We start from the raw sequence: 282,266 nt of genomic DNA, 5'->3' as shown, positions 1-282,266 counted from the left end.
ACAAATTAGTGCTTTGGGGAGATGGTGGGATGGAGGACCACTGGGATGAGCCAGTAGCCCCCTGCATGGTCATCACTCTGGCCTGAATCCAGCTCTACTGAGCACTTTGACCAAAGCCATACGCATCTCCCGGTTCCTCAGACTGTAGATGAGGGGGTTGAGTGTGGGGGTGACAAGGCTGTAGAAGAGGGAGACCATGTTGTCCTGGTGTGGACTGTGGTAGGCATCTGGTACCATGTACATGAACAGGGCTGCTCCATAAAACAGTCCCGCTACTGTGATGTGCGAGGAGCAGGTGGTGAAGTCCTTGTTTTGGGCCTCCTCTGAGCGCATGCGTAGAACAGCCCCCAACTCGTGGCCATAGGAGGTGGCAATGAGGGAAAGGGGAAGCACAAGGATCAGCACCCCCGAGGTGGACAGCGCCAACTCATAGGCAGAGGTGTCTGCACAAGAGAGCTTCAGCAGGGCTGGCACCTCACAGAAGCAGTGGTCCACGATGCGGGAGGCACAGTAGGGGAAGCGCAGAGTGATAGAGGTCTGGATGGAGGCATTGAGCACACATGCCAACCAGGAGAAGCCCAGCGTGAGCAGGCACACCTGGCGCCTCATGAGCAGAGGATACTGCAGGGGGTGGCACACAGCAACATAATGGTCATAGGACATGAGGGCCAACAGGATGCCCTCAGCCACACCCATCAGCATCAGGAAGAATATTTGAGCTGCACAACCCCCAAAGGAGATGGAACCTTCTCCTTGCAAGATGTCTGATGCCATCTTGGGGATAGTGACCAGGGGGAAGCCAATATCAAACAGAGAGAGTTGACTGAGCAGCAAGTACATGGGTGTGTGGAGCCTGGAGTCCATGTGGATCAGAAATAGCAGAAGGGTGTTGCCCAGAAGGCCCATGATAAACATGGCAGCCACCAGGGAGAAGAAAAGCTGATGTGACCCTGAGCAACTGAAGAGACTCACGAGAATGAAGTCAGATGCCACTGATTGATTCACATCCCCCATGTTTTACATAACATATCTTTGCTGAAGAAACAACAGGAGACCTATATCAAGATGCAAATAATTTTCATCCCACCTGGCAAAGGCCATCGACTGGTAGTGGCTGTCTAGAGTGGTGCCTTGAGAAGACTGATGAGGTTACAGCTAGAATCAGTAGGACCAACGCCACAATCAATGAGTGATGTCTGTCACAGGCATGGGGTGGGAGAGCAGCAACTTGATTCTCTAAGCAAGATATTTGGCCACACCCCAGTCAGCTACCCACTGACGCTTGTAGTCCAAATTGTGAAGTCCAAGTCAATGACAGTAACATAGACACAATTGAATGTTTCAATATCCCTCATCCCAATGGTCCTGGGGCCAAAGAAGAGGTGAGATTCCAAGACTGGGATGTAAAATAGGTGATGATGAAGCTGAAGTAAAAAAGCAAGTAAGAAAACAGAGAGGAGGGCCTGAGTCCAAACGCCTGGATGAGAATCTGGAGCAAAGAGAAATCTACGAAGAGCCAGCACTGGGGTCAATCTGTGAATTCAGACTGTGAATCTAGGGAGTGTGAACCAGAGAGGAACTTGGGTGACAGCAAGTTGGAGGTCAAATGGACTGGGGTTGGGTGAGGGACAGTTGCCAATCAGCTCAGCTATTATTGGTGACTTTGCTGCATTGGATGGGAGAGTAGTGACCTGTGGGTAGTCTGACTCAATTTCAAGGACTAGGGTAAGACACTAGGTCTAGAAGATTGTGAGTCTCTAATCAATATTGCCCCAGTGAATGAGGTGAACAAGAAAGATGACCATGGACCAGAAAGAGCTGCATACTTAAAGCCGGAATGCTTAATTCCCTTGGCAACTCCACGCCCCCAGCAAACCCAGATTGCCCTGGAATACCATACATCACACACAACTCCAACAATGGACATGCAGGACAGAAAGGATGTCCATCCCCAACTGTATGTAGATAGGAAAGCAGCAAGACTGGCCATTTAAAGGCAAGTGCGTTCTCTTGAGGGTCTCACGGGAACTCTTTGTCCTAAGGCTTCCCTCTTCACTCAGATGGCCTTTAAAGCTGTCTTTAGTTATTTGCCATCCTAACTTTCCTATCACATCCAAGCCCTCAACCAGCCATTCACCCATACATTCAACAAAATTAGTCACACACTAATTCAGAGTTGAACCACCTGGGCAAGCTCCCTGCTTCCCAGGACCCCCACATTCTCCACCAGGATACCAATGACAGACAAGGACATAAATAGACAAGATCTATGTGATAGAGGGAAGTACAGTGAGGGAAGTGAGTACAACATTCTGTAGGAAATGGCTGGGGACCCCACAGGACATGGTCAGGGAAGCCTCTTGGGACAGGTGACAGGTGCCCTCAGTATCTGAAGAGCTTCTATGAGAGGGACGCAGTAGAACTAACTGCTTCCTGCTGCTGGGAAGTGGATGTTAGTAAGCCCAGCTGTGTGGTTCATCCTAATGAAGAAATTTCTAACAGCAAAATCCAACCAAAAATGGAATGGGCTGCCTCACTGGCAGCATTTTCCAAAGTCAGTCCATGATGTAAGGAAGTAAGATAACTTAGTTCTGTGATTATAGAATTTAGAGTTTGAGAGGGAAAACAAGCATTGTTCACATCATTTCAGAATAGTATGATCAGAAATGTAATAGAGACACATGCATGATGCTTTGGGGACCCAGAGGATTAAACTCTGCCTGGGGTGGGGACAGGGAAGGCTTCACAGAGGAGGAGACATTGGAGCTGAATTTTGAAGACCAAGTAGGAGTTTTCGAGGAGGGAAAGTTCTTCCAGGCAGAAGAAATAGAGGACATGAGCTGTATGGATTGGTGGTTGGGAAAGTGTACCCAGGAGCTTGGATCCCAGCTCAACTCTCTTATGGCAGCATGACCTTGTGAAGCTACTCACCCTCAATTTCTTCATCCATAAAATGGATGGGAGTAATCTGGGTCACAGGCATTGTTGTAAAGATTAAATCAAAGGGTGAGTGTTAAAACATTTCTGAAAGAAATTGAAGAAGACACAAAGAAATGGAAAGATATTCCATGCTCTTGGATTGGAAGAATTAACATAATTAAGATGTCCATACTTCCTAAAGCCATCTATGGATTCAATGCAATCCCTATCAAAGTTCCAACAACATTTTTCACAGAAATAGAACAAAGAATCCTAAAATTTATATGGAACAACAAAAGACCTCGAATAGCTAAAGGAATCCTGAGAAAAAAGAACAAAGCTGGAGGTATCACATTCCCTGATTTCAAAATATACTACAAAGCTGTAGTAACCAAAACAGCATGGTACTGGCACAAAAACAGACACACAGATCAATGGAATAGAATCGAAAGCCCAGAAATAAACCCACACATCTATGGACAGCTAATCTTTGACAAAGGAGCCAAGAACATACAATGGGGAAAAGAAAGTCTCTTCAACAAATGGTGTTGGTAAAACTGGATAGCCACATGCAAAAAAATGAAAGTAGACCCTTACCTTACACCATACACAAAAATTAACTCCAAATGGATTAAAGACTTGAATGTAAGACCTGAAAGTGTGAAACTTCTAGAAGAAAACATAGGCAGTACGCTCTTCGACATCAGTCTTAGCAACATCTTCTCAAACACCACGTCTGACCGGGCAAGAGAAACAATAGAAAAAATAAACAAATGGGACTACATCAAACTAAAAAGCTTCTGCACAGCAAAGGAAACCATCAACAAAACGAAAAGACAACCTAACAATTGGGAGAAGATATTTGCAAACCATACTTCTGATAAGGGCTTAATCTCCAAAATATATAAAGAACTCATGCATCTTACCAACAAAAAAACTACCAACCCAATTAAAAAATGGGCAAAGGACCTGAACAGACATTTCTCCAAAGAAGATATACAGATGGCCAACAGACACATGAAAAGATGTTCAAAATCATTAACTATCAGGGAAATGCAAATAAAAACTACAATGAGATATCATCTGACGCCCGTCAGAATGGCTATAATTAACAAGACAGGAAACAACATGTGTTGGAGAGGATGTGGAGAGAAGGGAACTCTCATACACTGCTGGTGGGAGTGCAAACTGGTGCAGCCACTATGGAAAACAGTATGGAGATTCCTCAAAAAATCAAGGATAGAACTACCATATGATCCAGCCATCCCACTGCTGGGTATTTACCCAAAGAACTTGAAAACACCAATTTGTAAAGGTACATGCACCCATGTGTTCATTGCAGCGTTATTCACAATAGCCAAGACTTGGAAGCAACCTAAGTGCCCATCAAGGGACGAATGGATAAAGAAGCTGTGGTATATATACACAATGGAATACTACTCAGCCATAAGAAATGATGAAATCCAGCCATTTGTGACATCATGGATGGACATTGAGGGTATAATGCAAAGTGAAATAAGTCAGAGGGAGAAGGTCAAATACCGCATGATTTCCTTCATTAAGTAGTAGATAATAATAACAATAAACAAACACATAGGAACAGAGATTGGATTGGTGGTTACCAGAGGGGAAGCGGGGAGGGAGGAGGGTGAAAGGGATAATTCGGTACATGTGTGTGGTGATGGGTTGCAATTAGTATTTTGGTGGTGAACATGATGTAATCTACGCAGAAATAGAAGTACAATGATGTACACCTGAAATTTTTACAATGTTATAAACCAATGTTACTGCAATAAACAAAAAATTTAAAAAAAAAAAAAGGGTGAGTGTTAAGAGTTTAGTGCCTGCCACGTGGCAAGTGCTCAACAAATTCTAAATACTACTAATTCTCTGGAGGGGAAAAGCATTAAAGATTGCTTGCTGGATGATCTGTACTTAGCACAGTGCCAGGTACCTAGGGCATTCTTGTTAATGTCGACTCCTGTTATTATTGTTCAACATCATGACCCCTTCCATGGTCAAGTCTGACCTGGTCCAGCTCATCCTCATTAGTGCTGCTCTGTGATGCCCTTGTCCTTACTGGGTAGAAACCCACCTGCTCCTTCTCTGGCCTCTGAGGTCCCTTAGCAGAGTCTTTAAAAATCCACTCATTCCCAACTCCATTGGCTTACAACAGGGTTTTTCCACCTTGGCATTATTTAGGGACAGATAATTCTTTGTTGTGGGGGGTTGTTCTGTGCATTATATGAAGTTTAGCAGCATCCCTGGCCTCAACCTACTTGATGCCAGAAGCACTTCCCTCCCACCCCTAGTTATGAAAACCAAAAATGCCTCCACACATGGCCAAATATCCCCGGGACGCAGAATGACCCTGATTGAGAACCTCTGGCTTAGAGACAGCATAACTGTAACCTGCATGGACTTTACTCAACAATTCCTCTTCCAGATGTTTACTGTAAAATTGTTTTAAGCTCAGACACAGCATAAATCCCAGGAATATCTCACTATTTCCACGAATCCATACAGAAAAAAAACAAAAACAAAAACTAATCCTTAGAACTTTCAGGCAACTTATAGCCAAGCAATCCCCCCAATCAGCAAGTCTCCCAGCTGGTAAAATAGCTTCTACTGCAGACTCCTGTCCAGGGCTATTTAAGTGTCCAAATGAACCTGGTCTTGCTCTGTCCACTCACACGTCCTCACCTTGATAGGAGCTGACACCGGCTGAGTGCTGACTGTGTAGCAGGCATCTGGCTAAGTGTTTTACGTGCTTAGTGCTTTAATCCTCCAGTCCTGGAGATGGATGGTGGAGATGGTTGCACAACAATGTGAATACACTTAACGCAATGGACAGTGCACTTAGAAGTGGTTAAAATAGTAAATTGTGTCATGTATGTTTTATCACAATAAAAGAAAACAGTGCCTGTAGGTATTGTTATTTATATGTATTACTTGGATGAGAAGACAGAGGTTCAGAGAAGCATAGAGACTTGTCCAAGATCACCCAGCAAGGAAGTAACAGATCCAAGATTTGAACAAAATAGGGATTTGACTTCAAAGTCCCTATTTTTCTCTTGGCATTCTACACACTCTCCCCAAACACTGTAATAGATATTTCAGGACTTTTTACACATACATACACTCACACACTCTGTACTCTGTGCCCCCAAACTCACCTTTCCTTCTAAGGTGCCCAGATGGCCCCACTGTTATTGATGCATCTTTTAAAAAGTGCAAACCCCTGGGTTTTTAGAATCTCTAGCCAGATTTGAACTCCCATCTGTCTGATTCCAAATCCTAAGCTCTCTCAACACTGGATGTGGCTTCTTTCTTGGAGTTACTGCTCAGCTCCTCTGCCCAGGTGTTCAGAACTGAGAATTTCCCCAGGGGATCACTGTTGTGGATGGCCAATCCTCAGAAGGTGAGGCAAAGTTGCCCCCAACTCATGTCAGAAACGTTGTTCTGGTACCAGCCTCATGACCAAGGTCAAGTGTCCATGCGTGGCTGCTTCCAACAGCTTTTATGGAAGGTCAACACGGGTTGATCTTCAACATGGATTGAACATCAACAGAGATGACTTCCTGCTGTCTATAGGCCTGGCCTTCTTGGGTTCATAGCGATGAAGACAGACACGGAAAGAGTAAGCATTCAGTCTAACAACAAGACATCTCCCTGCACGTTGGCAAATATCAAAGAGGTAGACAAGAATCCATCTTTCCATCTGAATATGTGTACAGACTCAACTCAGCATGTTTGTGGGAAACAACATCAGCAGTTCTTTGGATCCATCTTGACACTAATGTCTTGTCTCTAAATCATGCCTGGACGACCCAGATCCCCACAAGGCTGGGTTGCAAGGTCTTTCTCCCATTTACCAGGGTCTGTGTGTCGAGAGAGGGACCATTCTCAACACCCCATGAGCATGTCAACCCCCCTCATTCCAAGACAGTCTCAGATAAAACCTCTCTAGATTCCAGCATCCTGGGCTTAACCAGTGCTGCCTCTGTGCAGAGATAGACCTCATCATCTGGGGATGGAAGCTCCAGGGAGAGTTATTGCATCAGAAACCCCTCTGGGTCTCACTTTCTGCTAGACAGAAAATTGGTTGCAGTGGGAGCCTAGAGCCTTTGATATTTGGATTGTCCCTAGAGGATTATGGAATAACATTTACTCATCTCTCAAGCACAGGAAGGATGGGCAGCATTGATGTGGATAATTGAATGTGACAAATATCCAAGTCTTTTTGTTTGGATCTAATTAGGAGGAGGAGAAAAGGGATCCTATTACTGCAAATGGACACAATGCTCAAAAATAAAAACAATCCTGATATCTAGCAGAATTTTGCTGTGTTAAATAATGAGGCAGTGGTGGTGGTGGAATCGCTAGGAGGCAGCTTCCCTGGGTTGAGACATTTCTACCTCTAAATTCCATTCTTGAGAGGCCTCCAAAACTGAGGAGATGCAATGGTCTAGACACAGGTGATTCTAATGTCCATGAGCTTATTGTATATCCACAAACAGAGCCAGAGGAAAGGGCAGAGACTAGAGAGCCAGGCTACCCTCAACAGCGTTGCCCACTGCAGGAAGTCATAGGCAAGGCCAAGACAGAGTGAGTTACCAAGAGCACTGCTCAAACCAAAACTGAGTCAGACAGGTGGAAACAAGGTGTAACCAAGACAGAAGCAGGAATAAGTGACATATGCTAAGGACTTGATATATGGTAGTAACTATCAGCAAATTCTTTGTACCGTGTCACCACTTTCTATTCCCAAACCCATGGCAGACATTAGTAATTGATCTCATTGCTTTCTACCTCTGAGCCTGGATGGAGCTTCTCAACTCAGCACACCATACAGCCAGACTTTACAAATTGGATTTGACATATATCATGAAGTCTTCTTTCCAAGCAGATTCTAGACCAGGACTCAAAGCAGTTGGGGCAGTCTGCATGGAGATAAGGAGCTTGCACCAGAAGGTTATTCCACACTCTGCTTCCTTCATTGAGAAAGTCATTCTTTGGAAGAAATGTCAGTTGAACCATAGCTTAGTGATGCTGTAGATTGATAATCTTTCCAAGGTCCCTTTCTCCTCAAGGGCCAATAACAGTTCATGGACCACACTTTGAGTAACACTGCCATAGACCTTTAGTTCCTGGACAGCAAGGCTCCTGCTATCATTCATTTCTATATAACTGCTACCCAAGGCACACGGGCACATCAATGTTTATTAAACAGGAAGGGCTGGAACAGATGGGAGTTTGGAAAGAGAAGTCAAGATATGGAGACTTGGGCAGTGGGTCTTGGATCCCCAACACCTAGCATGTTGACTTGCATCAAAGATGGATGGATGGGTGGACGGGTGGATGGAAGGGTGTAGGAATGAATGGAAGAAGCCGTGATTGAAGTTATTTGTGGCTGAGCCATGTTGCTCTAAAGAACAGGGGAAGAGGGAAAGATGGCACAGAAACTGTTAGGAGTCTAGATGTGTGCATCAGCTTTTAATCCTTTGCACACCACCTTCATATTTTCTGCTAGTTCCATGTGTCATCCACACTAACATCTTCTCAAGATAAGTATCTCCTGCTTAATGTCAGTTGTCCATGCCTGAAAAGCAGATGCACACAAAGCTGTCAGTTGGAACCTGTATTCCTTTATTTTAAATAGGAAAAGTTGTATTTTACATCAATCCCAAACTCTCAACCAATTTCTTGAAATATAGCTCAAACCACTGAAAGGGTTACGTATCAGTAACAAGCTATCATGCTAGGATATGAAATACTTAAAACGTTGCTTCCTGTTGACTGTGAAACGAGCATAGTTGTTAACAGTCTGTTTTGTTTGGGATGAAGTCATATTTCTCTTCCTTTGCTTCCTTTTCCAAGACGTTCTTCACTCTCTCAACTTTTGGGGGACTCATTGTATAAGGTTAACCTTTGTTTTTGCCAAAATGTAGATGGTCCCTGAAGAAACAAGTTCGGGACAAGCACGTAACAGCAGAGAGTGACTCACATTGAGTGTGATGTGATAACCTCTGGGCACCAGCAATACCTGAAACACACACTCTCTTTTCTTATCACTTGGGACACCTTTTCTATACACTGTTTTATTTAAAATCTTGTATTTAGCTTGATGTCAATATCAACTTTTCCTGTGTAACCACGGGCCAGAAAACATTATATTGAGAGATACACACATTTTGCGAAGCTTGGGCATTAATACCAAGAGACTTTGCCTTCTACTCGGAGAAGTTTAAACACAGAGATAGTCTGTGGGATATGACTGTGTTTTTCTTTAATCACTCACTTTTAGTTGTTTTTTTTTTTAGAATCGACTTAATTTCCTCTTTTACGCTGACAAGCCATTATCTTTAGCCTTTGGAAGAGATGAGCCTAAAATGATGGAAATGGCTAGAAAAAAAATAATAAAGCATCAAGTCCTTTCTGTTTTCCTAAAGTTTTACTTGAAACATTTTAAAGTCACAGAAAATTTGAAGGAACAACCATGTACCTTAACTAATTGTTACTCTTTTGCCACATGGCTTTATCTCTTTACGTACACACAAATACAAAAACATACAGCCTTTCACATAACATCAGATTCACAAATTCGTGTAACATGTGAAATTCACATAACATAAAATTAACCCTTTTAAAGTGTACAATTCCATGGCGTTTAGTACATTCACAATGTTGTGCGATCTTCTCCTCTATCTAGTTACGAAACTTTTCCATCACCTCAAAGGAGACCCCATACTCATTAAGCAGCCAATCCCCATTACCTCTCTCTCAGCCCCTGGCAGGCACCAATCTGCTGTCTTTATTCCCAGATTTACCTAACTCTAGATATTTCTTATAAATGGGATAATATAGTATGTGGCCTTTTCTGTACGAATTCTTTTACTTATCGTGATGTTTCAGACATTCATCCATGTTATAGCATTGTTGTAGGATCAATTATATCCCTTCAAAAATCATATTTTGAAATTCTAACTCCCAGCACTTCAGAACATGACTCTATTTAGAGATAGGGTCATTAAAGAGGAAATTAAGTTAAAGTGAAGTTATTACGGTGGGCTTTAAGAAGAGGTAATTAGGGGTAATGTCGCAACATGGCAGAACAGGAAACCCTAGACTTTTTTCCCGACGTGGACATACTGATTCAACTACATGGATCAATTCCCTTTGTGAAATCCAGAGACCAATTGAGAGGCTCCTGAAACCCAGTTGAGCGTAAGTCCAGCTGCATCGAAGCCAGTGAAAGAATACATAGTACCCTCTCACCGTAATCCCTTCCCCATCACAGCACGACACAATCAGGAGGAAGACCCCAGCTCCCAGCTTCTCCCTGAAGAAGGAAAGAGATCACTGGACCTACATCCAATATTCTAGCATTTCTAGGGGCTACATTAGGGACTGGTTTCTGTCTTGCCTGAGTCTGAGCAGGGGTGGGAAGGTGGCCCAGGTTGGGAGCCGCTGAGAACAAAGGTGATGGTTTAGACTAATGTGCACTCCCTGGCCTTTCCCCACCTCAGCACAAGGCAAGTGAGTTAAAAACCCCCAATCCTGGCTTCTCCTTGAGGATGGAAAAAAATTGGAGCATTTGTCCAACATTCCAGCCTTTTAGGGGGTTATCCAAGGAACTGACATCTGAATGAGAGATTCTTCTCTGGGAATCAACCAGTCCCAAAAACAAAGAAAAAGCTACCGCTATGGTATCTCCAAGGAAACAGCCCAGCCAGGTCACCCTAAATAGAAAACCAAAGTAAACAAGGCTAACACATGTGCATAGAGCTTCCCATCAACTCTTTTACCCAATTAACCAAAAATATCTTATACAAGGGACAGAGACCAAAACAGTCATTCTGAAAATAACGGCACTTTGGAGGAAACAGACTCTGAGGGAAGAAGAAATTAAAGAGAAACTCTTAGTAATATTAGAGATATGACTGAATAGAACTCAGAGATATAACTACAAAGATCATATCCATGAAACAAAGGATTTTATCTTTACTTTAAATAACAAAAAAAAAACTTTTAGAATTTTTTTAATGATAGGAGACACGAAAAACTCAATAGAAGTGTTGAAACGTAAAATTTAGGAAGACATCTCAAAAGAACAAAGAGAAAAATAGTAGAGAAATGATAAATAAATCAGAGAATCAACCCAGATGGCCCAACATAGAAACAATAGGCATTTCAGAAGTATGGAAATATGAGAAGAAAAAATCATAAAAATTCAAAGAAATAATGCAAGAAAATTTTCCAGAATGGAAGTTGTGAATTTCCAGATTGAAAATTGTTCAGCAGAATAAACAAAAATAATATATCCTACAAGCTTCCAGAGAGATAAAATATGTTTCCTACAAAACTCAAAAATAAGAATGCCCTGGAAATTTTCAACAGGAACACAAATTACTAGAAGGCAATGGAGTGATCTCTTCAAAATGCTCAGGGAAAATTAATTCCAAGCTACAATTCTATAGCTGGTCAAATAACAATTTAAGTGTGAGAATAGAATAAAGACATCTTAAGACCTGACGGTATTTTCAAAAAGTGTGTCTCCATTGACCCTTTCTCAGGGAGCACATGTGCCACCTAAATGGGGCATAAACCTAAAGAGAAAATATAGGTTATAGGAAACAGAGGATTCAACCCAAAATGGAATCTCTAGGATAATGGTGAAGGGGGATCCTAGGATGGCAGCTGTCAGCTAGTTCAGCCTGAAGCAGGTTAGAAGGCTCCAATAGAGGTTTCTTCAAGAAAATTAAACTGATAGAAAACTTTGTGTTTGAAAGTTTTGAGAGGAGATTTACGTAACTACAGAGAGTTGTGGGCTCCAAAAAGAGAAATAAATGAAGGAGACTCAGTCTCACACCACCACTCCTGCCCAAAACTCACCTGCTGATACCAGCAACACCTGCATACACATTTGTGCGAGGACACTCACAGGGGTGGCACTGGTTCCATCATATCTAGAGAGCCTGCCTCAGCAAACACACACACTGCTGTGGACTTAAAGTAGAAAGATGCTGTGAAATATCCAGATATATGGTCTGCAGTTTGGCAAAACAGACCCTAGCTTTGCACAGCGCTACGCATCCTGTTTGGACAAGACAAAGGTGAGAGACACATGTCTCCTGCTAGTTCTTTCCATTGCTTGCTCTGAAGTCTGCAGATCTAGGGCCATGAGCAGACCCAGTGAGAGATGCCCATTAGCTCTCCCCATCTCACAATGACTCCTGAGGACACCTCCCTGGGATGTGTCACACCCTGGTTAGCCCACCAGCACCTTCACTCGAGCAGTGACGAGCTAATTGTCAAGGGATGGAGGTCCCAGGCGAAGCCTCTTCTGGCTTCCTCTTTCAACTGCAGAGAATATTAACAGCAGTGGGAGTCAGGTGCCCTACATCTAACGTTTGCCCCAGCAGAGCATGAGACAACAATTATTTTCAGCTCTTAACTGACCACAGGAATGGAGGAGGGAGTATTTGCATGGATGACTGAAAAGTGCCAGGCCATTGAATACTCTGAAGAGTTCTGAGTGAGAAGAATGGGAGAAGGAGTCTGTTTTATTTTATTTATTTTTAAGTGGTTATTTTTTTTATTTTATATTATTTTATTTTATGTTTTTGCTGAGAAAGATTCACCCTGAGCTAACAACTGTGCCAGTTTTCCTCTATTTTGTATGTCCGTCGCTGCCACAGCACGGCTGATGAGTGGTGTAGCTCCACACACTGCAACTGAGACTCGACTGCTGAAGCAGAGCATGCTGAACTTAACCACTAGGCTACAGGGCCAGCTCCCAAGGCATCTGTTTTAAAATATAGGTTTATTATTATTCAGGTATGGTGAGGCCAACAGGTCAGGAGATGATTGCCATTGAAAAGACACCCTGTTTCTTACGGTTCCCAAGAGGAGGTGGCACACCATGCCGTGAGGGTCACATGGGGAGGCACCAGGGTCAGTCAGGAGGCAGAGGGAGAGAGGGGAAAATGTGGGCAACAGCCTTTATTCTGGTTTCCACGGAAAAAATGGGTGAGGCAGGGTTAGCAGGCTTAGGATTGTCTAGTCTGAATAATTTCGTTGGGCTCTGGGACACAGGGATGTCCCTAGTTGTCTGGCCCCTTGTCCCGGGGTGATCTAGTAAGTGGACAGTGGCCCTGAGTATAAGAGCTCCATGAAGGAGAGGGTTGGGGTGTGGGCTCTGCATTGGTTGGTTTGCACATGACAGGTGCACTCACAGGTGGTTGTTTGCTGTCTCTAGGAATTAGCTAGTCCTGGGAGGAGCAGTCTCTCCGAGCAAGTCCCCAAGATGTCAAAACACCAAAAATACAGAATAAAAAGACACGATTAATGCAACATTCCTGTGTGTTCTCCAGGGTTTGTGGCAAGACTGCTCGAGTAACCAGTGGTTCTCAGCACGGAATACACAGTAGAGTGAGCTGGAACTTTTTAAAAATGTGATGCTCAGCCCACACTCCAGGTCAAGTGAATCAGCATCGTTGGGGAATGGGGACCTCCAGACTAAAGAATGGATGGAGCTGCTCTTTTCAGCAGAGCCAGAAGGAGGTGCAGTGTCCCAGAAAAACTGCGATTTCCCTGTGTAAAAACACCCCAAATTCAGCAGCACAATCCTCTCAGAGGAGGATCCACAGAGAGCTTCCCATGTGTCCATCGTGTTATTGTTGCTTGTGTTGGGTGGTGGATACACACAGTCACTTGAGATTCTGTGTGTATGTGTGTGTGTGTGTGTGTGTGTACAGTTGATCGTCATTATTAACAAAGACTATATCTGAGAGGTCACCTACTTGCTAAAATTTATTTGCAATCCCCAAATCAATACTGGTGGGATGTCCTAGGCCATTCGCAGATGTGCACACAGCAGTGAAAAATTTGAGTCATCTGCACGCTCCTTCCCAGCTCATGTCAAACAAGGCAATGCTCTCCCTTCTGGTTTCAGCTTTCAAACCACAAACATGTCATTGTCATGATCTATTTAGTGCCACGTGTGTCACATTTTTGTGCTTTTGTGCCTTCACTGTTTACATTGGCCCCCAGGCATAGTGCTGAGGTGCTGTCTAGTGTTCTTAAGTGCAAGGGGGCCATGACGTGACTTACAGAGAAAATGCGTGTGTTAGATAAGCTTCATTCAGGCATGAGTTGTAGCCTTGTTGGTCCTGAGTTCAATGTTAATGGATCATTAATATATATCAAATAGGGTGTTTTTAAACAGAAACACACACAACACAAAGTTATGTATGGATTAGTTGATGAAAATGCTGTAACTAGAGACTTGCAGGATCCTAATCCAGTGATTCCCAGTTTGGCCACAAGCCCAGTTGGGTGAGCAGTGTGGGATAGGTTGCAGAGAGACTGAAGAAAAGACCCAGAGATGGCGAGTGAGACACTTGGGTTTATTGGGAGTTACTTACAGGGAACGTCCAGTGTTGGCCAGCTGGACGGAAGTGTGCACCTGCTCCTGCCCCCGAGAGAAGCTTGCTTAAGCAGGCAGAGGAACAAAGGCTGCGTGCTTGCCGAGGGGGACTGTCCATGTGTGACCTGCATTCCAAGGACCAGAGCTCCCCCCAGAGGGCCTCCATGTTCCCTCAGACCGTGACGGCCTTTGAGCTAACTATCCCATGAGAAACAGCTGGGTTGGCCAAGCCCAGGATTGTGATCATCATGAGTGCTGGCATGTAGCCCAGACAAGGGGCCCCAAGGACGCAGGGCTCATAAAGGGCACACTAGTTCCCCTACATTCCCCTAGAAGCAATAGTTCAGTGTTCATCGTGACTTCATAGAACACAACTACTGCAATAAATTAAGAGAATCAGCCATTGATCACTTGAGCATTCTTGCCTTAACCCCTGGAGAACAAACAGGGATGCTGTATTAATCTTGGCTTTTTAGTCTGCATTTTTTCCAGCTTTACTGAGATATAATTGACATAATATATGTGTAAGGTTAAGGTGTACAATGAGTTGATTTGATACACTTATATATTGCGAAATGATTACCACCATCATGCAGCTAACAGCTCCTTCACATCACACATTTCTTTTTTGTGATGAGAATATTGAAGATCTACTCTCTTAGCAACTTCCAAATACACAATACAGTATTTTTGACTATAATCAGGATGCTGTGCTGAGATCCCCGGAACTCATTCATCTTCTAACTGGAAGTTTGTACCCCTTGACCAACATCTCCCCATTTCCCCCACCCCCCAGCCCCTGGTAACCACCATTCTACTCTCTGTTTCTGAGTTCAGCTATTTTAGATTCCACGTGTAAATGAGGTCACACATGATTTGTCTTTGTCTGACTTATTTCATTAGTATAATGCCCTCAATGTTCATCCATGTTGTTGCAAATGGCAAGATTTTCTTCCTTTTCATAGCAGAGTAATATTCCATTGCATATATATATATATCACATCATCTTTACCCATTCATCCATTGACGGACACTTGGGTTGTTTCTGCACCTTGGCTATCCTGATTTATTCTGTATTTTTGATGCTTTGACTGTGTGTATGTGTGTAAGTTTTGTAAGCCTGAAATATTTTGTAATTTCAAATTTTGAAATTAAAAATGTATTTAGAAATAAAATAATGAAACCTTGTAGTTCCAGCTTTATTGTGAGTTTTCCTTTCATCTCCCAGATGAAACAAAACTACAAGGCTACAAATTTTTCAAAGTGGAGCAACAACAGCATCAGCCTCACCTGGAAGCTTGTTAGAAATGCAGATTCTTAGGCCCCACCCTGGACCTGCTGAATCAGAATCTTTGGGCAGGACCAGAACTCTGTCTTTTAACAAGCCCTCCTGCAGATTCTCATACACCTTTAAGCAAGAGGACCCGCTGGTCTGAGAGAACTGCCTCACAAGCCAGACTCACTGTCCATCTTTCAGACGATCAGGGGGAATGAAGAATTTAAGAATTTTGAAGACCCAGATCTGTAGATCTCCAATTGCCGCACATTAAGTTCTTCTGGGAGCTTTTAAAAATCACTGATGCTTGCTCTCCATCTGCAGAGATTCCGATTCAATCGGTCTGGGGTGCAGCCAGGATCTGGGGATTTGTTTAAGTTCCCCTGGTGATTCTAATTTGCAACCAAGGTTGAGAACTCCTGACCAAGAGAACAAAGTGGCTGCAGGGGAAAGGAAGAGAAGCTGGTGGTCTTGGGCGCCCCCTGCCGGCGGGAAGCTGTACATGTCGTCTCCCAGCACCCTCAGGCAGGCGGATAGAGATGCCGGCCCACGTGGGCTTTGGAGGAGTTCGCTGCACCTATCTGAAGTCTGGTTGATGTGTGTCCACGAAATGCCCTTTCAATGGAAATGCCTATTTAAATCCATTTAATCCTATATAATTCCATTTCAAAGCTGTTGTTTGAATGTTTCCAGTTGTCATTTGCTCACACACACCCACATACAGAATACATTACCTGTAATTTACGTAACAAACCCTCATATAGCACTTACTATGTGCCATTCACGGACCTTAACCCTGCACAAATAACTCGTCCCTCCCCATACCTGCCCTTTGACGTCAGTACTATTATTACGTACAATTTGCTAATGAGGAAGATGAGGCACAGAGAGAATAGTAGTTGGTCTCAGCCATGAAGTGCAGGAGCTGGGGTTTAAACCCCAGCAGCTGGCTCCAGATCTGTCGTCTTAACAATATCACGGCATTGCTGCCTCTAATCATGACGGTCTCTGCCCTGTTTGCTGTGGTATCCCAGGATCTAACATCTGTTATGTGCCAGACACAATATCCCCTCAGCGAGTCCCAGCCTCCACTTCCACCGTTTGGGCTGGATCTGAGACCTCACAGTTTCCCAGACACACAGTCAGTCACTGCAGTATCTCAGAGATCTGGGTTCAAATCCTGCTCCTGCACTGTTCCAGCTGTGTGACTTTGGGCAAGTCACTTCACCTCTCTGAGCCTCTATTTCCCCATCAGAAAAAGTGGCCATAGTACCCATTTTTAAGTCATCACAATGCCCCATTCCAAGCTGTCATCTAACACCCCTTTCACTTGCCATGAGGATTCGTTAAAGGGAAAAAAATGTTTATTATTGTCTTAAGTGGCTGTAATGTAAATTCACCACAATACTCTTTCATGGGGTCAAGGGTCCATCCTGCAGATGTGCTGAACAAGGTGGAGAAATGGGATCACCTCCCCGTCCACACACAGCTGTATCACTATCGGCACTAAAGGCTGGGCCCTCAACAGAGTCTGTTCAATTCTTAATGGAATAATCCATCTGAACTAAATGTGTCCTTTTAATGTGCTGATGCTCAAAGCTCTATTATAACCCCACACTCATTAGCATAGCTGTAACTTTTTTAAAAACCAGAAAATAACAAGTGTTGACAAGGATGTGGAGTCAGTGAAATCCTCTACAGGGCTAGTGGGAATGTAAAATCGTGTTGCAGCTATGAAAATAGTATGATGGTCCCCCCAAAATTAGAAACAGAACTACTATATGATCCAGCATTCCCACTTCTGTGTGTATACCCAAGAGAACTGAAAGCAAGGTCCCAAAGAGATATCTGTACACCCATGATCACAGCAGCATCACTCACAATAGCCCAGAGGTGGAGGCAACTCTAGTTTCCAGTGATGGAAGGACGGAGCAACACAATGTGGTATATACTTATAATGGAATAGTAATCAGCCTTAAAAAGGAAGGACATTCTGACACACGCTGCAACATGGATCAACCTTGAGGACATTATGCTCAGTGAAATAAGCCAGTCACAAAAAGACAAGTAAAGTGTGACTCACTTATAGGAGGTCCCTAGAGGAGTCAGACTCACAGAGACAGAAAGTAGGATGGTGGGGGCCAGGGGCTGAAGGAGCTGTTGTTTAATAGGTTTAGAGTTTCAGTTTTGTGAGATGAAAAGTTTTGGAGATTGGATGCACAACAATGTGAATGTACTTAACACCACTGGACTGTACACTTAAAATGGGTAAGACGGTAAATTTTATGTTATGTTTATTTTATCACAATTAGACTTTTCTTTAAAATTTTGTTAAAAGTTGTGATTTCAGTAAACCCTCCAAAGGATAAAGAAAAAAAATCTGATTACATCATCACTATGGCTCTTTTTAAAAACATGAGGGGGAAATTCTTCCAGCCAAAATGCTTATTCTTATTCTTTAACCAAAAACATTTGAAAACAGAACGGCTGCGCACCAAAGCGTTAATCAGGTCAGCTCTGAGCAGGGGCATCGGAAGGTCAGAGGCAGAATCCTACTTTTTTTTTTTTTTTTGAGAGGAAGATTAGCCATGAGCTAACATCCAATGCCACTCTTCCTCTTTCTGCTGAGGAAGATTGGCCCTGGGCTAACATCCGTGCCCAGCTTTCTCTATTTTATATGGGACGCGGCCACAGCGTGTCTTGACAAGTGGTGCATCAGTGCACACCTAGGATTGGAACCTGTGAACCCTGGGACCCCAAAACAGAGAGCCTGCACTTAACCACTACACCTCTGGGCCAGCCCCTATTTTTTTTCCTTTACATAAGTTTTAAGTGGTGAGATTATGGGTGACTTCATTTTCTCATGCTGTGTTTTTCAGCCTGTTTTGAATTAAAAAGTAAAAATGACAACCAAGTTTGAATGTGATGGATAAGGCGCTGTTATTTAGTATATTTCTAAAGCCACACTAGCTGATCACCTTCTGATGAATATTCTAAGGATTAATATTTTAATATTCTAAGGAGGCCTGTGGCCAGCTCTCCCATAGGACGCTGTAAATAACTTCAAGACGAGGCACCAAGAGAAAGATTCCTGGGTCTTACTGGGTTCTGGATCAGGGAGCTGGGTCAGACATGCCTCCTCAGGAACTCTCTATCCTCCTCCTTCTCCAAATTTGGCACTTTCAGGGGAATCCAGAATAGATGAGTGTCCTGGGAGCTTTCTGGGACAGGGAGGGGCCCTATCCCCACTCCTTCATTGTGATGTCTTCTAAAGGGGGCAGAGGGCAGGGTGATGTCACAGACCACTGGCCGGCCCCTCTCCCTCCCTGCCTGTGCCTGCCACAGGCCCGGCCTCACCTTTTCCCCCCACACCTCTGCACCCCAGAGGAAAGGGGTCAGCTTTGCCAAGCAGGCCACCCGGCCACCTGCAGCCATGGATGCAAATCACTCCACCCCCTTGGAGCCCCAGTCCTCCCCAGAGACCCCCAAGTCTGGCCTGACACCCTGCTCAACCCCGGGAAACAAGGCCCTGCAGCAGGACCCCCGCCCCCAGCACGGTGGGCGACAGGTTGCCACCAAAGACCGGAGCGGTGGTCATCGACATGGGCACAGGCACCTGTAAGGTGGGCTTCGCGGGGCAGGCGCGGCCCACCTACACCGTGGCCACCATCGTGGGCTGCCAGCCCCAGAAGCCGGCCCCCACCGGGCAGCAGGCGCTGGAGACGTTCATCCGCGAGGCCGCGCGCGCGCGCCCCGAGCTGACGCTGGTGCAGCCGGTGCGGAGCGGCATCGTGGTGGACTGGAGCGCGGCCGAGCTCATCTGGCGCCACCTGCTGGAGCACGACCTCCGCGTGGCCACCCAGGACCACCCACTGCTCTTCTCAGACCCGCCCTTCAGCCCCGCCACCAACCGCGAGAAGCTGGTGGAGGTGGCCTTCGAGTCGCTGCGCTCCCCCGCCATGTACGTGGCTTCCCAGTCCGTGCTGTCCGTCTACGCGCACGGGCGGGTCAGCGGGCTGGTGGTGGACACGGGCCACGGGGTCACCTCCACGGTGCCGGTCTTCCAGGGCTACAAGCTGCCCCACGCCACGGAGCGCCTGGACCTGGCGGGCACCCACCTGACGGCCTTCCTGCCGGAGATGCTGCTCGGCTCCGGCGTGCAGCTGGGCCAGCAGGACCTGGACACGGTGGAGGACATTAAGCATCGCTACTGCTACGTGGCGGCCGACTTGCTCCAGGAGCAGGCCCGGCCGGAGCAGGAAGACCGGCAGAGCCTGGAGCTGCCGGACGGGCGGACGGTCACGCTGGGCAAGGAGCTGTTCCAGTGCCCGGAGCTGCTCTTCAGCCCGCCCGCGATCCCAGGGCTGTCGCCCGTGGGCCTCCCCACCATGGCCACACGGGGTCTTCTCAACGTGCCCCTGGAGGTGCGGGCGGACGTGGCCCAGAACGTGCTGCTCTGCGGGGGCTCCTCGCTCTTCGCGGGGTTCGAGGGCCGCTTCCGCGCGGAGCTGCTGCGCGGTCTGCCCTGCGAGGCCCGCGCGGTGGTGACAGCCCGGCCCAGCAGGAGCCTCTCGGTGTGGATCGGGGGCTCCGTCCTGGCCTCGCTGCGCGCCTTCCAGTCCTGCTGGGTCCTGCGGGAGGAGTACGAGGAGCAGGGCCCCCACATCGTGTACCGAAAGTGCTACCGACGCGGGGCAGGGGCGGGGAGTGTTGTGGGCAGTAAAGCATCCGCTACCCAGCCGGCTCTGTCCTCCCTTCCCTCAGGGCCTGGCCTCGTCCACTCCTGGACCCACCCAGACTCGCCTTGCTCTGACCCCACACACCCACCCCACCAAGATCTGCCTCTAAAGACATCCTCGGTTCTGCCCTGTCCTAACTCACCTCCCATGGTCCATCCCAGGAGAGACCCCAGTTCTGATTCCCTAAACCCACCTCCCCCAGGATCAAGGCCCAACACACCAGCATGTCCTCACCCTGTGAAACCCGTCTCCATGATCTGTGTCCCCCAGGGCACTCTCAGGTTGGGGCCCCACCCACCCCCACCCCCACCCCCCAACCCCCACCCCCACCCCCAAGACATCCCCAGATTCTAACCCCTAATCTCCCCTCCATCATCTATTTCTTTTGATATATAGTGCCCCAAGATTCCTCTGGGCTCTAAGCTCCCCAATTCACCCCTTTGCCATGTCCATCAAGGACCTTCAACCCACCCACATACCCTGTTCCTCCCCAAGGAACTGCGCCGGGAACTCCAACTCCCCTGCCAGAATCTTTCCATGAGTGTTCCAACCTCTAGGTGCACCCTCATAGTCTGACCCCATTTCTAATCCCCCCAAACATAGCCCCAAGATCCACTTCCCAAGACATCCCGGTTTCTAAGCACCTCAAATCCACCCCCTCATTGGTTTTCTCTTGTCTGTTTACCCAAAGTTCTCCTATACTCTGATAATCTGAGCACCCCCAAAATTCTCCCCACAACTGCTGAAACCCCCCCCATCCACCACAAATATCCAAGTTCTGACCCTCACGGTCTCCCCTATAATGGCCCACTAAAGGATCCCTCAGTGTCCAAAGCCCATGCCCCAAGTTGCCCCTCCCCCAAACTCTGCCCTCCCCTCACAGTTTGCTCCCCTAGACTTCTTCCTTCCATCCAGGTGCTCCCACAACCCATCCCCCATTCGTACACCCAAAGAACACCATGTTCTGAAACCCCAAACCCCCAGGATGGCCCCCACTACTCTCAACACAGCCCCTTGTTCTGCATCCCCCCGAAAACACTCCTGCATGGTCTCTCTCTCAGTGCACCTCCTGACCCCAGTTCTCAGCCCTGGAATCCTCCCAGGAAGGCTTTGGCCCCCAGGACCATCCCATGATGACCCCACTAATGCCCTAGGTCCCTCCCCTGTGTTCTGACCTCCCAACTCCCTCCCCAAATACACTCTCCCAGGGTCACCTCATGATAAACCCCCAGGACACCCCACCCTGGGGTTTTCAGACTCCCAGGAACTCACCCCCAGGTCCCATCCCATTGGTTGAGACACCAATGGGCAGTGGTGTTCCCAAGGGCTGCCTAGCCCACCATGACCCAGCTGTCCACCCCTATCTCCCTCCATTCCGCTCGTAATTCATTCCAAGTTCATTCCATCTCCCCAGACCTGTCTCAGCCTCTTCCTGGGACACACACCCCAGGAGCTTTCTTTGGGACCTGCGTTGAGGATGCCCTATGAGGCCTCTCCCATCCCACCCTGTCCCTGCGGGGGCCTGGAGAGGGAGTCCAGCCTCTCAGGGTGGGGAAGCTGGGCATCCTCCCAACTGTCTCCTCCCTTTGTCCTCATCCTCAGCCACCCTGGGCCCCTGCTGAAGGCAGGACCCTCTGCCTCACGCCATCATCCAGCCCCACAGACGTCAGGACCCCTGGCCAGCAGCCTGGACACGTCTCCCAGGACACGTCCTCCCAGTTTACCAACAAAACAAGCACGAGCTGCCAGAGCTTATCCACGTAGATGCTGGGTCCTCCCCTCTCTCAGTCCAAGGAACCATTCATTCTTCATTCCTTCAACCAGTCCCTGTTCACTGAGCATCTCCCACAGGCTCTCTCTGTCTCTGTCTCTCCCTGAGTCTCTGTCTCTGACACACCTGCCAGCATCGTTCTTATGCAGGAATTTTCCACAGTGGAAACTCGTTTATCTGTGGAGCACTGAGCCCACCCCACCCATCTGCCACATCTGCCATCAGACAATGGGGGTGGGTGAATGCTCTGGCTATCCCCACCCACCCTGTCCCATGGTGTCCTGGGGAGTGGGCAGTGTCTCCAGCCCCATCCTGGGCCAGACGGTGGTCCTCAGCTGGGGGAACTGCCCCGCAGACAGGCCAAGATCCCCAGTTCACAAACATGCAGGTGGGAGACACACCCCCTTGCTTCACCCAGGCAGCCTCAACCTGTGGAATCAACAAGAACCCCCAAGGTTAATCTCCAAAATATATAAAGAACTCATACAGCTCAACAACAAAAAAACTAACAACCCAACTAAAAAGTGGGCAAAAGCACACAGAAAAGAATGAAAGTGGACCATGTGCTATCGCCATTCACAAAAATTAACTCAAAATGGATCAAAGACCTGAAGGTGAGACCTGAAACTATAAAACTCATAGAAGAAAATATAGGCAACACACTATTTGACATTGGTCATAAAGGAATCTTTTCCCATGACATGCCTACCCAGACTAGGGAAACTAAAGAAAAAATAAACAAGTGGGACTTTATCAGATTAAAGAGCTTCTACAAGACAAACAAAACTAGAATCAAGATGAACAGACAACCCACCAGCTGAGAGAGAATATTTGCAAAACATACATCTGACAAGGGGTTGATCTCCATAATATATAAAGAACTCACACAACTGAACAACAAAAAAAAACCTGATCAAAAAATGGGCAGAGGAAATGAACAGACACTTCTCCAAAGAAGATATACAGATGGCCAATAGGCACATGAAAAGATGTTCAACATCATTAATCATCAGGGAAATGCAAATCAAAACAACACTAAGATATCACCTCACACCCGTTAGAATGGCTGTAATCACCAAGACAAAAAACAACAAATGTTGGAGAGGATGTGGAGAAACAGGAACCCTCATACACAGCTGGTGGGAATGCAAACTGGTGCAGACTCTATGGAAAACGGTATGGAGATTCCTCAAAGAACTAAAAATAGAGATGCCCTATGATCCAGCCATCCCACTACTGGGAATCTATCCAACAAACCTGAAATCAACAATCCAAAGAGGCTTATGCACCCCTATGTTCATTGCATCATTATTCACCATAGCCAAGAAGTGGAAGCAACCTAAGTGTCCTTCGACTGATGATTGGATCAAGAAGATGTGGTATATATATACAATGGAATACTACTCAGCCATAAAAAAAGACAAAATCGTCCCATTTGTAACAACATGGATGGGCCTGGAGGGTATTATGTTAAGTGAAGTAAGCCAGAAAGAGAAAGACAAACACTGTATGATCTCACTCATATGTGGAATATAAACCAACACATGGACAGAGAAAACTATATCGTGGTTACCAGGGGCAATGGGGGTGGGGGTGGGCACAAGAGGTGAAGGGAGACATACGTATGGTGATGGACAAACAAAAATGTACAACCCAAAATTTCACAATGTTAACAACTATTAAAACATCAATAAAAAAATTTTAAACATACAGAAAAAAATGAAAAGTGGGCAAAAGACCTGAACAGACATTTCTCCAAAGAAGATATACAGATGGCCAATAGGCATGTGAAAAGATGTTCAACCTCATTAACTATCAGTGAAATTCAAATCAAAACTACAATGAGGTATCACCTCATGACCATCAGAATGGCTATAATTAGCAACACAGGAAACCACTGGTGCTGGAGAGGATGTGGAGAGAAGGGAGCTCTCATAAACTGGTGCAGCCACTATGGAAAACAGTATGGAGATTCCTCAAAAAATTCAGGATAGAGCTACCATACGACCCAGCTATTCCACTGCTGGGTATTTATCCAAAGAACATGAAAACACAATGCGTAAAGATACATGCACCCCGGTGTTCATCGCAGCGTTATTCACAATAGCCAAGACTTGGAAGCAAACTAAGTGCCCATCAAGGGACGAATGGATAAAGAAGGTGTGATACATACACACTGGAATACTACTCAGCCATAAGAAACGATGAAGTTCAGCCATTTGTGACAACATGGATGGACATTGAGGGTATTATGCTAAGCGAAATAAGTCAGAGGGAGAAATACCGTATGATCTCACTTATAAGTAGAAGATAAAAACAACAACAAACAATCACATAGAGACAGAGATTGGATTGGTGGTTACCAGAGGGGTAGGGGGGAGGGAGGAGGGCGAAAGGGGTGATTAGGCACATGTGTGTGGTGATGGGTTGTAATTAGTATTTGGGTGGTGAACATGGTGTAATCTATGCAGAAATAGAAGTATAATGATGTACACCTGAAATTTATACAGCGTTATAAACCAATGTTACTGCAATAAAATATATATATATATAAACAAAAAAAAAGATGTCAGAGGATCTATAAAAAAAACAAAAACAAAAACAAGAACCCCCCAGAGGTTACAAAGTAGTGAGGGGGAACTGCTTATTCTTCCCACCAGGGAGCAGCACCTCCAAGCTCAAGAGGCTGAGGGCTGCATCGAATTTAGAACCATGAGGACTGCATCCCAGAGCTCAAGTGAGGCCCATCCCGCACCGCGGTGTCAGGGCGCTGCCAGCCACACGCACACAGAAGGGATGTGGGACAGGCTGAGTCCCAGATGCTACAGGAAGTGAGGAGGATGCAGAAAGTCCCACCACCCTTGGGCTGCTGGGAAACCCAAAGGGCTCTCATTTAGACCAGACTAAGGTTCCTCCAGCCCCAAACCTTCCCTGGGACAGAAATTTCCTCTACGACCCTCCAGAAATGTGCCCCTCCCATTTGCACACTCTCAGGGATGGGGAGCTCACTACCTCAAGTCTGTTCTTAAAAATCTCACCTCCTCCAGGGAGTCATAGGTAAACTTCTATGCTCTCTGCTTACCATCCCCCACACCCGGAGCACTGAGAGCACCAGGGACCCTGGTCCCCCCACCCATGTCCACACACACCCCTGGAGTCTAGTCTCTCCCAAGCCCACCATCCCCAACTTCTTCCACTTATGGTTTTAAGTCATTCACGCATTCATTCCACAAACATGCATTGACCACCCGCTATGTGCCCAGCACTGGGCTGAAATCTAAGGAAACCACAGTGAACAGGAAATAGGTCTCTGCCTACCAGAATCTCCTTGAAGGGTCTGACAGGAAAAGGTGGGTGGGTCACGTCCCTTTTCTAGACACATTTCTTCCACTGTCTTCCAACTGGCTAGTATCTGTTTCACACACTGACCCACAAGTCCTTTCCTTCTAACACCCCGAAACCACCCACCTCGCTCCATCCTTCCCACCGAGCCCAGGCCCCTTCATTGCTCACCTGAAGACTGTGGGGGCCTCCTCCCTGGTGTCCTGGTCACACCTCTTACCCTCCAGAAGACCCTTGCAGAGGATTTTTGCAAAACATAGTTCAGAACACACTGGTGGCTTTCCATCACTTGTAAAATGAACCCAAATTCTTACCAAAGCCCTGAATCCTCTGCCAATCTCTCCACACTTCTCCTTGGCTTTCCTTCTGACCCCCTTCATCCCAGCCACACCACTCACCTTTCTCTTCCTCAAACACCCTGTCGTGGGCTGCATTGTGTCCCCCCAAAATTTATATGTTGAACTCCTAACCCCCAGGACCTCAGAATGTGACTGTAATTGGAGATTGGGTCTTTACAGAGGCAATTAAGATGAAGTCATTAGGGTGGGCTCTAATCCAACATGATTGGTGTCCTTATAAAAAGGGTGTTATGACAGAGACAAAACAGAGGAGGGAAGAGCCGGTGAGGACACAATGAGAAGACAGCCACCTGCAAGCCAAGGAGAGGGGCCTCAGGAGAAACCAACCCCGCTGACACCTCGATCTTGGACCTCCAGCCTCCAGAATGCGAGAAAATACACGTCTGTTGTTTAAGCCACTTAGTCTGTGGTATTTTGTATGGCAACCCTAGCAGACTAAGAGAGATTTTAGTACCAAGTGTGGTTCTTTTGTGTGTGTGTTTGTGAGGAAGATCAGCCCTGAGCTAACATCCATGCCAATCCTCCTCTTTTTGCTGAGGAAGACCAGCTCTGAGCTAACATCTATTGCCAATCCTCCCCATTTTTTTCCCCAAAGCCCCAGTAGATAGCTGCATTTCATAGCTGCACATCCTTCTAGTTGCTGTATGTGGGACGAGGCCTCAGCATGGCCGAAGCGGTGGGTCAGTGTGCACCTGGGATCTGAACCTGGGCCGCCAGCAGTGGTGTGCACGTACCTAACCGCTAAGCCACGGGGCCGGCCCCCCAAGTGCGGTTCTGAAGGTAGTTATAAATACCGGCCATGACCATGTGACCAGTTACAGAAAAGAGGACTGTAGTTGTCACGAGTATCTCTTCCTTGTTTTGTTATGAATGTGTTTGTGTGTGTGTGTACATAGTGCGTGTGTATATACACATATGTGTGTGTATAGTAAGCAAATATCTTTGTTTTCTTCCCTGTCTTATCCCCATATCGTGCAACATAAGGTATATTGACTTTATATCACAGTATTTAAGTTACAAGATACAAAGAAGAGTAAACATCACTCAAGGACTTTATCTCCTCTTCTGGGAAAAGGGTAAGTGCATTTTTGGTTGCACACAAGAGAGTTTTATCATATTAGGTGGAGGTATGACCTTGTTGTTGTCTTTATTTGCAGATAAGTATGGTGTAAGATATGTGTGTGCCAAGGTGACAACGGGTGGACTTGTGATGGTTAATTTTATGTGTCAACTTGGCTGGGCTATGGTGCCCAGATGTTTGTCAAACACCAGTCTAGATGTTGCTGCGAAGATATTTTTTAGATAAGACTAACATTTAAATCAGTAGACTTTGAGTAAAACAAATTACCCCCCCATAATGTCAGTGGGCCTCATCTAATCAGTTGAAGGCCTTAAGAGAACAGAGACTGACCTTTCCCAAGGAAGGAGGAATTCTGACAGCAGACTGCCTTCAGACTCGAACTGTATCTCTTCTTGGGTCTCCAGCATGCAGGATTACCCTGCAGGTTTTGGGCTTGTCAGCCTCCACAATTGTGTGAGCCAATTCCTTAAAATAAATCTCTCTTTCTCTCTATGTATACATCCTATTGGTTCTGTTTCTCTGGAGAATCTGACTAATATACATGCCTAGTCTCCTCCTACCTCAGGACCTTTGCACTGCTAGTCCCTCTACTCCAAGTGCTCCTTCCCACCTCCCATCTTATCAAAGGTAGCCCCCCTTCTCAGTATGATGCAAAGCTCAGATGCCATCAAAGAAATGATTAAAACAATTGACCTCATGGAAACATTTAAAAAAATCTGCAAGGTAAAAATCACCCTGAACAAAGTCAAGACAAATGTCAATTTAAAAAATAAATTAAATAACAAATACTTTTTTAAGACCAATGACAAACAGAGTAAATTATGGCTCATAACACAAAAGCATACTGTCCATAATATATAAAGAGCTCTGGGAAACAATCAACAAGAAAGATACTGTAACAGATCATGCAAAGTTAGCAAAGGATACAAAGCTTGAGCTCACAAAGAAAGGCAAATGGTTCTTAGTCAGGAGAAGATTCTTAACCTCATAAGGGAAATGTACATTGAAACTGTACTGTGGTACCATTTTGACCCATCAGATTGTCAAAGATCAAAAGGTTTGATAACACCTCATGTTGGTGAGGTTGTGGGGAACTGGCACTCTTATAACTTGATGATGAGGAAGAAAGTTGGTACATCCCCTACACAGGAGAAGTTGCAATATCCACTTAAGTGATAAATGCACACAGCTTCTTACCCAGCTATCACACTTCCAGGAACTTCTCCTTCAGATACAATCACGCATATGCAAAATGATGTAAATGCAGTTATCCACTGTACACTGCAGCATTTTATGGGGACAAAGCATTTTAAACAACATAATGTGTTTCCAACATTATGTGCCCATCCATGAGAATGGGTTAAATAAATTTCGCCCGAACACAGAGGAATACTATGCAGCCATAAAAGAGGAAGAAGCAAGCTGTGTTCACTGACATGGAGTGATCAAGAAGATATATTTTAAGTAAAAAAAGGAAGGCCCAGAACAGTATGTTACCAGTTATGTAAAAACAGAAATAAACGGATGTGTAAATACTCGCTTGAAAATGCCTAATATATCTCTTGAAGACCTCATGAGAAACCTGCGTGGTGGCTGCTTCTAGACCAGAGTTTCTCAAGCTTTATTCCATTATTACACCATAAGGAGCAATCATTTTTAAACATTTCCTAACTGCCCCCCATGGAAGGTTAATACCACAGATCTACTGTACATCTGTTTATGTATTCAATGTATATCTGTGCTTTATGCATGAAAATGGAATTTTGCACACCCCAGAACTAATTTCCACTCCCTTGGGGGCACTATCACCTCCATTGAGGATTGATGCTCCTAGGGGGTGACCAGGGGTCTGGGCATCAAGGTGGAAGGAAACTTCTCACTGCCTGCCCTTTAGAACTATTAGAATTTTGAATCATGTGAATGTATATTTTTTTAATATGGACATTTACTTTAAGCTCCTCTGGCACCCACACAGGCAGCTCCATTTTCTTTCCTCCCTAGCTGTGATTATCTGATTTCTGTTTGATTCCTTGTCAATGATGGTGTCACCTCCCTTGGTCGTGAGTTTCAGGAAGGCAGGCGCCCTGTGTGTATCATTCAGCCAGCACACATTTGTGCCCAATAAATGTTTGTTGAATGACTGAATGAATGAGCCATGACTTTGGCTGAGCTTAGAGGAATCCTCCTATATAGGGGCCCTTCTCCCTCTCTTCCTCCTGGCATTTGGAGTCAGACAGGCCTGGGTTTGAGGTCTGCCTAATCACAGGCTGTGTGGCCTTGGACACGTGATCTGACCTCTCTGAGCCTCACTCAACACTACCCTTACCTCAGGGGAGCTTTATAAGGGTTATGTAGATTGCACAGGCGCCCAGGGAAGGACACATCTCAAACTGCCATCATCTTTGGGGCTGCAGGGTGGGTGGGGGGGCTTTCACATTTACCCTGTAGATTAATGTATTGTTTGAATGTTTCACATGCAAATGCCTCCATGGAAATAACTTCTTAAAACCTTTTTGAGTATGCATAAAATGGACTTAACATGCTCAGTACACAGTAAGTGCTAAATAGATGGTGATGAGCCTGCAATTGCTACTAGAATGTGCCAAAGATGGACCCCAAGTGCTCCAGCCAGCCAGCTGGCCACCAAGAGCCTGGAGACCCTCCCCCAAGGGTCTGAGCAGACACAGGATCCACCGAGTCACCTCCCAGGGCCTCGCCCCAGGTCCAGACCCCCTTGTTCTTTGTGGACCAAGGGGAGGAAATATTTGGAGGAGACGGGTCATCCCACCAGGTGAATCATGGACCGAGTGGAGATGAGGGTGAGACGGGTGGTACAGGGCCAAGACATGCAGCATCCAAGCTTGTCTTTATTTTAAAATTTGTCATTTTTCATCCCGAAATTTTTTGCATTAATTTTGATGTTTTTAAATATTGCATTGATGCCAGGAGTTGGGGGAGGGATGAGTGGGGGTGACTGCCAATGGGTATGGGGTTTCTTTTTGGGGTGATGGAACTGTCCTGGAACTAGATAGAGGCGATGGTTGCACAAACTTGGGAATGTACCAACAGGCACTGAATTGCAGACTTTTAAAGGGTGGATTGTACGGTATGGGAGACAATCTTGTGGAAAAACATTGCACTGAAATATCATTTACTCTGTAAGCCCCAGAGATCTAATGCACAGTATAGTGGATATAGACAGCACTATTGTATTGTAATTGTCAAACTTGCTAAGGGAATAGAACTTAATGTTTCCAACCACTTAAAAGAAATGATAATTATGTAACGTGACAGAGGTGCTAATTATTGCTACAATAGATAAAGGTATCAAATTAACATGCTGTACACTGTAAATTTACACAATGTTATATGTCAAATATAATTCAATTTAACAAAAGAAATATTATGAGAGAAGTCAAGATGGCAGCGTAGGTGGACTCTGAACTCACCTCCTCCCACGCACACAGCAGACTTACAACTACTCTTGGAAAAACTACCCCTGAGAAAGAACTGAAAACTGGATTAGAGGAACCCCTGCAACAAAGAACAATCCTGACTGACTTGGAAGATGCAGAAATTCCCATTGAGGAGAAAAAAAGCCACCTTCACAAGCCGTAATTTTTAACAGCCATCCGGGAGCAGCCCAAAGATATACAGCCTTCCCTGGAGGAGTGGGGAACCTGAGCCAGGGAGCATGCCCACTATAGGCAATTTTTGGACCCAGCACAACTGAGATGAGTGTCATAACATCTGGTTTTGCTGGCTACTAACAACAACGGGGAATACCCCTAGAAAAGTGGGACATAAGGAAATTAAAGCCAGCTCTTAAAGGGCCCATGCACAAATTCACCCATTTCAGAAAGCAACATAAAATCACCAGGAAGAAAGGTGCACAGTCCTTTGGTGAAAAGAGACTCACCTGATAGGCTCTGGGTGCATCTCGGTGAGAGGTGAGACCTCTCCAGGGACTGGGACATTGGCGGTGGCCATTGTTGTGGCCTGGTGTGGGCGTGCTGACACAGATGCTGGCAGATGCCATTGGAGGTCTCCCTGTGGCCTGCTAGCCCAGGGTCTGCCCCACCAACTAGAGCACTGATTTAATCCAGCTCAGCCAAGGCAGGCAGCCCACCCTAGGGACTGGCCCCACCCAACAACAAGCCCTTGGGCACATTGTGGGCCTGCTAAGTGAGCTGCCTGGATTCTCTGCAGCCTGGCAAGTGGATCCACCTCTGTGGGGCAGGGCATGTGCGAGGAGCAGGTGGAGAGTGCATTGGTAGAGTGTGTGGGGCTCCCGTCTTGGACAGACTGGGTCCACTTCAGGAGGTCGGGGTGCACGCACTGGGCAGGACTGTATTGACTATGTGTGTGGACCTGTGGGTGATGGGGCTTGTCAGCTGCAGAAGACTTGTGCCTCTCAAACAACCACATAGGGGATCAGCCCCACCTTCCAAAGCCTGAAATAACTGGGTGCTCCCGTGCCTGAGGCCAGCCCCACCCAGCTGCAATCCTCAGAGAGCTAAGAGCCTTATGGGCTGGAGGCTTAAGCAATTGTAAGCCCCAGAGCCTAACAACCAGCCACACTGGGGACCTACTCACTTAATAGAAAAACTGCAACAGGACTGTGCTATTAGACCTTGCAGCCAACTGTGCTGGGGCTCCCCACACCCAACAAAGAGACTGAAGGGCCCACAACAACTACACACAGCTGCGCATTACAACCAACCAGCCAGGGGACAGCTCAGCCTCCCTGGGCACCTATGGGAAGATCAACCCTGCCACAACAGAAGGACACAAGTAGCCCACACAGGGGTCACTTCTGGAATATTTGGAACTGGTGACAAGTGGGACGTACACTGCTGGGCCTCATAAGGCATAACTTACGTAAGTAAGGAGACGTAGCTGACCTACCTAGTACATAGACACAAGCACAGAGAAAAAGGCAAAATGAGGAGACAAAGGAATATATTCCAAGTAAGGGAACAGGACAAAACCTCAGAAAAGGAACTAAATGAAACAGAAATGAGCAACCTACCTGACAGACAGTTCAAACAAAGAGTGTTAAGGATGCTCGCTGATCTTGGGAGAAGAATGGATGAACTCAGTGAGAATGTCAACAAAGAAAGGGAAGATATAAAAAAGAACCAATCAGAAATGAAGAATACGATACTGGAAATGAAAAATTCACTAGAGGGACTCAAAAGCAGAGTAGAGGATACAGAAGAACAGATCAGCGAGCTGGACAAAAGACTAGAGGAAATCACCCAAGCTGAACAGGTAAAAGAAAAAAAGAATTAAAAAGAGTGAGGACAGTCTAAGGGACCTCTGGGACAACATCAAGTGCACTAACATCCATGTTATAGGTGTCCCAGAAGGAGAAGAGTGAGACAAAGGGGCAGAGAATCTACTTGAAGAAATAATAGCTGAAAACTTCCCTAACCTAAGGAAGGAAACAGGCATCCAGGTACAGGAAGCACAGAGAGCACCAAACAAGATAAACCCAAAGAGGCCCACACCAAGACACATCATAATCAAAATGTCCAGAATTAAAGATAAAGAGAGAATCCTAAAAGCCGCAAGAGAGAGACAAGTTACATACAAAGGAAACCCCACAGGGCTATCAGTTGACTTCTCAGCAGAAACCTTACAGGCTAGAAGAGAGTGCCACCATATATTTAAAGTGCTAAAAGGAAAAAACCTACAGGCAAGAATACTGTACCCGGCAAGGTTATCATTCAGAATGGAGGGAGAGATAAAGAGTTTCCCAGACAAGCAAAAAATTAAAGGAGTTTATCACCAAGAAACCAGTCCTACAAGAACGCTAAAGAGACTTATTTAAGGGGGAAAGAGAAGACCAGAAATAGGAAAAAATGTCTATTTCCATGATAAGAGGGTAACGGATATAAACGCACAAAAGAGAGGTTAGATATGATCAAAAACATAAAATGTGGGAGGAGGGGAGTTAAAGAGTAGAGCTTTCAGATAGAGGTCAAACTAAAGAGACCATCAACTTAATATAAATTCCTATATATGTAGGTTACTGTATATGGACCCCATGGTAATCACAAACCAGAAATCTATAAGAAATACACAAGAAACTAAGAGAAAGGAAGCCAAACGTAATACTAAAGAAAGCCGTCAAACCACAAGGGAAGAGAGCAAGAGAAGAAGAAAGGGACAGAGAAGAACTACTAAAACACCAAGAAAAAAAGTTTAAAAATGGCAGTAAGGGGCCGGCCCCATGGCTTAGTGGTTAAGTGTGTGCGCTCTGCTACTGGCGGCCTGGGTTCAGATCCTGGGCGCGCACCAAGGCACCACTTCTCCAGCCGTGCTGAGGCCGCGTCCCACATACAGCAGCTAGAAGGATGTGCAGCTATGACGTACAACTATCTACTGGGGCTTTGGGGGAAAAAAGGAGGAAGATTGGCAATAGATGTTAGCTCAAAGCTGGTCTTCCTCAGCAAAAAGAGGAGGATTAGCAAGGATGTTAGCTCAGGGATGATCTTCCTCACACACACACAAAAAAAATCTAAACGACACACTAGACCAGATCAGATGGACTTAGTAGATATACACAGAACATTCCATCCAAAAACCGAAGAATACACATTCTTTTCAAATGCACATGGAACATTCTCCAGGATTGATCACATGTTAGGCCACAAAACAAGTCTCCATAAATTTAAGAAGATTGAAATAATACCAAGCATCTTTTCTGACCACAACGGTATGAAATTAGAAATAAACAATGGGAAGAAAATCAGAAAAGCCACAAATATGTGGAGATTAAAGAAAATGCTACTGAACAATGATTGAGTCAAAGGAGAAATCAAAAAATACCTGGAGACAAATGAAAATGAAAATACGACATGCCAGAATTTAGGGATACAGCAAAAGCAGTTATAAGAGGGAAGTTTATAGCGATACAGGCCTATCTCAACAAACAAGAAAAATCTCAAATAAACAATCTAACAATGCACCTAAAGGAACTGGGAAAAGAAGAACAAACAAAGCCCAAAATAGTAGACGAAGGGAAATCATAAAAATCAGAGCAGAAATAAATGAAATAGAGACCGAAAAAATGAATGAAACCAAGAGATAGTTCTTTGAAAAGATACACAAAATTGACAAACCTTTAGCTAGACTCACCAAGTAAAAAAGAGAGAAGGCTCAAATAAGTAAAATCAGAAATGAAACAGGAGAAATTACAACAGACACCTCAGAAATACAAAAGATTATAAGATAATACTACGAAAAGCTATATGCCAACAAATTGGATAATCTGGAAGAAATGGATAAATTCTTAGAATCATACAACCTTCCAAAACTGCATCAAGAAAAAATAGAGAATTTGAATAGACCAATCACCAGTAAGGAAATTGAAACAGTAGTCAAAAACCTCTGAAAAAATAAAAGTCCAGGACCAGACGGCTTCCCTGGTGAATTCTACCAAAGATTCGAAAAAGACTTAATACCTATCCTTCTCAAACTCTTCCAAAAAATTGAAGAGGGGAAGCTTCCTAACTCATTCTATGAAGCCAACATTACCCTGATACCAAAACCAGACAAGGACAACACAAAAACAGAAAATTACAGGCCAATATCACTGATGAACATCGATGCAAAAATCCTCAACAAAATACCAGCAAATCACGTACAACAATACATTAAAAAGATCATACACCACGATCAAGTGGGATTTATTCCAGGTACGCAGGGATGGTTCAACATTCGCAAATCAATCAACGTGATCCACCACATTAATAAAATGAATAATAAAAATCACATGATCATCTCAATAGATGCAGAGAAAGCATTTGACAAGATCCAGCATCCATTTATGATAAATACTCTGAATAAAATGGGTATAGAAGGAAAGTACCTCAATATAATAAAGGCCGTATATGACAAACCCACAGCTAATATCATCCTCAATGGTGAAAAACTGAAAGCTATCCCTCTAAGAACAGGAACCAGACAAGGATGCCCACTCACACCACTCCTAGTTAACATAGTATTGGAAGGCCTAGCCAGAGCAATCAGGCAAGAAAAAGAAATAAAAGGGATCCAAATTGGAAAGGAAGAAGTGAAACTGTCACTATTTGCAGATGACATGATTTTATATATAGAAAACCCTAAAGAATCTACCAAAAAAACTTTTAGAAATAATAAATGAATACGGTAAAGTTGCAGGATAAAAAATCAACATACAAAAACCAGTTGCGTTTCTATACACTAACAACGAAGCAGCAGAAAGAGAAATTAAGAACACAATCCCATTTACAATTGCAACAAAAAGAATAAAATACCTAGGAATAAACATAAGCAAAGAGGTGAAAGATCTATACACTGAAAACTATAAAACATTGCTGAAAGAAATTCAAGAAGACACAAAGAAATGGAAAGATATTCCATACTCTTGGATTGGAAGAATTAACATAGTTAAGATGTCCATACTTCCTAAAGCCATCTATAGATTCAATGCAATCCCTCTCAAAGTTCCAACAACATTTTTCACAGAAATAGAACAAAGAATCCTAAAATTTATATGGAACAACAAAAGACCCCGAATAGCTAAAGGAATCCTGAGAAAAGAGAACAAAGCTGGAGGTATCACACTCCCTGATTTCAAAATATACTGCAAAGCTATAGTAAACAAATCAGCATGGTACTGGCACAAAAACAGACACACAGATCAATGGAATAGAATCGAAAGCCCAGAAATAAACCCACACATCTATGGACAGCTAATTTTCGACAAAGGAGCCAAGAATATACAATGGAGAAAGGAAAGTCTCTTCAACAAATGGTGTTGGGAAAATAGACAGCCTCATGCAAAAACATGAAAGTAGACCCTTATCTTACACCATACACAAAAATTAACTCAAAATGGATTAAAGACTTGAATGTAAGACCTGAAACCATGAAACTTCTAGAAGAAAACATAGGAAGTACACTCTTCGACATTGGTTTTAGCAGCATATTTTCAAGAAACGTGTCTGACCAGGCAAGGGAAACAATAGAAAAAATAAACAAATGGGACTACATCAAACTAAAAAGCTTCTGTATAGCAAAGGAAACCATCAACAAAATGAAAAGACAATCTAAAAATTGGAAGAAAATATTTGCAAACCATATATCTTATAAGGGGTTAATCTCCAAAATATATAAAGAACTCATATGTCTCAACAACAAAAACCTAACAACCCAGTTAAAAAATGGGCAAAAGACCTGAACAGACATTTCTCCAAAGAAGATATACAGATGGCCAATAGGCACATGAAAAGATGTTCAACATCATTAACTATCAGGGAAATGCAAATCAAAACTGCAATGAGATATCACCTCACGCCTGTCAGAATGGCTATAATTAACAAGACAGGAAACAACATGTGTTGGAGAGGATGTGGAGGGAAGGGAACTCTCATACACTGCTGGTGGGAGTGCAAACTGGTGCAGCCACTATGGAAAACAGTATGAGGATTCCTCAAAAAATTAAGAATAGAACTACCATATGATCCAGCTATTCCACTGCTGGGTATTTATCCAAAGAGCATGAAAACATACATGCGTAAGGATACATGCACTCTTGTGTTTGTTGCAGCGTTATTCACAATAGCCAAGACTTGGAAGCAACCTAAGTTCCCATCAAGGGACGAATGGATAAAGAAGATGTGGTATATATACACAATGGAATACTACTAGCCATAAGAAACGATGAAATCCAGCCATTTGTGACAACACGGATGGACATTGAGGGTATTATGCAAAGTGAAAAAAGCCAGAGAGAGGTCAAATACCGTTATGATATCACTCATAAGTAGAAGATAAAAATAACAACAAACAATCACATAGAGACAGAGATTGGATTGGTGGTTACCAGAGGGGAAGGGGGGAGGGAGGAGGGCGTAAGGGGTGATTAGGCACATGTGTGTGGTGATGGATTGTAATTAGTATTTGGGTGGTGAACATGATGTAATCTACACAGAAATAGAAGTATAAGGATGCACACCTGAAATTTATACAGTGTTATATACCAATGTTCCTGCAATAAAAAAAAGAAAGAAAGAAATATTACGATTTGATTACTGAGATTTGGGGCACCCCCTTAAATTTGACTCAGGGCAGTGCCTCACTCTCCGCACCGTAATCCCATCCCCATGGACAGACACACCGGGAGGCTGTGAGGAGCTGAGACTGCTTGTCTGGCAGGCCCAGGAAGCAGAGACTGGAAGATCAGGCTCTCGAGACCGTGGCCGAGGGGCTTGTCAAGATGCGAAACCGCGGGGCCTGCTTCCCACGGAAACCAGGAAATCACCGACACCACCGTCCCCACGTCCCCACCCGCAGCGAGTCACCTGCAGCTGCACCTACCCCGCCCAGGCCACTGCCCCAGGAGCAAGAGGGACAAGGGTAAGGCCTCAGCCCAGCACAAAAGAATTAAATCCAACCCCAGGAGGAAAAGTTTAACTCCTGACACACAGGGAATTCTGGTTTTAGCAGGATCGTTCACAAACGCACCCATACACACACACTCTTATACCCTCACCCCCAGCTGTCCCCTGGGGCCTCCTGAATCTTTGCACAGACAGATGTGGCTTCCAGATGTGGGGACAAAAAGGGAGGGAGGGCTGGAACAGGGGACAGAGTTCAAGATAAGGGGGCTAATGGATTTTTCCAGAACCCTACGGACAGCTTACCAAGCTGCTGGGCAATGAGTGAAGCTGCGCCCAGCCCCCCTGGTTGGCAGTTACCCCCCGAGGGCTCATCTTACCTCCTGGTCCTCACTTCTTCCATCCCCTTCTTCCCAGCCCCATGCCTTCCCCCACAAGCCAGGATCCCGTCCCCTTCCCCCATGGGCATCTAGCATCCTCTCCTTCCTCTCCCAGGCTGCCCCCCACCTTGGAACCCCATGAATCTCTTCTGCAAGAAGCAAATCTGACCATGCCCCTCTCCTGCTCAATATCCTTTGATGGCTCTCCATGGCCCTGGGGCTAACCAGTTTCCCCAGAACCCCACTGATGGCTAGACCAAAGCATGCTAACCCCACTTGGTGCCCCATTGTGTTCCATTCCCGCAGGCCTCTCTCATTCACTCAAACTCAGCATGTTCCCTCCCACCTCAGGGCCTTTGCACGAGCTATTCCCTCCACTCTTTCCTCCTATCTCTCCCTAGTTAATGCCTATCCTCCCTTCACATCTCACCCCTAGAAAGTCCTGTGTGACCACCAAGATGGGACAGGCCCACGGGCACAGGCTTGAGTCCAACCTAACATTTATCAAGATCACACATTATATCTGCATGTGTGACCTGACCCGTGTCAGCCTCTCCCAGCGGACTGTGACCTCCAGGAGGACACGGGCTATGGGTGCCTTGTTGACCTTCCTGACTGCAAGGAGCCACCCTCCCATATGACTTAGATGAGACTCACGGATGCCACCATGATGGTTAAATTCTACATGTCCACTTGACTGGGCCACAGGCTGCCCAGATATTTGGTCAAACATTATTCTGGGTGTGTTTTTGGATGAGATTGCCATTTAAATCAGTAGACTGAGTAAAGCAGATTGCCCTCCCTAATGTGGGTAGGCCTCATCCAATCAGTTGAAGACCTGAATAGAACAAACAAACTGACCCCTCTCCAAGTAAGAGAGAATTCTATCTGCCTGGCAGCCCTCAGACTGGCTCATCAGCTTTTTTGCAGCCTTTGAAATTGAACTGAGACATCAGCTCTTCCTGGGTCTCAAGTCTGTCGACTCACCCTGCAGATCTTGGGACTTGCCAGCCTCCATATCAGCAAGAGCCAATTCCTCATGATAAATATATGTGCCAGGCTACAGAGACATGCCCAGATAGACAGGCAGATCTATAGACAGATAGGTATACCCATATGTATATCTATCTATCTCTATCTATCTATAGATATCTCATAGTTAGATAGATAGATAAATATAGATAGATATCTATATATTGGGATAGATATTATAGATATATATGAATAGAGATAGATATCTATATATAAAGAGAGATATATAGATATCTGTTTATCTCTATAGATCTATAGACATCTATATTATATATGTATATGTATTATATAGATATCTATAGACAGAGACAGATCTATATCTCTCTGTTTATATCTATCTATCTCTCTATATATTGCTATAGATATATATATAGAGAGAGAGAGAACTATAGATAGATCGATAGATCAGTAGATTGATGGATAGATAGACGGATCCATCCATCATATTGGTTCTCTCCGGAGAATCCTAATACAGATTTTCTTGTTGACCCATGACAAAGCCAGACACAGACCCTCCAAATTCCCATTCATTTTTTTGCCTCATACATGATTAGCTGAACTGCTTGTCCCTGCCAATCAATCAGAACAAAATGCTTGTTAACCAGACTCTGGTCAGCTCCTCCCCTTCCTCCAGGCCCCTGGACTGAGACCCCCTCCCCGCAGCCAGCACACAGCGCCTCCTGAGAACAGGCTGGCCTCCAGGTAAGACTTCCTCTGACCTGCTATCCTTTCACCCACTTCCCACATGTGGTTCTTCCCTACCTGTTTACTCCTCTCTTTAAAAGGAAAACCCTCTCACCCCGCTCTGGGAAGTCTGCAGACCTTGTGGTCAGAGCGCTCTCTCTACTGCATGATCCCTCTACTCCCACCTTTCAAGAATCCTTTTGAATGAAGGTTCTCCTTACAAAATCCAGATTTGTGTTTTATTGACAGCCACAGAGAAGACTTTGCATTTTTTTTTTCTCGGAGCAATGGGGACCCATGGGCGGGCTGAGAGCAAGGAAGTGGCAGCTGGGGACAACCAAGTGGATTCGGGGCAACCACGAGGAGGTGCGAGCTGGTAGCCAAGCTGGGAAGTGGGCAGATTCAAGCTGCATTTTGGAGGTGAGTGGGCAGAAGCAGGAGAGTTCGAGGCAGGTCTCTCGAGGTCCCCAAACCTCCAGACGGTAAATTCCAAGAGTTTCGCAGTTTGTGGCAAGAACAGCCAAAGAAGGTGGCTCAGCATCAGGAGAGGGAGACTAAACTTGGAGCCGGCGGGGGGACGGGGTGAGGGCCCCCAGGAAGGTCGTTCATCAGGGGAGGCTTAGAACCACAGAGCATCAGAGCCCGACTGGGGAAACTGAGGCCCAGAGAGGCGATGTGAAGGCCTCAGAAGCAGTGCACAACCCTCTCCCCTCCGCCTGGGGAACCGGGGCTGGGACGGGGGCGGTTCCTAGCCTTTCTCCCCTTCGTGCCCCCCACCCAGGCCCCAAGACAGGAAGACAGTGGCCAGGACAGCCCTGCTAGAGGGCGGGGGAGGGGCCAGGCCAAACCACGGAGAGGATTTCTCAGAATTTACAGTAAGATGTGGGAGGGGAGACTGGGGCTGCCCCCAGGGGCTGTGCAGCTGCAGGGAGGGAGGAGGCCATGGGGGCCCCCACTCAGGCCTCAGCCCCCACACCCATGGCCTTATGGGAGGGGACTCCACTCTCCTCCATCCCCCAGCTCTTTGCCGCCACAGCAGGGCACGGAGGGGCCACAAAGGGGGAGACTTGAGGAGGTCCCTGCACACCCCCAGGCTGTAGCACATGCATGCACGTGTGTGTTTTCTGTCCCCACTCAGGCCCCCAGCACACATGTGTGCATGCGTGTGTCATACGTGCACAGTCAGGTTGGAGTGTCTGTGTGTGTCTGTGTGTCTGTGCGTGCACATGTGAACCATCCCCACCCGGGCGTTTCACCCCCCAGTCACCCAGACACACCACAAAGCCGGGGCTGGCAGGGTTCCTGCACCCCTGTCCCCCTGAGGGCCATGTGTCCAGGCTGGGACCCAACTGGGGGCCATCTCCTTCCATATCCCTCCGCACTCTGTGCCTGGTTCCCTGATCGCTCTCTTCCTTTCTGTCTCTCAGATGCCTGTCTGTTCTCTATGCACTGCAGACTCACTGGCGTTGTTTTAAATTGAGGTGAAATTCATGTAACATAAAATTAACATTTGGAAGTGAACGACTCAGTGGCATTTAGTGCAAGGTTGTGCAACCACCACCTCTATCTAGTTCCAGAATATTCCATCAAACCAAAAGGAAACCCGGACCCATTAAGCAGTCACTCCCGACTCCCCCGGCCTGCAGCAACTGCCAACCTACTCTCTCTCTCTACGGATTTGTCTGTTCTGAATATTTCATGTAAGTGGAGTCATAGGACATGTGGCCTTTCATGATGGGCTTCTTTCACTCACTTGTGTTTTCCAGGTCTCAGTTCAAATGTCACCTTCGCCGAGGGACCTTCCCTGACCTCCCCCGCCCCTGAATGCCCCAGCCTCCTGCTCGTCAGCTCACAGCCCTCAGCAGTGTCTGACATAATCCTGACCATCTATTTGTTCACTCGAAAGTTGTTCATCTCCTTCTCAAAAGTACAGGCTCTGAAAGACAAGGAATTGGTTTCATTCTCTCTGGAAAGTTGTGGATGGATGGATGGATGGATGGATGGATGGATGGATGGATGGATGGATGGGTGGATGGATGTGTGGGTGGATGGATGTGTGGGTGGGTGGGTGGGTGGATGGATGGATGGATGGTTGGATGGATGGGTGGGTGGATGGATGGATGGATGGATGGATGGATGGGTGGATGGATGGGTAGATGGATGGATGGATGGATGGGTGGGTGGGTGGATGGATGGATGGGTGGATGAGGAATGGATGAAGGACCCATGTGACACCCTCCGTCCTTGTCTCCCTCTGCACCATAATGTGGTGCCTGCTCCCGTATTGAACCTCAGATTCGACAGTATTTATCACACACCTACTGTGTGATAGGTCCTGTCCTAAATACTGGGGCTCCTGCACTGGACACGATGGATAGGCTTGCTGTCCCCATGGCACCTTCATCCTCAAGATGGAGGCAGACCATCAAACCAGGTGACACAGTATTTAACTGCAGTAGAAGTTGTTACTAGAAGGATCAACTTTTCCTATCCAATTTGTTTAGTCATTCAACAAATATTTATTGAACACCCACTATGCATAGGGTCAACTGTAAATAACCAGAAGTATTTTAGAGTGGGTGTTCAGGGAAAGTCTTCCTTGAGGAAGTAGCATTTGAGCCAAGAACTGAAGATGGAAAAGGAGTCATTTAAAGACTGAGGGAAAAGCATTACAGGCAGAGGGAAGAGCAAGTACAAAGACCTGAGACAGAAAAGGATTTCAAGGAAAAGAACATTGTCCATGACACCAGTGCAGTGATGAAGGGGGAAATGGCCCATTCACTGCCGGCTGTGTGATGTTAGGCAAGGTGTGTAATAATAAGGAAGACTTTTGCAGAGGGTGAAACAAGATTCAGAGCACTGGCCCAGACCAGGCAGCTAGGAAATGAGCCCACTTGTCCTGCGTGACAGACCCTCAGGGGTCATGGTAAACATGGGGTGGGTATAAACCTCTACCCCCTTCCCACTTCTTGGTCTTGCATGGCCATCCTCCCCACTGTCACCAGCTGGAGCCACCTTATCTCCAGCTTATCTCCAGCTCTTCTGGTTTACCTGAGCCCACCACTCAACCCCTGGTCACTTCCTCACCGACCTCCCCCCACCTCGGCTGACACTTCACCTTTCCTGCATCCTCCAAATGCACCTGACAGCCCCCCTCCCACGCTTGTCCAAAATGGTTATTTAGTGGAAGGCAGCTTTATAAAGAAGAAAAGAGGAACATCTGTGTTTCCCTTCCATGAATCCGCCTCATGGAGCAGCTTTACCTGCCCTGCCCCTCACGTATCAGAAAGGGCCAGAAACAGAGATGGAATGAGCACCTTGGCTCTGAGGGTGGGGGGCGTGTGGCTACCCTTGGGGAGATGAGTCACAGTGACACTGTGGTCAGCCACCCCCTTTCTCAGACAATGAGCCAGCCCTCCTGTGCTTGTGTGGTGAGTTTATTTATTTTCACCCAGCCTCACACACCACAGGATGGAGTGGGGGGAGGGACAGTGACTGCAGAAACATGCTCAGAAACTCCCCAGCACCCCCATCTCGCTCAGAGAGGAAGCCAGAGTCCTCACCTCGACCCACAGGCCCTGCATGACCTGTCCCCATCACCTCCCTATACTCATCTCCTCCCTCTCTCCCCCTTGTTCACCCACACGGACCTCCTCCATGTTTCTCCAACTCATAATGCACGGTCCTGCCTCTGTTTTGTATGTGGGCCACCACCACAGCATGGCTACTGACAAGTGGTGTAGGTCCATGCGCGGGGAACTGAACCCAGGCCGCTGAAGTGGAGCTCACCGAACTTAACCACTAGGCCGCCAGGGCTGGCCCAGATTCTGAGATTCTAATGAGTTCCCAGATGATGCTGATGATGCTGGTCCATGGACCACAATGTATCAAGGATCCAGATAACACAGGGTTTAGCCGGGATTCTTGTAGACAAGACAGAGAAACGTGCATCTCTGAGTCACGTGAATCAGCATCTTCAACTCACTTTATCTCCACCCGTGGCAATCACCAACCAAGCAGGCATACTTTCATTCAACATTTATTACACACTCTACGTGGGCCAGGCACATCTGAAGCAGGAAAGGAATTTCGTGCATTCATAGCCAAAGAGATCTCACCAGCCTTCAAGGATGGATGGAGAGAAAATGTAACATGTGGTTGCATGATGTCCTAAAATTCAGCCCCCAAGTCAATCATCAGTGTGACAGACATAACCTGAGGGGCCTGCAGATGCCCCAGGGTGGGACGTGGCACTAGAGTTCTTATAGCAGCAGCTCCCAGGCAGCCACAGAGAAGGTTGCCAGCTGCCCATTGGTTCTTGGAGGGTGGAGGGCCAAAGCCACACCTGTGGTCCTAAAGCCCAGCACAGGAGGAGAGTAACTGACATGTTTTGGGTGAATGTTCTAGACATTTTTGCAAATTTCCTCTTGTAAACTCTTCAGTCTGGAGCACTTTCTCCCTCATCCATTTCCTTTTTGACACATAGTAGGAGCTCAAAAAATATTTGCTGAAAAAATATACACATTTGATGAAGAAATGGTTCATATTCAGTTCCAGGAGCCATCATATATAAATAGCATTGACAAAAAATAACAAGAGCCAGGTCAAGGCGAAGGGAAAGAATTGTGAGTAATGAGAAGCCATTTCCCCTGAAGAGAGCACTACTCTGGGGCTGGGAACATGAGAGCTTTCTAAAAAGGAAAGGAAGACAGGTGAGTTAACATTTGTTGAACACTTGCTGTGTATGAAGTTCTATGCACACAATAAATGAGATTTCATCTTCTCGAGGCATCTGAGGTAGGTGTGGTGGTCTCTACTTTAGAGAGGAGGGACTGGAGTCTCCTTCCACCACGCCAGCCACCTCCAAGCAGAGGGATGGATGAGGGAGGGGGTTCTGAGTGACCTCCCGTGGCAAGAACAGGATCAGAGGTGGAAGTATGCAGTGGGTTTTGATCTAGAGAAGGAGTGGTGATAGGGTATTGGAGGAAGTGAGTTCTCTATCCCTAGAGGTATTCAAGTAGAGACTGGATGACCACTCATCAATAGACTCTGAAGACCCCTCCTGATGTGGAAATTCTATGATTTGTTTTAGGCAGATCCTTCTCTGGGCTTTTCTAACTGGCGCTGGAAGGTTACAGGGGGCCTGAGTGACCCAAGGTCAGCCAGCCCCCACTCCCCTGAGTCCACAGGGCATGAGTAAGCTGGGCCCAGGCACCTCGGACACACCAGCCGGGTGGCATTACCAAGAGGAAGCACCAAGCCACCCACATCTCCCAGCAGCAGGATGCTACACAGCCACCCCCACTTCTTCCTTCCCTCTCCTTTTAGCGTTTTTTAATATTCGTCCAGTCAAGGCCAGGGCTGCATTAAAGGCTGCTGTGCAGGATCAGCCACAGTTGTGTGGCATCTTTGTGTTAGGAGTTGGCTCCTCTGCACCCCCACTCTACCCCCTTCTGGCTGTGGGCACAGGCTGGGGAGGGACAGGCCAGAGCTGCCTCCTCCAGGCAGCCCTCCTTCCTGCCTCCCCAGGACATTCCTGGGAGACGTGAGTCTCCAAGCCCAGTCCAAAGGTGGGAGAGAAGGCAGGGTACTTGTCACCCCCCTTACCCAGGGGCAGCAGCTGAAGTGGCAGTGCAGGTCCTCGGAGGAGCAGGTGCTGGCCGAGCCCCCCATGGCCGACTGCTGCAGCTGTGACCAGCAGGATGGAAGGCCTGGCTGGGTCCTTGTTCTCTGCTCCCACTGAAGCGCTGAGTATGGGGTGAGGGACCAGAATGAGGGGTGAGAAGGCAGAGGAGGGCCAGCAGTGATGTGTGGGGCTCCCCGTGCTGCCCAGGAGGAGCAAGGCTCTTGGCTCTGTGAGTGTGATAAACCCAGGGTGGCCAAGAACTAGCCCAGCCCCCAAACCTGGCAGCAGGGTGCCCACAAGGCCCAATGACCCAGCTGGCCGGTAGCATCCAGCACTCAGCAACGGCACCAGCCCAGAGGACCCCCCCACAACCCCCCCACAATTTGAGTTGAGGTCTTTTCATCGAGAATCTAACAAAAGCTCTGAAATGATTTTTTTAAAAAAGGGCCTTAGTAAGAAACTGAGGACGGAGGGCACTTTGATGAGCTCTGGGGCTCCAGGGTCCCTGGGAGACCCTCCCTGTGGAGTGGTCCCCTCTCTCATCCAGCTGGGAGTGTGTGTGCTGGGGCCGAGAGATCCTCAGGGGCAGCGAGCAGCCAGGGAGAGAGGGGAAACTGACCTCCCCCCCCAAGATATTGCTGACCTGTTCTGGTGGCTCAACGCTCTGACCCAAGACACAGACAAAGCCATCTGGACCGGGTAAGTCTGATCCCCAAACAGGTAGTAAGCAAGCCCCCAAGGAGACCCCAAGAAATGAGGATTCAGACATCCTGAGATGTTACCTCATGCTTCAGTATGGCCCTCACTATGTCCCCAAACCCCCACCACCAGCTCCAGAATAGGAACCCCAAAGCCAGGAGGGTGTCCTCACACTTGTCACTAAGCTGAGCACAGAGGGAGGGTCTAAAGATCATGACAGGGTGGGTGAGGGGACAAGTGAATTGTAAATAAATGAGTGAGAGAAGCAATGAAAGGTGACCAAATGAGCACATGAATGAGTGATTAAATGAATAAATGAATGAGAGAACAGATGGATGGGTGGATGGACAGATGGGTAGATAGATGGATGAATGAAGGGATAGGTGGGTTGACGGGTGGATAGGTGTTGTGGATAGATGGCTGAATGGTTGGATGGATGGATGGATGGATGGATGGATGGATGGATGGATAAGTGGATGGATGGATGGATGGATGGATGGATGGATGGATGGATGGATGGATGGATAAGTGGATGGATGGATGGATGGATAATTGGATGGATGGATGGATGGATGGATGGATGGATGGATGGATGGATGGATGGATGGATAAGTGGATGGGTAAGTGGATGGATGGATGGATGGATGGATGGATGGATGGATGGATGGTGGATGGATGGATGGATGGATGGATGATGGATGGATGGATGGATGGATGGATGGATGGATGGATGGATGGATAAGTGGATAGATGGATGGATGTATGGATGGATGGATGGATGGATGGATGGATGGATGGATGGATGGATAAGTGGATAGATGGATGTATGGATGGATGGACGGACGGATGGGTGGGTGGGTGGGTGAGTTGACGGGGGGATGGCTATGTGGATAGATGGCTGAGGGATGGAAGGAAGGAAGGAAGGGAGGAAGGAAGGAAGGAAGGAAGGAAGGAAGGAAGGAAGGAAGGAAGGAAGGAAGGAGGGAAGGAGGGAAGGAAGGAAAAGGGACTACCCAAAGCACATATTTTAGGCACGGTGGGAGCCATGGTATGATCCAAGATGAGACCCCAGCCCCTTTTCCTAAAGCCCTGGTCTGGACACTGAGAGGTGGAATCCCCCCCAGAGCCAGGGCACTCCCCTGCTTCCCACAGGCCTTGCCCAGTTCTGGAAGCTGGCTCAAGGCCAAGCCACTCATCTTCCCAGACAAACCCATGCTCAGTCCCAACCATGCCCTCGCAGGCTTGGCGTTGCCCAGGGGAAGCTCTCAGAAGGGGCCCCGGCCACCCTCCCAGCCTCGAGGTACTCTGCCCGAGGCTCGCGACTTGATGCGCAGTTTGTGGGGCAGGGAGGACTGAGCCAGACTCTCAGGATTGTTCCCTGGGACAGGGCAGGACACCCCAGGAGGCAACCCCACGGGATCAGCAGTGGGTGTCAGCAGCACATCTGAGAGCCCGGAGGCCCCGCAACTACTGGGCACAGGTGACCACAGCCCCCAGCAGGGCCTGAGCTCTGGTCTGGGCCCCCCATGCCCATCCAGGAGGTTACAGCTGAAGAAGGCAGCTGGGAGGGCAGCCTGCAAGGCCATGTCCATTCTCTTGGGAGTCGACGGTGCAGGGTCCTGGAGGGACCTGGGGGAAGGAGCCAGGCCAGTCCACCTGTGAGCCACCAGGCAGCCGCAGCATCCTGGAACCCCAGTGTCCAGCGAAGAGGGTCTGAAGACACAGCCATGGGAGCCAGGCAGAGATGGGAGTGGTTCAGCCCTAGGGCGGGGGTCTCCGGTCCAGGAGGCCTCCCACAGCACAGCCTGCAGGGGCAGGGTCCTGGTGCCACCAACAGGGGACAGGAGGCCAAAGCGATGCTTGAGCGCCCGCAGCTCAGCCCTGAGCAGAGCGTTCTCCTCCAGCAGCGAAGCCAGCCTGCCCTCGAGAGCTGCGTCATTGAGACGGCGCTTCTCCCGGGATCTCCTGGCGGCTTCATTGTTTTTCCTCCGCTTCTCCCAGTAAACCATGTCCTTCTTCTCTTCTGGCATGAACTCCCGCCGCCGACGCGTGGCCGGGCCCCTGCCCTGCACTCCCCGCAGGGTCTTGCTGCAACCCTGAGCCACATCTGGCAGGCCCAAGAGACCCACGTCCATGGCTGCCCAGGGAACCTGGGGAAGAGGAAAGATGTCTTGGATTGGAGGCAGGAGGCTGACCTGGGAGACCCTTCCCTCTAATTTAGTCTGCGTCTCCACCATCCCCAATGGGGGAGGGGCATGGATGGAGTGGGAATTGGGCTGGGGACCAGGGTGGAGGCAGAGAGAGGTGTAGCCGAGAGAATGGGGAGCTGGTGGGATGGTTTGATGCCTGATGGAGAAGTAGGTGAGGCCCCCAGAAAGAGGCTGCTTGGCTGGGAAAAGCTTAAGAGCAGACCACAGTCATGGAGAGCTGGTTGGGCTCTGTATCCTCAGGAAGATGCAGGCTCCTTCCCAGGCATTCTTACCACTGAGAAGGTCAGCAGACAAGCCAAGGGCTCAGTTCAATCTGAGCTCCAGCATGAGACTCTTGGAGACCCAGAGGGAGAGAGAAGGAAGGCTGAATCTAGAAAGACAGAATGTGTGTCCACGGAGTTAAACTGAGCCAAGTTGGAGTCAGAAAATAAGCTGTTACTCACGTGAACTGTTCCCAGGTTGTATACCAAGAACTCCTCCATTGGTGGCCAGAGTTTTGCACCTGCCCATCCATCCACCTACCCATACACTCATAAGGTCATCTATTCACCCATCCACCCATTCCACAGTCCATTTGTCCATCCCTATACCCACCTACCCAACCAACTCACCATCCATCCATTTATCCATTCATCCACCCATCTACCATCTTATTTATCCATCCATCCACTCATTCAAACATCCATCCATCCTCCAACCAATTGTACAATCATCTATCCATCTACCACCCACTCACTCATCCATCCATCTAACTGTCCATTCATTCACTGAAAGAGTCTTTTTTTTAAAACATTGTGCCCACAGGTAAAAAAAGAAAAAATAGACAAATGGTACTTGATGGAAATTTTACAATTTTGTGCATCAAAAGACATTATCCACAGAGCAAAAAGCCAACTCACAGAATGGAAAAAAAATATTTGCAAATCATATACCTGATGAGGGATTAATATCCAGAATATATAGAAAACTCAACAACAACAAAACCCGATTCAAAAACAGGCATAGGACTTGAATAGATATTTCTCCAAAAAAGATATACGAATGGCCAATAGCACATGAAAAGATGCTCAACATCACTAGTCATTAGGGAAATGCAAATCAAAACTACAGTGAGATACCACCTCCTATCCATTCGGATGGCTACTACCAAAAAGAAATGGAAAATAGCAAGTGTTGGCCAGCTGTGGAGAAATTAAAACCCTTGCGAACTGTTGTTGGGAATATAAAACGATGTAGCCATTGTGGAAAACAGTATAGCGGCTCCTTAAAAAATTAAAAGTAGAATTACCTGAAACCATGAAACTTCTAGAAGAAAATATAGGAAGTACGCTCTTCGACATCAGTCTTAGCAGCATATTTTCAAGTACTGTGTCTGACCGGGCAAGGGAAACAATAGAAAAAATAAATAAATGGGACTACATCAAACTGAAAAGCTTCTGCACAGCAAAGGAAACCACCGACAAAACGAAAAGACAACCTAACAATTGGGAGAAGATATTTGCAAACCATATATCTGATAAGGGGTTAATCTCCAAAATATACAAAGAACTCATACATCTCAACAACAAAATAAATTAACAACCCAATTAAAAAATGGGCAAAAGACCTGAACAGACATTTCTCCAAAGAAGATATACAGATGGCCAACAGGCACATGAAAAGATGTTCAACATCATTAACTATCAGGGAAATGCAAATCCAAACTACAATGAGATATCACGTCATACACGTCAGAATGGCTATAATTAACAACACAGGAAACAGTTCTTAGAGCAGACCACAGTCATGAAGAGCTGGTTGTGCTCTGTATCCTCAGGAGGGTGGAGAGGATGCGGAGAGAAGGGAACTCTCATACACTGCTGCTGGGAGTGCAAACTGGTGCAGCCACTACAGAAAACAGTATGGAGATTCCTCAAAAATTTAAGGATAGAACTACCATACGACCCAGCTATTCCACTGCTGGGTATTTATCCAAAGAACATGAAAACACACATGCATAAAGATACATGCAAGCCTGTGTTCATTGCAGCGTTATTCACAATAGCCAAGACTTGGAAGCCACCTAAGTGCCCATCAAGGGACGAATGGATAAAGAAGATGTGGTATATACACAATGGAATACTACTAGCCATAAGAAACGATGAAATCCAGCCATTTGTGACAACATGGATGGACATTGAGGGTATTATGCTAAGCGAAATAAGTCAGAGGGAGAAGGTCAAATAGCGTATGATCTCACTCATAAGTAGAAGATAAAAACAACAACAAACAATCAAACAGAGACAGAGATTGGATTGGTGGTTACCAGAGGGGAAGGGGTGAGGGAGGAGAGCGAAAGGGGTGATTCGGCACATGTGTGTGGTGATGGATTGTAATTAGTATTTGGGTGGTGAACATGATGTAATCTACACAGAAATAGAAGTATAAGGATGCACACCTGAAATTTATACAATGTTGTAAACCAATATTACCAGAATAAATAAATTTTAAAAAAAAGAATTACCATATGATCCATCAATTCCACTTCTGGGTATATGCCCAAAAGAATTGAAAGCAGGGACTCAAAGAAATATTTGTACACCTATGTTCATAGCAGCATCATTCAAAAAGCCAAGGGACTGGCCCGGTGGTGTAGTGGTTAAGTTCTCGCTCACCACTTCAGCAGCCCAGGGTTCACAGCTTCGGATCCCGGGTGTGGACATACGCACCGCTTAACAAGCCATGCTGTGGCGGCGTCCCATATAAAGTACAGGAAGATGGGCATGGATGTCGGCCCAGGGCCAATCTTCTTCAGCAAAAAAAAAAGAAAAGAAAAAAAGCCAAGAGGTGGAAGCAACCCAAGTGTCCATTGACAGAAGAATAGATAAGCAAAATATGGTACATACATACAATAGAATATTATTCATCTTTAAAAAGGAAGAAAATTCTGACACGTGGTACAACATAGATGAACCTTGAGGACATTATGCTCAGTGAAATAAGCCAGTTACAAAAAAAGACAAATGCTGTATGATTCCACTTATATGAAGTACTTATAGTAGTCCAAATCATAAAGACAGAATATACAATGGTGGTTACCGGGGACTGAAGAGAAGGGAGAATGAGGAGTTACTGTTTAACAGGTATAGAGTTTCAGTTTTACAAGATGAAAAGAGTTATGGGGGCGGGTGGTGGCGATGGTTGCACAACAAGGTGAATGTATTTAATACCACTGAACTGTACACTTAAAAATGCTTAAGCTGGTAAATGTTCTGATATGTGTATTTTACCACCATAAAAAAATTTTTAATAATAATATTGTACCTTTACTAAGTTCTAGGCATCTTTCCGTTCATGTATTCATTCATTGGTCCCACTCATCCACCCTCTACTTCTCCACTCTGTCATTCATCCAACAAACTTCCCTCCTATGTGCCAGTCATCCACAAATCCATTCATTCGTGGATATATTCATCCATGGGTCCGTCCATCCATCCAACCAACAAAAAAGCCATTCATGAGAACTTCCCATGTGCCTGGCTTCGAAGGACCAGAATTTAGGAATAGGGGCACAGAGAAGAATCAAAGGCATTAGATTTCCAGCTCCTAGGATGGAGCCCAGAAGAGATGCCCAGGGTCCCAGGGATATTCCAAGGATGGGAGACCACCTCCTTTACCTCAGCACAGTTTCCCACACTGGTTTTCCCAAAAATTCTAACGCAGAGGTCTGGGCTCTATCAACCACCTGCGTTCCTGTACCTACGATGCCATCACTTTCTGTGATTCTGATACAAACAGGGGAGGAGAAAAACCAGCTCAAGGTGTGGGGTTCTGCCTGAGGACTGAGAACAAGCTCCAAGGAAGAACACATGCTGGCCACCAGCAAACTCAGCACTTGATTTTAAGATAAACTATAGTTGCTTTCTTGAATTAGAAGTGCAGTTTTTCTTTTCCAACATTATTACTTGAATTTAGTCTTTTATTCTGTGCCAACAGCTCCTGGCCTTAGTGTCTGTGGCTGCTTAAAATAATTCAGACCATAGTTAGAATACGATAGAGGCATAAACAGTCAAATAACAACACTCCTAGGAACTCTGACCACGATCTTAAGTCCACATTTCACAAAGCACGTTCTCAGGAACCCCAGTGCCAAAGGTGCTTTGCCAAAAAAAGGTACAAACACATTTGAGAAATATTGCATACCTTACTCCTTATATGAGAATCACAAAAGTATGAGAATCATTGAAGGCCCTGAGAAGTTCTGCAAAAAAAAAAAAATTGTTTACCTTTCGTTTGACTTAGAGGTTCTCGAACTTTCTTGCCCATGAAATATTTACTTCACAAAACACCTTGGGACACATATTTATTCATCCATTCATACAACACTGTGTCAGGTCCTAAGGTGGTTACTGAGACAACAGACGAAAAGCAAACAGCCTCCTTGCCTTCACAGAGCTCCCAGTCTCAAGGAAAAGGTACGAGTGAGCATGATAATAGAGAAGGATGTAGGCCCAGAGAGGGTCTGTTTTCTGCCCAAGTCACACAGTAAGTCAGGGGCAGGACTAGGATTTGAACTCCATCTGTCTAACGTGTGGGTCTGCTCTGCCACACCCTGTGGCCTGCTCACAGCTCTGAGGGGCTGCTATGTCTGGCAATCTTGGCTGGGATTGGAGAAAAAAATGCCTTGTGGGGCTCTGCAGTCACTCAAGACAGCAAGAACTCCTAGTCATGGGAGGAACTCCAGTGCCCATGCCCGGGACCCTCTCTGAGAACTCCTGGTCATGGGAGGGGCTCCAGCGCCCATGCCCGGGACCCTCTCCAAGAACTCCTGGTTGTGGAAGGGACTCCAGCGCCCATGCCCGGGACCCTCTCTGAGAACTCCTGCTCGTGAAAGGGACTCCAGCGCCCATGCCCGGGACCCTCTCCAAGAACTCCTGGTCATGGGAGGGGCTCCAGCGCCCATGCCCGGGACCCTCTCTGAGAACTCCTGGTCATGGGAGGGGCTCCAGTGTCTGTGCCTGGGATCTCCCTGAGTTCCGACAGGCATGTGGGGCCACCTTCCCCGCTGCTGGTGCTGCAGCCCCACACCAGCCCACAACACATGGGCTGGGGAAGCATCTGCAGTTCATGGACCCTGGTCCACAGGAGCCAGATGGGGATCCCTGGGTTTGCACCTGCGTGAGGCTCACATCGGGCCTTGTTCCCAGAAGCCAGACCAACTAACACATCCTTACTCAGGTGTCCAAGTTCACTGACCCCTCTCAGACACCTGAGGCCACCACGCCCTCTGTCGGGAGTGTGTCATCCCTGTTTACAGAGAAGGAAACTGAGGCTCAGGAGGTTAAGTGGCTGGCCCAGGGACGCTCAGGAATTCCAAAAGTAAACCCGCTATTCCCCTCCCATCCTCTCCTCCCAACATGGTGAGTGCCCCCACCAGCTCTGAGACCCTGGCATCCTCCTCCCCTGAACCCACTCATCCCCACCTCCCATCATTCCCCCTCCACACTTACACCCACCCCGCTCCCCCTTGCCCACAGCCCTGGCCCCAGCCCAGGCATCTCCTATCCCACCTGGACGCCCACCAGCCTCCATCCTGATCCCCACAAATCCACCATCAGCCCAGAGAAGTCTTTTTAAAACCTTATTTATTCTCAGCTTAAAAGCCTCTGGGGTGTGCTTGTAAAAATGTAAGCATCTTAGACTCCTAAAAACAGTGCTCATGCGAGCCTCAATTTGCCCCCATATCCACCCCAGGGTCAAGGAATAAAGGAGGGGAGAAAACACTGCATGAATATTTTTTGGAATGAACGAATGAATGCATGAACGTTTTTTGGAATGAACCAATGAATGCATGAGCATTATTTGGAATGAACCAATGAATGCATGAATGTTTTTTGGAATGAACCAATGAATGCATGAATGTTTTTTGGATGAACCAATGAATGCATGAATGTTTTTTGGAATGAACCAATGAATGCATGAATGTTTTTTGGAATGAACCAACGAATGCATGAATGTTTTTTGGAATGAACCAATGAATGCATGAATGACTTTTGGAATGAACCAATGAATGCATGAATATTTTTTGAAATGAGCCAATGAATGCATAAATGTTTTTGGAATGAACCAATGAATACAAGAATGGTTTTTGGAATGAACCAATGAATGCATGAGTGAATAAATTAAAGAATGAGTGAAATGTGAGGGAATGAACAAATCAACAGATGAAGTAACGCTCAAGGGGTGGAGGCCATGAGGGTGGGATACAGTAAGCCTGAATGGTTCCTCTCTCCCCACTAAAGGGCTGGGCCCGGGTCTTCCACCGCCCACACAGCTCATCTGAGCCCCAGCCAAGACAAGCCCCCAGACAGGCTCTCTCTCAGGGTCCTCTGTCCCAGTAGCCACAGCATCCTCCTGCCACCTGCCTGGACAGATGGGGTCCTGACCACCATTCCAACTTTGAGGATGCTGATGAGAGCCCAAGAGCATAGAGGTCAGAGGCACATCCCAGGACCCTGGGGCCAGCATCCAGAAGGCACCACCTTGGCTCCGGGAGAGAGGAGAAGGGTGGCAGGCAAGCCTAGAGATGACTGAACCAGGGGCCATCCGGCCTGGGAAGGGAGGGGGACACAGCCCAGGGGTCCTCTAAGGCCAAGTCAAAACCAACAGATGCCCAAGGAAGAAGGCCAAGTGTGGGCTGGCGGTCAGATAAAGGAGAGACAGGCAGCTCTCATGCCAAGCCAGCAAGGCAGACAAGGGCTCAGTCTCACTGTGCAGCTCCCTGCATGAGTCCCTCCTCTCTGTGGCTTGGCCTGAGCTCCCCCCAACCACTGCCCCCCCACACCTCCACAGGAACCCAGAGAGAGATGGGGCAGTAGATAGCTCAGCTGCCCGAGTTTATTTAGAGAAGACACAGTGAGGGCTGGGCTGGGCCTTCCTGTGGTCGCAGAGGAGGCGCTAATGGAGGACAGCAAGACAGGGACACTCCTTGTAAAGCGGTCGGTGGGAGATGAGGAAAAAAGAAAAGGGTCTCCCTCAGAGATGGCCCAGGCCAACTCCACCCCAGCCCCATCAGCCTCCACAGCCTCCCTGATCATTAGCAATCAAAGCTCTGCTTAGTTCCCTTGAGTGACGGGGAGCTCATTAATTCTCAAGTCAGCCAAAATTGGCAAAGATTTAAAAAATTATAAAACCCAGTGCTGGCAAGGATGCGGTGAGATAGGCAGGGCCAGGCTGGGTGAGCTCTCATGGTCAAGAAAGTTTTCCTGGGATGGAGCTAAAACCCATCTTCACTGGACCTTTCCCTGTTAGAATTCGTTCTCTCTGTGTGTCCATGAAAAACTTCTCCCTCTGGCCCCTAAAACACTTTGAGGATTTGACAGATCAATGTTCACATTCCCCCATCCCTACTCCAGCTGGCTTTCCCCCAAGGAAAGCAGCAATGTTTATTGAGCACCTACGGTGTACAGGCACAGGCAATGACCCACTTTGCACTCCTCTCCACTCAGAGAGGAAATTTCAGCATTATATCCTCATTTCACAGATTAAAAAAGAGGCTCTTAGAGGTCAAGCGACCTGCCTGAGTAAGCACAGCCAGGATCCAGGAGCCACAGACTTCAGAGCCCACACCTTTTCTAACACATCAGGGTTAAATCTCCTTGGCTTTTTCCACTTCTTCTAGTGAAGACACAGTTTCAAGTTTGTTTGAGACCTCAGAAAGATAGAGGTCAGTCTCCACAGGAGAAAAAAGGGTCCAGAAACCACACAGCTAATGATGGGGCAGGGCTAAGATGAGCAGCCAAGACACCAGGATGATGCAATGGATCATAAGAGCTTAACCTTGCTTAACTGGGTCCAAATTCTCCTTCCTAGCTGAGTGTGCTTGGGTGAGTCAGATCACCTCTATGAACTTCCAGTGCCTCATCTAAAATGAGGATAATGGTGGTACCTACCTCATTGGTTATATAAAGAATAAATGAAATCTTATGTGTTAAGAGCCAGTTCATAGCAATAGTAAGTGATCCACATGGCTATTTTTCACTTGGTGGTGGTGGTGTTAGAACCCTCTCCCAATAGACTTCTGCTGCCAGACCCCTGTGGTCATCTGTGTTGAAAATATCTCTGAGAACCCTCAGAGATCACCCAACACAACTGCATCAGTCTACAGAAGACGCCATTGGGCTTCCGTTCAAGATGGCGGACCAAGTGCACACTGAGTTCTCCCCAAATACTTGGAAATGACAAGAAAATGCTAACTGGCACCAGAGACCAAGGGAGAGGTGCCCAGTGACAAGAGTGCCCCCACCCATGGGAGTGTAGGGCCCCCTAATATATGAGGTCAGGGGCACACATTCTCAGAAGACTCTGACAAGGGAAAAATATCCTGAAGAGATAAGGAATATACAACCACTTCATGAAGTTCCCACCAACTCCCCAACTGGAAGAATTTACACCTGAGGAAATAGAGATTATCAGCGTAATCTTAAAAGAGTTTTACAATGACTAGATTAAGTGACTCAAAAAGATAAAGTAGAGAATACTAGCCATAAAACAAGAACAGGTGGCTTTGAAACAAAAACAGGTAGATACCAAAAAAAGAACTATTTATAGCTCAGATATGAAAAATATAGTTGCTAAAAAAACTCGAGAGATGGGTTGACTAGCAGAAGGAGAAATCAAGACCCAGATCGGGGGACAGACTTACCAAGGTCAGACGGAATTTTAGTGGCAGAGATGGAGCTCGAACCTGGAGCCCAGGTTTTAGAAGCCCAGAACTGAGGTCTGATTCAGGAGCTGAGCCTTGGGGCCATTTGTGGCTCTCCAAGGGTGTTCTGCGGTTTCCCCCTCTCTCTTTCCCGCTTTTCTTTCTTTTGTCTGTATTATAAGGTTGCTGCTGAGCTGGACCCCAAAGTCCCTCCCTAACAAGGAACAGGGGTGCCATCCCCTGACGGAGCAGGGTGGGGTAATGAGAATGGAGAAGTGGTTAGCTGTCTTCTCCCAAGTTAGAATTGAATTATACAGAATCTTAACATCAGGAGAGGAGTTGACTGAGTGAAACTAAGAGAAATAGCCACCATTGGCCACAGGATGCTGAGCTGGTGACCTATTCTCTCTGAGCCTCAGACTCTTCATCTGTAAATTGGTTTCAAGGGTCCCCATCACATGCAGATGTTTTGAGAATTAAATAGTATGTTGTGTGTCCAAGACACCCAGCATGTCCACGTGGTCTCACGTGGGACGCTTGCCGGGGACTTAGGAACCCTCTCCTTTGAGCCCAAAGACACCCCAGATGAGGACAAAGCTACAGTCACTTGGGGACTCAGCCACCAGCAGAGGAGAGGGAAATTAAAAACTTTAAAAGGACAAAAAAAAAAGTGAGAAGAAAAGATGAATCAAAGGAGAGAGGGTAGGCTGCGTCACAAATTCCCCACCCACATGGCCAGAGGGCAGCCCACAAGCTTTCCCTTTGCTCCTTGCTAGGAGGGGAGCTAGAAATGACCACAAAGTCTCCGGTGGGTTTAAGACTTCTGAACACTCACAGGCAAATGTGGCATTTGTGTGGCCAAGGCACATCTGGAAACATTGTTCACCCCATCCCTTACAAGAGAGATACTCATTTGTTGTCATTTCAACAATGACATACCAGTTTTTTCCGGCTGAAATTGGCAAAGATTTAAAAAATGATAAAACCCAGTGCTAGCAAGGATGCGGTGAGATGGGCAGTGGTGGAGGCGCCAATTGCTTCCTGGCAAAGCAATTAGGCAATATGCAACAAACTTAGACTCACACCACGTCTGACGAACGAAGATGTCACTTCTCTCCCACCTGCGTTCCTGCTCCAGGCTTCTCTCTGTTCTGGCCTCAGCAGCCCCAATATTCCTCCTCAAACACCGTTCCAGCCACCTAGAACCTCTTTCATTTCCTGAAAAGATGTTCTCTCACCTCTATATGCTGTTCCTTCTGCCCAAAACACTCTTCATCTTCCCTCACCTCCTCCCTGGCCAAATCTTACTCATCCTTCAGGACTTAGATGTTACCTCCTACAGGAAGCCCACCAGATTGACCCCTCTCAGCTAGGCTGGGAGCCTCTCCTGGGCTCCCAGGGTCCCATGGGTTTCCACCATCACCACAGCGATCACTCTGAGTCTGCGTCCCTCGTGTCCACAGATCTGCAGAATAGACACTCAATAAATACAGGAGGAGTGACATATTTGGAGAAGGGGGTGGGCTCTGTGTGGTTCCAGAAGGCTGAGCCAGGGCCGTGGAGACGGGGATGGAGGTGCAGGCTGGAGCCAGCCTCTGAAAGAATTTTCTAAGAATTCCAGCTCACTAACCTAGCAGAGGCCAACTTGAGAGGTAACGAGCTGCCCGTTACAGGAGGTGTGCAAGCAGGGAGTCAGAAACCACATCTCTCTGACTTCTCCTGCCCAGAACCAGGGGGCTGAAGACGGCGCCCTACCCCCCAAGCTGTTCCTCTGACTCAGAAGGCTGCCCAGGGAGGACGGGGGACCCACAGCGGCTGTTCCCATGGCCCTCCTGCCGCCCAGCCCATTCCTCAGAAGGGCCCTGGAGCCCCAAGAGCCTACACTCTCACAGGGTTCAGGGAGCCTGATAGAGCCTCGGGGCCCTGCACTCTCGCTCTGAGCAAACTCCTGCCTCATAAAAGCCCCAGTGAAACCGGCCTCTAAAACCGAGAACCCTCTGAGGGAACTCAGATTTCAAGGGGAAAATGCAAGGCATTCTGGGACTGCGGCCGGCCCTTCCCCCCACCCCTCAACCCCCTCCCTGGGCCCTTGGAGAGGCCGGAAGCCGTTGGTGCCTCTGTGCCCAGCCTGCAAACCCAGCTGGAGTCCCGGGAGCCAGGAACGGGCTGATGGGCAGGAAGGGGGTGGGGGCGGGGGGCTGGGGTGTCTGGAGCCAGCAGTCCCTGCCGCGCCAATGACACTGCATGACCTTAGACAAGTGCCTGGTCTTCTATGAACCTCAGGCTTTTCATCTGTCAGATGGGTACAAGGTTGGTAGGCACCCCAGGTACAAGCTGAGTCCCAAAACGCAGTGGGTGTTCTGTTCTTGAACTCCATGAGCTTCAGGGAGGCCCTGGGACTCACGGGGTCTGACCCGATGGCTGGACCGTGTCACACCTGAGTGTCGGGTCCGTGGAAACTCATGCAGCACAGAATTCATCTCAGGGACCTTAAGCCCTCGGCCCCTGATCAGATGGGTCCGTCGGGCTCTGTCGCCCTCTCTCTCCAGCTCAAACCAGAACATCCTCCAAAATGAGAGAAGCCTCAGGTCCCCGGCGCCCAGGCGGGCTGGGGTCCAGCTGCCTGGCAGAAGCTCGAGGTCCCCTACGCAGCCCGGAGATGGTGTCACCAGGAAGGGGTGAGGGCACCTGGCCCCAGTTCCCACACAGACCCAAGGGAAGGAAGCTCAGAGGTGCCCTGTATCCAGTCAAGATCAGGATCCAGCCAGGAGGGCCTCTTCTCCGGGCACCTGAGTCCCCAAACCCCTCTGCAAGGGGCTGGACCCCAGCCAGGCCCACCGGGCCCTACATGCACATCTCAGTAATCCTACACCAAACCTCGTGGCTCTGACTCCTCTCACTCAGCTCCACCCATGTGGGTCTCCTCCCTGTTCCACCAACACACCAGGCACAGCCCTGCCTCGGGGCCTTTGCATGGGCTGTTCCCTCTGCCTGGAACACTGTTCCCTCACATACCCACACGGCCTCTCCCTCACCTCCCTCGGGTCTGCCCTCCTCAGCAAGGCCTGCCCTGACCCCTAGGCTAAATTGTCACCTGTGCACACACCCCCATTCATTTCCTCTCCTTCTTATCTGCTTCATGTTTATTTGGGGTACTTTTCACTCCCTTACTTTTTAATTACTGACTACCTTAGAACCCAGCCCCTGAGGGTGCCCCTCTGTGTCCTCAGTGCCTAGAACAGTACCTGGCACACAGTAGGTGCTTAATAACTATTTGTTGAGGGAATGAATGAATGTGAACAATGTTATTTAACTTGCACAACTTCCCTGCAAAGCAAGTTCTCCCCTTTTTTGCCACAGAAGCTCAGAGAGGTACAGCGTCTGGCCCAGGGTCACACACCTGGTCACGAGTGGGTTTGGAATCTGGGCAGCTGGACTCCAGAGCCCAGCCTTTCGAGCCCTGGGATACATTCGCAAGGGTGGCAGGTCCCAAAGGCACGTCGAGGCTGAGACGCAGCTCCCGGCTCAGGACTCGGTGCCCACGGAGCCCCAGGGCCTCGGTCTCCCTTCTGTGAAATGGGCCCAGGAGCGGGCTGAGAGAAGCAGCTTCCGGCCCTGGAGCCGTGCCCTCCACCCCAGGGGTGGCCGTCCCTCCCCCATCTCCAAAACTGCACTCAAAGCAGGGACACCCCACTTTACCAGCCCCCACCCCAAGCCTGGGATACGCCACGGCTCCCGGAGACAGGCCAAAGTTGTGTCCCTGAGGACTTCGGGCGCCAGAACTGGACCCTGTGACTCCTCTGGGTCCCTGAAACCCCCACTGGCGTCATCCGAGCCCTTTCTGGGTGCCCAGCCCTGCCTGTGCTAAACGCTTCACAGACGCTATCTGCCGGAGAGATCTTTTCACCACACAAGTCAGATTATGGCACTTTCCAGCTTAAAACCTTCAACAGATCAAGACCACACTCCCTCACCCCACCCACGGGGCCCTGCACAGTCCAAATGAAGCTGGTCCCCTCCATGGTCTGACCACTCTGGCCTTCCGACCGCTCGGACTCACCACAGGGCCTTTGCACATGCAGTCCTGCTGCCTGGAATGTTCTTCGTCCCCTCCTCTAGTTTCCTTACTCTCATCCTTTGCTTGCAACTCCTCCCAGAAGCCCTCCCTGACCTCCCAGGGTAGATCGGGTGCCCCTACTCTGTGCTTACTGAACACCAAGTGTTCCTGCTTCTTAGCATTTTTTATCGAAGTAATTTCACATTCACGTGTGTCATTAATTGACTAACTTCTCTTTCTCCCATGAGACAGCGCCCGTGTTTCTTCTCCCCAGTATATTCCTACCCCAGGGCCTGGCACACAGTAGGTGCTCAATAAATACTTGTTGAATGAATAAATGAGTGCACGGAATCCTGGCATTACCCTCAAGCTCCCATTCTGCAGGTGGGGAGACTGAGGCTTGCTCATCTGACTCCTTCTCTGCAGATCCTGCCCCCCCACCACCTCCAGGGCAGCCTCCCAGCCTCCCTCCAGCTTTGGGGCAGTGGTTCTAAGCCCAGGGGATGTTTGTCAGTGTCTGGAGACATTTGGTTGTGACGACGAGTGGAGGATGCTACTGGCTTCTAGAGGGTGGAGGCCAGGGACGCTGCTCAACATCACACAGGACGAAGAATTATCCAGCCACAAATGTCAATGGTGTGTGGTGGAGAAACCCTGCTTCACAGGAAGAAAAGAACGGGGGCCGGCCCTGTGGCTTAGCGGTTAAGTGTGCATGCTCCGCTGCTGGCGGCCCGGGTTCGGATCCCGGGCGTGCACTGGCGCACCGCTTCTCTGGCCATGCTGAGGCAGCGTCCCACATAAAGTGGAGGAAGACGGGCACGGATGTTAGCCCAGGGCCAGTCTTCCTCAGCAAAAAAAAAAAAGAGGAGGATTGGCAGATGTTAGCTCAGGGCTGATCTTCCTCACAAAAGAAAAAAAAAAAGGCACCATCAAAAGACACTTCCACAGAGTGAAAAGGCAACCACAGAACGAGAGGAAATATTTGCAAGTCATATATCTGATAAGGGATTAATATCCAGAATCTCTAGAGAACTCTTAAAATTCAACCACAACAACAACAAAAAAATGTGATTTAAAAATGGGCAAAGGACTTCAGGAGACGCTTCTCCAAAGAAGATATACAAATGGACGATAAGTACAGGAAAAGATGCACCACGTTACTCATCACCAGGGAAATGCACATCAAAACCACAATGAGATGTCAGCTCACACCTATTAGGATGGTGACCACCAAAAACACAGAAAATAACACGCGTTGGAGGATGTGGAGACATCGGAGTCCTGTGCACGGCTGGCGGGAATGTAAAATGCTGCAGCCGCTGTGGAAGGCAGTAGGGCAATTCCTCAAAAAATTAAAAATAGAATTACCATACGGATCCAGAAATTTCTTTTCTGGGTCTACACCCAAAAGAGTTGAAAGAGTCTCAAAGAGATATTTGCACACCCGTGTTCACAGCGGCGTCATTCACAGTAGCCAAAATGTGGAAGCAACCCAAGTGTCCATCAGTGAATGACTGGATAAGCCAAATGTGCTCCATCCATTCAATGGAATATTATTTAGCCTTAAAAGGAAGAAAATTCTGACAAGTGCTACAAAACTTGGGAAAAAAGAAGAGAGGGGCACAGAGCTGGTGGTCATGTCTGGGGCATGGGCTGGTTTGCCTGTGGAACCCACACATGTCCAGCCCCAGTGGCTCCCACCTCCCTTGAGGGAAAAGCCCAAGTCCTCCCCGTGGCCCAACAGGCCCTGCCCGACCTGCCCCGTCCTCTCCCTGCCTCTCTCTCCCCCTCGCTCCCTCTGCTCCAGCCACACAGGCCTCCTCGCTGTTCCTCCAACACATCAGGCCAGGTCCCGCCCCAGGGCCTTTGCACGGGCTGTCCCCTCTGCCTGGAATATTCTTCCATTCCAACATCTGCATGGCTGGTCCCCTCTCTCAATGCCCATAACCCTCTCTGCTCCCTCAGGGGACAGTCCCTGCACCCACTCAAGCCCCTCAGCCTCGGACTTGAAGTTTGGGGAAGAAGACCCGGCCGGGGTGCAGTCTCTGAGTCACAAACCTCCAGCCCGTTTGTTCCAAGTGAATCAGTGATTTCCACCCTCAGCGCCAACCATGGGCGGGCGGGGGCGTCCCACCTCCTCTTCCCACCTGAGCAGGGTCCCGAGCCCCGGGCACCTGCTGCAGCCAGATGCCGGGCACAAAGTAAGGGCTCAATAAACGTCTGAATGACAGCGCAGTATGGAGAGGTAGAGACGGAGAGACAGAGAGGGAGAGAAACAGATGGACAGAGAAAGAAACAGGCAGAGCAGGAAGGGCGGAGAGGGAAGGAGAGAGGGAGGCAGGAAAAGAGAGAGACAGAGCTGACCGCCACCAACCCACCAGCTACAATCCCACACGCACGGACTCCAGCAGACAGCCGGAGGTCTGTGACCACTAATTGTCTATGACACACTCCCACCTTCCACGGCCACTGGACCCTCACAGCAGTCACGCCGGACCCCAGCTTCCCCCAAATCTGTACCATAACTGGATCCCCACAATACTCAGGCCCCACAGCAGACCGACCCGGAGAACAAGCCCCCAGGGGTCTGCACACAGCTGGACCCACCAGGTCCCAGAAAGCAGTTGGACTCCCCAGTGACAAACCCGGCCCTCCACAACAGCCAGACCCCCAGAAAACCACACAAGAGCCAGATCCCACCCCAGTCCCTGAAGCACCATCTCCTGAGACCTCGACCCCTCACCCGGTCCCCAGCCCAGACACACCCCCCCACGGACAAGTATAGTCACCCGCGAGGACCGGGGCTGCCAGCCCCTTTTTGGAGTTGCACAGAGCCTGCACACCATGCAGGGAGCAGGGGCCGGGTGCGGGGCGACACTCACAGAAGGAGCAGAGGGACCCCAGAGGAGCTGGAAGCCTGCTGATGCGAAAGGGCAAGGAGAGAAGCGAGGAGAAGGTGGGCTGCGGGGAGAAAGTGGGCGGCGGGGGAGGACACGGGCGGCGGAGAGGAGGTGGCTGCAGGAGGGGCCCCCAAAATGGATGTCAGCATTGGGGACCAAAGCCTGATGTTCCCACACACGGCTCCCTGGGGCCTAGTCTGGGACCCCCTGCTGCCAGCCAGCCCTCCCTGCCCCTCTCCCAGGAAAATGATGTCAGAGGAGGCAGAATCTCAGAAGGAGAGGAGAGGACCCTCGAGTCGGGGAGAAGCCTGTTCTCCCCCCGAACCCACCGCCCGGAGACTGGGGGCTGGATGGGGCAACAGAGACAGCGGCAGACAGAGACCAAGAGAGACGCATAGGTAAGGAGACACACAGAGAGAATCCCAAAGAGAGACAGACCCTCAGAGACCCAGAGAGAGAGAGCTAGAGACACGGAGAGACACAGAGAGACAGAGACGGGCTGGGAAAGCTCTAAGAGAGCAGCAAAGCCTCAGACAGAGACACACGGCGAGAGGAGGGACACTGGCAAGAGAGACAGAGACCAGCTGAGATGGGCAGGGGCCGTGGTCTGGTGTGGGGTCCCCAGCCCCCGGAACGTTGGCCAGCCCAGCTGGACTCCCACTTGCACACGGGGCTCACCTCCCGGGTGGCTGTTTCCCCGCCGCGTCCTGTGAGCCACAGCAGCTGCGTGGGGCCTGCAGACTCCTCCGCGGTGGAGAGAGTCACTCGTTTCCGTCAAGGTGACACCCCGGCCCCCAGCCTATAGCTCGTGGCTTTCCCCGCAGGGCTGTCCCCCACCTGGCGTCTGCCCAGGGAGCAGGTGCCGTGGTCTGGCTCAGGCTCAGGGCGGGTCACCGGGGAGCAAATAGCCCCACCAGGAGGGCACACAGGGACAGGGGACCTGCTGGTCCAGCCACCGGGGGCCCACGGAGAGGGTCCGGGCTGGCCACAGCTACAGCCTCTCATTCCAACCCCCTAAGATCCTTCTAGAAAGATCAGGAGGGCAAAAGGTAGAGGGCCCTCCCTCTCCTTACATCCGAGGACACTCCCCTGCTCAAACACCCTCTGTGGCTCCCCACTGACTGTCAGATTCTCTAATTCCTTGCCCTAGACAGACTCTCTCTGTCCTGTCTACCCACCAGAGGAAACTGAGGCACACAGCAATGAATTAACGTGCCCCCAGGGAAGGGTGGGGCCAAATCTTGATGAGTTTCTTTTTTTTTTTTTTTTTAAAGATTTTATTTATTTTATTTTTTCCCCCCAAAGCCCCAGTAGATAGTTGCATGTCATAGCTGCACACCCTTCTAGTTGCTGTATGTGAGACTCGGCCTCAGGATGGATGGAGAAGTGGTGCCTCGATGCGCACCCGGGATCCAAACCCGGGCCGCCAGCATCGCAGCGCGCGCACTCAACCACCAAGCCACAGGGCCGGCCCCTTGATGAGTTTTCTGAGTGGACATCCATAAACGGGGGCTGGAAGGTATTCCCGACAGAGGGAACAGCATATGCAAAGGCTCAGAGGTAAGGATCAGCATGGATATATCTGGGGAACCCCAGAAGTAGGTGGAGGGACGTGGTCACAGCTGCTTGTAGGAAAGATCCTGCATGTGGCCCCAGGCGTGTCCTGGGCTTGAGGAAGGAGACTGAGCCACACTCCACGTCCTGTGATGGGGTCCGAGGCCGGATTTGAGGAAGATTCGCCCCGAGGTGGGATTGAGCGGGTCTTGACTTGGGAACAGCGGCGCCTGGTGGGCGCTCTGAGGAACTGCATCCTCCTTCCTAGGTGCCTGCAACATTTATTGAGAGCCCAGCGGCGCTCCCGGTGTATTAAAATATTTTTTAACTCCTCCTTCCTGTAAAAATAAATTCATTCTCAGCAATCACCATGAAATGAAACAAATAATCATAACAGCCAGAAAAGAAATACAGACGGTGAAAATTTGCTTAATGCCTGATATAATAATATTTTATGTAAATAATTGCCCAGTAACTACACGAATTTTAATAAAACTGAAATATCCGCAAACAGGACCATTTGGGAAGCCACTAAGTCGTACCGCTGATGTGTCATTTTATTTTCTTGATTCATTCTTTAGTGTTCAAACAAGAAACAATTTAAAAAGAATAAGTCTCATACACTTTAAACGTCTTACAGCTTTGTCAAATATACCCCCAAAAAGCTGAAAACATTAAATAAATAAAATAAAACGAAAAAGTTTCCATTGTAAAGATATTCAAATCCATCACTCTAGTTCACATAAAAACTAACATTTACACTTGCCAATGAAAAATACTGTATATCATAGTTTGCGATGCTTCACTGTTTTAATAAACACAAATAAAATCTCCCAGTGACCCCAGAAAAGTGCAGAATAATAATTATTATTATTATTTGCTGCCTGCGTAACTGCTAAGGGTCCAGCACTGTTCTAATCACTTTATACGTAATTACTTCCTTCATTCCTCACCTAACCTGTGAGGCAGGCGCTATCATAACCCCATTCTACAGATGAGGAAACTGAGTCACAGAGGGGAAAAGATAATGGCCCAAAGTCACACAGCGAGGAAGTGATGAAACCAGATTTGAACCCAGGGGGACCGCCTGCAGGGTGTGTGTTCTTGACGTCTGGGCTCTATCGAGCTAGACTGGGGTCGGGAGGAGGGTGGCTAGGGACCATTCTCTGAGGACATGGCGTTTGCTCTGACCTCAGGAGGACAAGCAAGGTTAGCCAGGAGGAGCAGAGGAAGGGCAATTTAGGCAGAGGGAACAGCAGGGGCAAAGGCCCTGAGGCAGGAGTAAGTTTGGCAAGTTGGAGGAACAGAGAGGAGGCTCGTGGGGCTGGATCTGAGTGAGGTGGAGACAGCAGCAGGAGATAAGGTGGGAGATGACAGCAGGGGCTTTATCGTGCAGGGCCTCAGGGAGCCACGAAAGGTTCTAGGCAAGGAAGGAGTGACTCCAATTTCTTCTCTCCTGTTGTGCAGCCTCTGGCATCACTTGGAATCAGTCAGGGCTATAGTACCCCATCATTCACTCAAACAGTAAACTAAGGTTGCTGTGAAGGTATCGTGTAGATGTGGTTCACATCTTCAATCAGGTGCCCTAAAGTAAAACAGAGTACCTTCAATAATGTGGGTGGGCCTCACCCAATCAGTTGAAGGCCTCTCAGAGCGAAAACTGAGATATCTCAAAGAAAGAGTTCTGCCTCAAGACTGCAGCATCAACTCCTGCTCGAGGTTCCAGCCTGCCCTGCAAATTTCAGACTTACCAGCTCCCATGATTGCATGAGCCAATTGCTTAAACTAAATCTCTTAATATATATACCTATATGTCTTATTGGTTCTGTCTCCTGGAGAACCCTGGCTGATAGAGGGGACATCCCCCTTACCACCACCCAGCAGGAGGAGGTGGGGATGTGGAAGACGAGATGAGCCAGACTGAAGGCCCTGGGGTGATGGGAGAGGCAGAGAAGGTAAGGCTGGGGCATGGGGGTCTGCAGATCCAGGCAGGCGGAAGCCTGCGAGCATTCTCAGCCCCCTGTCCATGCCTCTCGGGCCCCTCAGCCTTCCTGGGCAAGCTGTACTGCCCCACCATCAGGAAATCTGGATGGTCCCCCCACCCATGGAGGGCAGGATGGGGTAGATTCAGGCACAGTCCACACCTCCAGAACCCAACCACAGTCAGGGCATGAGCAAGCATAGGGCATGGGTGTGTTGGACTTTGGGGGGGGTCAAAAAAATCAAGTGGTGGCCTGTTGGGGTATTGGGGGACAAAGGACTCTTAGGTGCAGGAGTCCCGGGCGGTAGCCTGGTGAAGAATTTAGGGGTTGCTGTGTCAACCTGACAGAAGTACAGCTGTTGACACACAGGTGTTGGGGCTGCCATATATGTTGAGTGTTGACTGGTAAGGACTTTGGGAACTAAACTCAGGGGGGATCAAGGTGACAGCTGCATGGGGAGCCCGGTGTTGCATGCTGGAGTAAGGAATACACACTGAGGGCCGGGCGCTGGCCTGCGTTGCCCATTATCTGGTGGAAGGTTGGAGTATGAGAGTGGGTTTGGCCAGTGGATAGCGGGGATTTTAGCAGAACTAGGTGTGCATGGGATTTCCATGTCTCAGGCAGGGTGTTGGAGGCGGGCCTCTTCGGATATTGGGTGTGCTGGGTGTGTTCTGATTGAGGAAGAGTTCATAAATGTTGAATAGATGTGCCACCCAGTGGGGTGTCCATTTGCTGGACCGTTTTGGTGTTTGAGTGTCAGCGTCTCAGACGACGGCCAGTGTTTGGGATGCGAACGCCATCGAATGTTGGAACGTCCATACGTGGCGTGATGAGGTTTGGGTGTGAGTATATTGCCTGTCGTCTGATGGGAAGTTGGGGTGTTGACATTATTGGACGGTGGGATGTCCATGTGCTGGGTTTAGGGGGTCTGAATGTCTTGAGTGTTGGGGTGCTTCAGTGTTGACCAGTCTGGGTAATGAGGCATCAGTGCCGGCTAATGGGAAATTGGGACGTTAGATGCTAGAGTGTCATCCTACGCCCCGAATGTTGGTATCCCATGTTGGATAATGGGGTGCTGGCTTGTTCAAGTATTGCAGGGTCAATGTGTTGGGTGTGGGCTGGTGGGAGACTGAGACTGGGGCAGAAGTATTGGGGGTGCCCACAGATAGGGTGTGTGGGTACTGGCCCACTGCAGCATTGCAGGGTCAACGTGTTGGGGAGTTGAGTACGGATAGAAGACAGCCCAGGGTGCTGAGTGTTGGGAAGGTCATCAACTGGAAAGGGCCTTTGGGTGGGATTACATGAGCCAGAGTTAGATTGGGGACTGGGGCATCGGGCATCAGGAGTGGGGGGCAGTAGGCTTGGAGGCTCAGCCAGCCCCTTTCCCCCACGCTGGCACTCATGTGTAGACCCAGCAGCTGCTCCAGAGTGTGCACATTGGGGCAGACACCTTCACTCACCCTTCCCACCCAGCCTGCACCTGCCTTGTAGGACATCCAGCCATGGGAGATGGCCTCCCGTACGGTGATCCCGTAACTCCAAATATCACTAAGGCTGGAGAAGGGAGGGAAATTCATACAGACGGGCATATACCAATGGAGCAGCCACCTCCCCACCTCCCTGGGGAGAGCAGGTGCTGCTGGGATGGGGCTCAGGTATAGTCGCTGATGTCAGCACCCTGCACCTTAGAGAGGCCGGAGGAATTGACCTTGGCGTCGCCATGGTTGACCAGCACGACACTCCGGGCTGCGAGGTCATGGAGGCCATTCAGACCTGAGAGCCACCTTCTCTGACCCAGCTGAGCAAAGGCCAGCTCACCATGCATTCAACAGACACTTACTGAGCGCCAACTGTGTGCAGGCACTGTGCTGAGAGCCAGGAACACAGCATGAACGGGACAGGCAAAAATCTCTGCCCTCGCAGATGGGACGGAAAACAAACAAGATAAATATGGAAATGCTATGTCGTATGTGAGCTGATGATAAGTGCTAAGGAGAAAAACAAAACAGGAAAGATACTGGTGATTTCATCCGTCTCGTGGCTTTAAATATCATCCATGTGCGGTTGGTCAGAGGATACAAACATCCAGTTAGAAGATGATTGAGTTCTGGGGGTCTCATGCCCAGCATGGTGATTATAGTTAACAATATTGTATCGTATACTTGAAAGTTGCTAAGAGAGTAGATCTTAAATGTTCTCACCACAAAAAAGAAATGGTAATTATGTGACGTGTTGGAGGTGTTAGCTATTGCTACAGTGCGAATCAATTTGAAATATATAAATGCATCAAATCAACACGTGGTACACCTTAAACTTTCACAATGTTACATGTCAGTTACATCTCAATAAAGCTAGAGGGGAGAAAAGAATGGGTAAGGATTCAACTTGGGGAAAAAAATCAATGTAAATGTCTAACAATAGCTGATTGGTTAAAGAAACTTTGAACCATCCATCCAAAAATAATTTTTTTAATAAAAAAATAATTTCTAACTCTCAGAATCTCCTATTTGCCTAAGTGTGAAGAAATCCAACTAAAATACTGGAAAACGCAACATAACGCGAGGTCTCTTTTGGAGAAATAGATCAGAAAATTTCTGGAAACTGCACTAGCGTTTACCCTGATTGACCAGATGTGATCTTATGACCAATTGCCACGGATGCAACTTAAAAATTCATTGAGATTTAGTCCAACACTTTACAAAATCATATGCAATTTCAGGAACTTCTTTCATTAGTGATGACGATAAAAGAGGGACCAGTTCTGATATTTAAACGATTTTACGTCTGGAGTGAAGATCTTTTCCAACATCACGAAACATTTGGTATCGACTCTCTTGTCTTTTGATTTGGCACCTACTAAAATTGGACTAATAAAGGAACATTTAATTGTTATGACTCTTTTGTTGTTAACTATTATCAGCAGAGGTTATCTTTGATGTTTAAAAAAAAAAAGCTAAATGCATTGACTACCTAGACACACTTTTTACAGCTTTGAAACATTTGCACAGTTAGAGGAATGAGAGAAATTTGACCAAAGAATTATTAAAATCAAGCTAAAACTTTAAAAAGATAAATCACCCATACACCATGATTCCCAAATTGGTGCCTCTGGTTGCACCCTCGCTGGCCCCCTGTGGGGGTCTCACAGACATCTGAAAGGTAATAGGACGCTGAATGTCTTTGTCAGCTCAGTTCAGGACAGATCAGTCCTTCCAGCTACTCACCAGAAGCTCTGGAATGGCCCTAAGCTCCTCTTTCTACAGCCCGCATCCAACCCCATCACGGCTCAGCTGGACCAGCACAGCCACCTCCAGCTCCCAACCTGGCCCCCCACCACAATCTGTCCTCCCCGCTGCAGCCACCAGAGGGCGCCTGTGAGCACCTGAGTCAGGTCCCCCCTCCTCTGCCCACAGCCCTCCAGGGCTCCCACCTCCCTCAGGGTAAGTCCTTCTCCTGGCCCACACAGCCCTGCAGAACCTGCCCCCCATTCCCTCCCTGCCCTCCCCTCCTCCCTCTCTCCCCCTGCTCACTGTGCTCCAGACACATGGGCCTCCTTGCCGCTCCTCCAATACAGCAAGCGCAATCCTGCCTCAGGGCCTTTGCACAGGCTATTCTTTCTGCCTGGAATACTCTTCCCCCAGATGTCAGCACAGCTCCTTCCCTCCCTCACTTCCCTCAGGTCTCTCCTCAATGTCACCTCCTCAGTGAGGCCTCCTATGACCCCAAGGCTAAATAACCATGCCCCACCTTCACTCTTCTTCTTATCCTGCTTTGTGTTAATTCAGATTTATTCGTGTAGTGTAGTGTCTGTCTCTGCCGTTATAATGTCAGCCCCTAGAGGGCAGGGACAGCTCCCCTCTGTGTCCCCAGTGTCTAGAACAGACTCAGCTGCCTGGGATCAGATCCCAGCTCCACTGCTGCCCAAGGTGGGGCCTAAGGCAAGTTACTTGCCCTCCCAGGGCTTCATCTTTCTCATCTGTAAAGTGGGGACAATCATCGCCAGCAACGAGCTCACACAGGTGGTGGGCTTGGAAGGTGACTGGCATACAGTAGGTGCTCAATATGTGCATATCTATGCCAAGTGTCTTTCCCTGTGTTTCAGCAATTACCCAGATGGGTGTGTACACAGGCAGGCATGCACCTGTGTGTCCCCACACCTGTGTGCCCGCACACCTGTGTGTGTGCACCTGCAGGCATGGCGTCCACACAGGGGCAAATCTAGTCAACCGTTGCAGACCTAGCCTGGCCCCCATCTCTTCCCCATCCAGACCCAGTGTCCAGGGACCCCGCTTCTGGCCTGGCATGAGCCCCACCATGCCCCTCCTCCACCAGCTCACCTGGTTCAGGAGTGGATCTTCCATCTGAGCTGAGGCTGTCCATCCATTTCTAAAGGTTATGGGGTTAGCAGGATCCCAGCTGGGGGGGGGCTCTCTGCTGCTCCCATGAGACCCACATTCTTTTGAGGACTCTGCAGGGGCAGTGCTGGGAGGGGATCCTCTTTGGCTCCACAGCAGACCCCTCTCCTCCGTCCCAGTCCCCTCTGGGGTCAGGATTCATCTCCCACCCACCTGGCTCCATCCCGAGCCCTCACTTCTGAGATGCCCGCCTGACCCATGGGGACCTCTGCGGACAGGCGGGCTGGGAGAACGAGAGGAGTCACCCCAGGCAGGCTTCAACTAGCTGGGGGCAGAGGAATCAGGACAGGGGGTCCTCTCCTCCCGGGAGCCCATAACAGTGCCTCCGCCAGCCCAGGGCAGACCAGACAGCATCAAGCGCGGCCCCTCAGGAATGCAATATCCGCCCACCTGGTCCTGGCTGACGAGGTTTTCCTATAGATCAAAAGCAGTGCATGTGTGCCCTGCTCTTTCTGGGGCCACAGTCTGGGGCTGCAGGGGCGAGGGAGAGGATGTCACCACTGCAGCCACCTGGACCCCCTCCGGTGGTGCCCCCCCCCCGAGCCTCAGTTTCCCAAAGACACGTGTGGGCTCTGCACACCAGAGCTTCGTGGAGAAGCAGCAAAGACTGAGGGACACAGGGCAAGCCCCACTCAACCTCCAGACCTCCAGGTAACAGGTGGCAGGGAGGAGGGGACAGGGGAATGACCGTGTCCACAGGCAAACACACAGTTGTCCATGGCGGTCACTCACCATCCAGAGTGGGACACCCGGCATCCACGGTGGATCCTCAGCCACTCATAGAGGGACACGGCGTCCTCAACAGGTGGGCTTGAAACCATTCCCTTGGGGAAAGGGAGAGTCGTGTCCACACCGCGTTGGTTTCCTGTGACTGTCATAATGAATTACTACAAACTTGGAAGCTTAAGTAACACACATTTGTGACCTTACAGTTCTGGAGGTCAGGAGTCCAACACAGGGCTCACCACGCTAAAAAGGCGTCCGCAGGCTGCCTTCCTTTCTCGAGGCTTCAGGAAAGGATCCATATCCTGGTCACTCGGGTTGTTGGCAGATTTTACTTCCCTTGCGGTTGTAGGACTGAGGTCTCTCTTTCCTTGCAGGCTGTCAGCTGAGAGCCGTTCCCAGCTTCTAGAGGCACCCGCATTCATTCCTTGTCTGTTGGTCCCCTTCGTCATCTTCAGATCCCACAGCAGCAGGTCAAATCCCTTTCATCCTTCAAATCTTTGCTCCTCTTCTCCCCTCTCATTTCTTTTTTGGGGGGTGGGGGATTTCTCTTTTCCTTTTTTTTTTTTTTTTTTTTTTTAAGCAACATTGTTCTTTATGAGTCTGGCTTTCTTTTTTTTTATGAGGAAGATCGGCCCTGTGATGACCTCTTTTTTGCTGAGGAAGATTGGCTCTGAGCTAACATCTGTGCCCATCTTCCTCTATTTTGTATGTGGGACGCCGCCACAGCATGGCTTGATGAGCAGTGCGCAGGTCCACACCCGAGATCCAAACCCAGGAACCCTGGGACACCAAAGTGGAGCACATGAACTTAACCACTACGCCACCAGGCCGGCCCCCAAGTCTCATTTCTGACCCAGATAGGAACGGTTCTCTGATTTTAAGGGCCCATGTGATTAGACTGAGCCCACCTGGATAATACAGGAACAGCTCCCATGTCAAAATCTATAACCATTATCACATCTGCAGAATCTCTTTTGCCATGACTATGTGAGAAAACATACTCAAGGTTCCAGGGATTAGGATGTGCACAACTCTGGGGGACGCAGGCATTATTCTGGCTGCGACACGCAGTTGGACACCACACAGGTACACACAGGTCCATGGCTCACTCATGGGGCACCTTCATGCAAATTAGAACAAGTCACCTTGTCATCACAGTAAGCTGCCAAGTCATCGCAATAGATTGACTTTGATAAAATGAGACCCTTGACTGCCCTCCGCTGGAAAGTAGTTGAAATAAATTTACATATTGACCACGTCTCTGATGCAAATGGCGCCCTTCAACGATGGCGCCCTAGTGCAGAGAAAATCTATGCCCGGCCCAAAACACACACACACACAGATCAATTTAGAGTCGAACACTTGCACGCTCACATCCCACAGTGAAACCAGCTGACACCTCCCACAGAATGGTTTTGTTTTGAGCCATTGGTGCAAGGGTCCAGTCTAGGATTAAGCGTAGATTTCCAACAGCAGAGAGAGGATAGCTCGTCCTGGGGGAGCCTGTGAACACTGTGGGCAGCTGACCAATGATCGCTAAGGGTTCACGCTTGGAGTTACAGGAGGGCTTGCTGACAGCAGGCAACAGGAAGGAGCCATTGGGATGGCACACGAGGGGGCACCCTCAGAGGTGTTAACCCCCAGACAAGGATTGGGTCCTGCCCGTGGACATTCACTCCCTGGACAAATATTTATTGTCAGCCACGTGCCAAGCACTGTTCTAAGGCAAGTGGTGGACAAGACATATGTGGCCCACTGACAAGGTGGGAACGGTCCCTTTAAGCCAAGGAACAAAGAAATATTCCCTAAATCACCATGGCAGGGGACAAGAGAGTGGCTGTGACCATCCCATCCATTCCTGGATAGCACATTCCTCTGAGAACAATGCAGGGAAAGACTATAGAGTTCCCAGGCTAGCCCATAACAGTCTGTTTAACCCATAAGGCAGTGAAAGATGGAAAGGTATGGAATGGGGGAAGGAGTGATGGAGGGAATGCAGACAGGGAGGAAGAGAACCCCACAACAAAGAAATTCAAATGTCCATATAGAGGAAGCCACCTTCCATAACTAGACTGGTGGGCTAGCCTGCGGTATGGTCTCTGATTACAAGTTCTCTTGAGAAGTGAAAACACCTCTTAGAGTCAAAATCCTTTAAGTTTTAAACTGACAGGGGCCAGCCGCGCAGCACAGCGGTTAAGTGCGCATGCTCCGCTGCTGGCGGCCCGGGTTCAGATCCCGGGCGCGCACCGACGCTCCACTTGTCAGGCCATGCTGTGGCGGCGTCCCACATAAAGTGGAGGAAGATGGGCACAGATGTTAGCTCAGGGCCAGTCTTCCTCAGCAAAAAAGAGGAGGATTGGCACGGATGCTAGCTCAGGGCTGATCCTCCTCACAAAATAAAAATAAATAAATAAATAGACTGACAATGCCAACAATCACCAGCAAACGTGTATGGGAGATTGAGAGCAAAAAATAATAATAATAGCCACAATTTTTGGCAGCTCCTCCGTCAAGATACGGCTCCTCTTTCTCTTCCTCCTGATTCTGGATTTGACCAGGTGACTTGTTTGGGACAATGAAGCCTTAGGAAACACGCCACCAGTGGAAGCGTGAGAAGGGCTCACACGCTGGGGTTTACCCTCTCTGCTTTTCCTGGCAGTTCTCTGTAGGACTGAGCTTGCGCTAGCCTCCTGCAGAGGCCACGTGGAGGAGAACCAAGGCACCCCAGCAGACACCCTGTGACGACCAGACATGCGGTGAAGCCCTCCAAGATCATTCAGCCCCAGCCAACCCATCGGCTAACTGAAGTCTCATGGGTCACCCAAGCAAGACCAGCCAAAGAACCACTCAGCTGAACTCAGCCCAAACTGCCAGCCCAAAGAATCAAGCATTAATCAACGACCATTGTTTTAAGCCACTACATTTTAGGGTTGTTTTTAGGGTTGACACATGCTCATAAAAAGGCAGCCACTAATTCCCTGACATGAACCACACGGACAAAGACATTGGTGTAGCCACCGTGTATGTTTCAGTGCCACGAACTCTGCTTTATTCACAGAACCACTAGGTGGCAGGCATTCTTCGTCTGGTTCAAACTTCCACTTAAACGAGAAGTATAGGCTACGGAATCAACTTGTGTCTCCACCTAAAAAAAAAAAAAACTATTATTATTATGTGAATTTTGCAGATGAGGAGACTGAGGCACGGGGAGATGACATCTCTTGCTGGTAAGGGGTAGAGTCAGGATTGGCATCCAGTTCTGACTCTATAGTTAATTGCTACGTGGGACTGACACCCAGCTCTGTCACTGATTACCTATGTCACTCTGAGCAAGACGCTGTGCTCTTGTGACTCTGTCTCCTCTCACGTTAAGTGAAAGAACCGAACTAAAATCAGGGGTTCCTAACCTGGATTGGGCAACCATGATACTATATAAGTATCTAAAAAATCTTTTGGGTAAATATATGGTGGGGAGAGGGGGCAGTGGATCGGACGTGGTCTTTAGATTCTGTTAGATTCCCAAATGAGTTTGTGATCCAGAAAAGGTTAAGAAACACTGGGCAATATGTTCTCGAAGGCGATCCCAGGGGTCAGGTTTCTATTCAAGTTGACACCAAATGCTACAATTACAATTAGGCAAAAACCAAGCGAGCCTTTACAATTAGGAAGAGTTTGGGCCAGACCACAGCAGCACTGAACTGTGGTCAAGGTTAAGCATGACCCTGGTGTTAATTCCAGGCTTGAGTGGAATGCGTCTTTCTTACACACCCTGCACGCTTGTCTTGGAACTAGACCAGTTCTGGCCTTGTCCCCCGGGTCGTGACGCACCCAGTAGCTTCTTCTGACCCCTGCTCCATGCAAAGTTCTGTTGCTGCAGCTTTGACCTCTGAGCCCTGACCCTCGGCACTCTGAGAAAGCAGTTAGCAGTGATAACGGTGGAAGCTGCCAAAAGAATCTATGAGTGATTCCAGCCGAAGTAGCCCTTGCCTAATTTTCCAGGAGTCTGGCTCATTGTAACTTTCTGCTCTCGATGTTTTCCTGGATGAGCTGCTCTCCTTCACAACTGCGTACTGCCAGCCTCACCCTCAGTTCTGCGCCAGCACCTATCTCCCCATGCCTTGATGTCCCCCAGGTCCTCCTACCTGCCACCAAGCCAGCTCGACATTAAAAGCATCTACAGGTGCTCACCTACAGCTTGATGTCCACCAGAGCTTCCTCTTTGCAGGACAGCCTAGTTAACTCTAAGCCAGTCATCAACTTTGCCGTGTTGTGCAAGGAGTGTGCAAACTTTTCCTTTGGGTGGTGGAATTTTTGTCAAGCAGCATATTACGGAAGCTCAGACGATGTTAAAACCATCGAAAGGGCAGAATTTTAGGGAGGGGCCTGCATCTTGCGGGGGACCTGCAGGCAATGGGCTACACACCCCAAGATTGCACACGGGTGGTCCGGGGGAAGTCGAGAAGGCAGGGCTGGTTCCCCAAAGGGTTGGCCCCAGGAAGGTGGGTGAGAGGGAGGGTTCAGCGGGCAGGAACTGAGGTCAAGACGTAACCATGAGAACACAGGCCCTGGGAATTTGCACACATCACCGGGAGGGCACTGGGCTTCCCGCAGGTCGTGGGAGAGAGGCAGGCGCCAAGATCTCCGAGGCCCCAGTGACCCCGGCTGACATCTGGATAACATCTGTTATACAAAAGAGCAAGTCCCAGCCAGAAAGCAGTCCCCCCAGCAGGGCTCTCAAACACCCAGCAGGGTTTTTTAAATGGCTTTAGAGAGATTCTTTCACAACAACAAACTCACTAGCAGCTGCCTGGCTCAGCCATCACTCAGACACACCCCAGACACTCACGTCCACCACACATAATAATAACCTAATATCTAATGCATGTTAGTATGCACCAGACACTCTGCTATCAATCTACACATACTAATTCATACAATTCTGATAACAATGCCTTGGAGTAAATGCCATTATCATCCACGTGGCTGCCAAAGGGAGCTGCTTCAACACCCTCTTTGGGCCCACAGGCCCTGCCCTCCCTCCTCCCTCTCTCCCCCTCCTCCCTCTGCTGCAGCCACACGGGCCTCCTCGCTGTTCCTCCAACACGCCAGGCACAGTCCTGCCCCAGGGTCTTTGCATGGGCTGTTCTCTCTGCCAGAAAGGCTCTGCCCCACTGAAGTACTGCACAGCTCACTTCTCACCTCCTTCCATTCTTCACCCAAATGTCCCTTCTCAGGGAGGGCTTTAGATCTAAAACTGCAACCCCCTCCCCGCATACACACACAGAGCACTTGCCGCCATCTGACATACCGCATACTTTATTCCTTTATCTTATTGTCGGTCTGGCCCCCCAGAGCAGGGATCTGTGTCCGTTTTGTTCACTGCTGCGACCCCGAGTGCTTGGCCGGAGTCCTTAAGTGGCAGAAGCGAGATTCGAACCCAGGCAGTCCAGTTCTGCAGGCCTAAGCACGTCCCACAAACGCACACGACAGCCAACACATGTACGCACTCACGCGCGCGGCCGCTGGCAGCCGGCAGCCTCCACGCGGGCTGACCCCCAGGCCCAGCCCCTCACTCAGCCCCCAGGCTCCTGGCCCCCAGCCCTCACCTCCTCAAGCCCCCAGGCGCCAACACCCCAGGCAGGAACTAGCTGTTGGTCCGCACCCTGGAGGAATTTGCGCTCAGCCTCCTCCGCGTCAGGCTCTGGTGGTAACAGGGTGTCCGCTCGTGGGCCGCTAGGGCTATGTGCCGCTCACCTGGGGTCCGAGCCGGTGGTGGCCAGGTCCAGCGCCTCGCCCTGGGGAGGGAAGGCTGCGAGAGCTGCTGATGTAGCCAAGGGCGCGACCACACAAACCCTCTTCCATCTCCTGGCCTCTCTCAAACGGCCGCATCCCCATAGCACCCCAACCCTAGCACATCTAGGGTGCGCGGTGCAGGCTGCTGAGGGTACCCCGCCGTCTCCACGACCCTTCCCCACCTTCCCAGGCCCGCACTCCAGCTCGGCCCTGCGCTTCTGCCACTTCCAGGTCTGATGCAGGTGGCCGCGCATGGTGGCACAGCGCAGGCTGCAAAGGAGCACAGCCTCTCCTCACCCTCTTGGACCCCCTACCCCCGACCCATCTACTCAGCCTCCTCCCTCAGCCCGAGCCCGGCCTCCGCTCAGCCCGAGCACACCTTCACCTTGCGGGGGGGTGCAGAGAGTCAGCACCAAGGCGTGGCTCAGACTGTGGAAGAAGACCCCCACCACCTCGGGGACCACGCCCGCAGAGCCTCCTCCCAGGCCCCGCCCCCAGCCAGGGCCCCGCCCTCCAGCCTCCTAGAAGGGCGCGCCACCGCACCTTCAGCCCCCAGCGGCCCACTCCACCCCAATGCAGGCCCCGCACTCCAGCCCCGCCCCCCATGCACGTGGTCGCGCACTACAGCGTGGCGCAGGCTGGCGAAGACGCCCCGGTCCCCCGAGCCATCATGGTCCCTTCAGCCCCCTATGGCCTCTTCTGCCACCTCAGAGGCTCCGCGACCCTCCGAGGCGCCGCCCCTCCTCTGCAGCTTTCACCCGCGGCGCGCACATCCTGCCCACGGCTTGCGCAGCGGGCAGGCACCAGTCCCGGAGGCGCGGGTAGACCTCGGCGGGAGAGCCCCGCGAGCGCGGAGCCCGGCGCGGCGGGAAGGGCGCGCGGTCCTGCCCGCCGGCTCGGGGGCTCTGGGGCCTCAGCGCGCAGATACCGCGGAGGAAGAAGGGCAGGTGCGGGTCCCGCGTCGCCGCCGCCTCTCCCGGCCGCACTGGACCCTGCGGGGTCAGGGGGGCTTTGGAGCACGTCAGGCCCTCGACTCCTCTTCCTGAACCCTATCCATCGGGCCAGAAGTAGCGGGGCGTGCGGCAGAGCTGTGCTTTAAGCCAGAGTCGATTTGGAGAGGAGCCCCAACCCGCTGGGCTCAGATCGGGGACCTCAAACCCACCTCTGACTTTTCAGAGACCTTGTAGGGAGGCCCAGACACCCCTACTCGTCCCGATGCCCAAGCACCTGGAACCGTTCATTCCTTATACAGACACGTGTTGAATTCTCATTGTGTCTTAGACCCGGTGTGGTGGATACAGGGTGAAGAAGGCAATCGTGGCCCCTGCCCTCTTGAAGCTAACCCTCTAGGGGAGAGTAAGGAATCAGATGAACGAGGAAGAGCCAAAAATAATAATGACAGATTGAGGTAAGTGCTACAAAAGAAATAAACAAGGAATATGAGACAAAAGACAGGTGGCTGGAACTGGGATGGTCACCTTCTCTGGGGAGGTGGCGTTTGAGCTCAGATCCGAAGGACGGGGGAGCTGGCCATTCAAAAAGCCAGAGGAGAGCGCACCAGGGAGGGAGCACTGTGAGTGCAAAGGCCCTGAGGCTGGAACAAGCTCCGCCCATCAGAGGGCCTTGCTCCTCAGCCTTCCTTCTTCCTCTCCACTGACTCTCCCCGCGCAGCCTTAGAAGTTCCCCATCATCCTGAAAATCCCTTCTTTGCCCTGCCTCTCCCCCCAACCCCTGCCCCATAGCCCTCTGTAAACCCCCAGTTTCTAGAAAGCATGGGCTAAGCAGAATGTCCATCAACAGAGGATTGGAATGAGATGTGTGATTGAGGGTTGGAATGGAAACGAATCTACATCTGTTTGTAGGAGAGAAATAGGAATTTGATCCTATTTGAGGAGGAGGTGATTAAAGATACTTAGATATCTAAGTAGATGCCTAGCAAGGCAGATAACTTAAAATGGTCTACCCTCCACTTGCTGGGGCTGGTGGTGATGCTCTACATCTGGGTTTTTTTTGTGGGGTTTTTTTTTTTTTGGCGAGGAAGATTGGCCCTGAGCTAACATCTGTAGCAATCTTCCTCTATTTTGTCTGTGGGATGCCACCACAGCATGGCTTAACGGGTGGTGTATAGGTCCGCCACTGGGATATGAACTCGCAAACCCCAGGCTGCCGAAGCAGAGTGTGCAAACTTAACCACTACGCCACCAGGCTGGCCCACTATGATGCTCTATGTATCTTGATCTGGGTTGGGTTATGCTGGTGTCTGCTATTCTGAAAATTCAGGGAATGTACGCATAAGATGTGTCTGTTTGTTCCAGGTAAATTTCACCCCGCATCAGTAACAAAGAGACATAAAATATTGAACTCTAGGTAGGGATGTGCATGCTGAAGCGCTTAGGAGTGATGGATACTTATGACTGCATCTGAAAAATAACATGGATTGATGGATGGATACAGAGGGAGGGAGGGAGGGAGGGATAAACAGGTGACAAAGCAAATGTAGCAACATGTTAATTGTAGTATCTAAGGGTGGGTAGGCCAGGGTACAGTTCTCTCCATTTTTCTGTATGTTTGAAAGTATAAGGTTAAGAAAATTTGTCTCCCCACAGCAGCTACCGGTCATTTCTTTATTAAAGTGGGTTCAGCAAGGCCACCCTGGTGCAGACCTGTGTTGGGAAGGGTCCTTGAGAGTCCGTCTTAGTTCTGCAAGTGTGAGGGGAGTATGAGGAAGCTTTTGTAGGTTGAGATGGTCTTCTGGCCCCCTGAGCCATAGGGGACATGCAGATGAAGCTCGGGCTGAGGGGAAGATACAGGAGAGGGAATTAAGTGAGCTCTGGGTCAGAATGGGAAAAGGAGGAACCAGAATCTTCATTCTAACCGGATCCTTGCCAATTAAAAAATGGGCAAAGGATCTGAATAGACACTTCTCCGAAGAAGATACACAGACAGCCAACGTGACAAGATGCTCAACATCGCTAATCACTACGGAAATGCAAATCAAAACCACAATGAGAGATATCACTTCACACCCACCAAGATGGCTAGAATCAAAATATCAGCTCATAGGGGCCGGCCCGGTGGTGTAGTGGTTAAGTTCGCATGCTCCTCTTCAGTGGCCCAGGGTTCGCAGGTTCGGATCCCAGGCGCAGACCTACACACTGCTCATCAAGCCATGCTGTGGTGGCGTCCCACATACAAAATAGACAAAGATGGGCACAGATGTCAGCTCAGCGACAATCTTCCTCAGCAAAAAGAGGAGGATTGGCAACAGATGTTAGCTCAGGGTCAATCTTCCTCAAAAAAAAAAAAAACATGTCAGATAATAACAAGCATGGGCAAGGATGTAGAGAAACTGGAACCCTCATATGCTGCTGGTGGGAATGTAAAATGCTGCAGGTGCTGTGGAAAACAGTTTGGTGGTTCCTCAAAATGTTAAACATAGAGTTTCCTTAGACCCAGAAATTTCACTCCTAGGTATATACCAAAAAGAACTGACAACAGGTATTTTAAAAAAAAATACTTGTACAGGAATGTTCATAACAGCACTATTCACAATAGTCAAAAGTAGAAACAACCCAATGTCCATCAATGGATGAATGGATAAACAAAATGCAGTATATCCATACAATAGAATATTATTCAACCGTAAAAAGAAATAAAATACTGATACATACTACAACACATGGATGAACATGGAAAACATTATGCTCGGTGAAAGAAGCCAGTCACAAAAGATCACATATATGATTCCATTTATATGAAATATCCAGAATGGGCAGATCTATAGGAACAGAAAGCATCAGGCCAGCAGGTGGAGGGGAATGGAGACTGATTACCAGTAGGTACAAAGTTTCCTTTTTTTTTTTTTTTCGTGAGGAAGATTAGCCCTGAGCTAACATCCGATGCCAATCCTCCTCTTTTTGCTGAGGAAGACTGGCCCTGGGCTAACATCCGTGCCCATCTTCCTCCACTTTATATGGGACGCCGCCACAGCATGGCTTGCCAACCGGTGCATTGGTGCGCGCCCGGGATCTAAACCTGTGAACCCTGGGCCGCCAACTGCGCCATGGGGCTGGCCCCCAGAGTTTCTTTTTAGGGAGATGAAAATGTCCTAAAATTAGACAGTAGTAATGGTTGCACAACTCTGTGAATTGTACACTTTCAATGAGTGAATTGCACGATATGTGAACTATATTCCAAAGCTGTTAAAAAAAAGAGAGAGTCAAGACTCCTAGGTATTCATCCAAAAGAAATGAAAACTTACATTCATACAAAAACCTGCATGTAAATGTTTACAGCAGCTGTACTCATAATTTCAAAAAATTGAGAAGAATTCAAATGTCCCTCAAGAGATGAATGGGTGGTGGTCCATCCAGACCACGGAATACTCCTCAGCAATAAAAAGGAATGAAATACTGATACACCAGCATCTGGGGGAACCCCCAATGCATTCTGCTGAATGAAAGAAGCCACACGCAAAAGGCTGCGTATTGTATGATTCCATGTATACAATATTCTAGAAAAGGCAAACTATATACAGTGACAGAGAACAGATCCATGGTTTCCAGAGGCTAGGAACGGGGCATATTCTGTATCCTGATTAAGGTGGTGGTTGTAGGGCTGTATGTGTTTGTCAAATATCATAGAATTGTACCCTAAAATGGGTTGATTTTACTGTATGTAAATTACACCTTAATTTTTTTTAATGAAAGGAAAAAAAGAGCCAGAAGAAAAGACACACAATGCAGTAAAAATAATAGCTGAATAGGAAAGAAAGAGCTGTCTGTGCTCTCCAGATCCACCTCTTCACCTCCCGTCCTCTCGTCCAGCCTTAAAGTCTGTTTCCCCTCAGACCCCACTCTGTTGAGTGGCTGAGTACCAGGCAAATGGCTAGGGCCCCCCTCAGCCTCCTTGTTGCTAAGCCACATGAGCAGTGGATGCTGGTGCACCCTCTGTCCTGCTTGAGACGCAGAGCTCTCTCTCTCTCTCTCGGGTCCCCATGCAACCTCTCCAGCTTGCCTCCTCCATCTCTGATGGCTCCTGCTCTGTCTTCTTCCCCAACTCCTCATCATCCTCCCTGAGCCATCCTGTCTGTGGCTTCACAGGCTGCTAACATGTCAACCACACCCATCTCCCCACCACCACCCACGTCTCTCTCTAGAGGGTGACTTGTGCTGATACCACCTCCTTGAATCTCCACAAGCTATTTCTATTAATACGACCTGGGATCCAGATCTGACTCACACTGTACCGGTGGTTGGCTGAACCTTCAGTCTGTTTCCCACGTGACTTGTGCTCTGGGGTCTCAAGATACTGCCTGGCAAGTACTCCTGAAACTTTCCTTGCTCAAGAACCTACCATGGGATCCAAACACCTAAACTTAAGAGCTAAAACTATAAAACTCTTAGAAGAAAATATTGGGAGAAATCTTCATGACATTGAATTTGGCAACAATTCCGTGTATATGACATCAAAAGCACAGGCAACAAAAGATAAAATAGATAAATTGGACTTCATAAAAATTAAGAGCTTTTGAGCAGCAAAAGACACTATTAAGAAATCAAAAAGACAACTTGCAGAATAGAAAAAAAATTGCAAATCATATAGCTGATAAGGGATTAATATCCAGAATATATAACAAACTCCTACAACTCAATACCAACCAAAAAACCAACAACCTAATTCAAAACCGGTCAAAGACAACATAGATGGACATTGAGGGTATTATGCTGAGCGAAATAAGTCAGAGGGAGAAGGTCAAATACCGTATGATCTCACCCATAAGTAGAAGATAAAAACAACAACAAACAATCACACAGAGACAGAGATTGGATTGGTGGTTACCAGAGGGGAAGGGGGGAGGGAGGAGGGCAAAAGGGATGATTAGGCACATGTGTGTGGTGATGGATTGTAATTAGTCTTTGGGTGGTGAACATGATGTAATCTATGCAGAAATAGAAGTATAATGATGTACACCTGAAATTTATACAATGTTATAAACCAATGTTACTGCAGTAAAAAAATAAAAATAAAATAACCACTTAGAAAAAAATTCTAAAATTAACTGAAATTTAAATACTTAAAATTGAAAATACTTAACAACATGCTAATGGATGGTGATTACATTTGATAATGCTATGTAAAGTACTATATTTCCCAGTTATTAGAAACAGAACTACCCATAAATATAAATAGTTTTAATAAACTAAAGACTATACATTTTCCAAAAAAACAAAAAAACTGCTCAAAGAACTTGAACAGACATTTCTTCAAAGAAGATATACAGATGACCAATAAGCACATGAAAAGATGCTCAACATCATTAATCATTAGCGAAATGCAAATCAAAACCACAATGAGATACCACTTCACATCTACTTAGGATGGCTATAAAAAAGTGAAAAATAATAGTGCTGGTGAGAATGTGGAGAAATTGGAACCCTCATGCATTGCTAGTGGGAATGTAAAATGGAGCAGCTGCTATGGAAAACAGTTAGGTGGTTCTCCAAAAAATTAAATTGAGAGTTACTATATGACCCAGCAATTCCACTCCTAGGTCTATACCCAAGGGAGTTAAAAGCAGGGACTTGAACAGCTATGTGTGCATGACTGTTCACAGCAGCATCGTTCACAATAGCCAAAAGGTGGAAACACCCCAAGTGTCCATCAACGGATGAATGGAGAAACAAAATGTGGTCCACCCACACAATGGAATATTATTCAGCCATAAAAAGGAATTAAATTCTAATACATGCTACAACATGGATGAACCTCGAAAACATGTAAAGTGAAAGAAGCCAGACACAGAAGGACAAATACTGTGTGATCCACACACAGGAGGTCCCTAGAGGAGGCACATCCACAGAGACAGAAAATAGATGGTGGGGCCAGGAGCTGGGGGAGGGGATGGGGAGTCGGTGTTTCATGGGGACAGAGTCTCAGTTTGGGAAGATGACAAAGTTCTGGAGACGGATGGTGGGGATGGTGGCACAATGTGGACGTTCTTAATGCTACTGAACTGTATACTTAAGAACAGTGAAAATGGCCAATTTTACGTTATGTCATTTTACCACAATTAAAAACAAAACTAGAACCTTCCACGGCCCCTTCTTGCCTACCTCATTGCATCTAAACTCCTCAGCCCTCTGCTGCCGCTGGCCTGGGCTTCCCGCCTTCCTTCTAACACACCTCCACACTTTTTCCCACGCTGTGCCCTCCGCTGGGTGCAGCGTCTCCTCTCCTGTGCCTCTCCCCATATCCGCCAGCCCTTCCTTGTAGACTCCGAGAGCTGCTGCCCCGCAGAGAATCAGAGCAAGGCAGCGAGGTGGGGCTTGTCCAGGACAGAGGAGAGGTGGGAGTAGCTAAGACAGTCTTGGGGCAGGAAACCATCCTCAGCACAGTCGGAGGGGCTCCGCCCCCTGGCGGCCACAGGTGCAGCCAAGTAGCCAGCGGTGGGTGAGGCAGACAGAGCGGCAGGAGGCTGACCTTCGTAGCCCTGCCAAGAGCCCAAGGTCATGGTGTCCCAGAGATGATGCATTTCTTCTGCATTCTGCCAGCCCTGCATCTGTGCCCTTCCAGACTGTGCCCATCGGGGACACACAGGGGCAAGGCATGGAGTGACTGAGTCCCTGGGGTCCCCACCACCAGAGATGCTGGGAGAGGCCAGAGGGGGTGGACAGGAGGAGGCGGAAGATGAGAGGCCGGGGAGCTGACGTGCCAGAGCCGCCACAGGAGGGGGCTGGGCAAAGGCCTGGCAGCTGGACCGAGGGGAAGCCAGGCCAGCATTGCTTGTTTACTTTCGGAAGAGCAGGGCCAATCTGTGGCCTCCCACTGTGACCCTGGACTCTGGGCCCCCGTGGGGATCAGATGTTTCTCTCCTGAGCTAATCTCTGGGCTTCGTCCCAGGGGGCTCTGCAGCCTTCCCAGAAGGCACGCCCACCTTGAGAACCCCCAAAGATCAAGGGACATTATCCAGTTCAGAAATCCTGCCCGCCCCTCCCCCATTAGCCCATTCAACCCTCAAGCCCAGCCCCCAGTCCTGCCCGGGCTGACCCCATCCTGCCCGGGCTGAGCTCCTAATTTGGCTGCCCAGAGTCTGCAGCCCCACTGGGCCACCCCAGAGAGAGCCATGGGACGCCAGCCTTGTTCTCAGTGCCCAGGTCCTGGGAAGAAGAGGAGGGGAAAAAACCTTTGATGCTTGGCCAGGCATCTCTGCCTGAAATTCACCATTCAAGTGTCCCCTTTGGCTTAAGGCATGTTTCCTTTACCTGTTCTGGAAACCCCTCGTACCCCAAAAATGCCTCAGAGGTTAAAAAAAAAAAGCCACAGGGGCAAATGAGTTCTGGAAAGCCACGCAAATCACATGAGCGTATGAAAGGCTCTGAGAAGATCTGCACGGAATGACTTCATGGAGCTCTGCTTAATCCCACACTTGGCCACGGTTCCGTGGAACAGACTCTGAACCTCCAGGGCCCTAATTAATGCCCATCGTGAGAGCCCAGAGGGGCGATGGGGGCAGTCAAGCTACAGAGGGTGGAAGTCAATTCGACTGGACCTGGAGGGAGGGGACCAGGGCGATGCAAGCTGGGCCAGGGGACCCTGTGTGCCACCCTCAGAGAGCAGAAATGTCCCCCAAGACACTGGAAGGGGACACAGCCCCCACAGCCACCACCTTGCTCCTCGATGCAGCTCCTGGCTCTCTGACTAAACCCCCAGTCCTCCACCCGGGACCTCAAATTCCCCCAGAGCCGTGTTTCCTGCTCCTTACAGCCGACCCTGGTGGGGGCCGCTGTGCCCATCGACAGAACTATAATGGACACATCACAGGCACCATAAAGTGCCGTGTGGCCACGTTATAAAGACCAACGACAGGAGTTAGCCTGAACACGATGCTCCACAGACAGGGACAGACACCTCCACGTATAATTCCTTACACCAGGATGGCAGACGGGCATGGATTCGAATCATGGATCTACCACTGCGCAATTGTGCGATCCTGGGGCAGCAAGTTAAACTCACCACATCCCATCTGGAAAAGGGGCCAGCGAAGGTGTCCACCACCGGGCAGTTGTGGCGATTCCATGAGATAACGGAACCCAGGGCCTGGCCTGCTCTTGTACGTCCTCTGCCCACAGCCCTCCAGGGCTCCCACCTCCCTCGGGGTAAAAGCCCAAGTCCTCCACAAGGCACGGCACGATCTGCCCTGTCCTCTCCCTGCCCTCCCCTCCTTCCTCTCTCTCCTTCACTCACTCCCTCCCAGCCACATAGGCCTTTTTATGATTCTAGAACAAATTAGGCACAGCCTGACCTCAGGGCCTTTGCACTCGCTGTTCCCTCTGCCTGGAACACTCTTCCCCTAGATCTTCTTCTCTTCAACCAGGTCTCTTCAAATCTCACCTCCCCCAAGAGGCCTCCCATGACCTCCCTTTCTAAAATAACTCTCTGGACTGGGTTGAATAGGGTCCCCCCAAAATTCAAGTCCACCCGGAACCTGTGAACGTGACCTTATTTGGAAAGAGGGTCTTTGCAGATGTCATCAAGTTAAGAAGAGGTCCTAATGGATTAAGGTGGGCCCTAAATCCAATATGACTGGTGTCCTCACATGAAGAGGGAAGTTGGGCACAGAGACACAGACACACAGCAAAGAAGGCCACGTGGTGACAGACGCAGAGACTGGAGAGAGGCATCTAAAGCCAAGGAACGCCAAGGATTGCCGGCAGCCACCAGGAGCTGGAAGAGGCAGGGAAGCCTTCTTCCCTGGAGCCTTCGGAGGGAGCATGACCCTGCTGACACCTTGATTCTGGCCTTCTGTCCTCCTGAACCTTGAAAGAATAAATTCCTGTTGTTTCAAGTCACCCAGATTGTAGTGTTTAGTTATGGCAGCCCTAGGAAACTAATACACCCCCCATCTCATCTCTCTATCCCCAACCCAGCATTTTTTTTTTTTTTTGCTGAGGAAGATTAGCCCTGAGCTAACATCTGTGCCAGTCTTCCTCTATTTTGTATGTGGGTCGCTGCCACAGCATGGCTGACAAGTGGTGTAGGTCCACGCCGGGATCCAAACCTGCAAACCCAGGCCACTGAAGCAGAGCGCGCAGAACTTTAACCACTCGGCCACAGGGCCAGCCCCCCCAACCCAGCTTTTTTGTCTCCTCTCAGCGTTCATTACCACCGGAAAGAGTACACAGTTGATCCCCATTACTGGCAGATCCCATAACTGCAAATTTGCCTACTCACTAAAATGTATCTGTAACCCCCAAATCAATCAATAGTAGCTGGACCCTTGCGGCCATTCACGGACATGCGCAGAGCGCCCGAGATGCACATTCCCAAACTCAGCGACGCTCTGCCTTCTGGATTCAGCTCGTGTGCCGTAAACAAGTGTCCCTGCTGTGGTCTATAGTGCCACTTTTTTTGCATTTGTGTGGTTTTTGTTAGTGATGCCACGGTTGAAAATGGTCCCCGAGTGTGGTGCTGAAGCTCTCCCCGGCGTTCCCACGCGCAAGGAGGCTGGGATGCACCTGATGGAGGAAATACGTGTGTCAGACCAGCCTAGTTCAGGATGAGTTAAGCGCTGTTGGCTGTGAGTTCAATGTTCATGAATCAACAATGTGTATTAAATAAGGCATCTCCACAGATACACATGTAACACAAGGTTACATATTGATCAGTTGATGAAAATGTCATGACCACAGGTTCACAGGAAGCTAATCCTGGGTTTCTCCTAGAGCAGTGGTTTGGTATTCACTAATTCAGTGTTCGCGGTGACTTTATAGAATGTAACTGCCTCAAATAACAAGAATGATTGTATGTGTATTAAAAAATGGGGGGGAAGGGACACGTCTAGTCCAGAAGCCAAAGGCACCAGAGAGGCCAAGAGGCTCATGGCCTCCAATTCAGACCTGGAGGAGGCCAGACCTCCCCAACAGCCAAGCCAGGGGTTTCACCCAGAGAGAGGGAGGTGACAGGTGGGCCAGGCTGGCTGGATGGGGGACACGCAGGCCAAGGGGCAGTTCTAGGGGGTCTGTCCAGCTCGAGCAGGGAGGCCAGTCCGGCCTCTCGGACACTCATACTGTCACATGCTGTGTGTGACCTGGGACAACACACCAGCCTCTCTGAGCCTCCAGGTCCCCGTCTGCTAATGGCTGTCGCTGGGAGAGCCAGTGGGATAGGACTTTAAAAATTCACTGATGCCTGTCTCACTTGGGGTTTTCTGGTTATCAAGTCCCTTCCTTCATCTGAGCAACAGCCAACACGTCGGTTTCCACTGTCCTACAGAGAGGCCGTCTCAGCATAAAAAAAAAGTCAGGATACTGAAAAAATTAACAACCATGGGCTGGGAGGGACACGGCTCGTGCCAGTGGATGCCAGTGTGGGCAGAAGATGACCTAGGAAGGACCAGTGGTTCTGCCTCCCACCCCAGGGGACAATGGGCAGTGTCTGGAGACGTTTTGGGTTGTCAGAATTGGGGGGGCTACTGGTATCTGGTGGGGGGAGGCCAGGGATGCTGCTTAACATCCTACAACACACAGGATACCCCCACACACAACCAAGAACCATCCAGCCCAAAATGTCCGTGATGCTAAGGGTAAGAAGCCCTAGATGAGTCATCCACCACGCTAGACATCGTGTGGTCGGCCACAGAGATCATCGTCACTGTCACCACCGTCATCCCCATCATCATCACATTGATTAGATTCATTGCACAGTTACTGGGTACCAGGTCCCATTCTAAGTGCTTGATGATACACATTGGCCATTTTATCCTCCTAATGACCCCTTTATAAGGAGGTTACTATTACTGTTCCCGTTTTCAGAGAAGTTAAGGAACTGCTCCAAGCTGGTAAATGGCACAGCCAGATTCCACCCCAGGCTGCCTGGCTCCGGATCCTTCTCTGTCCTCTTAACTCCCCTCCCAAGGGAGGTGGGGCGGGGGTACCCTCAATCCACTGGGATTACGTTTTTCCCCACTGCAGCTGAACAAGGGCGCGGAGTAGAGCTTAAGATGGGTCACAAAATATCAAATTCTGTTGCTCCCACGCCTAAATTTGGGGACTTGGATCTGCGCGCCTCCCTGAGGGAGCATCGAGCCCCACCGTAGGCGCTCACAGGACATTTCCTCCAGCCGTGGGTAAGCTGAGCTCTGCCTATCCCAGCATCAGAAGTGATCTTGCTTGGCTGTGGGGCGGCTGGGGTCTGGGTGAGGGTCAAACATGGGCTGGTTATTCCAGGACAGAGTTTAGGAATCAGGGGGCCGCAGAGTGGGAGACACATGCCACCAGCATCATCATTGTCATTGTCATCATCGTCACTAAGAACGCAACCATGACAGTTCGCACTAATTGAGCACTTACTATCAGCCAGATCTCATCCTAAACCCCTTACATTCTTAACCCACTTAATCCTCCCAAGAGCCCTGTGCAATCGATACGATTTATCATCCCCCTTTTACAGATGACGAAACTGAAGTTCCGAGAGATCAAGTCACCTGCCCTGGGCCAGGCAGTGGTGGGTGTCACTCCGCGCCTCTGCTCTTATCCCCAGGTTTCTCCAGCTCCATCCTGTCTGCATTTGGGGCCGGATCATTCTTTATGATGGGGCAGGTCCTGTGCATTGGAGGATGTTAGCAGCATCCCTGGCCTCCACCCTCTAGATGCCAGTAGCATCCTCCCCGAGTTGTGACAACCAAAAGCATCTCTCGACATTGCCAGATGTCCCCTGGGGGGCAGAGTTTCCTCTGGTTAAGGGCCACTGCCTTAACCCTATACTTTGGGTTGGAATAGGAAGTGATCAGCATGAAGAGATCTGGCTGCTGCAGCCCCCAGAAGAATCTAGAGTCTGAAACGTGAGCTAGTAATAATAACCAGTGTTGTGGCAATTGTGGTTTTACAGCACCTACTATGCGCCAGGCACTCTAGGCCTATGCCTTCATTTAATCCTCACGAGGACCCTGTGAGGAGAGGAGGGTGGTTAAACCCATTTGCAGATGCAGAACCGGACGCACAGAGAGGTGGAGTGACCTGCCTGAGGCCACACAGCTGGTGAGTGGCAGCCATGACCGGAATCCAGACTGCCTGGCTTGAGTCTACACTGAAACACCATGTTCCCCTGCCTGCCCGGCGGCCCTGCCAGGGCTGCGTGGGTGAGGCTGGAGGACAGGTGAGAAGAGGAAAAAGAAGTTCTAGAATCACAACGAAGCTGGTCTGGGGCTGCCTGTCTTCCTGCCGAGACTCTTTTCCTCCTGGAACACGTTTCCCAGGCTCTCATCCAAGAGCCAGGAGCTGAGCACATATTAAATGCCAATATTTGCATTGACTTTTAACAGAGGCACAAAATGAGGCTCAGAGAGGCCAAGCGCCTTGGCAGGGACACACAGCAGTTAAGCAGGAGTTGACAGGCATCTACGGGCATCTACAGCCGCCCTCCGGGGCTCTCCTGGGGAATCACCAGCATTTTGTTTCCCCAGATTCACGGTCCCATATTTACAGGGTTGAAGGGCCAGAGCATGCATCGCTTCCTCCATCGGTTTCTCTGCTCCCTGGAGCCAAGGACGCAGCCCTGATGAGGCCTCAGCAGAAGCTGAGAACTGGGTGTCCCTTGGGGTCCTGGTGTCCCCTGGACACTGCCCCTCTGGAGCAGAAGCCGCATCCCTCGGGGTTTCTGCTTCCTTCTCCAGCTGGACCGCACCCATCCCAGGCCCCCTCATCCCTCTTGGTCCTTCCCAGCAGCCCCCTGACTCCCAGTTAATACTCTGGCCCCCTCTGCAGGCCCCAGGCCACCAGGGACAGCAGCCCATCCAAATGGGCTGCTCCATCCGGGCATGACTTCCCTGACGGAAGGGGAGATGGCTGTTCGGGCTGTTCATGGTCTCTGGTCCACAGCGCCGACAGACAGCTGGTGAAGGATGCGGGATGCGAACCCAAGAAGCCAACCTGGGCGTGTTGAAGCCAGGCCCCCAGCCTGAGAGCCCCTACTCGCTCGCCACCCCCCTCACACACACAGGCAAAATGTAAGGAGGTCCCACCCCATCGGGGTCTCTCCTTTAAGGATGAGAGGGGATTTTATCCTGCCTGGCAACCCTGAAACTTCCGGGGTGGCCATGGTGGCAGAACGAGGGCAGAAGGCCCGAGGCCGGCCACTCCCCTGGACGTGCCAGGACAGCACAGAGGTCCAGGCGGTGACAGGACAGGAAAGGCTGCCGGGTTCGAAGCGTGCGTCAAAGTTGCAAAGTGCCGGGCTCCAATCGGCAGCCACGTGCTCAGGGGGGTGGCAGAGAAGGGAGCTGCCGAGTCACGTCTGCCCCAGCAGCAGAGGGGAAACTGAGGCCAGCCCTCAGATCAGCACTCTGAGGTCAAGAGTGGTGGTCCCAACAGCAGTCCCCAAAGCTGGGGACAAGGGGGGGGGCCTCTGTGTGCTGTGATGGGGGGGGGGCGGGCAGTGGGGCGGGGGGATCTCCAGGGCTCATTAGAAACGGAGGGGGATGGTGGGAGGGTAGAATTGCATTTGCTGGGCGGAGTTGGGGGATTTTTGGGGTTTTTTTCCCCAGCTTTATTGAGATGTAATTGACATGTAACATTGTATAAATTTAAGGTGTACAATGTGTTGATTTGATACACTCATATACTGTGACACGACCACAGCAGCCTTAAGCTAACACCTCCATCACGTCACATAATTACCATTTCTTTTTTTGCCTTGAGAACACAAGATTATTCTCTTAGCAACTTTCAAGTATACGATAGAGTATTGTTAATAATAATCACCATGCTATGCATGAGACCCCAAAACTTACTCATCTTCTAACTGGAAGTTTCCACCCTTTGACCAGCGTCTCCCCATTTCTCCCACACACGCCTCCAGCCCCTGGTAACCACCATTCGACTTAGATTCTATACATAAGTGAGATCACACAGGATTTGTTTTTCTCTGTCTGACTTGCTGGGCGGAGTTCGAGTAAATATTCACTCCAGACACAGGAGGAATCCCAGAGGAAACTGACCTCATGCCCTTGCCTCTCCCACCTCCAGGCCTTTGCCCATGCTGTGCCCTCAGCCAGAAACTCTTCCTCGCCTCTCCAAGGGCCCAACTCCAAATTAACCTTCAGATCTCCTATGAAATGTGCTTCCTCTGGGGAGGCTTCCTTGACCCCCAACTGGGAGAGGTGTGGCTTTTTGTCAGTTTCACCTGACTCTGGTCAGATGCGATTCATCTCAACATCTAAGGGGACACAAACCTACAGCTGGGGAAACATCTGGCAGGTGGGCTACAGATGGGGGCTCCAGCCCCTGGGAAAGGGGATCCACCTCACCCCACCCCCGCTGGGGGCAATGATCCCAGGGCCCCTCAGGGATTCCCTCTTCAGCCTCATAGCTCACCTGCCTGCCCCCTGGGTGGTCAGATAACAGGTGATGTTTATCACAATTGTTCTTTTCTGGTTTTGCCACTCCTAGCCAAGCAACCTCGAGCAAGTTACTCAGTCTCCCTGTGCCTCAGTGTTCTCATTTGGGAAATGGGAATGATAATGGTGCCTACCTCACAGGGCTGTTGTGAAGTTGAAACAGGCCTCAAGGCAAGTGCTCCACGATCATCACCTCCCTTATGTTCCCAGTTCCTGCAGTCCCAGGGCGACAATGGGATTCCGCTGCGCCCTCCTGTGGCAGCGCTGGAGTACTGCATCCGTCCTGGCGCAACTCATTACATCACTCCGGATTCTAAAGGTTGCAACTTACCAAAAAAAACAACTTTTTTAAGTGAGTCCAAGCTGGTTGAAGATAAAAGAGAATGTCCTGGCTATACGAGGCTTTGCATTTGCTGTGCCCTCCTTCTGGAATGCCCTCGCCCCCACTGCCTCCTTCTTAACATTCGAACCACGATGTCAAGGCCCCCTCCACTGGGAGCCTTGCCTCAGCTCCCTAGTTATGCAATACTGAGCACCAACTGTGTGCCAGGCCCTGTTCTGGGCTCTAGGCTGCTGCTGTGGACCACACAGAGGAAAACCTCTTCCCTCAGAGCTGACATTCTGGAGAGGGAGACAGAGAATCAACAAAAATAAGAATTCCACAGAGTATGTCATGGTGACTCATGCTAAGAATTAAATAAAGCAGGAAGTGGAAGAGGAGGTGTGTCGGGGTGTAATCTTGAAGGGGGGGAGTGGTGGGCAAGACTTGAAGAAGGAGATAGAGCCGGCCATGGGAATATCAGGGGAAAGAGCGTTGCAGGCAGAGGGAACAGCCGGTGCAAAAGTTCTGAGCCAGGACGGTGACCTCCAGGAGATGGAGATTGTTGTTCTTCCTGGCTCTGTCCCCAGTACCTGTAGCAACACGTGGCACAAAATATTGCTCAACAAAGATTGCATGAAGGAAAACCCAGCCATGGACTTCAGGAACAGCTTGCTCAGGGTTGCAATGATGGCCCTGGGGCCATTACCCTCCACCACCTGGTGGCTTCCTTCTTACAAGAGGTCTCTCTTTGTTGTCTAAGATGGGGACTCAGCTTCAAATCCTACTCATGACGCACAAGTCTGTTTCCCAAGATTCCTTGCAAAAGCCCCAACATGCCCCTCCCCTAATCAATCCGGGAGGCCAGGAAACGGGATGTGGGAGTGGCTTAGGGCCAAGTCACATGCCCTACCCAGACCAGCCCCAGAAGGGAGAGGGAGACCCCAAGGGACTCGCGGGGCTGTGGCATGGCAGGGAGGAAGAACAGAGGCAAAAAAAGATTTCACAAAATAATTATAAGAGGTTTACAGCTAGTAAGTGGTGGGCGGAGCCTTGGAGCTCCTGACTCAGAGCAGCCCTGAAACTCCCAGTGCGGTCTGGTGGTCCCCCATCGCCAGACTAAGGCCTGGTGGCTGGACCAGCCACTGGGTTGAAGGCAGGAGCTTTTCGCATCAGTGAGAACGCAAAGGCAGCCCCCTCTTGGATGGGGAAAGAGGTCAACGGGGGGCAGCACAGGGCGGAGGGACGGCTGCCAGAGGCCATTCACAGCTTCCCTAGACTTGTTCCCCAAATGGGGGCTCAGGAGGCCCTGGGGGGAGTGGGTAGCAAACGCGAGGGTGGGCTGCCCCTCTGGACTGGTCGGAGGATGGGGTGGAGTGAAGTTGCAGCCTGATGGGAGCTCCGGGAGGAGTCTGGTATTTATGGATTACCTGCTGTATGCCTGCGCCCTGGCATGTCATTCCAAGGTCAGGGCAGATGAAGAAATGTTTGCCGTTGAATGAACCCCTCCCCGCTGTTATTAGCCCCCCCTTTACGATGTGGAAACCAAGCCTCAGAGAAGGCCAAGGGCAAGGCCAGGCCAGGCTCTGCCCAGCCCCCTGGGGGCCAGGCCTGGAAAATGCCCGGAATGGTGAGGTCTGGGGGTCACCGCCCTGCCCCCTCCTGGAGCACTGGCCCCTGGCCAGGCACCTAGAGGCCTGTGGGGCAGCCGGCCACCTTGGGCTCGAATCTCACCCCCGCCTGACAGTCCAGGTCACCCCCGTTCATGCCGTGGCTCCACTTTTATGGAACAAAACCCACAGGGTCCGGCTCCTGTGGCGCCTTCCCGCTCCCCGTCTCCGGCCTCAGTTTCCTCTGCGGCGAAATGGGTCCAGCCAGGCCCAGGGCACGTCAAACCCCCAGAGAGGAGCTCCGGGGAGGGCGAAGGCGGGCTGTGATTTATTCAGTCTTCCCGGGCACCGTGCCTGGCACACGGGAGGCGCCCAATAAATACTTGTTTGAGCGAGGACCGGCCCTCAATAAATAACAGCTGTTGTCGATGCCGCGGAGGCTGGCGAGGGAGTGGGCTCTCCCCTCCCCCACCATCCCCTCTTTCTCCCATCCCCCTCGCGCCCCATTCCTTCCCCTCAGCCCGCACCCCGCGAGGTCGCCCCCTCCTCCAGGCCCCCACCTCCTCCCGCCTTTCCATTCAATCTTCCCCCGCCCCCACCCACATGCCCCTCCCTCCCCATCCCCCAGCCTCCCTCCCCATCCCCCACACTCCCACCTTATTCTCCCCCACTCCCGCCCCTACCCCATGGCATCCTCTCGCATCCGATTCCCCCTCCTCCCCCCGTGACTCCCCAGCCCCCACGCGGGGCGCGCGCTGGGCGGGGCCGCCCGAGCTCCCGGGTCCCTGGCGCGGATCCAGCCCGCGGCCCAGGCCGGGCGGCGGCGGCGGCGGGCGGGGTTCTGGCGGCGCGCGGTTTGGGGGTTTTTTATAACCCTGGCAGGCGGCTCAGGAAGTGCCTTCCCCGCGCCCCCTCCCCCGGCCACGCCGCCGCGCTCGCTCCCTCCCTTCCTGCGCGCGCGGGGCGCAGACGGCGGCCGAGACGCAGACGAGGCCCGGCGGGCGCGCGGCCGCAGGTAGAGGCGCGGGCCGGAGCCGGGGTGCGCGACGCTGGGTGACTTCGGGTGTGTGCGTCGGACGGGGATGGCTGGGGGCCGGGGGACGCTGGACCGGCCGGCAGTGGGGGTCGTGGCGATGTGCTGTGTCCCTAAGAAGCGTGTGCGACACTGAGTTCATGCGAGCCCGTCTGGGTTTGTTTGCTGTGTGTGTGTGTGTGTGTGTGTGTGTGTGTGTGTGTGTGTCGGGGTGCGTGTGGACATCCACGGACGTGTAAATGCTTGTGTGTCTGCATACATGTGTCTGTATGAAAACGCCTGTGCGTGTCTGGGTGTGTTTGAACTTGTGTGTGGTTAGATGGGATGTTGTGTGTGTGGTTCTGCGTAAGTGTGTGTGCACAGTGTGTGTCCATCTGCTGTGTGTGAGTGTCTAGATGAGGGTGTGCGTATCTCCACACATCTGTGTGTTTGTCTCCGGTGTGTCTGAGCGTAAGGAGTGTGTAAATGCCTGTGTTTAAGTGTGTCTGGGCTGTGTGTCAAAGTTTTGTGGAACTTTGTGGGTTTGCCCCGGTCTGGTGTGAGTGAGTAAATGAGTGTGTACGTGTCTGTGCGTGTAGGCCCGGGTGCGTGTTTGTGTGTCTGGGTTTGTCTCTGGGTTGCCTGTGTATGTGTGTGAATGAGTGTGGAAGTGTGTGTGTGTGTGCACATAGGTCTGGGGAGTGTGTAGTTGTGTGTCTTGTGCGTTTGTCCCTGGGTGTGTTTGTCGGTGTGTGCAGGGGGGTCCTTTGTGGGTCTGCCGTGTCCGATTGTTGGTCCCCAGCTGCGCAGGTGTGGCTGCCCCCGGTGTGTGTGTGTCGCTGTGTGTGTTTGTGTGTCTGGGTGTGGGAGTGGCACCGCCCACTTCCCGTGAGTTGGTCACCCAGGCCACAGCCGTCTGTCTCAGGGTGTCTCCAGCCCAGCGGGCTCGAGGCCTTTAATTAGTGACTGGTCAGGGGGAACCCGCCGGGCCGCAGGCCCCCTCCTCCTGCGGGCCGCGGCCGGCCTTTGTCTGCTCTCCGGGCAGGGTCTGCCTCCTGCCTGCCCGGCCAGATGTGCTGCGCCCGCCCGGAGGAGGAGGCCGGCGGCCCAGGCTGGCGGGGCCTCTGCCTGGGCAGCCTCGGCCGGCCGTGGCCTCCACAGGGAGGCCTGGCAGCCCTGTCCCCCTTCCGGCCCGAGAGGTCTGGTTGTGGATAAGCGGGTCCCTTCAGGGTCCCCGGGATGGGATGGAGCCTCTGTTTCCGGGCTGTTTCCGGGAGGCATTTCCTCCTCCAGCACTGGCACCCTCCCCCACGCCGGCCGCCTCCCTCCTGCCTTCTGGGAGGAGGGGCTGAGGGGAACGGCCAGGCCTGGGTACACACACACACACACACACACACACACAGAGACACATGGACACACACCAGACACAAAGTCACATACATACACAGTTACACCCATACACACAGTCACAGTGCAGATCCCCTGATGACGTCTGTTGCCCCTAGCCACGCTGGAGTCCCCTATCCACCCCCAAGCCTCATCTTCCCCCCAGACTCACCCAGACCTGGTCGTGGTCCCCCCAGTGCCCTGGGCAGGTCACACCTCCTGGCTGCCCCCTGGGCTGGGCCACAGTCCCAGGTGCTCTCCCCCGGCCCCGTCCTGCCCCATCAGACCCTTGTGTGCCCTCCCCCTCCAGCCCCCTCTCCTCCCCATCCCCACCCACCTATGCTGGGTCCTTCAGCACTGTCCCCCATACCCAACCTGAGCCAGAAGCACAAGGAGGGGTGTGAGGTCATTGGGAGGAGGGGCCCAGCCTCAGAGGACAGTGGTGAGGACTTGGGGAGGGGGGAGCAGGAGAAGACACTGCCACCAGGACCAGAGCCACAGAGCCACTGTGGGAGGCAGATTCTGCACCAGCCTGGCAGTGGGGCAAGGAGGAGAGGGATAGGACTGGGGGAGGGGGGTTCCAGCCTCATTTGCAATGAGAAAGCTGCCACCTTGGCATGGGGGGGGGGGTGGTTTAAGGCAGGAGGGGGCTCAAGGGAGCCCGACCAGGAGGGGTTTAATCCAGAGCTGATCAAGGCCTCCGAGGACGGAGTAGGCAGGGGTAGGGAGGAGGGAGTTTTGAGGGGGCTAGGAACAGAGGGAGGACATAATCCAAGAAGGGTTGGCCAGGGGTGGGGAGAAGGGCAGGGTTTCTTCAGTGACCCTTGAACTCCAGACCAATCCAGCTCCTCCTCACTGCCCTCTCCCTCCCTGCCCAGGCTCCAAAGAAGAAGCTACTGAGGCCCAGAGAGGCCCACACACAGTGAGCGGCCGAGGGAAAGATCCCCATAGGGGTCCGACACTGCACCACCAACTAAAACCCATGAAAGGTAAAAAGAAAAAAAAAAAAAATCCAGGGCTGGCCCCATGGCATAGTGGTCAAGTTCAGCGTGTTCCGCTTCGGTGGCCCAGGTTCGCAGCTTTGGATCCTGGACGCGGACCTACACCACTCCTCGGCCACGCTGTGATGGCGTCCAACATATAAAGTAGAGGAAAACTGGCACAGATGTTAGCTCAGGGCTAATCTTCCTCAGCAAAAAATAATAATAATAATCCAAGGGGTAGATATCAGCCCTTGGGAACAGCAGGGCCACAGAGTGTCTGAGAGTGAGCTCCCCATCACTGGAGGGGTCCAAGCAAAAGTGGGGAATGTCAGCTTCTAAGTCGTCGTCTTAGAGAAAACCTGGCTCCATCCCTTAGGAGCTGAACTGCCCTGTTTGGGGATCGACTCTCAGACTTGGCCAGGCTGCAAAGAAAATAAGACAGTGTGTGATTAAGTGGGAAATTGCACAGAAGAGGAGGAGGAGGGCGGAGACGGGAGGGGGAGGAGGCTTTGGCACAGGGTGGCGGCCCAAAGTGGTGTCTGTGGCGCGGGCTGGTCTGGGGCAGAAGCCGGAGAAACGGAGACCTGCTGTGCAGCCCTGAAGCTTCAAGGAGGAAGAATCTGAAAGGAAAAGAAGTAGGTCTAGGGGCCGGGCTGGAAATGTAGGGTGGAGGAGAGGTCACAGGGATAGGGACCACGACGTGGGGGTTTCCAGCCCGCTGGCATGGTGAATAGTGCTACGCAGGGCAGAGGGCCCAGGATGGTCCAGGGGGAGAGGGGACCAAGCACTGGCCTCGGGTTTTGTCTGGGTTGAAAATTCACACCGGCCACCACAGCCTTCAAGTGTGTCCTGTTCCAGCCTCACCTTGCTGCCCTCCTGCCCCTGCCACGCTGGCCTCTGTGGTCCTGGGTCCACACCAAGCTCCTCCCTGCCTCCGAGCCTTTGCTCGTGCTGTTCCTCTGCCTGATACACCTTCTCCTGTCTCTTCCCATGATTGGTTTCTTCTCGTCCTTCGCACCTCCGCTTCTGAGCCTCCCCTTGACTTCTGAAGAAGCTGTCACATCTGAACAGCTCTCATTCATTTGACTCTTCGTTTACTTGTCTGTCATCTGTCACTCCCAGGAGACTGAAATGAAATGAAATGGTGTGAAAATGCTCAGGCCAATAGCTAGCTAGTAGTAGGTGCTCACAGAATCGAGGTCCTTGCCTGTCTTAAGAGTGTAGGGAGGATGGGGGGACGGGGGCAGGGGGGCTACTGACTTAAGGAAATGCGTTCAGTGTCTTCAAGCCAGAGGAAATGCCTTGGGCATCCTCAGAGCTGGGGGTGAGGGGCGGCAGGACCAGCCCCCCCTGACCTAGCTGCCCACTCCCAGGAGCCCGGTGATGCTGCCCAGGCTGTGAACAGGGAAGGCGGCGCTGTGGGGGCTGCCGGCAGCCAGGGCCGGGGAGAGACATGTGGACACGTGGCCTCTATGGCTCCCGCCTGCCAGATCCTCCGCTGGGCCCTCACCCTGGGGCTGGGCCTCACATTCGAGGTCACGCACGCCTTCCGGTCTCAAGGTAGGGGTGGTCCAGGGGAGGTGGTGGGGAGGAAGCAAGGGGCTGAGGAGGGATCAGTGGGGCTGGGATGGTGGTGATGGGGGGTGGGGGAGGTCCTGGGGTCAGTGAGGCCAGAGTCTTACAGCCGCTGACCTGGATTCAGAGGCCAGTGAGACCAGCGTCACTTGCCCTGCAGCCAAGCAGCCAGGACACGGGTCATTCCCAGGGCCCACCCCAGGCCTCTGACCCTTGCCCACAGATGAGTTCCTGTCCAGTCTGGAGAGCTATGAGATCACCTTCCCCACCCGAGTGGACCACAACGGGGCACTGCTGGCCTTCTCGCCCCCGGCCCCCCGGAGGCAGCGCCGGGGCACAGGGCCCGCGGCAGAGTCCCGCCTCTTCTACAAGGTGGCTGCACCCAGCACCCACTTCCTGCTGAACCTGACCCGCAGCCCCCGCCTTCTGGCAGGGCATGTCTCCGTGGAGTACTGGACTCGAGAGGGCCTGGCCTGGCAGAGGGCCGCCCGGGCCCACTGCCTCTACGCTGGCCACCTGCAGGGCCAGGCCGGCAGCTCCCGTGTGGCCATCAGCACCTGTGGGGGCCTGGTAAGCAGAGGGCTCTGGGAAGCGGGGGGGGAAGTGCCCACAAGTTAGAGGGTAAAAAAAAAAAAAATTTCTAAATATAGGTCAGAGAGGGAATCATAGAGGAAATTTTGAAAGCATTTTGAGCTAATCAATATTTTTAGGATGCAGCCAAAGCAGTACTTAGAGGAAAATGTGTAGCCTTAGGTCAGGCTGAAAATTAATGAGCTGAACCTCCCTCTCCAGAGATTAGAAAAGAAATAGCAGCATACACCCAGGAAGATAGGAAAAACGAAATCATAAAGGCAGAGATAGGGTCTCGGGGGTCTTAGGAACCAGGAAGTGATCTGAGCCCTCTGTCCCACTCCCCACCCCTCAGCACGGCCTGATTGTGGCAGACGAGGAAGAATACTTGATAGAACCTCTGCAAGATGGGCCAAAGGGAGCCCGGGGCCCAGAGGAGAGTGGCCCACACGTGGTGTACAAACGTTCCTCCCTGCGCCACCCCCACCTGGACACAGCCTGTGGAGTGAGAGGTACGTCTGTCCTTTGGGGGATGGGCAAAGGGGCCGCATGTCTTTGCCTTGAGGCAGAGGTGGGCAGCAGTGTCTCTCCATCCAGGTCCGCAGGCAGCTGCATGTGGGGAGGAATGGCAGACAGTCAGACGACAGGGCAGGAGGGCGGAGGAAGAGCCCATCCATCACCTCCATAGTCCAATGGTCCAGCAGTGAGTGAGACAGGCAGCTGGACAGCCAGACATGCTCATGTGTAAAACCATCTGTCTCCAGGATTACCATCTGATCAGACGGTTACACAGGAGGGTGGTTGTAGCAGATACTCACACAGTTGCACGATGAAAACACCAGGCAGAAGAAGAGCTCACCCACCGTTCAGAACTTCTTGCAGGAAGACAGCTGTGCAGTCAGACACTTAGGAGATGAGAGAGTAAGAAAGCTAGACAACAGAAAAATATTTACCGGGACACTCACAGCTGGAAAATCAGATCGCTGTGCGGTGGAAATGCAGAACACTGAGTTGTATAATCCAGGAGTCCGAGAGTAGGATGCTGTGGCAGACATACAACCACAGTTGGTTGCACAAGCAGAAAAGTGGGTGGTGTCACAGCTGGGTGGTAGTGAACAGTCAGGTAGTAAGACCATCAGGGCGTTGGATTGTTCTAGAGACATAGGATTGGGCAGTGCGTTGATTAGAAAGTTGCACAGTTGCGGGCAGGCCCGGTGGCCCAGCGATTAAGTGTGCGCACTCTGCTTCAGTGGCCCGGATTCGCAGGTTCGGATCCTGGGCACACACCAACGCACCACTTGGCAAGCCATGCTGTGGCAGCATCCCATATAAAGTGGAGGAAGATCGGCACAGATGTTAGCCCAGGGCCAGTCTTCCTCAGCAAAAAGAGGAGGATTGGCATTGGATGTTAGCTCAGGGCTAATCTTCCTCACGAAAAAAAAAAAGGAAAGTCACACAGTCGGAAGACCAAGAAGTGATACACGGACACGACTCCGGCAGTGAGGCTAGTGGCTACACACGTACGCTCAGGCAGTGGAATTGTCAGAAAGTTGTACGGTCGTGCTGAATGTTGTGGGGTGCTAGGCAGCTGTTCAACCAACCGGTTTGGCCGTGGGGTAGACATGTCATTGTAGAACCAGGCATCCGGGTGATGGAGCATCCGTAGAACCAGACATTGTACAACCAGAATACGCAGTAGCAAAAGAATGACATTGTGACAGCCGGGTAGACCATCAGACAGGTAATTAGCCAATAAGTGCAAGCACCAGAATGACCAGCAGTTGTCCATCCAGACGAGAAACCGTGGAAGGGGCGGCCGTGGTGGCTGCGCACCCTGAAGCCGCCGCCTGCCAGGCCGCTGGGCAACGAGACAGAGCGTGGCCAGCCAGGCCTGAAGCGCTCGGTCAGCCGGGAGCGCTACGTGGAGACCCTGGTGGTGGCGGACAAGATGATGGTGGCCTACCACGGGCGCCGAGACGTGGAGCAGTACGTGCTGGCTATCATGAACATTGTAAGTGCCTCCCCCTCCCTGGGCGTGGAGCCCTGAGAACCTGGAGCCAGCCTCCAGCGGTCAGGAAAAGGGGTGTCACCATCCCACCCCCATCCCTGACCTGAGGCCGGAGAAACAGAATGGAGGGGGGACAGGATGAGAAGGGAGAGCTGCATGTGACAAGGATGCAGGAGAGACAGCTTAGCACAGTGGCTAGGAGCGTGGGCTCTGCAGCCAGATGACCAGGGCTGAAGTCTGAGCTTTGCCACTTTTTAGCTGTGTGCCCTTGAGCAAGTTACTTCACCTCTCTGCCTTGGTTGACCCATCTGTAAAATGGGTACAACCATAGTATCAACTTCATAAGGCGAAGGTGGATGCGGTGAATTGATAAAGCACTTAGAACAGCGTGTGGCACACAGTGGGTGCCATATAATTCTTTGCTTTAGAAAAATAGACCCGTGGCTTGCAGGTACTTGTTGAGGTTAGCAGTACACATGTGGGCACACATCTGTGTACATGCAGAATTCTCGCTCAAGGGGCCGGCCCCGTGGCTTAGTGGTTAAGTTCGCGCTGCACCACTGGCGGCCCGGGTTCTGATCCCGGGCGCGCACCAATGCGCCGCTTCTCCAGCCATGCTCAGGCGGCGTCCCACATACAGCAACTAGAAGGATGTGCAGCCATGACATACAACTATCTAGTGGGGCTTTGGGGACAAAAAGGAGGAGGATTGGCAATAGATGTTAGCTCACAGCCGGTCTTTCTCAGCAAAAAGAGGAGGATTCGCATGGATGTTAGCTCAGGGCTGATCTTCCTCAGGAAAAAAAAAAAAAAAGAATTCTGGCTCAAGCACCTACCTATAAACTCATACGGGCTGACATCACTGACCCAGACTCAGATATACTCCATGCCCACGCTCGGTCTCAATCAAGGCTCTAGACCTCTCTGAGCCTCAGTTTCTACCTCTGTAAAGTGGGGTTATAATAGTATCTACTGCCGAGGGTAAGAGTTAGTGGGAGGGAAGCCAGATGGAGAGCTTGGCTTGATGAGTGGTGCTCTTGTTTCACTGAAGCAAAAAGGGAAGAGAAAAAGTCTGGCAGACAGACAGATGGCCCAAGATGTTGACAGAACATGGTATCTGATGCCACGATATTCTGCCCCAGCCCTGCCTCCCTCCCCTGGGCTTTCAAAGTTTCCTAAAACCTGCCAGGGTTGGGGATTTCCAGAGGGGTCAGTGGCGGTCCAGGGCTCCAAGATCGTGGCTCGGAATGGCCTCCATCATCTGTGCCCACTCACCCCTGGGTGACTTCTTCCTTCTCTCTGACCACTGTCTCCAGAGCTTCCTGCCCCCACAGTTCAGCCTTCCTGTGGTGGTGCTCAAATTGGTACCTTCAGATGGCCATGGAATGAGGCCAGAGGCGCACAACCCTCGGGCCACCTCTGGGCAGAGGCAGCCAGGGGTGATGGGTGGGGGGGCGTGGAGGATAAGCAGACAAGCTGAGCGGGGGTGAGTCCGTAGAAACGTACTGGCAAGCAACCAGAGCTTTGCAGGCTGGCTTCTCTGGACTTGAATCCCACTTATGGCACCTACAAGCTGCGTGTCCTAACCTCTCTGTGCATCAGTTTGCCCATCTGTAAAATGGGAATGATAATGGTACCTACATCATGGGAAGATATACACAGCATGCTTAGCCTGAGACCCAGCACGTAGTAGGTAGTTGATGCAAGTGAGGTATTGTCATTGTCTTGCTTTTTGTTTTCCATCCTGGGCCCCTCTTAAGACTCGGTCTCTCTTGTTTCTTGGAGGTCAGGTTGCCAAACTTTTCCAGGACTCAAGTCTGGGCAACATCGTTAATATCCTGGTGACACGCCTTATCCTGCTCACGGAGGACCAGGTGCGGGGGCCCCACCCCTCCCGCTGCACGCCAGTGGTGCCTGCCCTCCCCCCAGCGGGGTTGGCTGACACCCATCCACCTCACTCTGTCCATCCTCAGCCTACCCTGGAGATCACCCACCACGCCGGGAAGTCCCTGGACAGCTTCTGTAAGTGGCAGAAATCCATTGTGAACCGCAGCGGCCATGGCAATGCCATTCCGGAGAACGGCGTGGCCAACCATGACACAGCCGTGCTCATCACGCGGTGAGGGGCGGGCAGGGCTCCAGGCCTTGGGCCGGGGGAACACGCGGTCCAGGGGACCGTCCAGGTCCAGGCAGAGGATCACTTCCACTGGGAGGTGGGAGAGGCTGGGACTATTCAGCCGCCCCCTTGGGGAGCCAGGGATGGGGAGGGGCTGCTGGGAGCTTGAGAATGCGGGGAGGCAGGTGTTGGGCTCCTGGGTCATGGATGCATTCATTCACTCACTCTTGCATTCATTCATTCAAGCACTCGTGCCCCAAGGCCAGCTGGGGGCAGAGCATGAGGTTTCCAGTGAGAGGCAGATAGCACCTCCTGGGCAGAGCTCAGCCCTCTCACTGTCCCCCTCTCCTTCCACAGCTATGACATCTGCATCTACAAGAACAAACCTTGCGGCACACTAGGTACCGACGCCCCAGAGGTTTCAGCCACCTATGAGGGCAGTGGGCTGGGTGGCCCTGGCCCTGGTGGTGGGGGAGACCTGGCAGGGTGGGCAGGGATGGCCAGCACAGCCTGGGCCCCCAGCCCCACCCCACGTGCCCGTTCCCCAGGCCTGGCCCCTGTGGGCGGGATGTGCGAGCGGGAGAGAAGTTGCAGCATCAATGAGGACATCGGCCTGGCCACCGCATTCACCATCGCCCATGAGATCGGACACACGTGAGGCCAGAGGCACAGGGCGGGGGGGACGGGAGGGGCTGGGCAGGTCCCTCGGCACCCGGCGGAGCCGACACTGCTCTCCCCAGGTTTGGCATGAACCATGACGGCGTGGGGAACAGCTGCGGGGCCCGTGGCCAGGACCCAGCCAAGCTCATGGCCGCCCACATCACCATGAAGACCAACCCGTTCGTATGGTCATCCTGCAGCCGCGACTATATCACCAGCTTTCTGGAGTGAGGACGTACCCGCCTGTTCTGCCCACTCACTTTGGGGGGGACCCCCTGGAAATCGGGGCTGCGTCTGAGAAGGGTCCCATCGCCCGCAGGGCTGCCCCCCTGGGATCCCCAACCCAGCAGGGGCCCCTGAGCTCTTGGCCTGCAGCCCCCCAGCCTGACAGCTGCTTTCTTCTCCCCACAGCTCGGGCCTGGGGCTCTGCCTGAACAACCGGCCCCCCAGGCAGGACTTCGTGTACCCAACGGTGGCGCCCGGCCAGGCCTACGACGCGGATGAGCAGTGCCGCTTCCAGCACGGAGTCAAATCGCGTCAGTGTAAATACGGGGTAGAGAGAGCCTTCCTGCTTTCCTTCCTGGGAGGGGAGGGGGCCGTGACCACCAGGGGGGGTGGGAAACTCCACATGGGCACCCCCCGCCGGGCAGTGGGGGTGGGAGAGCCGGGAAGGGGAGTGATCCCCCGTGGGGGCTGCGTGGCGTTAGTGTCACAAGCAATCGGACAATGATTGGGAACGAGAGTGGGACCTCCTGGTTCCCCACCCCTGACTTGGGGCTGGGCTGGGCACAGCCTGGGAGACCACCTTCTGCTGCAGCAGAACTAAAGTCCCAGGACCCCTCACTGGGCCATTTTTAACCAAACATCCAGACTTGGTGGAAATAGTTTCCCTGGGAAGGAACCGTCTTCCCCACTTGGCAGAAAAACTGGACAGAGTCGTCCAGGGAAGCCCTCTCTTCACTCCCTGCGTGCCCCACCAACTGGTTCACAAGATCTCCTGGCCCCAGTCCTTGGCTGGATGAGCTCTGAGGCTCCTGACCCCTCCCCACTCTTTCCTGAGATTTAGACTCGGCTCGCAAAGCCCCATCCATGCATAGAGAAGCGAGCCGGGGTCCTACTCCCAGCTCCCCCCAGGTTGCTGGAGGCCTGCTGGCTTCCTGCTTCAGCCACCAGGGGCCACCAGCTCAGCTGGGGTCTGCACCTCCACGGCCTGCCTCCTCCAATGCCCTAAACACACTCCCCGCCCCCTCACGGCCTCAGCCCTAGTAGCCCGGACCCAGTCCCAATCCTCCATGCCCTCAAAACTCAAAAGATCAGAGTTGGGACGATCATGTGCAAGCTAATGCCATGTTAACTCAAAACAGAGAGCAGGCAGCTGTTAAAATGCCCTCCCTTCCTTCCAGTGCAAGACAAGGACACAAACCCTGGATTGACTTATATTTAACTGGCATTCCATTCTTACCCCCATACCCTAACTTGGCTGGTAACTACAGCGCCCTCTAATGAATTTCTAAAGAATTCTGAAGCCACCCTTGAGCGTCTGCTGTGTCCCAGGTATCCTAACAACGATGACAATGGCTGACATATACTGAGCGCCCACTATTTGCTAAGTATGTGATATGTATCATCTCATTGAAACTGTTGACAATCCTATGAGCCCCACATTACAGATGAAGGGACTGGGGTCACAGGAAGGGTACCTTGCCCAAGTCACAATTTGAGAACATGGCAGAGCCGAGACTCGAATCCAGGTCTCTCTATGACTCCAAATTTTATAAAGGGGTGGGGGAAGGGACGAAGAGTCAGAACATCAAGCGTGGACTAGTGCTGGCTGTATGTTGAATTGATTCTTCCTTTTGTTTTTCCAAGGAACATCTTCCTGGCCCTCCTGGCAAAGGGGGGACTTATTGACTACGTGTAAATCGGTCAATATGTGTTAAAAAGCTGGGCTGAGTTCCTGGTTCAGAGATAGCTGTGGTGATTGATCCTCAATAACAGGGCGTTTATGCAAGCCTTTACATATCTGTCACATGCCTCTCTGCCTTTTATAGAGGCGAGGCCCATCTTGTAGATGAAGAAACTGAGATCCAGAGAGAGGGCAATACAGTGGCGGAGCTGAAGTCCCAGAGTGGCCCAGAACTCATTCATATGTACCACAGCACCTCCTTGTGGAGAGGAGGAAAAGCAGGGCTGGAATAGGCAGTTCTTTTAAGAGGTGTCAGAAGTGGGATGCGGGCTCGTGATATTTCTACAAATGGCCAGGAGGACACAAGCCAAAGGAAGCCAGAAAACCAGGCTGAGTTTTTAGTTGAGACGTGTCCTCTGGAGGGGCAGAAGGCAGGGACTCTGGAAGACATTTGAGGGAGCAGGTTTGAGGACAACTCTCCAAACTTCTCATGTGTATGCAGGTGTCTCTCAGAGGCTGACTCAGGAAAATTCTCTTCCTGTGGCCATTGATTGGTCCCATCCCAAATCTTCAAAGCTTGGAAGGATTAGGTTCGAAGAGGAGATTACACGTGATTTTATAAAAAGGGGACAGAAGGATCTCCACTTCTCAGAGAGAAGACCCTGGGGCTAGAGGGTCAGATGTGGCCCCCCTGAACCCCGTGGGGCTTGTCCAGGGATATTAAACTGGGCCTTAAGGGTCAGAGTGACTCCTTGGCGTTGGCCCAGCTTCCTGCCATGGACAGGACTTGTTGCCAGGGCCTGGGCCAGCCCAAGCAGGGTTCAGACAGGAAGAAGGTGAGCTGATTTTTCGCTGGGGGAAGTAGAGGAATACCCCACACAGACCCAGCCTGGCTCTGTCCCCTCCCAACCTTCCACAGATTAAAAGCTTTGGGATTTTCCCCAGCTTAGGTGGGGGGAACAAAGAGAATCACCAGCTGGAAAAAATTAGAGATGGAGCCCTTGCCCTGAGCCATCTTCCAGGCCTGATTTTTCAGAACCACTTCTTCTCCATGGGCTGCTTTGCTCATCCTAAAAAGAAATCCAGAATTCTCTTCATGCCTCAGCAGGTCCCAAGGTTCCTTCTAGAAACTCAGGAGGTACCAGGGGCTGAACTGCAGAGGGATTAGATCACAGACCCTGCGATCAAAGGTCTGGGTGAGAATCCAAGCTGCCCCCTAGTAGCTGTGTGATCTCGAGCAAGTGACCCTATCTGTCTGAGCCTTGGTTTTCTCCCGACAAAATGGGGATAATGCTTAAGAGAGTTGATGGCACATGTAGGCGGGCAGCCTATAGGCACAGAAGAGGTCCCAGGCCGTACCCAGCAAGGGGATCCAAGAAGACTCACTTGAGACTCAGAAAAGGAGCGCTGGGGCCCCACTGCCAAGCCGGCAGTGAGCGGGTCGCCTGGGTCCTTCCAAGCCGGGCGGGCTGCCCGAGGGAGGAGGGAGGGGGGCGAGCCTGAGCGGGCGCCTCGGCCCGCAGGAGGTCTGCAGCGAGCTGTGGTGTCTGAGCAAGAGCAACCGGTGCATCACCAACAGCATCCCGGCCGCCGAGGGCACGCTGTGCCAGACACACACCATCGACAAGGGGGTGAGCGCCGGCCAGGGCCCGCAGCTGGGCCCCGCCCCCTGTCCTTTAAGCCACGCCCACCAGCGCCACAGCGCGCTCTCCGGTCGGTTCCGGCCACGCCTCCTGCCCGCAGGCCCCGCCCCGTGCGCCTCCCGGGCCTGAGGCCACACCCCCTCCCCGTCTCAAGCCACGCCCCTCGGCGTGTCCTAGCCCCTGTTCGTGACTCGCTGCTTAGGCCGCTCCCGTTCTCTGTACGCGTCCCGCTCCCTGGCCGCGCCCCGATGCTACTTGACTGCATCCCGGGCCTCAGCCCCCACCTCCTTGCTCCCCCGTCCGCCCCATACCAGGCGGGGCTGAAATCCCCAGCTGGGGGCAGAAAGGGGCGCCGATCCCCCCGCGAGTGCGCAGAGCCTGACAACCCCCTCCCCATCCCGCGCGCAGTGGTGCTACAAGCGGGTGTGCGTCCCCTTCGGGTCGCGGCCGGAGGGCGTGGACGGGGCCTGGGGCCCGTGGACCCCGTGGGGCGACTGCAGCCGGACGTGCGGCGGCGGGGTGTCCTCCTCCAGCCGGCACTGCGACAGCCCCAGGTCAGCCCTCGGGACCCCTGCAAGGAGAGCGGGGCGGCCCCGGCCCCTGCTCCCCCCGCCCCATCTCCCTCCTGCCCCCCACCCCTTCCAGGCCAACCATCGGGGGCAAGTACTGCCTGGGCGAGAGGCGGCGGCACCGCTCCTGCAACACGGACGTGAGTTCCCCCGGGCCCGAGCCGGCGCCCTCGGCCCCCCTACCCTCGGAAGAGAGGGTAGTACCAAGCCCGCCTCCTCGGGAACCTTCTGGGGAAATTGGGCTGTGGAGGGAGGGGCCGGGGCGCCCTTCTGTCTCCTCTTTTCAGCTTCTCTGCTGTTCCTTTTTTCAATGTTGGGGTTCCCCACGGCTGAGTCCTGGGTGTAAACGAGTCTTATGTGTACAAACCCAATAAGCACGAGGCTACTGCAGGAGGGGGTGCTCAGAGAGTGGGGATGGCTTTTGAGCCAGGGGTAGCCTTCCCAGCCCCTACGTGGGGGGCTCGTGCCTCCCGGCGTCCACATACCCCGCACGCTCATGAAGAATGGGCCTGGCTCCTTTCTCGGCCCTCTCTCTCAAGGAAGTCCCCACGGTCTGAAACCAGAAGCCCAGGCATCGTCCCCAGCTTGCCCCCAACCTCTAATGAGTCACCTAGTCCCACCTCAGATGCTCCTGTTCCTCTAGCACCACTGCCTGGACCTAGCCCAGGCCACGGTCCAGCCTCCTCTGGACGTTCACAGCCTCCTCCCTGGCCTCCCTGCCTCCAGCCTCACTCTTCCAACCCATCCCATTCTGAGAGAGAGTTCTCCACCCTGGGCCTCTGCCCTAACCCCTTTCCCCCACACCTGGCCTCCCTCCCTCTCCCCTCTGGTACCCCCAGGACTGTCCCCCAGGCTCCCAGGACTTCAGGGAAATGCAGTGCTCTGAATTTGACAGCGTCCCCTTCCGTGGAAAATTCTACACGTGGAAGACATACCGAGGAGGTGAGTGGGGGCCTCAGGAGGCTGGGGGGCAGGTGGATACAGCATCGTGGGGTCTGCCCTGAGCCCTCCGCTCACTCAAGGAGCCAGAGTGCCTGGGATACGGCTCAGCGCTGCCTCGACTGGATGCTGGGAACCCCACTCCCTCTACCCAACCTGCTCGTCCTTCTTGGGCCTGGGGTCTGTCCCTCTGGGCCTCACCTCCCCCAGGAAGTGAGTGGGGAGTCCCAGGCAGGCCTGGCCCTCGTTCTGACGGGACCGTGCCCCCCAGGGGGCGTGAAGGCCTGCTCCCTCACGTGCCTCGCAGAAGGCTTCAACTTCTACACAGAGAGGGCGGCAGCCGTGGTGGACGGGACGCCCTGCCGCCCGGACACAGTCGACATTTGTGTCAGCGGCGAGTGCAAGGTGGAGGGGAACTCCCAGAGAGAGGGGAGGGCATGGGAGACCGGGGGGGGGGGGCCTCACTGACACCCCCACCCCCACTGCCCTCCCCAGCATGTGGGCTGCGACCGGGTGTTGGGCTCTGACGTGCGGGAGGACAAGTGTCGAGTGTGCGGGGGAGACGGCAGTGCCTGTGAAACCATCGAGGGGGTCTTCAGTGCAGCCCTGCCCGGGGCCGGTGAGAGACCCCCGCTTCCCCTCTCATGCCCCGTTTGGTGGCTGCAGGTGGGGCTGGCCCCACCCCAGTACAGGATCAGCAACTCCTCAGACCCAGGGACCCAATGGGGTGTCAGAGACCCAAAAAGTTCTGGGGGCGCAGCAATGCCCCAGATCAGAGTCAGGGACTGGCTTGGGCTCTAGTGCCTAAACCTTGGCACTTAATGTGTCCAAGGGGGTGGGGAATCTCAATCTCTCCCCTCCGCCATCCTGGGGGCCTCCTGTGCTTCTGGGGAGATGGGGGGTCGCTCTCCATGGCCTGTGAGCCAAGGGGGCTGAGGGATTCTCTGGGCTAAAGGAAAGGGCTTACCAGGAGAGGGGACACCTGCAGGGTGGGGTGAACTCGAGCCCTTCCAAGCCTTGGGCTGAAGGAGAGAGACCCCAGGGAGTAGGGGATGGAAAGGTGGACTTATGGAACCAAACACACAGTGAGGCCCAAGTGTGGGGCTCGAGGGGACAGTGTAGGGGTCCAGGCAGATAAATTAGGACTCATGGGGGGCACAAGTGGACAGGGATGGGGGGTTCACAGGGACCGTGATCGTCCAGGGAGTAAGTGGTGGAGCCCACTGCAACCTAACTCTGACTGCTGAAGCCACCATGTCGCCCTGTGCCCAAGCCCACTCCTGCTGCTTGTTGGAGGGTGGGGGTGGGCCAGATCATTTTGGTAGATAGCGAGACAGGAAAGTTTGAGTTCGAATCCCAGCCCAGCCACTTCCTAGCTGGGCAAGCTGCTTAGCCTCTCTGAGCCTCAGTTTTGTCATCTGCAAAATGGGCGTGATGACACATCTGCTTCACAGGGCCATAGCTTGGGACGCAGGGGGATGTCCTCGTAAGCGCTTAGGGCCAAAATGGTAGCTGCAATCCTCAGGGACCAGAGATGGGGGAAGCAGGCAGGTGTGGCGGACGGGCTGAGTGGGCAACATCTGAGCTCCGCCGTCCAGGGTACGAGGAAGCCGTCTGGATCCCCAAAGGCTCCGTCCACATTTTCATCCAGGACCTGAACCTCTCCCTCAGTCACCTGGGTGAGCCAGAGATGGGGGAATGAGGACCGGGGATCAGCAGGGGTGTTAGTGTGGCTGGCGTTCTCACCCTTGTGCTGTCCCCCAGCCCTGAAGGGGGACCAGGAGTCCTTGCTGCTGGAGGGGCTGCCCGGGACCCCCCAACCCCACCGCCTGCCCCTGGCCGGGACCACCTTTCAGCTGAGACAGGGGCCAAATAACACGCAGAGCCTAGAAGCCCTGGGACCCGTTAACGCATCTCTCATCGTCATGGTAATGGCCCGGCTGGGAGCAAGGTGCAGGAGAAGGTTAGCATCCTTGTGGGGACTGGAGCTTGACTTCCTTTGATGCCCCCGTCCTCCCAGGTACTGGCCCGGACAGAGCTGCCCGCCCTCCGCTACCGTTTCAATGCGCCCATCGCCCGCGACGCACTGCCCCCCTACTCCTGGCACTACGCGCCCTGGACCAAGTGCTCGGCCCAGTGTGCGGGCGGTGAGGCCAGGCTGGGGCCGGTGGGGGGGTGGGCACTGGTCACCCGGGCTGGCCTTCCGGGCCGGGCGGGGCTGAGCAGGCCTCTCTCCCGCCCCCAGGCAGCCAGGTGCAGGCCGTGGAGTGCCGCAATCAGCTGGACAGATCGGCCGTGGCCCCCCACCACTGCAGCGCCCACAGCAAGCTGCCCAAGAGACAGCGCGCCTGCAACACAGAGCCCTGCCCGCCCGAGTGAGTGCCCCCAGGCCGCAGGGTCGCAGGAGGGACTGAGTTACTGAGATCAGAGGAGAGAGTGCTCCCAGAGCTGGGGTGACAGTGCTCCCCAGGGTGGGGTCAGGGCCCTCCTGGAGTCAGAGGCAGAACAATGATGCTCCCCAGTTAAGTCCAGGTAGTCACCTACCCTGGGATGATGCGCCTCCCCACCGGCAGTGTGGGTACAGAATAATGATGTTCCAGGATGGGGGGTCAGGGTGCTCCCTAAAGGAGCAACAGTCATCCCAGTGCCGGTTTCCCTAACCATGCAGGATGTTGCAGAGGAGGAGATTATGTTAGGGCCTCAGGGTTGGGGCGCCCTGCCCTGCATGCTCTCAGACCCCCGCCCCCATGCCGCAGCTGGGCCGTGGGAAACTGGACGCGCTGCAGCCGCAGCTGTGACGCGGGCGTGCGCAGCCGCTCGGTCGTGTGCCAGCGCCGCGTGTCAGCCGCCGAGGAGAAGGCGCTGGACGACAGCGCGTGCCCGCAGCCGCGCCCACCCGTCCTGGAGGCCTGCCACGGCCCCGCCTGCCCGCCCGAGTGGGCCGCCCTGGACTGGTCGGAGGTCAGCCGCCCCTTCCCGCCCGTGCCCAACCCACTCCCTTTGCAGCGCGGGGCAGGGACTAGGATGCCCATGTGGGGTCATGCCCTCTCCACAGTCATGAGCCCCTCCCACTAGCCTTAGTGGGCCACCCTCGACTGGTCCGAGGTTAGCTGGGCCCTCTTCACCTCCCACTGGACCAGCATCCTCCGTACTCCCCGTGCGTGCGGGAACTGGGGCGCCCGCTGAGCATGAACCGCCTCCTCCAACTGCAGTGCACCCCCAGTTGCGGGCCGGGCCTCCGCCACCGCGTGGTCCTTTGCAAGAGCGCAGACCACCGCGCCACGCTGCCCCCCGCGCACTGCTCGCCCGCAGCCAAGCCGCCAGCCACCATGCGCTGCAACTTGCGTCGCTGCCCCCCGGCTCGCTGGGTGGCGGGCGAGTGGGGCGAGGTAGGCGGGTGCGCCCTGGGGGGCGGGGGCGGGGACCGGGCGGCCCTGCGGCGGCTCAGCGGCGACTCCCCGCAGTGCTCCGCGCCCTGCGGCGTTGGGCAGCAGCAGCGCATCGTGCGCTGTTCCAGCCACACCGGCCAGCCGTCGCGTGAGTGCGCCGAGGCGCTGCGGCCACCCACCACGCAGCAGTGCGAGGCCAAGTGCGACAGCGCGCCCCCTGGTGACGGCCCCGAAGGTATGTGGGGCGGGAGGCCAAGGGCCACCAGGAGGGCCCTGTCTGGAGGAAGCCACAGAAGAGCGTGGGGGTCCTGACCATTGGCCCTAGAACTTCTCCACCCACCAAAATGCCTTCTCTGTCTCCTCCGGATCTTTCACCGTCCCCTCCCCACAAACATTTATTAAGTGCCGCTGTGTGCCGAGCATTTCAGGCACCTGATCCTTCCCGGCACCCAAACTCTGGTCATTCTCCCAACCACCTCCATGACCTTGCCCTGTTTACCTCCACCTGTAGCAGTATTTGCCTAATATTTTTTCTTTAAATCAGAGTTTCTCAGCAGGCACTGTTGACATTTTGGGCCACGTGATTCTGTGTCGTGGGGGCTGCCCTGTGCATTGTAGGACGTTGAGCAGCAGCCCATGCCAATCTAGTGCCTCCCCCCAGTGGTGACAACCAAAAATGTCTCCAGACATCGCCAAAGGTCCCCCGGGGGGCAAAATCTCATCCCCTTGAGAAACACAGATTTAAATACACCCGGTTTTTTTCCTACCTAAGTAAATTTATTTTTCATAGAGAACACTAGATGACTTACTCTGGGCATTGGAACCAAACTGCTTTCACCTTCCACTTCTGTGCCTTCGTCTCCTCATCCATCAAGGGCGGTAAATAATATAGACACTTGAGGGAGTGCCACGTTAGGGAGATGGAAAAAGATAATCCACGAGAAGCACCAGGCCCTGTCATACATCACTGACCGCTAGGGGGAGCCCGCATCCGCTGTCAGGAACAGACTGTCGATTATCATAACCACGAAATACACAAATGCCCTGAAAAAGAGGGACTCTGCTGGAGGTCAAGGTCCTCAGTCTGTTACAAAGGAAAACGAGCAAGGATTACAGCCCCAAAGGATCTAAAGGATCATTGAAAAGGGAATAATTTTCTCGTGATTTAATACTGTGTCCGAGCCACCCATCCTGTGCGCTCTCTCTCTCAAAACCCTCAAACAGCCTAATGACATAGTTACTATGATAAGCCCCCTTTGACAGGTGAGGAAACGAAGGCACAGAGAAGCTAGGAAGCGCTGTGCAGGCAGCCACGTGCCCCCGCGGGGAGGGACTCTGAGACCTGATCCCCCGACCCCCTTCTCCCGCCCCCTCCAGAGTGCAAGGATGTGAACAAGGTCGCCTACTGCCCCCTGGTGCTCAAATTTCAGTTCTGCAGCCGAGCCTACTTCCGCCAGATGTGCTGCAAAACCTGCCAGGGCCGCTAGGGGGCGCGCGGCCCTCGGAGCCACAGCTGGGCGCCGGCTAGGGGGGACCCAGCCTGCAGCTGGCCAGCCTGAAGGAGCCCGAGGGGGCGGGAGCTGGGAGTGAAGGGTGAGATGGAGCCGGAAGTTATTTATTGGGAACCCCTGCAGGGCCTCTGGCGGGGGGATGGAGAGGGGCTGGCCACCCCCAGGGCCCCTCGCCTGACCCTGTCCCAGTTCTTAAAGAGACCCCCTCCGGGGTGGGTTTGAGGAGGGGACAACTGTTCCCCCTAGTGCCCTCTTCACCCACCCCTAGGGAGCCCGCGACACTCCCCCCCTTTGATCGGAATATGTACTGTGAAGAGGGGGGGTGGGGAGGGGGTCAGCCGGTGCCCTGCCCGCCCCCCCAGCACTGCCCTATCCCTCCACTCTGAGCTGGGGGGGGTCTATGTCCGCTATGGGGGAGGGGGGTTAGCACCACCTCCCTACCACCCTCCCCCTGACCAGACCAACTATAGGGGTGAGACAGGGCTGGGAAGATCCACCCCGCCCTCTGCCCTGTCTGCCCCAGGGGGACCCCAACATACAGGCCGCCCCCATCATGGTGCTACAGGCCCTGCCCTGGGGCCCACACCCCTCGCCAGGAAGCCCTACATCAATAAAGTCCTGTCTTGTGTAGATTTCCGCGCATCGGTGTGTGTGTCAGCGCGTCTGGGTCACATTCAGCCCCCGCCCCAGCCTGGATGTGGCCACAGCCACTCACAGGTCGTCCCCAGCAGCCCTAAGGGGGCTTTTACCAACACAGACTAGAGCCCAGTGATTTTAGGATAAAAATACAGCTTCTCACGGAGGCTCTCGAAGCCACAGGGTCTGGCAGCCGCCATCCCGGCCACTACACTCCCAGTCACTCCGCACACCCCGGCCTGCTAGAGGTTCCTCAATCTCCCAGCAATCTTCCCATCTTGGGGTCTTGGCCACAGCTGTTTCCTCTGCCAGGGTACCCTCCCCTCCCCTCTTCGCCTGGTTAACTCCTACTCACCCTGCGGTCTCAGCACAAGCATCGCCTCCTCCCAGACGCCTCCCCTGATGCCCCCCACAAGGTGGGGGTCCTCCCGCCTGCTTATTCACTTTTAGCGCCTGGAGGCATTGCTGAGGTTGGCACACGCCGAGCCCGTCGATGGAGCAAGCTTGCGCGGATTCAGGGAGAAACGGGCTCCTCCCCAGATGTCGCCACTAGGGGGCGCGCGTCTTGGCGACCTCTAGGCAGGATGACGTGTGCCGCCCGGAGCGCGGGGTATCCCTGTCCTTGAGGCTCCCTGCCGGGCTCTCCGAGGGCCGGCTTCTGCCTCGGCCGCCTCCTCGCTGGGGGGCACGGGGAGGTGACAACCTCTGGGAACTGCCATGTCCTCAAATCGCAAGAGGAGACCAGGAGGTGGCCTGCTGCTGTCCTAAAGATCAGGGCATGGGCTGACACCATGGGTCCCCTGTGTGGAGGAAGGACCAGCAGAGGCCGCTCTGGAAGAGGGAGCTTGCTCAGGGATGCCCAGAGCACGCACATCTGAAGCGGTTTTGAAAAGACCTGAGCAGCCCAAATGATTCCTGGGGTCAGTCACGCAGCCAGCTGACCTGCGTGCTGCTTGCTGCAGCCCGTGCCCCTGAGGAGCGGGAGAAGGGGCTTCTGGGGTCTGGCGGGGGCTGCCATCCATCCTTGATCTCTCCCTTCAGGCTCAGAGCCCCAAACAGCCCGCTCCCCCTGCCCTGCCGCTGCTGCTCGAGCTCTCTCCCCGCCCCTGGGCCCAGCTTCCCTCCCCTGTAGCCGCGGCCCCTCCCGCCAAAGGAAGTGAGAAGGGGGCTGTTGTAACAGGAACTAAGGCTGGGAGTCCGGCGAAGGAGCAGGAGCAGGGCCATGCCTGAGCCACCCCCCAGAGCCCCCTGAGCCTACACCCCTGCCACCACTCATTCGGGCGCCCCCCAGGGGCCTAGACACCAGCCCCCACCATGGTAAGTCCTTCAGGGTGGGCCCTGAAGCACAGGGGTGGGGGGGCACCAGCCAGGTGGAGGTGCCCTGGGGGCCACCATCAGAAAGTGGGGTGATGGAGAGGGGCACAGCAGACCCTCTGGGGTTCCTCAGTGCAGCTCAGGTGCCCCCAGAATCCCTCACCAGGGACCAACTCCCATCTGATGGTGGACAGAATGACTATGGGGGACCGAGGATGGAGAAGTAACTGGGGGACAAAGGTGGCCCTGAGGGGTCTCACAGTGTCTGCAGGGATAAGGACACACCCCTTTCTTGGGGCTCGGGGAATCCAGTCTCCAGCCCAGCTTGCTCTCCCATCTCCCTGTGTGGCCTTTGGCAAGTCACTTCCCCTCTCTGCACCTCACTTCCCGGGAATGTCATATTTGGAAGTCGGCTGAGATGTGGAAGATGTTTTGGGGCCCTCTCCGCTGGAACTTCGGAGGGTCTATGGGTTTGGCCACTCTGAGTCCACAGCTGGGAGGGGAAGTTGTGTCCAATGGGCGGTGGGGTGCAGTGGTGGTGTAGTGACAGTCTGTGTGGGTGACAGAGGTGGTCTGGCTGTAGCAAGCACAGAAGTGGGAGATAATGAGTCCCAGTATGCCCACACGGCCACTGGTACCCTTCCGTGCAAGGGTGGCAGGGGACACACTGCAGCCAGAGGCGTTGCCACCTAATGAGGTTGAGATCTGATGGTGGTCGAGGTGATAGGGTTGGGGAAACTGTGACCATCATGGGTCTAGATCCAGCAGCATCATAACACACACACTAAACGAGAGCTTGGGCTGCCTATAAAAGTCATCCCCACAGCCCCGAGCATCTGCAAGCCACTTCAGCTTTCAGTTTTGGTCATTCTGTCCATGAGGGTGTGTGGCTGGGACAGTCACAGAGCCAGTGGTGACAACTGCAGGGTTCCTGGCGGTGGCAGCAGGCAGCTGAGCAAGGCGGAGGCAGGGAGGTGGACCAAGGGGCAGGGATTGTGTTAGTCTGCAAGAGAACATCTTCTCGGGCATCATTGGCCAAGGACCTCTCTGGGGAATTCACAATGAAAGCATCAGTGAGAGCTCTGGGTTTAAGAAAGAAACTCTTCCAAGAAGGATCAGTCCAGAAGGACTTGAGCTCAGATGCGTAGACTTTGATCAAAAGAACATAACAAATGATTTGCTACTTGAAAGAAAAGCAACCCCCGCAAGGAAGCCTTATGAAATGCTTAGTCAATTGTTTGCTCGGCCAGTGGGGTCTGGGAAGGGAGAAACTCACCCAGAGGACCACGGAGGAGAAAAAGAGTGGAACCCACCCATAAGGCCAATACCTCTGTCTAGGGGTGCTGACGTCTTCCTGGAGGGGTGATGGGGGCCCAGAAAGATTCAATGAAACAACGTTCTTAAAGTACTTTACAGAGCACATAAGATGCTCTCAGTACACAGTAACCGGCGCTGCGGGTGAAGCTTACTCATGGCGGGAGTTAGCGATGGCAGTGGGTGGAGGTGACTGGCTCTTGGTTGTTGAAGAGGGGATGCTGTTGAGTGATGGTGGTTGGGTTGGTGCTGTTGGTTGTTGCAAATTGGTGGTAAGAATGCTTCTTGTGGGTGGGTTGGTGGTGGTGATGGTTACTTTTGGTGCCAGCTAACGTTGAACGTTGGTGGTTGGGTGTCAGTTGTTTTCAGCTGGAGGGTTGATCCATGGAATGATGGCAGTTCGGGGGTCACTGTTATTAAGAGTTGGGTGGCATTGATAGCGATGGTTTGCTCTTGGTGGTTCATTGTTGGTTTTGGGTGACGGTCTCTGGAATAATGGTGATGCATTGTCGGTTTTAGAAAGGGGTATTGTTGATTGCTGCTTCGATGGTAGTTGGTTATGTTGGCTATTGATGGCTAGTATTGGGATCGTGGCTGTTTTTGTTGATGGTGGTTGATTATGATGCGTTGCTGGTGGTGGTGGTGGGTGATGGCGGGAAATTGCCGGCAGAATCGATTGTTGTTTCTGTTGGCTGGTGGTGCTAGAACTGGGGTTATCAGCAGTTTCTGTTTGACATCGATGGCAGGGCAGGTGAGCAAAGGCAGAAATTGGTTGTCTTCGTTTGGTGATGTTGGTGACGTGAAGGTCATGGTGGTTGTTTTTAAAGTAGAGACATGAAGGAGGGAGACCGGTGATGTGGCTACTTGGTCGTTGAGGGGCTGTCAAGGCTGGGGGCCAAGGCTGGGGGGAGGAAGAATCAATAAGACCTTCAGTTGATTGGAAGTGAAGGGCGAGGGAGACTGAGGTGTCAGGGACAGGCAGGTCTGCCTTGGGGGCTGGGCCCCCCCCCCAGAGGTTCTTCCCTAAAGAGCAGAGAGAGGCAAGGCCACAGGCTCAAGCCAGCATTCCCAGGCAGCTCAGGGCCTCAGCTCCCCAGCTGTGATGAACAAGGAATTGTCCAGTATCCAGCAATTTGCCGGCTCTAGGACAAGGGTCCCCACATGTTGGATAATGCCCAGAAGGAAACTGAGACCCTCGCCCCACCAAGGGAAGGGGAGACCCTGGGAGCCTTTGGAAGTGAGAATGTTGTCTGGATGGTGTGGGGAAGCGAGGTGTGGCCCCAGAACCCCCACCAAGTTGGGGAGGGCAGGAGCAGGCTCCGGAGGCATGCCAGGTGCCAGGGTGGGGCCAGAGGCCGGGGCTGCTGGAGCCGCCCCGGCCTCTGCAGCTTCTCATCTCCTCCCGGCCGGCAACCACAGCTCGGAGGACCCGGGCGAGGAAGGAAGTGGCTGCTTTGCTGCTCCCTCCAGTCTGGGGCTCTGCTCATCACCACCCAGGAGCAGGAGGCCAGAGCAGTTGGGGCAAATTGCAAAAGCTCCCTCGTCGGGTCCTTCCTCCTGGGCCCGCGCCCTGTGCCTGTGGACTGGCCGCTTTAAGGCTGCTGCCACTGCTGGCAACGGGAGGGAAGCTGGAGTTTCCGCTTGACAAGCTTTGCCTCATTGAATCTGCATAGCTTCCCATTTCCCAGATGAGGAAATTGAGGCAAGCTGCCATACAACCAAAAGTGGCAGAGAATTTCAACTCAGTGGCCCCTGAGGCCACACTTTTAATGGCCACCTTGACCCACAGCTTCCTCCTCCTCCTCCTGCAAGGTGAGAGGCCCCCCAGGGGGTGTACTGACCCGCACATGCCCCCTGCTGCCCATCCTGGCCTCATTTGGAGCTGGGCCCTCCTCCAAAGAAACTAGAATCCTGGTGTCCCACACACACCCAAGGGCTCCCTGGCCCATGGCGCCTGCTGCCGCCACCAACTCTGCTGGGGAAGTTCATGTTGTAAAGCCTGCCTCCTACAGGAAGCCCTCACTGATCACCTCCTCTCTCCTTAGCACCATCTGATGTGGACCTACCGTCTCCTTGGGCAGCTCATTTCACCCGCTCGGGGTAACTGAGTTCCTCAAGAGCAGAATTTAGGCCAGGTCCCCACCTCTCTCCATGCACAATAGGGGCTCAGGAAGAGTGTTCCCTCCAGGGCTCCAATGCCCCAGCCCTACAGGAGCCATCACCTTGGTCACAAACAGGCCCTCGCTCCTTCAGCACCAGAGAAGCCCCACCCTCCTATGCCACCTGCCTTGGGTTGGGGGGCGCCTCTCTGAAGAGCTGAAGTTAGAAACTACCTCCGCCCTCCCACCCCAGCCACCTCGAGCCCCTGACTGTCTTTCACAAGAGCTTCAGCAGGTTGAGTCATACTCGGCTTGCGGTCAACTGTGACCACAACCTCTTCATTGCACCCCCACCCCCAAGGAACAGACTTAGGAACAAACAGTTTCGACTTGACCCGTGGAGACCTGGGGGCCACAGAGAGAGGGATACCCATGACACAGGGCTGGAGACAGTCTCTTCCCAATGGCACTTCATTCATTCATTCATTCATTCATTCGTTTGACAAGTATATATTGCCCAGCTCCTATATCCTCTGTCAAACACCAATCGCTTCCATGAATTGGTCTTAGGGCCACCAGCTGTCATTCCTCAGGCACCCCAGCGCGTCTCATCTCTGCCCTGGCTCATTTACTCCTCTCAGCAAACCCACAGAGGAGGTTTATTATGGAATCCATTTTACAGATGGGGAAACTGAGGCTTGGAGAAGTGAAGTGGCCTCCCTGGGGTCACGTAGTCAGTCACCTGGCAAGCCAGGCCTCACACCTGATCCCTCTCAAGCTCAAATTCCTGACTGTTCTCCCACACACTGCACCCACTTGAGCAAAACTGCCTCCCTCTGCCGCAAACAACCGCGGATTTTGTGATTGCATGGAGCTCAGAGTGGATCTGGGGGTCCCATGCCTGAGGAGGAACACAGAGGGAGGGATGGCTGGGGATGCAAGAGGCAGAGGGCCACTCAGCTGGGGGGGGCGGGGAGGGGGACAGGAAGAGGAACTGAGTTCTGGGGCCAGGAGAGCCAGCTAGACACAGCCGGCCTTGGGGGCCTCTGACCCCAGAGAAAGGAAGCAGCTTTGAGGCTCAGCTCAGCCTGAGAGAGGCCCAGGAGCGTGGAGATCGGGCTGACCCCAAAGGGGAAACCCTGGACTGGACCAATCTTGTCTCCGCCCCATCCTCATCTGACCTGAAGCACCAATCCCGGCCACTTCCGACCCAGACCAGGCTGGGGACGGACAGCCTCCAGAGTCCTCCCCCAGGTCTTCCCTTCATGCTGTGTGACCTTGGGGAGGACACCTAACCTCTCTGTCCCATCGTCTTCTTGTCTGCAAAGTGAACCTAGTCATAGTACTGACCTCAGCATGTGTCGAGAGGATTAAATGAGGTAATTCACGGAAAAAGCTTAGACCAGAGTCTGGAGCAGAATAACACCCAGTGGGGTGCTAACTATTATTGCGATTGTTGTTGTTTGTTACCATAGTTACCACCCCAGGCCCCACCCCTCGAGCTCTTCAGAGAGAGGTTCCGCTTCCTGTACCCTCCTCTGTGCCCACACCCCGACCTGGCTCAGGGAAAGAGCAGACCGCCCTCGCCTTTTGTGCCCCACTGGCCGTGAATGACGCCCCTTCGCTCCCAAATTTCATCATCTCCTCTCATCAACACACTCTGGTCTCTCCATCTTGAAAACGGGAAATAGGCTCCCCTGACCCCACCCCTCTTCGAAGCCTCTTTCCCTCTTCCCCTTCTCAGCCAGACTGTCCAAAAGCCGGCTTCTAGAAGCCTCCCAATCCCACTTCTGACCCTGAGGTCGCCAACGCTCTCCGTGGGGTCCCCGGAGCCTCCAGTGAGCGAGGATGCTCTTCAGTAGCTTGGGGTCCGGACGACGGCTCCCTGCTTCTCCCACCCAGCCTTGTCACCTCCAGGCCTCCCTCTGCCCTGGCTGCCTCTGACCTCCCGGGTGACCTCCTGCTCAGCCTCTGTGGTGGGCACCCTCTCCCCGCCTCGGCGCTGCTGCCGCAACTTCGTCCCTCCCTCCCCCTTCCCGCTGCCTCCCTGGGTTCTTAGCGCATCACACCGGTACCCCCTTCTTATGACAAACGTCTTGGCAGGCCCCCTGAAACCTTGACATGAAATTCACAGACGGTGAAATACACCAATTCCCCTTGTTTCAAACGTAATTAACGGGATGCCCTGTAATGCGGAGGAGAAAGTCATTTAGGATAAAATGTGTGCACAAAGATGAAAGGGCTCAGGCCAGGGGCTCAGGGATGCCCACTGGAGCCGCCAGCTGCTCACACCTGGACACAGGTGTATCTCGATGAGCTGAAAGCCCCCCGCAGGTCGGTGCTGAGCGGGGTGCCGGCCGCGTTAACGCCACGAGCCGCGTGAGCTTCCAAAATGCTGAAAACTCAGTGAAATCTGAACAAAACTAAAATCTCCCTTGATATAGGTAGTCACATTGCTGGAAAACGCAGTGGGTATCAACCGTGCAAAGAAATTATAGATTTTCTCTTTATACGTAAAACAGAATTTGGTCCTAGGTTCCGATGATTATAAATAAGTTTGTCACTTACGTGAACATCTGCTGGGGTGGCGTGGGGGGCTGCGGGCAGGACAATTATTTGTGTGAAAATTTGGCACCTGTGGCCCCCTGAAAATGCCAGTCTGTCCCCATCCCTGGGGATGATTCTTAAAGCGCCCCCAGGAGCAGTACGGCCCTGCTGAGAACTCTCCAAACCACTGACAATCAAGTCCAAATCCCTTTGCTTGGCATTCAAGGCCCTTCAGGACCTGGCCCTGGCCGACCTCCCCTCCATTCCTTCACGCAGTGCCTCATTCCTTTATTCATTCATTCACGTGAGCCCTGGCGCCTTGTCCCACCAGGCATCACCTGAGCCCCTGCCCTCAGGAGCTCAGACACCAGAAGATGCTGCTAATGTGAGTGATGTCCAGAACGTGAACGGGGCTGTGGTGAGGGTCGCCCGGGGAGAGTGGGAGTCCAGAGGGAGCACCTGACCTGGTCCGGGGTCAGGGAGGTCTTCTCAGAGGAGGCGTCATCTGAGCTGAGTCTTAAAGGATGGATTGGCATTAACTGGGCAGGAAGGGTGTTCGGGGCAGAGGGATCAGCATCTGCAAAGGTTCAGAGGCAACTCAGCAAGGAACTGAAAAAGTTCTTCCCGGAAGACTTATGTTACCGGCACCCAGTAGGTGCTCAAGAATTCTATGTAGATGCATGAATGGGAGGGTGAGGGGAAGCCGCAGATGGGTTTTCAGCCACCGAGAGATGAGGTCGGATTTGCCATACGGAAAACATTCTAACTACTCAGGCTGGAAGCAGTTGGAGGGGTTCACCTGGCCTGGTGCTCCCTGTCTCCCTGCTCTCGATATCCCTTCTTGACTTTCAAGTCCCAGCCCAACACCCCTTGGGTCCCAGCCCCTCGTGGGTGTAGACACAAGAGCCCGGCCTTGGCTGTCAGAGGGACCCAGATTCGAATCCGACATTCTTGGAAACAGCTTAGCTGTGTCCTTAGTAGAGAATCAAGCCACTGCACTCTCAAGCCTCAGTTTCCCTCCTAGCCCTCACCCCACTGAGCCGCTGTGAGGATTGCTGATAATATTGGCAACACCCACCTCCCCACCCCAGCGTCAGACATGTCATGGGTACTTGGTGACGTTAATTCTGTCTCGTGCCGCTCTGCCAGGGCCCATCCCCACCACTGCTCGGGCTGGGGAGGAGCGCCAGCCCCCAACCCCACTTCATTCTCCAGAGCAGTTAATCCCTCACATCAGCCCTGGGAAGTGAGGCCGCTTCTCCCATTTTACAGATGAGGTCATTGAGGCGCACAGCAGTGTCAGGTCACCCAGCCAGGACTAGAACCCAGGTCTGCCCCATCCCAAAAGCTGGGCTTGTTTAATGTCCATGGATTCCTCTGGGAACCCTCCTCCGGCTGTCTGCGTGTCTGGAATCTGACCATGCACCTCCCTTACTCAAGAACTTTCCATAGCTCCCCAGTGCCTCCAGGAGAGACTGCGCCTCAGCCACCTCTGCCCTACAGTTCCCCACACTGACCCCCTCCTTGATCCCTGCCTGAGTCCCCTCTGCCCAGCATGCCCGTCTCCCTTCCCTGGAATCGCCTGGCAAATGCCCATCATCTTTGAAGACTTGACTTCAATTTCCAGCATCCTTTGCTCTTGGGGTTCTCCTCTGAAGCTGGGTTTCTTTCTTCACCCTGTTCCTTGTGCATTCGCTAGATCCTCCCTGCTGGGGCTGAGAAAGGACTCAGTCCCAGGCCCTGCCCTCCAAGAGCTCCTGGTCTGGTGGCTTCCTGGAGGAGGGGCATCATCCTAGCCCGAGTGCACCAGACGGGGGCGCTCCAGGCCGCCATCACTCTGTTGGCCAGACTCCTCCCATGGCAGGGGTGTACTGAACGGAGAAAGAGTGGGCCTGAGAGAGCCAGCGCGTTTCAGTGTTTAAAGTTCTTGATGAGTTCACTTGGGCTAAAAGGATAGAACATTCCAGAAGGACTTCCTGGAGGAGGAGTCTTTTGGAGAGCCTGTGTCTGAGTCTCCTCCTTGGGGCCTAAGAAAGATACCATCTGATGAAAAGCTGAAATGAGAAGGAGAAGCAGGAGCCTTGGAAGGTGCGGGAGCTGGGGAGGGGGAAGACCGTGGCTGGGGCACAGGAAGGCTGAGGCGCAGGGTCACAGCTGGGCACGGAGGAGAGAGGTTACAGCCACGTGGCGGCTGAGAGGATCTCAGAGGGACAGGCTGGGGTGCTTGACCACGAGACAGGAGCAGGGAGTGGGAGGAAGGAGGCCATCTCGAGGTGGAAGGGGCGGGCAGTGGATCAAACGCCATGGAGAAGTCATGGATGCAGCCTGGGCCTGGGTGGGGAGAGGGGCTCAGGGAAGTGAGGAGCAGAGAGTCTGAATGGGAAGTGAGAAGGAGGGTGGGCCGACTCCCCCATCAAGCCTTCCCCTGCTCCCTCATCCCCTCCACAGCCCACTGGAGCCCCAAGAACACTGGGGCCCCACTGGGCCCAGCGTCACTGTCTCCTCCGTGGCAGCGGGATACTGAGTGGAGGGATGGGTGGACAGAGGGACCAAAACGGAGGGCTAAGGGATGCATCCGAGCTGTCGTCCCGTCTGGCCGCCTCCTTTGGGGCAGGGAGCCTGGTGTCCCCAAGATGGGGAAGGAGGAACAGAGGTGGCAGAGGTGGGCAGAATCAGCAGCGGGCAACGGAGGTGAGCCAGGCGGGGGTGCTGAGGCAGCAGCCCCTGCGGCGCCCCCCTGCAAGGGCTCACCCCCATCCCGCCGCCCCCACCCCCAGGGCAGCAAGGAGCGCTTCCACTGGCAGAGCCACAACGTGAAGCAGAGCGGCGTGGACGACATGGTGTTGCTGCCCCAGATCACCGAGGACGCCATCGTGGGGAACCTTCGCAAGCGCTTCATGGACGACTACATCTTTGTACCCTGGGCTGTGGGCGGGGGCGCGCAGAGGAAGGACAGAGGGACAGGAGGATGACTGGCCGCTGGAACGAGGGATGGAGTGTGGATGGATGCGGGGAAGGATGGCAGAGGGACCGCAGCACAGAAGCGGCACACAGATGCCTGAGCAAATGAAGAGAGGGAGGGATGGGCAGTGAGAGCCCCAGGTGGTAGGACAGGGGACAGATGGAGTGAGAGCAGGGCCCTGGTTGGGGCAGCTGTGGCCCCTACTGCTCCCTCTGCCCTGGGGTAGCTCAGCCACAGCATATCCCATTTCCTCCCATTCTGGACCCAGTCTCGTTTTTTCCTGAGACCCAGGGTGCATCCGAGTATCTCTATCTTTTCCTCTGGCCAATGGGGTTCTAGGAGGGCCCAGGGGAGCAGGATGAGGGAACAGGGGCCCATGAGGGACAAAGCCAGCCAGGACACCACATGGCCCTTAACCACCCCCCAGACCTACATCGGCTCCGTGCTCATCTCCGTCAACCCCTTCAAACAGATGCCCTACTTCACTGACCGCGAGATCGACCTCTACCAGGGCGCGGTGAGGCCGGGGCCGGGTGGGAGGCACAGCGCCAGGACCCCCTGGCCCCAGCCCTGGGCTGAGACCTGACCTCCCCCGCCAGGCCCAGTATGAGAATCCCCCGCACATCTACGCCCTCACGGACAACATGTACCGGAACATGCTCATCGACTGTGAAAACCAGTGTGTCATCATCAGGTACAGAGTGGGGGGCCCCAGACCCTCCTACATCATCGCCACCCCAGGGAGGTTTGCTGGGAACTCCCGATCCAAACAGATCCTTGCCGCCCCTCTCTGCCCCCAGCCTGCTTCACTTTCCTTGTCACTATCTGACCCATGATGTATTTTATTTATTCATTCTGGTATTCTCCATTTGCCATCTTTGTTAGCTGCAAGAGGGCAGGGAATTTCATCTGTCTTATTCACTATAGTACCCCCAGTGCCTGGCACACAGTAGGTGCTCAATGAATGAATGAATGAGTGAATGAACGAATGATCAGGCATTAGAAAGGGCACTTCCCCCCACCCCTGGCTGCTGATGGTGCCTTTTACCCACCCGCAGTGGAGAGAGTGGAGCTGGGAAGACGGTGGCAGCCAAATACATCATGGGCTACATCTCCAAGGTGTCCGGCGGGGGTGAGAAGGTCCAGGTGAGGCGAGAACAGAAGAACGGGCTGGGTCTCTCCACTGCGTGGTCGTTCCCCACCCCACTCCTGCCTCAGTCTAGCCTCTTCCCACCCCCACCTGCCTCTTTCCCCAGCACGTGAAGGACATCATCCTGCAATCAAACCCACTGCTCGAGGCCTTTGGCAACGCCAAGACCGTGCGCAACAACAATTCCAGTCGTTTTGTGAGTTTCTGACACGTCTTCCCAAGAATACAGGAAGTACCTGCTCCTGGATGGGAGACTCACTTCCTGTTATGGTCCGTCTCAAAAAGAGTCCCCCACGGGCAGAACTGTGGAGGCCATGACATGTCTGTGTAACATTCTTAAATACTCCCCTGCCTGCAACCAGGCTCCGTCTGTTCCTATCCACATTTCAGGTCCCATTTATTCTTTCTTTCAACAAATAGTTCTTGGTCGCCTTCTTCGTGTCAGGTGCTGTGCTGGGCCTAATGGAAGACAGAATAGGTAAACAGATCTGGATTTATGGTCTGTTTCTGTCACTAGATTTCTGGCTTGGACCAAAAAAAGATGTCACCTCCTGAGGCTCCTCTGTTTTCTCGTCCAGAAAATAATGGGGATGATGTTAATATCCATCTCATTGACCTCCATAATTTCAGTACAGTGCCTGCATATGAAAATGGCTTAACAAATTCCATACACTAATAGGATTATTTTATTTCTCTAAATATTATTAGCTTTTTATTTCCTATATTTATTTATATATTACATATTAATTAATATAAAATATAATTATATATATACTATATATAGTATTAATATATCTTTATATTATTATATATAAAATAATTTTGTATATTTATAAAATAAAATTATAATTATATTTTAAGTATTTTCTCCAACATTTTATTATTAAAATTTTCCTTTTTTTTTTTTCTTTGTGAGGAAGATCGGCCCTCAGCTAACATCTGCCAATCCTCCTCTTTTTGCTGAGGAAGACTGGCCCTGGGCTAACATCCGTGCCCATCTTCCTCCACTTTATATGGGATGCCGCCACAGCATGGCCTGACAAGCGGTGCGTCAGTGCGCGCCCGGAATCTGAACCCTGGGCCACCACAGCAGAGCATGCGCACTTAACCGCTACGCCACTGGGCTGGCCCCTAAAATTTTCAAATACACAGAAAAGTTGGAAGGATAGTACACTGAACACCTGTATTCTCAGCTCCTAGACTCTGTCATTAACATTTTACTATCCTTGCTTTATCATCCATCCATCCATCCATCTTATTTTTTAATGCACTACAAAGTAAGCTGTGGACACCATACCTTTCCCCCCAAGCACTCTGGCATGCAGATCATTAATTATAGTCCAATTTAAATTTGCAGTTCTCTTTTATTTCTTTTGCAGTAACATTTGCATACAGAAAATTACATAAATCCAAAGTAGACCATTTGGAAAAATGCATATACCTGTGCAACTCAGACCCCTATCGATATACAAAACATCACCATCACTCCAGAAAGTTCCCTCCTGTCCCTTTCCAGTCAATCTCTACTCCCACCTTACCCCAGAAGCAACAACTCCTCTGATTTTTTTTTTCACCATAGATTAGTTTCACTGTTCTAGAACTTCATCTAAATGGAATCACACTGTATGTATTTTCAAACTACTGATAGACATAAAAACATGGGTGAACCTCAAAAACATAATTACATTTTATTTTCTATTTTTATTGTTCAATAGAATGAGTATATGTCATCTATGACAGGTGCTTGTGTAATATGATGATGTAACTTGCATTGTTGTTGGATGGAGGTGGCAGAAAGGAGAAATAAGGAGGCTTCTCTGTCTCCCAACCTCTGGCCAGAGCAGAACCCAGTTGGTGTCAGACACCAAAGAAGGGGCTTGTGGGACCCTTGCTCTGGGCTCGGGGACAAGACGTGGGAGACATCCAGGATCGCGGAACCAGTAGCATCCCACAGACACATGGAGGCCTCTGTGTTGTGGTGGAGGGTCTGGGGAACTGGTCAATGAAATGTGATAGTTCTACGTGGCAGGCACAGGGCTGCATGCCCAGAGGGAGAGCTTGAATCATCAGAGAGGGAGGAAAGGGCATTCTGCTCCAGCTAAAGCGAAGGCTGGAGGGAAGAAGCCAGTGAAATCAGGAGCTGTCAATCAGCGGGAGGTGGGGAGAGAAGAGCACGTTGCGTTCCCATGGGGAAGAGGGAAAAAGAGGCCACGCTCATAAGACCCATCCCCAATCCTTCCGCCACCTGCACCCCGGGACCCGGGGTGGGGAGGCTGACGTGGCTCTCTTGGGCTCAGGGCAAGTACTTCGAGATCCAGTTCAGCCGCGGCGGGGAGCCGGATGGGGGCAGGATCTCCAACTTCCTGCTGGAGAAATCGCGCGTGGTCATGCAGAATGAAAACGAGAGGAACTTTCACATCTACTACCAGGTGCAAGGAAGGGGGCTGTGGGGCTGGGCCAGAGGGAGCCGCGCCTGTACCCAGGGGGAGACATGGGAGGGGCAGTGTCCGCGAGCCCGTGACAGCGAGGACAGAGGGCTCACAAGGGCTGTGCCAGCGTAGCGCCAGACGCATGAGCATCGCTCACCCTCCAGCTGCTGGAAGGGGCCTCGCAGGAGCAGCGGCAGAACCTGGGGCTCATGACCCCCGACTACTATTACTACCTCAACCAATCGGACACCTACAAGGTGGACGGCACCGATGACCGCAGCGACTTCAGTGAGACCCTGGTGAGCACCGACCACCACTCCAGCCCTGGGAACCTCCCTGTGTTACAGATCAGGAAACTGACGCCCAGAGAGGTGCAGGGACTTGCCCAAGGTCACACAGCAAGTAGATCGAAGAGCCGGGACAGGGACCCAGTTGTCCTGACTCCCTGCGTCCGTGCTGTGGCCCCAGAAGCCTGACCTAGGTGGGGGACAGGGTCAGGACCCGAGGCACAGGCTCTGTCCTCGTTGTGCCCGCAGAGTGCCATGCAGGTCATCGGGATCCCACCCAACGTCCAGCAGCTGGTGCTACAGCTCGTGGCGGGCATCTTGCACTTGGGAAACATCAGCTTCTGCGAGGATGGGAATTACGCCCGGGTGGAGAGCGTGGACCGTGAGTTGGCTGGGTGCTGGGGAGGGTGGGGTGGAGGCGTGTGTGTGTGTGTGTGAACTGCTTCCTCCTAGTTCGGCCCCCAGAAGGTGAGAACCCACGAAGACAATATCAGTGTCACTGAGCTAAATGGGGAGACGGAAGTGCCCGCACGAAACCCAAGGGCCTGACCGGCTGCCCCCCTCCCCCCGCCCCGCAGTCCTGGCCTTCCCCGCCTACCTGCTGGGCATCGACAGCGGGCGGCTGCAGGAGAAGCTGACCAGCCGTAAGATGGACAGCCGCTGGGGCGGGCGCAGCGAGTCCATCGACGTGACCCTCAACGTGGAGCAGGCGGCCTACACCCGCGACGCCCTGGCCAAGGGGCTCTACGCCCGTCTCTTCGACTTCCTGGTGGAGGTGGGTGCGGTGGGGCCCGGGGGGTGAGAGAGGCACTGGCCCTGGGCTTGGACCTGCTGAGTGGGGGAGGAGGCTTGACTGTCACAGCCTCACCAATCCCCGGCCGTGGGAGGCATCAAGCAGGGGCAGGAGGCGATGAGACGGCAGATTCAGGGGCTCCCTCTGGCTGTGCTTGGAGCCCAGGAAGGAGGGGGCCGGCAGAGCCGTCCAGGCCTGGACTGGGATAGCAGCTGTGGGGACGGAGAGGGGTGGGTGCATTTGAGAGCCCAAGGGGGGCTGTCAGGAGGACAAAGTGATGGCCTGGACGGGGGTGGGTGGGAGCGGGAAGTGTTGAGTGGTGACAATAGTAGCCAGCATTACGTGCCACCAAGTGTGTGCCAGCCACCATTCTGTTTTACGTGCATCGATTTATCAAATTCTTAGAAAAAGCCCTATAAGGTAGTTGCTATTATTAACCCATTTTAAAGATGAGAAAATAGAGATGCAGCGTGGTGAAGGGGCAGAGCCAGCTCTCAAGGCAGGAATCTGGATGTTCCAACACCTGGATTTCTCACACGGGTGATTGATTGGCGGGGGGTGTGCACAGAGCTGGGGAGGGCAGGAGAGAGACTGGTGTGAGGGGACGCGGCCTGTGATCATGCCTAAGAGCATATCAAGAGAGCGGCAGGCTGGCGCTCACCGGCCGTCCCCGCCCGCATCACAGGCCATCAACCGTGCTATGCAGAAGCCCCAGGAGGAGTACAGTATTGGCGTGCTCGACATCTACGGCTTCGAGATCTTCCAGGTACGGCCTCTGCTCCCCCCACCCACATCCTGTCCTCCCTGTGCCCCGCTCCCGGGCTGGCCCAGTGGCCCAAGGAGCCTCCAGCGTCAGCCCACTGAGGGAAGCACCCTCTCCCTCCCTCGGCAGAAAAACGGCTTTGAGCAGTTCTGCATCAACTTCGTCAATGAGAAGCTACAGCAGATCTTCATTGAACTCACCCTGAAGGCTGAGCAGGTGGGCGGGGGCAGCCAAGCGGCCAGGGACAGGGGACACTGGGGTTGGGGGCAGGACCGCACAGGCCGCTGAGCAAGCAGGGGACGCCCCGGCGCCCCATTCCCACCTCTCTCTGCTGACCTGTGTGGTCTCCACCATGAGACTTCCATCAGAAGAGGAAGGCTGGGGAAATAGCTTCCCTCTTCGTTCCGTCAACGATTATTTATTAAGTACCTGCTGTGTGCCAGGCACTGTTTGTGGTGCTGGGGAGACCGCCGTGAACAGGATGGATAAAAATCCCTGCTGTTTTCATTGTACGCCTCCCGCAGAAGCACGGCCTGAGACAAGGATTCAGGGCGAATACCAGGAAAGGAGGGAAGAAGTGAGAGAGGGATTTAAAAAGAGCCCGAATAGGGTGTGTTGATGAGCAGATTATGCTGCAGGCTACTGGGGATCAGTGCTGCTGGGCCCCGGGGGACACTTCGCAGAGCAGAGCTCAGATTTGGCCCACCTGAGGAGCGAGGGACTCTGGGCGTCGACCCACCAGCTCCTCTGCAGTCGAGGGCTGTCAGGGGTGGCACTTCCGGCCTGCCCCTCCCAGAGCAGTGGGCTTTGTTACTAGAGACAGTCCTGAATGATGAGATGGGGGCTACGGGGGGACACCTGCCACCCTCCTTCACCCAGCCTTGTGGAGCGTGCCTTCTAGAAACACAGCACCTTTGCCCAGACACCAGCCCCCATCCCTGCCCCCTCTGCTGCCCCCCAGGAGGAGTACGTACAGGAGGGTATCCGCTGGACCCCCATCCAATACTTCAACAACAAAATAGTCTGCGACCTCATCGAAAACAAGCTGGTGAGGGCCGGGCCAGCCTTGGGGGGGCTCGCCAGGCCTGGAGCTGGGCCTGGGAGACCTGGGAGGGCGGGGGGGGGGGCTATGGCCCCCAGAGGCCCTGGGAGCCTAGAGACAGATGGAGCACAACTGAATTATCCCATCAGCCACCTCGTCCATTCTCTCTCACCTTTCATGTATTCACTCAACAAACATTCCCCCAGGCAGCTTGCTCAGGGTCAGAGGGAGTCAAAGCTGACAGGTCTCCCACCAGGTCATCTCTGACTGGGGCAGAGAGAGGCATGGATCCCTTATGGGGTCCCTCACTGCATCCTGTGCCCCAGCGAGCTTCCCCAGCAGCCCCCCACACACCTGGGCCCCCCACCCCCACCCCCTTTTGCTCTTGTATTTGGAAGTCTGCTCTCCTGCACTCCCCACCTCCCCAGTGAAGCTCTCTCTCCCGCTAGTGGGACGGGGGCGGGGCGGGGCCAGGCTGAGCGGCTGCCGCCTGCCCGGCCCCGCAGAACCCCCCGGGCATCATGAGCGTCCTGGACGACGTGTGCGCCACCATGCACGCCACGGGCGGCGGCGCCGACCAGACCCTGCTGCAGAAGCTGCAGGCGGCCGTGGGCACCCACGAGCACTTCAACAGCTGGAGCGCCGGCTTCGTCATCCACCACTACGCCGGCAAGGTGCGCCGCGCCCCCGCCGCCTCGCAGACCCCAGGGGCCCCCTGCTGCGGCCTCCAAACTTCCTGGAAGGAGCCCCCAGGGACCCCCCCCCCCAGCAAGGGCTGCAGAATTCCACCGACCCCCTTCTCCAGCCCTCCCCCGACAGACCAGAAACATGGAGCTCCTCCCACTGACCCGCAGGAACTGGCCTGGGCCCCCCACTGTGGTCCTTCAGCCAGGGCTGCAGAAACCTGCTGGGCCCTGATCAAGGTCACAGCTCCCCCTTATGGGACAGAACCTCTCCCCCATTGACCCCAAGTTGTCAGCAGACCCCCAAACCCCAATCTGAGTTCTAAGCCCCACTAACCCCCTGGCCCAGGACACAGCCCCCACCCTCTGACTCCAACTTGGAGACCCCAGGTCCGTGGTGCAAGACAGCATCCTCCAAAATGGGCTGGAGCCCCCCCACAGACCCCTACCCAAGGCTATAGAAATCCCCTGGCCTCTGACCCTGGCCACGGCCCCCCTCCCTTAACATGGACAGCAGAGACCCCCAGGGGTCCCCTGGTTATGCTGCAGCCCACCAATTCCTCAAATAAGGCTGGAGGTCCCGTGTTCCCTCAGCCCCTTGGCCGGGTCTGTGGCGAGCCCCCTCACCACCTTGGTAGCACACCCAGCCCGCAAGCCTGGCTGAAGTCCCCAGGGGTCTCCAGCCAGTGCTGTCACCCTCCCCCCACACAGCCCCCCAACCCCCCAATTGACCATGACACAGATACTCAATCTGACCTTTTGACTCCAAATTAAGTAGCAGACCACTGGGGAACCCCTGCCCAGGCTGCAGACCCCCGCTCCCCAATCTGGGCTGTAATTGTCATCTCCTCCTGCCTTGGATCCAGGCTGCAGCTCCGCACCCCCAATCTAGGCTGTAACCCCCACCTCCGACCCAGGCTGCAGCCCCCACCCTCCAACCTTGACTTGAACATCAGACCCCCAGGGACCCCAGGCCCCTGCTACAGCCCTTCTGCCCCCTATTCTGAACCACAGATACCCCCCAGTCCTCTCACCCCAGAGCAGGCCCCCACGGGACCCTTGACCACCTGGGCTGTAAGGCCCCCCACGCCCAGGCCTCAGCCCATCACTCCTCCAACGCCGCCTCTCTCCAGGTCTCCTATGATGTGAGTGGCTTCTGCGAGAGGAACCGGGACGTTCTCTTCTCTGACCTCATAGAGCTGATGCAGACCAGTGAGCAGTGAGTGGTCCCGGGCGTGGGGGCCTCTGGGCAGAACCCCCCCCCCGGCAATGGGGATGGAGGAGGACCAGGGACCACCCCATCTTCCCCAGAGCTCCCAGAACCAGTCCCCACACCACGGACTTTGCGGGGGTGGCTGTGCGGCCAGGACAGTGTTTCTAGTGACTGGTTCTGATGGAACAGTAGCCCCAGGTCCACAAGGGGAAGCTACAAAACCCCAGGAGTAGTTCCTTACGGCCCTCCCAGCGCTGCCATCTGCAAACCCAGCATCCAGGTAGGGCATGGACAGTCTCCCTGTCTACACAGTGAAAACACATCATGCAGTGCATTTTTCTGTATTAATACGTATGGATCCATCTACCTGACCACAGCTGCAGACCGGGTTCCATCTTTTTTTTTTTTTATTTTATTTATTTATTTTTCCCCCAAAGCCCCAGTAGATAGTTGTATGTCATAGTTGCACATCCTTCTAGTTGCTGTATGTGGGACGTGGCCTCAGCATGGCCGGAGAAGCGCTGCCTCGGTGCGCGCCCGGGATCCGAACCCGGGCCGCCAGCAGCGGAGCGCGCGCATTTAACCACTAAGCCACAGGGCCGGCCCCCCGGGTTCCATCTTTTTGGCTTTTTATACCTCAAAGGTTTATTCAAGCTCTGCTGTGTACCAGGCACCATTTGAACTTGCAGGGATGGAGGACGGAACAAGTCAGAGGACACAGCTGCTCTCACTGAGCTGACAGCCAGGCAGGGAGGCAGAAATTGAACTAGAAAAAACAGGCAAATAGAATAATAACATCAGGTGAAAGTCATAAGACAGTGGTTCTTAAAGCACTGAAATGTGGCTCCCACACCAGCAGTATGACCATCCTCTGAGCTGGTTACAGATGCAGAATCGCAGGCTCCACCCTAGACCTAATGAACCAGATCTTGTTAAAATCTGCATTTTAACAAGATGCCCCCCGCCACGTCTCCCTGGGAGCCACGTGCACATGAGAGATGGCGCTTGATAGATCTAGAGCACGCTGTCCAATATATTCCACATCCAACAATATTCAAGCTACATACGTAATTATTTTAATACAGCCTTATTCAGGGACAATTTACATACCATTAAATGCACCCAAGTTAAGAAGTGATTTTTAGTAAACGTGCAGAGTCGTATAACCATCACCACAATCCAGTTAGGCGCATTTGCATTACCCAATTTTGTGTCAATTTGGAAATGCTCCAATTTGAAACATTTGCATCACCCCGAAAAGACCCCTTGTGCCAAATGACAGTTCATCCCCATTCCCACCACCTGTGTACTTTTCAATTTTCTAGTAAGCACACTTAAAAAGTAAAAAGGTGAACAGGTGAAATTTAAAAAAAATGTTTCCGTTAACTCAATATACCCAAAATATCATTTCAACATGCAATCAATATCAAATATTATTAATGAAATATTTATATTCTCCTCTGCCATAGCACATGCTCTTTGAAAGCCAGTGTGCATTTTCACAGTCATGGCGCATCTCAATTCTGACAGGCGCCGTTTCAAGGGCCTCTGTAACCACATGTGACCAGTGGCCACCATACTGGAAAACACAGCACTAGACTTGTGGTTCTCAAAGCGGGGTCTGGACCAGCAACATCAGCATCACCCGGGAGCTTGTTATATATTATCGGGTCCCAGCCCAGACCTGTGAATGAGAAACTCTAAGGGTGGGGCCCAGCTATCTGTGTTTCAGCAAGCTCTCTTGGTGGTTTTAGTGCCCTCTGAAGTCTGAGACCCAGTGGGACAAGTGTCGTGAAGAAAAACTAAGTTGGTAAAGAGGTAGACAGTGAGAAGGGCATCACTCATTTATTCTTTTTTGCTTTCTTTTAATTGTGATAAAATACACATAATATAAAATTTATCTTTTCACCGTTTTAAATTGTAAAACTCAGCGGCATTCAGTACATTCACAATGTTGTGCAGCCATCGCCACTCTCCAGTTCCAGAACTTTTTCATCACCCGGACGGATACTCCGTATCTATTAAGGAGTCCGCTCATTCTGTGTCATGGTGGCCAGAGAAGATCTTATTGAGGACACGAAGGAGGGAGCTGTGAACGTACCAAAGTATATTTAACCAATCCCCTGTTCATGGACACTTAGGTTGTGCCCATCTTTGGCTATCCCAAACAGGGCTACAGCAGCAAGCATCCTTGTCCGTATTTCTTGACACACACATGAGAGCCTGTGCATGTAGGATGGTTCCTACAAGGGAACATGCCCCTGTTGCCTGAGATGTTGCATCACTTGATATATGTTACTACTTAATTTAACTTAATTCTCTTTTACTTGCTACCCAAGTCATGCACGGTCACGGAGGAAGACGTAACAGTGCAAACAAATCTAGGAACCAAAAGGATGAACCCAGCCCTCCAGTTCTCACCATCACACCCCCAACATTCAGGGAGAACCATACTGTGCAGCGTGCCCTCTGGGTCCCAGGCACCTAGGCAGCCCTGCCTCTGGGACAGAGCACCCTAAGGTCCAGCTGCACCTCCTACCCCTCCTCTCCCCCTGCCCAGGGCCTTCCTCCGGATGCTCTTTCCTGAGAAGCTGGATGTAGACAAGAAGGGCCGGCCCAGCACCGCAGGCTCCAAGATCAAGGTGGGCTGGGGAGGGCTGGGTCCCTCTCCCTACCATCCACAGGTCTCTGCCCCTCTCTCTGGCCCCCTCTGTCCAGCAGGGTCTCCCTCCAGCTCTGGGGTTAAGCGATTTGGACCAGCTTCCTTGATGTCCCCCCAGCTCCCTAAATCCAGAGGAGAACCATCATCCTAATAGCTTTTTTGGTCTTTTGGTCATTTGCCACTTTTTTAAAAATTGTGGCAACATATACATAAAATTGACCATCTTAACCATTGTTATGTGCACAGCTCAGTGGCCTGAAGCACATTCACATAGTTGTGTAGCCATTCCCACCATCCATCTCCAGAACTTTCTCATCTTCCCAAATGGAAACTCTGTCCCCATGAAACACTGACTCCCCATCCCCTCTCCCAGCCCCAGGCCCCACCATCTACTTTCTGTCTCTGTGGATGTGACTCCTCTAGGGACCTCCTGTGTGTGGGATCAGACAGTATTTGTTCTTTTGTGACTGGTTTACTTCACACAGCATCATGTCCTCAAGGTCCATCCACGTTGTAGCAGGTGTCAGAATTTCCTTCCTTTTTAAGGCTGAATAATATTCCATTGTCTGGATATACCACTTTTTCTTCTCTATTCCTCCATGGATGGACACTTGGGTTGTGTTCGCCTTTTGACTATTGTGAATAGTGCTGCTGTGAACATGGGTGTCCCATCCTAAAAATATTTTAATAACCATGTATTGAGCACTTTTCAGTGCTGGCAGCCAACATGGGACACTTTACTCATGTGGGACTAGTCCCACCTGGCAGATGGGGAGACCAAGGCTCAGAGAGGCTCAGTCACTGGCCCAGATCACACAGCAGAGCCCTGATCCACACCGGGGTCTCTCTTGCCACACCCCCCACTCCCCTACTTGGAACAATTTCCTTTTTGGTCTCCCCCGAGGGACTAAAATGCACAAGCCAAGGCTGGCCTCCTAGGCAGACACCCACGATTCTCTGCTCCCAAAGTCCTGGTCCCCCGAAGGACAGGCAGAAATGTTCTGGGTGATGTGTTCTCCGGTGCTCAGTTACTCCATCAACAAACGTTTGCTGAGCACTCATTATGTGTGAACCCTAGTCTCTTGTTCAAGGGTGGGGTCGACACACAATATCAAACCTGCATGGTGTCTGCTAACAGAGGTGTGCACAGACCAGAGACACCAGCCCCCCCCACCCAGTGTCTCTCTGTCTCTTGGGTCTGTATCCAGGGTGGGAGGAGAGAGAGGCCAGAGGGTCCCATCTGTGGCCCCTTCACCCCCGCCTTCTCCTATGCCTCAGAAACAAGCCAACGACCTGGTGGCCACGCTGAAGAGGTGCACGCCCCACTACATCCGTTGCATCAAACCCAACGAGACCAAGAGGCCCCGTGACTGGGAGGAGAGCAGGTGACCCCCTGGCCCGGTCTGGCTCCTGGCTGGACCAGTCCACCCTGCCTGTCCTCCAGACCAACCCTCCCAGGGTCGCAAGACCCATCCCAGGACTAACCCAGGCTGGCCCCCAGGACCAGCACAAGACTCCTTAGGGCCCCCGCGTCAGACCCAGCACTGACCAAGACCCCCTCAGACCCTGGGGGTGACCTCAGACTAACTGTAGGATGACCCAGGGACTAGCGGTGTCCCCCTAATTCCCCAGACCCCACCCCTAGAAGTGACCCTGAAACTGACCACAGAACTAACACAGACCCCGCCCCCAGAACTGACTCGCAGGCTGACCCCTGGGACCAGCACCGAACCCCCCTCCCCAGGCCTCAGAACTCACCCCCAAACTGCCCCCAGCACAAATCCAGACCCCTCCCCGGGCCCCAGGTCTGCCCTTTCCGGCCCCCCCAGTGCACCCACCCCCTGCACCCAGGGGACTCAGGCTGCCTTCCCCTCCAGGGTGAAGCACCAGGTGGAGTACCTCGGCCTGAAGGAGAACATCAGGGTGCGCCGGGCCGGCTTTGCCTACCGCCGCCAGTTCGCCAAGTTCCTGCAGAGGTGAGCCGCCCCGCCCGCCCCCGGCCCTAGCCGCGCCCCTGCGGAATAGCGGCCAGCTGGGCCGCCTGCTGCAAACCCTCCCACCCCCTCTGCCCCCAGGTACGCCATCTTGACCCCTGAGACATGGCCACATTGGCGTGGGGACGAGCGTCAGGGGGTCCAGCATCTGCTGCGGGCGGTCAACATGGACTCGGACCAGTACCAGATGGGGAGCACCAAGGTCTTCGTCAAGAACCCCGAGTCGGTAAGTGTGTGCGTGAGAGAGACAGACAGACGCTTGCACCCCCTGGGTGGGCTCGGGTCCTGCTCTTCAGGCCACTCTGTGACCTCGGGCGCGTTTGCCCACCCCTCCGAGCCTCAGTTTCTCCATTTGGAAAGTGGGGAGAGAATGGCCACCCTGCAGGGCTAGGGTGAGAACGGGACAAAACAGAAAGTCCACTGCACAGCGCCTGGCACGTAGTAGGTGATCAGAAAAGCCTAAATTAGCTGGCCGGGAAGCAGGTGGAGAAACACACGGCCACCTGTATGACATCCCCTTGCGAGGAATAGGGACTCAGCTTAGCCAGAATGTCTTTGGTCCCTTTTTCCTTCCTCTGTCTTTCCTCCATCCCTTTCTGCTTTCTTTTTTTTTTTGGTGTGAGGAAGATCAGCCCTGAGCTAACCTCCAATGCCAATCCTCCTCATTTTTTTGCTGAGGAAGATTGGCCCTGGGCTCACATCCGTGCCCATCCTCCTCTACTTTATACGGGACACCGCCACAGCATGGCTTGACAAGCGGTGCGTCAGTGCGCACCCGGGATCCGAACCGGTGAACCCTGGGCTGCCGCAGTGGAGCACGTGCACTCAACCGCTTGCGCCACCGGGCCAGTCCCCCAGAGAAAACATTTTTTCAAAAAAAGCAACAGGGCCGGCCCTGTGGCTTAGCGGTTAAGTGCGCGTGCTCCGCTACTGGCGGCCCGGGTTCGGATCCCGGGCGCGCACCGACGCACCGCTTCTCCGGCCATGCTGAGGCCGCGTCCCACATACAGCAGCTAGAAGGATGTGCAGCTGTGACATACAACTATCTACTGGGGCTTTGGGGAAAAAAAAAAAGGAGGAGGATTGGCAATAGATGTTAGCTCAGAGCCGGTCTTCCTCAGCAAAAAGAGGAGGATTAGCACGGATGTTAGCTCAGGGCTGATCTTCCTCACAAAAAAAATAAAATAAAATAAAATAAAATAAAGCAACAATGACAAGAAGATCAGAAAACCAGGGCAAGGAATCCCCCAGGTGTCTGCGTGGCCACCCGCTTCTATGTGAAGATTGGAAAGCAAACAAGGAGACAGCTGTCTCCAGGAGCTGTATGAGTTCACCAGACTCCCAGAGGAATCCTAGCTTCCCCAGCCAGGGACAACCTGGGGCAGCGGGGAAGGGGTGCTGGGGACAGGGGCAGGCCCCGCTAAGTGCCTCATCGCTTGCATAGTCCTGGCACCTGCTCTAATAGCGCTCAGGAACTTTATGAAGACAACCAGGAGACTGTTGAGATGTTTCCCTTGACGTTACTGTAACTTACAAGTTACTGTAACTCACCAAACCAAAAACATAACCCAGTGGGGTGGAGGCTACAGAGATTTCACAGCTACAAAAATAGCCTCTGTCTTGGGGGGTTGGGATTCTTCATCCCCCAAATTTGTCTGCATCTGCCTCCTGGAGCTTCTCCCTACGGATGCACTTTGCACCAAGAAATAGAGAGAGGCTGGAATGGCATTCAAAGCAGATATTGTTTCTCACAGAAACTTATTATAAACCAAAATTGTTCATGGCTAAAGCTGTGCCTAGAAGAATTTAGTTTGTAACAGATAAGAAAGAAAGGAGAGGGGCCAGCCCCGTGGCTTAGGGGTTAGGTGCACGTGCTCCGCTGCTGGCAGCCCGGGTTCGGATCCCGAGCGCGCACCGACGCACAGCTTCTCCAGCCATGCTGAGGCCGCGTCCCACATACAGCAACTAGAAGGATGTGCAGCTATGACATACAACTATCTACTGGGGCTTTGGGGGGAAAAAATAAATAAATAAAAGTAAAAAAAAAAATTTTAAAAAAAAGAAAGGAGAGGGGGAGGAAAAAAAAAGCAGAGAATGGGAGGGAGGGAGGGAGAGAGAAAGAGAGTCCACCTTGCTGGTTACTGGCAGGTTGCAAAGTCTCACTCTGAAAGAGACAAATAAAAATTGACACTGGAAAAAAAAATAGACAAAATCAAGCTAGCACTGGCTAAGACCATGTAAGGTAAAATCCAATTTTGAGCAAAATTGCAGTCTGCGCGTTTTGAGGTGGGGAAGATGAACTGGCAGGAAATGTGAAATTCACCAAGGTAAAAGCTTGGTGGGAAAATTGGATAAGGAAAGGAAAAAAGACTGAAAATTTGCACAGGAAAAAAATGATCCTGATGAGAATCATTTTAGTAAAATGAAAGCAGAAACAACATGGAAACAGTTTAACGGTGCTGGATCAAAAATGGATCAAGGAATTAAATAACCCTAACGGAGATGGAGCCTTTCTCAACCAAAAAGGCCCTTACGTTGGGAGGATTCTGATTTGGATTTTGTTTCTTGTAAATATGGACTCAAAATATCCTTGAACGTTTTACACACCGGTTGGCCTGCACCGCCCATCATCCCAGGTCTCTGTGGCTGCTGTAGCAAAAGTCCCACACACTGGATGCCTTAACACAATAGAAACTTTTCTCAGGTTTCTGGAGGCTGGAAATCCGAAATCAAGGGGTCAGCAGAGTCATGCTCCCTCTGAAGGATCCGGGGAAGTGTTCTTCCCTGCCTCTTCCTAGCTTCTGATGGTTGCCTGCAATCCTTGGCTTTCCTTGGTTATAGATACATCACTCCAATCTCTGCCTCCGTGGTCACATGGCCATCTCTGTGTATCTGCATCCAAAGTTCCCTCTTCTTATAAGGACACCAGTCATATTGGATTAGGGCCCACGCTGATCCAGAAGGGCCTCATTTTAACTTGATGGCATCTGCAAAGACCCTATTTCCAGAGAAATCACATTCACAGGTGCCAGGTGGACATGAATTTGGAGGGAACATTATTCATCCCAATATGGCAGGATAAGCTCCGATTTGGGGGGCCCATCTTACCCACCTAAGCACACCCACCCTTGCCCTCTGCAGCATGAAGGAAAAGTATTTTCAACTCTTTAGACAGGAAGTGTTCCCCACCTTTTATGAACAGTTATAAACCTCCACAGCTTTAAAATTCCTCCAAGATACATTTTTTAAAGTACGTTTGAACCAAGTGTCTGCGGAATTCTTTTAGTCTTTGCAGGGAACCCTGGGGTTTTTCTAAATAAAGCTCAATTTATTTTCAATACTATTTCCCATCTACACTGATGGACAACACTGTCCCTTTTATCAATAAATTTGTTTGAATTAGGATGTTTCCCAGCCATCCGTCCTACTTCAATTGATCTTTCTATCCTTCGACTAGCACCCCACTGTTTTTATTACTGTAGATTTATATTTTCATATCTACTGTGTTCCTTTCCTTGATGCATTCACTTGTCATTATTCCAAAAGAATAGATATCCTTCACGGCATTTCCACTCTGACTTGCTCTAAAATAGTTTATTCCCTAAGTCCCCTCTGGGCCGAGACTCTTAAGAAACTCAAAAGTTTGCCTTTGCAAAAGCTTCCTTTCCAGGGCTGCCATGTACAGCTGTGCAGGTTGTACACTGCACAACCACATCATCGCCAATCACATCACATGGCCGCCTACATATCAGATTTTCACACTGACAGTATCTTGTTGGTTTTTTAAGATGCATGTTGGTTCACATTTCTAACATCTCTGAAATTGAGGTGCACCTCACACGGATGGCATGCCAAGCTTAATTAGCAGTGGGAGAAACTGTGATGTTATGCCGTTTCTGGCAAGACCACACAGCTAGTAAGTGGCAGAGCTGGGATTTGAACCCAGCAGGACTAATCTACAGTTATAATGTAATGTAGAAGCTTGTGACCCATATTGGGAGGGAAACCTGGATCCAGTCATTTGGAGGAAGACAAGGTGTTTGACCCTAGTGTATGAGCATGTGCACAGGTGCCCATAAGCAAGAGCATGTGGGTGGGGTGGCCCCTGGGGAGACGCCGGGACCCACCACCCCTCCCTCTCGCCCAGCTCTTCCTCCTGGAGGAGATGAGAGAGCGCAAGTTCGACGGCTTTGCCCGCACCATCCAGAAGGCCTGGCGGCGCCACGTGGCAGTCCGGAAGTACGAGGAGATGCGCGAGGAAGGTGAGAGGCTGCGGGTGGGAGGCTCAGGGTGGGGACAGGTGGACATGCAGGAGCCAGGCCGTGACCTCTGCCCCCCACCCTGGGTCCCCACAGCTTCCAACATCCTGCTGAACAAGAAAGAGCGGAGGCGGAACAGCATCAATCGGAACTTCGTCGGGGACTACCTGGGCCTGGAGGAGCGGCCGGAGCTGCGTCAGTTCCTGGGCAAGAGGGAGCGCGTGGATTTCGCCGACTCGGTCACCAAGTACGACCGCCGCTTCAAGGTGAGGCACGAGCCGGGGGCACGTCTGGGTCCTGGCCCCAGCCTGGCACCCCTATCAGAGGTACACCCTCACCTGACCCAGACACGCCTGTCCACAGGTATATATCCACCTAGCCTAGATACACCAGTCCCATCACAAGTACATCCTCACCTGGCCCAGACACGCCTGTCCACAGGTATATATCCACCTAGCCTAGATACACCTTCCCCATCACAGGTACACCCTCACCTGGCCCAGGCACACCTGCCCACAGGTATATATTCACCTAGCCAAATACACCAGTCCCATCACAAGTACATCCTCACCTGGCCCAGACACGCCTGTCCACAGGTATATATCCACCTAGCCTAGATACACCTGCCCCATCACAGGTACACCCTCACCTGGCCCAGACACACCTGCCCACAAGTATGTATTCACCTAGCCTAGATACACCAGTCCCATCACAAGTACACCCTTACCTGACCCAGACACGCCTGTCCACAGGTATATATTCACCTAGCCTAGATACACCTGCCCCATCACAGGTACACCCTCACTTGGCCCAGACACACCTGCCCACAGGTATATATTCACCTAGCCTAGATACACCTGCCCCATCACAGGTACACCCTCACCTGGCCCAGACACACCTGCCCACAGGTACATATTCACCTAGCCTAGATACACCAGTCCCATCACAAGTACATCCTCACCTGGCCCAGACACACCTGTCCACAGGTATATAACCACCTAGCCTAGATACACCTGCCCCATCATAGGTACACCCTCACCTGGCCCAGACACACCTGCCCACAGGTATACGCTCAACTAGATACATCTGTCCATCAAATATGCCCTTAGGTAGCCCAGACACACCTGTCCATCAGATACATCGTCTCTTGGCCAGACACATCTGTCCACAATTACACACTCACCTCACCCAGAAGCCTTGACCACAGGGCCGCCCTTACTTATCCTGGACACACCTGTCCATTAGGTACGCCCTCACCAGTCTAGATAGACCTGTCGATGAGACACACCTTCATCTGGCCCAGATACACTTGTGCACAGGTACACTCTCATCTGGCCTGGGCACCCATGTCCAGCAGGTATACCTTCACCTATTCCGTACCTGTTCACTGGCCAAGACACCCTTTTCTAGCCAATATTCCCTTCCTTAACCTCCTATTTCTTATATAACATAACCACTCATATACCTTCACATGGAGGGACACCCTCACCCGACCTGTCCTTCACCTGACCTGCCAGCACCACCTCTCTGCCTGGGGTTCACCCCCTGGGGCCAGGCTGCCCAGGCCTGGGGCTCCTGCCACCAGCTCTGGTCCTCCATCCTCACAGCCCATCAAGAGGGACTTGATCCTGACACCCAAGTGTGTGTATGTGATCGGGCGGGAGAAGGTGAAGAAGGGACCTGAGAAGGGCCAGGTGCGTGAGGTCCTGAAGAAGAAGCTGGAGATCCAGGCCCTGCGGGGAGTCTCCCTCAGGTGAGGCCCCCATCTGCCCCCAGTCACCCTCCCTCCCCCTTCATCCTGCGCTGCCCTCCTGATACCCCATCTGGCACGGTGACCATCTTACTTGCTGCTCTACCTGCAACTCTCTCTTGGCCCTGCCTGTCACCGTCACCTGCCCCCACACTCACGATCCTTATTAGCCAACAGCACCTGTCCCCTCACCTGGCCCTTCTCTAGTACCACCTTCCCCGGCTCCTTGCCACTTCTCTCGCTTTCCCCCACCTGTGTCACCCCTTACCTGACCCTCACCTGTCACCCTCACCTGTCTTTCCTCCCGCCCCTCCCCCAGCACGCGGCAGGACGACTTCTTCGTCCTCCAAGAAGACGCGGCCGACAGCTTCCTGGAGAGCATCTTCAAGACCGAGTTCGTCAGTCTCCTGTGCAAGCGCTTCGAGGAGGCGGCGCGGAGGCCCCTGCCCCTCACCTTCAGCGACACGTACGCCCCCCGCCATGCTCAGGCTGGGCTCGGCACAGCGCCCCCTCTCCCAGCCCTGCCCGGCCCGGCCAGGATGGGGAGGGGAGCGGACCCCCGCTTGGGGGAGTGGGCGCCCCCACAGCTTCCTCCTCTCCCCACAGACTACAGTTCCGGGTGAAGAAGGAGGGCTGGGGCGGAGGTGGCACCCGCAGCGTCACTTTCTCCCGTGGCTCCGGCGATGTGGCTGTGCTCAAGGCTAGCGGCCGGGCCCTCACGGTCACCGTGGGCGACGGGCTGCCCAAAAGCTCTAGTGAGTCTGCGCAGAACCGGGGGCGGAGCCAAAGGGCGGTCCGGAAGAGGCGGGACCAGCTAGGGGACCAATCAAGCCTGTGGGGGCGGGGCCAGCGAGGGTTGGCCTAGAGTGGGTGAGGGCCAATGAGGGGCAGGTCTTGACCAATGAGTGGGCGAGAAATGTAGAGGGGCGTGGCCACAGGCAATCCGTGAGCCGGCTAATAATAAGGGTGAGCCCTGGACTGGGCGGGCCCAGGGAGCCAATGAGAGGTGGGTCCTGGAGGGGCGGGACCAACTACTGGGCGGAGCCGGTGTTCCACCGCCAAGGTGCGGTGCTGTCGGGAGAGCCAGTGAGCCTGAGGGGGCGGGCTCTGGGCCGGAGCCACAGAGTGGACCTGCCTTGTGAGCGGAGCCAAGAGCCTGGTCCGGCCTGGCTGCCGCTCAAATCTCTATATTCTTTCCCCTTTCCCTTTCAGAGCCTACACGGAAAGGAATGGCCCAGGGAAGACCTCGAATGTTGGCCCCCGCCCCTAGCCGGGCAGCCCCCAGGGCCCCCAGAGGTGAGGGGATGCCCCCACTAAATGTCCCCCCTTGCCTCTTGTGGGCTCCGTGACCCAGGCCAGACCTCCTGTCAACAGGATCTAACAAGCAGAGTTGACTACTCTCTCCTTCTCTGTCCAGAACTGTCTATAGCTCCCCATGTCCCATAGAATAAAGGCTCAGCTTAGTTTGGTATTCAAAGCCCTTCGGAATCTGACCCCTTCTCTCCTCCCATCTTACACTCCTGTCATTCAAACTCCATCTTATTTTGCCAACTTACCCGATTTGTTATTACCTCCAGGCCTTTGCTTGGGCTGTTTTCACTGTCTGTCTCCCAAATTCCCACTCCACTTAAGCTCCTATTCATCCTCCAAGACCCACTCACAAAAGCCCTCCTACAGAAGTGGGTAGGGGAAAATCTTACTCCTGCAGAACCTCCTTCTGGTCCTTTCTAGCCCCCGAGTCCCTCCGTCTGGCCCAGTCCTTACCTACTGGGTTGAGAGTGTGGCTGCCTCCTCCCTCAAACTGGCAACTTGGAGCTAAGTCCTCCTCTAATCCTCCTAGCATCGCCCTGATAAATGCCCCATCATTGCTCCTGCCACAGGCCCGGACCGCAACGGGGTGCCCCCCTCTGCCAGAGGGGGTCCCCTGCCCCTGGACATCACATCTGGAGGGGGCTCCCAGCGGCCTCCCCGAGGCCCTCCATCCTCAGCCCTGGGGGCCAGCAGGCGCCCCCGGGCACGGCCTCCCTCGGAGCACAACACAGAATTCCTCAACGTGCCTGACCAGGGCATGGCTGGGTAGGTGGGGTGGGGGGTGAGCCCCAGGAGGTGAGCAGAGGGCGCGGGAGTGTCTGGGGCTGTGACAAGTGGCCCTGTGCCCACAGCATGCAGAGGAAGCGCAGCGTGGGGCAGCGACCTGTGCCAGGCGTGGGCAGACCCAAGCCCCAGCCACGGGCACATGTCCCGAGGTGCCGGGCGCTGTACCAGTACGTGGGCCAAGACGTGGACGAGCTGAGCTTCAATGTGAACGAGGTCATCGAGATCCTCATGGAAGGTGCGTGTGCCGGGGCAGAGGTGGGAGTCAGAACCCCGACATGGCCAGGCAGCCCCCCGTACTGCATACCCTTCCCGAGGAGAACGGAGGCGACCAGCTCCCAGCCCCCGCCCCCCGGAGATACCCTCTCCCGTGCCACGTGGCTGCATAGGCTAGAAGGTCTTGGGTCTGGAAGTCACCTCCTAAGCCACCCTGGGAGCCTGGCCTCACAACATCACACCCAGCACCCCAGCCTCGTATTTCTCATCTGTCAAACACAGGGCTAATGGCAGAACCCCTTGTGACTCCTTGTGAGTAAGAAATGGGCCATGTCCTGATGGCCCAGGCCCCCTCCTATCTTAGTCCCCTGAGCTGCCCGTGGAGGGGCCTGGGACTCAACAGCACTCCCTGCATGTGGAGGGGGGGAGCCCATAGGGGTCCTTCCTGGATCCACCATGGGGATTGTGGGAAGGGGTCTGCAGGAGGAGATGATGAGTGAAGAGCACAAGAGAATGGTCTAGAAAATGATGGAGTGTGAGCCAGTAGCCAGGAAAAACCATGTGTCCGTCCCTCCGTCCCTTCCTTCCATCTGTTGACAACTCTCTTTTCGGCCTCTGCCTTCTGCCAGGCCAGCGGAGATGGATAAGACAGACACTGAGCCAGCATGAGGCTTTCTCCAGGGTAGGCTGGGTGCCGCCTCATGCTCCCTTCTCCCCCCCAGATTCCTCGGGCTGGTGGAAAGGCCGGCTGCATGGCCAGGAAGGCCTCTTCCCAGGAAACTACGTGGAGAAGATCTGAGCGGGGGACCCAGGAGTCTGCTTTCCTGCCCGCCTGCCTGCCTGCCCACCGGGGAGCCAGGCCCTGCTGGTGGGGGTCTCGTCTTCCTTGGCTGCACCAGCCAGAAGGCCCAGTCCTGTGGCCTCCAGCCCAGCCCAGCCCAGCTCAGCCCAGGCCCTGGGTCTGGGGGTCACCACTGCAGCCACCCCCGGGCCCTGGCCTCCCCCATGTCACACCTGCTGTTCATGTCTCTGTTTCCTCCGGTTTCAAACAGAGCTGACAGCAGAACCTACCTCCCAGCGGCCTTGTGAGGACGAAATGAGTCGTGTTGTGTCGGCCAAGTGCAGGGCACAGTCGGGGGGGCCTTGACAAGCGTGACTTCCCTCCTTCTTCATCACTGAGGCAATAAACATTTGCCGGGTGGAAACGGGAATTCACTTACTGAGCGCCAGCAACAAGGACCGCCTTCTCACAACCCTGTGAGGTAGACACAGCCAATGCCCCATTTTACAGGTGGAAAAATGGAGGCTCAAGAGGTTGACCACTTGCCCAAGATTCCACAGAGCCAAGTCTAGAACTCAAATATGTTCCTGCTGTTCCCTCCTAAAGCTTGAGTTTGTCTCCTTTGCCAGCTTCCAGAAGCTGCAGCCCAGCTTTCCTGCAGAAAATGGTCTGGCGGGTCCTGTCAGCTTTGCATCTGCAGCCCCCAAACCCACCTGCGACCCCCTGAGGGAGGAGGCAGGCCCCATGTGGACCCCGCAATCCTCCCTAGGCCACCCCTGGCCCCTGCCACCCTCCCACCCCATGTCTGTCCCTTCTTAGCCCTCACTCACCTGGAGTCAGGATTAGTTCTGACATCCGAGGGCCCTGGCTTTCTGCACTTATGGGCATGGGTGAAGGGGCTCAGGCTGGATACTGGTCTCTCCAGCTGTCTCCAAACCAGTGTTGGGTCTGAGCCTTTCAGAACTCCCATAGGTGTAGCTGGGACCCGCTGCAAGTCTTGCCATGCTCTGCCTAAGGATCCTGACTTTCCAAATGGATCCCTGCTCTGTGCTCAGCCCCTCAAAAAGCAGGCGGGCTGGGAGAGACAGATTGGCGGGGTCAGGACTAGGGCAGGGAGATACAGAGGGAGAGTGGGCATGGCTGGAGGGACCAGGAAGGATGAAAAGGGTGGTCTCGGGGGATCTTGGTGGCAAACACCACACAGGATGATCTGAGCCGGGATGAGAGAACTCCAGGCAGAGGACAGCTACCCAGCTGGAAGATGGGAGACGAGGTATCAAAGACTGGCCAGCAGAGCCCTCTGCAGGACCCAAACCTTCTCTCTTCTGCACCTACGTGCAGAAGCTGAGTGTGGCTGGAAAAAAATCCCAGGGTTGCAATTGGGTCTCAACAGCCCTCTATTAGTCAATCATTAGACAAAAGCATTTAACATAGTCCCTTGAATGTCCCTGTTTCTCTCCATCTCTAAGCTTCTCCATTCCACTGCCCAACCGCCACTGTGTGCATCTCTCTCTGCAAGACTCAGATGCGAGGACAGACTGGGGGAGGATGACATGAGCCACCAGCCTCATCAGCCGGGCATTTCCTGATACTCAAGAGCAATCAGGGCGGGCCGGCCCCGTGGCTTAGCCGTTAAGTGCGCACACTCTGCTACTGGCGGCCCGGGTTCGGATCCCGGGCGCGCACTGACGCACCGCTTCTCCAGCCACGCTGAGGCCGCATCCCACATACAGCAACTAGAAGGATGTGCGACTGTGATGTACAACTATCTACTGGGGCTTTGGGGTGGGGGGAAAGGAGGAGGATTGGCAATAGATGTTAGCTCAGGGCCCGTCTTCCTCAGCAAAAAAGAGGAGGATTGTCATGGATGTTAGCTCAGGGCTGATCTTCCTCACACACACACACACACAAAAGAGCAATCAGGGCTTCCGTACCCCTTCTCTGCCCCTGAACTTACCATGCAGTCGGCCCCCCCCTCCTGGCACTCTGGGGTACAGCCCCGTGGCCCCGCTGCCTTGGCGCAGGCACTCCATTTGCAGGAAGTAGGGTATTCTGGGCGGGGCAGATGGGTGAGGCTTGGGCGGGGCCCTGGGGACAGAGAAGGAAGTGGGTTTGACATGTTCTAAGAGATAGCGTCAAACATCTAGGTTACAGCATCTTCAGACTGCAAACCTCACAGTCACCTTGGCCCGCCCACTTGGCAGCCCCACATCCTGTTGACTCTTTTACCAAATTTCTCACGTCCGGCCCCTCCTCCTCCTTCCTTGGGTCCCTGTCCTTTCTGAGGCTTCGCCCCACCCTTCCCCAGGTTACACCAACCTCTCCTGCATACACACACACTTCTCCACCCTGCACCGAAATGAGCTCTGTTTTTTAAGTTAATGAGTTTTTAACTGTACTAACAATTAAAGAAAACAGTTTTTTGATTCAAACAGCATCAAAGTGTGAAAAATCTGTCTCTGCCTCACTCAAAAAGCCTTGTTCCCCTCCCCAATTTTTTTTTCTTTTTTTTTTTGTGAGAAGATCAGCCCTGTGCTAACATCTGCCAATCCCCCCCCTTTTTTTTTTTTTTGCTGAGGAAGACTGGCCCTGGGCTAACACCCGTGCCCATCTTCCTCCACTTTATATGGGATGGCACCACAGCATGGCTTGCCAAGCAGTGTGTTGGTGCGGGCCCGGGACCCAAACCAGTGAACCCTGGGCCGCCGTAGCGGAGCGCACACACTTAACCGCTTGTGCCACTGGGCCGGCCCCTCCCCAATTTTTTAATGTCTCCTTCTAATGGTATTCCCTGTATGTGAAAACAAATAGGTCCATCTTATGTACACAGGTGGAAAAACATTGCACATAAAGTCCACACTTGCCTAGAACTCAACAAACACTTCTTGAATGGTTAAATAATGTATTATAGAGATCTGAGATCAAAAATCCACTTTACTGTCCCCCTAAATGCCAATCCTCCAATGACGGCCAGCAATCAGGTGGTGTACCTCCCCTGCTAAAAATTCATCAGTGGCTAGAATAGAAACCACACTGCTCTCTCTCCACGGTTCACGAGGCCCTGCACCTTGTTCACTTTCTGACCTCCAGACCCCACCTCCACTCTGCTCCAGCAGTGCACTATCTCCTCACTGTTCCTTGAAAAAGACAAGCTTGTCCCTCTCCACCTCAGGACATTTGCACCAGCTATCTACTCTTCCCTGAGTGCTCTGGCCTCCTGACCCTCCATTGGCTCCTCCTTCCTATCAGGCAGCAGCTCAGAAGTCACCTCACAGAGAGGTTTCCCTGACCCACCACTATCACATCCTTCTGGGTTTTTTGGGGTTTTTTTGGTAGCACTTAATATAACCTAAGATGCTTTTCTGCATTTGTTGACTCCTTGTTTCCCCATTTAAAAATGTGAGCGGCCCCTGAGGGCAAGGATGTTTGTCTGTCCTGTTCATCTCTGGGTCCCCAGCGCCTGGAACGTAGGTTGGATAGGTGACTCATTCCACACTGGTACACCCAGGGCTCTCCATCCAGCCTTCTGGAAACACACTTCTCCATCCTTAGGCTACACCCCATTATTAGCAGGTGTACTGAGGACAGACAGCTTGCTTCTTCCCGCCCTTGGCTATCACAACGGACCCATCCCAACTTCAGAACTAAGTGCATTGAAAATTTTGACGACCACTACCAATTTCCCTCCGAAGAGGGGCCCAATCAACACGACCTCTTCAATAAAGGAGAACCGCTGTTTATGCCCTTTCGAGGGCTGGTGACGGGACTGGACGGGAGGGGATGAAGACGCCCATTTTGCAGACGAGAACACAGAGGCCCGGAAAGATATAAATCCCCGATCTCCGCGCACAGACTCTATTGAAGGCGCGCTCTGTAATGACCCCCGGCTTCCAGGTCCGCAGCCACGCCTGCACCGCGGTCCAGGAGGACCCGGGCTCTCAGGCCCCTCCTCCTCGCGGAACGCCGCGCGCAGGCCCCGCCCCCGCTCTCGCGAGAGCTAGGAGTCGGAAAATGGCGCCGACGTGAGCGCAAGCGCGCGGCCGCACAGGGAGTCGCTGCAGCCTCAGCCCGAGCTGCCGGAGCCACGGGAACAAGAGTGCGATCCGAGCCGAGGATGGTGAGCGCAGCGCCGGGGGCGCGGGCGCGGCGAATCAGCGGGGACTGGCGGGGAACGGCCCTATCGCGCACACACCCTGCGGCGGACCCCGCCCCCACATCCGGGCACTCGCTCGCCGCTGGCTGTCACTCGGGTAGTATCCCCTACTTCCGGGCCTGGCCTCGGCTGGGCCACGCCCACAGGCCTCAGGCTCCGCCCTTGATCCATTTACATCCGGGCCCCCAGCACGTCCAGGTTCTCCAGTCAGCTCTATCCCGGCCGGTCTGTATATCTCAGTCCTCAAACAATCCGCTCGGCCACTTCGAGCCCCTCCAGCGTCTTTCTAGCCGCGCGTTGTTCGGAGCCCCGCCTTCATAACCTTGGCCCCGCCCACTCTCCCTAGGCCACGCCCCTGCCGCGTAGGGGGCCTCCCACCCTCCCAAGTTGGGAGGAGAGGATGCTCCTCTTAAATGAGTAATTCCTAACAGTTACCCCCTTCTGCATTTGGGACACCTCCCAGCTCCTTCCTGAGGATGGGGACACAGGAGGCTGCAGCTCGGTCCATCCTCACCCCCTGCCCTCCCTTGATGGTGACTACTTAGGATGATGTCTCAGGGGCATTCTCTGCTTCAGGAATGCCTTGTGGTCTTGGCGGGGTGGAGGGGTTCAGACCCTGGGCCTAGAGGGGTTCTCCCCGCCTCTTCCTTCCATCAGGAGGAGGAACCCTCGGGGCCCAGCGCAGACATGCCTGCCACTGCAGAGACCAGCTCCATTGAGACCGACAAGGAGGTGCTGTCCCCAGTGGTGGCTGCTGCGGCCACCCCGTCTTCCATGGGGGAGGAGCCGGGCCCTGACCGGGCAGCCACACCCCCAGTGTGGGACCGGGGAGGACCTGGAGGGACCCAGCAGGGTGCCTCCCCAGCCCCAGACAGTGGTCAGCCTGGCCCTGGACCCAGCCTTGGCCCGCCCAGCATAGTCTCCGGGACCAGCGAGGACCTGCGGCCTGCCAGACGACGCCCGCCTCCAGGTGACCTGTGATAGGGCCTTTAGTGCAGAGAATCTCCAAACTTGGGGCTCATCTAGAGGGATGCCAGTCACCGTTTACTGAGCATTAAGTGTACGCCAGGCTGTGGCTACAGTGATGAGGCAGGCTCAGCCCCTGTCCTCTGGCAGCTCAGTCCGGTGGCAGTGGGGGCAGAGCCCTGGACAGCGTGGGTGGGGAAGGGACGGGTGACCCCTGCTCTGTGCATCCCGCAGGGAAGCAGATTCCCTGCTCCAGCCCTGGCTGTTGCCTCAGTTTCCCCAGCGTTCGCGACCTGGCACAACATCTGCGTACCCACTGCCCACCCACACAGTCCCTGGAAGGTAGGGCCAGGGTAGGTGGTGGGGTGGCAGGTTAGGGTGGGAGGCACGCAGAACCCCGGGGCCGGCCTTGGCCACCCCATTCCCCTCCTCTGTCCTTCCTCCCTGCCCTGCCAGGCAAGCTCTTCCGCTGTTCCGCCCTGAGCTGCACCGAGACCTTCCCCAGCATGCAGGAACTGGTGGCACACGGCAAGCTACACTACAAACCCAATCGCTACTTCAAGTGAGACCCTGCCCACCCCGACCTCCCCCGGTGCTCGGGGACCAGGCCCCAGGCAGCTCCGCCCACCGCTGGTGGGATAGCCCCACTCCCTGGGCTCCAGGCCTTTCTCCCTTCCGGGTCAAGGGGGTTGAGTCTGGAAGGGGGCGTGGCCTCGGGCAAGCCCTGCGCTTTCCTGCCCCGAGGAGACTGGACCCTCGAGCAAGTCCCAGGGACCCGGGGGGCGGGGCTCGGTGGGACGGGGCTTACGTGGTGTGGCTCCGCCCAGTCCCTCTTGCCCTCCCGGGAAGAAAACTGACCACCTAAGTCAAAATTGAGACTTCCTTCCTCGTTTTCCCAGGGCTCTAACCCGGAGGGGTCCGGAAGGGTCGCGGTCACAGTAGGGGGGCGCTTAGGGCCAGCTCCTCCCCCGCGGTGGGGGATCTGTGGTTTGGGCCTAGGCTCCTAGGTCCCCCAGCACACCCAGCCCTGTGCCTGCCCCCAGGTGTGAGAACTGCCTCCTGCGCTTCCGCACGCACCGCTCGCTCTTCAAGCATCTGCACGTTTGCGCCGAGCATGCGCAGAGCCCAGCCCCGCCGCCGCCCCCCGCCCTCGACAAGGAGCCGCCGGCGCCCGAACGCCCCCCGGAGTCCGACCCCGCTGCGGCGCCGGGCCTGCCGTTCCCGCTGCTCGAGCCCTTCACGACCCCCGCCCCTGCCCCCGCCGGGCCCTTCCTGCCCTTCTTGAACCCCGCGCCCTTCGGCCTCAGCCCCCCACGCCTGCGCCCCTTTCTGGCCGCCGCGCCCGGGCCGCCCACCTCCAGCGCCGCCGTCTGGAAAAAGAGCCAAGGTGAGTGTGGGGGTGGGGCCGCCTAGAGCGTGGGCTGGGCGCGCTCTGACTTCTGACCTTGACCCGCCCTGGTCCCGCAGGTGCAGGCGGCAGCCCGCGAAGACCCCAGGGCGGCTCCGACGCGCCCTCAGGTGCGTGCAGGTGACCTCCAGGGAGGGGTGGAGGGGACTCCTTTGCCGCGCCCTGCCGGGCCCGGGGATGCTTCGAGGCAGCAGTGCCCGCCCCCTTCCCAGGTGGCCAGAAATGCCACCTCCAAAATACAGGATTTTGTCTTAAAAATGACTGGCCCCTGCGCCTTCCTCTGCGCCGGCGTCTCCGTGTAACTCGCGCCCGGTTCCCGAGTCCTTTCCTTGCGGTGTGTCCGGGGATGGGAGTGGGGGCGCGGATAAGTGAAGTTTAGAGCCCCCCATTCCAGGGGGGGGGACGCCCGGGAGAAACGGATCAGCCAGGCCAGACCCCCGTTGCCTGGAGCTGGTGGGGAGGCGGGGAAAGGGCCGCCCTCGCCCTCCGTCCCCGGGGGTGGACGGGTCCTGGGGCCCGGGCCTGACGGGGTCCCGCCTGCCCGCAGGGCACGCGGCCCCGAGCCGCATCGTGTGGGAGCACACGCGCGGCCGCTACTCGTGCATGCAGTGCGCCTTCTCCACTGCCTCGCGGCCCGCCATGACACTGCACCTGGAGGACCACCGCCCCATCGCCCCCGCGCCCGGGCAGCCGCGCCCCGACGCGCCGGCGGGTAAGGCCCGGGAGCGCGCGGGCGGGGAGGGCGGGGGCCCCGAGGCGAGGGGCGGGACCGAGGCTCAGGCGCCCCCTCCTCTGCCCCGCCCAGACCCGGCCCCGTTTGCTCCCAGAGTGTCGCCGCTGCTGTCAGAGGGGGAGTGTCCGGTTTTCTCGCCGCTCTGAACCCCACCGCGTTGTGGGTGGGCCCGTGGGGCGTGGGTACTTTTGTAATTTAGGGGGACCCGAGATGGACGGGGTGGGAGAACAATAAAAGAGGCGCGATGAGCCAGCCTGTGCTGTGTCTGGGTCCCCTGTCCCTCCGATGCGCAGTGGGCCAGTCTAGCTGCCCTGGGGCACTCCCACCTTGGCAAGGGACAGCCCTCCCCTCGCCACCCACCTGTGTCCTTCTTCCCCTGGAACCCAGGTCTCCAGCTCTGTGCCACCCCATCCAGCTGTAGGTGGTCAGCCAGTGCCCGCTGTCCTGTCCCCCCACTTCCAGAAACCAGACGGTTGGAAGTTTCTAGTTTTACTTAAAGAGTGTCAGGAGCCGGGAGGACAGGCTGGGAGGCTGGTCCTGACAAAGTGCCAGGGGTGGCCCGGCTGGACCCCCCCCAGATCCTGAGGCCAGTGCTGACTCACAGGGAGGTGACAGGGCGGTGGGACAGTCCCGGCCCCCAGGGCTGGGCACTTTGTGGCAGGCTGGGGCTCAGGCCTGTCTGCATCCTCCTCAGGTCCTCTGGACCCTCATGTTGGCTCCCCACTTCTGCTTCTCCCCCTGCCCCAGCTCTGGGGATGGTGGGTCGAGGGCTGCTCTGGAGAGCCTGGGCTCCCTCCCTCCCCACCCCTCCCCATCTCGGTCCTCCTTGTCCCTTCCTTTCTGGGAAGTCAGGCCGGGGGCACAGGGTTCCAAATCTGGTGCCACACTGCTTTCTCAGCCCTGCTGTCCCCAGAACCCGTGGGCCAAGCCTCCTGGGTATGGAAGTCCCATGTGCTGTTGGCAGCCACCCCACAGGAGCTGGTTTAACTCCTGCGTTTTGCTCCCTTCCAGCCCCGTGATCCCCTAGCCCAGGCCTCAACTCTCTTCCCCATCCTGGGGCACCTGAAGCCACCCCTCCTGCCCTTCCCGCCAGTCTGAACACCCCTGGAAACAGGGGTCTCTTTTGATTGTGCCCCTTCCCTGCCTAGTACCCTTCAGTGGCTCCCCACAGCTCTCTGGATGAAGATCCTATTCTCCTAGTAGCCCACAAGGTCCCATCTTGAACCTCCCCACTTCCTCTCCGGGCGATACTCACCATGTCCCTCCTTTTTTTTTTTTTTTAAAGATTTTATTTATTTACTTTTTCCCCCCAAAGCCCCAGTAGATAGCTGTGTGTCATAGCTGCACATCCTTCTAGTTGCTGTATGTGGGACGCGGCCTCAGCATGGCCGGAGAAGCAGCGCGCCGGTGGGAGCCCGGGATCCGAACTCGGGTCGCCAGCAGTGGAGCGCGCTCACTCAACCACCAAGCCACGGGGCCGGCCCACCATGTCCCTCCTCGTTCTCCTCTTCTTCCTCTTGCTGTGAGCAGGAACCCAAGGACCAGGTCCCGAGCCCCACCCCATCCTGTTCCGCTCCTTACGGCCTCCTTCCCATCTTCTGAGTCCTCATCAGAGTTGTCCTCTGTCACCGTTTCATTCTCAGTATCTGCAGCCAGCAAGACACTAGTCACTCTCTGGGTGGAGTCCCAAGACCCCCTCCCTCAGCGCCCTCCCATCTTCTCCTTGCCCTCCTCTCCATCCTCCCCCTCATCCTCCTCGGAGTCTTGGCCCCCTGGTGTCTTGGCTCTGAGGCGGGCACCACAGGGTCCCCGGTGTCGAAGCCGCCCAGGTAGAGGAGCTGGGGCAGCGGCTCACACCTGCTCTCCGGAGCACAGTTGAACAGGTCCAGGCTGCGGAGGCCCTTCAGCTTCTGGAGCGGCAGGAGGGGGGTCCCGGCAGCCTTAGGACCCGGCCCGCCTGGACGCAGGGGCCCGCCTGCCACCCAAGGGCTCACCAGGGGCTTCAGGGCTGCGACGTCCTTGATGAGGTGCAGCTGAGGCTCCGGTGGCTCAGGCCAGGTGTCTGCTCCACCAGCACCTCCAGGCCCCCGCTGAAGTACTTGTCACTCAGCACCAGCTGTGGGGCAGATGGCCATCAGGGGACCCTGGTGGCTGCCTGGGGAGGAGGTGGGGCAGGGTCAAGGGGCCCATTTTACAGATGGAGAAGGTGAGGCTAGGAGGGTAACCTGACAGCTCTGATGCTGGCCAGGCCCAGTTCCAAGGCACTCACCGATTCTGCACCACCCTAGACGCTGGGCACAGTTACCAGCCATGAGAAAACGTGGGCTGCGAGGTCCGCAGGGCACTCCCCTTTCCCTGCTCTCCCAAGGCCCCTAGATGCTCCTTGAAATCCAACCCCAGTCCCAGCCTTTCCCACATCTCCAGGGACAGGGCTCAATGTTTCTTGTCCCCCAGGCCCCAGTCTTGTCTCCAGGGTACCAGGGTCTCCCAGCCCCCAGGAGTCTTCCTTCCCCATCAAGCCCCTCATTCAGCCACATGCACCCCCAAATCCAGGTGAGGCCACTTCCCAGTCTGTCAGACCTTTCCAGAAAGACCCAGAGCCAACATCTTGGTCCAGGTACCTCTCCCCACCCCATCACCCACGTAGATGCAGCAGCCCCTCCCATGGATACAAGAAGCCCACAGCCCCCTGCTGCCCTCTGGGGCAAGCTGAAACGCCGCGAGGCCTAGGGAGCCTGGGTCACCACCTGGCCTGGGCACCCTGTCCACTCGGAAAACCACCTCTGACCCTCACCCCTGCCTACTTTTGTCCGCTCAGTTGGGAGGTCTTACTGCTCCCAGTGCCCCTTCTGGGCTCCCGCTGTCCTTGCCCTCCCTCTGGCCCAGCTCTGACTCCACAGAGGGTCCCCCCTCACCCTAACTCCAGGATGCCTGCAAGCCGAGTGCTCTCGGGGCCCGGCTCCGCCCAGCAGAGGGCGCCCAGGAGTGTCAGTCTGAAGAGAGAATGAATGAGGGGGGCCACCGCCCGCTCCATCACCTGTGGGGGCCGGCTCGGTTACCCTCCCCCCTGACTGGGAGAGGGGAGGTGAAGGCTCCTGGGCGCACGTCCCCGGACCCTGCTCCCGACCAGGCCCGAGCACCCCCCTCCCGCGCTCCCGACACCTCCGCGACCGCGGACTCGGCCGCCCACGTGCTCCGTCCTCCCCCCTGCGCGCTCGGACCACGTGGGGCTGAGCCCGGCCCCCCCCGGCTGCCACTGTCGCCGCCCCTGGCTGTGGCGCAGCGATGAGGCACACCAGCTTGGGCTCCCTCCGCGCGCTCGGAACCCCAGCACCCCTCCCTGGCCCGCAGAGTTTCAGACGCTCGCCCCAACGAACCCCCGCAACACCCGAAGGCGCACCCTGGCCCGCGCTCCCTTCTCTGGGCTTCCGGTTCCCTAGCTCCAAGTGGAGCCGCCTGTCCACGTTCACGGCCGCCACGAAGACGCCACACACGCAACGGGGAGAGGCGGGGGACGCGCCCCCTGGGGGCCGAGCCGGGAGCCTGCGCGCCCGGCCCACAGGGGCTCTGCCCGGTGGGACCCTCCAATCTGCGAGTTCCTGGCGGGGGGTGTCCACAGAGTGCCTGGGGAGTCACTAGCTGTCATTCAGCCCTTTAGCTTACCTTGACTGAGCGCCTACTGTGTGCTCTCGGCCAATAATCGCTGGTTCTTCATTCATTCTTCCCCTCACCGCACACTGGGAGGGTCAGTCAGCCTGTGACTGGTGCCGAGGACTCAGACCTCGTCATCCTTGGCCTCCGGGACTCCTGTTCGGAGTGGGACCCACATCTGGGAATGTGGCCCAGGATGCGTGTGTGTCGGTGCAGGAATGGAGAGGCACAGGCACAGCGGCTCCAGAATCCTCAAGCTGTGCTCTTAAAGCAGACATAGGAACAAGCAGGCAAGGTTGTTTCCAACTGTGCTGCCTGTGGCCTTCGTGGCAGGGCAGGTAAATGAAGAGCTCTTCAAGACAAATGAGCCTCCTTCTCTGTCTCAACTGGATCCTTCCGGATCCTTCTGGAAACATCTACATCCTTGCTACTCCAGGTGTGATCCTTGGACCAGCAGCATGAGCCTCACCTGGGATGGTCTGGAATCTGAGGCCCCTCCATGGACCTGCACTTAGTGGGGTCTCGAGGTGATCCTGGGCACCAGTGTTTCTCAGCTTAGCTGTGAGTTAGAATCCCCCCTCGAGTGTTTAGGAAATCCCCAGGCTCAGGCCACACCGCAGACCAATTCGGTCAGAATCTCCAGGAGCTTCTGTCTTTGTGTAAACTCCTCAAGTGATCTGATGCAGAGCCAAACTGAGAATCAGGCCTCTGCTGTCTCCAGGGCGGGGGAGGGGTTCTTTCTTCATCTGTGTGCCCGAGGTCACTGACCTCCTGGGGCCTGAGCCCTTCTCTGGCCGGGCCTCACACTCTATCGCACAGCGATGGTCCTGCCCATTAGCTTCACCCCCTCCTCGCTGGCCTCCCAGCCATCTCCATTTCCCTCCCATCCTCTGTCCTCTGGGAACCTGGGGTGCCATGGACACTACCCACCCACCCAACGCCAAATCTGCCATCCCAGTTAGCCCTCTGCTCAGCCACAGCCATCCACAGTCCGTGTGACATAAAAAGGAAGTCCTGCTCAGAACTGGGGAATCGGACGGCGGGGAAGTGTTGAAATGACGAAGGCGGATGAGGCAACGAGCCAGAAGGGCCTCACCCGCCACACTCACCCGACTCCTCGGTCTCCCCGCCCGGAGCTGACTGTGCCCCTCCCCCACTGAGCACCCCTCCCGTGGAGGCCCTGGCTGGAGCGGGCCTTGGCCTGCCTCCGTTGGCAGGAGGTCCTGAGGGCCTGACACAGAGTCCCCGGTGGAGCCCAGAGGTCAGCGGAGAGTGAGGGGGACAGCAGAGTCGAGAAACTAGTGACTGGGTTGGGAATGTGCTGCCGTCCGATGCACCAGGCGCGGAGACAGTAGCAGGCAAGGCAGGGGCTTAAGAAGTGCCCAACAGGATCTAGGGACAGGCTGGGGCTGTCTCCGCCTCCTTTCCTTCCTCCTCTGCCCTCCCCACCCGCCAGCAGCCCCCACCTCGTGGGGCCCGTGGAGCAAAAGCCACAGTCACTTCCTGAAGGCAGCGGCCCCGGCTCGGGTCCCACTCGCCCCACGGCCCACCACCCGCCTGCAGCCATGGTGAGTGAGTCCCCAAGCCCTGGGAGGGCCCCCACGGGCCGGAGGCAAGGGGTGCTGTGGGTGGAAACTGGGGAGTTCCAAGAGGGGAGCAGCAGAGAGGGGCAGGAAGCCGTCTGGGAAACGAGAATGACCGTCACAAAGGCCCAGAGGTGGGAAGCATCCAAGACACGTCTCTGGGACACCTCGTGCTCCAGGGGGCTATGGTCCAGGCCAAGCCTGCGACCGTAAGGGGGACAGGGGGACTGCCCGGACTACTCCCCTCCCCCATGTCCGTGTGAAGAGCAAGTGGGTAGCAGGCAGCCAGGATGAGCAGTACAGGGGCTTCCTGTGAATGAGAAATTGGGTTACGCATCTGCTGCCCCCCCCACCCCGGCAGTCATCCAAGGTCACCTGCTGACCCTGATTCTCTGGGCCTGTGGGTCACCTGGGAGCCCTTGCCCCGACCACCCGACCATAGGGGGGCTTTAACAGAGGCATTTCAGGCCCCAGAAAGGAATCGCCACCTTCCTTGTTCTCGGGATGGGGAAAGCGAGGCACAGACAGGGGCACAGTCCACATGGTTCTGCCCCTCCCCTCCCCCAATCTCCTTGACCCCGAGGGAGATTGGGGGCCTGCAGCGGGGCCACCTCGGGGGTAATTTGTCAGGCAGAGCAGGCCTGGCATACGTGTGCCTCTGCCTGTCTGTGACCGCTGGCGGCCGGTCGCGATGGCACCCAGGGCAGACTGCATGAGCCACAGAGGCTGCATGGGGGCCTGCATGCTGGGCCCCAGGGGTGCCGTCGACCGTGAGCGCCCCTGACCGCCAGCCTGGGTGTCTGGGCCTCAGAGAGAGACCCCACACCCACATCTGCCCCCAGGTCTCTCAGTGTCTCTCTGCATCCGTCTACATGAGTCCGTGAGGGGCAGGCTGGACATGGCTGAGTCGACGCCTGTCTCTGTGCCCTGTGTATATTCTTCATTTCAGCAAATGTTGACGGAGCCCTGACTGGGTGCCAGGCACTGGGAGGACAGCAGTGAATGAGCCGAGTTGCTCATTTAAAAAGCCATATGAGTGAAATAAATAGTATGATACAGGGTGGCAGGTGCTAAGAGAAAAATCGTGCAGGTTGGGGAGGATGGAGAGTATTGGGAAGGGGGAATTGTTTTTTTTAAATTAGCGTGGTCTGGGAGGAAGGCCTCTCTAATAAGGAGATACTGGAGCAGAGAAGTGGAGCAGGAGGAGGAGGAAGAGAACCACGCGGTGGGGGGAAGTGTCCCAGGCTAGGGGCGGGGGGGCGGGGGGGGGAGGAGGAGGAGGGAGGAGGAGTTGGGGACCAGGTAGAGGTTGCTGGATGGACGGTTCAGGGCCTTCCTAGGAAGAGGAAGGAAGGCTGCCGGATTTTGAGCAGAGAGGCACAAGCCAACTCATGGTTAACAGGCTTCCCCCGGCTGCTGTGGGGGGACTGACCAGGAATGGGGGGGGCGGGAGGCCAGGGAGGAGCCTGTTACAATAATCCAGGCAACGGGGGACAGTGCTTCTGGCAAGTTCCTCCAGTGGTGACAGTGGTGCAGGCGGTGAGAAGTGGTTGGATTCCGGAGGTATTTTGAAATGAGAACAGAAAGGACTGGGGACCTAGGGGGTGCAAGAACGAGGGGATCTCGAGGATGCTCAGAAGGAAGGCACCACCCACTGAGGGGGAGGCTAAGGAGCAGCAGGTGGGGCCGAGGGAGGTGGGGCGGACAGGAGCTCAGGCCCTGAAGGGGTGAGGTCAGATCCTGATGGCGGGCGGGTCAGGTCCTGATGGAGGGAAGACTGGGTCCTGATGGGGGGAAGACTGGGTCCTGATGTGGGAAGATTGGGTCCTGATGTGGGAAGACTGGGTCCTGATGGGGGGAAGATTGGGTCCTGATGGGGTTGAGGTCAGGTCCTGATGGGGGTGAGGTCAGGTCCTGATGGGGGGAAGAGGGTCGGGTCCTGATGGGGGGAAGATTGGGTCCTGATGGGGTTGAGGTCGGCTCCTGATGTGGGAAGATTAGGTCCTGATGGGAGTGAGGTCGCGTCCTGATGGGGGAAGATTGTGTCCTGATGGGAGTGAGGTCAGGTCCTGATGGGGGAAGATTGGGTCCTGATGTGGGAAGACTGGGTCCTGATGGGGGGAAGACTGGGTCCTGATGTGGGAAGATTGGGTCCTGATGGGAGTGAGGTCAGGTCCTGATGGGGGGAAGATTGGGTCCTGATGTGGGAAGACTGGGTCCTGATGGGGGGAAGATTGGGTCCTGATGGGGTTGAGGTCGGGTCCTGATGTGGGAAGATTAGGTCCTGATGGGAGTGAGGTCGCGTCCTGATGGGGGGAAGATTGTGTCCTGACAGGGTTGAGGTTGGGACCCGATGGGGAGGAGGTCCAGTCCTGATGGGGAAGAGGGTCGGTCCTGATGGGGGGAAGATTGGGTCCTGATGGGAGTGAGGTCAGGTCCTGATGTGGGAAGATTAGGTCCTGATGGGAGTGAGGTCGGGTCCTGATGGGGGTGAGGTTGGGTCCTGATGGGGAGAGGGTCGGGTCCTGGGGGTGAAATCAGGTCCTGATGGGGGGAATGTGCACTGATAGGGGGGAGGTTGGGTGTGCATTCGGAGCCCAAGCGGAGAGGTCAGGAGGGTGTAGTTTACAGGAGCCCATGGAATGTGGGAGTCCTCAGCCAACAGAGAAGAGGGCCAAGGGCAGAGGGTGGGGAAAAGGAGGAGCCTAGGGAAGGGGGTGTGTCCCCAGGGCTGTCTCTCCACAACCCCTGTGTGTTTGAGTCCCTGCCTGACTGGCTCCATGTCCCCTAGGGGAGCCATCAGGACTTTCGGACCCTTCAAGCAAAGTTCCAGGCCTCTCAGCCTGCGACCAGTGAACACCCCCAAAAACCCCCAAAGCCTGAGTTCAACAAACTCCTAAAGAAGTTTCCGCTGCCTGAGCTAAGCGAGCACCCCAAGACGCCCCTGCAGCCCGAGTTCAGTGCAGTGCCCAGGAAGCCCCCGCAGGCTGAGTTCGCTGATCTCCCCAAGAAGCCCCCGCAGGCTGAGTTCGCTGATCTCCCCAAGAAGCCCCCGCAGCCTGAGTTCGCTGATCTCCCCAAGAAGCCCCCGCAGCCTGAGTTCGCTGATCTCCCCAAGAAGCCCCCGCAGCCTGAGTTTGCTGATCTCCCCAAGAAGCCCCCGCAGCCTGAGTTCCCTGGTCTCCCCAAGAAGCCCACACAGCCTGAGTTTGCTGATCTGCCCAAGAAGTCCTGCAAACCCGAGTTCGGCGAACTCTCCAAAAAGTTCCCACAGCTTGAGGCCACTCTGTTCCCCAGGAAGCCCCCGCAGCCGGAGGCTGGTGAGGCCCCTCAGAAGACCTCGCAGACTGAGCACAGCGCACTTGGCCAGAAGCTTCCACAGCCTGAGCTCAGCCACCCTGCCAGGCCCCCCACAGAACCCAAATCCAGTGCATTCCCCAGGAAGTTCCGGCAGCCTGAGCCCAATGAGGCCACCCCAAAGCCCTTGCACCCTGAGTTCAGTACCTTTCCCAAGAAGCCTCCGCAGCCCGAGTTCAATGCGAACCTCAGAAAGTCCCCACAGCCTCAGGTCTGTGGCCTCCCTAAGAAGTCCCTGCCGCAGCCTGAGTTCGGCGAGGCCCCCCAGACACCCCCCTGGAAGCCGGAGTGCAGTGAGCCCCACCCCCATCCCCCGCAGCCCGACTTCAGTACATTTCCCAGAAAGCCCCCACAGCCTCAGGTCAGTGGCCTCCCCAAGAAGCCCCCGCAGCCTGAGTTTGGTGACCTCACCAGGACGTCCTCGGAGCCTGAGGTCAGTGTGGTTCCCAAGAGGCCGCAGCAGTCCGATTTCAAAGCGCTCTCCAAGAAGCCCCCGCAGCCCGAGCTGGGCGGCCTCCCCAGGACCTCCTCGGAGCCCGAGGTCAGCCTGCTCCCCAGGAATCTTCTGCAGCTCGAGGTCCGGGGGGCCCCCCGCAAGTTCTCACAGCCTGAGCCCAGAACTTTGCTCAAGAAGCACATGCAGGCTGAGTTCTTCGGGGGTCTCCCGAGGAAGCCCCCGCTCCCTGGCTCCGTCTCCGAAAGCTCACTGCCCACTGCCGTGGCGGGCTGCAGCCCCAGGTTCCCGCTCAGCCCAGGGTTTGGAGCCAGGCAGCAGAGGTCGGGGGCTCTCACTCCCAGCAGAGGGTCCAGGCTGGGGCTCAAACCCCGGCGGAGGCCTCTGCCCTCCGTCAGCATCCTGGGACCCCCTCCAGCCAAGCCCCCGCTGCCCCCGGGCCCCAGGGACATCCAGAGCTTTCGGAGACCCTCGGCGGCGGCCACAGGTGGGTCAGGGCGGCACAGGCAGCAAGGAAGGGGCAGGGGCTCCCTGGCGGTGCCTGCCCGCCTCCCTGCTGCTCCCGTCTCCCCACAGCTCTGCGGAGGACCCACTCTTCCACTGGGATCCACTTCCAGGCCCGCCCGTCTGCCGACGCGCTGAAGTGAGTGTGGGGAGCGAGGGGCGCGGGCGCAGGTGGTGTGGCCGGGGGAGGCCCTCACCTGGGGTATCTCCGCAGGGCCCCGGACGAGACCTACGAGCTGTACGACGACGTGGAGGCCACAGACGACTCCAGCCCCAGCCCCCGAGTCAGAGGTTTGTTGGTGGCGGGGCCGGGCCCACCACCTGCCAGGGTGCCTGAGGAGCATTCCGTGCAAGGGCATTTCCTGCCATGCCGCAGGTGTGAGGCCAAGCGACAGTCCACCTTCCTGGCAGCGCCAGGGGAGAAAGCAGAGGGGAGGAGGGGCCTTGCAGAAAAGTCACACCAGTAACTGGTGGGTGGAACAGTGTGAGGGAGGGCAGCCCAAGGGCCAACAACTAGTGAGTGTGGTATGGCCAGGGCAGGGGTGTGGCCCAGGCGGTGGCAGAAGGCGTGGGCAGCAGTGGGGGAGTTGGCTCAAAAGCAGCAAGAGGACCTGGGACTGTACCCAGGAGCGAGAGGGGGCGAGCAAGCTCCTGACATGGTTGAGGCCCGAGGCCCGAGCCTTGCACCTGGGTGCAGAGCGGAGCCATCCCTGAGTCAGCCCCCTTAGACCTGCTGTGTTTGAGGTGCCTGAGGGATGTCCAGGCAGGCCTGGGGCCTGGGACTCGGAGGCAGGAGCTGGAGACGGGGTGTGGCAGGTCCCCCAGGTCTGCGGGCCCAGGCAGCTCGCTCGCTCTCGGTGCTCTGGGTTCCAAAGGACCCTTCTCTCCCTTCTTCCAAGTCTCTGCTCCTGGAGAGCAGGGTGATGGCCCAGTAGGCCTGCGCCTCCAGCCCGGCTCCAGGGTTAACGCCTTCAACCAGCCACGCGTGAACAGAAAAACAGCTTCCACGCAAGCACTTGACGTGCAGGCCACCAAACCTGCACAACCTCCCAACCCCAAAGCAACCTCATGCCCATTTTACAGATGCAGAAGCTTGAGGATCCGGGAAGTGACTTGCCCAGCTCACACAGCCAGTCCGCAGTGGCCCAGGGGCTGGGTCCCAGGCCCTCTGCTCCCAGGCTGCCTCCCTGCCCTATGTTTGGGAAGGGCCTCCCGCAGGGGAACCTCACACCAGAGGTGCCTTGGGGATCTACCGCTGCCTCTCCAGCTGTGGCTCCTTCCTGGCCCCCCGTCTGCTTTTCCCGGGCTTTTCGCGGGGGCTGCTTGCAACACGTTTTTGTTAGCACAGAGCTTCCTGGCAGGGCCCCTCCTGTTTCCGCTCCAGTGAGGCTCTGTGGCTGGGGTCTGGGGGCCACTCTTGGGGCTCTGGAGGTGGGGAGGGAGTGCCTCTGGCCAGGCCATCTCCAGCAGCCTTGCAGCTGCTTCCCCTGCCCCTTCCCAAACTCCAGTCACACCAGACATGTCCCCCCCTCGGCGCACTGTCCCTGCCACGGGACATTCTGTGCCACTCCTTTAAGACGGGTCAATAGCACACTTCCCCGGATCTCTCCCTCCTTGAGACCCTGTGTGGCGCTCACTGGTAGTACCGCTTGTCCCAAAGGCTGCTCTGCCCTTTTTCAGTCTGACACCCACTGGAAGGCCTTGAGGGTCCCCCCACCCACTCTCACCTCACTGGGAGCAGTGGCAGCTGGGGGCTCCTCTGGAGATGGCCAGACCCAGCTCTTTCCCAGGATCTGAGGGTGGCCTGCTCAGGGTCACAGTGCCAGGAAGCTCAGGCCACAGGGTCTGTGCTCTATGCTGTGGTGGGTTTGTAGGGGCCCTGGGGTTCCCAAGTCAAGATCACTCCCAGCTGGGAGTTAGCCTAGGCAGCCTCTGGGAGAGGCAGGAGCAGCTGGAGGGAGTGTTCTGGGTGGGGCCGTGGAATGGCACCCATCTGAGCATCAGGCTGACGGTGGAGGCAAGCTCACTGTCTGCAGGGGTGGGAGGGCACCCACAAACACCACTCAGTGGGCAGCTTGATGGGAGGGACAGATAGCCTGAAATGTGCAGGGCGACGCTTCGAGTCATTCAGGGAACGGCAAAAAGCTGAGGGCCGCATGTTCTGGATCCTTCACTGACCTGGTGGTCCTGAGGCTCTCGCTGTAAGCCCAACCCTTGGCCAGCAGGGCTCACACCTGGAAAGCTGGTCGTTTGCCAGGAAGTCAGCCCTCATCTGGGAGACCCTCGCAGACCAGTCTCATCATCAGCCAGGCCGGTCCGAGACCCCCACCCCGTCAGCCCCTTCTCAGAGGTAGATTTCGTTTGCCTCCAGGAAATGCTTCCCTTTGCCTTATTTTTGACCCAAATCTCCTGACAATTCCCAGAACCCAACCTGCTCTAGGAGGCAGACATGAAATGGCCTCAAAAACCTAGAAGTCAATCCTGCCTCTACCACTGAACAGCTGGGTGACCTTGGACAGGTTGTTTACCTCTCTGAGCATCTCCTCATCAGCCGGTTGGGAATGACAGTATCACCTGTCACCAATAAGCTTGTGTGTGGGGTGAAATAAGTGAACAGCTCTGCCATACCTAGCGTGTGGGAGGAGTGAAGAAAATGAAAGGCCACCTCCTAGAGCTCACACACCAAGAGAAAGGAGAGGGATGGGGAGAGGACAGGCAGGGCAGGGTCGGGGGGACCGATGGCCTGAGAAGCGATGTCCAGGGAAAGCTCACTCGAGATCAAGTCACCAGGCCAAGAGGGCGAGCCAACAGTCCCTGCCCTAACTCGGCGTTCTGACTGCCCCAGATGAAGTGCCATCTACCCAGCAACCCCCCGGGAGGCCAGAGCCAGAGCCCAGGTACCATGGGGCAAAGGGCGTGGGACGGGGGGCTGAGCTGCGGGAGGACAGTGGAAGGGGCCCATGAGGAGCACACCTTGCTCACGGGCACCCATTCCTTTGGGAGCCAGGAAGGAGAAGGCCCCCCAGCCACAGCAGTTGCCAGCCACGGACCCAAAGGTCCTGAAGCAAATCCGGAAGGCGGAGAAGGCTGAGCGGGAGTTCCGGAAGAAGTTCAAGGTGTGGACGCCAAGCTAAGCAGTCAGCCCCAGTTGACCAAGGCCCCCGAATTCCATGCTCAGAGGGAAGCGGGGGGTTCCCGGGTGGCAGCACAGCTGAAAACTCTCCCTTCTCCCTCCAGTTCGAGGGGGAGATCGTGATTCAGACAAGGATGATGATCGACCCCAACGCCAAGACCCGTCGTGGGGGCGGCAAGCACCTGGGCATCCGGCGTGGGGAGATCCTGGAGGTGATCGAGTTCACCAACAACGACGAGATGCTGTGCAGGGACACCAAGGGCAAGTGTGAGTGAGCGGCCGGCAGCCAGGGGAGGCGGGCAGCCCTGGGGAGAGAGCCACCTCAGGGCCGAGCACTCACCCGTCCCTCGTCTCTCCGCAGATGGCTACGTGCCCAGAACAGCTCTCCTGCCCCTGTGAGTGCGGCTGGCATTCGTGGAGAATGGGTGGGGGTGGGGTGGGGCGAATGGGCCTGGGGCCCTCGCTGACCCACTGTGCTCTCCACCAGGGAAACGGAGGTGTATGACGACGTGGCCTTCTGGGGTACGTGGATGCTCTGGGGGGCTGGAAGGGACCACAGTGCTTCAGGAGGGGGTATCCCCCACCCCAGTCTCCCAGGGGCTGTTTGCTATCTGCTCATGGGGGGAGGGGTCACTGGCAGTCACCCTTCCTCGGCAGACCCTCTGGAGAGCCAACCACTCCCCCGGGAACGATAAGGCCCGCAGGTGTGGGACCCAGGACAACCCACCAGCCCAGCCACCTGCTAAACCCAGGAGCCCTGGATCCCAGCCTGGCGGTCACAGAACTGCCCAGGCTCCCGTCTGACCACGTACATGGACCACATAAAGCCCCTCTTTAAAGCGATCCCTGCTTCTTGTCTTTTCTTTCCCTCCTGGTTGGCACACAGTGGAGCCACGATCAAACACTCAGCGGGGTGTGGGGTCGACCCCCTCCTCCAAGGTCTCACTCCTCAGAGATAAAGGCCACGAAGGAGAAAGTGGGCCAGGAGGAAGGTGGCCAGGGAGCCGGCACCTTGCTAGACCTTGAGGTGGGATTCTGAGATGAGACCCCTTGCCAGCTGCCAGTCAGAGTGGAGTGGGAGATGGGCAGGACAGGCCCCACACTCTGCCACCCCCCACAGCCACAGCACAAGCAGCAGCTGCAGCTCCTCACAGGTTGCAAACAGCTGTCTGGCCCAAGTGGAGCCGTGTAGGAGGTCACGTCTTGGGAGGGGAGGGGGAGTGTGACCCAGCTCTGACAGCCCAGGTATCAAGTTCAGCCTGAATCTCTGTCACAACTAAACACGCTCAGAAACTTGCACGCCGCTCCATCTATTTTAGGAAAGAAACAGGACTGAATGTTTGTGCGCCACCACCACCCCCCAACCAATTCCTACGCTGAAAACCTAATGCTCAGTGTGAGGGTACTGGGAGGTTCTGCCCTTGTGAATGGGATCTGTGCCCTTATCACAGAGGCTAAGAAGGCCTCATGCCCCTTCTGCCACGTGAGGTTACAGCTGGAAGGTGCCATCTATGTACCACGATCGATCAGGCCCTCACCTGATCTGACACCAGACACTGAATCTGCAGGCGGCATATCTCGGACTTCCCAGCCTCCTGAGCTGCGAGAAATCAGTGTTCGCTATAGCAGCCGGAGCAGACGAAGACAAAAGCCACACTGGAAACAAGCCTGGCACAGCGCCTGTGCCCACAGGCCAACCGCACTGGAGGGAGAGGCAACAGCCCTCACAGCCAAGCGCTCCATCACCCACAGCGGCGGATTCAAGGCCACTCAGGATTCAACGGCCTCCCACCACCACGTGCACAGCTCCAAGGATAGAAAGGAGACGGAGTGGCTCTAGCTCCCCAAATCTCGGGCGGTTGCCCCACAACACACACGCAAAAGCAAGCAGCTTTCAGGAACTGGTATTTATTATCAAAGTCATATTTGATGTCAACAAGATGCCACAACTACAAAAAAAATTGCGCACATTGCAATCTCAATGCAAACAGTCAAATGGAACCCCAGTCATTAAAAAAGTAATTCAAATTACCCCAAAAAGCAACTGAATTTTTTAAACATCTTTATACATCCAGCCAACAAATTAAAATGGTTAACAAGAAAAAATACAAATTCAGAGGTCTGGTATCGATGTTTAAAAAAGGCAACTGCTTAAGCGTTTCTATCGATTCGAACATCGATCTCTCGGCCACTCAGCTTCATCCCATTCATCATCCGGCAGGCTCTCTCAGCCACCTCCGGCGACTCAAACTTCACCACACCGCAGCCCTTGGACTTCCCGTTCTCCATCTTGATGTCAGCATACAGCACATGGCCTGGCACAGGGAGGGAAGAAGAGACCACACTCATCAGGCAAACCCAGAGCTCAGCCTCTGCCTGGGCGCCACTCAGGCCAGGCCACCTGCCGGATTTCGGCGGACGGAGCCAAAGGGAGCGTGGCCCTGGCACCTGGCGCATGAACGCTCAGAACACGGCAGCGGGAATCCAGCTAGCACGGCCCTCAGCCACGGTGCCATTCTCCTGCCAGCATGACAGCAGACTGACCGGCCCGTGATATGCGCTTCTGGCAGCTTCAGATGCCTGCCTCCACACTCGAGAGAGTTTACACGGGGGCCTGTGAAGCCAACTTCATAGGCAAATTTCACAGAGGCTTCATTTTTAATACCTGCACCATCACGTGTACAAGGCCGCCGCCCATACAGTGGGCACTTCAGTACTGTCCACACACAGGCCGTGTGAGAACCAGTAAGCGGGTTGCACGTACTCATTCAAGCACGGGTTAAGCATCCAGGTATGTGTCAAGCACCACGGAAACAAGTGTACAGGAGAAGAGCCGCAGAAACACAGGGCTCCACTCCCGGGAGTGCCAAGGACACGACAGTGTGGCCAGTGAGGCCAGTGCTAGGGGCCCCCAGTTGTACAGCCATTACCTAGGCCGGAGAGAGGGTCAACATGGTGGAGGCTTCCCATGGGAAAGTTTTGAATTAGCTTAAGTAGAAGTTCACCAGAAGGAAGCCTCTGGTAACAGCTCGCCACAGAGCACCTGTGGGGAACAGCAATGCAAGCTTGGGGACGGGGGAAATGAAAGAGGAAGGGACCTCTTCCCAAGTCATAAAGGGCTTGTGAGTCTGGGCCTTCTCCTGCCAGCGGAGGGACACCTCCAGGCGTGTGCGGCAGGGGCAGTGGTGGGATCCACTGCACTTTTCAGAACGTCTAGCTACAATGTGGAAACTAAGGAGTGGGGAAAGAGGGCAAGAACAGGGCAGGAGGCAGGCTATGGCTCAACAGCTGACCCCAGGAGAAGCAGCAAGAGTGGTGAAATCTGAGCCACCACGGAAAAGGGAAATGAGAGGACACGGAGGAAGCCTTGATCCAGTAAGCCTCCCAGGCCGACCTCTGGCTCAGGGTGGCGGCTCCCACTCGACATGGTTCAAAGAAGGGCACCGCTCACCCAGAGACAGCTCAACTTCCTTTCGGCCAAATAGTGAGCCTTCCAGAATGGTTGCCCGGTGTGCCAGGAAACCACAATCCGAGACCCTTAGCCTCATCCACACACCAGCTGCTGTGTGCCCAGAGCCTGCGACCTCACCCGTGGGACCAGCTGGGCAAGTGCTCTTTGAGGGATGAACCAATGGTGCTGTGGTGGAAAGTGAGCTTGTCTCGGACGTGTTTATTATATTTAGCAGTGTCACTGAGAAGCCATGTGACCTTGGGAACCTGACTTTGCCTGACTCATCCGTAAAATGGGGACAATGTGACCTCCTTTCAAAAACCATAAAAGGAGACAAAAAGAGAGAGAAGGAGGAAATGAGAACACAGGTGAAAAGTGTCTGACATATAACAGGAAACTCCATAACCTGTTTGAATATGTGCATCGGCAGAAAAATGGCAAATCCCACCAGGCCTCCAATCATGGAAGGCGGCTGTGCAGACTGGGATGGAAGCGTTGCCACACCACTCAAATGCATCACCAACAAGCTATGATTTCTGAAGCCACGACACGTGGAAGCACCCAAAGAGCCTTTCGCAAACACTTACCACATTCGTTGAATTTGTCCTTGAGCATCTTCCATGTAAAATCAAATGGGAGCTAAGGGAAACAAGGAGAGACTGATGAGTGATCCCCCAAACACTAATGCCCGACCGGCACAGGCATCTCCCATCAGAGACGGGCTGACCTTCACACTGAACCCCCCCCCCAAGCAGAGAACAACCCGGGTCTGTCTGGGGGAGGTTCCACACACTGAGCCCATGAGCAGAGAACAAACCAGGTCTGTCTGGGGAAGGTTCTAAACTAGCACACCAAGTCGCTCCCTTGTGGCTTTATCTGTCCGTGGGAGTGTCATGCAAAGCGCACAGGACACAGATGCCTGTGGTGAGCGGCCCACAGAACCACCCAGTGGTAGCTAAAGGTGATCAATTTTGTAAAGATAATGCAGACACAGCCATTTTTTCCTCTGAGTTGTCAAGCCAAGGCTTAGTGGCTCTTCAAGCTAAAGGATCATGAAACTAGAGTTCTTCGGCTCACTGTCAGTTCCATCTAGTAGTGAGACAAGCCCAAGCTCTCACAGACCCACAATTGTTGTCGCATGAGTGTCTTAAGCTCTCACATCCTGCATCCTACCAGCTCCAAACTCTGGGGACAGTGGCAAGGTGGCCTTGCACGCTACTCAGCTCCCCTTCTGAGGACATCGCCTCTGACTTCAACCTGCCACCATTCAGTCCCACTGACCTCCTGCGTCCCTCCTCCCTTTCTGCATAAAACCCCCGAGAAGTTCCTGAAGAGCCACTTACATTCCTCACAAATATCTGGCAGGCCTTCCTGGCCACCCCAGGAGCGTGGCCTCCAGCTCCACCAAAGGAGCCTGCGAAGCTTCCTCCAAAGTTGCCACGCTCCATCTCAATCGCACGGTCAAAGCTGGCACCGCCGCCGCCACCCATGGCCAGGCCCATGCGCTCAATGCCAGCGCCCAGGGCTGGGCCCATGGCAGGACCCATGCGCTCCAGGCTGTTGGCGCCCATGCGCTCTAGGCCCATGCGCTCGAGACTGTTGGCGCCCATACGCTCCAGGCCCATGCGCTCCAGGTTGTTGGCGCCCATGCGCTCCAGGCCGGTGGCCATGCGATCCATCACAGGGCCCATGCGCTCCAGGCCAGCCCCCATGCCTGCGGGCACCATGCGCTCCATGCTCAGGCCCATGCGTTCGATGGCAGGGCCCATCCGCTCCACGCCGGAGCCCATGCGCTCAATGGTCTGGCCCACACGGTCAATGGGTGCGGCCATGCGCTCGAGGCCAAAGCCCATGCCGGCACCCATGCGCTCCACGCCAGAGCCGATGCGCTCCATGGTCTGGCCCATGCGCTCGATGCTGGAGGCCATGTGGTCGAGGCCCAGAGGGCCCATGCGCTCAATGCCGGAGCCCATGCGCTCGACTGAGCCCATGCGGTCCATGACCAGGCCCATGCGCTCGATCTCGGAGCCCACACGATCCATGCCATGGCCCAGGCCTGCGCCCATGCGCTCCATGCCGGCACCCCCAATGCGGTCAATGCCGGGGCCCATCCTCTCGATTCCAGGGACACTGCCTCCACCTCCACCTGAAACAGACACACAAAACACAAGCTGATGTCAGGGGCTTGTGCATCTGTGTGCACACCATGCCAGGAGGGTGACCTGGGTGCAGAGGCCTGGGCACTTCACAAGCTCAACCACAATTCAGGAATTAAGCCCCACAGTAATTTATCACTAGATACCCCTCAAATGCTGACAACTGTTAGCGCTGGGTAAGGAGTACATCATTCTTCCTACTTCTGTGCCACAGCTGAAATGCCCATAACAAAAGGGAAAAAAAGCCACCCTGGAGAACTTGTTTGGACAATGTTCTCCACGTTACTTTGGAAGTGTTAGTACTCGTGACAAGCTTTGTGAGCCACAGCTGTCAATTCCTGAGAACTCTATGGTTTCCCCACCACCAGACACTGAGAAATGCTCTCAAGGGGGGAGGCTTGGAAACCCCACACTCAGATGGTCACCCAGTGTAATGAATTACATGGATTCTGTGGTGACAGTTCAAAACCACTCATCACCTTTATCCTCTCCCAACTGTCCCTCTAAGATGCCCTGCTGGTGGCCAGTCGGGCTGCATTTCCTTAGCACCTTCAGAGCACACAGAAGCTATGATACAGCCATGTGATCAAGAAGCGATAAAGAAAACAAACACCAACACCCAGAGAGAGCCCTGTGTGTAAATGAACACAGCCACTTCCAGGGGACCTCACTCTGTCACAGGGAAACCACCAACCGACTTGTGTATAACTTTGCTGGCTCTGGAGGAAAAGAAGCCGATGGCAGTGCAGAGTGGATTCTGGAAGAGGCCTAGGATTGGTCCCTCACTGCCACGGTTCAGCTGGACACATGCTGGCAGGTCACCAGTGCACACTGACCATGATGCTTGCAACCCTGGACAAGGAGGGTCTGGCTCCACCACCAAGGCCACCGCCCACCACTCTTCCACATGCAGAGCCCAAGGGTCCCTCTCATTCCAGCCTCACCACCACCACAGCTGCCACCTGCCTCTGAAAATGGGCACTTGAGCCTGCAGCCAGCCCATTACTGATCCAAGCAGCCCAGTCCAAGAGGCAAATTTAAGAAGAGGAAACTCAGCCATTTCTATAATCATTCTCTAACGGACCAAGGTCGTGACCTCACACGAGTCACTCCACTTCTCCGTGTCTGTTTCCTTAGCTGAATAACAGCACACCAAATAGAAACACAACTTTAAGACTATTTCTCAGCAACTATAAAAAAGGACCTAAAGAGAGTAGATAGCATGCCCAAGAGCATCAGAAATGAGGCTGACCCCCCAGATGCCAACAGCAGCAGAGAATTAGGAAGAAACGGTACCCACGTGGAGTTCTAGAACCAGCCCACCACAGAAATAACCAGTAAGTGGAGTTACCAAGGAAATGCCAAGACACTCAGAGCCATGAGGAAAAAAATCAGGCTGAAAAAAGTACATTTAGTTTTAAGTACCCATTACAAAAATATATATTAATGGAAGGATATATTCCAAAATGTTTACAGTATTCATCACTGGGCAGTGAGATTTCAGATATTTACTTCCTTCATAATTTTCTGAATTTTTATGAGTACACATGAATATTTTAGCAAGCATTTGTTATGTATTAGGTGGTATACTTTTATAATCAGGTAAAACATTTACTTTTAAGAATTTACAATTTTATAGTATGGAAAACAGGAAAGCCCCCAAATTGCACGGCCATTATAATAATGACAATGGCTAACGCTTACACGGACTTATGTAGGTACCTTTCCTGTGCATTCACTCATTTACTCTTCACAACAACCCTGTGAGGTAGGTACTAGCATATCCCCATCTTACAGTATGAAAAACAGAGAGGTTCAGTAACTTGCGCAACATCACACAGCTGGGAAGAGGCAGAGCTGGCTCCCACCCCAGGCAGTCTACTGTAGAGCCCATGCTTTGCCCCACTATACTCTACTACCCCCAGTAATAACAGCCTATTCTAAACATCAAAACAGCAAAACTAAGCGTTTCCTACCTCCTCCCTGCTTTGCAATGATCTCTCCTCTCTTCAGTGCATTACTTAGGATTTCTAAGGAAATCAGGAAGAAAAAAAAATTAGCCAAATTTCTCTATGGAACAGAAATTTGTTTATTACAGATTCCAGAGTAGGACTACTGCGAATTAAAAAATTAAAAATAAAGGAAAGGGGGAAGGGGTTGAGAAATACACACACAGACAAGATCATTTCACTGGAAACCGTAAGAGTCCTTTGGTGACAGTCATGATGCCGGGGTCCCGTGTAGCTCCAGAGTCCGAGGCCCCGGTGGCAGGGCATCTGGGAACGCGCCCAGCAGAGCCAGAAGCCCGTGTACACCCATGAACTGAGCTTGGACAGTCACAGCGAGAATGGGCCAATAGCACAGTTTTCTCAAGCTGGTCCAGACCCTCAGTACTCACAGCCTGTGAAGCCCACACCCACCCACCCAGATCCAATCAACACCTCACGATTACCCTTCAGCAGACTAAAGCTGTAGCTACACTTACAGCCGAAACCCTGAAAACCAGGAGCCACCACGTACAGTGCTGGAAATATGCCCTAACTCACGAGCCGTGCATTGAGAGCCTTCAGCAAACCGAGCCCACCAGCCCCGCCTGGAACAAGCTGGGTGTGATGGTGACTAAGCGGCAGACAAAGCCTCAGGAAAATAAAAACCCCAACACACAAGGCTGCCCAGAACAGAAAACACTGCTGTTTGCCAATGGTTCATCCAAACCCCTTTAAAGTTTGTCTCACGCTGTTGTTAGTGTTAGCTGTAAAAGTTTCTTCTCGGTCTTCCATTCTGTAGAAGCAAGTTTCACCCAACCCCTCTCTGGTCCTGAAGTGTGCTCAGCAACGTGGACAACAGCCACAGAGCACATCTCATATTACCACCACGAGCACGAAAAGATGAAACCCCACCCCACAGCTGCTTCTGCGACGACTACCTGCTGCAGGAAAGGGGCTGGGAAAGGACACCCAGGAACAACAGCCCTCCAGGCTGCAGGCAAGCACACGGCTTACCGTCCATGACACCTGCGACCCTGCTCTGCACGCCCAGGCCTACGCTCGCTTTCCTCAAACAGCACCTGGATCACACCAATCCCTGCGAAAGCCTTCACCCTAGGTCAACCACTGATTTGAAAGAAAAGCCAAATTCTCTTCCTGGGTGCTCAAAGGCCTCCCTGCTCTGACTCAGCACTTGAATGTGTTCTTCCAGCCCCAGGCAGACCCTCACCTCCACGCCTCTGCACTGACGCTGTGAGCCCTCTCCGTGTGCCCATATACCCTCTACCTGCTGAACCCTCCCCGACGGCCAGCCCCTCCAGCGTAAAGTGCATCCCCTCCACGGCCACGGTGTTCGTGTGCTCAGAGCAGAACGCCTCTATCTGCCGTCTAGAGCAATGCTTTCTCAAGTCTTCACACAGAGAAAGGGATCGCCTCCGTACGGTGCTCGCACGGCTGCCGAGGCCCAGGAATCAACATCTCCACAGGGTCCTCACTAGCCGCCTCCAGGTCCTGCCCTCTGGTGCTGCCCGAGCCTCTCAGCAGCGGCTCCTCAGCTGCGCCAGGCCCTTCGAGGTCAGGGACCACATCGGCTATCTGTGTCCCGCAGCACCAAGGACAGCAGTTTGCACAGAACAGTGCAAACATCTCCTGCCTTGTCCAGAGAGAAGAGACGCTACGTAAGGAGGCACTACACAAAGTAGCACCCAACTGATTCAACTGTCAAATCAACAACACAGAAAAAAGATCAAGAACGGAATCTGAAACCAATCCAGGCAACCACTCTGAAAACCCGACAAATACTTTATCTGGTACGAAGGCCTTTTTACTACCTTGGGTCTGAACACAAGTAGCAGCAGGGAATTCTACAACAAAGCCCTCTGTTCTTGCCCATGGTCACTTTGGGAGGACTTGGGACACACAGACGACACAGTCTCCATCAGTGAGAAGGTGCCAAAGCAGCAGGAGACAGCAAGGCCTGCAGATGACGCTTCTGTCCAGGTCAGGACAGGACAAAGCCACCAGACTCATCACAGAGGTGAGAGGCACCACAGAGGGGCAAAGGACCGAGGGCTCAGAGCAGGAGAAAGTGCCTGTGGGAGCACAGCCACGTGCCATCTTGTTCTCACCACAGGCACCCACAAATTGGCTGTTTGCAGCCAAAGGACAATAAATTTTAAAATATTTAAAAATACCCTACCATTCCAAGACACAAAAAGAAAGTCATGGCAACAACAAACTTTTAAGTGACCTAGTCACATACAGATTATGAATCCACCCCCAAATTCTAAAGCTTTCACAATCTAGAATAAAGCTACAGTCACATCAAGCAAGTAGAGAAAGAAAAGGTGACTCTTCACTACCAGCCTAGTAAGATGCAAGAAAATCATTCAGCTACCTCACCATGGTCAGGGAACAAGCGAAACAAGTCTCCACCGAACACCAGAACCGACTCAGGGAAACAGTTTCTAGTAACACGCCTGATTTTTATGAAGGACACAAAGATGATGGGAGTCCTGGAGATAATTTGCAGAGTTAAGAACCCTGTCTCATTGATGAGCTGAAGGACGAATCTTCTAGGGCCTTCGTAAATTCTAATACAGCTTAACTCATACAAAATACAAATAAAAAGCTTACAATCCTCACATCCAGCTCGAGGTGTCCCATAAAAGACAGAGGCTGAGCACTGAGACCCTCTGAGGCTGTCACCCAGCAGCCTCATATCTGCACAGATGAGAAGCGGAGGAAGGTAGGGGAGGGGAGAGGCATCCACACCCTACATTACCTTGAAGAGAAACAAACTTTCGAGTACAGGAAGGGACAATCTCCCTGCTCCACACTAATGAAGGGAAATGAAGCTGAGAGACTCTCAGAAACTTCTCAACTCCACACAGGGGAAGACATCCGTGGGACAGTAAAAAAAAAAAACTGCCTTGCAATCTAATCAAAACTGACAAGAGAGTTTCTCTGTATTTAGACAGGCCCAATACTCAAGACTTCCAAGGTCAGAAAGCTTCTCTAGGTCACCATGGTCTCTTCCACAGGCATCAGCAAGCACACCAGACCATCCTCGATAACTGAACACCACTGGGCCCTGACTAAGGAGACGCACACCACACTTAGCAGGGCCTTGAAAATCTCTACCATGACTCAAGAGCCACAGGGTTACGTCAATGCAGCAATGGTAACTCCCACAGCAAGCAAACACCTTATACCGATGTGAAAAAAGCAGCCATCTGAAAAGACTAACAGAAAAATGGTGCTATTGATATCAGTAAAAACTTCAAGGACCAAAAGATTTTCTCTAGTTCTCGAAAACAAACAATTTTTTAAAAGCCTAAGGAAAAAGAGCAGACTTTGCCTAAGAAAGAAACTTGGACATCAGGGTGAGCCTGCACCCCGGGCGTGGACCCCGCCCACGTGGGGCCCATGGGGCCTTCTTACCCATTCCTCTGCCAAGGGGCTCTCCAAAGCTTCGAGACAGTCTCATCTCATTTCTGGCAAAGTTTCTCTCAAATCCTCCACCCATGCCACGCTCCATCTCTGTGGAAAAAAATATTACCCTCGGCCTTTCCAGGAATACCAGTATGTTTTAGACATTAAAAACAAAAAAACTAGAGAGACACAACAGCCACCACCAAGTCAGCATGTTTAGTTTTTCTATAGGAAACCACCATTCATCCTTTATTCCTTGAAAAAAAAAAAAAATTCACCTCAAGTGAATCCCTGAAAACCACCTACCTTGAGTCCATTAAGAAGGACTAATTGACAACGCACATCACAGCCACACACCGGCACACCAAGCCCCAATACTGCAGTAACTGGTGTGGGGGCGGGGGTGCTTAGGGAGTCAAGGGCAGGCTGCAGGAGAGCCTGGTGATGCAGGAGTAGCAGGCACCCCCTCTGGGGCACTGCCCACAAGTCCTGTCCTGCCAAGGGCTCTGTGTGTGCCCTCATTATTTTGTGAAATCCTCACAACCGGCCTGCACACCTGTGCTACCCTCCACCACCACTGCCCCTTTACAAAGAAACTGAGGCTCAAAGGACTTAAGAACTTGACCAAGGTCACAGGCCTGGTAAGGGGTGAGGCAAAGGCTAGAACCTAAACCCAACACAAAAGCCCTGCTCTAATACACAAGCCCAGCACTAGAGTACAGAAACAGGCCCGAGTGTCACGATCTCTCTAGACACCTCGAGTGGTTTCATTTAGTCCACCTAACGGAGTACGAGTAATTTTATTTGTTTCTCTGCAGACAGCAGAGTATTTGTTATTTTTTACAGTGTCCTTTAAAAACAAAGGTCTCAGCTTCTGTGCGGAAGAGCCCTGCCACAGCTGTCGCCTGCTTGAGAAAGCCTCTCATGACTCCTATCACTGGCTACTACCGGCCTTGTGTATTTATCTAAAGCAAGACTTAGGGGCCAGCCCGGTGGCGCAGTGGTTAAGTGTGCGTGCTCCGCTTTTGCGGCCCCGGGTTTGCAGGTTCGGATCCCAGGCGCACACCAACGCACCGCTTGTCACGCCGTGCTGTGGTGGCATCCCATATAAAGTAGAGGAAGATTGGCATCGGACGCTAGCTCAGGGCCAGTCTTCCTTACAAAAAAAAAAAAGAACAAGAAAAAAAAAAGACAAACTGTGCATCACACTTTGTCTCCCTCCCATACTGAGAGGCCCCTGAAAAATCCAGTTTATTAATCCTGCTCCTTAGAAATATCAGGTACACAGGTGCTATATGATAAACACCTTTTATTGCACAACTACAAAAAATGGTCATATGCAGCTCAAATCCCTATTCAATCTAGTCTATTAGAGATGTGGAAGAAGGCCAGCATTATGAATTAATAAGGAAATGCAGCACATTTTAGCAACAGTGAACTTCATATTAATCACAGTTTGAATCAACCCAACTGAATCCCATAGGTTGGTAGCAGGCCATGTGCTGGAAATACATCCAACTCACGTGAGCCTGTGTGGTAGGCAGAACAGAAAGCCCCGAGTGGCATCGTAACAGACAGGGCTCTCTAATCCTTATCATAAGCCAGTGAAGGCACCCCCCCCTCAGATATGGAGTCATGTGCAGGCATTAACGCTTTGGCAAAGGCCTCAGAACGCAGCTTCCCGACTGTCAGCAGCCGCTAGTGTTCAGAGAACCCTGTCTGAACTCTGATGTACTCCAAAAAAAAAAAAAGAAAGAGTTTTCATTGGCAGTTATTGCATGAAATCAGTCATTGTTTGATATCCAATGATGTTTTAATTTAAAAATTTGTTTATCCATTTTACCAAGATTTGACCTCTACTGGTTGACTGGCCCTGAGAATCGGACTGATTTCTAATCAGTCTAATATTTCAGCACCTGTGACCATAACGGATGCATTATGGTCATCAACTAAACATTAACTTCAACTGGAAACATATCAATTTTTACCCAGTGATTGACACTTCCTTGGACCTGGCGCCCAAGAGCTCTCAAGCCGATTCCACACAAATCTCAGACCACAGCTCAAGCATAAGGAAGTCCCTGTGCTCTACTGCAGAGGAGGGAGGACTCTGAGCACCTGTATCTGAGAACATCCAAGAACGCAGCCTGAGAACACACCCTCCACTGTGGCTCTCCACTCTGAACCTTTAATCACCAGGCTCATGAACGTAAATGCTGCATTCCACGAACCAGGTCACCAGACATTTGTCCACACGGCCCCACACGGCCCCGCACCATTTCCATCTACTTCTCAATCACATCACTCAGTTCATCAGAGCAACAGCCCCAATCACCTTTCTAATGGCTCATCTGTTCTGAGTAAACACTTGATCAAGCCAGACGTCTCCACCTCTCACTTTTTATTAAAAATCCCATGCACAGCCAAGCTACAGGCAAGCTGAAAGCACAGTGAAACACAGACCTTTGTCCCTCCATCCCTAACTAATGGTGAGGACCTTCCCACGTCTTTCCACCACCATCTAGAATAAGGCACCCCATAAAGAAAGGCAGTTTATTCACCAGGAATACCTTTCTTTCCAGTCTGACAGTTAATGTCTATCCTAGTCAGGCTCTTGCTTGCTCTACACTCTCCTCACATTATATGTTACTACAGACCAGCAAAGAAACATTTAAGCCCAATCCTCAATGACGCCCCATCCTAGGGAAGTTTGTGTGTATCAAGGAAGCAGCAATCCCATGTGGGAGTCAGAGACCCCCAACGCACAGAGGATTTCAGACAGACAGACAGGGGGTTTCTCATGGCACAGTCTACAGCCCTCTGGTGACGGGGGCTGGGCCCGTGCCTGAGGCAATCCTAAAAGGCAGGATGGCCTTTTAGTGTGATTAAGAGCCAGGCTCTGGAGCCAGACAGCCTGGATCCAGATCCCACGCCATTAGTAGCCACAGGACCTTAAGCAAGTCACTCTCCGGGCCTCAGTTTCCACTGAAATGGGGATAACAGTACCTACACATCATGTGGTTCTTGCAAGGACTAAATGAAATAACACCTTGTTGTTATTATAATTCATATTATCAGTGTATTTCTAGTAAGAGGCTGGGAGGGCTATAAGATTTGAATGGTAGCACACCAAAATGTGCATTATGTAAATCCTAAATGACATTAGTGCCTCTGCTCACAACTCGAGTCATCAGAGATGATCAAGAGCTCACTCAGTCCAGCACTCCAAGGGAGATAAGAACTTGATGAAAAACTCCAGAGAAACGAATCTCTTACACTTGGAGACCATTTTAAAGTGTGCAAGACATAACCACAGATGTCTACGTGATCTTACAAGTGCTGGAGGCACTAAGAAAGCTTTACAACTTTACTGGACAATTATTGGGGAAATTCAGCACAAAGGACATCTTAAGAGTTTGGGGACTCAAGGATTAACACTGTTAAGTCTACCTTCTGAAATACAAACTTATGATTTTGCTAATATTTAAGGCAATTCAAAGACATCTGGTTCATGGAAATCAGAAATCATTTTAGAATCATGTGAAAAGGGGAAATCACTTATTAAAAATGGGGCTGCAGGGCCGGCCCCGTGGCTTAGCGGTTAAGTGTGCGCGCTCCGCTGCTGGCGGCCCAGGTTCAGATTCTGGGCGTGCACCGACGCACCGCTTCTCTGGCCACGCTGAGGCCGCGTCCCACATACAGCAACTAGAAGGATGTGCAGCTATGACATACAACTATCTACTGGGGCTTTGGGGGGAAAATAAATAAATAAATAAAAATCTTTAAAAATAAATAAATAAATAATAAAAATGGGGCTGCAGCCTAAAGGTCCCCCGAGAGCCAACAGTCAGCAAAGGGTAAGAGTTAGCAGGAAGGAGACACGAGTCTTACCGTTTATTCTGCCCATGTTCATCCCAGATCCAAATCGACCCATGTTTTCCATACCACCACCAAAGGGTCCCTCCATGCCTGAAAGAGACACCTGCACTTTAGCACCATGCCAACAAGGCTGCTTACACTGACCAGAGAGAGAAAAATGTTTTCTCAAGTTTCACCTTGGGCATTTTCTGCCAAGAACTTACAATTTTAAGGGCTTTTGGAAAAATTTAAAATTGTAGTGCCCTGGCTTAAAAATCACCATCTTTAAAAAGCTGATCTGATCCAACCCCATCAATGAACAGACAAGCAAAGAGAGGCCCAGAGAGATGGAGGGATTTGCCCAAGGTCACAGAGGTAGTTAGTGAGAAAGCCAGAACCAAAAGCCAAGACACCCACTGGAAGGTTCGACAGGTAAAAGTAATTTCTGTACTCAAACTTTTTGGAAACCAAAGTGAGAATTTCATGCAAGGCTTAAGAGAAAAGAAAGAGGAAAAAAGAGAGAAAACCATACCTAAAAGTGATTACATTTGTACTTCATTTTAAATTTCTTACCTCCCATTTTATTTATTCCAAATCCTATGCCTTCCATTCCCATTCCTTAAAAAGAAAAAGTCAATGCAAACTAAAATTATGTCAAAGCAGTAAGTAATGTTTGAACTTAAAAAACACAAGAAATTGCAAAACAGCAAATGCATGGAAAAATATCCCTGACTACAAATATATTTTAATTGTTAAGGAAAAGGGGGGGGGGGGCTCTACCACCTCAAGTGTCAAACTATCATATTCCAAGAAAACTAAGCGTTTAACAAAATAATCACCAAGTGACTCAAAATTCTGTCGAGTCCACACAGTTTTATTAAATGGCTAAGTCAGACAGTTTGAAACACAAAATATAATTACCAGGTACAGACTAGGGAACAGTAACTTTTTAGAAGCTTATTTTAGGGAACAGAAGTGGATTTAAAAATCCCTTTTAAAGGTAAAATTCTTCAAATAAAAAGTTTTTTTTTTTTTTTTTGGGTTTTTGTTTTTGTGTGATGAAGATTAGCCCTGAGCTAACATCCATGCCAATCCTCCTCTTTTTGCTGAGGAAGACTGCCCGAGCTAACATCCGTGCCCATCTTCCTCCACTTTATATGGGACGCCGCCATAGCATGGTCTGACAAGCGGTGCATCGGTGCACGCCCGGGATCCGAACCCGGGCCACCAGCAGCAGAGCACGCACACTTAACCGCTATGCCACGGGGCCAGCCCCCTAAAAAGCAGTTCTCGAAAACAATGCGGCTTCCCTCTCCCTCACCCCAAGCCTTTCCTCTTAAGTGTCAGTCAGAGGATGTGGTGGTCAGATTGGGAGAGCCATTTGAAGTGACGGCCCAGGACGCTGAGGACAGCCCCAGTTTTATCTGAGAGGAAGTCAGGGATACACAGAACTGACAGCAGTAGGGGAGAGGGGCATCCATCTTGCAAGTCAAAGAATTTCAAGAAAGACCTAAGTCTGAGGTCATAAAAATGAAATATTTCTTAATTTCCTTTATATATATATAATTTCATATATAAATAATTTCATATACAAATACCTCATTGTACAGAAATGAAAATGCTGAAGAGCCAAGTTTACAGTCTACTGTACACGTCAAAGCTTTCGGTTCACTGGCCAGTTCCTGTCTTCTTGAACAAAGACAGCACCGTGCATGACTCGGCCTTGTGGCCTGACAGCCATGTCATCATGCAGTGAGACCCACCATGCCTTTTTGCATCCATCAATGCCCCTACCTCTAGAAGCCGTGTCAACACCAGGAGAGAGCCCAAGGGTGTCTGGGGAATAGACGGTGGCAGTGCTGTGGTCCCAGGTCAGGGGACCTACAGTCTCTGTCACTAACTGACAGTGTGACCTTGAGCAAGACCAAGTCTCTGGCCCCCTCCTGTTATCACAAGGCCTAACTAGCTCAGCTCAGGTCGTGCGAGGATAAAACGCAAAGGTATCATGGCTTTAGAAAAAAGGATTCAACTCAGTAAAAATATAAAAATACTGCCTTTATCAAAATGAATCAGAGAGGAGTAAGTAGGGCATTTTGTCCCAATTAAAGCTTTATTCCATTTGAACTACTCAATGTCCAATTATCCCAATAATTAACTTTAATAATTTTAGCTTCCCCAGAAGCCTCCAACCAAGGTACACTGTAATTCTCACCTGCAGGTCCTATGTTTCCCATTCCAATGCCTTTATTCAGGTGATTGGCATCGATAGGCTGCCCTCCTGGTCCTAACCCCATGCCAATACCACCAAGTCCATCTGAAAGGGAAAAAAAAGTCAGAAGTCTAGATTCCACTGACTTAAAAAACCGCGACCCTCAAAGGCAAAAAGTCTTTGTTTCCCGTTTTGTAGCTGTCACACTCCATCCCACCCACCCACCTCCACCAGCAAAGCCAGGGATTAATTCCGAATTCAACACTGCTCCATTCGGGAGCTCCCCCTTTAAGGCATAACCTTTAAATGCGATTACAGATTGGAGTTAGTGATATGTACAAAACACGGGCAACTAAAAATCAGTCCACTGGAAAGTTAGAGAGAAGAACTATAAACAACCCACACAATAAGAATTGTGAGCACCTGTTTGTTTCCCCGAATCGTGAACTGGGAAATGTTTGATCAAAAAAGGCAACTCAAAGACATCAGGAGGCAAGCAGCACAAACACGCCCAACCCCCTCCTCCCCACCTGGTAGCCCAAAGGACTTTTCTCATGAAAACACGATGTTATAAGGCAGCCAATTAGCACACTGGGAGTATACTAGCCTCTGACTCTCCTGCAGGCGGAGTAACAATGAAGCCAGTGTATTCAAAGAACTTATTTTATCTTCTACCCAGAAAGCCTCCTGACCCATGGATGATACCCAGCCCACTCTCAACTCCACGCTCCACAAACACACAGGGACGCAAGAACACAGACTCAAAACTAGCCCACAAGGCCTAAGACACGGGCAAGCTCTGGGTGACCAGGTCCGAGGCTTAAACCAAGACCAGCTGAGATCTTTTTAAATGGGAATGAAGTTCATTAAAAAAACTTGACACAAGTTCCCAAGTATGTAATCCGATTAACATCCCTGTTTTTAAATTGCATAGAAACAGCAGCAAGAGATCACCAAGGTTACTTACTCCCCAAAGCACTGAAGACTAAAGTCAACCCTCTGAAATGCGCTGGGAGACCAAAAGCCACGGAAAATGGGCTCCCTGGGGCCCAGTGTGTGCCGGCCACGGCCGCCAAGCAGCCCTCGCCCCCTTCCTCTAAGCAAGAAAGTCAACAAGAGCCATCCCCAATCCTGGGTGATCACTGCTAGTCACCACATTGATTATGACAAGGAAACGCGGTCTTGCTCTAAATAATGTTAACTTTCAACAGATAAGCCATCTCCCATTCTTGAAGCCATCGACCTCCACTCAAAATCTGCCTCTGTTATGTTTCTATAATCCTAACCTGCAAAGGTAACTCGAGAGTTATTAGTGCTCTAGTCTAGGCTCCCATTCCATACTATCTGTGACAGCCGGGACCTCAGCTTGAGTCACGGCTCCAGACCAGAGGCACTTGCTAGCCCTCCCAACAGCCCCACCGCTCACCTGGTGGAAGTCCTCCCTAGCACAGCAAAGCAGGTCCCACCCCCACCCACTGCCGTCTTCCTTCTACAGGACAACCCAGTCTGCACCCTGATTCCCCAACCCTCAGGCTGCCACAGACCCCCAGGCCCACCGCTGTCTGTGCTCAGGCTCAGCTCACCCCCACGGGCTTGCAAGATGGAGTGCCTAGGACACCGCTAATATGCATGACTTCCATCTATGTAGTGATCAATCTGCCAGCCTTCCCTGTCACACGACAGACTTGCACTTGATGTCGCAAATAACCCTATATAAAAATTTTGAGGGGCCAGCCCATGGCGTAGTGATTAAGTTCAGTGCACTCAGCTTCAGCGGCCCAGGTTCGCAGGTTCAGATCCAGGGCGTGGACCTACCCCACTCATCAAGCCGTGCTGTGGCGGCAACCCACACAGAAAATAGAGGAAAGACTGGCACAGATGTTAGCTCAGGGCCAATCTCCCTCACCAAAAAAAGAAAAAAAAAAAAATCTTGATTGCTATACTACATATACCATAAAATTCACCCATTTAAAGTGTACAGTTCAGGGCCGGCCCCGTGGCTTGGTGGTTGGGTGCGTGCGCTCTGCTGCCGGCGGCCCGGGTTCGGGTCCCGGGTGCGCACCGAGGCACCACTCCTCCAGCCATGCTGGGGCCGCGTCCCACATGCAGCAACTGGAGGGATGTGCAGCTATGACGGACGGCTATGTACTGGGGCTTTGGGGAAAGATGAATAAATAGAATCTTTGAAGAAAAAAAAAATAAATAAAAAAAAAATAAAGTGTACAGTTCACGGGCCGACCCCGTGGCTTAGCGGTTCAGTGCACGCGCTCCGCTACTGGCAGCCCGGGGTTCGGATCCCAGGCGCGCACCAACACACTGCTTCTCCGGCCATGCTGAGGTCTTCCTCAGCAAAACAAAGAGGAGGATTAGCATGGATGTTAGCTCAGGACTGATCTTCCTCACAAGAAAAAAAAATAAAATAAAGTGTACAGTTCAGTGATTTTTAGTATATTCAGAGTTATGCAACCATCACTATCTAATTCCAGAACACGTCCATCATTCCAAAAAGAAACCACCCCCCCATTAGCAGTCACTCTCCACTTACCCCCCTTGCCCAGCCCCTGGCAACTACTAATCTACTTTCCGTCTACGGATTTGCCTATTCTAGCCATTTCCCCTATAAATGGAATCAATGTTCATCCATGTTGCAACACGTATCGGTACTTCTTTCCTTTTTGTGGCTGAGTAATATTCCATTGCACGGATCTACTACACTTTATTGATCCTTTCCATCAGCTGAAATCACGCTGCTATAAACATCCATGTACAAGTTTCTGTGTGGACCTAAGTTTTTAGTTCTCCCAGAGTATACCCAGGAGTGGAACTGCTGGGCCATATGGTAATAACCAATCTCACTAGAACCCAAGGGCAGCCTGGCTTTAATTCCCTTTGCAGTTTCTGGTTCTTTCTTTCCCAGGACACTTTCAAAATGCCCAATTACATCTGGGCAGCCTGCCTGCCACAAAGTAATCCTAACAATCCTTCCTAAATTGAATCTCTCTGCTCGTTTTTCACCCCGAAAAATCTATAGGGGAAAAAAACAACCTTTTTGAACCTTCTCCTCAAGAATGAGTACGCGAACTGCAGAATAACATGGCACAAGTCCAAGGGTAATTATAGTTTTCTGGTTAATATTTATCAAATTCAAAATCTCAGCCATAATAATAGAGATACTTACGGGGAAGTTGTTGTGGACGCTCAGGAGGAAAAAAGTCTCCCTTTGGTAGGGCCCTCTCATCCTGAAAGAGAAAGTGAATAAAGAATAAATCTCAGTATTCCTCACAGCACTGTCTGCAACAGCAAAAGATGGAAACAACTCCCCCCCACAGAGAGCTGGCTAGATACATCATGAGACACCCACATCAGGGAATGACATGCCAGGCTGAAAAGGGATGTGGGGGAGTGCTTGCTGCCTCTGTGTAAAGAGGGGAGAACGAACACACACGTTCATGTTTCCGTGGGGGTGGATGGGACCTGGGCACGAGGTAAGAGCAGGACTCACACTAGCTGCTTCATACTTTTTGACTTTTGAGTCATGTGAAGCAATTATCTATTCAGAAACTAAACTGAATGTTTAAAGTAACTAAAAACTCCTTTATAGCTCCTTTTCTTTTCTTCTTGAATTTGAGTCCTAGACTGCCCTCAGCACGTCTGCCATGCTTGTATTAACTATGACCTTGGGCACAGCCACAGCAGGGCTGGAGTTACAGTGAAACGCTTCAACAGAACTTTAAAGGCTCTCTGAATCAAACACTTCATGTTCACAACAGATACGATGCTAACTAACATCAGAACACAAGACTCTGAAAATGGGAAGCCCACGTATACAACCATTCTTTGAAACTGATCACTTGCTCAAGCAGGATACTCAACTGACCTGACCAGGCCAGTAAGAGCCAACTGTGCAAAGGAAAAAAGATCTGGAGAGCTGAGTGAGCAAAAAGTTATTTCTGTCATAAAATTTGCTCAACACACTAATCCTATTTAACCTAGACTCATCCATACAGTATAGTGGCTCTGTGTACATTAATAATCTCATGTTTTTGCTAGACTTATTTGAGTATATTATAGAGAAAGAGATCCTATTAACTTACCATTTTCACGTGCATTGGTCTATCAAATAGCAGTTGACCATTAAACATAGCTGATATTACAATTAAGGCTGTTTCTTGCAATTCTAAAAGCATGCACAGCAGGAAAGAAATACATAAGACAAAAATACTCCAACTGCTACCAGTCTGCTAAGTGATGAATTTATGAGCAATTCAGATTTGTCATTATATTTTCAAGTATTTGTTTCTATGGTAAGCATAAAAAGAACAATAAATAAAGCTCAAGGGGAAAAAAAACTAAGCCTCAGCTCACTCCTTAGGTGTGGAGCGTCATTCACGTAACCTTACGCTTCTCACCATACCACCCCGTAAGCACTGGCGTCAGTCTGTGTGCGCCCAAGGGCAGCCATCCAACCGTTTTGGAAGTAACATGTTTTCTGGGTAAGATACTCAGCGAGAGCCCCGCCTGAGTTTAGAGACTGTTCATGTGTGGTCTTCTCCACTGTGACTACAGATGTAATTCTAGGGTGAGCAGAGAAGTGCTTCTTCCAGAATGATGTCAATCCAACTGGAGAGACGGGGCCCTGTAAGGACTTACATATGAAATGACAACCAAATTTCTCTTCACTGGCACATTCTTTGGACCTCTCCCTTCCAACCAGACTCCTCTAAAAAGAAAACACTGGAAAAGACCACTCATGGGCATGTGCCTATTTTCTAACCATCCCCTCTACCTACCCAGTATTAAATCACCTCCATCCCAGAGAACTTTCAAATTCCAAGGTAATGTGTTCCCCCTAGTCACTTAGCAACTATTAATACACAAAGTTACCACTTCCCCACACAAACCTGTATGACTAAGACAACATTTAGGCCAAAGTGTTCAAGAGATGAATTCTGGTAAAAGGATACATATAGCTTGCACAGCTTCAATGGACTGTTCAAAAGTAACAGTGCCTATTCCACGACTTTTTCCATCTTTATCCTCAAGAATGTCTGCTCGGACCACCACACCAGCCATACTAAAAACTTCCTTCAGTTTCTTCCAGCCAACTTTATAATCCAGCTAATCAAGAGAAAGGGGAAGAAAACCTCAATGCAGACATCTTAAGGAAAACAACATCTTTACCACATGAACACGACATGCTTTGGCTGGAAACAAGCATTAGAAAACAATGTCACAAAAACTTATCAACAGCAGTGGAGTTTTTCAAACAGGATTATGAAGCCTGGCCTTAACTGCTATTTACTGTCTCTTTTCTCTGAAAGAACAGTTTAAGTCACCTCATACCTTCCAAATTAATGCTTATTTTGTGAACATTAAAAAGAAAAAGTTGCTCCTCAGCTGAGGTTTACCATCATCCTTCCCAAGCCACTTTCTTTTAAAACTATTTTCCTTTGCAAATGACAAAGGTATTGCTATTCATCCCAGACACAACAAGAAAAGGAAAGTGTCAATATACAACATCTGCTCATACACTTTCTTACCCTGCACCTAAAAAGCCCCAGAGAATGCAGACTCAGCTGCCACTTTTGTAAACACCAGCAAAACTCAGTCAACATGGCCCCAACAGGACCATGGTCAAGCCTGTGACTTATGACTGCAGTTGTCATTACGGGACAAAGCCCAACCCTAAGGCTGATTTTTTACATAGACCAAGAAGATAACATAACCCTCTTTTAAATTTTTCTTCTCAAATGTCAAGAACCACTCTTATAACATGTTGACAAGACTGTTTTCAGAAAGTTCTGATTTTCTACTTCAGCCAATGTTTCCGTTTACTTACATTTGCTACAAATACCGTGCTTCCAAGTCTTCCAGCCTGTAATGCATGGATAATCTCATTTGGGATGTTAGGATTATTTAGGATACTGGGTGGGATATTAATCATTCCTGGGCCACCTGGTCCCATACCCATCCCACCAGTCGTAGCCATCACCTTTTGCATTGCTCTCCTGGCATGTTCACCATCAGGATCCTAAAACAAGCACAAAAGTGTTACACTGAACTGACCCAGTGACAACGAAAACTATGCTCGCACAATAAGTGATAGTCCCGAAACTTCAGAGATTGGGAGACTGTCTGGAAAGCATTTCTCAAAATCTACAACAAGAAACTCAAATAAACTAAACCACCAGGCTAGGAAGAATTCCAGCCAAAGGAATGAGGAAGAAAGAAAGGGTGTAAAATTTAGCTCTCAAATGAACTAAGTAAATAACAAAAAGGGGGGTTGGGAGGTGGATGACATGATTAATAGACATAATATAGAACTTCCAGACTGAAATAAGATCTTCACAGGCTTGAGATAGTTGAATCTTACTAATTCAATGAGGTTTTGACCTTTCTGCAAACCCCATCAGTGAATTTTTTCCAAACGTTTAAAAACACAGTCCTAGATCACCAAAATACTCCATCCTTCAAGTTAGTCAGGTGTTTGACTCATGAGTCAAGTCTGGACAGGTTTGTGAAGTTCTCGTATTGACACTATCCTTGAACTCTTTGCCCTTTAGTGTATCACCTTCAACACACAAGAGACCTTAAACTCTACCACGCTTTCCTCTCTGAGCTCTGAATATACTGATCTTCCTCCAAGAAGAAGAGGTAAAAATAAGTAAAGGAGGGAGTGAATCAACAAAAAACCTCCCTCTTCCTTGAGGAAGAGAACATATTTGATTTGGATTAGCTATGAAAGAGGATTTGAGTAATGACAACCTCACTGTAAAAAAGAAAAAAGGTAGACCAAGAATAGGGTGCAGACTGGGTAAAACTGTGGGTGTAGCATCCCTTTAGAAAACCAATGACAAACCATGGGCTCAGTCTGCGTGCCCTGAGAAAACAAGGCAGGCTGGTCTAAGACAAGTCACAGATGCTGGGAAGGTGGCCAGCGGTCACTCAGGACGTGTTTGGCCGCTATTTCTCTCTCTTTTTTTTTTTTTTTATAATTTTATGTATTTATTTTTCCCTCCAAAGCCCCAGTAGATAGTTGTATGCCACAGCTGCACATCCTTCCAGTTGCTGTATGTGGGACGTGGCCTCAGCATGGCCATAGAAGCAGTGCATCGGTGCGCGCCCGGGATCCAAACCCGGGCCGCCAGCAGCAGAGCGCGCACTTAACCGCTGAGCCACGGGGCCGGCCCTTGGCCACTATTTCAAAGTTCTCACAGGAGTGACCGCTGAAGCCTGGCCTGACTCTCTTCACTAACAACAGGTTGTCTGCTCTGTAAAATGCAGGCAAGGGCTCTTTTGGTCTTTTCCTAACTCTCAACAGGAACAACTCGACAATCACAAATGGCATCCACAGTGTCTCAAGAGCTTACTTCTTTGACTTTCAGTGGTCTTCCACTCAGACTATGCTTGTTTAGCACTTCGGCAGCTTTTTTCATGCTCTCTTCCATCTTGAATTCAACAACGCTACGAAGAGTCAAAAGGAAATGAGTGAAAGCAGTCCTAGGACTCAGAAGCTCAACTGCCAATAAGTAACTAGATAATACTTACGCACATCCCTGTGGGAGAAGCCAGAGACCAGTCAGAAGAGCAAGGAGAGGGGGGAAAAGAGAAAAGAAAAAATAGTAAATATCAATGACAGTTATAAATTAAAAGTATGATTTATGTAATCAAGTTAGTTTTTTTTTTAATTAACCCTTCTAAGGGGAAGCTGACAGCAGTGTCTGGCCTAGCCCTCCTTATGAAAAGCTGGGCTCCGATCTTCTCCTGCTCCTGCACGTTACCAGCACTACACTAGAGCTCCTGAAGTTATAATGTGCAGACCTAAATTCAGGTTCTCCAAGAAATCACACAAACTTTAGATCTGCGTCCCTCTGTCCTCAGTCAATCCCTTATCATACTCCTCCTAAATCCATCCCTTCCATAAATTAAGCTCATCCTTTTGATTAGTCTAAGCCATTCTATTGCACAACAGAAAATAATTTATTTTCTCTTTAAACTAGGCCAGTTTTAAACGTTCAGGTTTTAACATTTGCTTTACAATTTACTGGCACAGAGGCAACTTTTCGGAATCTTTGGTTCACACAACTTTCAAATTCAGCAAACAACCAAGAGTAACATTTTCTAGACAAGAACACACGTTTTACATTAATGTACCACCGCTAAAATTCCATGCATAATTCACACACAGCCAATTCCTCTGTTAACAAAGAGACAATGCTGCTATTGGTCCCCAGTTACCCAAAACGGGCATCCAAACAGAATACCAAAAATCTCTTTGGCCAGCCATTTGGAAAAGCGGGACTCCCGTTTGCAAATCCCCTCCCACCCCACTCAAATGTTTGGCAAAATCAAACATAGCTACTATAACATGAGCACTCACTGCCTTCCTGATTTCATTCGATTCCACGCCACCATACAGTTACATTTTTCATGTAGTAAATCCACAGAAGAAATTCTCTCAGACACTTACCCTTGACTTTCCTTCAGCGTCCATTAAGAGCTCCACGTATGTTACCTCACCAACTACAAATCAGTTTCCAGACGACACATAAACCAAGGGAGAAAAGCCAAGAAAACAATGGGAATTTAGAACAATCATCAGCAACCTTGTATGGAGCCTCTGCCTTATAAGAAAGCCCAGAAACACTCCATATTCTCTAAACCACCGAACTAGGCATTACAGGTGTGCAGTAAAAGTAGGTGCAACTCGTTAACAATATGTCCTTGATTTTCCTCCCACCACAAACAAGCTCTTTCCACAGATTTCCAGATCAATTTCCCTACCTGGACTCCTCACTCATGACTAGAGGCAATCCAAATCTACAGAAAAGGAGTCTGCGTGATCCACTTTTTTGGGGAAGGGAGGAAAACAGTGTTACACACACACTCTTCCTGGTGAAAGCAGGTCAACAGTACATAAATTGCAATGCCACTGGACTGGGTGCAAATGCTAAATACAAGGCCGTGCGTCCGTATATGCTCAAAGGCGCACACACGGTGTGGCCGGCTACGTGGGTGTGCGACCTGCACAACCGCACGGGGCTCTGCACTCAGGAGGGCCAGCAGCTTGGTGTAATGCTCTGTTGTTGTCGCCTTGAAATTCTTAATAATTTTTTAACAAGGGGCCCCATGTTTTCACTTTGCACTGGGTCCCGCAAAATCTGCAGCTGGTGCTGCACACAGCTCTAGGCTCCACAATTGTTAGAAGAATGTTGCAATATTCAATCACAAAACCAGAGCAGCACCTGGATTCTCTTCAGTGAATGAAGCCAGGCTTTATTCTTACTGCTTTCTCAACTTCCCCATTAAAGGCCACAGACAAATGCAAATTTAGAGTTCAGTTTGCGTCTTCACAGTTAAACAGACTCACATGATTCTAATCTACACAAACGGGACAAAAAACAAAGCATTTCCCAAGATTCCGCAGAGTTTCCTCCAGGTTTGGATTGCCAATTCACGACCACCATGACTGATATAAGAACCCATCAAGAGGACAACCACCACAATGGCTGCTGAACTTGAACATGGCACACAGAAAACAAATTTAAAGTGTTAATTTGGAGAAAACAATCTCTAAGCAGGCTTTCCAAAGTCAAGAAAGAGCTTTTTGTTCCAGGAATCTCTCTCTTTTTCTTTTTCCAAGGATTATTTTCTGATGGTAAAGCCTTCTCCAATTCAGTTTTCAGGTTTGGCTTAGCAGTTCAAGGGTAAAAATAACCCTCTTAATGGCCTCAACAAGTCCAGCCTATTCTAACTCCTTTGTTCAAAGGACAGTAAAATTATTATACAGATTTTTAAATTAATATAGCAAGGAGAGATTTAAATGTAAAATAAGATTAAATTATTTTTTAAATAAAATTAACAATTTGAAAGGCATATTTCTTAGTAATATATCTGCACGGCACTTGAAGCAAGAAGGCCAAGTGTTCAAAGTTTAAGTTCACAGCCTCACCTCCCCTGTCCTTTCCTGAGATGTTACAGAACCAAACCAGTACTTTGCACAAAACAGGAAGGAGAGAGAATCAGTGCAAAGAAATGAAGAAAGGAAACAGGAGGGACTGGTATAGCTTAACTTTTGGAGTATGTACTCCTGTGGGACAAACGGAAAAATGGTCACAGCCACAGGATAATCATACAAACTGCCTTTATTTTACACTTACAAAAGTAAAGGAATTCCAAAAACAGGTGTGGCCATTCCTGAGGCCACGTTAAAAGCCATTTATTTCAACAGCAGCAGCCATTTGAGGACCAACAGCCCTTGTCTCCACTTTGATGAAAATGCCAAGTAGTGTCAAGACAGTGAAGAGAGACCCCACATTTACTTCCTAAGAGCTGTGACTACCACCTAATAACCTTAAAAATAAAAGAATCACAGAAGACAGCTGTAACTATGTTGTCAGAATTCAAATACTCTTGCATTTGAAAAGTTGCTAGTCTGTGTCCATAAAGGCACTTTATAAAAAGCTGTCATTGCAACCTAGAAACCAAGCAAGTCCAAACCAAACTTGTTTCCATGGTCATAACCATTTTAACAAAAAGCCAGCTTTAGAAATTAGACTTTTTCCCCTTGACATTCTAGTGATGGCACACATCCAACTTCAATCCTCTGCACCAAAACTTTGCTGAAAATGTTCCCTCTCTTTTTTTCCCCAAATGCTGTAGTTGTTTAGTAAACAAAAACTTACATTAACAAACCCTTCCATCCTATCAGTTTAGCCATACGTCAGGCAGTCACTGTGACTCTAGCATGAGCAGCGCTGTTCCCGAGGACCATCAGTAATAACCAGGCTCCTCATCAAGTCATAGAATTCTGATCTCTACCCTGAGAGACTACATTGCTTCAGAGATGTAAGCACATGAGTCACAGGATCTGCAAGAGGTGCTAATTCGTACCTCCCTAGAGGAAGACAGCAAGGAAGCCTTTCACAGACCACTGCTCTTTCAACTGTCCAATAAAATCAGCACAACTTAGAAGGCAACATTTGCCAACTTTGCACAGTCTGGTCACATTCAATGAAATGAAGTTTAAAAGAGTAAATGAGCCAGAGCAGATCACTGTCAAGACTGAGAGGGTGGTCAACGAATTGGCAGTAGCAACAGTCTCACAGACATGGAATTCACAGGTATTAATGAAAAATACTGCTGCTCCTCTCCCTCCCTGCACATGGATAGAATCCCAAGAGGAGGGTGCTAAGAGGACTCCTATTGCAGCTTTAAACATCAAAATACCTAAATGAAAAAACTAATAAGACTTTGAAAAATCTAATGCCAAATGTTATCATCTACCTTTATTTTAAAATGCTCCAAGAAATCATCCTTAACCAACATTTAGGTGAATCATTAAAAATACTGCCTCGAGAATCAGACACATCATGAGGATAAGTAGATGAGCAACCCAAAAAGAATTCAATTCAGGCCGTTCCTTGGAGCTACTTTGATGTAACGCTCCTGCACATATTTTTATCACAGAAAGTATTTGTTTCGGTGTTCTCATGTACTGCCCAAGTCTGAAATGGACAAAAAAATAGGAGTACAGAGGCCAAAGCTTCACTGAAGAGAATTCCTATGTGAAAAGGCCTGTAACATTTTACAAAAGGGTGGGGGAGGCTCAAAAGCAGGTCATGTTATCCTTTTCCCCTCGGAATGGTCACCTCTCAAGTAGCCACCTTAATGGAGGGGTGCATAGAATAAATGCACACTTTAACTTAGAAAGCTTGTTTCTTTAAGATATCGACACCTTGAAACATGGGAAAATAATTATTCTACACAATGACTACTTGGTTTATGGACAAGTTAGGAAATGACTGAGCCCATTCTTGCTCCTAATTCCATGACGAAAGCAGAAGAGGACTGCCTCTCTAACTAGAACAAAACCACTGAATAAGCTAGGTGGGCTGCATTGCTGGGATTCAACCCAAGCACCCACAAGTATGAACACTTAAGCCTAACAGGCCTTTCCAAAATGCAGGCTGAATTTGCAACAAAGGAAAATACGAAGGAGCCAAATAGACTGGCTAGGGATTTTTACTTAAATTGAAAATAAAGTTCCGCCCCACAGACCTACAATGAAGATTATCTCCAAGAGCCAATGGAGAGTTCTACCGGACTACACGTGCCCTCCGGGCCTCAGTTTTCTGTCAGCTGGAATTCAGAATTCACTTAAAGTGATACATTAAATAAAAACAGAGGGATTAAGCGCTTAAAGAAATCTCTGGTTACACACGCTGAACTGACTGCTGCTAAACTTCGGGATTGACGGAGCGTAAACTACATCACTGACCGTCCTTCTTCCGTCCTTCTTCCGCAGCCTGGGCTCCGTGTTTACCCACTGCCGGGGCGGCCAACACTGCCGGCTCCCTGGTTAGGCCAGGAGAACAGGCAGCCCCACATCGAGCTTTCTTCAGCCACACAGGACCCCCCGTTCCGCTGCACAACACTACTTGAGTTTAAAATTCCCAAGGCCACTTGTTGCTCACAGAAATCCTAATTTGTCGCCCAGTCCTTACAGTCAAACACATTAAGATGTGTATCCCAATATATGTTAGCTGATGAAAACTAAGCAGTTGTGAGACTGTTAAATCACTTTCAAACCTGGTTTGGCATCTCCAATTCAAATTCCTTATTACACTGACTCAATTGTTTTTTTCAATCCTGCAACTCTTCGGTGCTCACAGCAGCCATTTGTTCCATGCAATAATCTCCGTTGAAAAATAAGCACGGTCATAAGGAAGGACAATAAAAACCTTTCCTCTGTCCCATTGGGACACCTAGAGCAGAAAGGGAAAGCTCGAGGAAGAGTTCAATTCCCAAGACTGTGACAACGGTTTAATCTGTGTCCCTGACTGATATGATGGGGCAGGGAGGGAACAAAAAAGCAGCCTGGCTCAGAACAAAACAAAGCTCTCAATGCATTTTCTCTTTAAAATCAGCAATGCTGATTTCATGATGTGCCACCCAACAGCTGGGCACCAAATAAGCTTTGTGATCCCATCCAGGGAAAAGGCACTGAAGTGATCAGCTCATATAACATCCTCATTATTAACAGCATCTCCTAGAACACTGTTCACTTAAAGACGGAGAATGTACCCGTGGTGTCCAAGGAGGGGTACATGAGGCAATCTCATGTGGTGATCCTCATCACCCCAAAGCTCCTCCTGTAGCTGTGAGAGGCAGCACTTAGCGCTGCATCGACAGGACATTTTTCAGATCTTTAAGCTGAGGACAACTAATTCTAGCTCTTATTCCCCTAGTTTCCTGAAACAATAGGACTATGATTTCATCAGGGACAGACTCTTAAAACGCAGGCTGATGAAGAGTGGCTGGATTATGACAGCCCAAATCTCTGTTGTTTGTCCACTCTAGAGATCATCTTGAGATTAAGGTTTTTAGTGTAAAGGCCTCTATCTGCAAATTTTTTCCTGTGCAATAACAAGTTGTCAAAAACCTTAAAACTTATTTGCAACAGATTTCAAGTAAATATTTCAGATTTCAAATAACCATTTAAACATATTTATGGTAAACCAAAACATGGATAAAAATATATTTTTAAAATCTCATAACGAAAATAAGAACACTTCTTAAGGAGTCATGTGCATGTAACCACAGTAAATTTCTTTGGACCTCACATACTGAATATAAGCATTACCATAAAAAAGATTACCTTTCTCTTACAAATCCTTTTACCCACAATCTAATACTGCGATAATTTAATTAAACAGAAAAGTAATGAATTTAACCTATACAGGGGAGCTCTAAACAAGAACATTTTAAGGTTTATTAAAAATAACTGATTTACTGCACACCTGTAATTCTAAATTACACCACCAAAAATACACTGAAAGGGCTGAGCCAGGGCATTCGGAGCAGTATGCCAGGGGAATATGAGAACCAGTTTGGAAGTATCCGAATAAACCACCAGGCTGGCTCCACACTTAATACAGTGCAAAATAGGAAATGGAGGTGAACTGCTTCTACATCCAGAAACATCATGGCTGCTGCTGCCACCAGCTTTCAGGCTTCCAGAACTGAAGTACTGAATGGTAAAGCAGTAAAAATGTCACCAACTTTATCCAGCATGTCCCAAAACTGGTTCACACACTCCTAAAAATGAAAAAATAATTTGGCCAGCAATCTCTTACACAATTCTAACAATTGCGTTTTCAAAACCACATTCCTGGTTCTTGGAACTACTATACCTTATTATCAATGGAAGTATCAATTCAGCGGTTCAACCAAATCACGAGAACACAAATTTGGGGGTTATTCCAAAAACTAATTCGAATGAGACCCAACCGTACTGTACAGAAATTCTAAGCTTGTATGGAAGCAGCAGTCCCAAAAACCAAGAACACTGCATCTGGGATGCCATGTGACGTGCCCTTCAGACAAAAAGAGACTTCCCTCTGGCCCTAGGAGCACTGGCAGGAATGATGTGGCTGATCAAGGCAGGAAAACAAACCTCACACCAAAACGTTTCTCCATCCGTGTTATCTGGAGAAATGCTACATGGGAGCAGCCCACATGACTGTACAGAGAGGTTCCCGGTGCCTAGTGCTTCTGGCATATCGTGGTCGGATTAAGTAATGGGACAATGATGGCAGTGGGCCATTCATCATTTCAAAACCCAATGCTGGGAGCACCAGTACACATACCAAAATGGCCTATCCAAGTGGCATCTGTCACTGAAATGTTAATCATTTGACACATCAACCTCAAATCTCTTTTCATTATGAATGCTCCAGAAAACCAATACCTTTCAGTCCTTCAAAAAGACTCCATTTAAGGGTAATTTGATTCTAGGTTTCCCTTGAGGGTGGGAGTGAGGGGAGACCTCACTGCATTAGACGAATTGTTCTCTAGCAATTGTTTTGTCTAAAGCAGGGCTGAGCAATCTCTTTAGCCCTGAGTGCCACCAGCAGGGCCAAGAATCAGGAAAGGAAGGAAGACAAAAGCAGCAGAACAAGAGTGTGGAGAGAGAGAGGACACGTGGTGTGCACGGAGTGGGGGGGGGTGAGGCAGAGGACCAGGGCAGCAACCAACCTCCTGGGACCTCCTGGTGGCAGCAGAGCGGCAGCTGCTTCCCCTGCCCTAGGCCAGAGGTAGACCCCTGGGCTGTGACTGACATGCCCTGAAGGCATGGCGTGGCACAGCAGATGCCTTCTTTTGAGCTCTCCAATTGCCAATCTACTCTCTTCTTTCCCTTAGCAGGGAAAAAAAGCCTAAGAGTTTCAATACAGGCTAATATTCTAGAATTTAGAAAATCTGAACAGCACAAGTTCCAGCTACCAAATTTTGATCCCAGGAAGACATCCACAAAATTTAAACAACCTACCTTCCCACCAGAATTGAAAAGCCAAAAAAGAATAAAAAAGAAAAGAAAAAATCTCTCCCATCAAATATGAAGAATTCGAAAAATTTCCTCAACACAGAGGCTCCCCTCAAGCTTAATCGAAGCCCTACTGACAATATTAAGCCAGTAAAATCATCTGTAGGCCCAGGGACCATACAAACCACCCTGTCGGACACACAGGTGCATGACCACGAAAAAAAGGAGGCTGGGCAGGGGGCTGAACTGTCAAGCCTGGAAAGAACACACGCTCTACCAAAAGAGCTTCCACTGACAAAAATAACCAAGGAATTAGCCACAGGAAGGATGACACAGCGACCTTCTTACCCTCCTCAGCCATCAGTACCATTACCTTTTTCTTTAACCAGGTCTTTAAGTGACTGCCATTTCACATCGAAAGGTATGTTTGTAATGAAGGCTCTGTATCTCTTAGTTGGGTTGGCATATGGCTCAAAGCGATTGCCGCCTCTTTTTATGTTTTTCTCCTTCCTCTTCTCATTCTGAGGAGGTCGTTCTCCTTCACTGAATTCAAAAGAGAAAACCAAGTCCATATGTTAGCACAACATGAAAGACAATATTTGATTTGCCAGGTTTACAGCTCCACATAGTTACATATGACACAAGACTAATACTGATTTTGATTTGAGACATTCAGACTGAAGTGCTCCATAGAGCAGACAGCATGCATTCCTTAAAATCCACCTATCGAGAAAACTGTTCCCAAGAAAGCGTGCTCTCCCAGGCCTCTGCACACTCCGACGGGGCTCTAACAGAGACGCAGGGAGAGGCCACCTCCCTGCCCAAGGTGCTCTAATTTCAAGACAGAGACAGGAAAAGAGAAGGGAAGATTTACGAGATTTTATGGTACAGACACGAGGTGGTACAAACAGGCCCAACCAATTTTAGCTTCACAAATAAAAGTGTCTTTTGTTGTGGTGAAAAAAAGTTTCTTTAAAGGGGGAATGTAAATGGTGCAGCTGCTACACAAAACAGTTTGGCAGTTACTCAAAAAGTTAAAACATGCAATTACCGTAAGACCCAGTAATTCCATTCCTAGGTATACACCTCAAAGAACTGAAAGCAAGGACTCAGGTACTTGTATACCAACAGCAGCATTTTTCCTAACAGCCAAAAGCTGGAAACAAACCAAGTGTCCACCAATAGATGAACGGAATAAGCAAATTGTGGTGCATCCATACAATGGAATATAATTCAGTCATAAAAAGGAATGAAGCACTGATACGTGCTGCAACACAAACGAACTTTAAAAACATTATGCTAAGTGAAATAAGCCAGACATAGAGAAAGAAAAAAAGAAGAGAGGTTACCAGGGACTGAAGGAAGGTGGGAACTGGGAGTTATTGTTTAATGGGTACAGACTTTCTGTTTGGGATGATAAAAAAATTCTGGAAATGGGTAGTGGACAGTGGCATAATGCACAACACTGTACTTAATGCCACTAAATTGTACACTTAGGGGCCGGCCCCGTGGCTTAGTGGTTAAGTGCGCACGCTCCGTTATTGGCGGCCCGGGTTCGGATCCCAGGCGCGCACCGACGCACCGCTTCTCCGGCCATGCTCAGGCCGCGTCCCACATACAGCAACTAGAAGGATGTGCAACTATGACATCCAACTATCTACAGGGGTTTGGGGTGGGGGGGGGAGGAAGAGGATTGGCAATAGATGTTAGCTCAGAGCTGGTCTTCCTCAGCAAAAAGAGGAGGATTAGCACGGATGTTAGCTCAGGGCTGATCTTCCTCACACACACACACACAAAAATTGTACACTTAAAATGGTCAAAATGGCAAATTTTACATATATTTTACTACAATAGAAAAATTTGTTTTCAAGGGAAAGAAAATATTCTCTACACAACCCTGCTACTTTGAGGCTAGGAGAATTCAAGTCTGGGCAACCCTGGTAGGTAAAAGCACGCAAACAACTCCACCCTCAGCAAAGAAGGGTGGATGCTTTTCGGCACTGGCTTTCCGGTAATGTTCTTTACCTTCGTGTGTTAGGTGCCTCCGTGAGAAAAGATCTCACTTCTAACCTCTACAGATACTAACTCGGCTTCAAGTGGGACACGAAAAACATCCCACCAGAAATGCAGCCTTCCAAAGTACAGAACAGGCCGGCAGGCTGAAGCCCAGGCCCAAGGACAGCAGGCCGGCATGTGCGGCCAGGGCAGGGGTGCGCCAGCGAGTGAGGCTGCTCCCTGCCCTGCCTGCTCCGCTTCAGCCCCTCTCTGGCTACAGGCCGACACCTGTGAGAGCTGCCCAGGAACACCGAGGAACGGGGAGCGGCAGGCACAGGGAGCGGCAGGCACGGGAAGTGCTTCTCAGGCCAAGTCCTGCACTTTCTGCTCCCAAGCCCTATACTTTCCACCAGAGAGAACCCAGCGACTCCACAACTTCTAGAAGACTTTGTGACCCACGACAAAAATGGAAAAAACAAAAAGCTAAGACTATAGTACTGATGATTTATAAAACGACCTTTACTTAATTAAAAGGCTGATCTTTATTCTAGGGTATGTCTTCCTTGTGTGGGGAAGGGCTTTCTTTTAATGTGCTTACTTGGAAAAATTAAGAAGATAGCAACTTTTTGTAGCCCTTAAAGTTTTTTTTACTGGTCCCTCATAGCCAAACACAAGGGTGCCAAGTGGTAACCCAAGGAAGGTGAGGTGACATCCCAGGCAAAACTAAGGAAAGCCACTTCCTCCCTGATCTGAACTGTACCAACATGCAGTGAATAGGCTTCTTCCTCACAGGCTGGCAGAGTGGAGGTATGGCCACTCCAATCCCCTGGGTCCTAGAACTCTCTACTCTGTCTACCCAGGTTCACAATAGACCCTCCTCGGGCGGCCTGCACACCACAAGCAGATCTCAAAGGGAAACCTTCAACCGTCACCCAGGCCACCTGTCTACTCCCTATGAAAGTCCTACACCAAAGTCTGCCAAACAGAGCGTATTTGCCAACAAGTCTTACTCTTAGCAGATGAGGAGCAAAGTGTTAGCAAAAGTTCATAAAATGTAGATCAATCCACATTTCCTGGACCTAGAGTAGATAGAAATGTATTTTAATGTAACTAGTTTCTTGTGAAACCCCAAGAGTCTATGACTTACATTAAAAAAATTCTTCTGACACAGGGTCCATGCCACAGTAAAAGTTCCAGGCTGTTTCCACCTACTAGTTACAAAATGCACAAAAAACTAAGTACAGCCAGAGCAGGTAACAAAGTGTCTAGGCCTCATTCTGCCGATGGCTAGGTGCCCTATGACAGCTAAGAATAAACGACCCCACCTAACCACAGGGGCTCAGTATCTGGTTTGGGGTTAATCCTCATCACGTGCTCACACCGAGAAAGCAGCTCATATGGATTATGCCGGGGGCGGGGGGGGGCACCCCACCACTCCACCCGAATCCTCTGGCAGACCATTTCCTCCCTCTGAGAAGGTTTCTCTAAGTAAAAGGGGTTAGAACTATCTCTGGGCACTTGCAGCTTCTTAAAAAATTGACCTTTTCATAAATCTAATGATCACCATCAACTCTGTTCTTGACAGAATTACAGAGAACCATCCTCAAAGAAAACTCACTCAAGACACGTATTGAAGTACAGATGATGCGACAGTTTAAGGCTGGTGTCCTGAAAAGTGTGTTTAAAAAATGTCCAATTTTACCACTTATCTTTAGGATGAAATTAGAGGAATATTCTTCTCTAGCCCTAAAACATATCTAACATTTAACTCTGAAAATCTTTCAGAAGTACATTTTTATAGGTGGATTATAATTTGGCAACATTGACGAAATACATTGCTTTATCCTAGATACCCCAAATTTAGATTACAGACATTAAAAATGTTAAACACACCCTCTTACACGACCCAATCATCCACACCTAGACACCTACCACAGAGAAAACAAAGCATACAGCAACGCAAATACTTGTACTTGAAATGTTCACAGCAACATTGTTTGTAATAGCCCCAAACTGGAAATCTAAATGTCTACTCACAGGTAAATGAATAAACAAACTGTAGTATATCCCTACATTGAAATACTACTCAACAAAAAGTAATGAACTACACACAACATGGATGAATCTCCAAATAATTAAACTCAAAGAACCCAGACCAAAAAAAGAGTACATATAGTATGATTCCATCATATAAAACTCTGTATTTGAGAAAATCCAATCTGGCAAATTAATCTATAGCAGGTTTCTCAACCTCAGCACTACTGACACTTTGGGCCAGGTAATCCTCGGTTGTGGGGGGCTGCCCGGTGCACTGGAGACGTTTACCAGCATCCCTGACCTCTACACAAGAGATGCCAGTAGCAACTGCACCCCTCAGTCTTGAAGGTGAAGATCAAAAACGTCTCCAAGATACTTCCAAATGTCCCTGGAGGGGAAAAAAGTCACCCGCTGAGAATCACTGCTGCATACTGATGGAAAGCAGATCAGTGCTTGCCTGGAGGCAGGGGAAAGGAGGACTCAAAAGATTACCAAGGGGCAAGAAAAACCTTCTAGGGGTTATGGATGTACTTATTATCCTGATTCAGTGAGGCCTTCATACATTGACACTTATCAAATTGTACATTTCCAATATGTGCAGTTTATTGTGCCAACCATACAATATTTTTTTTAAAAAGTTCCTACTCATGATTGTTCAATTTCAATTTCAAACCCAACCCCAATAACTTGACTTGTAACTCCAATATAAAGTAACAAATTCGTAATCTTTCAAAGAAACTGAAGCCACAATAAGCATCTACCTAGGCCAGCTAAATGTCTTACCAATATTCTCATTGCTAACTGGCTCTCCATTCTTAATTGCCAATGAACACGCCATCTGATTCTGGCACCCAATCATCCACTTCATGTTCTAAATAAGCCTGACATCATAAAAAGTTTTTCTGACCTTCTATCAATCTATTTCATAATACACCAATAAAGACAAGCCTAAACTATCTTAAGTACCTTCCAAGTCATTAAGATTACTTATGTTTAATATGGCTTTGGAATTATGTCTCACTGACAGTGTTCTTTGAAAATTGATAATTTATCATGTCACTGCTCCACCATACTAGAATTATACTGTACATAAAAATCACAACTAAAAAAGATTGCGTGCCCACCCCACAAAGGACCGCTAATTCCCTGTGTAAACACTGAACCCCTTTCCTCTCTTACGCCTCCATGGCATTCCCCCGTATAACACTCTCATTACTTTCCGAGTTTCTCAATCAAGAGTGTAGCTTAAAATGGCAACCTCAATACCCTGAAATCCTGATCCCATCTCTTCAGGGAAAAGTCTCCCCCACTCCCCAAATCCCCGAGAACCATCCCTTATGTAAAATGATTCTTCACAGAAATCCTGTCAATCCTGAGCTCCTCAAATGCATTTAAGACGTGGAGAGCACTACTCACAGCACTATTCTAGTTCCAGGTCCACCACTTAACTACCCCCGTGACTCAGGCTCTTTACCTCTGGTTCTTTATCAGCAAAACCAGCATAACCTACATCCATGGTAGCTCACAGAGATGCTGCGAGAATCAATAAATAGTCCAACAAGCAGCAGCTTGATAAACGCTAAGCGCAGCATCTAAGCAAGCAGTACTACAGGTGACTAGGGTCTCACAGCTGGGCCTGAACCCCAACGTCACCATCTCTTTGCTAGGCCTCAGTTCCCTCACCTGTAAAAGGAGGTTATGATCCACACAGGTTTAAAGGAGAGACCTGGCACACAGTAACTGAGGCAATGACATATTTTTGTACCAATAATTTTCTTGAGGGGTAGGGAGACTAATTCATTCCTAGCCTTCTACCATTGCATATGCTGATTAGGCTTTAAAACAAGCCCACGAGGGCAGTGGCTGAGGAAACCCAGGCACTGTACTCACTACAGACTACAGAAGGAGCATCTCAGCTTTCAACTTGATGCCTGTAAACATGGTAACAGGAGAGTCCATCTGAGAATCCTGAAAAGAAACAAGCAACCTCAACTTCGCAGACTAGTGTTTCTTTGCCTAGCCATGAATAAAACCAACCGGCAAAGGGAAAGCAAAGATCTGGCAGCACGCACTCACATAATCCAGAGCCCCATACTCTAATCCCGGCCTCACAACCTAATGTGCTTCAAAAATTCCTCTTATCAAGTACACAACCACTCCATAAAGTACAGCAAACACTCAAATCATTGCAAAGCACAGAGAATCTGATTTAAATAAAACACTTCAAGTGACTGTTTAGTGAGAGGTTACCAGGGTGGCAGTGGAGTCAACACAGCCTCCCCCAGACTCTGGGTCAATTTCCTTAACCTGACTTTTCTCAATTGTTTAAAAAAAAAATTTCTCAGTTATAAAACAGAGTTAACACTAACATTACCTGCCCGGCAATCTACACTAAATATAAATTTTTATTTTTAAACTAACTAATCCATCTCTGTTTTCTGATTCAGCCACAAGATTAGTTTAGAAGTAGGTTACATCACTGATTTTAAGTATATGGTTCAACCTTTAAAGAAAAAAAAAAATCAAACCTAAACCTATATATTCCCCAGAATGAATGCTTTTTCTCCCTGACTAAATATACTCTAACTCTGAATCTTGACTGACTTTAAATGGAACAGATTTCTCATCAAAATAAAACAAACCCTCCTCTCACACCCCAGAGAAAAGTCACTGCAAAACAAGCTTCCTCTCTGTGGTCCTCCATCAAGCCTGCGGGCTCACTGCCTTTTCAGCTTACAGCACACTCCACTCCTGGTGGAGACAAAGGTCAGAAGAACCAAGTTTCACTCACTTTCCATCCCTCAGAGGCTTTCAAGATAAAAATCTAAATTCCTCAGCCTGGAATCCACTGCCCACCAGCCGGCCCCCCGCCCCCCGCCCCCCACCCCCGGCCCCCACTGTTTCAGCGTTGGCCCTCACTGTTCCAGCGTTAAGTGCTACAGCAGCATCAGTTCTTTATAAATATGCAAAGCATATACCAAAGTCCCTAGTCGTGGGCAGCTCTCTTCTCCCCTCTCCACAATCATCCTCTTTCATCCCCCTCCTCCTGAAGAAACCCCCTCTTCCCCACCCTGCCCCCAGGGGGTTCAGTTGTGGGGAGGGGAGCTGCTCCCTACCAGGTAACTCCTTTACTTCTATCACAGCATAATTACCTCACTACAAAATTATCAGCTGGCCTCTCCTCTGGGCATGGGCTTGATTCTCAAGAGCTTCCTAATGCAAAAAAAAAAAAAAAAATACACAAAGTTTCCACCAACCCTATGAAATACATCTAAGTGTTGCTAGCTTCCTGAAAGAACTTCTGTTAAGCAGCCCTAGACTCTAAGGTTCTTTCCAACAAGAGCTATTTTATCTCTAAAACCTTCAGGTTCTTTCTAACAGTCCACGTGTCACATTTGTCAAATAAATCCGTCACAAAATGACTATTTGAAAATGGACAGTGGAAAATGGGAAATTTGAAAAACATACCCCAGATGCTACAAACTATAGCTAATTCAACTTCTCACCTAGCACGTTTTAGCAGCACTCCATCCTGTGATAACTGCTTTGAAAGAAAAAATACAGGAAATAAATGTAACTTAAAGGCCTCCAAAAACGGCCCTCAGAAATCCTCCTAGGCTCCCCTAGACACGTGATAAAAAAGGCTAAACGAAGGCATCCCTTTCCAGAGTTTTCGAGAGTCAAGTGCTGGGAATACTTCTGGGATGCCATTCTTTTGATTTCCGAGGACCAGGAATCATGGTATTTTGTTCCTCCCCACCTAAGGAGAGAAGGTTTGACAACAACACAGCTAGTCACTTAGTGAAAGCTCGGTAACATAAAGCGCTTTAACTACATTCACTTCTAATCCCCACAAACTCTAGGGATGCACATCAGAAATTTGTGGGAAAGCATATTCATAAGAGACATAACGAATAACAGAAGTATCCAGGAGCTGGTGACAGGGGGAAATCGGAAGTTACTGTTTAATGGCTGCAGTCTGGGATGATGAAAAAGTTCTGGACATGGACAGGGGTGATGGTCGCACAACACTGAACGCACTTAATGCCGCTGAATCGTACCCTTAAAAATGGTTTTAAAACTGTAAATTTTATGTTCCACATACGTTACCACAATTAAAAAAAAAAATTGGTGGGAAATCACGTGTGCCCAGCCTTCCCCTCTCCTCCCCCCACGGGTGCCGGTGGGAGCCAAAACGTCCCTCCGCATCTTCCTTCCAGGTGACTGTCATCAGAACGAGTGCGGACACAAGACGATGCTCTAAAGCTTTGAGGACACTTGAACAGCCAAGAAGCAGAGACGGAGCCCCAAGCAAGGCTCGAAAAGGTGACGGAGCCTGGAAGTGGGCGAGCCCGCCTGAGGATGGAAAATCTCCCCCGGGAACACGGAAAATGCTGTTTCTCTGCTTTTTTTCTCCTCCTCTTTGTTTGGGGGAGCGCAGGTCCGATCCCTGCACAGACACCTCCCGCGCACCTGGGGAGCGGCCGGGGGCCTCGCGCGCGGCCCCGGCGTGGAGCGGTTCCGGCCGGGCGAGGGAGGGGAGGGGACGCGGGGGCGCTCCGGCCGGCCTCGCGGTCCTGCCCGGCTCCCACCCGCCTCCGCCGCCGTTTACCGGGCCGACCACGCGCGAGGCCCCGCGCGCGCCCTCGCTTCGCTTCCCTTCCCTTCCCCCCAGTTTACGGGGCGGGAAACTGAGGCCCCGGGCGATACGGGGGGCGGGGGGTGAAACCACGCGCCCAAGGTCACCCGACAGGCCAGCTGGCCGGGGCGTCGGGCCTCTCCGGCTCCGGGGCCCGCGCCATCAGTCCCGAGCGCAGAGGCCGGGCCCGAGGCCTCGGCGTGGGGGTCGGACCCGGCCTGGAGGGACCCGCGGAGCTGGGCCAGGGCCGAGGAGGAGGGAGGGAGCGAGCCTTGCGGCGCCCCCGGGCCCCCCGGCGGCCCCGGCCGCCCCCACCCCGGGCAGGCCCCGCGGGAAAGGCCCGGGCTGACGCCGCGCCGGGGGGAGGCCTCCAACAGACCTAACGGCGCCGCCGCGAAGGCGGCCGGCCCGGGACGCGGAGCCATGGGATACTCACCCCTTCGGGCCCGGAGCCCCGTTGCCGCTCGGCACGCCGGGCGCGCCGCTCTCCTCCTCCATTTTGGGCTCTGTCGCCGCCACCTCGGCCGCCGCTTCGACCCCTGCCGCCATTTTCTCCGCGTCTGGGCTTTGTGTGAGGGAACCGGCTGCGCAGCACTGCGCCTGCGCACTCACGTGACCCGGCGCGACCAGTAACGCCTGCGCGCGCCCAGTAACGCCTGCGCGCGCCGCGGCCTGCTCCCGCCTGGTCCCCGCCCGCCCCGGGCCACGCCCCCGCCACGCGCAGGCGCAGACCGGCCGCTGTTATCCATTCATCCCCGCAACAAACTCGTGTTGGGCGCCTTCTGAATACTCCACCGGTTCTTGAGGTCTGGCACGGGAAGGATCTACTGACCCCACACCCGGACCTCGTCACTCCCAGTTTTCGGTAATCAGAGCTGGGGCAGAGGGGCAGAAAGTTCTGTTTACTAAGAATATAAAGGAGTTAGCCAGGCAGGAGGGCAGGACGCGGACGGGCCAGGCAGTGGAGCTGGTGTGCAAAATTCTGTCTCTCTAAGCAAGTATCCTGCACCAGGAATATCTGGGCTCTGTCCGACCTGGCTCCCCACCACCCCGGGACCTCCTGGGTGCAGATCCCATGGCCTCTGAACCCATCAACCAACAAGCAAAACGCATCGCTGGGGTCTTGGTATGCGCTCACGGATGTTTCTTGAGTGAATGAAGAAGCAAGATCCAAACACGATGGAAGAAACGAGCTACAGGCCAGCTGATCCCATTAAAACTTAACTGGGCCTCCTTCCTGCCTGATCCTGGCTGGGTCCCTTTGCCTAAGGGCTTGGCTCTGTCCCCAGACTGGTTTTAAGGACTGTTACAGGCTGTGTCCTGGGGCAGCCACGTGGCCTGGAAAGAGGCCAGAGCCCAGGGGCGCGTTCTGAGGCCTCAGGCTCCCTTCCCCAGCAGCAGCCCCTCTCTCTGATGTCTCTGGAACTTTGAAATGCTTCACCGAATCTTGCAGAAGTTCCCATCTAACCACCAAACTCGCTCTAGGCTTACAAAGGGAAAGAGGTACCCCACCCCCACCCCTCACAGAATGACTACATTTCATCAGGCTCTGGGGTAATATTCACCACACTCTCCCAGGCTCTGGGGGAATATTCACCACACTCTCCCAGCCGCTTCATTCTGCCTGGTGATTCTGACCCAGGGTTGAGAACTCCAGGCCCAGAGAATAAATCCATCCCATAGTCCAGCCTGACATGAAGGCTGTGCCCCACCCTCTTTCCAGCTCCGTTCCCACATTTCCAGCTCTTCCCAAACTCACCTGCCTCCCAGAATTCCCTTCTCCTGCCCATCGTCAAGCCCCTCCCTCCTCCCATGCCCTCTCCTGAAATCTCTATTAAAATCGCCCTTGCATACCTATTAAAATCTTCTCCCATGGCCCCACTGGAATCTGTCTCAGTTTACCTTCCTCCCCGTTAGACCTCTCCTAGACTGGAGGGGCCCTGAGGCAGAAGGAGCCTCATGAACTTCTGAATTCCCTCGCCCAGCAGGGCTCAGAGGTGGCGGAAGAGGCCACGGCAGTCTGTCAGAATCAGGGAGGAGTCCCAATGCAAAGCGTTAGGGACAAGAAGCCACCTCTCTCTCTGATCCCTCCTCCCTCGGTGGGTGTGACAGGAGATCAGGGACAATCAGGCCCCGGTTGTGGAGACCAACTCTTCCAGGCTAGGCTCCTACAGGCTGGTTGACTTAAACCAACAGTGCCCAGATCCTGGGTTCTGCTATCTCTTGAACTGTTATTTCCTTCACACTTCACATTTTCCTTTAACTGACACACCTTCTTATCCTTTAAAGACGCATGTTTTAATATTGTGTTTTACATTGCATGTAAATATATGCAAATATATGTAAATTGAGTATATGAAAACTTGCTATAAACGGCTAACTGTAAAAAAATAAATAAGACGATGATGCTATTCAAGTGTGAATTCAGTTGTGCATGCTGCCAAAGGCTCTGAGCCTGAGGCTTGCTCTCTCCTCCCTCTGGTTAAGGGTCATTTAAGACAGTCTAGCCCAACCTACAACTTTCTCCTTGATGTAATTGAAAGTATTAGAAGAGATTTGCAAAGGAAACAGCTCTTTTCCTGATGGCATGTCCTGGGGCCTCTTTGCATCACCTCCAGGGGCACCACAATCCAAAATTGGCCTGAGAGAGGTGGGTGCCGGGCCTGTGTAGAGAGAGAAGATGCAGATACCAGAAGGGCCCCTGAGCGCCAGCAGAGCGATTGCGCTTGGATAAGGTCCTGGGTTTCTGCAGACCCCAGATGCCTACAAAGCCCTGCTCGTCTTTCTAACTGCCTCTCTCCTGCCCCTCAGTCTCGCTGCTCCAGCAATCACGTCTGCCACACTGCTCCTCCTACAGGCCACACAAGTTCCAGCCTCCAGGCCTGTGCCCTTTGCTGTTCCCTCCATTCCCGTGGCCAGGCTGGCTGCCTCTGGCCCTTCTACGCTGGGGTGGAAAGGGTTTTTTTACTCCGTGGGTGAACCACATACCAGACAGGGCTTCATGCTGAAAACAATAGAACATTCCAGACACTGTGCTAGGTCCGTCAGGGAGGTGTGATCTTGGGTGAGCGACCCCACTGCTCTGAGCCTCAGTTTGCTCATGTGCAAATGGGATTAATAAGAGAAGTCCAGAACCCACCTTTCAGGGCTGCTCTGAGTATGAAATGCAGCCCAATGCAGAGAACCCTTCCACGTGAAAAGCTCAGAAAGTGCTCAAGAAGTACATGTGGTTATTAGCACAACCATATTCTGCTGCTTTTCCTGAGTCCTCCTGGAAGGCAAGCTTAGAGCTCAGCACTAGGCCCACGAAGACCCAAGGTCAACCCCAACTCTCCTTCCTAGAGCTGTGCAACCTTAGACAGAGGCTTCCTTGCTCTGGGCCCCAGTCTTCTCATCCGTAAAATGGAGGCAGTAGCCATTCCTCCCCTCAAGGATGGTCTAAAAGGCAGAGAGAGGATGCCTGTGCAGGCTCAGAACTGAGGAACCCTCGAGAAGTGTGGACGTTAGTGATTAGTAAGTACACCAGCGTGGCATCTGGAGATGCAAAGTAAGTGGAAACTGTTCTCCTTATGCATAGCGATTTTAAACCATTTATTATATAACCCTGCTACCTGCTTTTCACTTGAAAACTCAGACTTTGCTTCTTCCGGTGTGTTTCATAACAGATCCCTCAAAACCAGCAGAGGGCCTCTGTTGTTGTTTTTTTCACCTGTTTGTGGTCCCCGGCTGCCCTTGGGTCCCAGGTCCCTCACTTGAGGCCTCGGTTCAGAAACGTAACTGACAAGTCCGTTTTGTCCAGCAAGGGCTCCTTTTATTCATTCGGGGTGGGTTTTTGAAACACGGTGCAACTTGATGAAGTAGAAGGTGCCGGGAAAGCGAGCCTGCCAGGTGTGGAGAAGCGCAAGAAGCTTGTGGAACCTTCCGGCCCGATGGACACCCTCGGCTCGCCCATGGCCACAGCTGCTGGCCCCGGAGGGGCCGAGTGGACCTCAGAATGAGATCAGGGTGCCTGATCCGTCCGAAGCTCAGGACCACATCCACCTCCTTGGGTACAACCGTGTGCAAAACAGTCTGAAAGTATCTTCACACGGGATCACAGAATCAGCTCTGCTCGGTGTCTCTTGGCCTAAAAAGCGTTCTGGCCGTGCAGGAAGAGTCGGGCAGTTTCCGTCCCTCCAAACGCTAGGGCATCGCCAGCTGCCGCTGGCCCTGCCAGCCTGGCCTTCACACAGGCGTCTCCTCTGCCACCTTCTTCAGGAGTCCGGCTGCCAGCAGGGAGGGCTGGGGGCCCTCGGGGCCATCCACATCCTGGATCTTCAGGCGCACTTTCTGGTTGGTCCTTCTCCACTCGGAGTACAGCTGGCAATGGTAGCGGAAGGAGACCTGCGGGGCAGCAGCACAGGGGTGGGTGCGAAGGCCAGCCGGCCGACCTCCACCCCCAAGAGAGGAAAACTGGGCCCCTGGATGCTTCCAGAAGCAGAGCCAACGTCCAGGCCCTTCTCATACAGACTGTGCACACGCACCCATCACTGTCCTGGGGCAGCTCCCACCAGCACTCGGGGCCCTGCAAAGGTGAGGGGGTCTACAGCAGGGAGCAAGGGACCCCCTTTCTGTCTCTCAGAGGGCGGGAGTGAAGCAACGCAGCCCCTCAGAAGGGGCTCATTGTCAATGGGTCACATCATTGCCAATACGTGGAAGCCACCAAGATGTCCTTCAGTCGGCGAATGGATAAATAAACTGAGGGACACCCAGACAGTGGAATATTAGTCAGTGCTAAGGAGAAATGAGCTCTCAAGCCATGAAAAGGCATGGAGGAAGCTTAAATGCATATCACTAAGTGAAAGAAGCTGATCTGAAAAGGCTACATAACGGATGATTCCAACCCTGTGACATTCTGGAAAAGGCAGAACTATGGAGACAGTAAAGAAATTGGTGGCTGCCAGGGGCTGGGGGAGGGAGGGATAAATAGGCAGAGAGCCAAAGATTTTTAGTACAGTGAAACCACTCTGTATGATACTATAATGGTGGACACATGTCATTACACACTTGTCCAAACCCATAGAATGTACGGCACCAAGAATGACCCCTCATGTCAACTGTGGACTCTGGGTGATGATGACATGTCCATGTAGGTTCATTAGTTGTAACAAATGTACCACTCTGGTGCCATGTTGATCGTGGGGGAGGCTGTGGGAAGGCAGCAGGGGGTATAGAGGAAATCTCGGCACTTTCTGCTCAATTTTGCTGTGAACCTTCAACTGCTCTAATAAATAAAGTCTATACAAAAATTTTTTTAAATAATTGTCAATGGTTCCTACTCTTTGACCAAGCAAGTTCCAAGAAACATTTGCATGGGTGCCCAAAGCACTGTTCATAATGGCAAAAAAAAAAAAAAAAAGGAAGAAAGAAAAAACAAAACATTGGAAGGAATCCCAGTGTCCACCAAAAGGGCTTAGTTAAATAAATATGGTACACCCACACAGTGAATGGCTGTTGGGTGGCTGCCTTCTTTTTTAAAGGACATTAGCAAAGTGAAAAGAAGCAGACTGCAAAGCAGTACCTATGATTTCATCCTATTTATATTAAAAAACAAATGCTCGTGGATGCACTGCAAAATAATTCTTGAGGAGGGAACACCCCCGCACAGCTGGACGGCAGTGGTTCTGTCCAGAGGGGTAAGATCTGGGGGCACTTTTCTCTCCGAGCAGGGGTGCTAATGCCTGCCAGGAGCCTGGAACAGCCCCCCACCGCAGTCGCTCTCTCAACCTCTTGTTCTTCCTCTCTCTCCTCGTCTCCCCGCAGCCCGGCCCAGTCTGGGTGGGCTTGTGGACGGCGGGGTCGCACTCAGCACTGGGTATCAGGTGCCCTGGTCTCCTTGGAGCAGAAGGCTCACACCTGGCTCAGGTTTCTCTCAACCTTGGCTGGGCTCGGAATGTGGAATCCATGAGACTCGGTGTTGCTTCCCCCCAGGGCCACACGCAGAGGCAGGCGGGGAGCCCCCCCAGCCCGTGGCCTGGCTGCTCCGAGCCGGAGGCCCCCACTGGCTGTTCTCTGGCCAGCAGCCACTCACCAGCGTCCAGAGGACGTAGATGGTGAAGAGGGCGATGGTGAGGGCGATGAGCCCCACGGCCTCGAGCCGGCTGTGGAGCCGGAGGTGGTCCTGGGCCCCTCGCAGGCACAGCCAGCCCGAGATGGCAGCCAGAGGCGTGATGAACAGGAAGCACACCATGTCGCAGCAGAGTGTCCGCTTCTCCGTCCGCGGCCCCGGGTCCCTCAGCCACTGAGGGGGAGAAGGGAGCGGGCAGCTGCTGAGCGCCCTCCCGCCAGCCCCCACCTGGGGATGGGGGACAGACCTCCAGGCCCTGTGCCTCCCTCTTCTGACACCCAACTCGATCGCTGGGCCCTGCAGGACCAGCCGCCTGCCTGGCGCCTTTCTTCAAATTTCCTTTTACTGAGCTGAGGAAGAGCCAGGCCCTTCTAGGTGCTGGGCGTCTCTGCCCCCATTTTACAGATGGGGGAAACTGAGGGCACAGAGGGGCTGACTCATTTGTGCAAACTCACATGGCTAGTCGCCCGCAAAGCCTGGACTGGAACCCAAGAAGTCTTGCCCCGGTCCCCGTGCGCCCTTGGCCACTACGCTACACTGCCTGGCCATGAGAAATGGGCTTCACTCACAGAATTCTGGAGAACGGAACAGAAAGGGTCTCTCCCAAACCGGAGCTCCCTTGCTAGTTGGGGGAGGTGTGAAGTGGGGTGGACGGTGAGGGAGGGGAAGGCCCTGCTGAGGAGAACTGAATGAGCAGAAGGAGCCACGTGAAGAATGGGGGAGACAGCGCTCCAGACTGCAAGAACAGCATATGCAAAGGCCCTGAGGCGGGCGTGTGTGGCCTGGACAAAGTGCAGCGGGGAGGAAGCCCGTGTGGCTGGAGCACGAGGGAGAAGGGGGATGGGTGCAGGCAGGGGCTGGCTCTCCCTCCAACTGTTCTTCTGGGAGCCCAGTTCCCCGGGGGCCAGGGACCCTTCCAGGAGCCCACACCTCAGCCCAGTGACGTCACCCTGCAGCTCTCCAAGTAGGGCAGGGAGGAGCCTGGAGGGCATCCAACAGCTAGCAGTGCCCGTTCTCAACCCTGACCCAACACACGCGGGCTAAAGTCTGAGCTGGGTGTGGCCCCTGTCCTCATCCTTTAACCCGCTCCACTCCAGCCACACGGGCTGCATCAAGAACACCAAGCTCCTCGTGGCCTCAGGGCCTCGGCACTTGCTGTGCCCTCTGCCAGGACTGCCCTTCCTGGGTTCTTGGCAATGCTGGCTCCCTCTCGTTCCTCAGGTCCCGGCTTTGGTGGCGAGGGGGCCCAGGGTCTGTCAGGTCTGGAACCTCAGACCTGGTTCCCCACCCCCATCAGCAGAATCCACCCAGGGTGGGGGGGCGGGGAGAAGGTCCGCCCAACCAGAGAAGCCGCTCCCCCAGCCCAGGGCGGTTCCCTCCTCCGGCTCCAGGCCCGCCCTCCTACCCCCTGCCCACTCCAGCCTCAGGCCCCCAAGCGTACCTCTATGAGGGGCCGGGGACACTTCTCCACCGCAAACTCCGTGTGGCACAGCTCGCAGTAGTTGGTGTTGGATGAGGAGAGCCACCTCTCTAGACAGCTCTTGTGCACAGCGCCCAGAGTGCCAGTACAGCCACACGGAGACAGCAAGCTCTCCCCGTTGGCTCCCTCATGGCAGATCCGGCAGAAGGGACCATCGCTGGACACAGAGACAGAACACATGAGCTTCCTGCCTAAGCCTGCTTCACCACCCACTGGATCACAGGCTCAGCGTTGCCCTTGTGCTGCCACTTGGCAAACTCCTACTCATCCTTCAACGCCCAGCTTCAAATGTCCTTTCCATCAGGAAGCCTTCCCAGACTCCCACAGGTGGGGTGATGTGCTCCTCCCCAGGGTTCCTGTGGCACCTTTTTAGGCCCGGGGTGAGCATCTCTTGTCCCTGCCTACCCAGCGTCCACTCCTCCTTTTCCTGCAATACCGCCTTGAATGCCCTGGGCAACCACCCTGCTCTCAATTCTTGGTCCTCAAGGACTAGGGCAGAGCTGATGACACCCCTGATGACCTCAGACCTGACCAATCAGAACACCACACACTCCTGGTCACGGGGACCAACTCAGGGAAGGGCATGTGTGATGCAATCAGAGCCACTGGGAACTAATTCCTGAAATTCTTTTTTTTTTCCCCCACTAAACTCCAGAACAACAGGCAGCACGGCTGATATAAGTCTAGAGCTGCTGGCAGCAGTCTGGTCTCCACGTGGAGTCTGTGAATGACGCCAAACAGAGGAAGACAGAGCCAAGAAGCAGGGAAGGGCAGATTCTCAAGGACACCACCAGAGGCTCTGGATCTAGCTGCACCTGAAGGCCATGCTACCTGAGAAACCTGTGTGTCCAGGGAAAAGAGCTCCCCCACTCCTCTGCTCTTGTGAGGCTCAGAAAACAGACGTAAAAAGCGTCCGCAGGAAGCCGCTTCGGGGAAGTCTCAGCCCTAGCCGGGTCTCTGGGGATGCTGGGTCCTTCCTGGGGCAGCTCAGGAGGCCGGGGGTGTGGCCTTGGTGGGCCCAGAGGCAGGCCAGCACATGAGTCATTGTTTTCCAGACATATCTGCCCAGAGACACACAAAGGAGGCGGAGCAGGAGAGCTATTTTCCAGATAATGCCTGTTTCCCCTCAGAACTGTTTTCTCTGCTTTTCTCGGCGTGTGGGGCTGTGGGGCGGGGCCTGCCTGCTTTGAAACCCAAGAGCTGAGCAGACCCCTCACGTCTGTTTCCCGGCAGCCCTGTGCCAGCTGCTTTTTCCTGCAGCGTCGAAAGGGTATTCCCGGCCCCACTCTGCGCCCTCCCTCCCCAGACACACACCAAGTTCACAGGGAAGGAATCCCTGCTCCGGAAACCAACCCCAGGAAGTGGAAGGGACGAGAACCTCGAGGCAGGGCCATGTCAGTTGGGGGTTTGTCCCGGGGCACCCTACTTTGGAAGAGCAAGTTCCGAGAAAAGAAGACAAAAACGGATTTATTATCGAGCAACTTTTTATGTACTATGCACTCTTCGAAGTGCAACCCGCACAAGGAGCCTGGGAGGAAGGTGCTGTTTCTGCCCCCATTTTACAGATGGGGAAACTGAGGCATCGAGGGGTTAACTTGTGTGTGCAAACTCACACAGCTCGCAGTCCGCAGAGCTGGGATTTGAACCCAGGAAATCTGAATCCAGGGCTTGTGTACCCTACGCTGCCCGCCACGGATGGTGGGGCAAGAGAAACGGAAGTCACTCAGGAAATTCGGGCAGGCAAAGCAAATAACACAGATGACAAGGAAATGGGATGGGGGAGCGGGTGAGACACCCACAAACCCCAGTGGAGCTGCCCAGGGAATGCTCCTCAAGCAAGAGGAGATGGGAAAGCGTGAGCAAGGAAGGGAATGGAAGCTGTGGGAAAGGCCGGGCAGAAGGGCTGGGCATGCAGAAATGCCAGGGCAGCTTCCAGAAGGGCCTCGGACAGCTTGAGCCTGGTGGGCAGAGCACCGAAGGCTCAGAGGGTCCCAGGGGCCCCCCAGGCTGGCCCCAAGCCTGAGCCTCTTTGGCTTGTCTTGGCCCTGGAGATGCCTCCTGGGCCTTCCTCTTTGGCCTTTGTAGGTTTCAGGGTCCAGAACTTTCCACCCCACCTAGTCTCGGCCACGTGCCCCCAGGGATCCAGGTCTCCTTTGAAGCAAAATGGAAAGCTTGATTTGTCAGAAGGTGCTGGGTATATCTTTGAGCCCCAGCCCTGCTGCTCTCAGACGGCAGAGACTGGCTAGGAGGAGGAATTACAGGGTGAGGGCCAGGGAGGGGACAGTGACCTGCTTGTGTGGCCTCTGCCAAACCCAGCACCTCCTTGTAGCAGCCTGAAGACCCTCATTTACTCCCCGGGAGACTGGCCAGGAGGCTGTAGGGGAGGCCACATCCCTGGATGACGACAGCTCTTTGGAGAAACAGCGGCCTTCTCTCCAGGAAAGGCAGTCCTGCCCTGGCCTTCAGCACGGGCAGGTCTGGGTTGGGTTGCATCGAAAAGCAGAGGGGCGAAGCCACCAGCAAAGAGGCCAAGGGGCAGATGAGGAGGGCCCTGGGGTCTCAGTGGGCATGGGAGGCTGTCCTGACCGCCAGCCGGATCACAGAGGGGTTGCCCGCCGCTTGCCTGCGTCTCAGGGGGCTGCAGGAGAGGCTGCTGGGACCAGTGAGCTCCCCCTCAACCCCTCCCCACGGGAGCGGGAGCCCTGGGTTCAAGCCTCAGCTCTGCTCAGTGACACTGATAGCTGTCCGCCTCCCTCTGGGCCTCAGTTTCCCCAGGTGTCAAGAGGGAGGGTGGGGCATGGTGAGGTCAACTCACTCAGCGCCCCTCAGGAACCCCATGGAGAGAGACCCCAGCTTCTGTCAGCCTCCTCCCTGGCCCCCTGCTCTGGCAGCTCTGGCTGGGAGGCCTCTGGGCCTGCAGGGGTCCCTGGCTCCCAGCCTGGCTGGCCCAGCACAGTCCCTGTCCTGACTCCAAGGGGTCTGATGGAGACACAGACAGAAAACCAGCGCCCTGGAGGCAGCCCAGCAGGAGAACTCCCAATCTCATCTGGGCTCAGGCAAGGCTTCCCGGAGGAAGTGACACGAGGCAAAGACTCACAGGGTGAGCGGCCGTGAGCTCCCTCAAAGCACTGCAAGGCTTCCACCTGTGTCTCTTTGTGTTTGAATGAAAAGCTTATGAATTAACTCTGACACACGATATAACATGGATGGACCCGGAAGACACGATGCTCAGGGAAAGAAACATCATATGATCCCACCCACAGGAAGTCCCTAGAGGAGTCACATCCAGAGAGACAGAAAGTAGATGGTGGGGACCTGGGGCTGGGGGAGGGGACGGGGAGTCAGTGTTTAATGGGGATAGAGTTTCAGTTTGGGAAGATGGAAAGTTCTGGAGAGGGATGGTGGGGATGGTTGCACAACCATGTGAATGTGTTTAATGCCCCTGAACTATACACTTGAAAATGGTTAAGATGGTACATTTGATGGTATGTATATTTTACCACAATAAACAAAACTAGGAAAAAAAGCTTCTGAATTAACTCGTAGCAAATAAACATAAATACATAAAACTTGAAAAACTGAGAAGAAAAAGAAATCATTTAGAGTCCTATTCCTCCAGCCAACCTGGTAACTATTTTAAATCTAAGTGAGTTATAATGGATTCAGATTTGTGTGGGGTTTCTTTAAAACTCTGTTCCTTGGAACTGATGTCCAATGAGCGAACCAGGCTGATTCAGCTCACAGGTGCGTCTGGAAGGCCAGTGCTGAACTTTCAATACATGCATTGAATGCTTACGAGGTGGCCATGCTTTATGTGGACCATGGCAACGTGCTCTCAGAACAACTCAGCAACGAAGGTGGCCCCATTTTAGAGATATGAGGGTAAAAGTGGCTTGTCCCAGGTCGCACAGGGAGAGAGGTTTCCACGCAGGATCTGAGCCCAGGCACTGTGAACCCACAGCCTACACTCCCACCACTTATTTATACTGACTCCCCAAATCTGAGGCAACATTTCATCTTCAGATTTCACATCATAACCCGGAGTTTCACATCATAATCCGGAGTTTCGGCTTTTCCCACAGAGTCAGACCTGGCCAGCCGGGGCCTCGGTTTCTACGCGGTGATGACTCATTGGGCCCCTTCTCTGGTCAGTCCGCCCACCTGGCCCCTCTAGATGGCTGGATGTCCGACCCCAGACAGGGAGGAAACCACTGGGCCCAGGAAATTCACTGGGCCCAGTGAATACAAAGACACCTGCTTGGTCACCACTCACCTCGGCGCGTCCAAGGCCCGGATGACAGTGGAGAGGAGCCGGCCGTCCCTTGAAGTCACCTGCGCCACATACTGGGGTGGCCCGAGGCCCGTGGCCTCCACGATCTTGGAGAAGGAGGGGCTGCCGGAGCAGTCGCACAGGGAGCCGGGGAGGTGGCAGCATTCGCCCGTCGTCATGGCCACGGGGAGCCCGTGTCCTCAGGGCCCAAGGCCCATGGTCCCAGGCACCTGCGCAGAGGCCGGCAGAGAGATGGAGGGAAGGTCAGCGCGCCGGACACAGACTGGGGCTTGAGTCCAGCTCTCTGAGCCTCAGTTGCCCGATCTGTAAGATGGGGCTTTGTAGGGGCTAAGTCAATGAGGACACAGGTGCCCAGGCTGGGCGCACAGCAGGGCCTCGGTTATGTCATCTCTACCTCTCCTAAGGAAAGCCAGCCCGGGCCAGCCCTCCAAGCTTGCAGGCCGCCCCCAACATCACCTTTCCAGACATGTAACAGCACCTAACAGTTATTGAGCACCTGCTGTGTGCCCGGCCCTGGGCCTGGCCCTTTCCCGGGCCAGAACCACAGCCAACCATGTAGAGACTTGTTCTCCGTGGACTGGATTCCCACGGCTGGTCTCTGAGTGGGGCAGAACTGAGCTGGAAACACGGCCCCACAGACCAGCCCGGGGAGTCACCTTGACCCTTCTGGTTCTCGGCCTCTCGTACGGCTCTGAACTCCTTGACACCAGGCCATCCAGGAAGTGGCCCAGGCTGGGGATGACCAGGGCAGCCACTGTCCCCACCAGAGCAGCTGGTCTAAGCCATGTCTCTGTCCCAAGGAGAGGCCTGGGAGACATTTGGAGCCTCAGGTAGCAATCTAGTCTGCTCTGGGTAGGTGACTTCAGCAGGATTCTGTCCCCCACCCCAGGGTCTGACCTGCAGAAAGGAACCCTTGGAATATCCTCCTCCACCCCTCCTCCCACCTCCTCCTCCATCCCTCCTCCCCTATCCCTCCTCCCACCTCCTCCTCCATCCCTCCTCCATCCCTCTTCCCACCTCCTCCTCATCCCTCCTCCCATCTCCTCCTCATCCCTCCTCCTCTATCCCTCCTCCCACCTCCTACTCATCCCTCCTCCATCCCTCCTCCATCCCTCCTCCCACCTCCTCCATCTCTCCTCCAACCTCCTCCATCCCTCCTCCCACCTCCTCCATCTCTCCTCCAACCTCCTCCTCCATCCCTCCTCTCACCTTCTCCTCCATCCCTCCTCCTCCATCCTCCTTGTTCCATCCCTCCTCCCACCTCCTCCTCCATCCCTCCTCTAACCTCCTGACTCCATCCAGCCAGTGAGACTTGGGTGTTTCCCTGTGAGAATTTCATGAAAGTAACAGAGGCCTCTCTAGATGCCCCCTTGAAGCCAATACAGGTGCCCTGGAGCTAAGGATCTCTGTCTCCAACTTGTCTCATCCTCAGGGCTTTGTCTCCAGGAACTATGGTCCAGAGACCCCAGAAACACTCACTGAGGTACCCCCACCATCTGCTTTTACCAACCTCTGCCAGTCAAAATCTGAGACTCAACGAGAGAGAGGGGAGAAAAAAGCAGCTTAAATTATTGACTAACTTTTTGCACCAGGAAAGTCTGACGACGGATCAAAGCCCTCTGAACAGCTCCACCAGAAGCCCTACTGACCCAAAATGCCCTTCTGGGCTTCCACAGTTGGGCCGTTGCAGGCCAGATAAGCAAGTCCAGTCGGCCCTCTGTATCCGAGGGCTCCACCTCCGTGGAGTCAACCAACCACAGATCGAAAGGCCTACGATGGTTGCATCTGTACTGAACACGGACAGGCTTTTTTCCCTTGTCATTATTCCCTAAACAATACGGTATAACACCTATTTACACAGCATGTCCACTGTATTAGATATTATAAGTAACCTAGAGATGATTTAAAGTATACAGGAGGGGCCAGCCCGGTGGTGTAAGTGGTTAAGTGCACGTGCTCTGCTGCGGCGACCCGGGATTTGCCGGTTCGGATCCCGGGCGCGCACCAACGCACTGCCTTGGCAAGCCATGCTGTGCCGGCGTCCCATATAAAGTGGAGGAAGATGGGCATGGATGTTAGCCTAGGGCCAGTCTTCCTCAGCAAAACAAAAAAAAACAAAAAAAAAAAAGGTGGAGAATTGGCGGATGTTAGCACAGAGCTGATCTCCTCACCAAAAAAAAAATAAAGTATACAGGAGGATGTGTGTAGGGTATATGCAGATACCAAGCCATTTTATATAAGTGACTTGAGCATCCGCAGATTTTGGTATCTGCTAGGGTGGGGGGTGGGGTGGGGTGGGTTCCTGGAACCAATGCCTCTCAGATACCGAGGGATGACCGTATCAGCCCAGAGTCAGGGGCCCAGGAGGAAGGCTGCGTGACCGAGATAACACGCGCGGGGCAGCGGCCGGGCCTGCCCTGTTGTATATGCTGCTGACCCTCCTGCGTGCCTGCAACCAGAACTTCCAGCTCACAAGTCAGAGAAGCCACTGGGCTATTCAAGGGAATACATGCAGACAGGAATCTATTCCTCCCGCCCCTCAAAGGATTGGTCTTAACATTTCTGCAAGAGACCAGGCATTATAAGAACCATCACAGCTCCTGTATATTAAGTTCTGCAATTCCTTTTACTCTCAGGGGAAAATTAAAACCCCACTGGTAAATCGGCTAGTGCAAGGCCTACAAATGGCCAGAATAATCACAGCGGCCACTGTTTATTAAGGACCTACTGTGTACCGGGTGCCAAGCTTGCTAGAGTCTAAATAGCTCTTGTGAGTGTCCTCTTCAAAGGCCACCTCCCCGGAAAGGCCTTCCCTGAGACCCTGGACAAAGAGCCACGGGTGTCTACGTTACTGCCCTCAGGGAATGGGTGCCTCTCCAAAATGCCCTCATTTGTCGTCTACTTGTGTAACCGCGTCTGTCTTCCACGCTTCGGTAAGCTCCGCGAAGGAGGGACCAGGCTGGCCTCGCTCTCTGCCAGTGCCCGTGGTGGGAATCAGAGATGTTTAGAGGCTAGAGGTCCATGCAAACCACAGAGGCCTGGGCTTGGAGGAGGCCAAACGCCAGACTGGACACAAGGATATGGTGGCTGCAGGCTACACTCAGCTCTGGAGCTGCTGGGATGGGAGAGCAGGCAAACTTGGCCCAGTGCCCGGGAGATGGAGTTCACTGAATCTTCACGACAAACCTATGACATAAGTCCAATAAATACCCCCATTTGACAGGTAAGGACACTGAGGCTCAGAGAGGGGCAGCTACTTGCCCAAGGTCACACAGCTAAGACGAGACAGCGCCAGCATTTGAACTTAGTCCAAAGAGGGGCTCTGGGACTCAAGACACCTGGGTTCTTTTAAGTCCTGACTCTGTCACTGATGCTGTGTGTCCTGGGACAAGTCACTTTGCTTCTCTGGGCCTCATCCTTCTCCTCTGTCAAATACATTGACGGAGTTGGTGGACTTTGTCTGCCGAGGGGCTTGCTAAGAAGGAGCCCCCAGACTCGATTCCTGCAGCGAAATTCGCCCTCAGCTAGGCCTGTCTGGGGTGGCGCTGGGGCATCACACACTTTCCACACCTGCCCAGTCTCCTTTTTTTGAGGGCAGGAAACTGAAGGGAGAGTCAGAGGACCCTAACTCCCCACAGTGTGATACCAGGCTAGCTGCTTCACTCTCTGCACCTCAATTTTCTCATCTGTAAACTAGGGGCCATAACGACACCCAGCTCAAAAATCCGTAAATATTAAGAAATCAATAAATATTAGCTCTTGTTATAATTACCGCCATCAGCTTACAGAGCTGTCGGGAGGGTCTGGTGAGACAAGGCACAGTCAGCGCCTGGCATACAGTAAGTGCTCAAGAAATGCTCACCATGATTATTTTTTAGGGTAAACGTGGAGCCTGAGGAATGCATTCCTACCTCTTCACTCACCACAGAGAGGTCCCTGTGTGTCCTTCTGTGGAGGCCAGGTGCTAATGCCAGCTCTGCCCTCATTTGCTGTGTGGCCCTAGGCAAAAGACTTGACCTCTCTGAGCCTCGATTTCCCCATCTGTATAACAGAGAACGTTTTTAGCACTTCCACCTAGTCTGGTCTCTAGAGGACTAAATGAGCTAACCATATAAATTCTGGCTACCCTGTTTGGGGCACCCGCTAACAGCCAGGCACTCTGCTAAGCAAGTCCTTTGTACACAGTGCCTGGCTTATGATAACAGTTACTCTTTTCCAGGCTGAGCCCCTCTGAGAAGAAGGTTGGGGAAGGACGATGAGCACTTATTGGCCGCCTACTGTGTGCAGGGCGCCTTCCTCATCCCCCACCTCCGGAATCCTCCCGACAGCCTCGCGAGGTCGGCGCTGGGATGACCCGGTTTCCCAGATGGGGAAACCGAGACTCCCAGAGACACCTACTGTGTGCCGGGCCCCCGGGACCTCCCGCCGCCCTCGAGACGGGAACCGCGAGCCCCTCGTCCCGGGGAAGGCGGAGGCCGAGGGTCCAGCCCGGCCGTCCCGCCCGGGGCCAGGCTCGGGCCTCGAACCCGGGGCCGGCCCGCAGACCGGCGCCCCCCGGCCCCGCCCGCTCGCGCCTACCTGATCCGCGGCCGGGCCGGGCGGCCGCGCAGACCCCTCCGCTCGCCCCGGCCCGGGTCCCGGCCCGGCCGGTCCGGTCAGCGCCGCTAGCTCCGCTCCGGCCGGCACCTGCGTCCGGACACCACCCGCCGAGCCGACGGGGCCGCGGGCCAATGGCGACCGCCTCTCGCCCGCACTGGCCAATCGCCGTGCACGTCCCGCCCTGGGAGGCGGGGCCTGAGCGACGGGGACGTCCTGGGCCGCACAGGCCCCGCGGCGCCGCAGCTGCTGGCTCCGCCCCTGCCGCGTCCTGGCTCCGCCCCCAGCCCTGACCCCGCCCCATCCCGGCACGGGGCACGAGCGGGCCTAGTAGCGCCACCTGCCGACGACCAGCGCTTGTTGATAAATAAGAGCGTTGTGGAATTCAACGTGACGCCCGGCAAAGGGATTTATCTGTCAGTGTTCATCACCTCCCTTACGCTTCTCCTCAATCCTGGGGGAGGGAGGAACCGTATGATCACGTTTTACAGAGGGGAAACAGAAGCGTAGAGAGGTTAGGGGGCCGTGGAAGAGCCTAAAGCCAACATCATTATTCATCATTCATTTATTCATTCGTGCGTGCAATAGATTCATTCATTAGATGTCACAAACACCAATAAGAGGGCCTGTTTTGAGCCAGGCACTGTGCGAGGAGATGGCGACACAATGTTGAGTGAGACAAATATTGCTGCCCTCATGGACCTCAATCTAGGGAGGGAGACAGACATTAAACAACCAATTATGTAATTAATTATTAATTACAAAGGTGATAAATTGTAGCAAGTGAGGGGGGCATATCATGGAATAATATGGAAAGTGAAAAAAATATTTCCTCAAAGAAGAAGCAATTGAACTGACAGTTAAAGTGTGAGTGGAAGTTATGTGGGAGAAAAGAGGGGAAAAGAGTCCTAAGCAGAGAGTTCAGCATGTGCAAAGGGCATGAGGCGGGCTTGAGAATTGTCTCATTATTCCTTTCTTCCCCTGGCCCTGCCTTTATTGAATATATAGATCAGCTCAATTCCCTCAGTTAAATTCTGTTGTGTTGTACTGGCTTATATTTTTCGAAAAAGGAAAGATAAATCATAACTTTTTAAAAACATTACCTCTAGAGGGAAGAAGTAGGATGCAGGGGACGGGGATAGAAGCTAGACCTTTAAAAATATATCTTGTTTTATATATTTGACTTTTCAACCTTGTAAATCTTCTGTATAATTATAAAAAACTTTTAAATGTAAAGATATCCCTAAAAACAAAAATAAAATAAAACGAATGAACCTGTGTATCCAGTTGGTGACAAACAACACAGAGATGAAATTCTAGTGGCTTTAAAACACAACAGTTTGACTGTACATACCACTACTGTAATGGTGGTTGTGGTCTTAAATTGGTGTTCTGATCTTCTTGCATATTTAGTATGGGATAAAGCAAAGGGGTAATTATGTTGGTGTCGAGAACCGAGATTTTCAGAGGGAGTGAAAGAGATGTAAGGTTGATTATGTTAAATTAAAACCCTGAGGTCTTGAATTTGAATTGGGAGTACCATGATATATTTTATCTTTATAAAAAGCAAACATTTCCTAGGTCTGTTCATCAAAAAAGTTCCCACCAAAATAAAGACCAACCTCATAGCAATAAGCACTCCTTAAGCCCAGATTATGGTCTCTAAATACCATTTCCAATGGAAAGAACCAGGGAACCTTGAGGAAACAGCTGATTCTGGGTCTGGGGCAGAAAACATACAGATGAACCTGGCACGTCTTTTTTTTTTTCTTTTTTGGTGAAGAAGATTGGCCCTGAGCTAACTAACGTCTGTTGCCAATCTCCCTCTTTTTGCTGAAGAAGATTAGCCCTGTGCTAACATCTGCGCCCATCTTCCTCTACTTTGTATGTGGGATGCCGCCACAGCGTGGCTTGATGAGTGATGCATAGGTCTGCACCTGGGATCCGAACCTGTGAACCCTGGGCTGCTGAAGTGGAGTGCAATAACTTAACCGCTATGCCACCAGGCCGGCCCTTGGCACATCTTGATACACCAGAAATTACTGGAGTTTTCAAAAACATTACCTAGTGAGGTAGTCTCAATGAAACCAACTGGAAGAAACTCCCACTGGCCACGAAGGAGACAATTTGGCCTTTAATAACGATACTGATTGCAGTAGAAAAACATGTCAAATGGTTAAATCCATGCACTTGGGTTTTTAAAAATTCTTATTTTAAAATAATATCAAATTTACATAAAATTTACAGGAGAAAGACACAGAGCTCCCATTAACCCTTTGCCTAGATCCCCTAATTGTTAACGTTTCTGAATCCTTGAATATAAGGTAGACACGTGGTGTCTCATTAAGCTTTAATACTTTAGTGTGTATTTCCTAAGGATAAGCACAGTCTTCCACATAATAGCAGTACAACCTTCAAAATCAGGAAAATCCTATTGATCCAATATTACCGTGTAATTCCCAAATCCCATCCAAAGTTTCCAATAAAGTCCTTTAAAGCTCCAGCATCCATCCCGGATCACATGGTGCATCACACGGTGTGTTTTGCTGGCTAGTTCAGCCTCCTCCAGTCTGGAACAGTTTCTCCGTCTTTCCTTGTCTTTCATGACCTTGATACTTTTGATACTTCAAAAGATACTTTTTTTTTTTAAAGATTTTATTTATTTATTTATTTCCCCCCCAAAGCCCCAGTAGATAGTTGTATGTCATAGTTGCACATCTTTCTAGTTGCTGTATGTGGGATGCGGCCTCAGCATGGCTGGAGAAGCGGTGCGTTGGTGCACGCCCAGGATCCGAACCCGGGCCGCCAGCAGCGGAGCACGCGCACCCAACCCCTAAGCGACGGGGCCGGCCCTCAAAAGATACTTTTGAAGATGCTAGTTATTTTGTAGAAAGTCTCTCCATTTGTGTTTGTCTAATGTTTCCACATGATTTGAGACAGAACCCACAGAAGTGATACTGTGTTCTCAGTGTATATAACAGGTGGCATAGGATGTTGATTTCTTTCACTACCGATTATGCTAACCTGGTTAAAATGGTGTCTGCCAGGTTTCTCCCGTGTGAGTTAGTACGCTGCACTTGTCAATAAGTGCTTTATGGGAAAATACTTTGAAACTAATTAAATATCCTGTTCCTCAAAAAATCTTCACTCACCAGATTTAATATCTGTCAATGACACTGGCCTGAACCAATTTTGTTGCTGTTGTTGGTTTAAACAAAGAGGGTTTTATTTTTATTTGCAAGAATTCTGGAGGAGGATAGCTGCATTGGCTTGCTCAAATGAAGATAGGCTCAAAGATTCTGAGATTATCTTGATCTTTTTCTCACAGTAGCAAGATGGCTGCTGTGGCTCCAGGCATCACATCCTCAATCAAAGCAAGAAGAAGGGAGGGGCAGGGCAATGTTAGCCAAGACTGTCTCTTTGATCAGATAGTGGTTGCCACATGATGATTGTTCTCATTCCATCTTTGAGCACTTCCTTACTTACTGGCTCAACAAGATGTTCCAGGGTGGATTTTCTTTTTTTTTTTTTTAAATAGTTCTTTTTTTTTTAAACAATTTTTTATTTCTTTACTTTTTCCCCCAAAGCCCCAGTAGATAATTGTATGTCATAGTTGCACATCCTTCTAGTTGCTGTATGTGGGACGCGGCCTCAGCATGGCTGGAGAAGCGGTGCGTCGGTGTGCGCCCGGATCCGAACCTGGGTCGCCAGCAGCGGAGCACGAGCACTTAACCGCTAAGCAACGGGGCCGGCCCCAGGGTGGATTTTCTTGAATTTGTACCTGCCCCAGCTCTAGAATCAACATTTCTCCAAGGAGGCCTGATTTCTTTTAGTGAGGAATGATATTTAGAAACCAAGATCTGGGTCCCAGGCATGCTCATTGCTACCACAGTATCATTAATTCTTGCTTCTCTCATTGTAATACATATGTATATATGTACCTATATAGAGACATTTATCTATCTGTCTGTCTGTCTGTCTATCCATCTGTCTTTAAAACCATGAGTGGCTTATTTTTATTTTATTAAAAATTTAAAAAATAGGGGCCAGCCCGGTGGCACAAGCGGTTAAGTGCGCGCACTCTGCTGCGGCGGCCCGGGATTCACTGGTTCGGATCCTGGGCGCGCACTGATGCACTGCTTGGCAAGCCATGCTGTGGTGGTGTCCCATATAAAATGGAGGAAGATGGGCATGGATGTTAGCCCAGGGCCAGTCTTCTTCAGCAAAAAAAAGAGGAGGATTGGCAGATGTTAGCTCAGGGCCAATTTTCCTCACAAAAAAAAATTAATTAATTAAAAAAATAACAATAAAAGAAAAAGAAAATTGACAAGCAAAGGAAAGAATTAAGTATTTATGCTGACCTATACAATCTGTACCTCGGGGTAACCACATAGATGAGGGGAAATTTCTCTTTATAGAAGTATTCCAGAAATAAATGTAAAGGGAATTTCTTTTTCTTTCTTTCTTTCTTTTTTTTTTTTTTTTGGTGAGGAAGATCAGCCCTGAGCTAACATCTGATGCCAATCCTCCTCTTTTCGCCGAGGAAGATTGGCCCCGGGCTAACATCTGTGCCCATCTTTTTATACAGGTCACTGCCGCAGCATGGCTTGACAAGCGACGCATCTGTTCACGCCCGGGATCTGAAGCTGCAAACCCCGGGCCACTGAAGCAGAGTGCGTGAACTTAACAACTACGCCCCTGGGCCAGCTCCAAAAAGGGAGAGAATTTGAATATCACCATTTTGTAACTCCTAATGGATTACTAATCTGAGTGATGCTCTGGAGCATCTGTAAACACCACAAGTCAGAAACACGCTGACGGGATCTGCCTCCTAGGGTATTTGCACGGCGCCATCTATGAAGTCTCAATCCTAAATCTGATCATCCTCTGGGTCTAAGTAGTAATTTACAGGAAATGCAGGGGGAAAAGGACACATTTTAAATATCCATAGGTCCAGAGTGACACAAAGCAGATTAGCAGTTACCAAGGGCTGGGGGAGGGCAAATGGGTAGTAAGTGCTTAGCGACTACTGGGCTTCTTTTTGGAGTGAAAAAGTTGTAGATCAGATAGCAGTGAAGGTTGCACAACTTTGTGAATATACAAAAGCCGCTGCATGCACTTTTTCAAATGGTGTGTTTTAAGTTATGTGAATTCTATCTCAAAATCTTAAAAAGCAAAAAGAAAGACACCTAGGGATGCTACCAGCAAAATTCAGGCTGAGACTACAATACAAATGACCCATTTCTTAAAAAAGAAAAGAAGCGAGAAAAATGAGAAATCAGAGAGTCGATGGGTTACAAGAGACTGAGGAGACATCAACCGTTGAAACGAATGGACTGTGTTTGGAAACTGATTCAAACAAATCATTAAAAAATTATAAGACATTCAGGGAGAGGCGAACATCGGCTAGCTACTTGACGATATTATGAAATTACTGCTCATTTCTTTAGGCCTGATAATAGTATTGAGGTCATGTTACCAAAAAAAGTCTTTGTGTTTTAGAGTTACACACAGAAATTTATAGCTGGAGTGTGTCTGGGATTTGCAAATGGGAGAAGAGAGTGAAACCACAGTGGTTGAAGTTGGGTGATGGGCATATGTGGGTTCATTAGACTATTCTCTCCTCCTACATGTGTTTAAAGTTTTCCACTATAAATTTTTTAAACTAATATTTTTAATTTTGGTATACTTCTTCCGAGGCTTTTATCTAGGCATTTTCTCCATTTTTTAGGGCTTTCTGGCTCATAGTAGACACTTGATAAACATTGAGGGAGGCCCTATCGTTCAGTGGTCAGAAACACAGCTCTGGGGTTGAAATCCGTTTGTTTCTTACCAAGTGTGGGACCCTGGGTGGGTCACTTACTTCTGTTCCCCATCTATAAACCGGGGCTAGTAAATTACGCCCATCTCCTAGGATTGTTGTGAATACTAAATAAATTACGACACGTAAGAGACATTTTTTGTGGAATTGCGTTCTCCTCCTCTACATGTCATAATTTATTTAGGTTAACAGGGTTCCTCAAGAAACAAAACAGAATTACCGTGTGATCCAGCAATCCCAATTCTGGGTAGATACCCAGAAGAATCAAAAGCAGGGACTCAGATATTTGGACACCCATGTTCATAGCGGCATTATTCACAATGGCCAACAAGTGGAGGCAACCCAAGTGTCCATGGATGGATGATGGATAAACACAATGTGGTCCATCCAGACAATGGACTACTATTCAGCACTAAAGAGGAAGGAAATCCTGATACCTGCTACAATGTGGATGAACCCTGAGGACATGATGCTGAGTGAAATAAGCCAGACACAAAAAGACAAATACCGTGTGATCCCCTCACAGGAGGTCCCTAGAGGAGTCACATCCATGGAGACAAGAAGTAGATGGTGGGGGCCAGGGGCTGGGGGAGCGAGAGGGGGAGTCAGTGTTTAATGGGGACAGGGTTTCAGTTTGGGAAAATGAGAAAGTTCTGGAGGGCCGGCCCCGTGGGTTGGCGGTTGAATGCATGCACTCTGCTCCTGGCGGCCCGGGTTCGGATCCCGGGCGTGCACCGACGCACCGCTTGTCCGGCCACGCTGTGGCTGTGTCCCACATACAGCAACTAGAAGGATGTGCAACTATGACATACAACTATCTACCGGGGCTTTGGGGAAAAAAAAGGAGGAGGATTGGCAGTAGATGTTAGCTCAGGGCCAGTCTTCCTCAGCAAAAAAAAAAAAAAAAGGTGAGTTCTGGAGATGGATGATGGGGATGGTCGCACAACAACGTGAATGTGCTTAATGCCACTGAACTGTGCGCTTAAAAATGGTCAAGATGGTAAATTTTATGTTATGTGTATTTTACCATAATAATTTTTTAAACAAGACTTAAGAACAGTACCTGGGCCAGAGTGAGCACAATGTGCTTATTAAATCACTGAGATTAGAGTCACTGAAATAGCATCACTGCGCTGCGACCCCCAGGGGCACAGGGTCACATCAGTCTTGTTCCCTGGTATGTGCCCCAGGCCTGGCCAATTGCAGAGGCTCCGGAAAGATGTGATCTTTTGGCTGCTTGAAACCCTTCGGGTGCTCCATTGGTTCACCTGGCCCTCTTGAAGCCTCTGTCCACTCTCTGCCCTCTCTACATCCCGCCCTTCCTAAACCCAGGAGAGTCAGTGCCCCCAGGGTCTGTGTGAGCGGGCCGGGAGCAGGGGCAGGGGGTGGTCCTGGAGTGTTCAGTGCATGGCCTGCCCTCTAGGCCCCTCCAGCCCCCCACTCTCCCATCACTTGCCTCGGCCCAGCATGCTCCCTCGGCCTGGAACACACTCTAGCTCACTCCAACTCCCCTGTCTGAACAGCCCCCTGCGGCTCAGAGCTCTCTCGAAGCATGTGTCTGGGTTTACCCATCCCTCCAGGCAGGGTGGCCAGCGCCTGGAATCAGGAGGGATTCTGGGGGCTCTCCTAGGTCTCAAGGGCACAAGGGGCCTCTTCAGCCAGAGGCTGGAGCTTCTGGAACAGCTGCAGACACTTACGTGAGAGGGGACACACTGCATCATGTAGTCAGGGCAAGGATGGAGGTGGGGGGCCCACACAGGGCGGGGCTGGAGGATGGCCACACCTCCTCCACAGTGGGAAACAGCCCTCAGGCTAGCCTTGCCACATGGACGAGGGGAGAAGCTGGATCCTACGGAGAGGCAGAGGGAAGCCCAGGCCACCCGCCTCTCCTGTGTCACCAGCCTCCCCCCACTGGGCCCTCCTCAAAGGCCAGTCTGGGATGCAGACAGCTGGGGTGGGGCTGGCATCACCAACACCCCCTGGACAATCGCCTCTTGCCAGTCCCCAGGTGAGGAGGCAGCCAGATGAGCAAGAGATGGAAGGAACGAGCACTTCAACCCCTGGGGCTGGGAATGGGGAGCAGCTGGCAGAGCCCACCTCCTCCCAGGCGGCATCCTCAAGTCCTACAGCTGGTGATCCTAGAGTTGGGGAGCTTAACAACCCCCGCCCCCAGCCTTCCCTCCATCCCTGCCACAGGGTGGGCTTGGAGGGAGTCCACCCGACCCTCGGCCACCCCGGGACCCCAGGGCACTGCCCCGGGCGGGGGCTCGGGGCTGAGCAAGGCCGGCCGACCCCAGCAGCGCATGCGCATTGAGGGGCCCCGGCTCCGCGCGGCCGGCCGTCCAGGGGAGAAAGAAGACAGAGGCGCGCGGCAGGTTTCTGTACAGGAAGTCGGATTATACATTTCAGTAACGGGCGAGAGAAACGAGGCATCGGGGCAACAGTGCGGGGGCCACAGGGAGAAGAAGAGATCGAGAGCTGGGGTTTGGCGTAAATCTTACAAAGTGTATAAAGAATCTGTGTTTCTCTACAATAACAAAAACCAAAGGCTACAAGGAGCGGTCGTATGTACAAAACACGGAGATATTGCTTCACTTGCAAACGGGTTCCTGACCGGACGGGGAGACAAGACAGAGGGGGGCCCGGGGAGGCGGGGCGAGCGCGCTGCGTGCAGAACGGGGGGGCGAGAGGGGGAGCCGGTCTCCCAGCACACATCTACAGGCAGGAGCTGGAGGCGCGCGTGCGCACGGGACGGGTCGAGGCGCGTGCTCTGGCTGCGCGGGGGCAGCGGGCTGCGAGCCGCGAGTGTCCGCCTGCCCCAGCCCCTGGCGCTTTGCTCTCTGCCCGGAGGGGGTTCTGGATGGGGACCCGGGGCCAGCTGGGCCCACTGGCCAGAGAGAGGGGGAAGCAATCGCTTCCTGGAGTCTGCCGCGGAAAGCTGGAGAAGCCTGCTCGGTGTGCCCATCTTCCTTGCCTCTGGCCGGCCCTGTCCGTCCTGCCTCCCTCCCCGCCCTGCCGAGCGGCCCCCTGGGACCCCAGAAGAGCAGGCGCAGCAGCCGGGGCTTCTAGCTTTTCTGGGGCGGGACGGGAGGTGCCGCTGGACTCCCGTTCTCCCCTGGCCCCGGCCTGGCCGTGCGCTCAGGGGCCGTGCGCTCAGGGGCAGGGCGGGAGCCAGTCCCAGAGGGACAGGGAGGGCGGGGCCCGGAGGACGGCGCGGGGGGGGGGGGGGAGAGGGCTGGGACGTGCGCGCAGGCGCGCAGGCGGCGCGCGGTCACAGGTTCTGGCAGCACTGCAGCTTGCTGGGCTTCTGTCCGTCGGTGGTGGGCGGCACGCTGATGTCCACGACGTTGTTGCCAGGGGACTCGTCGTGGGCTGCGCGGTCCGCGATCTGCTTCTGCGACACGATGCGGTAGATCTCTGCAAGGCGGGGTGTGGGGTGAGCGCCCCGGGTGCCGAGGCCGGAGTGCTCTCAAAGGCCCCACTGTGCCCTGCGCCCCCATCGCGTCAGGGGAGCAGTGCTCGCCCGCTCGCCCAGTGCCAGCTGTGCACTCAGCAACGGGGACCCACATCTGGTCGCAGATGTGCCCCCCAGCCCACGCCTCTTCTTCTCTAAGATCTGACGGCCCTCAGAAGAAACTCCCACAAGCCCAGTGGCTCTGAGCCCGAGGCCAGCGCCTCCCCAGCTCACCCAGCTGGCTGTTCTCTGGGGCAGCCGGGGAGGGCCCACCTAGGGGAGCTGGGTCGAGGGGTCCCTGTGTCCCGAGTGCCAGCAGAGGCGGGATCTGGCCTGACCCCGTGGAGCAGGCCATGTCCGTCCTCGTGTCTGGACTGACTGGCAGGTTCAAGGAATGAAGTTTCAGGGGCTGCATTCTGGAGCCTGTGACCAGAGTGGCTGGTGCCCCTCCCACCCCGCCCTTGGCGGGCCCACTGGGGTGACGGTGGCCCCAGCCAGGCCCTGGGACCACCTGTGAGGATGTTCTTGAAGGCCTCCTCGACGTTGGTGGAATCCAGAGCTGAGGTCTCAATGAAGGACAGGTTGTTCTTTTCTGGAACAGAGAGAATACTGCCCAGGTGAGCCCCTCTCCGGGACCCTGCCTGCCTGCCTGCCCGCTCACCTAGCTCAGGAGATGAAGGATTGGGGCCAAGGGGGTAGGATGGAGATGCCCACTGCTCAGGGAGGGGCCGTGGACACAGCCGGGGAGGATGGGGGCGATCTGGGGGCGGGGCTGCCTGCCTTCCAGATGCTTCTCCGACGCCTCAGTCACAGTCCCGCTCTCAGGAGCTGGCCCCTGGGGGAGGCCCGGGGCCTGGGCAGATGGCCCGGAGTGAACCCCGGCAGCCCTCGGGCACCACCCTCTGCGGCCCGGCACGCGCTCACCTGCGAAGGCGCGGGCCTCGTCGGTGGGCACAGCCCGCAGGTGGCGCAGGTCGCTCTTGTTGCCCACCAGCATGATGACGATGTTGCTGTCGGCGTGGTCCCGCAGCTCCTTCAGCCAGCGCTCCACGTTCTCGTACGTCAGGTGCTTGGCGATGTCGTACACCAGCAGCGCGCCCACGGCGCCACGGTAGTAGCTGCGGGGGCGGGGCGGGGGCGGGGCCTAGGCATGAGCCACGCCAGCGCCCACGGCGCCACGGTAGTAGCTGCGGGGGCGGCGGCGGGGCGGGCCTAGGCATGAGCCACGCCAGCGCCCACGGCGCCACGGTAGTAGCTGCGGGGCGGGCGGGCGGGGCGGGCCTAGGCATGAGCCACGCCAGCGCCCCCGGCGCCACGGTAGTAGCTGCGGGGCGGGCGGGCGGGGCGGGCCTAGGCATGAGCCACGCCAGCGCCCACGGGGCCACGGTAGTAGCTGCGGGGGCGGGGCGGGGGCGGGGCGGGGGCGGGGCCTAGGCATGAGCCACGCCAGCGCCCACGGCGCCACGGTAGTAGCTGCGGGGGCGGGGGCGGGGCGGGGGCGGGGCCTAGGCATGAGCCACGCCAGCGCCCACGGGGCCACGGTAGTAGCTGCGGGGGGGGGGGCGGGGCGGGGGCGGGGCCTAGGCATGAGCCACGCCAGCGCCCACGGCGCCACGGTAGTAGCTGCGGGGGCGGGGGCGGGGGCGGGGCGGGGCCTAGGCATGAGCCACGCCAGCGCCCACGGCGCCACGGTAGTAGCTGCGGGGGCGGGGCGGGGGCGGGGCGGGGGCGGGGCGGGGCCTAGGCATGAGCCACGCCAGCGCCCACGGGGCCGCCCAGGTTCTGTGGGCGGCAGCTCCTCAGCTCGCACACAGGGCCCAGCTGAGGGGCGACCGTCATGACCTTGAGGGAGAGGGGCATGCCCTGGGGCCCTGGCTCTGTGCCCCAGATTCCGCTCAGGAATGTGGGGGCCTGAGAAGAGAGTGGGGGCCTGGGGTCGGAAGACACCCATGGGGTCAGTCACAAAGAGGGGAGGAGGACACAGCGCCCACGCAGGGAAAGGACTGCTCCTGGGCAGGAGCTGCGATGCCTGCCTGGTCCTGCCCGGATCAACAAGGAAAGTGACGGACACACATTCACCCCGAGGGATTAAGGGGACGGGGAGGGGAGCAGGCCTGGGTGGAGGGAGGCCAGGGTACAGCAAGTGACTGATGGGGAGTGGTTGGGGTGTTGCGAGGGCCTGGGAAGAGGCCGCCCAAGTGGGTCCTGATGGCTGGGTGGCCACGGGGAGGCAAGGGGTGCCAGGTGTGCGTGGGAAGACAGGATGAGTGTGGGACAGGGCGTGAGACCGAGGGGACCTGAGGGAAGGGGATGGCTGGGAATGTGGCCCGGCAGGGCTGAGGAGCCAGCAGAGCCGAGTGGCCCAAGCCAGGCCTGGTTAACAGCCCTCCCTGTGCAGCCACCACCCAGCAAAACTGCAGTGCCTTAGCGGGACTCCAGGGCTCAGAGGGGCCAGGGGACATCCCACCTGGGGTCTTCCCTAGGGTCCCAGGGTTCCTGGAGGTCTCATCCCTCCACCCTGGGTCCCGCTGCTCTCGGGGGTGTGCTCTCCCCTCCTCCTCCCGCCCAACTCCTACTCGCCACTCGGGGCCCACTGGCGCATGCCCCGCCTCCTGCGTCTCCCCGCCCACTCACGCGGAGGTGATGGCGCGGTAGCGCTCCTGCCCGGCAGTGTCCCAGATCTGTGCCTTGATGGTCTTGCCGTCTACCTGGATGCTGCGCGTGGCGAACTCCACGCCGATGGTGCTCTTGCTCTCCAGGTTGAACTCGTTGCGGGTGAAGCGTGACAGCAGGTTGCTCTTCCCCACGCCCGAGTCCCCGATGAGCACCACTGAGGGCGGGGAGGGACACGGTGAGGCCTCGCCCCTGAGCCAAGACCCCACGTGCCAGCCACGCCCGCCCGCGGAACCTTCACAGGGCGCCCCGGGGGCCAACGACGCGGCGGAGTCAGAGCTGGCCTGGAGCCCCCTCGCCCGAGGCACCACGTTTCCTGGTGCAGAAGTGAACGTGGTCCCATAGAGCAAGGCTGCCCCACACAGGGCTTGGGGACTCAGGCAGACGCTTGTGGATCCATCAACCCCCAAACCTCCACTGCAGCCTGGTGGCCTGGCAGCTGTGTACACCCGAGAAAGCTGCAGGGCTGGGCAACCTTGGTCAAGTCACTTAACCTCTCTGGGCTGCCTTTTCCACATGTGTGAAAAGAAAGACAGAAACGGGGCCAGCCCAGTGGCGCAAGCGGTTAAGTGCGCGCGCTCTGCTTCAGCGGCCCGGGGTTTGCAGGTTCGGATCCCGGGCGCGCACCGACGCACTGCTTGTCAGGCAGTGCTGTGGCGGTGTCCCATATAAAGTAGAGAAAGATGGGCAGAGAAGTTAGCTCAGGGCCAATCTTTCTCAGCAAAAAAGAGGAGGATCAGCATAGGATGTTAGCTCAGGGCTGATCTCCCTCACACACACACACAAAAAGACAGTAACAAGAGCCACCTAAGGGAGGGGGACACCAGGTTCTTACTTACAAGGGTCTGTCTCTGGAGCTCTAAGGAACAGGAATTAAGAAGCCTCACCCCCACGCCCACCCCGCGGTCTCCTCACAGAAAGCTGCTGTGAGCAAACCCACATTCAGCCCCAGCACAGCCCCCTGGCTCACGGGGAACAGGAATGTGCCCTCTGGACATAGCCGGGAAGGGACAGAGCCTGCCGCCTGCCCCCAGGGTCGGTCTGTGCCGCAAGGACATGGGAACAACGAGAGCCCTCCTGAGCAGCGCAAGGCAGACCAGGCCCCTCGGGTCTCTCCCTTCATTCTCCCTTCATCCCTGTCCCAGTCGTAGAAGCGCTGCCTCCAGGGGAGGCACATGAGATGGTCCAGGAGGGGCCCGTGCCCAGGAGGACTGTCCTCAGGCCCAGGGCATACTGGAGACTCCTGTATGTACATGCACATGTGCGTGCGCACATGCGCCCGGGTGTACGTGCAGCACAGAAGAAACAACACATGGCCGCCTGATCAGACACACCAGCCAGAAACCACATGGCCCCAAGTGTGGGCTTTGGGTTCTGGCACCCGAGGGTGGGTCTGCCCAGTGCAGAGCCATGGGGGCTGCCGGCTTGCTCACCCATGGTTCCGATGAAGAGTTTTATGTGTGTGTCCAGATTCCTGCCACTTCTTACCACCATCCCTGCACCCACCCTCCTCCCGGCCGCAGCCACCTCTCCTGGGGCTGCTGCACCTGCCTCCTCCCTGGGGGCCCTAGCACTCTCATCTCCAACCAACAGGCTGTTCTCGTTGTGGCGGCCAGAGGGCGCCTGTGAGCCCCTGAGTCAAGTCCCGCCCTCCTCTGCCCACAGCCCTCCAGGGCTCCCACCTCCCAAGTCCTCCCTGCACCCATGCAACCCTGCATGACCCGCCCCCGTCCCCTCCCTGCCCTCACCTCCTTCCTCTCTGCCCCTCTTTGCCAGAACTCTGAGGGATGCGTGTGCATGCTGCCCTTTGCCTGGACGGGTCTTCCCTGGGCACCAGCCTGGTTCCTGCCCTCATCTCCTCCAGGTGGTCCCTCAGATGGCACTTGATCAAGGAGGCCCTCCCTGCTGTCCTCTTAAAACCCCGCCCCCCCAACACTCCCCACTCCCCTCTTCTGCCTTTCCTCCATGGCTCCCACCCCCTCCCACTCCCCAGGTCTCTTTTATTCGTTTTTTTGTCCAATCTGCCTCGAGGGCGGGCATCTGGGACCCTCTGCTTCCCTGCTGTATCCCCAGGACCTGGCGCAGTGCCTGGCACACAGGAAGGAATGAACAAACAGCAAAGTGGCTGGCAAAGCCGTGGGCCCACCTCCCCCCACACCGGAAGATGCCCAGGTCACCATCCTCGGGCCACAGGTGAGGAGGGAGCAGGCGAGGCAGCCACCACAACCCAGCACCCTCCCTGGGCTGACTGCCTTAGAGCCAAGAATAAAGAGAACAAGAAGAGTGTTTAGTGAGTCTGTGCTGAGAGAGCCCTTGATGTTGTGCCTCACCTCACACAGCCTCACGTAACCCATTTTACAGATGAGGAAACTGAGGCACAGAGGGGAATGACAAGCCCAAAGCACATGGTGAGCAGGGGGCAGAGCAGGGGTCTGAGCCTGTGCGTCTCTGCAGGTTCGCTACCCCCTCCCAACCATGCTCACCAGGCAGCGACCTGCCAAGGGCCACCCAGCTGGAGGGTGGTCTGGTAGGATTTGAACCCAAGTTTTCCGGGTCCAAGGCTAAACTTAGGGGTCTGGGTTCAGCCTTCTCGTGTCCCACCACCTGGGGCATCCTGACCCTCGGGAGTAGCCAGCAAACTCCTACTCATCCTTCAAAACCCCTTGGTCCAGGCCTCTCTTCTCCCCCCAAAGCACCACGTGGCCTGGCCCACAAGATGTGTGACAACAGTGCCAATGTCCTCTCACGACAACGTGGGTGCCCAACACAAGACTGCGAGCTGACTTCAGAGAAAGGTGGAAATGGACATGGGCCTGCCGCCCAGAGCCAAGGACTCCCAACCATGCTGGGGCCTCAAGTCAGCTCCCAGGCCATGCAGGGCCAGACTAGACTGACTGTGGGGCCCAGCACCCACACCCCCAACCCCTCACCTCCTTCCCACGGCAGCCACAGGAACCCAGCCGAGGCCAGGGGGGGTTGCTCAGTTCTCAGGTTCTCAGGTCCTCAGGAATGGAATAGGAAATGAAGAGGAGGGTCCCCCTCTGGAGGTGTATCCCCTGCACCCCCTCACTCCCTTCCCAGCCTTGGGGTCCCCTTAGCCCCACTGGTTCTGCCCTGACCCAGCCAATAACCTCCTCAGCCCCTCAGGCCAAGCCCAGCCCTAAAGGCTAGGTTTACTGAATTCTCAGGGCCACCCCAGGGACAAATGTTGACACTGTTATTTCCTTTGTAAAGTTGGGGACACTCAACCCAGGGTGACCAAGTCCCCCAGCCCAAGGTCACCCACTGAGCACAGAGCAGGACGAGGGCCACCAGCCACTGCCCAGACGAAGGGCGGAAGGCTGGGCTGCCCGGGCAGTCCCTGGCACACGGTGCCGGATGCAGAGAGGTGGCCAGTGGGACAGCGGCCGGGCTGGCCCCAAGTGCAGGCTGGGAATGAGAACAGCATTGTCCAAGACACAAGCGATCTATTGTCTCAGGGAAATAAAGAGCTCTTGAGGACATGGCCCCCAGCATTTCCACAGAAGTTGGTGGCATCACTGGCCGGGAAACAGCCCCCCGGGACATGCCACTTGGCTGGCAGAGCAGGCAAGCCCAGTTGGCGAAAGCAAAGAGTTGGCACCTCTTGAAGCTCTGGGTCCTCTGGCCGGTCCCATGACAGTGTGGCATCCCTGGGGCCCACAGTCTGAGCTCAGGCAGACTGAGTGGCCATTCAGCCGGGGGGCTGGCTCCCCTACTCCAGGCAGAGCAGGGCCCCGCCTCTCCTCTAGGAAGCTGGCCCTGACCACCCCAGGCCCCAGCAACTGGAACTTGGGGCAACCCTGCCACAGCCATTCCCTGGGGAATCAGAGAGCAGAGGACAGGGGCCCAAAGTCAAGGCACAGGCAGAGCCTCCACTGGCAATGGGGAAGATGGTGTGCTCAGATCCTGGACCAGGGGGGCTGGGTGGGGGGCCCTGCCCAGGCTAGAGAGCGGGAGGCTGCCTCAGGAGCACCCGGCAGAGGGGCCGAGCACTGGGGCTGGCCTGTTTCCCGGGAGCCGGCTGCCACTCGCTCCTGGCACCTCCCCAGAAGGACTCCTAGATGGGGCAGGGGCCAATCCAGAGGAGAGGGCCCTGGGCCACCACGGCAGCTTCCCACACCAGCCACGTCCTCACAGGCCAGGTGAGTGCCTGGGGGCTCCGGGAAGGCCTCGGTGGCCCTTGGGGACACAGCTGCACCCACTGTGGACCCCACAGCCAGTCCATCAGAGGAGAGGTCAGGGGCGCCCCCCCGGGAATCAATGGGCAGGCTGGGAAGATGGTCCCGGGTTATAAAATGTTAGCAGGATAAATGTAAGGATCTATAATTAGCTACAAATAAACAACCTCATTTCTAGGGGAGGGCAGAATGTGCAAGGAGGAAAATAAATAGCACACAGCACCAACGGGGGTCTGTTGGCCTTGGCCGAGCAGGTCAGGGGATCCAAGGTATGATGTGGCTGCCAAATAACATAAGGCATTGAGAGACGGCAGGACAGGGGGCAGCCAGTGTCCCAAGGAAGAGGGGTGGCCCCTCTGTGCCCAGGGCAGGGCCAGGGGAAAGTGACTGAAGCCTGAGGGAGGCTCGGGGGGTGGGGGGGGGCGGCGGCAGGCAGAGGATCACTGCCCTCTCCACTCCTGAAGGGCTCTCCCGGCTGGAAGGCACCTGCTCGACTCAGAAAAAGGAGGCCAGAGGGGGAGGGCAGCAGCACAGGCACCTGCTCGACTCAGAAAAAGGAGGCAAGAGGGGGAGGGCAGCGGTGCAGGCACCCCCCACCCCCACCACGTGCCAGTTGCCACAGGAGCCAGATCAGTGTTTCCAGGAAGCGGACCCTGGAGATGCATCCCGGGAAGCACACGACCGCTCCATTGCCCCTGACCCAGTAACTGTACTTCTGGGAACAAACTTCAAGGAAATAGCCCAAAGGGCAAAAGATGACTTGTGCAAACGCTTGGAGCTGCATTATTTATAACAGCAAATGGTTGAAAATAACAAGCGGGGAATGACCACAGAAACCTGGAGGTGGCCACTGGAAATGCCTTCTGCCCTGGCCGTGCCGCATCCGGGTGAGTGCCCAGCCCGGACCTGGGAAGCAGATGTCTCAGGGCAGGCTGAGGAAAGACAGCCACCAGGTGCAGCAGGACTGGAGTCCGGTCCACCTGTCACCAGTCCCCAGAGCCCTGATAGAGCTTCCCCTGCTCTTAGGTGAGACCCCAAGGCTCAGCCGGCAGCACCAGGGCCTTGGCTTGATGCCTGCCGACCGCACAGCCTCACCGGCCAGCGACATATCAGCCTTCACGCAGCTCGCCAAGCCCATGGAGCTGTGTGACGACCCTGGGCCTTTGCTTGGGCACCCCCTCTGCCCAGAAGCCTTTCACCACATGGATATCCCAGGTACGGAGCATTCCACCCCACTCTCCAGGTCCCCAAGGTCCCCTGGCCCCCACATGCTAGATAATACTACAGACACAATGGGTAGTGACACAGACCACACTCCCAGGGCTGGCCAGGCTCCCCCATCGAGGGGAAGATGCCAACAGCTGGCATGGGAGACAGACCCGCAGACAGCAGGGCCAAGGTGCCCTACGTGGGCCCAGGGGTTAGCCTCAAGAGTGGCCATTGTCAGCCAGGGAGCCCAGCACAGGCCCTGACCGAAGCCCAGCTTGGCACAGAGGCGCTGTGAAGCCAGTGACCCCCCAATCAGGAGGGAATCTCCCACCTTGAGGGGCAGGGTGAATGAGCTCCCCACTGGCCCCAGGCAGGCAATGGCTGCCTGATCTGCCTCAGCCTTACTTGAGGCTCTTAGAGTCCTCTACCCCCCCGGGCAGGGTTGGTGAGGCCCGGCCATCAGCGCGCACGCGTTGGGGGAGGCAGTCTGACAACCTCGGCCCCAGATCCTGGCTGCCAGGCCCCCCCCCCCCGCCCCCCGCCACACTTCCTAAGTGGTAAAGCCCACAGCTAGCCTAGGCTGAAGTCCTGCTCCAACATTTAACATTCGTCTCTTTGAGCCACCGTTTCCAGGTCCATAAAGAGAAAGGCTGGATAATACCGACCTCACAGGGTTGTGAGCATTTCAATGACTACATGAGTATAAAGTGCTTAGAAAAGTGCAGGTATTTGGACTGTGCTGTTAATATTCTAAGAATTAAGAGATATAATTGTTGCTGTTAAACACTGGGCCCGGGTCCAGCACACACGGTCCCCCCAGGTGCCCCTCCACGCAATTCGGGGTCCGCACCCCAATCCAGGCCCCCCCCCACATTTCAACCCCCATTGTCCGCCTCGCCCTTCCAAGGCCCCGCCCCCAGACGCGCTGCCACCAATCAGGTCTGGCCCCTCCCACCCCGTGAAGCGCCCCGCCCCCAATCGCCCCGCCCCAGCAGTTCTTGGACACGCCCACTACCGCCTAGCCCCGCCTCCAAGGCCCCGCCCCCACCACGAAAGGAGCTTTCCGCCCAGCCCGGCCCGCCAAATGCTGGGGCGGCCCCGCCCCCTCCTGAGGCCCCGCCCCCAACGGCCTCTCCCACCGCTCCGGGCCCCACCCCCTCTGTGCCCCAGCTCCGCCCCGGCTCATCCAGGGCCCCCAGGGCTCCCTGGGCCGCCCGCTCCGCACGGTCGCGCACCCCGGCCCGAAGCTGACCGAGCCTGGCCCACCCCGGCCTTCCCGACTGCCTGACCCGCCGGGCCCCAAGCCCCGGGCTCCGGCCTGGGCCCAGCGGCCTGGAACGCAACCTCGGCCCGCCTGCCCGCCGCCTCGCCGCCGCGCCCTCGCCCGTCTGTGCCCCACCGGCCACACCTTTGAATAGGTAGTCGTACTCGTCGTCCCGGGTCCCCATTGTCCTGGTGCTTCCGGCGGGATCGGCGACTCCGCAGCCCCACCACAAACACCCGACGGGGGCGGAGCCGGCGCCGCGCAGAGCGGCGGCCGGATGGCTAATCAGCGGCGGGTGGCGTAGCGACCGGCACCCAGGGCAGCCAATCAGAGGCGGAAGCAGAGTCCCAGGGGTGGGCGCCGCTAGGATCCGCCCTCCGCGCTCCTGGTCTCCTGGAGAAAGGCGGAAGGAATGCGGACCTTTCTGAAGTGACAGCTGCGCCAGCCTATCAAAGGCGGGTTTAGGAAGGCGGGGCGGAAGAAGGGAAGAATGAAACGGATTGACGGAGCGAGTAGCCAATGAGAGGCTTAATTCGGACCGTGCCCGACTGCCAGAGGACCTGTCCGGGGAGGGAAATAGGGCTACGTCCAGGTGATGTTACGCTATGTAACGTCCCGATGACATCATAGGTCAGTGCACGCTGCTCTGCCTCCCCGCCCCATAAATGACCCTGTCTGGGGGGCCTCTCCCCGAGGTGTTTTCCATTAGAGGTCACCTCTCCTCTCTCGGTTGCACTTTCCATCACTGTATTGGTGTCTCATTGCGATACCGTTTTGCATCAGTTTCCTTCATCTGTATAACAGGGAAGAAACCTCATGGAATCTTTGGAAGATAACTAGATCTTGTCCCTAAGCGCACACTAAATCAGCCGTCCACATTCTGTCTTTAAGTCTTTGATTAACAAATATTTATAAATCCTTACTGGGCGTCAGACTCGCCAACATGGTCTCCTCCCCTTGTCTGTCCACTTACCCTGTTTTATTCCACCCTCTCCCCCAGGATTTATCGCTACCTGACATTAAAGTATGTGTTTCTTTCTTGACCCATTTATCTGTTTCGTTTCTGTCTCCATCAACAGAACATCCGCCCCATGAGGGCAGGGTCTGTGTGTGCCACAACCACTGCTGTGTCCCTGTGCTCAATAAATATCTGACCAGTGATGAACAACTTAGGCATGGAGCTCATGTGCTTATTACAATAATAATTATTATTACTGCCTCCTGGGCCTCATCGCTGGGATGTCCATGAGGCATCCCGACACTTGTTTGTCCTTTTTCCGCATATCCACTCCTCCTCCTGTGTCTCCATCCCCCACCCCCTCCATCATCAAAGCCACAAGTCAGGGGCTCCTCTCTCTTTCTCATTGTTTACCACCCTCTCTCCCTTCCCCTTATTCTGTCTCTTCTCCCTCCCAAATTTCTGACCACGTCTCACTCCCTCCACTGCCACCACCCTGATCCTGGCACCCATCATCACTCCCTGTGACACCAAACCAAGTGGCCTCCCCTCCTGGTAAGTTAAATAAGACTCTACACCAGTGGAAGTTGTCTCACAAAGTAAAGTGTATTTGCAGCAAATAGGAGACCATGAAGAATCATTTCCAAAGTCATGGCGTCTGGGAACCAAGGAAAGCAGGAACTTTTATTTGGTTGGGGAATGAATATTCAAAAGGGAGAGGCAGGTATTCGATTGCACAGGCTCAGTTGGAGAACATGCTTCCACATCAGGAGGCCTAAGCTCCACCTGGAGAGATCTTTGCATTAAAAATAAGGCAAAGGTCGTGGGCGTAGCTCTTGTGGTGAGGCTTGGTCAGTTTCAGCATGGCTGGTGGTTATATCTCCCTTGAGTGCCTCCCTTGGTCAGTTTCAGGATGGCTGGTGGTTACATCTCCTTAATATACAAAAGGAAAAGAAACAACTTGGAAAAACAGTTAATTGCTGGGTCATCCTGGTGGGGCAGCCGGTAAGTGTGGGCGCTCCACTTCGAGGCTGGGTTCACAGGTTCAGATCCCAGGCGTGCACTGACGACGCATTGCTTGTCAAGCCATGCTGTGGCAGTGTCCCATATAAAGTAGAGGAAGATGGGCACGGATGTTAGCCCAGGGCTAATCTTCCTCAGCAAAAAAAAAAAACAGTTAATTGTTTCCAAACCCACCTTTGAGTTTCTCGAGGTCCGTAGTCAGTGACACCTGGACCTGTGCATTTCCCGCTCCCAGATCCCCCTGCTCTGCCCTCACTTCACAGTCTGTTCTTCCCACAGCAGTCAGAGGGGGGTTTTTAAAACATGTCAGGTTGTCTCGCTCCCCTGTTTAAAAATCTTTTAGTCCTTCCTTTAGGACATCCATTTACTGAGCACCTATGAGGTCAGGCAGCACTCTAGGTGCTGGGGATGCAAAGTGCCAGCCCTCACGGAGCTGAGAGTCTCTTGGGAGCAGTCAGACAAGAAGCAAGTAAAAAACATGTGCAGGATAATTGCAGAATGGGAGGCACGCAATGAAGAGAATAACCTGGGTTATTCTCCTTAGCTCCTTAGCTAGTGGGAGATCGGAATTGGCCCCCTCAAAATATGTCTCTTCACCTTGATTATTTTCTCTGAAAGAAACTTTGACCTCACCCCTTTCCCACTAACTGCCTAAATGAATTTAAATCTGTGTATGGATAGAGTGGGAGGGTCCTTGCTAAGCCCATTCTTATCAAAGTTCTGTTGAAGGGAAATGTCCATTTGTAAAGATATCTCCCTCTCTGTACCAGGAAGAAGTGGGGATGACCTTATCTCTAGAAACTCTTATCAGTGCATACTCTTGTTTACTGTGCTTTCTGGTAATCTCCCATAGCTGACTCCCCCAACATCCTCCTTTGTCTACCTGAATATGCTATCTAAGGTGAAAACCTCCGCCATTTGTCGAGAAACTCAGTTTCCCTGGTTTCTCCCATGTGTACATTATAAAGCTTTGTTGGATTTTCTCCTTCTATGCGGTCTCATGTCAATTTAATTTGTAGCCCAGCCAGAAAGGACCCAGAGTGGGTAAAGGATAGTCTTCCTCCCCTTCACTAGGAAGCCAGGGAAGGCATCCTGGAGGAGGTGGCATTAGCACTGAGTCCGCAGGAGGGGGAAGAGGTATTAGGAACAGCATTTCAGGCAGACACAAAAGCAAGTGAGAGAAAGAGCTTGATGTGTCTGAACAGCCAGAAGGTCATGGTGGCTGGAGAGCGGGGTCCAGGGGCCAGAAAAGAGATTAGGCGAAAAGGCAAGGCTGAAATCCAGACCAGGGAGGAGCCTCCCAGCCTTTGTCAGCAAACTCCTGGGCAGTTGCCTTGAGGCCCTGCACATTCCAGCACAGATCCCTTCCCCACCCGCCCTGCCGTTCCCCTCCCCAGCCTTCTGCCCCTCGCTGCAGCTAGGTGGGGCTATGCGCTGACTCCCCAGACAGGAGCTGCATTTCCCACCGGGGCCACTAGGCTTCGGCTCTCACAGTGACCTCTTTCTGGAATACCACCCTCCCTCCCCATCTTTGTAAAATTTTCTTCCCTTGAAAACTGACTCAAAAGCCACATCCCCCGTGAAGTCTTTTCTCCTGTCTGGGTCATGCTCCCCGCGCCCCCCCCCACCCCCGGAGCATGGCTCATCATAACAGTATTAGTAAGGACGGCTAATGTTTATATTGTGAGCTCACCATGAGTGAGACACTGTTCTGAGCACTTTTCACTTAATGCTCCATGAAATCCTTGCAGCACCAGCAGAACAGAAGTGGGTGGTGGGGGTGGGAGGGCAGGGTAGCAGAACCATCCCCATTTTGCACATGCAGGAACTGAGGCCACAGAACTTTAGTGGCCTGTCCCCAGTGCCAAGAAGTTCATCACCTACACTCAGCCAGGGCCCCAGGGAAGCCATTGTGTCCCCAGCACCTTCCAGGAAGAGTCACGGAACAGGAAAATCACGGAGGTTTTCCTCTAGCGCAAGAAGCCCCCACGACCTCTCCAAGGAACACTTACAAGAAATACTGGAAAGATAGGTTCTCCTATGAAAACAGCAGTTGGGGCTCAGGGCTTGGACAGATGCTGTTTTTCCCAAACATGTGTCCCGGAGACAAAGCATCACATTATTCCAGGCCATATGATATGGATGATTATTCTGGGCTGTGCATTAAATAACGTTGAACCACATGCTGAGAAAGTCTTACCTTTTTGCAATTCTTGAAATCCTTTATTATCATCAAAGAGAAAGGCTCACTCTCTTTTGCTCATATCTCTTGAACAATTTTCTAATGCTTATCTCCCTCTTTAAACAGAGCTCAGAAGCAGAGCCTTCAGAAAGCCACAAGATCTAGTTAGAATTTTCTTCCCCACATTTTATTGTGAAATTTTGGGGACTTTTAGAAAAATGGAAAGAATTGTAGAGAATACTCATATCCCCAACACCTAGAGTCCACTATTAATATTTTGCTTTATTGCATATCCATCTCTATCCACCCATCATCCTATTTTTTGATGCATTTCAAAGAAAGTTGAAGATTTGAGGCATCTCATGCACAGCATGGTGATTATAGTTAACAATACTGTATCGTATACTTGAGGGTTGCTAGGAGAGTAGATCTTCAATGTTCTCACCATGAAAAAGAAATGGTAATTATGTGACGTGATGGAGGTGTTAGTTCCCTATGGCGGTCATCATTTTGCAATATACAGGTGTATCAAATCAACACTTTATACGCCTTAAACTTACACAATGTTATATGGCAATTATACCTCAATAAACCTGGAAAAAAATTACGAATAAAACAAGGACGTTAGTCCACTTCACCTCTAAACACTTCAGCATGCATATCATTACCTAGAGTTCAAGATTCGTTTATGGCTGTTTTCTTAGGTTTTTTTTGGAAGGTGAAATTTACATGTAATAATATGCACAAATCTGAAATGTACATTCACCAAGACAAAGGTATATGCCAGAGTAACTCACCTCTGTGGAGGGAAAGTTGCCTCATGTCCCTTCCCAGTCAATTCCCATCCCGCCCTTCCGGGGCTGCCACTATTCAGGGTTTTTTGGTTTGTTTTTTTTTTTCACCGTAGATCAGTTTTCTAGCTGGAATTTTAAAGCACTGGCATTGTTTTATTTTCATTGGCTTTAGTTTCACTAACTTATTATTTTTTTTTTTTAAAGATTTTATTTATTTATTTTTCCCCCAAAGCCCCAGTACATAGTTGTCTGTCATAGCTGCACATCCTTCTAGTTGCTGCATGTGGGACGCGGCCTCAGCATGGCTGGAGGAGTGGTGCCTCGGTGCGCACCCGGGATCCGAACCCGGGCCGCCGGCAGCGGAGCGCACGCACTTAACCGCCAAGCCACGGGGCCGGCCCTCACTAACTTATTTATGGCAGGTGATACTAGTTCTCCATGTGCAGTGGAGAGATGTTTATATTTTTAAAAACTGCGTCAGTAAGTCCCGGGGCCTAGGCGTGAGCTGCTTTACAGCTGCCATTGGTTTAATTATTAACAGCACACCCTCTTTCACTCTCCAAATTGTGCCATCAATTATAGGTCGCCCTATCTGTAAAGGGAGGGTTTTGAAGGTAAGCCTGGTGCGAGCAGGTATGTTTACATCCACTAAAGTATCCCAAATACTTAGTACCGAGCTTAGCTTGTAGTTGGTGCTCAATAAAAGTTGAATTTATGTACATATATATTTTTAAATGCCAATTTAAAGGAAAACTTATGCATACGTGGCAAAAAGCAGCAAGAATTTACCCAAAACCCTGCATGAATGTACATACACACTATAACTGCACTGTCTACTATGGCGGCTATTGGCCTCTGCAGCCACTGAGCCCTTGAAAAACGGCTGGTGCAAACTGAGATGTGCCGTAAGCATAAAATACACACTGGATTCCGAAGACTCAACAAAAAGCAGTGTCAACTATCTCGTTAATAACTTTTACATAGATCACATGTCGAAACCAGTATTTTGGATATACTGGGTTCAATAAAATCCATTTCTGAGATTCATTTCACCCGTTTCTTTTTACTTGTTTACTCGTTTTTTGTGTTTTCTTTCTTTTTCTGTTTACCTTTTTTTTAACGTGACCACTAGAAAAAGTAAAATTAGACGTGCAGCTCACGTTACATTTCTATCAGATGGCAGGACATTAAAAAGTCAATCGTGGGGCCAGCCCGGTGGTGCAGCAGTGAAGTTTGCACGCTCTGCTTCCGCAGCCCGGGGTTCACAGATTTGGATCCCAGGTGCAGACCTACACACCGCTCATCAAACAATGCTGTGTCAGTGTCTCACATACAAAATAGAAGATGGGCACAGATGTTATCTCTGGACCAATCTTCCTGACCAAAAAAAAAGTTTATCGTGATTCAAATGCATAAGTACGAGCAGGAAGGGGTGCTCATTTTCTCTCTTACCTGCTTCCAGAAGGCTTGAGTGAAAGTTTTGTTGTTTTGTAATTTTGAAAATAAAAACGAGAGAGATACACATCACGCAATGATAATTAAAGGACACTGAAATCAGTTGTCAGGTTGCAGAAATAAACAGTGTTGTCCTCAAGGGACCCGGGAGTGTTCACCCTCCACCCTGCGAACATGTTTATGTGGACTCTGAAACTGTCCACTTTTTCAAACTAACCAAAGGACAAAGAAGAACAAAATGTTCCGAAGCTGTTTTTATTCCAAGAAATCCGTGAGCTCCACCCAGACACGGCTGGCGCCGGCATGCCCCACAGCACCCACACACGACAGGACTATGGGGGTGCCCGGGGGCCACGGGAGCCCTGGTCCCCCGGCCAGTCAATGTGACTGAATCCGCCATCAAGGGCCAGCCTGGCTGCCCCCAAGTGGTCCCTCTGCATCTCCCAGTCCTTGGGTGGGCGAGGAGCAGGCCTCACGGCCCTCTGTCCATGCTTCTTGCGGCCCTGCAGCTCTGTCCTTCTCAGAGGGCACTGCCTGCAGCCCCCCACTCAGAAAGGGGGCCTCTCCAGTCGTCGCTGCTTCTCTGTCCATGAGGCTCCAGACGGCGCCTGCCCACAGCCCCTGCCCAGGCAGGGAGTGGCCACGTGTTGGGCCAGGTTCAGAGTCAGTGTCCTCGAGGAGCCTGAGTCCAGGCCCCAGGGAGGAGACTAGGAGGCTGCTTTGGCCGCTGTGGGCCGGATCAGCAGGGTGGTGGCCTGCAGCGGGTAGTAACGGCCCCGCCACGTCTTCCAGAAGATGCCCTTCTTGCGCTGCTGCCGCTGCCGAGGGATGGAGCGGAAGTACTGGCCGTTTAGGTTGGAGTGGCCGCAGGTGCCGAACCACCAGCCACCTGCCGGGGTCAGAGAGAAGGGAACATGGTCAGGCTGGGGTCCTTGGGCCTCTACTGGGGCTGGGATGGGGATGAGGCTGGGCGTTGGACTTTAAATGCTTTAGATGGGAGGACTTTGGCAGTGATTGTCAAACTGTGTTCCAAGGAACCCCAGGTTGTGACAAAGGAACCTCAGGGTGAGCTCTGGGTCCCCCCTTCCCGGTAACCGCAGCTTTCACATCTGTACCCACAGCAAGTTACTTCTCTGCACTTGACACACAAGAAACACTTATTAAAGACTTTCTCTGATTGTCATCCATTTCATCAATTTATGAGATTGAACCATATGAAATTACGAGTATCCCATCATCTTCTGACCCAACAAAAGGCAGTTTCAAACCTCGATCTTCAAGTTCTTTTTTTTTTCTTTTGTTTGCTGAGGAAGATTCACCCTGAGCTAACATCTGCTGACAATCGTCCTTTTTTTTTGCTTGAGGAAGATTAGCCCTGAACTAACTGTGCCAATCCTCCTCTATTTTGTATGTGGGTCACTGCCACAGCATGGTTGATGAGTGGTGTAGGTCTGCACCCAGAATTCAAACCCGCAAACCTGTGCCACCGAAGCGGAGCAGACCGACCTTAACCACTACACCACTGGGCAGGCACTTGGCCTCCGATTTCATTAGCACAAGATGGGATTCGTCTCGGTGGTTTTGGACACACCAGCCACCATCCCACAAACGTCATCTCGTTGAATTTTCATAATAATCCTATGGAGTGGGCACTGTGGTTATTGTACCCCATTTAAAGACAGGCAAACTGAAGGTGGGAGAGGTTAAGTCAGTTGCCCAAGGGCACACAGCAAATAGGGAGACGAGGGAGCAGGAAACAGATAGAATCTGGGATTGAAGCCAGGGCAGGGAAGCAGGGAGGGGAGGCCTGGGCCGTGTGGCACAGGGCAGGACAGGGAGGGGCAGAGCTGGCTTACCAGAAAGGCTCCTGGCACAGTTCTTGTCCCTGCGGAGGTCGTGGTCCTGGTCCCAAGTGGAAAAGGGCAGAGAGAGGCCGCTGGGCGTGACAGTGGTGGCGCCCAGTTTACTGGCCACGGGTGCGGTGAGCTGCAGGCTATAGGCTGTGTCCTCGCCACCCAGGTGGACGGGGAACTGCAGGGACTCGGCGTTGCCCTCCCAGTCCTGCAGCTGCACGGCCAGGCGGCTGCCGCGGTCCCCCACAATGCGATGCACCTTCTCCAGGCCCAGCCAGAACTCACCTGCAGTGGAGAGGTCGATCGGTGAGATGGACCCACCTCCACGGCCCCTCCTCCCCCTGTGCCTCTGGCCCCCTGGCAACACCCACCTTGGGGGTCTCCGAAGCCAGCCTTGTAGGCTTCCCAGGGCCGGTTAAAGTCCACGGAGCCGTCCTGGCGCCTCTGGATTACAGTCCAGCCTCCGTCTGCCCAGAGAAGTCTGAGGTCACCAAGAGGACTCTTCCCACAGCACATCCTGACTCCCCCATCTGGCTCCCAAACCCCAAACCGCCTCCAAACCAAGGGAGGGCAACGCTCCTCTCATGCCTTCCCGCAGGACTGGAGGAAGGTGGCCAAAGGGAAAAATGCTGTGGGCTGGCACAGGCAGGGGGCTCAGCCTGGATCTTTGTCCCAAGGAAGCAGGGAAGGAGGGAGGGGGGAGACGGGGAGGGAGGGGAGTGGGCTGCATTTGACAAAAAGACAATGGGCCCAGGATCTTCGCGGCACCCCAGCACATCCCACCTGAGGTCATCTTGCAGTTAACCAGGAACGGCGGGGACCCCTGAGGCTGGATCTGGAACAGTCCACTCTGCCGCTCTCCCTCTTCGAATAGCTCCTGGCAGTCCCTGGGCAGCCCTGCAGGGCAGACAAACGGGGGTGGGTGGGATTGAAGCAGAAAGCATTCCCTGGGGGTCTCAGGAAACGAGCATGTCTGGGGGCTGGACAGCGGGTGGCAGGGACATGAGAGGACCATCCTGAGCTCATGACACCCCCCCCCGACTCCACCTGCCGAAGCCTTCCACGGCTCCCCAAGGCCTTCCTCAGCATGACCTACAAGGCACCCCAGTGCCAACCCCTGCACCCAACCTCCCTCCTCCCACACTGCATGCCCACACAGCCTTCCTTGTACCACATCTCCTGCCCCAGGGACTTTGCACATGCCAGTCTCTCTGCCTGGGACCCTCTTCCCTCATGAATTTCCCTGCCTTATTCTAAAGGTCCCAGCTTCTGGAAAGGATGCCTTCCCAGACGCCCAGACCAGGCCAGACTTCCCAAAAGGGGCATTGAGAACTTCCCACTCGCCAACACCGGGGTCATCTGTGGTCTCTCCCCCACGCCTCCACTGAAGAGCGCTCCATGGGGCCAGGGACAAGGAGCGGCTCTTTGCCCACGCTCTGGCACCAATGCCCAGGCTGAGCCTAGCCCTCAGCAGGTGTTTAATAAAGACTCGATGAATAAATGATTGAAGGAGCTGGATCAGAGGAGGCAAGGCAGCTGTGCAGGAGGGGCTCCGCTTTGTCCAGCGGGGGATGCGGATGGGGCCTGGATGGGGCTGGGGGGCCCGGATGGGGCTGCCTAGGGTTCCAGGTATCAGAGGGGGCGGGGAAGGATGGAAGAGTGAAGGAGGGAGGGTGGGAGGAGGAAGGAGGGAGGAGGGAGGGATGGTTAGGGCGCGTCTGGAGGCTTGGAAAGTCCCCGCCCCCAGTCCAGCCGGGAAAGTAGGGGAAAGGTCGCCGAGGGGGAGGGGAGGAGGGGGTCCGCCCTGCGAGGGCGAAGGCGGGGTCGGGCCCAGAGCGACTGCAGACACTTTCCCCCATTCTCCTCTCTTCCAACCAAGACAGGCACCCGGCCAGACCGACAATGTGGCTTCCATCAGCACCAACTCTTTGTCCCTCCAGCTCTGAACTTTCCCCTACTTGGCAGGGCTGCGCCCGGAGCCGGGGAGTCCCCGGGGCTACATGTCCCCCCCCACACACACTCCTTCGCCACATTCCGGGCCGGACCTAAGCCTGCTGACCCCGCCCACCAGCCTCAGCCCGGGAGGGGGGTGTGGGAGGGTGCGATGGACCCTTGGTGGCCTGGGGGGAGCCCTCGAGCCTAGAGGGCTGGAAGCCAGTAACCAGCCCGAGGGTGTGGGGGGATCCGAACTTTCACCCAGTTGGCTGCAGCCGCAGATGCCTGGCTGAGTGACGGGGTAGGAGGACCCCAGGGAAGCCAGCCCGGTCTGGGGCGGGGTGGGGGGGAGGGCTTAGGATGGGACAGAGCCTTGGGGAGCTGGGAGCCTGTGCCAGGCACAGACACGCTGCCGTTGGAGATTTGGGGCGATGTGGGGCATACACAATAAAGGACCCAGAACTCATGATGGTGGCAAAGGCTCACGCTTTTGGGGGGTGGGGTGGGGTGAGGGACCAGGTGCGCGGGTCAGGAGCCCTGTATTTGTAAGAGATGCAAGACTGAATGGTTTGTCTGGCCCCAGGGAGATGGGGGTTCCCTGCCCTAGCCACCCCCCCCCCAGATCCACACTAGAAGAGACCCTGGGAGGCCTAAACCTCAGAACCCCCCTCCAGGCAGCCATTCTCCCCACCCAGTAAGGACTCCAGGCTCCCCAAGTGGCACCCTTTTGTTTACTTAGCGGCCTTCTAGAAGGTTCCAACCTGCAGGAAGGTGTCCCTCAGCTGCACTGCCCCTTTCCCCACACCCCTGCAGCTCAAGTTCCTCTTGGACTCTGTTTCCCAGCCCCTGCTCCAGGTAGTGGCCCATGAGGCTATGAGGAAAGCCCACTGGCTCCCAGAAGGAAGGGTGGGGTGGCCGAGCTGGGCAGGGTCGGGGCTGAGATGGGAGGTGCCCCGTCAGCCCTTCACCAGAGCCCACAGGGCCCCAAGGCCAGGACCTCTCTCCTTTTCAGTAAAGTGGACCTGACAAGGAGGGGGACGAGAATGGCAAGTGTATGCGTGTGTGGAGGGGAGAGGTACCATAAGACAGTGAAGGACCGGACACTCACTGTGCAGGCGGCTGATGTTGTGAGCCGGGCCAGCAGGCTGGGCCGTCTTGGGTAGCCTCTTTCTCCTAGCAGACTTGGCCACCCCACGGCCCAAGTGCATGGGGGCCAGGAGGTCCACCTGGGACAGGACGGGAGGAAGGGGTCAGGTCTGGCTGGCTCAGGCTGCCCAACCTGGCCGGCTCCACGTCCAGACCCACAGGTCTGGCTTCCACCTCCCTCCCCTCCTGGAGCAAGCATCGCGCACTTGGCTCTGCAGATTCTGGATTCTCAGGCGCTGCTTCTCCAGGTGCCGCTGCTGCTGGGTCACCTTCTGGAAGAGCTGCTCGATCCTGCTGTTCTGAGCCTTGAGCTGCGTCTGGGGAGGGCGTGAAACCGTGGTGAGGCCCCAGCATTCTGCCACCAACCTCTCCATTCACCCACCCGTCGATCCTTTGAGGCCAGAGCAGGAGCGCTCAGGGAGCCCCGGATGCGACCCCTCGCGTCAGACCCATAGGAGCGCCCGTACCTGCAGGCTGCCGAGGCTCTCAGGGGCGGCCTCGCCGCTGGGGACCAGACTCGCAGGCGCGTGTAGGGGCGCGGTGGACACCCCCGACTCCTTGCAAGCGGCCCCGCAAGCGCCCAGGCGTCGCTCCAGCGCGTCCAGCTGCCCACGGGTGCGCTCCACGTGCTCGCGGAGCCCGTGGCCGAGCTGCAGAAGCCCGTGCGCCAGCACGTTCACCTCGTCCCAGGACGCGAAGCGCGGCGGCTCGGACGGCGCCGCGCGGCCCTGCGCGCTCAGCAGCCCCGCGGTGGCGGCGCACAGCACCAGGGCTGCTCCGGCCGTCGGCGCACAGTGCATCCTTCCGGGTGACCTAGGCGCGGGGACGCGGGGGCTCGAGATGCGAGGGCTGGAGACACCGGGGCCCTGGCGGGGACTCGCTCGCGTGCAGAAGGCACAGGGAAAACTCGGATCACGGCCACCGGCCCTCTGAGCTTTTGGTGTCCCCGCGACGCCCCGTTTTATAAGCCGGGTGCGGGAGTGGGAGGGGGAGCCTGGGAGGCGGGGCGTGGGGAGTGCCGGGGGCGGGGCGTGCGGCCGGGGGTGGGGTTCTGGTCCTGGAGGCCGGTTAGTTATGGGGGGTTGGGGGCGCCCTGGAGGTGCAAAACTGTAGCTGCTCCCACCAGGCCTGACATGCGTTCTCTGCTGACTGTGGGAGACTTGACCCTTTTTCTCGCCATGGTCCCCTTCCCAGCGCCGGAATTCCGAGCCCCCCACTCAGTGGGGGAAAGGACGCTGGCCTTGGCGGGGCCAGGCGGGCGGTTGACTTTCCTGACCCCCCCCCCCAGTCAAAAGGTGGGAGAGAGGGCGGGCAGAGAGGAATAAGAAAGGGCCCCGGTGCGCTGAGTCCAGCAGGGCCAGGCGGGAAGCCCGCGACGCCTCAAACATCCCCGCCTCCAGGAGGCTTCCCGGAGAGCGTCCCAGGACCAGGCTGGACCCACGGGGAGACGTCTCGGGCTCCCACGCTCCTTCCGGCTCAAGGCTTCGTCATTGCAGATGTGTTTGTGGATTTCGTTAACATCCCTCATCCCACCCCCCACAACTGAGTGGTCTGCCTTGTTCAGTCTCCAGCTGGGACCTCACTCTGTCCTCAGCGTCTGCAGTGCCTGAGTCTTTGCCTGTAGCAAAGCAGGAACCTCGGAACGGGAAGAGGGGATACATGGACGGAAGGCCCTCCTTCATTCATTCATTCATTCAATGAACAGTCCTCTGTTCTCCTCTATGGAGTTCCCAGGCTGGTGGGGAGACCCCAACACTCTGAGCCTGGATAGGGCAGGGTTGAGACAAAGGGAGAACTGAGTGAGGCTATGGGGCTGGACCACATTCATTCCACAAGGTTAAGCATTCATTCAACAAACTTTTGCTCAAGTCCACCTCCTCCATCCCCACCCACTCCCCTGTACGCTGTTAGGAAATTGAGGCTGGCATAGACAACCCTCCTGCCAGGAAGAACCCATGGCAGGTTGGCTCAGAGCTCCGGCGAGAAAAACAGAGTTGACTCAGCAGGGCTCAGAGCCAGCGGAGCCTCTGGAATCTGAAACTTAACGCCCCAGGGCTGACGTGCAGGTCACCACTCATACACTCGGCCAGGCCAGATGCCAGGATGGCAGATCCCAGCAGCAGTGACAGGCAGAAGGGAAGGGCGGAGAGGAAAACTTTGGCAAGGAGTAGATCCGGACAGCCGCCATCTGTCCTGGCAGCTGGCCTGTGCAGCCCCCGTCCCCCCTGGCTTTTTGCTCTGGGAGAAGTGATCAATTTCTTTCCCAACCTGATGGTCTTTTCATGAGCCACATTTCAGAGCTTCTTCCTCTGTGCCGTGTTTCAGAGGGCACAAAACACGCCAAAGGCTCTTAGAGGCACCTGCTATGAACAAGCTACAAAGAATGTGTGCAGGGGCTGTGTCCAGCTGGCTCTGGATTTTATCCTAAAAACTGCTCTGTGGAGCGTGCCCCCTGACCCAGCAGTGACACAGTCACCCTGATCAATTGTTTATTGAGCACCTACTGTGTGCCAGTTACTGTGCTGGGGCCCTAATGGTGGGCAAGACATCCCCCCTCCTACAGTAGGCTACTCTGGTCAAAGTAATGGCATTAGAAGGGTGACATGTGGGCTCGCCTCTCTCATCAGAAAAGAAAGCAATGAAATTGACTTCTTTTTCCCTGTCAACACCCTGCCTCTGGGAGATTTCAATCTGGGGCAGGACACGGTCTCATCAACAGTGTCTTTCCATCTGTGTCTCTAGGATCTAGGTTACTGGGGGCCCCTCAGTTCCTCTTTACTAATCTCCAATCATTGGTGGCTTTGGTGGGTGGCACGGGAGGAGCTGATCTGTCCGTGGAGGGGCTGCTGATAATAAAAATAGCAGCAAACACCTACTGTGCACTTCATATATGCCAGGTGTTGTTCTAAAGTGATTATATATTCATTTAATCCTAATGGCAACTCCAAATGAGGTAGGTACTGCTATTATTCTATTTTATAGATGAGGACACAAGGAAAGAGAGGTTAAGTACTTGTCCAAGGTCTCCCGGTTATCTGGACAGAGCTAGGATTTGAAACCAGGCTAGCTGACCCACAACTGTGTTCCTAGCAGCCCTGATATGCAGCCTTTATTCAAAATAACTCAATGATCGTTGCCTCCTGATAATCACACCCTTATGTGGTTCCCTCCATCGTATAACTGAGAGCAGATTGTTGAAATGATGGTGTGTGTGACCTCTGAGGTCAGGTCATAAAAAACATGCAGCTTCTGCCTTGTTCTGGATCAGATCTCTTGCTCCGGGAGAAGCCGGCTGCCATGTTGTGAGGACACTCAAGCAGCCTTTTGGGGAGATCCATATGGCGATGAACTGATGCCCCCACCCAACGACCAACATCAGCTTGTCAGCCACATGAGGGAGCCTTCTTGGAAGCACATCCTCCAGCCCCAGTCAAAGTTTTGGATGAGGCAGCCTCAGCTGCCTGTCAGCAGCCTCATGAGACCCCAACCCAGAACCACCCAGCTAAGTTGTTCCCACACTCCTGGCCCATAGGAACTATGCAATAATAAACATGTATTGTTGTTCTAAGCCACTTGTTATGCAACTAACACAATAGATACCTAATACAGTAGCCACCACTTACATAGCACCCACTCTGTGCTGGCACTATTTAAGTATTCTACATATATTCATAAGGTTGGCACAGGATTGTTTTGTTTGTTTTATTTGTGAGGAAGATCAGCCCTGAGCTAACATCCATGCCAATCCTCCTCTTTTTGCTGAGGAAGACGGGCTCTGAGCTAACATCTATTGCCAATCCTCCTCCTTTTTCCCCTCAAAGCCCCAGTAGATAGTTGGATGTCATAGTTGCACATCCTTCTAGTTGCTGTATGTGGGACGTGGCCTCAGCATGGCCGGAGAAGCGGTGCGTCAGTACGCGCCTGGGATCCGAACCCGGGCCGCCAGCAGCAGAGTGCACGCACTCAACTGCTAAGCCACAGGGCCAGCCCGCATCAGGAGATTTCTAATGGAAATCTAGATTTTCGGCTTCTCTTGCAAAATTGGAAGGTCCAGCAGGAGTGGTCTGCAGTCCTGCTTGTTTGCAATGGGCCAGAGCGGAGGGGGAGCTGCCCCTTTGTGTGATGGCGTAGCTGTCCTATGCCATCACTGCTCTGCTCTGCTCTTGCAGATTCCTTATGCCTCTGGTTGTTGCCCTCAGGCTGGTGTTCTTTTGTTGCGCCAGCCTCAGAGCTGCTAAAAGGGGCTTCTATTCTGACACTGCACTTTATAGGGTGCACCCCTCACCAGGGGAGGATTTGCGGGTGTGGGAGCCCACATGTTCCCTGCTAGATCATGGGTACAGAGTTTCCATTTGGGGTGAGAAAAAGTTCTGACACTAGGTAGTGGTGATGGTGTATGATATCATGAATGTGTTTAACGCCACTGAATTTTATACTTTAAAATGGTTAATATGGTCCACTTTTTCTTATATGTATTTTACCACAATAAAAAAATCTAACAGGGGGCTGGCCCCGTGGCTTAGTGGTTGAGTGTGTGCCTTCCGCTACCGGCGGCCCGGGTGCAGATCCTGGGTGCGCACCGACGCACGGTTTGTCCGGCCATGCTGAGGCCGCGTCCCACATACAGCAACTGGAAGGATGTGCAACTATGACATCCAACTATCTGCTGGGGCTTTGGGGGGAGAAAGGGGAAAAAGAGGAGGAGGATTGACAATAGATGTTGGCTTGGGGCTGGTCTTCCTCAGTAAAAAGAGGAGGATTGGCATGGATGTTAGCTCAGGGCTGATCTTCCTCACAAAAAAAAAAAAGAAATCTAACAAAAAAGTCTTGGTAAAGCAAAAAAAGGACTAATAAGTTTGAACCTGGCCTTCCATATTTTTTTTTTTTTTTTTTGTGAGGAGATCAGCCCTGTGCTAACATCCGCCAATCCTCCTCTTTCTTTTGCTGAGGAAGACGGCCCTGGGCTAACATCCGTGCCCATCTTCCTCCACTTTATATGGGACGCCGCCACAGCATGGCTTGGCAAGCAGTGCGTCGGTGCGCGCCCGGGATCCGAACCAGCGAACCCCGGGCCGCCGCAGCGGAGCGCGCACACTTAACCACTTGCGCCACCGGGCCGGCCCCTGGTCTTCCATATTGTTTGGAAGGTATATTTAATAAAGCAGGAGGATAGAACATATTTTATTATTTAACAGGGGTTAGTCATTGCATTGGTTTTCTATTGCTGCATAACAAACATTCCCAAAACTTTGTGGTTCAAAGCCACATCCAGTGGACTCAGCCGGGCAGTTTTTTTCCCTAGGGTCAGTCGTGCAACTGCAGTCTCCTGGAACTCGACTGGGGATGGGTGGTCCAGGGTAGAATTTAGATGTCTAGTGGCTGGCTGTGGCTGTCAGCTGGGACCCCTCGGTGCTCCTTTCTGTGTCCTCTCCAGCGGGATGGCCTGAGTTTCTTATATGGTGATGGCTCTTTCAAGAGAACCAGACCCAAGACCCAAGATGCATTAAGCCTCTGCTTGTGTCACATTGGCTGATGTCCCAATGGCCAAAGCTACACAAGAGTATAGACATCATTAGGTGTAAAGCATTGGGGGCTATTCATGAACAGCCTATCACAGTTAGCTTGATGTAGGACTTTAAATGTTTGGACAGATAGCCCTGCAAATATGGGTGTGGGCTTCTCTATTGCCCCAGGGACTCAGTGCAAATCAGGATCCTGCCATAGCCCTCAAGGAGATCCCTGTCCCCGGGGGTCAGACCCAGCACAGACTCACATCATGCATTCCACAAATGTTGCTTAAGCACCTACTGTGTGCCAGGCCCTATGCTATACCCTGGGGATACAGCCCTGAGCAGGCAGACACAGTCCTGTCTTCAAGAACTCACTGGCGAGACAAGGGTGCTGGGATGAATTATCTACGTGGAGTTGAGCTGCATTAAGACGAGGTCAAGGGACATTTTGTAGACATTTAATTAAACGTTTATCAACTTTCATATTGCAGTTTTTTTTCCTTTCCAAATATGCGAGAAGATGTGCTTTGTTTTCACGTCTCAAATGTTTTTGTAGGGGCTTCAAAAGGGCTTACACTGTAGACTCCTTGTGGAAGAGCTTGCTCCAGGGACACAGTCCGTGTAAGCCTGCGACTTCTTTCTTTCTTTTTCTTATTTTTAATTTCGAAATAATTTCAATTTACAGAAATATTACAAGAAGAACACAAAGACCTCATATATACTCTTCATAGAGATTCACCAAGTGTCAACTTGGTTCTTAGCTTTATCATTCTCTCTCTCTCTACGTATATATAACATGCATATATATATTACACGCATATATAGAAAGAGACATAGATGTAATATACACACAAATATATAGACATATACATGTATATATAGCATATACAAATATATTGAGAGAGATTATATATCAAACATTATGAAGAGAGACATGTATAATACACACATTTACATGTAGAGAGATATAGTACACACAGAGACATATATAATACACATATATGCAAAAATATATATAACACACACAGACACATATAGTACACATATATATAGAAATATATAATACACACAAGGCATATATAATACACATATATACAGAAATATGTATAACACACACAGAGACATACATAATACACATATATACAGAGATATATATAATACACACAGAGACATATAAAATACACATATATACATAAATATATATAATACACACAGACATATATAATACTCATATATACAGAAATACATATAACACACACAGAGACATATATAATACACATATATACAGAAATATATATAACACATGCAGAGACATACATAATACACATATATAGGAATATATATAATACACACAGAGACATATAATACACATATATACAGAAATGTATATAACACACACATATATGTAGAGGCATATTAATACTCACACATAGAGAGAGACATATATATAATATATACAAATTCCATATATATATGGAAAGAGCCACATTTATGTGTGGAGAGACAGACATATATCTACACATACATATAATATATACACACATATATCATACAGATATATATACACACACATATGTATAAAATACACACACACACACAGAACAAGTGATAATAACACACACGCGCGCACATTATTTTCCCGAAGCGTTCGAGGGTATGCTGCAGACGTGATGTGTGCCTCTGCCTTTAAGAACAAGGACGTCCTCCTATGTAACCACAGTCCAGTTAGCAACTCCGGGGACTTCGGCCCTGACACAACACAGTTATCTAATCTACAGTCCACACTCCAGTTTCATCAGCTGTGCCCATCGCGTCCTTTACAGCTGTGTTTTTCGCTGTGGGGATCCCATCCAGGATCACGGGTTGTGTTTTTTTGTGTGTGTGTGAGGAAGGTCAGCCCTGAGCTAACATCTGTTGCCAATCCTCCTCTTTTTGCTGAGGAAGACTGGCCCTGAGCTAACATCCGTGCCCATCTTCCTCTACTTTTTTTTTTTTTTTTTTTTTATGTGGGACGCCGCCACAGCATGGCCGGACAAGCGGTGTGTCTGTGCGCCCCGGGATCTGAACCTGGGCTGCCAGCAGTGGAGTGCGCGCACTTAACCGCTACACAAGGGGCCGACCCTACGGGTTGTGTTTTGATGCTGTGCCTCTTCAGTCCCCCTGAATCTGGACCCGTTCCTCAGTCCTTCTTTGCCCTTTACAACATCGACATTTTTGAAGCGTACCCGGCAGTTATTTGCAGAATGTCCCTCATGTTGCGTTTGCCTGATGTTTCCTCCGGGTTGTGCATTTTGGGGCAGTGATGCTGCGTCGTTCTGCGTGCATGGTATCAGGAGGCGTGTGACGCCTGTCTGTCCTTCTTAGCACCATTAATTGTGATTATTTTAGCCACCTGACTTTAACACTGGATGATCAGGGCTGTAATGAGGGAAGCACAGGGACCTAGAAGAGCCTAGAGAAGGGACCCATTGCATCACCCCAACAGTAAGGCTTCCTGGAGCAGGGGCCCTGCAGCTGAGGGAGACTAGATTATCCAGACCAAGTGGGTAAGGAATGGGTAATCCAGGATGAGGGAAGAGCCTGGAAAATGCACTAACTGCTGGGACCTGTGCCCGATGCTTTCCAAATTAGCCCAGAGGAGCACTGGGGCCATGCATGAGGATATCCCAGGAGAGGCTGCCGGGCTTCTGTCCAGGGAGTGGCCCCCAACACCCCTGGTCGCTGAGTACACCCTTTCCTGCAAGCCTCCGGTCACAGCCGGGGTATCAGGAAAGGTCAGATTTTGGGCGGGGGCCTCAGAGGCTCAGAGCAGAGAGGATGACTCAGATTCTGGGCTGGGACCTCAGGAAGGAATGGAGTGGCCTCTGTCCGAGACGCCCTCCCCCTCTCCATCCTGCCTCGAAGTCCTGCCTGGGAGCTTGTGTGTGTGTGAGCCTGGCAGCCTTTGCTCCCCAGGGTGCAAGTCCTGAACTCACTAAGGAAACAATAATAAGTATAACTGTGCACATCTATGTAGCACTCACCTTTCCTCCATCAGCTGTGTGCAGAGTCCATCTCGTGTCATCCTCAGATCAGCCCTGGAAGGGGAGCACTCCTCTCCCCGTTGGACTGATGGGGAAACCGAGGTTCTGAGATGCTCAGACACTTGGCTAAAGTCACACAGCTTGGAAGAGCCAAGATTTGAACCTAGTTCTCTCCAGTTCCAAACCACTGAACCATCTTTGGTTTTTAAATCTTGTCTTTTTTTTTGTAATTGATTGTTTTGAATGGGTACATGGCACGAAGCTGGAGAAGTCTCCCTTCCCTAATCACGTGTCCACACAAAACTTTGTTCAAGAATGTTCAGAGGCCGGCCTGGTGGCCCTAGAGTTAAGTTCTTATGCTCCGCTTTGGTGGCCCGGGATTCACAGTTTTGGATCCTGGATGTGGACCTACACACCACTTATCAAGCCATGCTGTGGTGGCGTCCCATATATAAAGTAGAGGAAGATGGGCATGGATGTTAGCCTGGGGCCAATCTTCTTCAGCAAAAAAAGGAGGATTGGCATGGATGTCAGCTCAGGGCTAATCTTTCTCACCAAAAAAAAAAAAAAGAATGTTCATCTAGATTTATTCGTAATTACCTTTGAGGTTTTTTTTGTGTTTAAACATTGTCATTTTATTTTATTTTATTTATTTTTTTGCTGAGGAAGATTCACCCTGAGCTAACATCTGTGCCAATCTTCCTCTATTTTGTATGTGGGTCGCTGCCACAGCATGGCTGACGAGTGGTGTAGGTCCGCACCCCGAGAACCGAACCTGGGCCACCAAAGTGGGGCATGCCAAACTTAACTACTAGGCTATGCGGCTGGCCCTAGACATTGTCATTTTAAAAACTGTGATAGACTGAATGTTTATGTCCCCCCAAAATTCGTGTGTTGAAGCCCTATCCTGCCATGTGATAGTATTTGGAGGTGGGGCCTTTGGGAGGTAATTAGGTCCTGAGGGTGTGGCCCCCATGATGGGACTGGTGTGCTTACAAAAAGAGACGGGAGAGAGCTTGCTCTCTCGCTCTCTGTCATGTGAGGACGCAGCGATAAGTTGGCCATCTGCAAGCCAGGAAGAGAATTCTCACCGGGAACCGAATCTGCCCGCACTTTGATCTTGGACTTTCCAGCCTCCAGAACGGTGAGAAATAATCTTTTGTTTTTCAAGCCACCGAGCCTGTGGTATTTTGTAATAGCAGTCCAAGCCAACTAACACAAAAATGGTGGGGGGAAAATTTTAGCAACGTGTTGAAGTCTAACTGACAGACCACAATCTACATATATTTCAAGCGTGCAGTTTAGTCAACTGTATACACCTGTGTAACTGCTACCAGAATCAAGATAATGGACATAACTATTATGCCCCAAGGCTTCCTTGTGTCTCTTTGGGATCCCTCCCACTGCCTCCTCCTGCTATGACCTCCTTTCTGTCACTACAGAGTAGCCTGCATTTTCTAGAATTTTCTATCAATGGAATCACATAGAATGTACCCTTTTTTGTCTGGCTCCTTTCACTCAGCCCGATTACTTTGTGATTCATCTCTGTTGGAGTGTGTATCAATGGTATATTTATTTTTGTTCCTGATATGGATAAACCATGGTTTCTTTATCCATTTATCTGTTGAAGGACATTTGGGTTGTTTCCAGTCTTTGGTTAGGACAAAGAAATAAAACTACCGTGGACATTCACGTACAGATTTTTGATTGAATAATGTTTTCATTTCTCTGGCAGGAATTTTTTTTTAATTTAAACCTTAATTTTTTTTTGGTGAGGAAGATTAGCCCTGAGCTAACACCTGTTGCCAATCCTCCTCTTTTTGCTGAGGAAGACTGGCCCTGAGCTAACATCCATGCCCATCCTCCTCTACTTTATGTGGGACGCTGCCACAGCGTGGCTCGATGAGCAGTGCATAGGTCTGCACCTGGGATCCAAAACTGCAAATGCCGGGCTGCCAGAATAGGGGCACACAAACTTAACCACTACGTCACTGGGCCAGGCCCTAATTTTAAATTTTAATTTCCATCTCCTTGGCACTCCTGTCCCTTGTCTGCCCAGTTCCCCCACACACCCACATCCATTGTTAATGGTTCCTTCTCTGTCTTTCTTACACTAATTTATAGAGATATAAGTAATACACCCCCCTCTTTTTACACAGGAGATAGCATATTACATGCAGTGTTTTGCATCTTTTTTCATTTGACATGGATCTCATAGCTCTTCTCAGCCCATAGAAGCTTCCTCGTTTTTCATAGCTGTATAGTATTCCATTTTATGTTGGTACTCTAATTTATTTAACCAGGTCCCTATTAGGGATTGTCCCTAATCTTTGGCTACAACAAACAATACAGTGCTGAATAATCTTGCAGGTTGTCATATTGTACCTGTGCAATTATACCTGGAGGGTGAATTTCCCAAAGTAGAATTACTGGGTCAAAGGGGACGTATATTTGTAATTTGATGAATGTTACTCCATTGCCCTCCACAGAGCTGAGCAATATACACTGGCACCCACAATTTACGAAAGCACTATTTTCCCTCAGCATTGCCAATAAAGTGTTTTATTGGGTTTTTGCCAATCTGATAAGTGGAAAATGGCGTCTCATATAGTTTTGATTTGCCTCTGTCTCAGTACGAGTATCCTTTTAACTGTTTGATCGCCCTTTGTATTTCCTTTGTCTTTTGTTTGAAATTGGTATGTTCTTTTTCTTATTGATTCCTAGAAGCTCTTTGTTAGGCAGATTAAGTCTTTGTGATGTGAATTGCAAACTTTTTGTGTGTGTGTGTGTGAGGAAGATTAGATCTGAGCTAACATCTGATGCTAATCCTCCTCTTTTTTTTGCTGAGGGAGACTGGCCCTGAGCTAACATCTGTGCCCATCTTCCTCCACTTTACATGGCACGCCACCACAGCATGGCTTGACAAGCAGTGCGTTGGTGTGCACCCAGGACCCAAACCTGCAAACCTTGGGCCTCCGAAGCGGAGTGCGTGCACTTAACCACTACGCCACTGGGCCGGCCCCTGCAAACTTTTTTTTTTCCATTTGTCATTTGTCTCTGACTCACGTTTGACTTTTTTTTTTGCCATCCAGAAATTGTAGGGGTGTGTGTGTGTGTGTGAGAGAGAGCAAACTTATCAAATTCTTATGGCTTCTGGGTTTTAAGTCACAGAAAGTCCTTCCTCATTGCAAGATTGTAAAGGGATTCTCCCATTTTTCCTTTGCAGAACATTTCTGGTTTTATTTTCCTGCTTAATCATTTGATTCAAATCACAATGTCTTTGTGAACCAGTACAACATCTCCCTAGCCAATGACTTGTTACACTAATGACTAACACTCAGGGAACAACCAAAGTGTTACAACACTAGGGAACAGCCGTGCAGTGCAACACACTTACAAATTGCAAACTATTTTAAGGAAGTGACTATACTTCCTTATGTTATGTTATGTTATGTTAAATGTTAAATGAGTATGTTAATGAGAAATCCAGAAATCCAAACTCTGTAGCCAGGGGCATTCCAATGTTTCTTTTCAAATGTGTTTCTGAGAAAAGGAGCTGGTGAGAGACACATACATGGGTGAATAATCTTAGGCAGTGTGTCTGTGGGCACATTCATTCATTCAGACATTTGTTGATGCTCGAATAACGAGAGAGGCAGTGACGCATCTCTTCATGGAAGTACACATCTCCACTGACCAAGTTGGCTTGATGACAAGTCAAACCTCAATCTGAAAAAAGGCCTAGAATGTTCCATGTCCAGAAAAATGTCCAAAATAGCTATGAGTCACCTGTGGCTATCAAATACTAGAAATGTGGCCAGTTCTAATTGAGATGTGCTATAGATGTAAACTACACACCAGATTTTGAAGATTCGGTTAAAATTCAAAGACTCAGTTAAAAAAAGAAGAAAAGAGGGGCTGGCCCATGGGGTCGTGGTTAAGGTTCGGCACGCTCCACTTCGGCGGCCCGGGGTTCACAGGTTCAGATCCTGGTCTCAGACCTACACCACACGTTAGCCATGCTGTGGCGGTGACCCACATACAAAATAGAGGAAGATGGGCACGGATGTTAGCTCAGGGCGAATCTTCCTCAAGCAAAAAAAGGAAGATTGGCAACAGATGTTAGCTCAGGGCCAATCTTCCTCAGCAAAAAAAAAGAAAAGAAAAGAATGTAAAATGTCCGGCGAACTTATTATTGATTGCATGTTGAAAAAATCAAATTTTGGATGTGTTGGGTTCAAATTAAATGATTAAGATAATTTTTTTTTTACCTTTTAAAATTAAAGTGGCTACTAGAAAATTTAAAATGACACGTGTGCCTTGCATCATGGCTCACATTATATTTTTATTTGGACAGCACTGGTCTAGATCTATCTGTCAATTTTTACAAAATACGGAGAACATGGGAACATCATAAATGACAGCTGAGGGTGCCGTCAACTAAATCCCAACTGTGGGAGATGCTACAGGACAAATCCGTTTTGTTTTTTTTTCCTGAGGACGATCGGCCCTGAGCTAACATCGTTGCCCATCTTCCTCTATTTTATATATGGGACGCCGCCACAGCATGGCTTGATGAGCAGTGTGTAGGTCCGCGCCTGGGATCCAAACCCGAGAACCCAGGGCCGCCTAAGCAGAGCACGAGAACTTAACCACTACACCACTGGGCCGGCCCCCAAAATCTGTTTTCTTTAACAAATAAGTTGCAATAAATAAATAAATAAATAAAAAGACGGTGAGAATTTTCAGATCAAGAGATTTTAAAAACATTTCAACTAAATGCCATGCATGGACATTTTGAGACCCTGATTCAAACCATCTCTAAAATAATAAAATAAAATGTAGCAAAACAAATTATAACGTTTCTGAAACAATTAAAAATTCGAACATCCACTGGACATTTGATAATATTAAGTTTTTAAAGCATAATAATGCTATTATGGGTATTTTTTAAAGAAATAGTGTTTATCTCCTAGAATGCATACTCAAATGTTTACAGATGATGGAACATCTGGGATTTGCTTCAAAATAATCCAGTTGGGGAGAAAGAAAATAAAAAAGGCTGGGTTAATAATTGGTGTTCATGTTATACAATCCTTTTTTCATTGTGGGAAAATATACATAATGTAAAATTTACCATTTTAACCATTTTCAAGTATACAGTTTATTTATTTATTTTTTTTAATTTTTTTTCCCCCAAAGCCCCAGTAGATAGTTGTATGTCATAGCTGCACATCCTTCTAGTTGCTGTATGTGGGACGCGGCCTCAGCGTGGCCAGAGAAGTGGTGCCTCCGTGCGCACCCAGGATCCGAACACCGGCCACCAGTAGCGGAGCGCGCGCACTTAACCGCTAAGCCATGGGGCCGGCCCCAAGTGTACAGTTTAGCGGAATTAAGTACATTTCTCTACTTTTTTTTGTTTAAAATTCTCCAAAAAAAAGGTTAAAATAAATACTTTGAATAAGCAAATAGAGTTCAACGTAAAATATGTTGATAGATGCAATATTGAGTTCCCAATAGGGCTAATGCAGCAATTTTTATTTCTCTCTTTAGTTTCTTAACTTTCTATAATGAATATGCTAATTTTTAGAAATTATTTTTGTAACAATAAGAAAAAGCTAGAGATGCCATTTTTTTTTTTTCAGAAGGAAAATTCCTCCGCAGGTATTCCGCGGACAAGCGCGGGTCCCGGGGATTTGGCCGGTGGAGGAGCGCCCCCTGGTGGCTGATCCAAGGGCAGCTCTCGCGCATTCCTTTCCCGCAGTTCCCGGCTCTCCTGAGGGCAGAGGGGGTACCCGAGGTGACCTGGAGGTCTTGTCCTAGAAGATGAGAGATTCAGGGGAGAAGCCAAAGGGGAGATGTGAAGATGATGAGTAGCAACTTTCTTCCTCTTCCTCCTCCCACTTCCTCCTCCTTTTAAGCTATCTCATTTATTTAACAGCAGTTCATTCATCAAACATTTATTGAGCACCTACTGTCTGCCAGGCCCTGTTCCAAGCACTGGGGACAAAAGTCCTTGCCCTAATGGAGCTGACACAATTACTTGTGAGAGAGACACAATAAACAAGTAAAGAAAATATACAGCATGTTACATGGTGATAAGTTCTAAAGAGAAAAATAAATCCAAGCAGGGAGATACAGAATAGGGGCAATGCTTGTAATTTTAAATAGAGAGGTCAGGAATGGTCTCATTGAGAAGTGGGCGTTTGTGCAGTGAAGTGAAGGAGGTGAAGAGGTAAGTCAGGCAGATATCTGGGGGAAAAACATTCTAGGCAGGCAGACCAGTGCAAAGGCCCTGAGGCAGGAACACACCTGATGTGTTTGAGCAATACTAAGAAGGTCCGTGGGTGGGGGGAGGGAGAGAAAGGGAATAACAAGTGAATGTGGCAACATGTTAGCGTTTGGGGAATTGGGGTAAGGAAGATATACACACACACGTACATACACACATACACATATATACGTCTGTGTGTGTGTATATATATGTCTGTGTGTGTGTGTATATATACATAGATATATGTATATATATAGAGAGAGGTATAGATACAGGTACTTGTTATTTTTTTCTGAATCTTTTGAGAACCAGTCCCAGACATGACTCCTTCTTATTCCTAAATACTTCAATTTATATTTCCTGAGAAAAAGGACATTCTCTTACAGATGGTTTCCCTACCTTGTCACCATGGACATGTGGGCTGGGTAATTCTTTGCTGTACCGACTGTCCTGTGCGTGACAGGCTTTTTAGCATCCCTGGCCTCCATCCACTAGATGTCAGCAACACACACACACACACACACACACACACACACACACACACACACCTGGTGGTGACAACCAAAAATGTCTTCAGACACTGCCCAGTGTCCCCTGGATGACAGAACCGCCCCCAATTGAGAACCATCGCTTATATAATTACAGTACAATGGTCACAATCAGGAAATTTAATATTGAAATAATATTGCTATCTAAACTAGAGACCTTATTCAAATTTTATCAATTGTCCAATAATGTCTTTTACAGTGATTTTTATTTTCTGGTCTCTGGTCCAATGGAGGATCACAGATTGCTTTTATTTTTTTATTATTATTTTTTAATAATTTTATTTATTTATTTATTTTTTCCCCCCAAAGCCCCAATAGATACTTGTATGTCATAGCTGCACATCCTTCTAGTTGCTGTATGTGGGATGCAGCCTCAGCATGGCTGGAGAAGCGGTGCGTCGGTGCGGGCCCAGGATCCGAACCCCGGCCGTCAGCAGCGGAGCGCGCGCACTTAACCGCTAAGCCACGGGGCCGGCCCTACAGATTGTTTTTAGATGTCATGTCTTTTTAACTTCCTTTCATCTGGAACATTCTTTCTCTTTTCCTTATCTTTCATGACACTGACATTTTTGAAGGTCATAGCCCGGTCGTTTTGTTGAATGGGCTTGTTTGGGTTTGTCTGACTTTTCCTCATGATTAGATTCAGTTTACCTATCTTTGGGAGGAATGCCGCTGAGGTGATGGTGTGTCCTTCTCTGTCCATTATATCAGGAGGCACACAATATCCATTTGCCCCATTACTGGTCCTGTAAACTATGATCACTTGTTTAAGGCCCTGTTTCTCCCCTGTCAAGTTACAATTTTCCCCTTTGTAACTAATATGTATCTTATAGGCAGATACATTGAAGCTACACAAATATCCTGTTTCTCATGAAACTTTCACCCACTAATTTCAGCTTCCATTGATGATTCTTGTCTGAATCAATTGTCCAGATTAATTGCTTTTAATAATTGTTTTAAATAAATATGGAAGAAGTACAAAAGGCTGTTTTAAATATATGTGTGAGGTGTAAGGAATAACAATGAAATGCACATCCATGTAACTTTCAATCAGGCTAAGAAAGAGATACATTAGGACGTGTGTGAAACCCTAGCACAGCTGCTGCCCTGGTGATAGATATAAACTGTTCAAAGCTGGAGGTGGGGGGCAGGAGGGCAGCAGGGAGACCTGGGATGGTGGCGTCTTGGATTAACCAGATGTGGAGACAGGAATGAATCCCACAACTATTTAGTTGGTGAAACTAACAAGATGTGGACCAGCTGGATCTGGAGATTGGGAAGGATGGTGGAGGGGGAGGCTGGAGACTGGGTGGAAGGAGATGCTGCCTTTTGAAGCCCCCAACCCCGGCAGTCAGCCCTCAGGGCTGGGAGTGTGAATGCTGAGGGGCAGGCGCAGCCTCTCTGGGGCCACTGGGCATTCCAGACCCAGGCGGGGGCTGCTCCGGAGTTTCCAGGAGGCCCTTGAACTGGCGAAGGGGCTGAAAGTGGCTCCCAAGGGGTTCACGTGCGTCCTGGAGTGGCCAGGAGCCTCCTTCTCTTCTCCTCTAGCTCAAGCCTCAGCCTGGGACAGGGTGGGACAGAGAAGGACCACATTTTCTACCATGAACGGTGTTAGGAATCCGGGGGGGACAGTTATTTAAGAGGTCTAAGAGAATTGCATTTCTTCCTCTCACCTACCCAGTCAAAGTTCCTTCTCCATGGTACACATCTCCATGCCTGGTGGCTAGGCTGGGACACTCTTCCAGAGCCCCTCGGAAATCCTTCATCTGCATGGAGCTCAAATTCACCTTTCCTTTCTTTCAATCAGTGAACAAGTATTTATTGAGCGCCTCCTGTGTGCTGAGCACTGTTCTAGGCTCCGGGGACCAGGCAGTGAAGAAGACAGACAAAAGTTCCTCCCCACAGGGAGCGGACATTCCAGTGAGGAAAAGATAGTGTGTAAGAAGGTTGTAAGCACCTAAGGAAAAAAATATTGCAGGCTAAGGGGGGTCTTGAGTGGAGAAAAGGGGGGAAGGTGGCCAGGGCAGCCTCTTTGTGACATTTGAGCAAAGATTCAAAAGAGGTGAGGAGGAAGCCACAAGGACATCTGCAGGAAGAGTATTCCAGGCAGATGGAGCAGCAGGTGCAAAGGGCCTGAGGCAGGACTGTGCCGGGTGGAACACAATGAGCGAGGAGGAAAGTGGAGGAAAGAGGAGGTAAGAGGTGAGTGGAGCTGGTCATGCAGAGCTTTGTGGGTCACTGTAAGGATTTTGGTTTTCATGCTAAGTGAGGTGGGAGCCATGAAAGGATTTGAACAGAGGAAGGACCATGACTTTGCCCCAAAACAGATGCCCCCTTCATCTCTCAGCCTGGTATAGTTCTACCCAGGTTGAAGCCCTGTCTTTCTCACCTCCCGAGTCTCACCTCCACCTGGATCCCATCCTACCTCCACGTCCATCTGCCTCTCACACCCTCACTTTCATCCCATTCAGTGTTTCTGGAAAGGGTAGTGCACAGCAAATGAATACAAATACACAAGACCAGTAGCATTCTGACATGGCAAAAGCAGCCAGTTAGGAAAAGATAGGAAATAGGGCTTCTGTTTACAAAAGCAGCCATCTCTCCCTGAAAAGAAAATAACCTTAAGGAGGAGGGTGTGACCTGTTTGAAGAAAATTACCAAATTTTGTTAAGAAGTTAATGTAAGACTTAGATTAATTAACAGCTCTATCATCTTTATGGATGAAATAACTGAATCTTATTTTTTTAATGCCAATTCTTTCCATATTAATGTATAGGTTTATTGCATTTCCTATTTTTCAAAGTTCAATAAACTCAAAATGGAGCAAAGGACCAAACTTAGGAGCCAAGACGATAGAACTCTTAGAAGAAAACGTAAGAGCTAACAACCCAATTAAAAAATGGGCAGGGCCGGCCCCGTGGCTTAGCGGTTAAGTGCGTGTGCTCCGCTGCTGGCAGCCCCGGTTCGGATCCCGGGCATGCACAGACGCACCGCTTCTCCAGCCATGCTGAGGCCGCGTCCCACATATAGCAACTAGAAGGATGTGCAACTATGACATACAACTATCTACTGGGGCTTTGGGGAAAAAAAAAAAAAAAAAAGAATTAAGTGCCATTTGTAAATTAAAAAAAAAAAAAAAATGGGCAAAAGACCTGAACAGACATTTCTCCAAAGAAGATATACAGATGGTCAACAGGCACATGAAAAGATGTTCAACATCATTAACTATCAGGGAAATGCAAATCAAAACTACAATGAGATATCAACTCATGCCTGTCAGAATGGCTATAATTAACAAGACAGGGAACAACAAGTGTTGGAGAGGATGTGGAGAGAAGGGAACTCGCATACACTGCTGGTGGGAGTGCAAACTGGTGCAGCCACTATGCAAACCAGTATGGAGATTCCTCAAAAAATTAAGGATAGAACTACCATACGATCCAGTTATTCCACTGCTGGATATCTATTCAAAGAACTTGAAAACACCAGTGCGTAAAGATACAGGCACCCCGGTGTTCATTGCAGCGTTATTCACAATAGCCAAGACTTGGAGGCAACCCAAGTTCCCAACAAGGGACGAATGGATAAAGAAGATGTGGTATATACACAATGGAATACTACTCAGCCATAAGAAATGATGAAATTCAGCCATTTGTGACAACATGGATGGATATTGAGGGTATTATGCAAAGTGAAATAAGTCAGAGGGAGAAGGTCAGATACCGTACGATCTCACTCATTAAGTAGTAGATAATAACAACAACGAACAAACACACAGAGACAGAGATTGTATTGGTGGTTACCAGAGGGGAAGGGGGGAGGGAGGAGGGCGAAAGGGATAATTAGGCACATGTGTGTGGTGATGGATTGTAATTAGTATTTGGGTGGTGAACATGAGAACATGATGTAATCCATGCAGAAATAGAAGTATAATGATGTACACCTGAAATTAAAAAAAAATTTTTTTAATTAAAAATAAATAAATAAATAAAAAGAAGAAAACATAAGAGAAAATCTTCGTGACACTGGATTGTCAATGATTTCTTGGATGTGACACCAAAAGCACAGGCAACAACAGAAAAAATAGGTAAGTTGGACTTCATTGAAATTTAAAACTTTTGTGGATCATAGGACATTATCAACAGAGTGAAAAGACAACCCACAAAATGAGAGAAAATATTCACAAATCATATACCTGATAAGGAATTAATATCCAGAATATATAAAGAACTCCTATAACTCAAGAACAAAAAAACAAAAAAACCCAACTCAAAAAATGGGCAATGGTCCGGCGCCGTGGGTTAGCAGTTAAGTGCGCGTGCTCCACTGCTGGCGGCCCAGGGTTCGGATCTCAGGCGCACACCGACGCACCGCTTGTCTGGCCGTGCTGAGGCCGTGTCCCACATACAGCAACTAGAAGGATGTGCAGCTATGACATACAACTATCTACTGGGGCTTTGGGGGAAAAAAAATGGGAAAAGGACTTGAATAGACATTTCTCCAAAGAAGATATACAAATGGCCAATAAGCCATTTGATGGCACATGAAAAGATGCTCAACATCGCTAGTCATTGGGGAGATGCAAATCAAAACCACAATGAGATGCCACTTCATACCCATTACATTGATTATTACCAACAAAATGGAAAATAAGAGTTGGCAAGGATGTGGAGAAATTAGAATGCTCGTGCGTTGCTGGTGGGAACAAAAAATGTGGCAGCCGCTGTGGAAAACGGTTTGGCAGTTCCTCAACAAATTAAACATGATAAAAAATGGTCAAAAAAGTCAATTTATGTTATATATATTTTACTATAATAAAAATTTCAATGGAACCTGAGAGTTTCCACTCAAAATGACCAAGACCAAGACATACTTTAATGAAAATGCTGGATTTTAAAGGAAAAGAAATATCCATTGCATTTAGAAAAAAAGAGTGAGTGACTTATAAGGGATGACAATTAGAGTCTCATCAGACTTTTGAGAGCAATGCTTTATGTGAGGAGAAAATGGAATAATGTGTATAAAGATATTCTAGGAAAGAAAATGGGAGGCAAAGATTTTATACCCAGCAAAACTGACTTTCAAATATAAAAGAAACAGACTGTTATCAACATGTGAGAACTAAGGGAACATAGTTTCCTCGAGGTCTTCTAGAGGATTCTGTTTCAGACAAACTTTCTAATCGTTATTAGAAAGACGTGAATACAGGACTGGCAGAGAGTGTGAACCTTACAGTTGCTTGTAACACTAAGACGAAAGGGTGATAAAAACAAAAAAGTATTTACACCTGAAATGTTATAAATGTTATAATGTTATAAACCAATATGACCTCAATAAAATAATTAAATTAAAAAAAGGAAAAAGTACTGTATGTAATGGCTAAATGTTCTCATACTGTAGATACAGCACAAGTATTTAAAAAAAAGATGGCAAATGGAGAGCATATATGCAAAAGATACTTTAAAACTGTTTTTAGTAACATCAGTGGTAGTACCGATGTTGTTATTTTGATACTGTTGTGTGAACAGTGTTGATTAAGGTAAATGAGTAATTACGAGATATTCTAATTCTGTCTTCTTCTGTGTTCTTGAGAACCAGGATTTTTATGGAAGAAGAAAGAAACGAATGGGAGAAGTATTAATGTTAGTTTCCTATGGCTGCTGTAACGAATGACCACAAATTTAGTGGCTGACAACAACACAAATTTATTATTTTACAGTCTGGAGGTCACAAGTCCAATATGGGTCTTATTGGGCTAAAACCAAGGTGGTGTTGGGACTGTGTTCCTTCTGGAAGCTCTAGGGGAGAACATTTCCTTGCCTTTTCCAGTTTCTAGAGGCTGCCTGCATTCCTTGGGTGGTGGCCCCGCTTCCAGCAATCACATGACCTCTGCTTCCCTTGTCGCATCTCCTTCTCCGACTCTGACCCTCCTGCGCCCTCTTATAAGGACCTTTACAATGACATTGGGCCACCGGGATAACCCAGGACCATCCCCATGTCCAGATCCTTAACTTAGTCGCATCTGCAGAGTCTCTTTTGCCAAGTAAGGTGACATACGCACAGGTTCCAGGGATTAGCGTGGGGACGTCTTTGACAGGATGTTGGTCTACCTGCCACAGAGAGGTTCAGTAAAAATCATGTAGTCCTGGATTTTAATTGGAAATATTTAGAACAAACTCATAAAGTATTTTATATAATAGGATATGTACACGTATGAGTATTATATGTCTATATACATATATATTATAATATATACATATTATAATAGATATTATTATATGTATATACTATATATTATATTATATCTATACGATATTATACTAATATAATGTATCACAATATTCTGATATAGTAATTATATAATGATAATTATATCATTAATAATTATATTCGTATATTATAAAATTTTATATGTTATAATTTTATATTATAAAATTTATATTAATATATTAATATTAATATTATAATACACTATATTATTTATTATATAAAAATTATAATATATACTATATTACATCATAATATTGTGATATAATAATTATAATGTAATATGATAATTATATTAGCAATAATTAATATGATTATATTATATAATATTCTGATATAATAATTATGTAATTATAATGTCATAATTACATTAATAATTGTTAATAATATAATTATGTTGTTAATAATATTAGGATATAATATATATATTCCTCCCTATTTAGCCCGGTTCACTGCAACAGTCTAGACACAATGACCAACACAACAGCACATGAACATTCCTAGCACCCAAACTAATATATTTCCCACTAAAAGAAACCAGAGTTTCTTGGAGCTTCTGGCTGACACCAGGTCTGGGACAGGCAATGTCCGAGATGAGCCTGGAACATCCGGTCATACGAGAGCAAGAAAACTATCAAAGACTATTAGAGTCGCTTCAGAAAGTTCCACCTGCAGAGGCTCCTGCTGGCCTGGTGGGAATCAGCAAGGATAATTCAGTGGATGGAAGCCGGATGTTTTTGAATCTACAAGTTCATAATAACTTAAAACTAAATCAGCATCATTCATTGCCTTCAGAGGATGATGAAGAATCAGTCCATTATTTTGAGAACTGATATATATAGGGAAAGAATCAAGCGTTTGTCTCGTCTTTCCTATATGAACCCGGCCCCGGGGAACCAAATAGGACACAAGGAGAAGCCTCGGGCAAAGGAAGAATTCTAGCTAATAAACGGAAAAGGAATGCTTGAGGGAGGGTGTCACTATTTTGCCACCCCCATGAGTGAGTGCCCAGGGGCTGCTGGCCTGGTGAGAGGAGAGACGGTCAAAGAGATGAGCCTCCTGGTGGAAGGACACATCGCCACTCACGGTCGTGCCAAAGGAATCAAAGCTGGGTATGACCTTAGTTCTAGAACCAACTGCCAATTTGCAGGGAATAGGACAGAGGAACAGGATGAACTTCGCCATGAGTGTGGGATCAGCGACACCCAGACCACAGGAAACGCTTGAGGACAAACAGCCTGAGTTGTGCAATCGATTCATTGTTGTAGAAGGAAAGGGATGCAGGGGAACCTGTGGATTAAAAGATATCATTTTCTTTTTGAATGGGTATGACTCGACTACACTGCCTAGAGATTCGTAGCTGGGTGATAAGCTATACAGAAATGCAAGACAGTGATTACTCCAGCAGTCACAACGGTGGTTACTTTGCAGAGCGAGGGGGCAACTGTGATGGGGACACGGCTCATGGAGGGGCCTCCGGGGTTGTGGTGACGTGCTATTTGTTGACCTGGCTGGGAGTTATAATGATGTTCACCTTCCAGCTGGGTTTCTCAAACTCACCACTGTTGACATTCGGGTCAGATAATCCTTGGTTGTGGGGGGCTGTCCTGTGCATTGTGGGATGTTTAGCAGCACCCTTAGCATCCACCCACTGGATGCCAAGAACAGCCCTCCCCTACTCCATCATGACAATCCAAAACATCTCTGGAGACTAACGAATGTCCCCCGAGGGCCAAAATCACCCCTAGTTGTGAACCACCCTTCAGTAACTCCTTAAGCTACACGTATATTTTACGTGGTTTCTTGGATCCGGCACTCTCTGTGCGTGAATTTTATTTTACCATAAAAATATTTTTAAAATTCCAGTGGAGTTTTCATGGGGGAAACTCGATAGAATTCTACAGTTTATCTGGAAGAAAACAAGACCATGGGAATAGCCCAGGAATTTTGTAAAGAGTGGAGGATCAGATATTAAAATAGATTCTGAAGCTACAGTCGTTGAAACAGAGTGGTACTGAGACAGACAGACAGGTGAATCTCTGGATTTCAATAACCCACCCCGAGGTGGGCCCCATTTTATCACATGAAGTCTGAGCTGCTTCCCATGCACCCCTCTGCCTGTCCCTCCAGCTGCTCTCCCACCAACACACCGACCTAGTCAAAGTTCGGTATGGAGCTTCCTAGGTCTCCTCCTTTGCACGCGCAATTTCTCCCATCTGGAGCGCCCTTCCGTAAGTGTCACCCTGCAGGCTCCCTCCCCAGACCCTCCAGGTCACAGATATGCCCCTCCATTCTCCTCCCATAGACTCCAGCTCCCGTCCCTGTCACCCTCTTACCATAAACCATAGCTGGAAAGTCTGTCTCCTCCTCTCAGCTTTGCAGCCCAGGATGGCAGGGACCAGCACTGTTCCCGGCACACACTAGGCGCTCAATAAATGCTACATTAATCAGAAAAAAACAATCTGTAGAGTCACTTTAGATCGGAATATATTCCAAATGGGTTAAGGAGTTACATGGAATTTCAAATCATTCTTTTAACGAACATTTATTAAGCACCTACTGTATGCCGGGGGCACTGGATAAAGCAAAGAACAAAATCAGTTTCCTATCCTTTGGGGAGACAGATGGCAAACAAGTAAACAAATAAATAATACAGTCTTTGTTTTCCCACATAGTGCAAGTAGCTATTAGGTTCATAAAACAGAATGATGGGAAAAATAGTGACTGGAGAGCGGCCACGTTAGGACTTTAGGGGGCGGGGACACGTAGGTTGAGCCCCAAAAGGTAGGAGAAGGTGGCTGCGTGAACACGTGCAGGGAAAAGAAATTCTGCAAGGTGGAACAGCATGTGCAAAGACCCTACGATGGGAAAGATCCAGGGTCCTGGTCCCTTCCCCAGACGCAGGGACATGAACATCGGCCCTTCCAGCTTCCACTCAAAGGATCTTCCAGATACACAAATCCCACCGGGTCACTCTCCTGCTCAATCTTCCCATGGCTCTCTAGCGCCCTGGGAATCAAATCCAAGCTCCTTAGCCCTGCGCTGCGAGCGCTTGGCTGCTGCGCTCCGAGCTCCGCCCAGCGCGCCCTCGGGGACCGTCATCCCAGGCCCCGCCCCCAGCCAGGCCCCACACTCTGGGCGCCCGCCCCGCCTCACCATTGGACAGCTCGGGGAGCGCCGGGCGCTGACTGGCTGGCTTGGACGTCAGTTAGGGTCGAGGCCTTGATAACCTGTCCCCGGGCTTCGAGGGGGCGGGCTCCGGCGCGGGCGCGGCGTGGGCTGCGGCTTCAGGTAAAGCGCCAGCCGGCGGGGCACCGATGGGGGTCCTGGGGGGATCGGGGGACGCACTGGGAAGGGGCACGGCGCCTCTGGCCCCTCTGCGGGCTCAGCGCGCTGCGACAGGGCGGGCGCCCTGTCCTCCGGCTGGGACCCCTCCCACACTGGGAGCCCCAGGTGGGTAGCGAGCAGAGTGGAGGGCTCTGGGTTCGCGAGATCGCCCTCCTCTTGCCCTTCAGGAGCCAAGTGGGGGGCTTGTTCGCCCCCTAGCGCCCCAACCCTCCGGGACCCTTTCCCAGCGTCGCTCCTGGACAGCTTGGGGACCCGGGTCCAACCCCTCGCGCCGGACCTGGATGTGGGGGGGCGATAAGGAAACAGTGTTGGGGGGAGGGACGGACGGCCCCCGGGCCCGCAGACAATGGGCAGCGGATGGGACCGCCCGGCGGCGTTTCCTGCAGGAAACAGCTCTGTCTCTGCGAGGCCGTCCTGGGGGCGCGTGACGGGGTGGTGGGTGCCGACTTGAGCACCTCTCCCTGCGCCCATCATCAGCCTGCACCCCTCACCTCAGGGGTCTGAGAGTCCCGCCCCAACATTAGGGGGTGCCCCCACCCAGGGCCTCAAGCGGGGAAGACGCCCTCTCCCCAGGACCGGGATCTGCCCTGCCCGCCGCGTCCTTCATCCCTCAGGTTTCGTGATCACAGCTCCGAGTCCCGAAATAGTCCCTGGGGCGGGAATGGGGGCGTGCGGCGTCGTCTCTGACGGCCTAATGAGGGGGTCTCAGGCCGAGGATCCGGATCTAGCCGTGACAGCTCGGGCAGGGAGCGCAGGAGAGAGGCGGGCAGTCGCGCACCCCGGGAGCCGCCGGGGTGTGGGCCTGCTCCCCCTCCTCAGGGACCCACGCGGGGACAGGCATGGGTGCAGGCTGGAAAGGCCAAACCTCCTCGGGCTCCCTGCCCCTCCTGGGGAGGGGAGGCCTGTTTCTAGAAGGCCACCCAGTGCAGTGGCCAATGCAGACACTGGCAAAGCTGTCTGGGTTCAAATCTTGCCTCAGCGCATGTGTGACCTTGGCGAGTCACTTAATCTCTCTATGTCTCAGTTTCTCCATCTGTACAATGGGGAAAAGGATAATGATAATAAGAAAACCTACCTCAGCAGGTTTACCTAGAAGTCCTTTTTTTTTTTTAAAACTTAATACCCATAAATTGCTTAGAATAGAGGCTTGCCCATAGTAAATGGCAAAAGTATGGTTATTATTATTATTTGCCATTC

General features: G+C 52.0%; 11 protein-coding genes and 2 long non-coding RNA genes across 28 annotated transcripts; 5 read left to right on the top strand and 8 right to left on the bottom strand.

Moving 5' to 3' along the window:
* Positions 1 to 6: 6 nt before the first annotated feature.
* OR2Z1 (olfactory receptor family 2 subfamily Z member 1) lies at positions 7 to 1,060 on the bottom strand. The gene has a single exon (XM_014790401.2). The coding sequence runs from the start codon at positions 1,012 to 1,014 to the stop codon at positions 73 to 75; it is 942 nt and encodes a 313-aa protein (XP_014645887.2). The 5' UTR covers positions 1,015 to 1,060; the 3' UTR covers positions 7 to 72.
* A 17,999-nt stretch (positions 1,061 to 19,059) lies between these two features.
* ACTL9 (actin like 9) lies at positions 19,060 to 45,148 on the top strand. The gene is given in 3 exon segments (XM_087425292.1): positions 19,060 to 19,170; positions 19,172 to 20,338; positions 45,017 to 45,148. Coding segments are annotated over 3 exon segments (1,410 nt in total).
* A 1,847-nt stretch (positions 45,149 to 46,995) lies between these two features.
* On the bottom strand, positions 46,996 to 47,865 carry NFILZ (NFIL3 like basic leucine zipper). The gene has a single exon (XM_087425291.1). It carries the CDS (start codon positions 47,863 to 47,865, stop codon positions 46,996 to 46,998), a length of 870 nt encoding a protein of 289 aa, XP_087281417.1.
* A 48,198-nt stretch (positions 47,866 to 96,063) lies between these two features.
* Positions 96,064 to 116,270, top strand: ADAMTS10 (ADAM metallopeptidase with thrombospondin type 1 motif 10). Of its 3 annotated transcripts, none has more exons than XM_014779752.2 (26): positions 96,064 to 96,388; positions 98,650 to 98,760; positions 100,128 to 100,314; positions 100,553 to 100,899; positions 101,255 to 101,411; positions 102,693 to 102,910; positions 104,698 to 104,781; positions 104,881 to 105,026; positions 105,381 to 105,424; positions 105,572 to 105,677; positions 105,764 to 105,910; positions 106,095 to 106,236; positions 109,113 to 109,220; positions 109,641 to 109,786; positions 109,878 to 109,941; positions 110,641 to 110,743; positions 111,012 to 111,145; positions 111,236 to 111,359; positions 112,339 to 112,419; positions 112,505 to 112,668; positions 112,761 to 112,887; positions 112,990 to 113,115; positions 113,497 to 113,701; positions 113,953 to 114,129; positions 114,205 to 114,364; positions 115,507 to 116,270. In XM_014779752.2, the coding sequence occupies exons 3-26, from the start codon at positions 100,227 to 100,229 to the stop codon at positions 115,519 to 115,521; spliced, it is 3,213 nt and encodes a 1,070-aa protein (XP_014635238.1). In that variant the 5' UTR covers positions 96,064 to 96,388; positions 98,650 to 98,760; positions 100,128 to 100,226; the 3' UTR covers positions 115,522 to 116,270. The 3 variants fall into 3 exon arrangements, with proteins under 3 accessions (XP_014635238.1, XP_004443820.1, XP_087281739.1); XM_004443763.3 differs by having other exon boundaries at positions 112,986 to 113,115; XM_087425613.1 differs by having other exon boundaries at positions 96,064 to 96,436; positions 112,986 to 113,115.
* A 1,189-nt stretch (positions 116,271 to 117,459) lies between these two features.
* On the top strand, positions 117,460 to 148,925 carry MYO1F (myosin IF). Its single transcript, XM_004443764.3, has 28 exons — positions 117,460 to 117,593; positions 126,328 to 126,465; positions 126,940 to 127,029; positions 127,112 to 127,206; positions 127,571 to 127,658; positions 127,769 to 127,858; positions 129,960 to 130,091; positions 130,256 to 130,390; positions 130,628 to 130,760; positions 130,957 to 131,153; positions 131,857 to 131,937; positions 132,064 to 132,150; positions 132,896 to 132,982; positions 133,483 to 133,650; positions 134,793 to 134,878; positions 137,433 to 137,514; positions 138,813 to 138,919; positions 139,412 to 139,510; positions 139,610 to 139,754; positions 143,676 to 143,790; positions 143,884 to 144,053; positions 145,395 to 145,540; positions 145,857 to 146,003; positions 146,144 to 146,292; positions 146,750 to 146,833; positions 147,418 to 147,613; positions 147,700 to 147,869; positions 148,570 to 148,925. The coding sequence occupies exons 1-28, from the start codon at positions 117,591 to 117,593 to the stop codon at positions 148,644 to 148,646; spliced, it is 3,297 nt and encodes a 1,098-aa protein (XP_004443821.1). The 5' UTR covers positions 117,460 to 117,590; the 3' UTR covers positions 148,647 to 148,925.
* LOC147912183 (uncharacterized) lies at positions 134,873 to 151,156 on the bottom strand. 3 transcript variants are annotated; one of them, XR_015550232.1, is made up of 3 exons: positions 149,459 to 151,156; positions 148,919 to 149,102; positions 134,873 to 136,961 (listed from the first exon to the last, which is right to left on the bottom strand). It is a non-coding gene; the product is annotated as an uncharacterized LOC147912183 (long non-coding RNA). The 3 variants fall into 3 exon arrangements; XR_015550230.1 differs by having other exon boundaries at positions 134,873 to 135,638; positions 149,459 to 151,149; XR_015550231.1 differs by having other exon boundaries at positions 134,873 to 135,638; positions 150,586 to 151,141.
* Positions 151,157 to 152,574: 1,418 nt separating this feature from the next.
* Positions 152,575 to 156,136, top strand: ZNF414 (zinc finger protein 414). The gene is made up of 7 exons (XM_014779755.2): positions 152,575 to 152,745; positions 153,439 to 153,751; positions 153,982 to 154,089; positions 154,204 to 154,309; positions 154,791 to 155,134; positions 155,215 to 155,265; positions 155,703 to 156,136. Exons 1-7 carry the CDS (start codon positions 152,743 to 152,745, stop codon positions 156,032 to 156,034), a joined length of 1,257 nt encoding a protein of 418 aa, XP_014635241.2. The 5' UTR covers positions 152,575 to 152,742; the 3' UTR covers positions 156,035 to 156,136.
* Positions 156,137 to 156,699: 563 nt separating this feature from the next.
* On the bottom strand, positions 156,700 to 161,001 carry LOC147912182 (uncharacterized). The gene is made up of 3 exons (XR_015550233.1): positions 159,289 to 161,001; positions 157,883 to 158,043; positions 156,700 to 157,534 (listed from the first exon to the last, which is right to left on the bottom strand). It is a non-coding gene; the product is annotated as an uncharacterized LOC147912182 (long non-coding RNA).
* A 26-nt stretch (positions 161,002 to 161,027) lies between these two features.
* On the top strand, positions 161,028 to 169,413 carry PRAM1 (PML-RARA regulated adaptor molecule 1). The gene is made up of 10 exons (XM_087425601.1): positions 161,028 to 161,107; positions 163,914 to 165,420; positions 165,510 to 165,576; positions 165,652 to 165,728; positions 168,283 to 168,334; positions 168,445 to 168,553; positions 168,675 to 168,837; positions 168,932 to 168,965; positions 169,058 to 169,092; positions 169,228 to 169,413. Exons 1-10 carry the CDS (start codon positions 161,105 to 161,107, stop codon positions 169,263 to 169,265), a joined length of 2,085 nt encoding a protein of 694 aa, XP_087281727.1. The 5' UTR covers positions 161,028 to 161,104; the 3' UTR covers positions 169,266 to 169,413.
* A 1,049-nt stretch (positions 169,414 to 170,462) lies between these two features.
* On the bottom strand, positions 170,463 to 210,258 carry HNRNPM (heterogeneous nuclear ribonucleoprotein M). Of its 11 annotated transcripts, none has more exons than XM_014779739.2 (17): positions 210,097 to 210,258; positions 201,363 to 201,532; positions 194,135 to 194,187; positions 193,213 to 193,220; positions 193,035 to 193,128; positions 191,504 to 191,695; positions 190,629 to 190,782; positions 189,759 to 189,808; positions 188,843 to 188,903; positions 185,668 to 185,769; positions 184,029 to 184,073; positions 183,489 to 183,566; positions 179,607 to 179,705; positions 176,154 to 176,207; positions 173,365 to 174,167; positions 172,609 to 172,660; positions 170,463 to 170,885 (listed from the first exon to the last, which is right to left on the bottom strand). In XM_014779739.2, exons 1-17 carry the CDS (start codon positions 210,207 to 210,209, stop codon positions 170,722 to 170,724), a joined length of 2,292 nt encoding a protein of 763 aa, XP_014635225.1. In that variant the 5' UTR covers positions 210,210 to 210,258; the 3' UTR covers positions 170,463 to 170,721. The 11 variants fall into 11 exon arrangements, with proteins under 11 accessions (XP_014635225.1, XP_004443824.1, XP_004443823.1 ...); XM_004443767.3 differs by lacking the exon at positions 179,607 to 179,705 and having other exon boundaries at positions 191,504 to 191,539; positions 191,657 to 191,695; XM_004443766.3 differs by lacking the exon at positions 179,607 to 179,705.
* A 1,222-nt stretch (positions 210,259 to 211,480) lies between these two features.
* Positions 211,481 to 226,222, bottom strand: MARCHF2 (membrane associated ring-CH-type finger 2). 2 transcript variants are annotated; one of them, XM_087425610.1, is made up of 5 exons: positions 226,116 to 226,220; positions 221,520 to 221,746; positions 217,208 to 217,403; positions 215,731 to 215,940; positions 211,924 to 214,043 (listed from the first exon to the last, which is right to left on the bottom strand). In XM_087425610.1, exons 2-5 carry the CDS (start codon positions 221,693 to 221,695, stop codon positions 213,885 to 213,887), a joined length of 741 nt encoding a protein of 246 aa, XP_087281736.1. In that variant the 5' UTR covers positions 221,696 to 221,746; positions 226,116 to 226,220; the 3' UTR covers positions 211,924 to 213,884. The 2 variants fall into 2 exon arrangements, with proteins under 2 accessions (XP_087281737.1, XP_087281736.1); XM_087425611.1 differs by lacking the exon at positions 215,731 to 215,940 and having other exon boundaries at positions 211,481 to 214,043; positions 226,116 to 226,222.
* An 8,103-nt stretch (positions 226,223 to 234,325) lies between these two features.
* Positions 234,326 to 245,030, bottom strand: RAB11B (RAB11B, member RAS oncogene family). Its single transcript, XM_004443770.3, has 5 exons — positions 244,898 to 245,030; positions 238,043 to 238,238; positions 236,333 to 236,526; positions 235,920 to 236,000; positions 234,326 to 235,371 (listed from the first exon to the last, which is right to left on the bottom strand). Exons 1-5 carry the CDS (start codon positions 244,935 to 244,937, stop codon positions 235,226 to 235,228), a joined length of 657 nt encoding a protein of 218 aa, XP_004443827.1. The 5' UTR covers positions 244,938 to 245,030; the 3' UTR covers positions 234,326 to 235,225.
* A 6,374-nt stretch (positions 245,031 to 251,404) lies between these two features.
* Positions 251,405 to 257,023, bottom strand: ANGPTL4 (angiopoietin like 4). The gene is made up of 7 exons (XM_004443771.3): positions 256,567 to 257,023; positions 256,306 to 256,416; positions 256,062 to 256,179; positions 253,802 to 253,915; positions 253,390 to 253,485; positions 253,022 to 253,303; positions 251,405 to 252,054 (listed from the first exon to the last, which is right to left on the bottom strand). The coding sequence occupies exons 1-7, from the start codon at positions 256,897 to 256,899 to the stop codon at positions 251,873 to 251,875; spliced, it is 1,236 nt and encodes a 411-aa protein (XP_004443828.1). The 5' UTR covers positions 256,900 to 257,023; the 3' UTR covers positions 251,405 to 251,872.
* Between the last annotated feature and the right edge of the window lie 25,243 nt (positions 257,024 to 282,266).

Source organism: Ceratotherium simum, chromosome 39 (genome assembly GCF_057802395.1).
Source record: "Ceratotherium simum simum isolate JZ-2026a chromosome 39, ASM5780239v1, whole genome shotgun sequence".
Taxonomy (NCBI): Eukaryota; Metazoa; Chordata; class Mammalia; order Perissodactyla; family Rhinocerotidae; genus Ceratotherium; species Ceratotherium simum.
The sequence above is the reverse complement of the archived record's forward strand: the minus strand, read 5'-3'. Positions and strand labels throughout refer to the sequence as shown.

Excerpts from the sequence above, each read along its gene's own strand:
- ADAMTS10 (XM_004443763.3), top strand. The coding sequence starts at position 100,227 with ATGGCTCCCGCCTGCCAGATCCTCCGCTGGGCCCTCACCCTGGGGCTG. Across the intron at positions 109,942-110,640 it reads ACCGCTCCTGCAACACGGAC|GACTGTCCCCCAGGCTCCCA; the intron begins GTGAGTTCCCCC and ends TGGTACCCCCAG. Across the intron at positions 112,420-112,504 it reads CCTCTCCCTCAGTCACCTGG|CCCTGAAGGGGGACCAGGAG; the intron begins GTGAGCCAGAGA and ends GCTGTCCCCCAG.
- ZNF414 (XM_014779755.2), top strand. Across the intron at positions 153,752-153,981 it reads CAGACGACGCCCGCCTCCAG|GGAAGCAGATTCCCTGCTCC; the intron begins GTGACCTGTGAT and ends TGCATCCCGCAG. Across the intron at positions 155,266-155,702 it reads CGGCTCCGACGCGCCCTCAG|GGCACGCGGCCCCGAGCCGC; the intron begins GTGCGTGCAGGT and ends GCCTGCCCGCAG.
- NFILZ (XM_087425291.1), bottom strand. The coding sequence starts at position 47,865 with ATGGACGTGGGTCTCTTGGGCCTGCCAGATGTGGCTCAGGGTTGCAGC.
- RAB11B (XM_004443770.3), bottom strand. The coding sequence starts at position 244,937 with ATGGGGACCCGGGACGACGAGTACGACTACCTATTCAAAG. Across the intron at positions 236,527-238,042 it reads TACCGCGCCATCACCTCCGC|CTACTACCGTGGCGCCGTGG; the intron begins GTGAGTGGGCGG and ends CCGCCCCCGCAG. Across the intron at positions 235,372-235,919 it reads CTTCAAGAACATCCTCACAG|AGATCTACCGCATCGTGTCG; the intron begins GTGGTCCCAGGG and ends CCCGCCTTGCAG.
- MARCHF2 (XM_087425610.1), bottom strand. The coding sequence starts at position 221,695 with ATGACGACGGGCGAATGCTGCCACCTCCCCGGCTCCCTGTGCGACTGC. Across the intron at positions 217,404-221,519 it reads CGGGCCTTGGACGCGCCGAG|CGATGGTCCCTTCTGCCGGA; the intron begins GTGAGTGGTGAC and ends CTCTGTGTCCAG. Across the intron at positions 214,044-215,730 it reads TCTACGTCCTCTGGACGCTG|GTCTCCTTCCGCTACCATTG; the intron begins GTGAGTGGCTGC and ends GCTGCCCCGCAG.
- PRAM1 (XM_087425601.1), top strand. Across the intron at positions 168,966-169,057 it reads AGAACAGCTCTCCTGCCCCT|GGAAACGGAGGTGTATGACG; the intron begins GTGAGTGCGGCT and ends GCTCTCCACCAG. Across the intron at positions 169,093-169,227 it reads TGACGACGTGGCCTTCTGGG|ACCCTCTGGAGAGCCAACCA; the intron begins GTACGTGGATGC and ends CTTCCTCGGCAG.
- ANGPTL4 (XM_004443771.3), bottom strand. The coding sequence starts at position 256,899 with ATGCACTGTGCGCCGACGGCCGGAGCAGCCCTGGTGCTGTGCGCCGCC. Across the intron at positions 256,180-256,305 it reads TCCAGAATCTGCAGAGCCAA|GTGGACCTCCTGGCCCCCAT; the intron begins GTGCGCGATGCT and ends GTCCTGTCCCAG. Across the intron at positions 252,055-253,021 it reads CTGTGCCAGGAGCCTTTCTG|GTGGCTGGTGGTTCGGCACC; the intron begins GTAAGCCAGCTC and ends TGACCCCGGCAG.
- MYO1F (XM_004443764.3), top strand. Across the intron at positions 127,859-129,959 it reads ACAACAATTCCAGTCGTTTT|GGCAAGTACTTCGAGATCCA; the intron begins GTGAGTTTCTGA and ends TCTTGGGCTCAG. Across the intron at positions 143,791-143,883 it reads CGAGGAGATGCGCGAGGAAG|CTTCCAACATCCTGCTGAAC; the intron begins GTGAGAGGCTGC and ends GGGTCCCCACAG.
- OR2Z1 (XM_014790401.2), bottom strand. The coding sequence starts at position 1,014 with ATGGGGGATGTGAATCAATCAGTGGCATCTGACTTCATTCTCGTGAGT.
- HNRNPM (XM_014779739.2), bottom strand. The coding sequence starts at position 210,209 with ATGGCGGCAGGGGTCGAAGCGGCGGCCGAGGTGGCGGCGACAGAGCCC. Across the intron at positions 190,783-191,503 it reads GCACGGTATTTGTAGCAAAT|CTGGATTATAAAGTTGGCTG; the intron begins GTAAGTAAACGG and ends TCTCTTGATTAG. Across the intron at positions 188,904-189,758 it reads GACCAATGCACGTGAAAATG|GATGAGAGGGCCCTACCAAA; the intron begins GTAAGTTAATAG and ends TTTCTCTTTCAG.